The sequence below is a fragment of the Colletotrichum karsti genome (assembly GCF_011947395.1).
Source record: "Colletotrichum karsti strain CkLH20 chromosome Unknown Scaffold46, whole genome shotgun sequence".
In the NCBI taxonomy this organism is placed as follows: domain Eukaryota; kingdom Fungi; phylum Ascomycota; class Sordariomycetes; order Glomerellales; family Glomerellaceae; genus Colletotrichum; species Colletotrichum karsti.
The window spans coordinates 22,285-241,498 of NW_024065946.1; the positions used below are offsets into that span (position 1 = coordinate 22,285).

The 219,214-nt window shown below is 54.4% G+C and overlaps 69 protein-coding genes across 69 annotated transcripts; 34 read left to right on the forward strand and 35 right to left on the reverse strand.

The window, feature by feature from the left end:
- Positions 1-1,336: 1,336 nt before the first annotated feature.
- Positions 1,337-1,726, forward strand: CkaCkLH20_11158 (stress responsive A/B Barrel domain-containing protein; the record flags this gene model as incomplete). Its single annotated transcript, XM_038893872.1, has 2 exons — positions 1,337-1,402; positions 1,460-1,726. The coding sequence occupies 2 exons, from the start codon at positions 1,337-1,339 to the stop codon at positions 1,724-1,726; spliced, it is 333 nt and encodes a 110-aa protein (XP_038740698.1).
- A 1,230-nt stretch (positions 1,727-2,956) lies between these two features.
- CkaCkLH20_11159 (myb dna-binding domain containing protein) lies at positions 2,957-4,149 on the forward strand (the record flags this gene model as incomplete). Its single annotated transcript, XM_038893873.1, has 2 exons — positions 2,957-3,027; positions 3,081-4,149. The coding sequence occupies 2 exons, from the start codon at positions 2,957-2,959 to the stop codon at positions 4,147-4,149; spliced, it is 1,140 nt and encodes a 379-aa protein (XP_038740699.1).
- Positions 4,150-5,072: 923 nt separating this feature from the next.
- CkaCkLH20_11160 (carboxylesterase family protein) lies at positions 5,073-7,427 on the forward strand (the record flags this gene model as incomplete). The annotated part of the gene is made up of 7 exons (XM_038893874.1): positions 5,073-5,398; positions 5,458-5,797; positions 5,879-6,106; positions 6,175-6,371; positions 6,431-6,527; positions 6,588-6,824; positions 6,936-7,427. The coding sequence occupies 7 exons, from the start codon at positions 5,073-5,075 to the stop codon at positions 7,425-7,427; spliced, it is 1,917 nt and encodes a 638-aa protein (XP_038740700.1).
- A 200-nt stretch (positions 7,428-7,627) lies between these two features.
- Positions 7,628-9,507, reverse strand: CkaCkLH20_11161 (uncharacterized protein; the record flags this gene model as incomplete). The annotated part of the gene is made up of 5 exons (XM_038893875.1): positions 7,628-7,815; positions 7,875-8,918; positions 8,971-9,082; positions 9,135-9,365; positions 9,427-9,507. The coding sequence occupies 5 exons, from the start codon at positions 9,505-9,507 to the stop codon at positions 7,628-7,630; spliced, it is 1,656 nt and encodes a 551-aa protein (XP_038740701.1).
- Positions 9,508-10,528: 1,021 nt separating this feature from the next.
- On the reverse strand, positions 10,529-13,278 carry CkaCkLH20_11162 (uncharacterized protein; the record flags this gene model as incomplete). The annotated part of the gene is made up of 3 exons (XM_038893876.1): positions 10,529-10,779; positions 10,835-11,705; positions 13,192-13,278. 3 exons carry the CDS (start codon positions 13,276-13,278, stop codon positions 10,529-10,531), a joined length of 1,209 nt encoding a protein of 402 aa, XP_038740702.1.
- Positions 13,279-15,677: 2,399 nt separating this feature from the next.
- Positions 15,678-17,341, reverse strand: CkaCkLH20_11163 (ATP dependent rna helicase; the record flags this gene model as incomplete). The annotated part of the gene is made up of 3 exons (XM_038893877.1): positions 15,678-17,114; positions 17,170-17,242; positions 17,298-17,341. The coding sequence occupies 3 exons, from the start codon at positions 17,339-17,341 to the stop codon at positions 15,678-15,680; spliced, it is 1,554 nt and encodes a 517-aa protein (XP_038740703.1).
- Positions 17,342-18,427: 1,086 nt separating this feature from the next.
- Positions 18,428-19,336, forward strand: CkaCkLH20_11164 (hsp40 co-chaperone; the record flags this gene model as incomplete). The annotated part of the gene is made up of 1 exon (XM_038893878.1): positions 18,428-19,336. One exon carries the CDS (start codon positions 18,428-18,430, stop codon positions 19,334-19,336), a length of 909 nt encoding a protein of 302 aa, XP_038740704.1.
- Positions 19,337-19,458: 122 nt separating this feature from the next.
- CkaCkLH20_11165 (PET112 family protein) lies at positions 19,459-21,342 on the reverse strand (the record flags this gene model as incomplete). Its single annotated transcript, XM_038893879.1, has 1 exon — positions 19,459-21,342. One exon carries the CDS (start codon positions 21,340-21,342, stop codon positions 19,459-19,461), a length of 1,884 nt encoding a protein of 627 aa, XP_038740705.1.
- Positions 21,343-22,990: 1,648 nt separating this feature from the next.
- CkaCkLH20_11166 (uncharacterized protein) lies at positions 22,991-24,935 on the forward strand (the record flags this gene model as incomplete). The annotated part of the gene is made up of 2 exons (XM_038893880.1): positions 22,991-24,335; positions 24,385-24,935. 2 exons carry the CDS (start codon positions 22,991-22,993, stop codon positions 24,933-24,935), a joined length of 1,896 nt encoding a protein of 631 aa, XP_038740706.1.
- Positions 24,936-25,054: 119 nt separating this feature from the next.
- Positions 25,055-26,668, reverse strand: CkaCkLH20_11167 (d-aminopeptidase; the record flags this gene model as incomplete). Its single annotated transcript, XM_038893881.1, has 1 exon — positions 25,055-26,668. The coding sequence occupies one exon, from the start codon at positions 26,666-26,668 to the stop codon at positions 25,055-25,057; it is 1,614 nt and encodes a 537-aa protein (XP_038740707.1).
- A 335-nt stretch (positions 26,669-27,003) lies between these two features.
- Positions 27,004-28,704, reverse strand: CkaCkLH20_11168 (uncharacterized protein; the record flags this gene model as incomplete). The annotated part of the gene is made up of 1 exon (XM_038893882.1): positions 27,004-28,704. One exon carries the CDS (start codon positions 28,702-28,704, stop codon positions 27,004-27,006), a length of 1,701 nt encoding a protein of 566 aa, XP_038740708.1.
- Positions 28,705-29,955: 1,251 nt separating this feature from the next.
- Positions 29,956-30,557, forward strand: CkaCkLH20_11169 (uncharacterized protein; the record flags this gene model as incomplete). The annotated part of the gene is made up of 3 exons (XM_038893883.1): positions 29,956-30,061; positions 30,113-30,190; positions 30,241-30,557. 3 exons carry the CDS (start codon positions 29,956-29,958, stop codon positions 30,555-30,557), a joined length of 501 nt encoding a protein of 166 aa, XP_038740709.1.
- A 1,237-nt stretch (positions 30,558-31,794) lies between these two features.
- Positions 31,795-32,567, forward strand: CkaCkLH20_11170 (uncharacterized protein; the record flags this gene model as incomplete). Its single annotated transcript, XM_038893884.1, has 2 exons — positions 31,795-31,880; positions 31,943-32,567. The coding sequence occupies 2 exons, from the start codon at positions 31,795-31,797 to the stop codon at positions 32,565-32,567; spliced, it is 711 nt and encodes a 236-aa protein (XP_038740710.1).
- A 969-nt stretch (positions 32,568-33,536) lies between these two features.
- On the forward strand, positions 33,537-33,948 carry CkaCkLH20_11171 (uncharacterized protein; the record flags this gene model as incomplete). Its single annotated transcript, XM_038893885.1, has 2 exons — positions 33,537-33,653; positions 33,718-33,948. 2 exons carry the CDS (start codon positions 33,537-33,539, stop codon positions 33,946-33,948), a joined length of 348 nt encoding a protein of 115 aa, XP_038740711.1.
- A 1,316-nt stretch (positions 33,949-35,264) lies between these two features.
- On the forward strand, positions 35,265-37,457 carry CkaCkLH20_11172 (MFS sugar transporter; the record flags this gene model as incomplete). The annotated part of the gene is made up of 10 exons (XM_038893886.1): positions 35,265-35,470; positions 35,539-35,687; positions 35,737-35,922; positions 35,987-36,033; positions 36,089-36,196; positions 36,263-36,657; positions 36,712-36,874; positions 36,929-36,952; positions 37,015-37,130; positions 37,211-37,457. The coding sequence occupies 10 exons, from the start codon at positions 35,265-35,267 to the stop codon at positions 37,455-37,457; spliced, it is 1,641 nt and encodes a 546-aa protein (XP_038740712.1).
- Positions 37,458-37,558: 101 nt separating this feature from the next.
- On the reverse strand, positions 37,559-47,697 carry CkaCkLH20_11173 (uncharacterized protein; the record flags this gene model as incomplete). Its single annotated transcript, XM_038893887.1, has 11 exons — positions 37,559-37,778; positions 37,841-37,995; positions 38,417-38,623; positions 39,751-41,896; positions 41,943-44,514; positions 44,577-44,674; positions 44,735-44,829; positions 45,059-45,376; positions 45,426-45,482; positions 45,538-45,769; positions 46,874-47,697. 11 exons carry the CDS (start codon positions 47,695-47,697, stop codon positions 37,559-37,561), a joined length of 6,924 nt encoding a protein of 2,307 aa, XP_038740713.1.
- A 1,232-nt stretch (positions 47,698-48,929) lies between these two features.
- CkaCkLH20_11174 (eukaryotic translation initiation factor 3 subunit) lies at positions 48,930-50,327 on the reverse strand (the record flags this gene model as incomplete). Its single annotated transcript, XM_038893888.1, has 2 exons — positions 48,930-49,847; positions 49,929-50,327. The coding sequence occupies 2 exons, from the start codon at positions 50,325-50,327 to the stop codon at positions 48,930-48,932; spliced, it is 1,317 nt and encodes a 438-aa protein (XP_038740714.1).
- A 504-nt stretch (positions 50,328-50,831) lies between these two features.
- On the forward strand, positions 50,832-51,379 carry CkaCkLH20_11175 (uncharacterized protein; the record flags this gene model as incomplete). The annotated part of the gene is made up of 2 exons (XM_038893889.1): positions 50,832-51,194; positions 51,287-51,379. 2 exons carry the CDS (start codon positions 50,832-50,834, stop codon positions 51,377-51,379), a joined length of 456 nt encoding a protein of 151 aa, XP_038740715.1.
- Positions 51,380-51,934: 555 nt separating this feature from the next.
- Positions 51,935-55,198, reverse strand: CkaCkLH20_11176 (arid/bright DNA binding domain-containing protein; the record flags this gene model as incomplete). Its single annotated transcript, XM_038893890.1, has 1 exon — positions 51,935-55,198. The coding sequence occupies one exon, from the start codon at positions 55,196-55,198 to the stop codon at positions 51,935-51,937; it is 3,264 nt and encodes a 1,087-aa protein (XP_038740716.1).
- Positions 55,199-60,460: 5,262 nt separating this feature from the next.
- On the forward strand, positions 60,461-62,134 carry CkaCkLH20_11177 (uncharacterized protein; the record flags this gene model as incomplete). The annotated part of the gene is made up of 1 exon (XM_038893891.1): positions 60,461-62,134. One exon carries the CDS (start codon positions 60,461-60,463, stop codon positions 62,132-62,134), a length of 1,674 nt encoding a protein of 557 aa, XP_038740717.1.
- An 800-nt stretch (positions 62,135-62,934) lies between these two features.
- CkaCkLH20_11178 (cytidine deoxycytidylate deaminase) lies at positions 62,935-63,648 on the reverse strand (the record flags this gene model as incomplete). Its single annotated transcript, XM_038893892.1, has 1 exon — positions 62,935-63,648. The coding sequence occupies one exon, from the start codon at positions 63,646-63,648 to the stop codon at positions 62,935-62,937; it is 714 nt and encodes a 237-aa protein (XP_038740718.1).
- Positions 63,649-64,184: 536 nt separating this feature from the next.
- On the forward strand, positions 64,185-65,201 carry CkaCkLH20_11179 (uncharacterized protein; the record flags this gene model as incomplete). The annotated part of the gene is made up of 1 exon (XM_038893893.1): positions 64,185-65,201. The coding sequence occupies one exon, from the start codon at positions 64,185-64,187 to the stop codon at positions 65,199-65,201; it is 1,017 nt and encodes a 338-aa protein (XP_038740719.1).
- A 137-nt stretch (positions 65,202-65,338) lies between these two features.
- On the reverse strand, positions 65,339-69,581 carry CkaCkLH20_11180 (vacuolar assembly; the record flags this gene model as incomplete). Its single annotated transcript, XM_038893894.1, has 5 exons — positions 65,339-66,184; positions 66,231-67,974; positions 68,025-69,019; positions 69,068-69,094; positions 69,147-69,581. 5 exons carry the CDS (start codon positions 69,579-69,581, stop codon positions 65,339-65,341), a joined length of 4,047 nt encoding a protein of 1,348 aa, XP_038740720.1.
- Positions 69,582-70,617: 1,036 nt separating this feature from the next.
- CkaCkLH20_11181 (uncharacterized protein) lies at positions 70,618-72,423 on the forward strand (the record flags this gene model as incomplete). Its single annotated transcript, XM_038893895.1, has 1 exon — positions 70,618-72,423. The coding sequence occupies one exon, from the start codon at positions 70,618-70,620 to the stop codon at positions 72,421-72,423; it is 1,806 nt and encodes a 601-aa protein (XP_038740721.1).
- A 535-nt stretch (positions 72,424-72,958) lies between these two features.
- On the reverse strand, positions 72,959-73,946 carry CkaCkLH20_11182 (uncharacterized protein; the record flags this gene model as incomplete). The annotated part of the gene is made up of 6 exons (XM_038893896.1): positions 72,959-72,999; positions 73,060-73,167; positions 73,314-73,370; positions 73,426-73,562; positions 73,617-73,775; positions 73,822-73,946. The coding sequence occupies 6 exons, from the start codon at positions 73,944-73,946 to the stop codon at positions 72,959-72,961; spliced, it is 627 nt and encodes a 208-aa protein (XP_038740722.1).
- Positions 73,947-74,190: 244 nt separating this feature from the next.
- CkaCkLH20_11183 (uncharacterized protein) lies at positions 74,191-77,866 on the reverse strand (the record flags this gene model as incomplete). The annotated part of the gene is made up of 3 exons (XM_038893897.1): positions 74,191-74,457; positions 74,518-75,288; positions 75,350-77,866. The coding sequence occupies 3 exons, from the start codon at positions 77,864-77,866 to the stop codon at positions 74,191-74,193; spliced, it is 3,555 nt and encodes a 1,184-aa protein (XP_038740723.1).
- A 2,216-nt stretch (positions 77,867-80,082) lies between these two features.
- CkaCkLH20_11184 (uncharacterized protein) lies at positions 80,083-82,218 on the reverse strand (the record flags this gene model as incomplete). The annotated part of the gene is made up of 3 exons (XM_038893898.1): positions 80,083-81,502; positions 81,564-82,048; positions 82,096-82,218. The coding sequence occupies 3 exons, from the start codon at positions 82,216-82,218 to the stop codon at positions 80,083-80,085; spliced, it is 2,028 nt and encodes a 675-aa protein (XP_038740724.1).
- A 1,525-nt stretch (positions 82,219-83,743) lies between these two features.
- Positions 83,744-84,766, forward strand: CkaCkLH20_11185 (uncharacterized protein; the record flags this gene model as incomplete). The annotated part of the gene is made up of 4 exons (XM_038893899.1): positions 83,744-84,195; positions 84,252-84,496; positions 84,574-84,642; positions 84,693-84,766. The coding sequence occupies 4 exons, from the start codon at positions 83,744-83,746 to the stop codon at positions 84,764-84,766; spliced, it is 840 nt and encodes a 279-aa protein (XP_038740725.1).
- A 1,507-nt stretch (positions 84,767-86,273) lies between these two features.
- On the reverse strand, positions 86,274-86,733 carry CkaCkLH20_11186 (uncharacterized protein; the record flags this gene model as incomplete). Its single annotated transcript, XM_038893900.1, has 2 exons — positions 86,274-86,336; positions 86,482-86,733. The coding sequence occupies 2 exons, from the start codon at positions 86,731-86,733 to the stop codon at positions 86,274-86,276; spliced, it is 315 nt and encodes a 104-aa protein (XP_038740726.1).
- Positions 86,734-87,144: 411 nt separating this feature from the next.
- On the reverse strand, positions 87,145-88,020 carry CkaCkLH20_11187 (uncharacterized protein; the record flags this gene model as incomplete). The annotated part of the gene is made up of 1 exon (XM_038893901.1): positions 87,145-88,020. One exon carries the CDS (start codon positions 88,018-88,020, stop codon positions 87,145-87,147), a length of 876 nt encoding a protein of 291 aa, XP_038740727.1.
- A 1,770-nt stretch (positions 88,021-89,790) lies between these two features.
- CkaCkLH20_11188 (20s cyclosome subunit (apc1)) lies at positions 89,791-95,753 on the reverse strand (the record flags this gene model as incomplete). Its single annotated transcript, XM_038893902.1, has 3 exons — positions 89,791-92,316; positions 92,364-92,827; positions 92,879-95,753. The coding sequence occupies 3 exons, from the start codon at positions 95,751-95,753 to the stop codon at positions 89,791-89,793; spliced, it is 5,865 nt and encodes a 1,954-aa protein (XP_038740728.1).
- Positions 95,754-96,765: 1,012 nt separating this feature from the next.
- CkaCkLH20_11189 (ctp synthase) lies at positions 96,766-99,334 on the reverse strand (the record flags this gene model as incomplete). Its single annotated transcript, XM_038893903.1, has 11 exons — positions 96,766-96,873; positions 96,929-97,921; positions 97,971-98,107; positions 98,166-98,193; positions 98,259-98,283; positions 98,407-98,511; positions 98,567-98,696; positions 98,802-98,829; positions 98,968-99,015; positions 99,074-99,130; positions 99,260-99,334. 11 exons carry the CDS (start codon positions 99,332-99,334, stop codon positions 96,766-96,768), a joined length of 1,734 nt encoding a protein of 577 aa, XP_038740729.1.
- A 1,464-nt stretch (positions 99,335-100,798) lies between these two features.
- On the forward strand, positions 100,799-102,133 carry CkaCkLH20_11190 (DNA-repair protein rad2; the record flags this gene model as incomplete). The annotated part of the gene is made up of 4 exons (XM_038893904.1): positions 100,799-100,897; positions 100,947-100,951; positions 101,001-101,562; positions 101,615-102,133. The coding sequence occupies 4 exons, from the start codon at positions 100,799-100,801 to the stop codon at positions 102,131-102,133; spliced, it is 1,185 nt and encodes a 394-aa protein (XP_038740730.1).
- A 1,518-nt stretch (positions 102,134-103,651) lies between these two features.
- CkaCkLH20_11191 (uncharacterized protein) lies at positions 103,652-105,437 on the forward strand (the record flags this gene model as incomplete). Its single annotated transcript, XM_038893905.1, has 4 exons — positions 103,652-103,766; positions 103,822-104,099; positions 104,153-104,891; positions 104,944-105,437. The coding sequence occupies 4 exons, from the start codon at positions 103,652-103,654 to the stop codon at positions 105,435-105,437; spliced, it is 1,626 nt and encodes a 541-aa protein (XP_038740731.1).
- Positions 105,438-106,726: 1,289 nt separating this feature from the next.
- Positions 106,727-108,337, forward strand: CkaCkLH20_11192 (uncharacterized protein; the record flags this gene model as incomplete). The annotated part of the gene is made up of 1 exon (XM_038893906.1): positions 106,727-108,337. The coding sequence occupies one exon, from the start codon at positions 106,727-106,729 to the stop codon at positions 108,335-108,337; it is 1,611 nt and encodes a 536-aa protein (XP_038740732.1).
- Positions 108,338-108,949: 612 nt separating this feature from the next.
- Positions 108,950-109,955, forward strand: CkaCkLH20_11193 (uncharacterized protein; the record flags this gene model as incomplete). The annotated part of the gene is made up of 2 exons (XM_038893907.1): positions 108,950-109,679; positions 109,741-109,955. 2 exons carry the CDS (start codon positions 108,950-108,952, stop codon positions 109,953-109,955), a joined length of 945 nt encoding a protein of 314 aa, XP_038740733.1.
- A 176-nt stretch (positions 109,956-110,131) lies between these two features.
- CkaCkLH20_11194 (allantoate permease) lies at positions 110,132-111,787 on the reverse strand (the record flags this gene model as incomplete). The annotated part of the gene is made up of 4 exons (XM_038893908.1): positions 110,132-110,839; positions 110,890-111,111; positions 111,163-111,525; positions 111,593-111,787. The coding sequence occupies 4 exons, from the start codon at positions 111,785-111,787 to the stop codon at positions 110,132-110,134; spliced, it is 1,488 nt and encodes a 495-aa protein (XP_038740734.1).
- Positions 111,788-115,269: 3,482 nt separating this feature from the next.
- CkaCkLH20_11195 (gmp synthase) lies at positions 115,270-116,142 on the forward strand (the record flags this gene model as incomplete). Its single annotated transcript, XM_038893909.1, has 2 exons — positions 115,270-115,588; positions 115,640-116,142. The coding sequence occupies 2 exons, from the start codon at positions 115,270-115,272 to the stop codon at positions 116,140-116,142; spliced, it is 822 nt and encodes a 273-aa protein (XP_038740735.1).
- A 266-nt stretch (positions 116,143-116,408) lies between these two features.
- Positions 116,409-117,543, reverse strand: CkaCkLH20_11196 (arp2 3 complex subunit arc16; the record flags this gene model as incomplete). Its single annotated transcript, XM_038893910.1, has 5 exons — positions 116,409-116,547; positions 116,599-116,771; positions 116,821-117,008; positions 117,066-117,386; positions 117,441-117,543. 5 exons carry the CDS (start codon positions 117,541-117,543, stop codon positions 116,409-116,411), a joined length of 924 nt encoding a protein of 307 aa, XP_038740736.1.
- A 292-nt stretch (positions 117,544-117,835) lies between these two features.
- On the forward strand, positions 117,836-120,546 carry CkaCkLH20_11197 (aminotransferase; the record flags this gene model as incomplete). The annotated part of the gene is made up of 4 exons (XM_038893911.1): positions 117,836-118,031; positions 118,105-118,334; positions 119,184-120,028; positions 120,078-120,546. 4 exons carry the CDS (start codon positions 117,836-117,838, stop codon positions 120,544-120,546), a joined length of 1,740 nt encoding a protein of 579 aa, XP_038740737.1.
- A 681-nt stretch (positions 120,547-121,227) lies between these two features.
- CkaCkLH20_11198 (uncharacterized protein) lies at positions 121,228-128,412 on the forward strand (the record flags this gene model as incomplete). Its single annotated transcript, XM_038893912.1, has 3 exons — positions 121,228-122,668; positions 125,911-126,681; positions 126,734-128,412. 3 exons carry the CDS (start codon positions 121,228-121,230, stop codon positions 128,410-128,412), a joined length of 3,891 nt encoding a protein of 1,296 aa, XP_038740738.1.
- A 27-nt stretch (positions 128,413-128,439) lies between these two features.
- Positions 128,440-130,505, reverse strand: CkaCkLH20_11199 (CUE domain-containing protein; the record flags this gene model as incomplete). Its single annotated transcript, XM_038893913.1, has 2 exons — positions 128,440-129,286; positions 129,337-130,505. The coding sequence occupies 2 exons, from the start codon at positions 130,503-130,505 to the stop codon at positions 128,440-128,442; spliced, it is 2,016 nt and encodes a 671-aa protein (XP_038740739.1).
- Positions 130,506-130,983: 478 nt separating this feature from the next.
- Positions 130,984-131,395, forward strand: CkaCkLH20_11200 (putative 40S ribosomal protein S20; the record flags this gene model as incomplete). Its single annotated transcript, XM_038893914.1, has 2 exons — positions 130,984-131,246; positions 131,311-131,395. The coding sequence occupies 2 exons, from the start codon at positions 130,984-130,986 to the stop codon at positions 131,393-131,395; spliced, it is 348 nt and encodes a 115-aa protein (XP_038740740.1).
- Positions 131,396-131,859: 464 nt separating this feature from the next.
- CkaCkLH20_11201 (CCCH zinc finger domain protein) lies at positions 131,860-134,049 on the reverse strand (the record flags this gene model as incomplete). The annotated part of the gene is made up of 4 exons (XM_038893915.1): positions 131,860-133,530; positions 133,580-133,776; positions 133,830-133,931; positions 134,004-134,049. 4 exons carry the CDS (start codon positions 134,047-134,049, stop codon positions 131,860-131,862), a joined length of 2,016 nt encoding a protein of 671 aa, XP_038740741.1.
- Positions 134,050-134,879: 830 nt separating this feature from the next.
- CkaCkLH20_11202 (beta-1, 6-galactanase) lies at positions 134,880-136,241 on the reverse strand (the record flags this gene model as incomplete). Its single annotated transcript, XM_038893916.1, has 3 exons — positions 134,880-135,542; positions 135,592-135,765; positions 135,819-136,241. The coding sequence occupies 3 exons, from the start codon at positions 136,239-136,241 to the stop codon at positions 134,880-134,882; spliced, it is 1,260 nt and encodes a 419-aa protein (XP_038740742.1).
- A 1,117-nt stretch (positions 136,242-137,358) lies between these two features.
- CkaCkLH20_11203 (cytochrome p450 family protein) lies at positions 137,359-139,121 on the reverse strand (the record flags this gene model as incomplete). The annotated part of the gene is made up of 4 exons (XM_038893917.1): positions 137,359-138,037; positions 138,088-138,769; positions 138,844-138,994; positions 139,056-139,121. The coding sequence occupies 4 exons, from the start codon at positions 139,119-139,121 to the stop codon at positions 137,359-137,361; spliced, it is 1,578 nt and encodes a 525-aa protein (XP_038740743.1).
- A 1,731-nt stretch (positions 139,122-140,852) lies between these two features.
- On the reverse strand, positions 140,853-143,114 carry CkaCkLH20_11204 (uncharacterized protein; the record flags this gene model as incomplete). The annotated part of the gene is made up of 3 exons (XM_038893918.1): positions 140,853-140,952; positions 141,027-142,889; positions 143,008-143,114. The coding sequence occupies 3 exons, from the start codon at positions 143,112-143,114 to the stop codon at positions 140,853-140,855; spliced, it is 2,070 nt and encodes a 689-aa protein (XP_038740744.1).
- A 2,512-nt stretch (positions 143,115-145,626) lies between these two features.
- Positions 145,627-147,231, forward strand: CkaCkLH20_11205 (aminopeptidase y; the record flags this gene model as incomplete). Its single annotated transcript, XM_038893919.1, has 3 exons — positions 145,627-146,405; positions 146,464-146,819; positions 146,876-147,231. The coding sequence occupies 3 exons, from the start codon at positions 145,627-145,629 to the stop codon at positions 147,229-147,231; spliced, it is 1,491 nt and encodes a 496-aa protein (XP_038740745.1).
- A 424-nt stretch (positions 147,232-147,655) lies between these two features.
- CkaCkLH20_11206 (sterigmatocystin 8-o-methyltransferase) lies at positions 147,656-149,175 on the reverse strand (the record flags this gene model as incomplete). Its single annotated transcript, XM_038893920.1, has 5 exons — positions 147,656-148,278; positions 148,333-148,481; positions 148,567-148,690; positions 148,743-148,872; positions 148,936-149,175. 5 exons carry the CDS (start codon positions 149,173-149,175, stop codon positions 147,656-147,658), a joined length of 1,266 nt encoding a protein of 421 aa, XP_038740746.1.
- Positions 149,176-150,848: 1,673 nt separating this feature from the next.
- CkaCkLH20_11207 (uncharacterized protein) lies at positions 150,849-161,552 on the forward strand (the record flags this gene model as incomplete). The annotated part of the gene is made up of 11 exons (XM_038893921.1): positions 150,849-151,028; positions 151,133-151,505; positions 151,573-151,690; positions 151,766-151,830; positions 151,895-151,925; positions 152,014-152,389; positions 154,417-155,723; positions 155,776-156,927; positions 158,830-159,286; positions 160,805-160,976; positions 161,044-161,552. 11 exons carry the CDS (start codon positions 150,849-150,851, stop codon positions 161,550-161,552), a joined length of 4,740 nt encoding a protein of 1,579 aa, XP_038740747.1.
- Positions 161,553-162,188: 636 nt separating this feature from the next.
- On the reverse strand, positions 162,189-162,826 carry CkaCkLH20_11208 (uncharacterized protein; the record flags this gene model as incomplete). The annotated part of the gene is made up of 2 exons (XM_038893922.1): positions 162,189-162,611; positions 162,665-162,826. The coding sequence occupies 2 exons, from the start codon at positions 162,824-162,826 to the stop codon at positions 162,189-162,191; spliced, it is 585 nt and encodes a 194-aa protein (XP_038740748.1).
- A 506-nt stretch (positions 162,827-163,332) lies between these two features.
- Positions 163,333-166,552, reverse strand: CkaCkLH20_11209 (Frag1/DRAM/Sfk1 family protein; the record flags this gene model as incomplete). The annotated part of the gene is made up of 5 exons (XM_038893923.1): positions 163,333-165,460; positions 165,511-165,552; positions 165,654-165,780; positions 165,835-166,335; positions 166,462-166,552. 5 exons carry the CDS (start codon positions 166,550-166,552, stop codon positions 163,333-163,335), a joined length of 2,889 nt encoding a protein of 962 aa, XP_038740749.1.
- A 741-nt stretch (positions 166,553-167,293) lies between these two features.
- CkaCkLH20_11210 (uncharacterized protein) lies at positions 167,294-168,546 on the forward strand (the record flags this gene model as incomplete). The annotated part of the gene is made up of 2 exons (XM_038893924.1): positions 167,294-167,335; positions 167,443-168,546. 2 exons carry the CDS (start codon positions 167,294-167,296, stop codon positions 168,544-168,546), a joined length of 1,146 nt encoding a protein of 381 aa, XP_038740750.1.
- Positions 168,547-168,786: 240 nt separating this feature from the next.
- Positions 168,787-171,998, reverse strand: CkaCkLH20_11211 (cytochrome P450 monooxygenase; the record flags this gene model as incomplete). The annotated part of the gene is made up of 5 exons (XM_038893925.1): positions 168,787-169,100; positions 169,151-169,523; positions 169,581-169,821; positions 170,326-170,903; positions 170,955-171,998. The coding sequence occupies 5 exons, from the start codon at positions 171,996-171,998 to the stop codon at positions 168,787-168,789; spliced, it is 2,550 nt and encodes an 849-aa protein (XP_038740751.1).
- Positions 171,999-173,211: 1,213 nt separating this feature from the next.
- CkaCkLH20_11212 (aromatic prenyltransferase) lies at positions 173,212-174,600 on the reverse strand (the record flags this gene model as incomplete). Its single annotated transcript, XM_038893926.1, has 2 exons — positions 173,212-173,395; positions 173,468-174,600. 2 exons carry the CDS (start codon positions 174,598-174,600, stop codon positions 173,212-173,214), a joined length of 1,317 nt encoding a protein of 438 aa, XP_038740752.1.
- A 1,101-nt stretch (positions 174,601-175,701) lies between these two features.
- Positions 175,702-177,626, forward strand: CkaCkLH20_11213 (cytochrome P450; the record flags this gene model as incomplete). The annotated part of the gene is made up of 6 exons (XM_038893927.1): positions 175,702-176,112; positions 176,166-176,247; positions 176,342-176,386; positions 176,447-177,058; positions 177,123-177,499; positions 177,579-177,626. 6 exons carry the CDS (start codon positions 175,702-175,704, stop codon positions 177,624-177,626), a joined length of 1,575 nt encoding a protein of 524 aa, XP_038740753.1.
- Positions 177,627-178,361: 735 nt separating this feature from the next.
- On the forward strand, positions 178,362-179,182 carry CkaCkLH20_11214 (uncharacterized protein; the record flags this gene model as incomplete). The annotated part of the gene is made up of 3 exons (XM_038893928.1): positions 178,362-178,495; positions 178,553-178,695; positions 178,755-179,182. 3 exons carry the CDS (start codon positions 178,362-178,364, stop codon positions 179,180-179,182), a joined length of 705 nt encoding a protein of 234 aa, XP_038740754.1.
- Positions 179,183-180,185: 1,003 nt separating this feature from the next.
- Positions 180,186-181,238, reverse strand: CkaCkLH20_11215 (uncharacterized protein; the record flags this gene model as incomplete). The annotated part of the gene is made up of 1 exon (XM_038893929.1): positions 180,186-181,238. One exon carries the CDS (start codon positions 181,236-181,238, stop codon positions 180,186-180,188), a length of 1,053 nt encoding a protein of 350 aa, XP_038740755.1.
- Positions 181,239-182,265: 1,027 nt separating this feature from the next.
- CkaCkLH20_11216 (uncharacterized protein) lies at positions 182,266-183,097 on the forward strand (the record flags this gene model as incomplete). Its single annotated transcript, XM_038893930.1, has 2 exons — positions 182,266-182,404; positions 182,469-183,097. The coding sequence occupies 2 exons, from the start codon at positions 182,266-182,268 to the stop codon at positions 183,095-183,097; spliced, it is 768 nt and encodes a 255-aa protein (XP_038740756.1).
- Positions 183,098-183,740: 643 nt separating this feature from the next.
- CkaCkLH20_11217 (subtilase) lies at positions 183,741-191,639 on the forward strand (the record flags this gene model as incomplete). Its single annotated transcript, XM_038893931.1, has 5 exons — positions 183,741-184,619; positions 185,868-186,462; positions 186,524-186,713; positions 186,809-187,098; positions 188,068-191,639. 5 exons carry the CDS (start codon positions 183,741-183,743, stop codon positions 191,637-191,639), a joined length of 5,526 nt encoding a protein of 1,841 aa, XP_038740757.1.
- A 965-nt stretch (positions 191,640-192,604) lies between these two features.
- CkaCkLH20_11218 (uncharacterized protein) lies at positions 192,605-193,005 on the forward strand (the record flags this gene model as incomplete). The annotated part of the gene is made up of 2 exons (XM_038893932.1): positions 192,605-192,773; positions 192,836-193,005. 2 exons carry the CDS (start codon positions 192,605-192,607, stop codon positions 193,003-193,005), a joined length of 339 nt encoding a protein of 112 aa, XP_038740758.1.
- Positions 193,006-193,265: 260 nt separating this feature from the next.
- On the reverse strand, positions 193,266-194,723 carry CkaCkLH20_11219 (uncharacterized protein; the record flags this gene model as incomplete). The annotated part of the gene is made up of 1 exon (XM_038893933.1): positions 193,266-194,723. The coding sequence occupies one exon, from the start codon at positions 194,721-194,723 to the stop codon at positions 193,266-193,268; it is 1,458 nt and encodes a 485-aa protein (XP_038740759.1).
- A 1,907-nt stretch (positions 194,724-196,630) lies between these two features.
- Positions 196,631-197,771, forward strand: CkaCkLH20_11220 (uncharacterized protein; the record flags this gene model as incomplete). Its single annotated transcript, XM_038893934.1, has 2 exons — positions 196,631-197,510; positions 197,578-197,771. 2 exons carry the CDS (start codon positions 196,631-196,633, stop codon positions 197,769-197,771), a joined length of 1,074 nt encoding a protein of 357 aa, XP_038740760.1.
- A 618-nt stretch (positions 197,772-198,389) lies between these two features.
- On the reverse strand, positions 198,390-202,212 carry CkaCkLH20_11221 (uncharacterized protein; the record flags this gene model as incomplete). The annotated part of the gene is made up of 2 exons (XM_038893935.1): positions 198,390-201,733; positions 201,789-202,212. 2 exons carry the CDS (start codon positions 202,210-202,212, stop codon positions 198,390-198,392), a joined length of 3,768 nt encoding a protein of 1,255 aa, XP_038740761.1.
- Positions 202,213-204,104: 1,892 nt separating this feature from the next.
- On the forward strand, positions 204,105-205,899 carry CkaCkLH20_11222 (major facilitator superfamily transporter; the record flags this gene model as incomplete). Its single annotated transcript, XM_038893936.1, has 2 exons — positions 204,105-204,718; positions 204,771-205,899. 2 exons carry the CDS (start codon positions 204,105-204,107, stop codon positions 205,897-205,899), a joined length of 1,743 nt encoding a protein of 580 aa, XP_038740762.1.
- A 1,461-nt stretch (positions 205,900-207,360) lies between these two features.
- CkaCkLH20_11223 (cytochrome p450) lies at positions 207,361-209,419 on the forward strand (the record flags this gene model as incomplete). Its single annotated transcript, XM_038893937.1, has 6 exons — positions 207,361-207,814; positions 207,871-207,971; positions 208,036-208,628; positions 208,688-208,983; positions 209,069-209,236; positions 209,292-209,419. 6 exons carry the CDS (start codon positions 207,361-207,363, stop codon positions 209,417-209,419), a joined length of 1,740 nt encoding a protein of 579 aa, XP_038740763.1.
- Positions 209,420-209,630: 211 nt separating this feature from the next.
- Positions 209,631-210,840, reverse strand: CkaCkLH20_11224 (uncharacterized protein; the record flags this gene model as incomplete). Its single annotated transcript, XM_038893938.1, has 4 exons — positions 209,631-210,194; positions 210,250-210,427; positions 210,507-210,532; positions 210,610-210,840. 4 exons carry the CDS (start codon positions 210,838-210,840, stop codon positions 209,631-209,633), a joined length of 999 nt encoding a protein of 332 aa, XP_038740764.1.
- Positions 210,841-212,964: 2,124 nt separating this feature from the next.
- CkaCkLH20_11225 (uncharacterized protein) lies at positions 212,965-214,659 on the forward strand (the record flags this gene model as incomplete). The annotated part of the gene is made up of 1 exon (XM_038893939.1): positions 212,965-214,659. One exon carries the CDS (start codon positions 212,965-212,967, stop codon positions 214,657-214,659), a length of 1,695 nt encoding a protein of 564 aa, XP_038740765.1.
- A 1,439-nt stretch (positions 214,660-216,098) lies between these two features.
- CkaCkLH20_11226 (uncharacterized protein) lies at positions 216,099-218,197 on the reverse strand (the record flags this gene model as incomplete). Its single annotated transcript, XM_038893940.1, has 5 exons — positions 216,099-216,456; positions 216,515-216,606; positions 216,666-216,791; positions 216,851-217,733; positions 217,809-218,197. 5 exons carry the CDS (start codon positions 218,195-218,197, stop codon positions 216,099-216,101), a joined length of 1,848 nt encoding a protein of 615 aa, XP_038740766.1.
- Positions 218,198-219,214: the final 1,017 nt, after the last annotated feature.

The window sequence follows — 219,214 nt, forward strand, 5'->3', positions numbered from 1 at the left end:
AATCTAGTCCAAGATAGACCAGATAGGAATCACGCCTCCATATATAGTGTTCATTGCACCTGTTGACTTCTCTCCAGGGGATCACTCTAGTTTACCGTTTATGCAGCATTGATCAGCGCTGGAACGGTGCATGAAGGAAGGATAGAAGGAAGGTAGAAGACGGCAAAACAACGTTAGGAGCCTTCAAGAACGGGGCTGCCTTTTTGAAGTGGCCTAAATCAATTTATATCGATAAAATACGGCCAAAAGAACGAGAACGCTGGATGTTTCTCGGGAAACGGCTAATATGCTTCTACAGCTCCGCCACACGCGCAAGGCAAGGTTAGCCGCAGAGATTTCTCTTTTTAAACACAGGACGTGGTTTGGCTACTGCCAGGGGCCAAAGCCAGAAGTCCTGAAAGCCTCGCCTGTCGGACTGAAGCAGCTGATCGAGAAGAAGCTTTTGAACGCTCAGGAGGAGGGCAGGCAATCGCAACCTGGTCCAAGGACTTCGGCGGCTTGCACGTCAAGGCATGTTACCCGGAGTGGAAATGAAGGTAAAGAATCTGCCGATGCCCGACGAACAATGGACTATCTATCCCAGAATTACGCCGATGAGTATGCAGACGCTTTCGTCATGAATGAGCCTCTCAGAAACTCGCCCCAGCATGAAGAGGGTGTGAGGATCGTGGTGGAAACTAGTTCGAGGGGAATTTGGTCACGGATATTGAAAGAGACAGGAAGGATGAGTGTCATTCGGATGGTCTGGAAGAGATGAACAACTGGGAGCGTGTAGGTGCTAGAGGAAGGATGAGATGAAGGCGTGTCAACCTTTCGGAAACGGCTCACATGATGAGAACATAACCGCTGAGTGTTGATAGACGTTCCTACACTCAAATGGGCTGAATCCGAATATACTAGCCCTGAATTGAGTCGTTTCGACGATGGCTCATGCATGGACTACCTTGCCTTAGATGAGATGAACAAATGCAGCATGCTGTAGTCTGCGCAATACAATACAGCCACCCGTATGGTTTTGGCTCGCCATACGCAAGGAGTACACATTGAAGATGAGACGAACGACTTAGATTTCATCGAAAATGAATACGGTATTGAGATTTCGGCCCCGGGATATGGTCTCCGTGGTTTATTTGTAATGGGCAGGTGGGAATATGGTGGATGTGGTTGTAAATGGGGACAGCAATTGGCTGTGCTTACCCCGCACTCCCTCTGCAGTGGGAACCTGAGCAGTGGCGGGGGAAGAGACTGATAAACCTCTATTCCTCGATGACAACACGGGGTTGAACTCCAACTCAACCACAAAAACATTCAGCGTATTTGAGTAAAACTCTTCAATATGACCATCATTCACGTCGTTCAGTTCCAATTCAAGGCGCTTGTCCCAGCGGAGGAAGTCAAGACGGTGAGTCAGACATGCAGACCTGCTGAGGGGAATACATGAGAACTGAACGCTTACCAGATATGCAACGCGATGCTCGGTCTCAAGGATAACTGCATCCACCCGACATCCAACAAGACGTACATCAAGTCAATGGTCGGTGGTCTGGACAACAGCCCCGAGGGCATCCAAGACGGCATCACGCATGTCTTTGTGGCCGAGTTCGAGAACGCCGAGGACAGGGACTATTACGTGCAGAAGGACCCGGCGCACCTGGCTTTCGTCGCGGAGGCGGGGAAGGTTATCCAGAAGGCTCGGGTCGTTGACTTTACACCAGGGGTCTTTTAGATATGAGATAGCGGTGAAGATTGGGTGTTGAAATGAAATCGGCTCACTTGAAGTGAGAGGATCACTTAGCTCACTGAGTTCTCAGACAACGTTGATGACGATGAGAGGCTTTGAGTTAGTGGAACCACGATGACCGAGTCCAGGCCCGGCGACAGAGACCAACGCTATCAATAAAACACTTGGTTTCCAAGAACCCAAGGACCCAGGGACATGGGCGGTGGGATGTGATCTAGGATGAATGCAAGATGGCATCATTGTGCGGCCCGAGAATGAAGAAGGTGAAAAATGCGCGGTATGACAACGGAACCCGAATTGAAGGATCCAATGGCACAAGCAATGCAGGGACGCTGGAAGCGAAGCAATCAGGGTCCAATTGCAGCCTGGAAACCTGGGATCGCCTAGTGTCGCTGCCTGAGGGTCAAAGGCCAGAACCCAATCACGATCCTTGCGCTTGAGCCAATCACGACCCGGGAAACAGCTCTCAGATGGTCAGTGCTCGGGTGCAAGCGGGGCGGAACAGGGTACCAGGTCCTACGTCATAGGCGGCGTGATGGGAAAGTACCACAGCCCTCGAAGTATCCGGTTGCTTCTTCTCCTGCTTTTTTAGCTGTGCCCCGGCCAACTCGGTACATGGGCAGTCATCCCCGGGTCATTCCAGTGTCCGCTTCCCCCCTCCCCCGCCAACTTCCAGCTGCTCGCGTCCACTCTACCTGAGATCATCAACCGAACACTGCAAGGGAAAGGTACCGAGGCCTCGTGTTTCTAGCCCTTCCTTAATCTGTACTTTGTACGCTTCACTTTTCATGGATCAGGGGACCGTCCCTGGCTGAACTTCTCCCTAACGCCATACGCCATACGCGAACAGCCAACAACGAATACCTACCTACCTTCTCTTCCGCACCTGCTCGACGCATCCTATTTCTACTTCTTTTCTACCACAATTCGAGCATCGTGGCATACCTCTTACTGGTTAATCGCTTTTGATACCCCTTCACCGCCGCACCGGATTCCGTCCTCATCACCCCTTGCGCTGCTCGCCATACCAGGCATCTGACGACGGTACCCTTGATTACCCCGCCAAGCTGACTTGCCGTTTGCGACGGCGCCCTTGTCTGAGCCCGAAGTCGTTAACGAGAACGAATTGCGACTCCATCCTTACAGGAACATCTTCAGTCCTCTACCGCGACGACCGCTTCGCCATCACCAACAACCCAATACTCTTCAGCCACAATGGCATCGCATCCTACCCTGATCAATCTCCCTCCCCCCACCTCCAATCCAGACACCCCGTCTGAGATGCCGTGCGCAATCCCTTCCCCATCCTAGCCCACATCAGCTAACATCTCCGTCGCAGAGGCACCCCGACGAGCACCACAACGTCCCTGTCGGCCCTCTCTACCACCGCTATTAAAGATGGTCACCGAGGTCACCTTCCCCAGGGCCCCGCGGGCCGCGGCCACGCCCATCACCCCTCGACGACAAGCCTCGAGGCTGAACGCGCCGACCGTATCTCGCGCCTCGCCGGTCTAGAGCGAGTCTCGACACTACGCGCCCCGCCGCATCACCAGAACGCGGGCTCATCTTCTCTTTCTCCTCAGACGACCCCAACCTCTACGACCGGCTTTCCGCCCAACTACCCACCGAATCAACACCTGACCCCGGCCTACTTCGACGCTCATGGCCAGCCCACTGCTGCTACCAAGATGAGCACCGTCGGTACTGCCAGCGCCACTGAGAGCTACGTCGGCGACGACAACGAGACGCGCACCGCCCCCGGTGAACAGGATGAGGATATGCTTAGCATGGATACCAACTACCGCGAAGCCGACTCTGTGACCAGCATGGGCGCCGAGCCCGAGCATATGGATGAGGACATGGCGACGCGCTCGACTGGAGGCTACGACGACCGCATGAGCGATGACGGATCGGCTAGTCTTGTTGGCTTCGGCGAGGGCGCCAACAGCACGGTATCTGGCCCGATCTACCAGCGTCGGCCCATTCCCGGCGTTGCTGGCCAGGGAGGCATCTGGGGCCTTGAGAGAAGCGCTTCCGGCCTCAGCGACGGCATCCCGACGCAGCGCAATCGCGACGTGGCCATGGGCGGAGACACCCCCATCAGTGCAGCCGCCATGCAGGAGAGGAGAGACGCGCGCATGATGGACGGCATGACCAACGACGGCGCGGGTGTCCCTGACGAGGAGATGTTCGTCGACACCACGAACAAGCCTCCCATCCCCGTCTCGCAAATGGCGGGACAGACTCCGCAACCCAATCCGAGCACAACACCCACAGCACGAGATGCGGCCGAGCGCATGATCCGCGATCGTCTCGACGGAGGCGAGGGCCGCGTGGGCAATGCGGCGCTGGGAAGCCCGCAAAGCGGAGAGCGTCTGGGCAAGTTCTACTTCGAGGAGCGGAAATAGGCCCTCATCAAAGAACCCCGCTCAGCGGCAAAGCTGTCAGGATGACGCGGCCGCGATCTTTGCTTTTGTGTTTTACGAGGGAAAATATGTGGAATCGAGCGTCTGCTTACATGAAATGGTCGGTTTAGTTGCTTGGATGGGAAGAATACGGTTCGGCTGGGTTATAACATGGGCCTCTAGGTATGGCTGCTGGAATGCGAGTTATTGATCATTGCAAGCTTGATGACCTTTGTGCGTACATGTTGCGATCTCTCGGACATAAGATGCGTTGAAAGTCGCAGCAGGCATGTGACAAACATCGCGCTGCAGATAATCGTCCCGCACAGGAGCCAAGCAGCACAAGGTGAGATCTTGAATTGCTCATGTTCTTCATCGACGGACACCGTCGTATCATTCCAACCAAGCCGGAAGGCGTCGTATGTGGACCTCTTACCTCCCAAACCAGCATGATATAGCTTGCCGATTATAAGATTACTAAACTCTCATAAGCAGTACTATCCCATCCTCACTTCGCCATTCAAGAAACCAAGCACCATCCATCCCTCCGACCCGCTCCCCTCGCCGAAGACCCCGGAGCACGCCCGCGATGTAACGCTGACCTGACTCCACTGAGTCTTACCACATCTCTCCGTCCCCAAAAAGACGAGGCACCATGACTCCAAAGAACGATGGGCCTCTCCAACAGACCAGGCCCGTGCCATCCGTCCCAACTTCCGAACTGCCGGCCCCCTCATCTTAAGAAACGGATTGTCAATAGAGAGAGAGAGCTGGGATCGGGACATGGACCGGGCCTACGGAAGGATGGACACATCTACCGACAAAAACAAAAATCAAGATAGATTATCGTCTCCGCGCCCTAGCCCAGCCCGCTGTCACCATAAGGCGTCGTATTACGGCACAATGCCGTCCACCAGTCCGCCAAAATGCGGGACTCAAGAATCGCTTTTAAACTGCTCCCCCCGTTTGTGATCTTCGTCGCCGTCGTTGTGGTGTGGTACGTCGAGCCGGATACGATGAGGTCTCTTACAGTCTTTACCGCGTTGCTGCCTTTCATCCTCGGCGCGCCGCATCTCTCAGGGGGGAATGATGCCGCGGCGACGTTTCTTGAGGATCTGATCGCGAAGACGCGGGCTCTGGAGGGGTCTTCGGAGACAGGAGTGTGTCGGCAGACGTCGCTTACTGTGGACCTCGGATACGCAAAGTACGAGGGCTACACCAACGCCACGACCAATCTCAACATATGGAAAGGGTACGCGCTGTGATCTCCACGAGAAACCCAGGCCGGGTCCTAATAAACCTCTCTCACAGCATCCGCTACGCAGCTCCCCCGACGGGACCCCTCCGCTGGCAACCCCCGCAGCCCCCGTCCGCGTCTGCGTCCAACGAGACGCTCGCGGCGACGGACTTCGGCCCCATCTGCCCGCAGAACTACCCCGCCATCCCGGGCCTCCCCTTCGTCCCGGGCTCCGAGGACTGTCTGTACCTGAACGTGTACGCGCCGGCCGACGGCGGCGCCGCCGCGGGGGGCCTGCCGGTGATGGTGTGGATTCACGGCGGGGGCTACGGGTTCGGGGACGGGAGGCAGGATATGGCGGAGATCATCAACGCGAACGGGAATGGTTTCATCGTGGTTGTCATTCAATACCGAGTGCGTTTTTCCTCGTCCCTGTTTTAAAGTGTATTGTATTTAGAGATCTGCTGAGCTAACTAACACCTCCCGAAAACACAGCTCGGCGCCTTCGGCTTCCTCGCCTCCGCCGATGTCAAATCCCGCGGCGTCGTCAACGCGGGACTCCTGGACCAGGCATTCGCGCTCGGCTGGGTGCAGAGCTTCATCTGCCTCTTCGGGGGCGATCGCGACAGGGTGACGATCGCGGGGGAGTCGGCGGGCGCGAGTTCCGTCATGTACCACGCCCTCGCGGCGGGCGGCGGCCTCGGGACGCTATTCTTTTCGAACGTGAGAGAGCGGTTTCCTTCCCCCGGTGTGGTGTGGCTTGACTTGGAGTGCTGACGTGTGAGGAATAGGGCATCGCGGCCTCGCCGTATCTCCCGTTCCAGTACGGCTTTGACGCGGCGTTTCCGACGGAGCGGTATCGCGCCTTTGCGGCGAAGGCTGGGTGTGCGGAGGCGGGGGATGTGGTGGAGTGTCTTCGTGGGAAGGATAGTATGGTGCTGCAGCGAGCCAGTGCGAATGTTACCTCGGAGCAGACGTACGGGTTCTGGTACTTCTTTCTGTGCTCCGCTGAGATACGTTTTGGAAAGCTGACGAGATTCTCCCCAGGGCGTTCTACCCCGTCACCGACGGCGTCTACATCGAGAGTTTGGCTAGCGAGCAGATGGGACGGAAGAAAGTGAACGGCGAGCGATTCCTAGTCGGGGTGAGTCTTCATGCGGGACAGCTTTCCGGCGTGTCTGAAGCTGATGTGTGTGGGTGCCAGAATAACGCGAACGAGGGGCCCCTTTTCGTGCCCCCGAACATCGCGAGCGTCGATGATCTGACCTCCTGGCTCAAACTGGAGTTTTCGAATCTCTCGTCAACACAGATCGACGAGATCCTGGCTGCGAACCCGACAAGAACGGGAGCGAATGACACCCGTTTCGAGACGAACGGACTGACGGGTCTCACGGCCATGGATGTGAGCCAGGCTGGGACGGGGCAGCTGCAGCGAGCCATTGTGAGTACAGCCGAGCATCTATCGCCCGTCGTGGGCTTAAGTTGCTTTCCTCGCTCTCCTTCTCATTTGTTCACGCAAGACTCGGGACTAACACGCACCTCGCGACCCTAGAACATCTACGCCGAATCAACCTTCGTCTGCCCGAGCTACTGGCTCTCGACCGCCTTCACAAGCCCCTCGACGTCCGCGTGGCACTACCAGTACTCGGTCCCCTTCGCCTGGCACACCTCGGACATACCCGCGTACTTCGGCCCCGCGACGCCCAACCAGGGCGCGGACCTCACGCTCGCGTTCCGGCGGATCTGGGGCAACTTTGTCACTCGGAGCGATCCTTCGATCGATGATGAGGTGGTCAACGGCGCGTTGGGCGGTGGTGCGAGCGAGTGGCCGGCGTGGACGGAGACGGGGCCGAAGCAGTTGAATTTGAACCAGACGGGAGGGGTGGCGTACGAGTTCGTTACGCAGTGGGGGGTTTCCGTGACGCAGTTTGCGGAGCCTGGGCTGGTGACTGAAATTGAGGTCGTGCCGGCGGACGAGTGGGAGGGTGGACGCGGGGGGAGGTGTGAGTTTTGGAGGAGGTTGGCGCCGAGTATCCCGGCGTAGGTGGTACGCTTGGAGTGAGTTGCATTGACGTGTTGTGGTCTGTCGCAGCATGACTTACCACTCGAACACAGAATCCCGTGCCGAACTCCGCAGGCAGAATGCAAGAGACATAGATCCATTCGCAAGACGCCAAAGCACTTATGTTGTAATACACGCTTATTTCCACTATGTCAGCTAAAACATGGTGTATATCCAATGCATCAGATAACTAAAGACTTGATGACGCTGGCGATAGGGGGTATAGATGTGAACAAGACAGTAATCGTGCCAAACAAACTCATCGAAAGACTCGACAGCGCAGCCGCGCGGGGATCAGTCCGCAGGAGCAAGGCCGTCGCAATAGCCGACGAGTTAGCACCCAAAGTGACACCCCTCGTAATGTAGTCATCTGTCCAGACACATTAGCATCTTCCCATCGCCCGCCACAGACCACACTTTCTCTCTCACCTTCGGGAATCCTAAACCAAGCCAGCATCCGCTGCCCGACGAGAACGCCGACGATACCACTCATAATGGCGACGGCCGCGACGGTGTTCACGTCGCCCCCGAGATTCTCCGTCGCGGGGATCGCGAGCGCGAGCGTCAGGCTCCTCGAGGCGAAGGCGAGAGACCGCTCGGCGCTGATGCCGATGGCGAAGCAGAGCTTGGGGTACGCGAAGAGGCAGCCGATGGACATGACGATGTTGGGCAGGACGATGGCGACGAAATGCTGCTTCAGCTCGCGGCGGTACTGGTACATGGGCAGCGCGAGCGAGATGATGCTCGCGTCGAGGACGGTGCTGAAGATGTCGCCGGCACCCGGCAGCCGGCCGGAGTTGGTGTGCAGCCAGAGGTAGGTGTAGTTGGCGCCGGTGCGGAAGGAGCGGAGGGTCGTCGGGAGTGAGTCGCCGCGGATGGCGGCCAGGGCCCAGATTGCGAGGACGGAGAAGAGGGAGGAGACGAGGACGGGGTGGAGGTATTGGCGCCAGGTTGGGGGGATCGAGGAGGCGGCTGTGTAGATGAGGATGATGAGGGGGAGGTGGAGAGGCATGCCGTAGCCTGTTGCGTAGTAGATCGGGAGGCCGATGAAGACGCAGATCGCGGCGTAGACGGAGAGGTCGAGATGGGCGCAGATCCGGGCCGCCCAGAGCTGTGCGCGGGGCACGGGGAGCGGAGCTTGAGGCGGGAGGGAGGTGTTCTGGATCGTCAGGGCTTCGGTCGTGTTCTCGGGTGAGGGACTGTTTGTTGCCGGGAGGAAGTTGTGAGTTGCGTTCTGGGAGGGCGGCGGCGGTGCGATGGTGTTGAGAGACAAGGAGGATGGTGCGGCGGAAATCGTTCGCGATCCAGGGGTCGATTCGGTTCGCGGCGGGGTGTCGGCCAGGGGGATCTCGTCCGTCTCGTTGCCCATTTCTTCCGCGCGTTCTGTGAGTGCGCGTTTGGATGATCCAAGGAGGAGTTGAAGGCCTCGAGTGAGGTAGGCGGCGAGGGCCATCATCACGATGAAGCCGATGACTGCGAAGATTAGAAGACGGGACTGATGTTTCGTCGGACAGGATTCGCTCACTGAAAACGGCGATGATCTTCATGACTTCAATGATTCCAATGGACGGACTGAGAGGGAGCATCACGAAGGATGGCGTGAAGAAGACGTTGATCCAGCGGAGGGACCAACCAGCCTGGGATGGTCAGTCAACATATGAAAGGCTGCGTCGAGGTATGTGACCATACCGGCACATCAATCACGGCTACGATAGCCTTCGTCTTGTGGTTTCCGAGAACCAATTCAGAAAGCAAAAGAGCGAAGAAGAGTAAGATGAGGCAGGCGACGGATGCTGGGAATGAGACGCCGACGGTTTGGAAGATGACGCTCACCCCGAAGCACGCGGCGAGCATCACCATGATGCCGAAGGGGACGTAGAGCCATGAGACGAGGAGCTTGGGCGCGGATTGCAATGCGGCCTGCAAGTTTTGTTAGTAATGTTGAGGTGGGTGTTTTCCAAGATTGAAGAATAAGACGAACCAGTTTTATTGCTTCAATGGCATCGAGGCAATTTGTGAGCCACTGAGGCCCGGCATTAGGGCGGTTGTTCGAGGTTGTCATGATCGCGCTCCGAGGACAAATTTCATCGCAGGCCACCTTGCTCTGTGAAATTCCAGCAAAGAATGAAACGAGCAGAGTTTATATGCAACGATGGCTCAGGCGCAACTTACAAAGAAAAAGTATTCTCAGAGAATGACGTTAGAAAAGATGATTCCGTCACTTATCATGCCTGCATGAGACGATATCGCCGGCCAAATTAGTCAATTCCATTTTGGTTTTAGCGAATCAGCTCCGATGCCGCGCCGAGACTAAGACGCGGCGGGAACTCTCGGCAGCATGTGTCCACTGTAAAACGCCCTCTCAGTCAGCGTCTGAACTCCGCTAAAGAACGTTTGGGCCTGCGATTACTGGATTTCAGGGGTCTTTACTCTGTGCAGGCCCGCTGATCGGGATGGCTTCCGAGGGAGCGGGACACATCCGAGGGCGTGGTTGGTGATCCGCGCTGCGGCGTTATTTTGACGACGTGCATCTTGATGCTGATAGTCGATGAGGAGACTTGCGATCCGGCCTAGATGTATTCGTAGCCAAGTTGTTTAGTCTGAGGCCATTCGACAGACTTGTTCGGCTAATGTTTTGCAACGGCGGCAAACTGTTGTTGTGTTCATTCGTTTCGTCGCCAACCCTGCGTCACCTGGAAACTCATCAGCGTGGCATTCAGGTAGGCTTCAACAAATCCTGACTACAGCATTGTCCAAACGATGACACGTTGCAAGTCTCGGGCTGATGGAAAACACTTTTGTAAATTAATTCCTGGTAAGACTGAAAAGTATCCTTCCTCGATGTGTGTGAGCTCGCAGCCTAGATAAAAGTCTCTCAGCCAAGCTCTTCCCAAATCGCGTCTTGTGTAATTCCATTTGGCATATGGCTCCAAGACCTGAAAGTCGTCAGTGAGTATCCATGAGATCATCCAACCAGATTTGCCCTCTCTTTCTGAGAGAAAGCGCCATGTCGCAGAGTATCAAAGTCGCACCATATGAAGTAGTAAAAGCAATGTGTCGAAATCGTTGTAGATGGTCATCGTCTACTGCTTGGCGCCAGTCAATGTGATATAGGGTGCCATCAGCACCCGGAAACCGACGTTCTCGCGAGGAAACTCGGGGTATTTGATCTTGTTGTCTTGCATGATGAAGGCCTCCCTGGTCTTTTTGAGGGCGTTGAAGACATCAGTAACGGAAGAGATCAGCTCGTTGTTGAGACTGTGAGAGTTCTTCACCTCTACCCAGGTTCTCTTCTGATCGGTGAATGTCATAAGGCCTTGATGGCGAGCCTCACCTGGGAATACGATTAATATGGAATGCTGGTAGATAATGAAAGACTGAAAACTTACGCTCCTTGCGCTCCACGAAGTCCTTCACCTCAGCTTTGGTTTTTTTGATTTTGAGGTTTGTAGTCTTGAAGTGTGTAGTCTTGAGCAGAACTACCACGAAGACGTTCTCGACGTGGGAGAAGTTCTTAGCAAAGGCTGCCAGCTCGAAGGGACAGAACTTCATGTCCATGTGGCCTCTCGTCATGTCGGTAAGGGTCGGCCAACACTGCAAACGGCATTTCAGGCCATGGAGCTTTTCTTGGTCGAAGCGGATGGCGATGTTCCGAACGTTGGGTGCCACAATTCCGTGCGAACGCAGGTATCGCTTGCACTGTCTGGCATACTGGAGCCAGTTGTCAGGCATGACAGTGGAAGATTTCTCCATGGTGAAGACGAGGAGATCCTTGGCGCCACGTACGGCGAGACCGGGATTCTTGCTGATAGACTTGAAGTCGACTCCGAGGCCGAGCTTGTGTTCGATGAACCTCTTGAAATCCGGGAAAGCTTTGGCGAGCTTGAAGAGCTGCTGAAACTCCGACTTCTCCTTCTGCTTTCCCGACGAGATTTTGGCTCTTGCTTGAGGACCTTGGCCCTCGAGTCTGATTTCGGCCCAGACCATGGCCGGGTCGTAGTTGACCGCCGCCTCGAGAATCATGTTCTTGATCTCGGGTGGAAGCTGTGGGAAGCGACGGAACTGGGGCTCATCATTGGACCGGACAGGCGCAGGGCTGGTCATGGTTGCAGCATTGTTGATCGCGCCGTTCGAGTGTGTCTCGAGGCTGGTAGAAGCCATGGTGGTCGTGGGAGGCTGCAGCGAAATGTCAACGCTGCTGCTCTGAGGCAGGTTCTTGGTCGACAGCTTATTGGTAGGTAACGAAAGAGCAAGATATGGCTGCAGGGGAAGGTTAGCTTGTTGTCAAGTAAAGGAAGGAAAATGTGAACTCATACCAAGGCTATTGTGCAGTAGTAAATATCGCAGGTCGGGATAGGAAAGAACTCAAAGATTTGGGAGCAATAGCAAGAGGAAAGAGGTGAGGAAGGCGAGCGAAGGAGGTTGTTGAAAAGATGTGCTCATGAAATATTCTTGTTGGTATTTGTATTGAAAGTGAGGCGTGAGAGGTGGGTGAAGTTTCGGGAAACTGATTGAGGAAGGAGCAGCTGGGCTATCGGAGTGACGAGGGCGAGAGTTCGGAAACCTCGGGCAGTTAGGATAGAATAGGAAGTAACGGTGAAAGTAAAGGTGACATTGGCTCGGTTTGCGGCGTAAGAAGGTCGATATTTGGCCGCAATAGAGGCAGACGAAGGTGTCGAGTTGCTGGCTGTGGCAAGACTTGATTCGTGAAGAAAGGGGATTCTGAATGAAGAGTTGAAGAATTCGGGAAGAACTGAGGTTTGCGCGGTGAGGATTATGGCAAGTTGGTGGCTTCGGGAAGACTTGGCTGTGTTCAGAAATGGCAGCCGCCAGATATCTGGCCGGTTGTTCGGGCTGCAGCTGCGTCTCTGGGGTGTGGAGCGAAGATTTTCGAGAGAAGACCTAGTTTGGTGGTTTTGGGTGAAAGGATTTCGAAATCCTGCGCTGGGCAGCTTTGTCTTCTTCTGTGTTGACCTGGGTTAGTGAGCCTCAACAGCTCAAGTAATATCTCTCCATCCGGTCCCGAGCAATCAACCAATATCCATTCGTTTGAGCCGACCGAAAGGAGACGCCTTCAATTGGAACCGTCTCGGTATCTTATTGAATCGTGTTGCACTTGAGACTCGGGTCGAATGGTACGTTGATATCCGTAAAAGCTCTACAGGAGCTGTGTTGTCGATATTTCGCACTTCCCCAAGGTTTCTGGCGTTTTATTCCATCGTCATACCAGTTCTCGGGCGAAACCTTCGTTTCCTGTTGCGGTCCGAAACTGAAGGAAAAGGGCTTCTGGGAATTGGATACCTCTTGTGTGGCCTGTATCTTGACATACTATCGCTCTGGGACATTTGCGCGGTGTTTCCTCCCCTCCCCTGGTATTCTTAGTCGGGATACCAGCTCTCGAGACTGCCAGCTCGCCTCCCCGAGATTTCTTTCAGCAAGTGGGCGCTGAGCCTCCAGTCCCTGAAATTCGACTCCAGTGCTGGCTTCTTGCGATCGTTTCGAAGTGCTCATGGAGGAAGCCACATCGTACGTGGACGGGCCAAGTCGGAGGGTGTGGCGGAACTTAGTCGTTCGTAGATGAAGTCATATTCTGGGTCTCGGTTGGTGCTCGGGAGAGGTCGACGACGATGCCTGGTGGCCTTCCGGTGACTCTAATCTGATCGTTCGAGTAATAGCCGGACGAAGACCACCACACGTAGAGAGTGTTTTGGTGTAAGTTCTCGAGCCGTCGCCATCGTCCACGTACCAGTCGCATTTCAGTCGGTCCTTCGCCCTGCCCTCCGACGAGGAAGGAGCGCTCCTTGAAGCCTACTCCACGTCTCGGACTCGACATTATCAGCGATGTGGATGACGGACGTTATCTCCACGATGAAGACAAATTCCACCAGAATATCCCACTTCTATGGCAAGGAGACAAAATAGCATGTATGAAGTTCGTAGGCAAGACATCGTTAACCCAACCGAACTATCTACAAGAGTGGAGGGCTAGTGCTTCTTTCCGGTCAAAGACGGGCAGGCGCGCCCGCCTTCGTCCCTACCTTAGGTAGATACAAAGAAAGAAAGAAGGAAGCAGCGTTGAGATTGATCTTGCTTGCCTCGAAAGAGCAAACAATGAATATTGCTCCCACCAAAGTCGCACCTTTCCATCACACACGATCAACCTCGGCAAAGTCCAGAAGGAGCGACCACGCCCTAAACCGTAGCAGCCGATCCTCCGCCAGACCTCAACATGACCAATCTCAAAACCAACACCTCACCTCTCCCTCAAGCGCCTGATCCTCAGATCAAAGCTTCGAAGTTGACACAACAGCATTCTCTCGACGCCATCGAACCTATCCTACAAATGGATCATCTCACCGCGATCAGCCACGCCACCCAGCCCTCATCCCACCTCAAGAAGAACAAACACAGTCGCCACATCCTATTGTCACCTCCCGACTAAAACACCTCCCTCCCCGGAAAGCCTTCCACGCGGGACACCTCACTGACCGCGCATTCCGAGTCCTTGATAATCCCTCGTCTCCGGGAATGCTACTGGCGTATTTGGGAGGCGCGAGTCTCGGTACCGGAGGGCTGTGCCTGGGGAGGGGAGCGGGAGGACGCACTCTCTGCTTTGCCCCGCTGCCGACGATAGTCCCGTGGCAAGGCATGCCGGGTTCTCCGTCAGGGGCGGAGAGCAGCTCCCCGCGCCGACCTCGGTCCTATTATTTCAGAAGATTTGCTTCATTCTTGATCTGTTAGCAAAGTCGGGCAACAAAGGCTCTCAAGCGGAAAGGAGTAATCGCAGCCACTGCGAAAACCGAGTAGTATCTAGTTGACAGTCACGTGAAATCAAGCAACGAGAAAGATCAAGTGAGTGGGGGAGAACAATAGCATTTGCCATTCCAAACTGCTCAGACAGCTATCTAGCCCACCAATTCTGGCCCAAGACGCGCTTCGAGAGTCCGTCTCGGCCAAATCGGTCCAAAAGCCATCCAGTCCATCCAGCGATTCTCCCCCAAGTTTTTTTGTTGATTTTCTTGTCGATGTGAGTACCAAGAGCCGCTGGCCTTCCACAACACCAAACGAAACCGGGCTTCCGTCCAAGGGGCCGCTTTGTAGGCGACGAGGATGAAAACCGGCCATTGGGTGGGAAGAGCCAGACAGCAATAATGATACTCGGGTATTTCTGCGGTTGCGCGTCGAGCCTGCTCTGCCGAAGAGAAGCAGGGAGTATAGGTGTAGAGTACGTAACGGATGGCCAAACCACCGCTCACCAAAAGACATCTTGGTGTAAACCGACGACAACGCTCTTCCTCCTCCTGTCCCGGACGAGGTGCCTTCCAACCAAAGTCTCCCCATTGCCAAAGAATACGTATGGACGAGATGGGAAACCATGCCCCGAAAGACGCCGTTGGATGCCAAGTCACCCCGACCGCCGTCCGTGTCGTATCCCAACATTCAAGTCGTCTCCGCGATCGATTGATTAAAACTCAAAACACACCGCGGTGCTCAAACCGGTCGATGAGCTACCGGACCGCCCTGTCTCCGTGTTTCTTGCCGCCCTCGGGCCGCAAGGGCCAACTCCACTTTTTCCCCAGAAAAATCAAATATGGCCGTCTTCCATGCGAACGCCGCCCCGGGGCTGATGCCGCTCAGCCGCTTGTTGATCCCCCCAAAACGCCGTCGTTAAGAATTAAAGAAGCAAATGAACATGAAAAGATGGGATCGGGACGTTTCCACAAACAAGAGAAGGGCTTCGTTCAAGACCAGACGCCACGCCCTGTGGTGGTAGTTGTCGTTTTTTTCGTTCGTTCCATGAGAGCTGCCCGTCGTCTCGCTCGTTCTGTCGTCTCCAGACAGCATGCAGCTTCCAGCTCAGGTCGAAAATGCTGTCGTCAGAAAGCCGAAAGGAAAGGGAAAAAGAAGTCAAACAAAAGACCAGTAAGATCCTAGGGTATGGTACAGGCCGAAGTTTTCGAATATGTAACGAAGCTTTTTGTTGTTTGGCGACGGGTGACGGGTCTGATTGAGTGTTCGTTCGTTTGTTTCGTGATCGTGAGTGGGAGAGAATGTGGAAGCCCGTGTGTGTGTGTGTGGATGAGATGCCCGACCCTATCTGATCGTGCCCTGCCATCTTCAAAACCAGAGAAAAAGAAATATGTACAATCCAACCGCAGACGCCGTCGCGCACTCCATCGCGACGAATACTCCGCAACGCCTTTCTATAAGGAAAAGTTGAGATGGTTCAGCCTAGGACGCCTGTCCTTGGGGCTGCTGGGCATGGTGGCCTTGGCCTCCACGTCCGCGACCACCGTAGCCACCGCGGTTCTGTCCACGGTAGCCACCACGACCACGGCCACGGCCTCTGCCGCCGCCCTGGTAGCCGTTCTGTTGATGAGGGTTCTGTGTTTGCCAGTTGCCAGGAGCGGGCTGCTGGACGCCCGGCGGCACTTGCTGGCCGGATGGCGGAAGCTGGCCCTGAGGACCAGGCTGGCCGGTCTTGAAGTTGGAGATGGGTCTCGGGATCGACTCGGGGTTCTCGTAAACGTAGAGGGACTTGTCGATGCTGGCGGGAATGGGCTGGATCTCGGTGCCGAGGTCCTTTTCGATGTTGTAGAGGTTGAACCTGTCATCCCAGTTGATCAGGTTAATAGCCAGACCCAAGTGGCCATAGCGGCCGGAGCGACCGATGCGGTGGAGGTAGGTTTCGGCGTTTTTGGGGAAGTCGAAGTTGATGACGACGTTGACGGCCTGGATGTCGATACCACGGGTGAGAAGATCGGAGCAGACCAGGTTTCTGCAGACGCCGTTGCGGAAGTCGTGGAAAACGCGATTTCTCGCTTGCTGGGCCATCTTGGCGTGACTGTAGAAGCACGAGTAGCCCAGCTCGGTGATCTTCTTGGCCAGCAGCTCGACACGGTTGGTCGAGTTGCAGAAGATGATGGATTGGTTGATTTGCAGCTTGGAGAACAGGGTGTTGAGGCAGTGCACCTTCTGCTTCTCCTCGACGAAGGCGTAGTATTGGGTGATACCGCGGAGGGTGAGCTCGTCCATGAGGTTGATTTCGTAGGGGCTGACCATGTTCTTGTCGGAGAAGTCCTTGACGGACAGGGGGAAGGTGGCGGAGAAGAGCATAACCTGGCGGTCCTTGGGGTGGAACTGGAGAAGTTGTTCGATGACGGGGGTGAATTCGATGGAGAGGAGTTTGTCGGCTTCGTCCATGATGAACATGGGGCATTCGCTCAGGTCGGCAACGTTCTTGCCCGCGAGGTCGAGGATTCTGCCCGGAGTACCGACCACAATATGGACGGGATCCTGAAGACGGATAATATCGTCGCGGAGGCCTGTACCTCCGGTGGTGACCATGACGTTGATTCCGAGGTGCTTGCCGAGGGTTTTGCAGACTTGTGATGTTTGCATGGCGAGCTCACGAGTGGGGACGAGGATGAGGGCTTGGATCTTTGAGACCTTGGGGTTGATCTTCTCGAGGGCGGGGATAACGAAAGCTGCAGTCTTGCCGGTACCGTTCTTCGCACGGGCAAGGATGTCGCGGCCGGTCAGAGCGACGGGGATGGCCTCTTCTTGGATGGGGGATGGCTTCTCGAATCCAGCCTCGAAGATGCCCATCAGCAAGTCTCTCTTTAATTGGAAGTTTTCGAACTCCAGGCCCTTCGTGTTCGTGACATCCTGCGAGCGACAACGTCAGCGTGCACCTACGGCGTTCGGCGTCGGCGACTCTTACCTCGGTTTGTTGTCTGTTGTCTTTGGCGGGCAGCTTCAGGCTCTTCTTCCAGTCTTCCGATGCGGCGCCATCGCTGGGCTAGTCAGTGCTACGCTCACGGAGACTCGAGTACTGCAGATTGTACGAACCCCAAGGTCGTTGCCTTAAGCTTGTCTGCAAGTGCTTCCGCCATTTGAAGGTGTGATTGTGGGTTATGTGCCGGGTGGCAGGAGGGGGAGGAGGATCGCGATCGCGGAGGGGTGTGTGTGGTGGAGGGGCGTTGCGCGCAAAAAAGATGTCTTCGGACTCGAGGGGTTGCCGTGGCGCAAGTGGTGAAGATTGAGGGAGTTCGTGGAGCGCGATGTCGGTGATTGCTTTTGATGGTCGTAAGGTGTGTGGTTATGTGGGAGCGGAGCGGAGGAGAGAAGGAACAAGTTTGTGGTGAATGCCGTGCGGTGCGTCAGGCGGTGCGCCGCAAGTTTCCCTCCGGGGCAGGACCCCTTGCGTAGCGGGCAGGTAGGGCCACGTGACCTGCACCTGTGAGAACACTGAAGCTCCTTGGCTGGTGCTGCCCTGATGAACACAGTTATACAGCTGGCTACCTTGGAATTTATCTGCTTTTATTTACTTATCATCTAAATTAAGAGAAAAACAATAAGTATTAGTGGGAGTCATGCAGCATGAAGGAGTAGAGGAGAGACAGGGCACGGCAACTGGCCAGAATGATCGGGTATTTCCCGCCTCCAAGTCATCTATTCGAGTAACTAAACGTTTTATTCTTCCAAGAAAAAAGGCATGCATTCCATCAACTTCACGTGGTTTCCGCCAGGGTTCGCTTCGAAAAAGACTCGAAAAATGCCAACTGCGACCTTTGTACGGCAAGTCTTCCGAGGCTTCGAGGGGCTACTCTAGGTATCCCCCTCACCGGAACCTGAGTCCTCTCATTGGATCTATACCGAGGATTCCCCGCCCCAGATCCCACAGCCGATTGGCCAGAATCACCCCCGCCGGATCGCTGCTGCAGCGGAGCTATCGGATCGGGAGAAGGAGCACTGGGCGCTGAAGAGCAGGTGCACTGGCTCTGGCTCTGAGCATGAATGCGTCAGTTGAGTAAAGGTCGAACCACTCGAGTCTAACAGCCACAGCTAATTAATTCTCTCACATCCATCACCGAGCACCTCATTAAACCTCCGAGGCTCGCTCCCAAACAATGACCTCCCAACATCACTCTCCTGAACCCCCCTGAGTACCCGAGTTCGTCCCAGATCAAATCATCAGCATGGTCCTAAAGACAGCGCCGGCCTTCGCCATCTGCACCTCCAACAACGTCCTGAACCTCTTCGCGGCCCCCGCACACTCCAAGTCCATAACGTCACCACCCCGACGCCAGACCCTCGACGCCAGACGACCACAACGCAGCACAACATCACGATGCTACGCGACAGAGAGAAACACACAGTCAAATCCTTCTGACGATGGTCCCAAGGCATGCCCCGCCTGGCCGGCCTGCGCCAACCCAACACCCTACGACATCTTCGCAATAGACAAGTCCGCACCTTACACCAAAGCTCGTTTCGCCCAGCTCGTGAAGCAGTACCACCCCGACAAGCACCACTCAACCCCGCTCGACGCCCTCTCCCCCCAGGCACGCCTCGAGCGGTACCGCCTCGTCGTCCTCGCGAACGACATCCTCAGCAGCCCCGACAAGCGCAGCGCCTACGACTCCTGGGGCGCCGGCTGGCACATGCCCGGCACCGGCGTCCGCGACGACCGGGACATTAACGAGATATACCGGCAGGCCGACCGCGCATGGCGTCACAGTCCGAATAACCCGGGCATGAACGCGACGTGGGAGGATTGGGAGCGGTGGCACGGCCGCAACAATGGCAAGGAGAGGCAGCAGCCCGTCTTCATGTCCAATGCGAGCTTCGCGGCGCTAGTGTTGGCTGCGCTGGCGGTCGGGACGGTGGCGCAGACGACGCGGATGGATAATAACTCTGCCATAATTATCGAGAAGAGGCAGCTTCACGAGGCGAATATCAGTGACGCCCTCAGGAGGCAGAGTGCCGCCGTGGCCGGCAAGGGCAGGGAAGAGAGAATCGAGAGGTTCCTGAGGGAAAGGGAGAATCTGAATTATGACTTCGCGCCGGCCAAGCTTGATGCGAGGCACGGGTCGGATCCCAAGTAGACGAGCCGCCGACAGGTGCGTCTTCTACTGAGACGATGTTATGATACATTGTACACTATCACAGCGTTCTGAGACGCATTTACATGGATTTACACAGCGAATTTTAGCTCAAGATACCGAATTCAGGAGGAACTACTCCGCTGAGCGATGACGTCCCGCATCACCTTCTCGGCGTTGGCGGGGTCGATCCGCTCCGTCTGGCCGAGGCGCATCATCTTGCCGACGAGGTACATCAGCTTGCCCTGGGGGTAGACCTTCTTGGTCGCAAACTCCTTCAGCACCTTGTCCTCGCCCTCCACGGCGGACTCGGCCAGCTCGCGGTACTCAGCGGTCGATAGCTCGTGGAACCAGAGGTCATGGGCTTCGATGGCCTCCGTGACAGTTCCTACGCCTTCGAGGCTGCCCAGGTAGAGTGCGACCAAGAGTTCCTTGGCAACCTTGCCCGTGATGCGTCGGTTCTTGAGGTGGAACAAGATCTCGGAGATGGCCGTGACCGGGACGGCGTCACATTGGCCATCGGCGGTGATCTCCAAGGTTCGGTCGCCGGCCGCGGGGTCCGCTTTGTCCGCTGTCAAACGACCGAGCTCGTGAAGAACCCAGTTGCCGACAAGGGGCGCGTAGGTCTGAAGCTCCGGAGTAGATCCGTCAGTTTCGGCCAGCTGAGCTCCAAGATCATCCACGATGCGGTAGAAATATTCAAGCCGGCCGCCGTCATCAAGTGACATGAGTGAGACCGCATCCTTGGCCGTAAGCCCGTACTCGTGGATCAACTCATCCAGCTCGGCATCGGGCAGCTCCTTGACAGAATCCCGAACATGATTGACAAGATCCTCCCCAATCACCAACGGCCCGAGATCGGGGTCCGGCATGTACCGGTAATCCACCTCGCCCTCTTTCCCTCTCAAGCGGCGCGTGTGCTTCGAACCCAGCGTCCAACCGCGGGTCTCGCTCGCGATCGTCTCCCCAGCCTCGAGCGCCTCGATCTGCCTGTCCCGCTCCGCGATGATGGCGTCCTCCACGGCCTTGATGGTGCTCAAGTTCTTGATCTCAGTCCGCGTGCCCAGGGGAATCCCCGGGTCCCCGGTCCTCCGCACCGAGACGTTGACGTCCGCACGCAGACCGCCCGTCTCCATGCCCGAAACGCACGCGTCCACGGCGTTCAGCAGCACCTGGATCTTGCGCACGAAGGCGGCCGCCGTGCGCGGGTGGTGCAGCTCGGGCCTGGTGATGATCTCGATCAGGGGCACGCCGACGCGGTTGAAGTCGAGCCAGGCGACGTCGTTGGGCTGCGCCAGCGTCTTGGCGGTGTCCTGCTCCATCTGGATCTGCTGGATGCCGACGGTGACGCCCTCCCCGTCCTCCGCGGCGATGCCGTCGCGCGCCGTGAGCGCGATCCGCCCGTTCCTCGCGAACGGCTCGTAGTACTGCGTGATCTGGTACCCCGCGGGCTGGTCCCACCAGAAGTAGTGCTTCCTGTCGAAGCGGCTGACGGGCTGGACGTCGCAGCCGAGCGCGAGCGCCGCGCGCAGGGCGGGGATCAGGGTCTCCTTCTGGAACGCGGGCTGGCTGCCGGGCGCGGCGACGTCGAAGAGGGCGACGTGGGAGTTGGGGTCGTCGTTGAAGGAGGTGGCGGCGGGGGAGAAGAGCTTGCGCGCCGTGTTGAGCTGCGCGTGGATCTCGATGCCGACGGTGAGCTCCCAGCCCTCGACCGTCTGGTTGCTCCCTTTTGGTCTTTGGCCCTTGGACTCTTTCTTCTGCTGCTTCTTCTCCTCCTTGAGTTTCTTGCGCAGCGGGACGACGGGCGGTGTCTGGGAAGGCGCGGCTGTTGTCGCGGCGGTGGTATATGTTGCCTTCGACGCCGCTGAGCGTGGCGCGGATGGCCATGCTTGTGCGGAACGGGCCGGTAGGCGGGTGTACGGTCTTCGGGTCGGGGCCAGGCATCCTTGGCGGGAGAGCTGGCCGTTGAAGAGGTAACGCGCCAAATCACGAGTCGGTATGCGCGTCATTTTGATGATCGGGGGTGTATGTGTCTATCGTTTCTGGAACGGCGGTTGAAATTTCGCCGGAGATCAGTCCACCACAACAGGTTCTCGTGGGATGACAGTCGCCTCGTGAATCTTCGTGGCTCGCACGCGATTGGTCGTAGACAAGCCTCTTTGAGAACCCGGCGTGTATGCTGTACACCCTCTTTTGATATCCGAAGAAATGTGTTCGACGACGAGTGGCTGCGGGGTCTCGGGGGCGCCTGATTGGACTGGTTTGCTGGTCGATGTGGGAGTTGTCGAGGCGTTCGAGGTCGTGTTTAAGCAGCCATTGCAGACAATCGAATTGTTGGTCGTGACCCAGGCACACTTCCGTCAGTGTTTGGTCGCAATGGGATCGAGGAGCTTGCGGCTTGAGCTGGGGATAGCTTCAAGAGCTCAAAACTAGCTAGGTTCGGGTGAGCTCTTCGGGCCGCTCAAGGTTCCGGGTGGGATGTCGGCAGAAAGCTTATGTAATGTTCATGCCATGCGCTTGGGATCTTCAGCGCCTCCATGCCAGTCATTCAGTGGAGTCTCGCGTGGTATGTCGCTAACAATTGCCGGGAGAGAGAATAGAATTCCGTCATTTTTCATTGTCTTCATGAACATCTTTCAAATTCCATTTTAGGCGCAATAGAAGTCATCTTCAACTTACTAAGAACATCCTGCTCACCCGTCGACGTTTTAGTGTTGTTAACTTTGTTATCGTTGTTGTCGTTATTGTTACTGTCATCGTTGCTGTCGCTGTCGTCACTGTCGCTGTCGTCGCTGTTGCTGTCGACGTCGTCGCTGATGTATTCAATATGATACCTAGGTATGTCCAGCATCATGTTCTTCTGCCGCGAGGGTGTCGACTTTCCTGCCGTACACCCATTTCCTTCCGCACCACCAACAAAAGCAAGGCCAAGGAAGCACCGCCCTCCCTGCCTACAACTCAGCTCAGCTCGTTCGTTGTTGCGTTGCTCGCCAGTCACACCCCACCACTGTGCTGATCCAGTCTTCCTGGTCATCTGAAACAAATCCGTCTACGGCTGACACACTCACATCCCGATCATATGGCGCCCTCCTTTCCATGCCGTGGGCTTCTTTTTGCCAGTCGGTTGCGACTGAGCTGTTCCTCAAGCCCCAAATAGAAACCCCCAATCCTCCCTCTGCTCCCTACCTCGGGAAGTGATGATCAGATGCCACCCTCACCTTCGCCACACACACACACACACACATATACTGGATGCCAATCACCATGATGGCCCCCGTCTGAGAGCAGCAGTTCATCAGAATCCTGATCTCACCTGTAGTCACCCAGCCCGATCCCGTCCCTCCCGGCCGTTGGGCTCCCTACTCATCCATTAGGAGCTTTCAAGTCCCTTACCCTCACGAAGCTTTCTTCTTTCTCTACCCCGACTCTTCTGTAATGTGTACAACTATTGATTGATCAGCAATCCTCGTGTGTGCGATCGCGATAACCCTACCAGCTAATCTGAGACATCCTCGTTGTCCACCAGCCACGTTCTTCTGAACCACGAGCTTCACTCGACCTCAAACGGCGCAATCCGCCCCTTGAGCTTGATCCCGCTGTCAGTCTACAGGACAAGTTAATCAATCCGACTCATCACACCACGAATTCTTAATCGCCATGTCATCCGACTACCGTCCTCCAACGGTAGCCGATAACGCCCCCGATTCCATAGCCGACAGCCAAGGTTGGCTGGCCGCGGACCCGGGCGACGGACTCTCGCGTAGCTTGGACGCCGCTCATGCGCCGGCTCCGTTTCCCCATGGCGCCAGCGATAACGCTGGCTACGCCAGACATCACATGCCACCCGAAGACGACAACTCATCCTCGCCCGCGCGATCGCGCCCGAGGAGCGCAACCGTCCGGCGCACTTCATCCCTGCCCGTCTCGCCAGCGCACCAACCCGAACCACACATCGCGATGAGCGCAGGCGACGGTCAAGCTGAAGCCGCCGCGGACCCGGAGTCTTCCTCAGATGAGACCGTCGTCCAGGAAGCGACATACGAGGACGAGGAGCTGGAGCAACCGACGTCGCCATCCACATCGACTTTGACCAACTTCACAGCCATCACCGGCAAGACTCACAAATCGGGCAGCTCGAGCGGCAGCGGCTCGACAATCACCCAAGCATCCTGGCCTCGGCGCAGAGGCAGTGAGAGGTCACGACAGCACAACAAGTCTCAACTCAAACCCCGTCGCCGGAGCCGCTCTCCACGGTTCCAGCCTCAGCCCACGGCGCTCAGCTACCTCGAACCAGATTCCCCAGTCGTCACCCCAGAAGCAATCCAGCGCTCCGTCGAGCAGTCGTACTGGAGAATGCCGGACGGGAGTTACCAGTCCCCCTCCACGCGGAGCACCGCCTCGACGGCCTCGAGCAGCTTCCAGAGTGACGTCTTCTCGGAGCTCGACCATGAGACGGACCGGAGTAGTTCTCCGGACCACAGCGCCTATGGAGACTCGCCCAACTCGATACCGGGCAAGTTCGATGCGCAGGTAGCGGCGGCGCAGCAGAGGCAGAGGGGTTATCGCAACTACGGCACGCCCGAGATGCCCAGAGGGAACGCGAACCTTCCTCATCTTCCGCCGAATGCGCTCCAGCCACGGTTGCCGGGCATGCACCAGGGTCACCCAAAGCATCTTCCGAGGGCGGAGAAGCTACCTTTGACGGGCTACGAGCTCATCGCCTCTAAGCTTTGCGGCGGGGACTCGGATAGATCGAGTATCAAGCCCATCTACCGCCGTTTCGAAGCCCTCAACCACCGCCTGCTGCTCCATCTTCAAGACGAGCTCTGCGAGCTCGAGGAACAGCTCCATCGCCTTGACACGGCAGACACCCAGACACGGCGCATGCAGCAAAACTGCATACTCCCGGCCTCACGTCGCCAAGAGGCCCTCACTGCCGGCGAACTACAATGGCACAAGACTGACGTGCTCGGCAAGATTGGGTATAAGCTCGGGCAATACAGTGCGCACTCTACCCTACCGCTCCCCGCTCCGTGACTGACCTCTTTCAGACCACGTCTTGTCGTCTTTCAAAGACACCCAGCATCTTCCCGACGCGGATCCGCGGGACATCGACTACTACCGCGCCTATCTCGCAAACCACCAACCCATCGTCGAAATCGAAACGCGTTTCCTCGACCCGGCAGACGACCTTGTCTCCCTAGCGCGTCCATCCTCGTCGTCTTCCCGCGACACCGACTTCTCATCTGATGAACTCAGGACGCCGATGCCCCGGAAGCCGGTTTCCCTCTTCCACGGGACTAAGGCGGAGCGTCTTCGGAGTATTCAGACGTTCCTCGTCAACAGCTACCCGCTGGCCGTGGCCGTCGCGTTCGCGGCGGCGTTTCTGCTCCCCATCCTCACCTTTGCCGTCATCCCCGGCTTTGTCGGCCGGATGGCTGTCGTGCTTCTCGTTGCTGTTGGCGTGGCCCTCGCTGTCGTTCAGGCGGGCTTATTCGGGACGGGCAAGGATCGCAGCGGTGCCCAGGCTGCCACGGAAGGACTGCTTGTGTCGGGGTTGTACGTGGGGGTTATGGCTGTTGTCGCTGGGTTATTTGGCTGACTGTTCTTTCATCTGTGACATGGAAGTGCTTCTACTTTTTCAATGTATTTGCTGGAAGTTGGATGGTTCTTGAAGATACCCTTAGAGTGTGTATTACGATGATATAACTTATATATGGCTCACGAACTCTTGGTAAACTCAAGCTTTCTGGCAAGCCAGCACCCAACAGTAGCACCAGTTACCGAGCCGCTGCCATCTCTATGAAACACAACCGTCCAGTCGCCAGGAGCCGGCGCGTCCATCCCACGCGGACAAACGAGCGCCCAGATATCCTGTCCGATATACCGCATTATATGAGCAGGCCCTTTTCCCAAGAAACCATCAAAAGATCCGAAAAGCAGCCCTCCTTGATTATCGCAGTGAAAGACGGAGTCAATCTCAGCGCAACGATACGCGCCGTCAAACGACGCATAATCAACCGCCCCGCCCAGCGTAAGCCGGGAAGCTTCGAGGGTCCGGTTCTCCTTCAGCCGCCGGATCTTCAGCTGATCTCCTGCGATCTCCGCAATCATGCCAGGAGACTCTCCGCGTTTGGGATTCGTCAGGGTCACCGGCTCCGGCGAGCCAGAGTACGAAATGACAACCTTGCCCTTGACCCCCCGAGCCACCGTGATCGCCAACTGCGTCTCCTTGTCCAGGAACGTCCCGATCCACGCGGGGTCCGGCTCGACGGGGCTCGTCTCCGCCCTCTTCAGCCCGAGCAGGCCGCGAATGATCTCATCGGCCGGCGCGCCCGAGCTGCCCTCGTGGTTCAGCAGCACGACCACCGAAAGCCGCTCCTCCGGCGCCTGGACCCTGTACAGCCTGAACCCCCGCAGCGCGCCGCTGTGTCCGACAATCTTCACATTCTCAATCTTCCCGTGCCCGAGCCCCTGGCCGTACGTCGCCGGCGTGCCATCGCTATACGCCGGCGGCGTCAGCGCAGCCGCGTACCAGCTCCCGGGCTCCCTCGCGAGTCGGTCGAGATACTGCTCGTAGGCGACCATGTCCCCCAACGAAGCCACGATGCCCGCGTCGCCCGCCCACTCGATCCTGTTCTCCGCGGGCACGTAGCCCCGCGCCTCGTCCCCCTCGTACCCCACGCACGGCGGCGGCAGCCCCGCCGTGTCCGCGCACAGCCGCGCCGTCCTCATCCCCGCCGGCGCGAAGACGCGGTCCCGGAGCAGCGCGTCGAGCGGTTGCCCCGTGACCTGCTCCGCGACGCGGCCGAGGATGTGGAAGTTGGTGTTGGCGTAGGAGTACTCCGTCCCCGGCGGGAAGTGGAAACTCCGGAGCCGCTCACGCATCGGGCCGCCGTGCTCGGCGATCGAGAAGCGGCCCTCGGGCTGGGCTCCCCAGAGCACGCTGAGGGCCCAGTAGTCGCGGATCCCGGACTGGTTGTTGGAGAGGTGGTCGATGGTCAGGCCCGTGCCGTTGCGGGTGAGTTCCGGGGGGAGAAGCTCCGCCAGCTTTGCGGAGAGCTGGGCTCTGACGTCGGCGCTGCCGCCGGCTTTCGCGGGCGGGTTGTGTTCCAGGTCGTAGAGGAGGGCGCAGAGCATCTGTTTTGAGATGGAGCATATCGGGAGCAGCGTGTCGGCTGTCATGGGGATCCTGCGGGTTAAGTCGGCGTAGCCCCAGACGCGCTGGCCGATGAGGGCGCCGTCTTTGAGGACGGCGATTGCGCCGCCGGGACCGCGGACGCGGGCGGGGATGCCCTCTAGGATCTGGGCGGCGGTTTGTTCTGAGACTGGCATTGGGATTGAGTGATGAGATGTGTCTTGAGGTGTGTTTGACGAAGATGAATGAATGTGTAGGATGAAATTGTACGGCTGTTAGAGGTTGAGTTTGATCTTACCAAGATAATCTCGCTGTGTGGATGTATGGTCTACCCCGCTCACCCCGCCTTGACTCAAACCATGGATGACCTTGATACGCACGGCGAGAGTTGAACTACACAACAGGATGACCATTCCACGAGAGAGTAGCACAAGGTGTGTCTGACTTATTCCGAAACTTGATTGATCGTCGCACTGACTTGATATACTACAAGAAAACAAAAGCCCATCCGCCCTCATTCCCATCCTAGTCCTCAACCCCAAAGAATACCCTGAAACAGCCAGATAGGCTCGGTAGCAGCGACGGGCTCAGCAGGTCCAGTAATGAGAGACCAATCCACAGGCAGCATCTGCGAGCAGTGCAAGAAGCTCAAAGGGTGGTACTCGGCCTCCTCGATCTCGTCCTCGAAAAACTCGTCCTCGAATACCTCGGCCCCGATGGCCTTCACCATCTCGCTCTTCTCCTGCGCCAGGCGGTAGAGCTTCTTCTCCGCGGGACTCATGGAGCCATACATGCCGGAGCCGCCTCTCATGCAGTCGCATTCACTCTTTGCGGCCCATGCGAGGTCCTTGGGGAGGTTCTCCGCGTCGACGTCGCGCTCCGGGTCCCAGAACTTCAGCTTCCGAAGACGTTCCTCGTCCCAAAAGACCCAGCCGCAGCGCCGGAAGCCGTAGCGGCTCGTCTGGCTGGCGTTCTTGAGGAGCTTCCACGCGAGGTTGGCCTCGCCCTCGCGGACGCCCGGGTTGCGGCCGAGGTTGGTGGGAGGATCGTCGTTCTCGTCTCCGTCATCGCTGTTGTTGTTGATGATATCGTCGTTGTTCATGGTGTTGCTGTTGTTCTCATCACCAACGTCCCCGATCCAGAGCCAATCGGCATCGGCGCCGAAGTGCGCTGCCTCCGCGGGGTCCGCGATCTTCGCGAGGATGGCGTCGCCGTGGACGCGGATCCAGTGCTTGTAGGAGCCCTCGTCCTTCATGAGCATCGAGTGGAGGAAGTCCAGACCGAAGGTAGCGAGGTGTTTCAGGAAAGTGGACTGCGTCCAGACGTCGACGAACTCGAGCTTGCGGACGGGCTTGTTTTGGAAGCCTCTCTTCTCCATGTGGAAGAGGCTGCGGATGTGGCCGGCCGTCTGGGGATGGGCGGGATCGTACATCAGTACGAACCAAGAGTTCCTGTTGCGGGCCTTATTCCAGCCGGGAGTGTGGAAGTTCATGCAGAAGTCCTCGCTCGCGCGTGTGATGGCCACGGCCATGTAGTTAAGATGCTTCATCCAGAGGAGGGTGTGGAGATCGCCGACGTATTGCTGAACGCTGAGGACCTCCTCGACCTCCCAGGCATCGAAAAACGTCTTGAGGAGTTCCTCCTGCTGCCTCATCGACCAGAGCTGGGGACCGGGACGGGCTTGGATCACCTTGCTGAGGAGCTGGAAACGGCAGAAGGCCCTGATGAGGCGAACGCGCTCCTCGGGACGGTAGTCGAAGACATAGTCGGGGAGGATGGCGACCTCCTTGCGACGGTCCTTGTTGACCCACCAGGGGAAACACACCTGGTCATTCTTCCCGTTGAGATTCTTCGCCTTGTCCGCGAAGTCCTCGACGAACGGGATGACGGTCTTATCGATGAAGCACGCGGCGGCTCTCTTCTGGGCCTCGGTGCAGTTCTCGACGAGGTCCTTGTGGCGCCACTTCTCGAGGTGGTGCCTCATCAGCGTTCTCTGCGTCTTTTCGGGGGTCGCGCGGTCTACGCGAGGGAACGTGATGACGGCCATGGCGTCGGGGAATACGGCGGTGACGACGCCGGCGCCAAGCTCGGCCTCAAGGTACTGCTTGCGGAGAGGCTTGGCGGCCCTGAGCATCTCGGGGGACTGCGAGCAGATGCGGAAGACGTCTCTGCGGTTGTCGAGGGAGTTGAGGATCTTCTTACGGATCTCGAAGGGCAGTGCGCCGAGATCCATGATAGTGGCTTGTGAGTTGGTCGTTGGAGATAATAGGGTGACGGTTGAGATGGGTAGGAAAAGGGAGGAAGATGAATGACGAGTGTACAGAGGCGAGAGAGCAATCAATCCTCGAATCTGGGAAAGACTATATTATCTTGAGCCAGTAGTGTTGACGCTTTCCAGTCAGCTAGGACTCGGTGTCGAAGCTACGTAGGAGGGAAAAGACAGTTGGGCTTCACCATTTGTAGAAAGGTATTCAAACTGTTGAATTTCAGAGAAGAAGGAAAGGAAGGATTTGATCGTATCAAGGTGCTGTTCATCAGGGCTGGTCTTCCGATAGCCACCCACAATAACATCCACGGGAGCACTTTGCCCAGCTAAGCTTCTGAGATTGCTGCCATTCACCCACTCAACAGAGGCTCAAGATAACCCTTCGAAATTGAGGCAGCCTTTATCCTGATTCAAAGCTCTCTTTCTGTTTCTTTGATCATACTTCAAAGTGAGGCCAAGCTACTTTTGGAACTCATGAGCTGCCCTCTAAGCAACTTGCCTTGAGAGCTTCCAAGCTCTTTTAAAGTATCATTTCAGCTCTCAAATAATCATAGCAGTTATCTATGGTCATCATGAGTTTTGTGCACTGAAGCTGAGTTGTCTCCGCTGAATGTGAGTTGTCTGCGCTCTTCCAAAGAGATCTGCTGCACTCTTCCGTGGGTTTCCGTCACTGAAAGACCATCCAAGAAATCCCATCGCCAAGACAACCCACCTTGCAACCACCCCAAGCCTCAGACCTGGTCTGCTCTCGCCCTTTTGATCAAGACTCAGGAGACAGACCCGCCCTTGATGCCCTCACGACTAAGCTCAACCTAACACCCATCCTCCACCGGCCAATCATAAAATTCACAGCTGAAGGCTTTTCAAAAGCACACGATGTATTTCCCATGGCACCCGCCCTCTTTGGTCAAATACAAGAGTCTCCCACCAGCTGTTGACTCAAAGGGCTTGCTCTGCCCTCGCCTCGATCCCTCCCTCTTCCCCCTCGGCTATAAAAACCTCTCCTCCCCAAGGCCAGCCCACGAAACTTCCTCTTCTCTTCTTCTTTTTTCAGCTCTCGCAAATTCTTACACTTCACAAATCGCTACACTTTGCCAGCTCAATCGCTTATCAACATTCCTCTACTCAACCAAACACATCATTCATTCCATCAACAGTAAGTCCATCGCGTCGTTTGCCCTCCAGATTCTCATTCTCATGCTTCACCAGATCGCAAATATGCGCGTTACCATGAACTTCAAGATCGCCGCCGCCATCCTGGCTCACCAGGCCACTCAGGTGGTTGGTGCGGACTACATCCAGTTCGCCCAGTCCTCTGACCTTCGTAAGTTCTTCTTCCCAGCATGTCTTGGTGGTTCAACTGACATTTCTCCAGCGGAGCCCAAGCTGACCACCATCCTCGGTGATGGCATTCATCAGCCCATTCCCACTGGTGGCTCCCACGGTACTATGGGTAAGTCCTCATTCCATCCATTCTCTTCTGCCATTTCTGACATTTTCCAGTCTTCGAGACCGAGGTTTGCCGCCCGGTCACGACCACCTCCTGCGACATCTTTCGCGTCACCTCTGTCGTCTCTTCGACTCAGGCCGTCAATACCTCGGTTCCCGCCGTTCTGACTACTCCTGTCGAGACCTCTGAGGTTCTCACCACGGTCGCTACTGAGGTCCTCACTACCACCAGCGCCTCGACCTCGGTCAAGAGCACTGCCACCGAGTCCTCTGCCTCAGTCACTGAGACCCCCGCTCCCACCTCCGGTGCTGAGAAGCAGGTCGATGGCGCCGGCCTCGTTGCCGGCCTGGCTCTCCTCCTCTTGATTTGAGCAGTGACTTGAGCCATTCGGGCATACGCTTTGGATGGATTGACACTTGGGTTTCTGGTAGTACTGGCATTCTTGGCCTCAGGATTGGCGTCTAGGTAGATCATTTTGAGGATTGGGGTTTGGCTCTCATGGGCCGCGTGGGCAGGATTCATTCGTTGCATGCTCTAGATACCACCAATCGATCATCATCGGCACACACAATCGCTCTCTTTCCTTCCATGTGACATGCTTTGCGTAGTATATTCTCGGGGGTTGGCAGCGATTCTCAGGCTGAGTTACCAATGATGCGAGCGGACCTTACGCCAGGTTCGCCAGCCATCAGCGTCGGCCGGCAATTTACGATCACGAGTTCGTGGCGACACCGGAGTTTTATTGATTAACAGAAACTCCCTTTGTTTACAATAATAATCGCTTGAGTCAAACGACCACCATTTCATGTATTCAGAGTCTTAGAATGGCCTGGTAGGCCATGCCACAACCACGAAAAAGGGAGCGCGCGTCGCGACACGTGCCCTCAAAGGGTCTTGTTTTTTTCCTCCAAAAACGGAAACTCCCAGAAAATTCGATTTTCCTGGAGTACTGGTGAAAAACAGTGCCATTGAGGGACTACAGTCGGCCTCGGAAGCTGCTCCGGTGCGGCAGTCGTCCTTTGACTGGAGCCATTAGTGGAGCCCCGGGCCGGAAACTTCGGTGCACGCCAGCTGGGCTTCGGCCTTTGTCCGGAGTCGCGGAAAACAACGGAATATCGTGGGAAGATCTCTTGATAACTTGTATGAAGTAATTGGGCATTTTTATTTTATTTTATAGATATTTCGATAGATTGTTGGGTGTTGTGGTCATGGTATTATGGCTTCTTGGAAAATGACGGGAACAATTGTAACACGCAGCGCAACACACATGCGACAACGTCAGGAAAATAGCTGCCCCAGTAGTTTTTAAGAAGCCGGGAACGGCGCAGAGCACTCAGAAACATCGATACTGGGGTTCCAAAGTAAATAGCTGCTTTTTGGTGATTGCAAGCTAACAAAGCAGCCATTTGCTTCGGAGCCGAACCCGGGGCCGAGTGACGTGCGAGATCGCAGCGTCCAGCCACACTTGCGCCACTGACCTATCCACTACTGCCCCACGCGCGCCGTGGCGTCGCAGCGGTGACATCCATCCCGTCCCGTCCCGTCACCATCACCATCCTCGCCTCCCTCCATCGGAGGACCGGCGTCGCGGCGAACCCCTCCCTCCCATGCATAAACCCACGACATATGCAAAGGGCAAACGATATGGCATACTTGGATACCTTCCGGAGCTGGGCTCGAAGGAGGCCGTGCTGTGAGAAACCCTGTTGCCCCTATTTCTTCCCCGCGCAAGCTGACACTCGACGGGAAACGCAGATGGGATCTGAACGCGACCGTCTCCCCGCTCCTCCGCCTACCACCCGAGATCCGGAACAAGATCTACTCCCTCCTCCTCTCCTCGCGCCGGATTCACGTCATGCACGACCCGAAGACGTCGGGGTTCCACTGCGTGACGCTCCGGCCCGCCGCGAACCCGTGGACGTACGTCGAGAACTGCGACGACGAGCACGACCACGATAGCGACGGCGAGAATCAGGAGAAGAAGAAGAATAGGAGGAACGGGCACAATAAGAGGAAGAGCAAGAGGAAGGGGAAGCGCCACCTCCTCAGCAGGGGCCTCACCCTCCTCTCGCCCGTTTGCAGGCAGCTCTACCACGAGACGGACCTGATGCCGTACCGCGAGTGCGCCTGGAGCTGGGCGACGCCGGGGCTGATGGAGCGGTTCCTGCTGACGGAGCGGCGGTGGGGGGTGCTGCAGCGGCGGAGCGTGCGGGAGGTCTGCGTGAGGGGGATACCGGGGTACGGGAACCTGAGCAGGCGGCTGAGGGTGTTTCTGGGCGGTCTGGAGGTTGTTTGGTTCTGGGATGGCGGGGGTTGGATTTGCGAGGTTGTCGAGAGGTGGAAGGAAGAGGAGGCACTGAGTGTTGGGAGGCCGAATTGAGAGGTGCGAAGATGTGTGGAGTTGGTGGATGAGTGGTTGATTGCATGGCTGGAAAGGCCAATTCGGCTCCTGGATCTTAGTGACGATGGCTAATGACGACCGAATGAAAAGATGCCCAGGCGTAGAATAAGAGAGAAGGCCGAGTAGAAGTGGTAAGGGCATCAGCATCATATAAAATCACTAGAACATTCACTGACCGACATGAAATATCTTCAACAGGTTTAGAATGTCACCCTATCTTCCACAAAATGACACCAGGAAACGTCTTTGAGCTAGTATCCCTTGTAGCTTATATCCTGAGATCCTATATCTTGAATACTAAAGGCGGCTACTAAATGGTATCGCCTTTCATCCTCACTCTCGACTTCCAAGTCTCGCAGTGACCGCACATAATCTATAGGTCTTGCACCCAAGAAGGGCGGCATTTCACTGATGATAGTTGGCCTTTCTTCAGGGAACAGCATTACCAGGTCTTTGATGCCGGAGTAGGCAAATGAGACAATCAGAGACGGGCTTGGCAATGAGCAGGTCTTCGTACTTATTAACAGATTTCCATCGGCTTGAAAACATACAATTCAAGTCTTTTATGTATGCTGGCCGCGAGTTCTGTTGGTTGAGAGCTGCGTACCGTGCTATTCGCCGATGCCGTGCTTATTACATCACTTTATGTAAGTGAATCCTTCGAAACCGCGAACCAACCAGGATCTGCTTTTCAATCCACAATCGTTGATTCCTCACACTGCCGGTTCCATCTGTCCATGTGCCGCGGGCGGATATACCGAGTGAAGCGGGGTTGCGTCGTTGAGGTCAGGTGGTCGAGATGCGATATTTCTCTCCATTTTTGTAGTTCACGTTTCTTGAAATCTTACTCATACAAAGTGCGCATACTTTCTCCTTGACTCTGTGTTGCTATCATTTCTCCGGGACCGACTCACGCTAGACAATTGGTCGAAACAAGCAAGATCCACGATGTCCTCAGAACCGCCGACGATCATAACTCCAGACCAATCTGCAGACTTTGACCACCACAACTTGCTTGAGCAGCCTAAATTCCAGGAAAGTCTCAAGTTCTTGGACGACGTGAAAGTTAGTTCTTATGTTGCTAGATACTACTGGTAGACCAAGGTTCTCTCTAACACAAGAGTTACAGAGGCGATTTGAAGCAACTCAGCCGGAAGTTTACCCGGCGTTCATTCAAGCGCTCAGTAATTTCAACCAAGCATCTCCGACAACACAAGAGGAGGCCGACAGAAATCTTGTCGAGATTCACTCCAAGGCAACGGTGCTGTTTCAAGGGCATGAGGACCTGTTGGAGAGGTTCGAGAGCAGTCTCCCCGCAGATTACTTCCATCAAAGGGCGAAGTCGGAGAGTCAGGTTTAGGAGCAGTGTTTTTGGATAGATAGTTGGGTTTGTTGAATTAGCGCAGCTTCATCTATTGGTCAATAATATTCGCTTTACTTTCGAAACGTCTTGCTACTATAAGCCACGTGATTCCTCTGTTGTGCGTGTTACGTGATGCGTATGTCGAAGGTGCATTAGCACTAAACGAGTCCCGTAGCGGCTGTATGTCGACTGCTTCCCTGACGGCCGGAATATATTGTGTATATACCAGTTGCGTGAGCTCTCGATAAATCAAATCTCATGGAATGAACGCTCTAGACGTCTGCCTGTTGGGCAAGTCCTATGCTGAACAGCGTCAGCTTCCTATCACTTGAGCCACCATCGCCAACATGTCGTTCAATCATGCATAATGGTCAGTGCCAACTCCGATGCAAAGCCTTCAATACGTCTTCCTCACGAAAAGGGCTAGACGAAAGGCTCTTATATGGTATATCAAGCCCGCGTTCCGTGGATTGCGGATGTGACCGTTGAAGGGGCGTGATCTTTCCCCTCACGGTTCCCTCACGGGCTTACAAAATCCCGTCACGGATTCATCCGTAAGTGCCAACGCCAACAAACCAGCTATTGACCTTTTCCGAGGTTCTTTTCCGCAAAACAACCTATCAGCTCCCCTGCCTCATTACCCCAAGGTCTTGAAGCGACTCAATGAACTGACGAGTTCGCGTCTTCCCCATGTCCTGGCTAGCGGAGCACCTCCGCACTCTCCAACCTCCGCATTCCCTTCGACCAACCACGAATCCCCAATGCCGCTTCCCCGCAACATTCCGACCGGCGTCGTCTTGGCAGAAGAGAACCTCCCGGGCACATGCCCACGACGAAATGGTAGAAGGCCCATGGCAGCTGGCTCCTCATTGGTTTACGGCTCTTCCTGATGAGAGAATGCCACTGCCAGACCGGGAGTTGTCTTGTCGTTTGCAAATCTCAGCCAATGGCATGCAGAGCTCGGTACTCCATACCCCAGACTTGGCTCTTCTCGTTTGTGAAGTAGCAGCATGCCAGTCTCAGGCGAGAATGAGGAGTACGAAGGTTTGGATCTTCCCTGAATGTCCCTGGGGTGAGAATTAGCCAAAATGCGCTGATGGTGCTGGGTGCCGAGCCCTCCCAGTGGCATGGTTCGGACGCAATGATAGCCGGTTCGGTCGATGAGCGGGTGTAACTCGAACTTATGTATCTCCAGCTGTTATATATTCCCGACATACGACCCCTCGGTGCCACCTCTCACGGCTGCGTCTCCTATTTCCTGTCCTGCCGTCATAATTCACCCATTGGTCTATCACGCATTTCAGTAGTTTGGCATGGCATCCAAGGCCGACCATGAGGTCCAGTACCTCCGAAAAGCAGCTGAGAACGAGCTGGAGGAGAAACTGGGGCAGTCGGCCATCTTCGAAGCGAAGCAAGCTTCAGATGACGAGCACGCCCAAACTCTGATGCAAGCCCTCAGCCAGAACCGCAAGGCGGTCTTCTGGTCGGTCATGATCTCCATGTCAATCGTCATGGAAGGGTAAGGAAACATCTCTTTTCCGTCTTACATCCCCACGCGCATAGAACGCTGCTGATGTCGCGGTCAAGATACGACGTGATCCTTATCAACAATTTCTTCGCCTACCCCGAGTTCAAAAAGAAGTACGGGAGCTGGTACGGCGATGAGATCGGGTATCAAGTGTCCGGCCCTTGGCAGACCGGTCTCACCATGGCCTCCACCGTCGGCGCCATTTTCGGTATGATATCTTCAATCACGTGTGTCGAATGGAACTGATGTTTGCGCAGGCGGTCTTATGAACGGATTCTTCGCTTCCAAATACGGCTACCGATGGGTCATGATTGTCGCGATGGGATTTCTCAACTGCTTCATCTTCGTCGTCTTCTTCGCTCATTCTGCCGGCATGTTGCTTGTCGGCCAGATCCTGTGTGGTTTCTCGTGGGGTGTCTTTGCCACGCTTAGCCCTGCCTATGGTAAGTGAGCCCTTGCACGTACTCTGCGATTCATTTATGAAATACTGAGTTCATGATCAATCAGCTTCCGAGGTCTGCCCAACCAACCTTCGTGGCTACATGACGACCTATGTGAGTTGCGCTCCATTCTGCAGGATACGAATTGTCTCCTGATGCCGATGTCTAGGTAAATCTCTGCTGGGCGACTGGTCAACTCATCGCTGCAGGCGTCCTCCGAGGGTGTCTCAGCATCGAAGGGGAGATGGCATACAAGATCCCCTTTGCGATCCAATGGGTAAGCTCCATCCACAAGACAGCTTCGTCATCCTCACAGCCACCCGCCGATATCTAACCCGCACAGCTCTGGCCCGTGCCGTTAATGGTCGTCTCCTACCTCGCCCCCGAGAGCCCCTGGTACCTCGTCCGCAACGACCGCCTCGAGGAAGCGCGCCGGTCCATCGAGAGACTCAGCGGAGACAAGACCCAGGACCAGATCAACGCGCAGCTGGCGATGATGGTCCACACCACCAAGGTCGAGGCGGGCGTGACCCAGGGCGTCTCGTACAAGGACTGCTTCAAGGGCGTCGACCTGCGCCGCACGGAGATCTGCTGTGTCGCGTTCGCCGGGCAGGTCATGTCCGGTAGCAGCTTCGCGTATACACCGACCTACTTCTTCACGACCGCCGGCATGGATACTGCCAATGCTTTCGAGTTGAGTCTCGGAGCTAAGGGCATGGCTTTCATCGGGACGATGATGTAAGATTATGATGCGTTCTTGTGATATGCGTGGCCTTGCTCATTGAATTGCAGGTCTTGGTGGCTTATTTCTTATTGGGGCCGTCGTCAAATCTACGTCACCGGGATAGGGGCCTTGACCGTCATCTTGTTTATCATTGGCATCCTGGATGTATCTGCCGGTAAGAAAGGGCTGTGGCCGTCTGGGGGCCTCTGTGTCTTCTGGTTGTTCATCTACGTAAGTCCAGATCAGCCCTCCGAGATACGGTCTGAGATACTGACGGTTCTGCAGTCACTTACGATCGGACCGATTACCGTAAGTCTCTAGCAGTTACATACATACGGGCTACCTGGATGTCCAAACTAACAATTCATCAGTACAGCGTAATCAGCGAGACATCTTCGGTCCGCCTTCGTCCTCTGACGGTCGTGCTATCCCGAAACGCATATCAACTAGTCAACATTGTTTCGCAAGTATTGCAAACTTACATGATGTAAGTCAACCACCACAAGCTGGCCAATCGAACGACGATTAGCACGGTGTGTACGAGGAATGCATGCTGACTCTTCAAAGGAACCCTACCGAGTGGAATCTGAGAGGCAAAGCGGGCTTTTTCTGGGCAGCAACTGCCGGAATCATCTTCGTGTGGTCGTTTTTCCGCCTGCCCGAGGCCAAGGGCCGCACATACGAGGAGCTGGACATTCTATTCGCCCGCGGCGTGCCGGCTAGACAGTTCTCAAAGGCTCAGGTCGACGCGTATGCGTCATCGAGCCAGGCCGAGGATGTTCACGAGGCTACTCCTCCGAAGGAGGATAAGTGAGCAACGTCATGGCTACGACTCGTAGAATCGTATGCCCAAATCAGGAATATCTTTTGAGCACAGTCATCATCAATGTTCCGAGCTTTCCGCATGTATTCAGGTTATTTGGGCTTCTGGCCAGTGACAATGACGAAATCGAAGATGGGATGAGCGCCTCTCTTCCGAACTGTAGCTGACATCCCGGCGTTGAGCACGGTGACCTCGATCTTCGGCCAGCCCAGAACAACCTTGAAGAGCGCCGCTGCGAAAGCCCCCAGCCCGTCCAAGTGATTGACACCCATCAGAGACCCCATCCGCTTCAACCTCTCATCTTTGGGCCAGCTACCCATCGGCAACTTGAATCTCTGCTAATCAAACCTCGCAAATTCCGCCTTCTCGTCCACCGTTTCATGGACGACACAGGACCCATCGTAAGACCAATCTTCTCCCACGCCTCCACGAGCCTGTCTATCATCTTGATCATGGCGTTTTCGGGCTTCAGCGAGCTGCGCTTCAAGTACAGCGTATTGGACGACTCCTGGAACTCGACCAAGCCTGGCTTGGGATTCTCGTAGCTCAGTAGCACCAGCCGAGGCCAGTCTTTGATGGCCGGCCATGTACGGGCAGTGGATGTAATCGTAATGCTCAAACCCCGTCCAGTCCAGCTCACGTCGTCGACGATGGCATTTCACGTTGGGCGGGATCTAATCGGACCAGATGGTTCCGAGGTCGTTGCCGACGACTAGTTCAGCTTTGGCGGTGCTTGTCGCTGAATTGGATCGGCCATATCCCGGTGCCAGTGCACATGTCGAGGATCTTGAGGCCCTTGTTAACGAGAGCTAGGTAAAGCAGGTTGTTCAACAGCCTACAGAAGACGCAATGAATCATATCGAAGCAGTCCTGCTCCTCCTCGTCGTTGGGGAAGTTACAGGCGCCCGACCGGTAGCCATGGTACCAGCGACCGTGCTTCCCACTCTTACTTGGACGTGATGGAAGGAAGCCAGAGGAGTGCTGGTCTTGGAAGTCTCATCGCTGAACGAAGACTCGATGTCGTCGTGATTGACCTCAACCTCCACCTCCGCCGCTTCCGCCACTTCAGGGGCGGGACGCGGTGGCTGAGCGGCCGCCTCCGAGACCGGAGAGGAACCAGCGGGTGTGGGGTCGGTTCCGCCATTCCGGGCGGACAGCTGCGAGCTGGAATGTGTCAAACCTTGATTCAACGACAAGTGGGACCGCAAAAGACGTGACCCGGACAACTGGGACACTTCATGCAGAGGGAAAAGAGGAGACAGAAAAGGAGAGCCCGAGACCGGGCCGGGCTCCATCGGCTCCAGAATCCTGCAGCGGGAAGCGCGGTCTCAGGGATTCTGTCTCCACGACATGTTGCAGGCCTTTGGGTTGCAACGATCATGGAGTTCCGCTATGTGACGGGGACTGCATTGCGTGAGCATGGGTGTTTGATATTCTCCGAGACCCCGGCCTAGTTCGGCCCCGCCAGGCCCACCAGATCTCGGACGCTAAGGCAGACGCATCGGAGTGGGGGCGCAAGGGGCCCCGGAGCCTGTCCTGGCTCGATCTGACGGATCTCGGACGCACGATCAGAGATCGATGGCGCTAGGCCAGGGTCCAAATAAGAGGTGGAAGATCGGACGCGCTAGACATGGGACACATAGCGAGGTGTGGAGTGCACCGCTCGATTGCATGCGCATAACTCGGGAAACGCATGAGCATAACCCGCCCGATAACACGATTGAATTTCATATTGCATATCGACTGTTCGCATGTAGTCACCACTCACCATGACCTACATTTCAGAAAAGTGCGATCACGAATTTGGTTTTTGCGAATGATTTCGTATTACAGCTAGCCCTGGCTACACCCTTTTCGCAATCTCCCCCCAATTCCTACCATTCCTTCAATTCGTGTCATCGCACCATAGAAACTTACAAACAGACTCTGTATGTGGATGTCTTAATTCCAAGAATGTGATAATTCTATGGCTCTCATCTCAACTGATACAAGTGAGTTCGAGATTGAAACGCAAAGGCAAGCAACTCAAAGTTTTATGATAAGATGACCTTGATAGAAACTGGGCCTCTTGTAAATCCCAGGTATAAAAGGTTTTACTAATGGCCGGCTAGCAATTATCTTTTCCTCCTTGTTTTGGTTGCCCTTCACCACAAGCAACTTTCTAATCCCGAGAATCAGTCACCTCCTCATCCCCAGATGAAATAGATTCCCGCCTCGTCTCACTAGGCTTCTGAAATCTCAAACCAGTCTTCGTGGGCTGGACTTCTTGGAACAGCCGGCTCACATCCCTCAAAATCTCTTCAGCCATCGTGGTCTCGACGTCCTTGTATGCAGTTCTTCTTCCGGACTCCAGAAAATACCTCAGCTCACTCTTCAACCTCCACGGCTGCAACTCGGTCTGCCAAACCCACTCTTGGAACCCCTTTCTCTCTCTTGCCATCAAAAAATCCCATGCGTCGATTCGCTTGTAGACCCTCGGCGCTAGAGACAGGTATGGACTCCACGCTCGACGACGGAACTCAAGGTATCCCAAAGCATGCAGAAAGGCGAGCGACAGAGTCGTCTCATCCGAGTCTGCTTCCACCTCGATGACCTCGCCTAAATCTCCCTCCACCGCATCAGTCTCGTGTATGGTGAAACCTTCCTGCAGGAAACCGAGAACCTCGATGAACTCCGCGGAACGGAGGTTCAGAATTTTGCGTTCCATGACCACGGGAACCTCGATCAGTCGATGCACCCCTCTGTAGTCCTTGAAACAACACCGTCCCGTGTTCCAAACGCAGAATCGACAGAAATACAGCTTCTCGTCCTCCTCTTTGCCGCATTCGTCGCAGAAGTACTCGCAGAACACCGTTTCCTCGAATTCTCCGTCTTTCTCTCTGACCCATGCATCCACAATAAACGACTGCGTCAGTCGCACGGCCTCCTCGTCGTATCCGCCGCGGATGAGGAGCAGACGGGACAAGTCTCGGATGACGTGGAAGTGTTCGTCAAGCGTTATCTCCGAAGCCAGCAACTCCAACACGCACCGAAGAATGACTTCGTCCACCTTCGCTCGGCCCTGGGCGCTCAACTCCTTGTGAAGACCCCCCAGTGCAAGGTCCAGCGGCGTCAACTCTTTGAGGCTTTCGACCTCCATCATCGTCCTGAAGACGTCCGGTCCGTCTTTTGGTCTCAGCTTGTCGCACGCGCCAAGGATCTTTGTCGCCATCCGTGAAGCCGAGTCGGACGGAATGTTCGTATGCAAAACCGTCTCTCCGTAGAAATCAACGTGTCCGATAAAGTCAGCCAGTCTGAGATGCTCCAACAAGACGTCGAGAACCTTGACCTCCTCATGATACACGGCGACTTGCAGAGCGCTCCTCCAGCAACTCTCAAACGCGGTCTTGCCCGGCGCTTTCTGTCCTTTGACCGGATCCGCGCCCATGTCCAACAAAAGCCGCACAGTCGGCACATCCCCGATCCGGCACGCTTCCCCGAGCACGGTATATCCGACCGAGCTGACGACATCGTCCACGCCAAGACCGTGCTGAATCAGCGCCTCTATGATCTTGAACGGAGGCGCGCCGCTGTCGCGCGTGAGGGCTTTCGCGACGCAAGAGGCGCATGATGAGCACCGCGGTCTGAAGTCCGCGCCTTTTTCGAGGAGGAAGGTGACGAGTTGGAGGGATCCGGACTCGCAGGCTTTCATGAGCGGTGTTTCGCCGTCGTAGGAGGGGGTGTTAATGGTCTCGGGTGCCTTCTCGTAGAGGAGCTTCGCAATCTCGAGTTTTCCTTCCAAGCAAGCCGACCAGAGGGGAGTTTCGTTGTAGTGGAATGATCGTAGATCAGGGTCGGCACCCGCATCAAGGAGGCAGTTGACGATCTCGAGATTACCCTCTCTCGCAGCAATTACGAGCGGTGTTTCACACACCAGTCCCTTCTGGTTTTGGTAATTGACCAGCTCCGGCTCGCGTTCAATAAACAGCTTGCAAAGCGGCACGTTGTTCTCCATGACCGCTGACTGCAGGGGTGTTCTCGCATCTCCTGGAGAAAGAAACCGTTTTGTATCAGCGCCGCGGTCCAAGAGCAACGTCACAAGCTCGGGACTTTGCGCGGCTGCTTCGTTTAGAATGTGGTCGAAGCCTGTAGCGATGTAATTGATATTCGGCGGCAAACTGTTTTCGAGTAGCAGCTTGATGATACCAATGTTTCCTTTTGCCACGGCCGCTCCGAGGGGTCCGGGCAGGCCATACGCTTCTTCAAGGGTGGGATCTGCCCCATGGCTCAGCAAGAGCTCGACCATTGCGTAGTTTCCTTTGTCGACCGCCCTGGTCAGTGGTGATCTCGAGTAAAATTTCTTCTTAGGATCCAGAATATTAATGGGACTGTTGTATGAGAGCAGTAGCTTTGCTATATCCAGATTACTCGATCTATTCTCGTTATTCTCGCTAGGGTTCTGATTAGCTCGGGTCAACACTGTTTCAATAGTCATACCTTGAATCATCTCCACCCATCTTGGCAAAGTCCGCATCGATATAGAGCGGCGTTCTGTCTGTCGCATTCGGGTGGCGGTACGGTCTCGCGCCGGCGCGCAGGAGCATCTCGGCGGCTTTGAAACTGTTCCCTACAATGGCGAAAGAAAGCGCCGTCTGGCGGATGGACGCGCCGTTCTTGGACTTTGAGTCTGTGAGAAGTTCAAGGTCCAGGTCCGGCCGCTCGAGCAGATGTGGTAGCCAGTCCAAGTATTTAGGCTGTACCAATAGGTGAATGGCAGCATACCCACCGTCGTCGATCTGATTGACGTCGTCGAGGAATCGCAGGAGAAACAGAAACGTCTCGAAACGCATGCCGACGATGGCAGACGTCAGCGGGATATGTAGCTCCGGGGACGGAAACTTGATGTTGAGATCGGCGCCATGGAGAACCAGATCCTGGATGATCTTGTGCGATTTCGGAGTCCACCTGGTGAGTGCTTGGTGGATGGGAGTCGAGCCATCCACGGTCGCGATGTTCGGATTCGCTTTGACGCGCAGAAGCTCGTTGACTAGAACCAAGTTGCCGCTCTTACATGCCAACCAAAGACAGGTCTCGCCTAGGAAGGTCGACATGTCGACGTCCGCTCCAGCGTTTACGAAGCCGTCGATCATGTCCGCTATGAACTCCCCATCCGTGGATTCGGTATACCTACTGAAGAACATCATCGCCGTCGCGCCTATGGCGGGATCTCTGCGGTTGATTAGTTCTGGCCATTGGAGAAAGTGATTGACCATGTCCGGCAGCCCGCGAGGATCCTTCGCTGCATGCATCAAGGGCGTGAGGCCATGGGGATCCCAAGCCATGTGATAATGCCTCTCTCTGAAGGAATCCGCAAACTGCGCAACCTCTGGGAATCTCCGCCACGCGTTCTGTTTGAGTCGCCAGAAGAACCCCCACACGCCGGTTTGCCAGGGATACGTCTCCGGGTCGTCCATGATGATGCTCTGGTCGACGAGATGAACGATGTCGGCGGCGTTGGCCGGGATCAGGGCGATGACCAGGGAAATCACAGATTTCGGCGAGTCGAAGAAGTTCTGCATGTAACGACACCAGACCCAGTAAGACTTGGAGTTGAAAAAGCGACGCAGCTGAGGCAGCAGCTTCATCCTTTTGTCTTTCGAGAACCTCAGATGCCCCCGCCAACTGTTTGCCGCGTACTTATAGAACAGGTGTTCTCTGGCTCTCTCCACGGCTCCGAAGCCCCCTTCGAACACCGGCTGCGAGAGATACTTGATGCACAGCGACGCCATGTTGGCGTGCTGCTCCTCCTTGCTGATGTAGGAAGCGAAGTGGATCCCGAGCGATGGGTGAATCGGGGAGACCTCGTACGCGTCCGACACCTTCACGAGCCGAGCACAGCGGTGCGTCAAGATCGTCTGGATGTCGATGAACTTGAGCCGTGGGTCGTGGTGGAGGCAAGAAAGAGCGTCGCGGATCATCAGGCCGCTGACGGGGGTAAACGTGCCTAGAATGACTTGCAGCGCCGACAGAGCGTAATTCCCGTTATCGACGCTCTGGAAAAGAGGAAGAAGATCGTGGTCGTAATACTCTGCCAACTTTCGCGGGCAGGGAAAAGCTCGTCTGCTCATGGAATATCCGTACTCATGCTCCTTGGCCGTGGCTATCCCATCCTCCATTGCGCAGTGAGCGAAGAGAAAGAACGACCCCGCGTTCTCCTTGATCCACGGCCCTACTTCTTCCCGTGGGTCTTTCGTCGACTTCACCGTACACAAGTCTTCCATTGTCTTGTCGACGTATGTGCTGATGGATTTCCTGATATCCTCGTCTTTCATCTTGATTCGGGTAGCTCGGACAGACGCAAGAGACATTACTTCGTTCGGAGTGTACGTGAAGAAGAACTTGAATCTGACAGTCTCTCGCGGATACAACTGATTCGGCGGCAAAGGGGGTACCGTCGTCAGCGGAGGCACCGGCGGCGTGGCTCGAGCTCCCGGATGTTCCACCAGACTGGCCACGAGTTGAAGAAACTCCCTCACAAAGGCTGCTTCGCATTCATTGATCCCGTCTATGATTAGAAATACGTTCGTCGTCTTGGTCGACCCGAAATTCAGCTGCAGCTTCGTCATGAGCTGGCGGATAATGTCGAACAGAAATGCCAAGCTGGGCCTCCCTTCATCGTCCGGGTGTTGGGACTGAGCTCCCAGTAACTCGAACCAAACCGGTCGCAATCGAAACATCGCTTTTACGAAGTGCTCCATGATCGGGGGTCTCTTGTTTCCCGTGACGCTCACGTTGCAAAAGAACGGGAGCACGATGTTCTCGACCGGTCGAGAGCCGTCCCAGGACAGATGGTTCACGACGGACTTGGCCAGGTGCGTCTTGCCGCAGCCGGCGGGCCCGTAGACGAAGAAGTCCTCAGTAGCATTGGACTTGGACCACTGGACGAAGTAAGGATGGGTTTCTATCCATTTGCAGGTTTCGGGCATCGGGTTGATGTCATGTCCGAAATGTACGTCGCTCCAATCGCCGAGTTGGCTGACGAGGCGGTCTCGACGCTCCTTCAAGTAGTCTGAAATTGATTCAGCCAGATGCTCATTAAAAGTGGGATTTTGAAACCACGCCAGCGCATACCAGTACTCTTCTTCCTGAGCCAAATCTGATAGGAGCCGCCGCCGAGGTCACGCATTGGCGGTGCCATCATCGGCGGACGGCCAACCGGTGGACCTGGCCTATTTGGCGGATCTGTCTATCTGTCAGTAGTGCTCGATATTTCGTCCTCACTTGCTTACCTGGGTCCGGCGGTGGCGGCATGGGACCCGGGGCCCTCCTTAGTCCAGGCGGAGGCGGCGGAAGAAACAGTCTCTTTGACGTATCCACCAATGCCCTGTCCATCATGTCCGCGACTTGTTCTGCAAGCTGCAGATAGATTTTGTCCGAGGGTGAAGGGAATCGGGTTAGCTGGAAATGATTGCAGTCTATTTTGGTGGTCTTGCTTTGGGGCGAGTCCAGCTCTGCGCGCTGCTTCGGTACGACCTTTTCAACTTTGTCAGAAAACGATGGTCAAATATTCGAGTGAGATTTAATGACTGGTGAAGTCATTTGACCCTACTCACTAGTGCTTTGTGGGGTTCGGCGCCCTCGACAGGCAACTCAACACGTCTTGTCGCGACGAAGTTGAGAATCTCGAGCCCAGATGGTAGCCTGTCGATGAATGCAACGTTAACTTCTCGCACTGCGTCCGAATACTGCCTAGTATCCTCCCAGGAGGGCTTCAAGGAACCCTTTTGAAGAGCCAGGGCCGCAATCGTCTTGACTGCTGTAAGAACTCCCTCGGAATCCGATCCGTGGTGGACCGTATCCAGGAAAACGATGCCGAAAGTAGTATTACTGATGCTGAAGTATTCCGGACAGCTGAGGGCAAGGAGAATGGCCTGAATCTGATAAGCTTGTTCATCTGCACTGCGAATCCGTCGTCCGTACCTTTTTCACGATGATACCCCCAAGACCATGAGCTATGAAGATCGTGGGTCCTCCCCCCTAACACGAGCCTCGTGAGCGGGACGTCCATCGTGAGAATTCAGTCGAGACTTACGCCGTTGATGGTGTACCCCGTCACCATCATCGATAGAAGCTCATTGGCGTGGAGCGCGATGCTGGACGGGGTCATGTTCACCGCCGGCTCCGAATTGAAGCCGTACGTCCATACTCGAGCCGAGTTCGAGAAGTTCCCCAGGAACTCGGGATCTGATATCCAAGTTTTGCCCGAGTCGTCGTGGTGCCACGTCGTCTTCGGGGAACCCCCAATGTCATGGACGTAAATGAGACTGATACGCACAGTCAGCTGAAATGGAGTGGTTTGAGTTATGGGCGATTGCACACTTCACTTGAGATCGCCATCTCGGCGGCACCAGGTTGAGGTTCGGCGGATAGACGACCTCCAAGGCCGGGATAATCATCGCGAGGACCGTCCGAGGCCGTGGTATCGCGTTCGCATACGCGATCTTTGACTCGGCTTACGCTGTTGGAGACGATGATGCAGCCCCGCAATATGTTGTAGAGATGAAGATGGACCGGACAGCAAAGACTCTTGGTTCCCCTTCAAGAAAAGTACTCACACCGCCCGAATCAGGCTGCAGTCTCTCATGATGATGATGACTGCAGAGCCGCCCGCCCTGAAAGGCGGCCCTCATGTGAGGAATTCTCGCCGTCGGGGCTGGACGATTGGATCCTGCGCCACGCGAGCTGCATGTGCTAGTCTGGGGAGTGCCCGTTTGGCCCCCAAATCTCTAGAAGCGCCACGCGGAAAGGCGCCAATGAAGCTGGACTTTTAATATGCATTGCCAGCGCAGCCTGGCTTTAGCTGATGCGCAATCCTTGCTCTGTCCAACGTATATTCTCACGACCGCTGCGTGGTCTTTTTTGTTCAGTAAGCTGGGATTCACTAGTCCGGTGGTAGTCTGTTCATGACTGCCTTTTGACAACCGGGTGAAAACCGCTAAATTCAATGTAAAAGAACCATTTTCGCGATGCTGTTTATGTATTCGCTGAAACCATATCTATATTGATTCAATACTTTTCTTTCTAAAAGAAAGTCTAATGCATATCACTCCTTAAACCAATTGTTCGCCCGTTCTCCAAAAAGAGGCATCTCGTATCATGACAGGCCAGAAGGTGACGACGAGACGGACTCAATCAGCCCGCGATATCCCTCAAAACACCGCTTCCCATCATCTTTCTTCACCAGGCGCCCCGAAGACACCATTCTCAGAAACTCGATATCCTCATGCTTTTCCCACGAATAAACGGCACTGCAGGCGTCGCACTCGGTCGCCCTGGGACGCTCCACCCCGCCGCCGTCGTTGTGTTCCGAGCCAAACGCCCTTACAATATCCAGTCGGTCGACATGGGCACACAGGACCCGCCCGTACCGCCTCTCCAGCTCCTCCAGATTCCATTTCAGAAAATCCTCACTCGTGGTATTATCGGCAACATCCCGTTGAGCGCTGTTGAAGACGGGCAGGGTCCAGGAGACCTCCACCTCCGAAAAGACATCGAACCACTCCGTGTCGTGCGGGTGAACCGTCATGCTGGGCGGCCTGGCGAATCTCACAGCGGCGCCGAATTCGTCGAGGTTCAACAATCCTCTACACCTCTCGCAAGCCCTGACGAGGGGCTCTATCCGGTCCTCCTTCCCAGCTTGCCGGAGCGCGAGACCCGTGTCGAACCACTTCCAAACATCAACCATAGGCACCGATAAGTGACTACACACCCGTATGGACCCCGTGACGTCGTGACACATCCGCTCGCCGTGCGCCTTCTCGCGCTCCTCCTCGGAGAAGAGCGCCGAGGGGTGCATGACGCCGCAGAAGGAACAGAACAACAGCTCCGGCTCCGTCGGGGAGGGCGTCTCGAAGAGCGGGTGGTTGCGGTTGTACTCGTGTCGCCTGAGGTTCAGGGTCCATGACTGGAAAGGAAGGAGATGCCGGTCGCGGTCTTCGGGTCTTGAAGGTCGGCGGCATCTCTTGAAGGCTGGTATTTCGACGGGAGTTTGGTCGTTCTTCCTCGTGGGCGAGCTCGTGGTTTTCTTGGACGTTGTGTCGGCGTGCGTGCGTCTGTGTTTCTTCGTGTAGACCATGGGCTCCTCGAGGACGTAGCCGGCTTTTTTAGAGGGCACCGTCTCCTCGTCCCTCTCGGCGCACGCCTGGTTGTGTTTCTTCGTGCAGAGCATAGGTCCTTCGGATAAGTACCCCATCGTTCCGTAGTTCACTGCTCGGTCGGTTCGCTCGACGTCCAACACAGAAGCGCCATGAGTATTTGCCGAGAGTGATGGGGAATCTTCGCAATCACGGGTCACCGTGCAGTTGAGGTGAACCATTATACGACTACTGATATTTCTGGTGTCGTGATATGAGGCGTGCTGGTGATTGATATTGGGATTGGGAGGATATATGCGGGCATGGAAGGATATTCTGGGAGATGGATAGCCGCATCAAGCGCATCGCGCTCCCGAGACTGCATGTTTTAGATATTTTATACGTTTGGGTTGATTCCGCAGAGGTGTTTCTTTGACTTGGTTTGGTTTGGTCGACGTGGAAGGAAGGTTCAAGAGCTACCGGATCGAACGAACACAACATATCCAGGTAGTCTCGCAAGGTCGTCTAGGGTAGTTCCTTCCATAGACGAGTAGAGAAAAATCTCACCCATCACCGCCCGCGTTCTCCAGGCGCATTTGACCAACATGACAAGCTAACTTTCACAACTGGGAAAACGTCTTCACAAAACGGGCGATAAAGGAGAAGATGTCCGAAGACTACCGGGAACCAAGTAACTGTAACGGATCTGAACCGGGAGGTTTCTGCAAGGTAATATGTAGTAGGTTGGTTAGCTATATACGGACCGGGAGCAAACGGTTGGCCAAGGCCGTTAAACCGCACTTCATCATCATGGCAGACGGAATCATTTTCAAAACTGTTAAACATTTCAATCAAAGCGGCGACGAGGGAGAAAATGATGAATACTTCATCCTCATCTTTTTCCCCGTCCCTCCACTGGCCCTCAAGATAACCCCGTTTTGCCCTGAAACGCCGTGCCAATGCAAAAAAAAGAAGACTAAAAAGGAGGAAGCCTCGGGATGACTCTTCGCCACATCCACAACCCAACCCCGTAAAACACAAAACCGACACCTTGCAAGACTTTCGTTCGCTAAGCTCTGTTTTTTTTCCCTCGCCCGGGCCTCATCTTTCTCTCTTGGTAGATAGGTCATCTCCTGGTTGTGCGTGTGTGTGGCGTGATGGGCGGCGTGTCTATATCGTGTCATGTAAACTTCCCCGGGTTTTTGCTTTCTTCTCTTTTTTGTCTTTTTCTCTCTTCTCTTCCCTTTCCTCTTCCCCTCCAACCCACCGCCTCAAGACCTTTTTCCAGCCGAATCATATCATTATTCCACTGTGATCATCAAAAGTTTCCCCCCGATAAAACGCGCTTTTTTCAAGACTTGGAAACCGCGGCCGTGAGGACCTGGGTCCTGAAGAAGCCGCCCTTGGTCTTCTCGATGACCTGCTGGTAGACGTTGTTGGGCGGGTGGTTCATGATGACGGTGCCCTCCTGGGAGTCGATCTTGGCGTCGAGGCGGGTCTCGCGGATGAGGTTGACGATCCACTTCTCGCCGTCGTCCGGGTTGAGGCCGAGCTTGGCGGAGAGGTCGCGGATGTTCATGCGGCTGAAGATCTTGCAGTAGCTCTCGCAGATGAGGTGGCGGGCGGCGTCGACGAAGGCGTCGCTGGAGGACATGAGGAAGAAGTCGGCGCGGCAGACCTCCTCGGCCTTGCGGAGGGCCTCGCGGGCGGCGTTGAAGTCGTGGGCGACGTAGAGGGCCGAGACGAACTCGGTGATGGGGTCCGAGTACTCGTAGGCCTCCTGGCGGACGTAGCGGATGACGTCCTTCATCTGCTTCTGGTGCAGGCTCGAGTTGCGCGAGCGGGAGCGGCCGGTGATGACGGCGGCGATGACGTAGCGGAGGACCCAGGGGCACGAGGTCTGGATGGTGTTGATGTAGGCGGCGGAGAAGAAGAGGTCGAGGATGGGCTCGCGCGCGGCCTCGTGGTTGAAGAGGGGGAAGAGGGCCCAGTGGACCAGCATGGTGCGGTGGTCGAGCTGCGCGCGCGGGTTGTTGAAGAGCTTGGAGTCGATGCCCTCCTTGACCTTGAGGATCTCCTCGACCGAGGCGTCCCAGTTGGTGGTGAGGATCTCGGAGGCGAGCTTACCCCAGGTGGCGGACGAGACGCGGTCGTTGTCGGTGGAGAGGACGCGGAACTGGTAGAGGAGCTCGGCGGCGGCGCCGTAGTTGCCGCAGCGGAACTGGAACTGGCCGAACTCGTAGAGCGCGTTGACCATTTCGATGGTGACCTGTGGTTTGTCCGGTCAGATTTCAACTCGGCGAAATGTGGAGCACAGGCGCGGGGAGGAATGGGGCCAGGCCAGACTCACATCGTGGTCCTTCTTCAGGAACTCCAAGTTGGCAACCTTGTCGCTGCGCAGCGCGCCGACGACGTCCTCGCGGGTCAGCAGCTCCGAGATCTTGGCCGTGTCCTGCTCGTACTTCTCGAGCTGGGCGATGACCTCGTTGCGCTTCTTGGTGTACTCGGCGGGGGGCTCGCTGCCGCCGTTGAGGTCCTGGTACAGCTGGGCGACGTAGTCGGCCATGTTGGTGTCCTCGAGCAGCTTGATCTTGCCGGCGAGGATCTTGCGCGCCTTGTCGTCGTCGCCCTTCTCCTCGGCACGGCCGGCCTCGAACTCGATCAAGGGGAAGACGAGGTGACGGGAGAGCTGCGACGCGAGCTTGGGCAGGATGTTGTCGCCGTCGAGGGCGGCGTAGACTTCCTCCATGATGGGCGATGTGTGTATGGGGAGAGAGGGGTCGAAGTTGTAATCGTCGGCCTTCTTGGTGAAGATCGGTGAGGGATCGGAGCGGGGGGGTTTTTCGTGAGTGTCGTCGGTCGGCCGGTTCGACTTTTTTGCTCAACTTTTCGCTTCACGGACGGGCGGGCTGAGGGGCATAAAGAGTTTTGGGCATTTTTTGCCAAAGGGTAGAAAATTGGTGGGGGGTTTTCCCGCGTGCCGAGGTTTTCCCGCTCCCGCCTAATTTACGAGCCTTTTCCCCCAGCAGGACCGTGCACAAGCCGAACTCGTGATTACCTAATGGGAGAGAAAACGCACGGCTCACCTCCGGCGGGTTGTACCGAGCTTCTGCCGGCGCGAATCCCTTCACCAGAAACTTTTGGGAGCTCTGTATCGATAGACCGGCCAGCCAAGTGACCCCTCGACGCAACGACCGCACCAGTCACGACTCGCCTCCCCGGTATTCAATTGAAGTCGCCAGAAGCCGCCACAATGCGCTCCGCCATCACCAGAGCCGTCCTCGCCAGGCCAACGGCCTCCGCCATCCCCAGAACCGCCTTCCTGCTGCCCTCGCTACGATTCTCCTCCACCCAGAGCAGCACGCCTCCTCCTCCCACTCCCGCCCAGACGCAGACGCAGATGACCAAGGCGGCGAAGCCGTACATCATCGGACAGACCGCCTCGGGCTACTGGCCCGTCTACAAATCCGTCAAGTCCGCCGGCTCCAGCAAGTACACCATCATCAAGAAGATCCAGGGCGACAGGAACGCCCTCGCAGACGACATCGCCGCGCAGCTCGGCGTGCCCAGGGCGGACATCAAGATCAACCCGGTGACGGACCACATCAGGGTCAAGGTGCGTTCTCGAACCGAAATGGCTTCGTCTCGCTCCCATGGCGGGGTTTTCCTTTCCCGTTCAGCGGCTAACGAAATTCACTCCTTCCACAGGGCTCTTACAGGGTCGAAATCAGGAATTTCGTAATCAGCGTGCTGGGCGATTCCGACGCGTTCAAGAACAAGCCGGCCGATACCACGGCATGAATGAGTCGGGCGCGCTGCGGAAAACGGACAGAATTGGAAGAAATATCAGACTCTCAAAAGGCTACATGTACAACAAACCACCACTGTATCATACGGAATGGAGATGGGATTTGTTTTCTAAAATGAGGAGAGCAAAGTAGATGAAGACGTGGCTTTGCTCTGGGGGGGCATAAAAGCCCGACTGGTGAATGACACATGATCAAAGCTACTACTATCAGACTTGAAAATGTAGCATACTTCCTCGATAAGAAGGCCAGTGACGAACGATACTTGGAGGTATTCTTGCATTTCCGCGTCATATATACACCTATGAAAGATTGGCTCCTGTCAAGCAGCCGTGCTCCATGCTCCCAATAATTTCCCATCAGCGCACCCGTCTCTTTTTTTAGTTACAACACTTATACACTATCCGCGGCCCGCGCTGTACGGCGCCGCAAGTACGCAGCACTTGAATTGGCTGGCGTCATCCTCAGAGAGGCTCCCTCGATAAAAATGCAAGTCCTGGACTCCGTGTCTATGCCATGCATGGTCCCAAACATCGTAACACCAGAAGCTCTACCGATCCACTGCCGCGTAAGCCGTGAGGTTCTTGATCACACCGTCCTTGGTCCACTCGGGTGCCCGCATCAGCATCATCTTGAAGAGGCTCTCTTCGGATGGCAACGCATCGGCAGGGAGCGTCGATTTGGGATCGTTCGGATCTCGCGACTTCTCAGCCAACCGCCGCAGGGTCGAAATACCGCATGTCGCGATATATACCAGTCCTGTGTCTCGGCCGGCAGGATCGCCCTGACCGCTTCGCGTTTGCCAAGGCTGTTCGAACTGCGCCCCCAATACCTGGACGAAGTGATAGAGGCTTTGCGCAAATCCGTTGCCACTGGTGAGCCACGCCTTGGCGATGCCGGTCTCATGCCCGGGTGCCAGGGATGCTATGATATCAGTAGCGAGCAGACCCTGCATGAGCCACGGTTTACGGTCCTCGATGAGTCGGAAGAACTTTTCGGGAGTTTCCATGTGCGCCACCGCTGATTCGGGGGACTGGATCGGAATGACTGTTGTCGCAAGAGCAAAGGCCCGCGTCAACAAATCGTATTGCGGAGTGCTGTTGGCATCCATGGCGAATATTGTCTTGTAGTGGGTCCGGTTGGGCTCGTCTCTAGCGAGGAACCTGGCCAAGGCGTCAACCGCGTGGAAGGCGTAGGTGTGAACACCGGGCTGGTATGGGGGGAAATAAAGCTTGTCTTCTACCGCGACAGGACCTGGGGCCGGGGCGAATGCCAACAAGAAGTGCAGCAAGCAGAGCGCTTGCTCACGACCGGGTATCTCCACGGCACCCGCGATGTTGGACAGCAGAATGATGGCGTCTTTCATGAACTCGAGAGTGTTCGCGCTCGTCCGGAACAGCATGCTGCGTGTGCCGAGGAACCGAATGACGGCGCACAAAAACTTGATCACCAACTCGTCGCCAAGAACCATGTGGTTCTCGTTTGCCGCCTCCGGAAACGACAGGTTGCGCAGGATCGTAATGATGCACGAGAATCTGTCAACCGCCCGGTCGAGCTCGTACTCTGGCGATCCAAACTTGGGGAGTTCCTTGACGCCCATCTTCTCCGTCCAGCAAGCACGCGCCACATCCTCGTACGGTACAAGTTGAATATCTGCAGAGGACTCTTCCGTGTTCTCCACGAGGAAGTCTAGCTGCTCCTCTGCGCATTCCAGCAAGGCCTCGATTAGTTCTTCGCAGTACTTGAGATGGATGTGCAAAGCCTGATGCTGAGTTGCTGTGACGGTGGCCAAGGTATCGAGCGCCAGTCGAACTTCGCCGTGAATACCGGACTCCAAACTTCGGGTGAGCGCGTGCAAGTCCACGTAGCCCAGCTCGTACGGAGGCGGGATGTCTGGCTTCAGGCCTTGGAGCTCCAAGCCCTTCAGATCAAAAGCGCGCACGTTGATGCCGCCAAAGGCCTCAAGAGGGCGCGCGCTTGGGGTGTACTCCTCCGATTCCTGTGCAAGCCGAAGCATACGAGGCTTAATAGACGCAGCCATAGGGTTCTGATCCATGGTGGGAGGAGCAGGCATCGGCATTCCACCGGTCTTCGCAGAAGCAGGCGAAGCTGCAGGGAAATTTGGATGACCGGATGTCGGCTCTACACTTCGTGATAAACTGTTGCGGGCGTGACCCTGAGGAACATTTACTGGCGTCTGCTGTCCTGGTGGCTGAGGAGTCTGGAAACCGTTAACGGACGCCGGAGGCTGGCCGCTAAACGACCCTTGCTTAACAGGCGTTTGAACTTGAGGCGGCATCGGCGGTTGGCCTTGCGGCATCATCTGTTGCTGGGGTATTTGGCCTTGGGGAGACATCTGCTTGGTAGGAGTCCCTTGGGGCGGTTGACCAGGCATTGGTTGATTGGGCATGCCCTGCTGTTGTTGCTGCATCATGCGTTGTCGGTTCGTCTGCGCAACCCACGCCTCCTCAAACCTGAGCAGGTTTCTTTCGTATATCTCCTTCATCATCTGCGGCGCCTGGGGAATTTGTCCCGGATGAAATCCGACGCTGTTGGAAACATGCGGCCACTGGTTCCCTGCCGTGGTTGGTTTGTAACCGCCCTTGGCTTGAACGGCTTGGAACAGAGTCAACAAGTTGACAGGACGATTCCCAATAACGGGGCTAGCGTCGAGTTGGAGTCCCTTGGCTGTCATGAAGGTGCTGAGGCTCTTCATGAACTGCTCGGGATCGGTCCGGGGCATCGGGCGCTGCTGCTGCTGAGGTCGCATTGCGCCCGGGGGCATTTGACCGTTCGGCATCTGCATACCCGGGGGCTGCTTCGGCATCATGCCGCGACCTTGGGCCATGTTTTGAGCTTGCATCTGAGCCGCCATCTGCATATTTTGCATGTTCTGCATATTCTGCATGTTTTGCATGCCCTGCATGTTGCCCTGTTGTAATTGTTTCTGAAGTCGCGCCTGGTAGGCAGCCATTTGCTGCTGTTCCATCGGATTCCGGGGCTGCATGTTGGGAGGCAGCATCTGGTTCGGCATCTGGCCCATGTGTTGTGGCATCTGTCCCATCTGCTGGGGCATCATACCGCCGGCCATCGCGTTCGGGTTCGGGGAGGGTCGCGCGGGCGATTGCTGTGTCGGCGTGTAGTTGGGGTTGAAGCCCGGTGGCATATTGGGGACGTTTTGCATGTAGGGATTCGGCTGGGGCGTGCTGTGTTCGGATGGATTCGGCGATGCCTGGGGAGCGAATTGCTGGGCGCCAGGCGAGAAGGGATGCGGCGATGCGGTCGCGACTCGTTGGGGCACGCTGCCTGGGCGAAGCTGGTTCGCCATGATGGGAGATGGCGTCGCGTTCGCAGAGCCATTCTGGAGATGGGGATAGGGCGATGGCTGGCCTTGAGGTTGTTGGGGCATCGCGCCCTGATAGCCGGGGAAGGTCTGGGGCGTCTCGGAGCGCGACGTAGGCAGCATGCCGGGATTTTGTCGCGGTGAGCCGGCGAGGCTTTCTTCACGAGGACGAGGACGTTTGGAGGGGATGACGGAGTTTGTTTGATAGGCGGGGTTCTGAAAAGATGATGGCGAAGCGTTGCGCATCTGGCCATTCTGCATGGCGGCCATCTGCTGCTGCTGCTGTTGTTGCTGCTGCTGCTGTTGCTGGGCCTGCTGGGGATTGGCAAACTGGGCGGGATTGAAATGGGCAGGGCTGCCCATGAAGGCTGAAGGATCCATCATGGCTCCAGCAGCATTGGGATCGTTCATATGAGGGAAGCCGTTGCCATTGTGGTTGGGGACCGCGGCCTCGTTCATCCAGGTGCTCATGACTGTGGTCGGCTTTCGCGACCCATCGAGCGATTACTTGCAAAGTCAGCGACGGGATCTCAATAGGCGCAGGTCCATTGAGATGAAGCGACGAATGATGAGATGGGGGAGTGACACGGCAGCGGGACGTGATGGCGATGCAGACTTGTCGCGCGCGTCGCGGTTGTGTGGGCGTGGACGTGGACGTGGACGTGGTGCTGGTGCGGTGCTGGTGCTATGGTGCTGGGGGGAGCGAGCGGACGAGTAGCGGGTGTGCGTGTGGGAAATTTGGGAGTGGAGCGGCCGCTTCTGGTGCTTGCTTTGGCTTGCTTTGGCCGGGACGCTGGACACTGGACTGGCGACCGGGCTGTGGCCAAGTCTTCGGGGGTGGTTGATGGGGAAAAAGAACGAGCAAAGGAACGAAGGAGAGAGCAGGCGACCAGGGAGACGAGGCGAAAAAAAAAAAAAAATTAGCTAGGGACAGTAGGGAAGTAGCCCAGGAAACAGACAGCCTGGTTCCCCAGAGAAAAAGAAGGCGCGACGGCCATGACTTTGCAACAACGACTCGAGTCGCATTTGTCCCAAAGCCATCTCTTTTTTTTGCCTGTTGCTTCCCTTGTTTTCCTTTTCATTCTCGGCATATGCCTGTCTGCCTACTGCTATACGTAGTTTGGGAAACACCAGCATTAGGCAAGGAAAGAAATGGGAGAGACGAAGGAAGTGAAGCCTGCAATGCCGCAGTCGCGAACTGGCGCGTCCACGGCAGCATCATCAACTTCAACAGTCGTCATCCATCAAAAAACAGCACAAAAGCATCAAAAGAAAGTCACGAGACAATTAAAATAGGACCTACAACTTTATCGGCGGCCCGGGGGTGATCGGGAAGGGGGTGCGAGGATTGGAAAAAAAGGGTACGACTTTCGGGGCGGCGGCGGAGGAGGAAGACAGGAGACTGCTCGGGTCGTCGGGGGGGCCCAGAACTGAATGATCGAACAGAGAAAAAAGCAGACGGTAAGGTGCGGCGACACCACCGGACCAGCAATGAGAGGCTGGGGAAAGAGAGGGTGAGGGTGGCCTGGTCTTAGCTAAGTCTCCCGTCTGTCAAGCTGCGAGAGAAAAAGCCCCTCAGGCGGATTCAGGCTTGTCGATTGATGTGCGTGCTGCTGCAGCTGATACTGGAGTCGGAGTCGGGTTCGGGTTTTGGGTGGGAAGGGAGCGTGTTAGGTTGCGTGGATGAACTGGCGAGGCGAGGCGAGTCTGAGGTGTCTTTCTCTTTCTCCTCGCTGCTGACAGGAGGAGGCGCGAGTCGCCAAATCACCCTCAGCCATTTTCTGCCACTTGATTGGTTTCAACGCCCGGCGCATTGCAATGTTCCCAGACGCGCCGCTTGTCTGTTTGCGGTCTAGCGTGCCTTGGACTCCGTAAAGCCTCCAGCCGGGCACAGCCGAGAGCCAATCAAAGGCCAGAGTTAGTGAATAGTGGGTTCTGTTAGTGTTGCTGTGTTCTGAAGGTGACAACACTATCGCACTGTTAACACTTCTCATCGCTCATGTAGGCAGGTAGGCTTCAATCCTCTGCATCTTGTTAGCCATTGCTCGTCTCGTCACCGAGAATACCGTTCTGTGTCTTGGAGATCCCGTTTACAAGACTTGCTCTCCTCGAGTACGAATACCCTTCTGCCTTTGATCGTCGATACCCGTCCTCATTTGGATTCCGAGATAGTGTCGTCACACTTCCATTCCTCAAGCCGGGTAGCTTCGGTTGATTGCGCCTCATAGCTCTCGACGCCTCCTTCCACATGGCCTCGGTTTCTCATGTCTCAGGCTGTCTCTCGCGCCAACACAGGCCAAGATGTCGCAAGTTAGTGAACTCGAGAGGGATGTGTGATAGCAATGGTGCTGTTGAGCGGATTCGCGTCCTTCGAATGACGATGTTGCCCAGCCCGACAACTCGCTGTACTCAAGGTACTACTTCTCAGGCGCTTGCTTGGAAATAAACCCAGTTGATGGAATGTCAAGTTGACACCTCATCATGCCCTGCAATCCAGAAACGTGTCCGGTGGAACGTCCTCGCTGCTGCAGATCCTGGACACGGGGTAATGGCTGGATAATCGCGAATGGTGTATCTCAAGACCACCGCTGCCGTCCTTGTCCCTGGTTGACAGCAGAATGCTCCGCCAATGAAGCCCAAAGCAGGCCAACTTGACATCTGCAGGCGCGTCTTCCTGTAACATGGCCCTGGTTAAGGCGGCACCCACAATGCGCATCGCCAACCCTGCTCGAAACTGCCGGCCAGTTGTCATCCAAAGTGTTGACGCTTCCAGACCTCTAGGGCGGTTGTGTAGCAATTTGCGAAAAAGCAGTCGAACGCGTCGGCTTTTGATTGTCTCTGTACCGGCATCGATGCAGCGGTAAGGCAGAGGCAGAGGCGGTAGCGTCCGGGCTTTTCTGAGGATTTGCTTTGTCGTTTTTGGGGGGTGGGATCCCATGCCTGACGTGGTTGGGCCTGGCCCGGTACTGGCCCGTTAGGGTAGTGGCCGCGGTCCCATGGCTTGTCCTCTGGAGATCTCTTTTCGCATGATGAAGTGACTTTTCGGCCTGCTTGCTTGGGTTTTGGGTCGGTTGGGCTCCGGCTTGACTACCTCTTGGTCGGTTTCCTGGTGCTCTTATCCTCGAAGCCGGTGACACCGACTGTAGTGAACTGCCGGATCGTCGGGGCAGTTTTCATAACTTGGAGCGAATGATGGAGAATTGGTGGCCAGCTGGCCAGAGGTGGCACAGTACCCTTGTCGACGGCGTCCGTCAAGTGGTCCCAGCCCAGCCACTAGGTACTGACTGCGTGGACGCTTGGTGGGAGGGAAACTGCGCTCGACGGTTGTACTGGCGTGCTTCGCGAAGGCGGCGATTCTGGCGATGATTCTTGCTCTTCGTATACTTTTGTCTGTCGTCGCGTGTGGGCTGTTTTGCTGGTCGATTGAGTCGATTGCTGAGACTTATACAGCCCGATAGTGGAGGAACGATACGATCGTGAGGGCGAGTTCAAGGTACCGCTTCCAAGTCACTGCCTGTATCATGGAGGACAACAGCGGCCGCAGATGGGCAGCAACACGAATTGAAGCATAACGAAGCAGCAGACGGCAAGAAAAAGAGGCGACAGAGAGGCGGAGGAGAGATTTTAAAAAGGAAGAAATAAAGAAGAGAAAGAGGGGAGGAAGGGGGCACGTTGGGCGATTTATGTGCAGTACATGGCAAGAAGTACCTTACCGGCCGCCTCCTTCCCGCCTGCGTCCATTTTCTGTTTTCCTCCGTACGACCCCACAGTGTCTGTCCATCTTTCCTGACGGTGCCTCGATCCGCTCCTTCCTTCCAACCTGATACAGCGTTCTCCCAACCAACATACACAAGAAAGAAAGAAATATAAAATTGACGGAGATTCTGTCCTGATTTGTATCTGCCAGCAACATATCGAAAATATTCTCGGGGAGGGAAACAGCGACGGAAAGAGGCGTGGCATTGCATCGGATCACAATGGCACCAAATGCCCCTCCCTCCTTCACACCCACCTCACCCCATGTCATCCATCCATGCCGTCCCTCTCGACTACCTATCCATTTCAAAGCTTTCGAATTTGAGCTTGATCGACTTGCTCCATACTATCCAGCGTCTCTCATGGCACACCACCGCGATATCTAACCTGCTCCGCTTCGTGCTTGCCCGCCTATCATCGTATCCGTTTGCTAGACGGACTGCCCACTGAGCACGAGAGCGATTCTTCCCTCATCTCACCTCATCACTCTCTTCTTCTGCTCTTCCCATCCATCTCGCGTCACACACTTTTGCTACTGAGGAGTAAATGACCTGGCCAGCCTGTCTCGATCATGTCGCCGGGGGCTGGTGGCTTTTTACCTTGCTGTCTCGCTTCTTAGGTAAGTGGATGGAATGGATGTGCATCGCTCTATTCATTTGCCTGGATTCCCTGCTCTGTTATTTACCGAGCAGTTACTTTTCGTCTACTATTCTCATCTGTTCTCATAGTGCAGAGCATTACAGCTTTTGTTCATCATCCATCCGGGGTTGTCACCACGCCTAGCCGGAACGAGATGAGACGAAAAACGAGACTACAGCACTCTTGAGTTGCCTTCTCTCAATCACCCTCATCCCTGCGCCTGTGGCCACAAGACAAGCTCGTAAGACCCTCATCGCCAACGCTAAATCCCTACGTCCTGACGATTGAATCGATACCAAGATATTCCGCATTAGTCTCACCGCTCAGGCCGATTTCGACGATGCGTGCCTGGATGGACGTCGTTGCTCCCCACCTTTGGTGCGATGGATGGATGGCCTTAGCACCCGAGATGCCGGGTCTCTCCCCTCACAAAACTCGTGACCTTGTTCTCACCGAGCCAATCCAGGTCACGGGATCCACAGCGTCCAGTCACACACAGTCCGGAACGCAGAAATCTTTCCGCCGAACAAGAACCGGCAAGCCTCAACAATCTGTCCAGAACAATCAACACGGAAAAAAATGAATCGTCTGATGATGAACCGGAGCCGAAAAGTGAGCCTTGCATCATCGTTTTCATAGCGAAACGTGCTGGTAAAAGTAACGGTCTAGCGCAAACGTCGGCCCCGCAGAAGGGCACAGACCTTCAACGCCATCAACCTGGATGCCGCCCAATACAATGAGTGTTCATTGAGACGCTTGAAGAGGTCAACTCACCAGGCGTACCAGATCTCATTCGGCGACAACGTCATCACAGTCGCTTCACTTTAGTCTTTCAAAAATGAGTACATCTACATTGATCTTTGGGAAACCAATGAAGAAATTTGATCATGATGTGAAAACCTGAATGTAGGCTGTGTTGGTGCATAGAGGTATTTTCACTCTTTGGCTGGTTGAAGTACATGGCTTTGGTCCGCCTGTAAACTCATAACTCGGTGAGTTCGATCGAGAACACCAAGGTCGATCAGGTTCCTACATGTGTCTATCCATCCCGCCTCGATAAGATATCTCATGCGAATGGGATTCGCTGGAACGGCGCCAACCACTGCCTTCACTTCATATCGAAATGGAGACTTGATAACCTCATTTGATGCAGTCACCCAGGTTCTATTACCAAGTTCTCAATAAACTCTATTGGTGTTTTATGTCCTCGACTTCACCGAGCAAACTCTGCTTGTTGTCTCCTGCTAGTGTGATGACTTGCAACTCGTACGAATTTTACCCAGTCTTCAGGCTCTGCTTGCCCATTCAACCTACCAGTAGTCATTAGACACGGCTAAGATGGACATGCTCCTCAAAGACTTGTCCGGCTTCTTCACTTCCAACTCGGGCATCATGGCATGCATTGGAGCACTCAGCCTCATTCTGGCATGCTTGCGTATCGGAACACGCCGCAGTCTGAAGACATCTCGGAAGACATCAGAAGATCAAGTCCCAGCAACATCAGCCGACGATGATGAGGATCAAGAACCCGAGTCGTACGACCAAGTTACCCACCCGCCCTCGCAGCCCAGGATGGTTCAGGTACAGGTCAACGAGAACACTCAGCTCCATGATCTCTCCCCGTCCTTCCTGGTCCTGACCGCCGAACCTCACCAGCCATCCCTCATGACACCTCCCTCCAGACCTGCCCAAAGACAAAACTCATCCACCGAAACTGAATTCGACACCCGTACCAGCTGGGAAGTCGCGTTCGACCGGAACCTCCGCCACAGCAACATCCTCCGCCTCCCCGACGAATTACTACTCAAGATCCTGGGCGCGACAAACACCGCGGGCCTCTTCATGCTGCGCCAGACCTCGTTCACCTTCTGGCGGCTGTACCACGACAAGACCTTCAGCAGGTACCACCGCTCGACGGACTATTTCCGCCCGAAGAGGGCCGTCAAACGATTCGAGAACAGCCCCGAGACGGTCAGACAGGCCAAAAAGAGCGCCTTGTGCGGTTCCTGTCTGAGAACGAGGGACTCGGCGGACTACGACCGACGAATCATATTCATGCAACGCCAGCTGCACTGCTCCCGCTGCAAGGCAAACCACCGATACATACACTTCTCGCAAGATCAGCGAAGGGAGGTCGATAATCGGGCACGTGAATGCGTCGGCGCGCAGGGCAGGCTTAGACTGTGCGCCCACAAGACGGTTAATCCCGCGGCGCTGTTGCGCTGGGTACGGCAGAACGGCGGCACGTCGCTGAGCCCGCACGACAGATTCGTCGTAGACAAGTGCCAGCGCTGCGCGGACATCGCCTTCCACAGCGGTCTCGGGGGCCGTTCGCCGGAAGTCAGCCCGCCTGCGATATCCGTCTTGAGATCGACGTGGCCCGAATACCGCGGCAGCGCCGACGGGACTGGAATTACGTATCTCGTCGAGTGGACACTGCCGGTTCTCGAGATCCCTCGGAACGAACGCGTGTCGGACCAAGACGTGCGAAGGGCTTTGGAGGGCTTGGGGGAGATGTACGGGGACATCCTCTGTCCGCACTTCACCTTCCGGAACGGCCAGCTCCTGCGGCCCTTCGACCCGCGACACTGCGTCTGTTTCGGCCACGACACGAGAGTCGGCGGCGGCGGAACAAACTACGATTCCGATTCCGAGTCGGGTATACATGCCTTCAGCTGTCGGAAGCGAAGGTGTCAATTGCCGGGAGACCCGTCCAAGAGGACCTTCATATCTCATCCGTACGGCAGCAGCATGCGCCGCCATGACGTCGAGTGCGGCTGCTGCAAGACGACGTATTCGTGGAAGCGAAAGGGCGGACACGTCTTTCTGCAGCGGGTCTCCTACGCCGCCGTGGATAGCCCGAGGAAGAAGTCGACTGCGAGTTTTCACAAGTTTCTTGAGCCGCGATCGTACGGGGCGACGTCTGATGAAGAGACGAAACATCTCTTGTGGTGCGATGATGCTGTCTGCGAGAACGGCAGGAATTGGGAGGTGTATTCGAAACAATTCTAGTGATCAAGACATCGAACCATCAGATCGATACGTGTTAACTGAAGTTGCAAGATTGAAGTATACTCAAGTTCCGAACTTATGAATGGATAGTATCGTGACTTAGTGCTCAGCTATGTCTCTCGTCATGTCTTGCTGGTATATATTTTCCGTGTCATCGCTCTTATGGGAAGTGAGATTACATGTCACATGGGGCTGGATACGCTAGGAAGGAGGTTAATAGGACCTTAGAGACTAGCATGCGGTACGAGGTCGTTATAATTATAAAAGGAGCCTGAAGCACCAATGATTTGAGAGGGACTGATCCTTCATACTGTAGACTACTTGCAATAAAATCGCCTCAAGACCCCTCACTCTACGCCAACACCTCTGTTGCACTTGACTCAACATCACTTCTAGAATCCCACACGAAACTCTCATTTCAAATGAATTCGATTTGTTCGAGACGATTGCCAAGTCGTTGGGTGAGATTCCTTGAAGTCAAAGCAGGCTCCAGCCTCCGGCTCCGATCTAATCCGCGTCAACTGGCTCGGCCTGGATGCGGAAGGTGGTGAAAACCGAGTTGGATGGCTGCGACGGAACGTATGTTTGGGTTTTGGATCTATTTGAAATGTTATTTTCAAGGAGAGGCCGCTCTCGTACAGCAATAATCCGTCACCCTCCTCTTTTTCGCTTCGTAAATCTCTCGTCAACCCCAGCCCCTCCAAACCCGGACCCCAAACCAAGCCTTCTATTCAACGCCACGACTCTTCCCACCCACAACTCCCTCGACGCCTCCTACCCCTAGTCCCCCCTTCAAATCTTCAAACCCCAGCCGCATGCCTCTTCCGATGAAGCTCCTTCACCTCCTCCGCAAGCCCAGCAATCGGTCCCCGCACAGGAACATTCGGCGCGACCTGCCGGATAGGAAGCGGCGCCACCTTCCTCCCCGGCCGGACCCCGAACTCCTCCAACCACGACGCGTACTGCTCCGTCGAGGACACGTACACGATGGCGCCGAGCCCGACCCAGGCGTGCGCGGCCGCGCACATGGGGCAGTGCTCGCCGGACGTGTAGACCGAGGCCCCGGCCCGCTCCTCGTCCGTCAGGTTGAGCTGCGCCCAGCGCGCGAGGGTGAACTCCGGGTGCAGCGTCGCGTCGGGCCTGCCGGCGGTGCCGTCGCCCGTCTTGGTGCGGTTGCGGTCCTCGCGGATGACGGCGCCGTCCGCGCCCACGAGGACGGAGCCGAAAGGGTCGTCGCCCGCGTCGAGGGCTTCTCTGGCGAGTTCGACGCAGCGCCGGAGGATTTTGGGGTCGGGGGTTGCGGGAGTCATGGTTTGCGTTTTGGTCGGGGGAGGGTCCTTGATGAGGGTTGGTTTTTTGGGGAGACGGATGAGGTTGAGATAAGGTACGGCGTGGGGCCCGGCTTTGCGGGGCAGGGCACGCACCACCTGGGGCAGCATCTCGGGAGGTGGGTAACAACTTTCATCCGCCCCGCAAAGCCAGACCCCACCCCGAGATGCGAATCGGGCTTCCATCTTGATGATGTCTCCGATCGTGATTCACACAACGGGTTTCTTCATCGGTCAGCTATCAATTGTCGTGAGGTGCATCCCGGCTTGCGTGGCTGAGTTTCGAGACCAACCCCAGTTTCCATCCTACCGCTGAATACGACGCAGGAACCCACTTCTCTTTTCTTTTTCCTCTTTCCTCCTCTGCTTGGAGGTCCAGTTAACACCCCTGTATCCATATGCAATGTAATCGGGGGCGGGGCACCCATCACCTTCATCCATGTCGCTTTTTGATATCCACAATCATCACACCCCTGGACCGGCACGAACCCCCATGTCTTCAAACTCTCCCCTGCGCGTTTGATGACGGCTAGACTCTAACGCGGGGATGGCATGTCGACAACTTGATAAGGATGATCCCTCTGCCCTCTGGGCCCTATCCCACCTCACACATCATCCGAACCCATCATCTTATCTCTGCGGCCGAACCACCAAGGGCCAGCCAAGACAAGACATCCCCGAAGCCTGCGTCCTCACAAAACAATAAACGACGACAGCCCATCATGTCCGCCGCCGCCGCCGCCCCGATCCCGTTGCCGTTCCGCTGGGAGCGACTCCCAAACGGCCACTGGATAACCGTCTGCGCAGACCACAAACGCAACGTCTGCCGCGACTGCCGCAGGGACTGGAGCCACGACCTCGGCTTCGACGACTACCTCTCCGACGACGAGGAGGAAGAAGGAGGAGGCCTCTTCGGCCGCGACCCCGTCGACAGGAAACCCCGCAACGTCTCCTACTCCGACCTCGTCCGCAGCAAATGGGGCACCCGCAAGATCGCCGCCAGGCCGAGGCCCGTCCCCGCCGGCGGCCTCCCCGTCATCCGGGACGCCATCCGCGGGATCCCCTTCGCCCACGCCGGCGTCTACCCGTGGCGCCCGGGCAAGGCCAAGCCCCGCGAGGAGGGCCTCAGGCCGCAGGACCTCTATCCCCCGGCCCCGGCGGCGGCGGCGGCGGCGGGGGTGGAGGAAAGACGCGCCGGGTTCCGCAGCTGGCACCGGCCGCGCGAGATGCTGATCTACACGGACGGTGCGTGCTCGGACAACGGCAAGCCGCACGCCCGCGGGGGCTGCGGCTTCGTCTTCAACGGCACGGCGGACGGCCGGGTGTCCTTCAGGCTGGAGGAGGTCGGCCCGGACGGGAACAAGCGCCCGCAGACGAGCAACCGGGCGGAGCTCCGCGCGACCATCGCCGCGCTGACGTTCCGCAAGTGGTGTTTCGACGGCGTCGAGAGCATCGTCGTCGCGACGGACTCGGTCTACGTCGCCGAGGGCGCCACGGACTGGGTGGAGAAGTGGCGCTGGCGCGACTGGAGCGACCGCAAGGGCCGGCCCACCAAGAACCGCGATCTGTGGCTGCTGCTCCTGCAGGCGATGGACGACCTCCGCCGCGACCAACGGGTCATTGTCAAGTTCTGGAAGATCCCTCGCGCGTGGAACAAGGAAGCCGACAAGGCTGCCAAGGACGCGGTCGCTCTCAAGCCCGTCGCCAAGTACATGGACATCACCAGTGTCGGATCCTAGGTTTGGGATGCGCGATTTGGACAAGTGGACTTTTGTTTGTCATTTTCAAGTAGTATTATCAAGCTCGCAGAAGAGGAGAAAAAAAGACAGGCTATCCCCGTCGCATGCACTCGGCCCACCATCGTTACAGATTGATTCTACGCGGGCACATCGGCGCTTCGCTGCGTGCACACGGTACACCCCTCCCTGATGCGATCCTTGAGCAAACGCGCATGCGTGACCTTGCTACCCACTCGGTACCCGCTACGGATGGACTCCTCGCTTCCCGCGCCATACTCCGTTTCCAATTTCCTGCCCGGGTAGAGCACCTCGAGCAGATGGGAGAGGTGGAAGACGTGCCCGCATGCAAAGCCCACTAGCGTCTCCACCTCGTATTCGGAAAATGACTCATGACACTCGGCACAATGCCCCGGTTTGGGAGCCCGGTGCGTGTGCCCCGGCTGCTCCGACTTCGGCTGCAGGAAGCGGTCCTCCACCTCTTCGGCGCCGATTGGCGGATGAACGACATCCCGCACCCTGACATCGACGTGCTCGATCGATTGCAGGACCACTTCAAACTTGATACCCTTGCGCTGACCGCTGCGCAGCTCGTTCTGTGCGGCGGCGACCTCGCTTCGCAGGACCTTGGCAACACCGGAACTGATGCTGTGCTGGATCTCATGCTCCTTCATGATGTGCTTCAGGCCTTCGCGGAGACCCTCAATCTCCAGTCCCTCGGGGATGCGCCTTACGAGCTTGATGGGATTGATCGCGGTGCCTACTTCCTCGAGTAGGCCGCGGATGAAGCTCGGCTTGTCCATGCTATAGTCCAAGAGGTCTTCCCAAAGGTCCGGATCGTCTTGCTGCTTGGCAAAGTCGATGGCCTTCTTCACGTCCTTGAGTCGGTCGATGATGAGGTAGAGCGCCCGCTTCATCTGACCCGTCTTGGAGTAGAGGTAGACCAGCTCGTCATCGTATTTGTACATCTCGCACTCTTGCACCGCCTGTGGCTGTTAGCGACGTCCTAAGCCCGGGACAGGGTCGGCGTACCTTTTCAAACGTGTACGACGTCGATGATTTCAGGAAGCTCATCAGCAGGGCCTGATCGTATTTCGCAAAAAGTTGCACCGTCAAGTCGGCAAACTCGTCCACGAGTGACTGGCTTTCCATCAAAAGCCGGTCCTTGTTTTCTCCCGAGTGCTCTTCAATACCTTCGCCCTTGTAGAGGCCACGCAAGTAAAAGTACAGGTACAGTTTGAGGTTCTTCTCCTGCAGTTGCGACACGACGACCGATGGCTTCACCAGCCCATGCTGTGCCTCATCGACAAGTAGAGTTATTGCTTCCGAGGTGGCAGCCTCAAAGTCGGGTTCGCGCATGTGATCATGCTTGGAGGGCACCCGCAAGCCGATGAAGCTGGGGATGTCGTCCGCGACTGCTTCCGCGAGGTGGTTGTCGCGGATCAACCGGAACGCGGAGTCCGCGTCCTGGAGCTTGATGTAGCACTTCAACGACTCCCGATACCGCCCGTTCGCCTCGTGAAGACGTGCCAAGGATTCCATGACAATCTTCCAGTCGCGTCCCTTCTCCCCACCCTCGATGCTGTCCTCGCGAACATCGCGATACTTGAGCTGGTTCTCCAGGGCGGTGGTGACGGTCTTGATGTCGAAAAGGTCAGGCGACCAGCGGTCCAACAACTCCCGAAACCGCAGCTTGTCTGCTTGGATGTAGTGGTTGAGGACGACTTCGTAAATGGTGCCCGGGATAGGTGGGTACATGGGCTCGGACGGGATGTAATTGGTGATGTCGTCAAACTTGTCGGCGCCGGCGAACGTCCAGACCCATTTCTCCCACCGATCAGAGGATCCGAGAACTTTGCCGCAGACTCGCCCAGCCTCGGCCCAATTGCCAGCTTCAATCAGCTCTCGAACCCACAACTCGCCGATTCGCCTCTTTTCTTTCTGGGCCGAAGAGTTCGGATGCCTCGCGAGACCAACTGACCCCATCACAGATGACCCGTCGTCCAGCAGGTCGTCCTGGCTACCCTGCTTCTTGTCCGGTGTCGAGGGGACCAACTCGTGAAGGTTTTCCGGCGGCGATGCCATGATCTCGGGGTGCTCATCCAACAGCTCCCAAGCCTTTCGGTATTCTTGATGCTCCAACAGCCAACCCAAGTGGTCACCGAGATCCCGTTTCGTCGCCAGGATGAAGTCGAACGGGCTGTGAATGAAGATCTTGACACCTGGCTTGATCAGGTTGGGATGGACCGTCTGCGTTGCTTGTCGGCGGGGGCCGCCGGCCATGCTCGGGACTTGCGTGCTCGACACGTCGTCGCCACTGTTCCTGCTTCTGATACTCGCGCCGGAGCTGAATAACGCTCTCGGATTGGTGGCCGCACTCCACATGTCGGACCCGAACCCAGCAATGGTGTCGAGGGCTCCCCGGGACGCGGAGACGGCAGACGCCGCATTCTGGGCCGGCAGAACGCCAAGATGATAATCACCGGAAGTGAGCCTCTCATATCTGCTCACGCTGAGACCGTCTTTGTCGACTTCGGCCTGGGACGTGAGGTCGATGAGCCTCAGTTCCGGCGGAAGGTGGTTTTGTCGTCGCTTGATGCCCCCGGACGGCTCGCTACTAGTCGAGGTCGTCGAAGGCTTCGACTTGTGGCCCTTGCCCGCTCGTACCTCATCCTCGCCGCTTTCTTCGTCGTCGTCTGGCAGAACATATGCTAAAACAAGGAGGAGATTTTGGGTATATAACGAAATTCCAGAAATGATGCAATCCATGCGAAGGCTGTGCCCGTGTTAGCTCGTCGTCGCGCCCGATTTTGTAAGGCAACATACTGCTTCGCGATCTCGGCACGGCCGATCGTCCTTTCGCCGCCGCGTTTGCCAGTGCTGGGGGTGCCCGGGTGGACGTGGATGATCCATATGGTACCTCCCCATCCGACGACGAGTCTCTCGATGCTTTTGGAGCCGGACGAGGTCTGTTGTCTCAAGCCGTCGGCCGCAGAAGGCCCCTCGGCCTCTTGCCGAGGAGCATCGGCATCGTCCGTTTCCACCGCCTGCTCATCGATCCATTCGGCTCTGCCCTTCCAGACACTTGCCATGGTTTCCCATTCGTCGGTTTGGGGGCGATCGATGTGTCCGATGCGCTTCCAAGCGTCGTCCGAGTCGCCGCTTTCCAAGTGCAGCTTCGAACGCATGATCTTGACGCCGTGCTCGTTGAGCCAAACGACGTACTTCCCGGACAAGGACCACTTGATGGTGCTGATGGTGCCTTCTCCGGAGTGTAGAATTGTGTCCTTGCCGGCGTTGCCACCGAGTCCCATGCTACCGAGCCAGCCAGAGGCAGTTGCGGCCGCCGTTCCCACCGTCGTGGATGTGCTTCGGCCAGGCGATCCACCGACGGTCAAGATCAGTTGGCCAGCGAGGCCACCCGAAAGGTACGTCCGATCGTTCTTGTAATCGGGAGACAGTGCCACAGCCTGCACGGGGCGGGCGAAGTTGCGCAATTGAACGTCCTTCGGGTCGGTCAGGGAGAAGACGCAGACGTTGCCATCCATCGACGAGGTAGCCACGTGTATGTTATTGGAGGGCGTGTTCGGGATCGGGGTGGGTTCCTTGGGCTTTCGAGAGGCTGCCGCTGGTGATCCCGACTGCACGGACGGGGGGCGTCTTGCGACATTGTCGGCGGCTTCCTGGGCCAGTCTCTGGACGGCTTCGGCGCGTGCCGTCGGTAGTGGGGGAGGATTCGGCGAGATGGAGATGCTCGTCACGGATGCGGAGTGGGCTTTGTAGACTCGGAGCGACTGGAACATGGGCAATTGGATTACGTGCTACGCGTTTCGTCAGCAAGGGCGTTGCAGCAAGCAGTCAATACCTACAATAGTGCCATTATGCGTCCCGATGATCTAGGAGGATTGAGGTCAGCGTGCGACGAGACTTTGATGCGGCAGGCCATACCATCTTGTCGCCAGCCACAAGGAAGGCGCTGGTCGCGTCGCCATTACGGTAGATGGGGCCAAGGTGCTGTGTTAACCTGGCGTATTTGAGTCTAGGTTCCTCATCTTCATCATCATCATCGTCATCTTCTTCATCATCGTCGTCATCGTCCTCTTCCTCGTCATCATCGTCTTCGTCGTCGTCCTCCTCTTCGTGTTCCGCATGTTGGTCTTGGGGCTTCTTCTCCGCCTTTTGCCCCGCTACACTGGCGGGCGCAGGACCTCCGTCGCCATCATTGTCTGAAGACTCGGCTGCCTTGCCCTGTTGCGTAGGAGAGGCGGTTTCTCGGGACGGACTGGGAAGCTGATGATCGGAATCGGAGTCGGAGTCGGAGTCGTCGACGACGGGCTTCGTTTGGGCGTCGACCGGCGCCGGTTCTGGTGAAGCTTCCGTCATTGTGCCAGGGATGCGGTAGGCGTGAGCAGTGGCATGGCTAGCGGGCGATGCGACGGGCGAAGCTCTGGCGATGTCGATCAAGGTCCGGAGAGGGAGGTCGGGTTTCAGAGGAGGAGCGAGGTCAATGGCAGCAGCAGCAAGAGCTAAGCTTCCTTCAGTTCGGTGAGCTACGGTACCCGCTACGTCACGACCTGAACATTAGGTAAGCAGCCGAGGGGGAAGTACGTATTGACGGTCCGCTACGGTCCGGCGGTGTGCGGTGTGCGGTCCGGGCAGTGTCAGGCCCATTCCTCTGGATGCTTCCAGGTCCGTCGTAAACCTGGAAGGCCTCACTTTATTCCTCATTCTCACCGAAAAAGTTCACATTATTGATTTTACCTGCAACAGAAGAGATTTCGATCCGCGATAGGTGCCCTATAGGTCAAAATAAGCCCAATTACACATCGGCGAAATGGCTACGGACCGTCGGAGATTACGCAGCAATGCTCGAATGAACGAAGCGCCTCTTCATCATGCAACCTTCTCAAGGCGGACTCTCGATGCCGCTTATAATGTTCTGTGAGGACATTGCACCCGACTTTTATCCACGCATCCAAATAAATCAACTGAGATCTTCAGCCCGGCTACGACTCGGTTCCTACACCCGACGGGGCTGGGTGGTCTTCTAGCCAACACACCACCTCCATCCTGAGCGAGTCGGGAGCCATCAGTGCTCTCAGGACACAAGAAAAAATACCACGCAGCACGGCCATGAAGGAGAAAAGGCAAAAGACATCGCGCCCTCCACAAACACTCGAGAAGCAGAGTTTGCCGATTTGGCGGCCTGGCGCCACCGTCAGCCAAGGCAGCTGGTAGTCGCTATCTGTCGGTACCCACCAAGTCACCATTCTTCCGAGCATTTCCAAGTACTCCAGATAAGGTAGCCGTCGACATCAATCAACCTTTACGACCAGGACAAATCTCCGAAACCCAAAAGGCCTCAGTGCACGACTCTTTCTATGTATATAAGTTCCCCCCTCCCATGTCGTCCTCCGCCATGGGGAAATCGTCTCTGATCAGCCGCGCTTCTTTTCCCATAAACACCAGACATCCCACCACCATCGCGACATACTCCCCTCACAACGAGCTCGGCGCCGACATGACCCAAGACAAGTCAACCATGGCGTGCCCTTTGTTCCGCCTCCCCCGCGAGCTGCGAGACCTCGTCTACTGGCACTATCTCGTCGTCCAGGACGGGTACCTCTGCGATCAAGATACCTTCGCGACCGGCAAGCTCAAACGGGCCGACGGCCAGCCCCGATCCTCCCTCGACCTCGCCCTCGTCTACACCTGCAAGCGCATCGCCCACGAGCTCGACCGCGGCGGCCTCGCCCTCGCCCTCAACACAATCACCTTCACCACCCTCTACTCGGACCACCTCACCATCCGCGCACACGTCTTCGGAAGCCTCGTCGTCGACGGCCTCGGCTACCTCAGAACCGCCATGCTCAACTCCCTCGCCCCAAGCCTCCCCGAGCAAGCTGTCGCCCACATCCGCGCCGCCTACCCGCAGTTCGCCCCGCTCCTGCATGGCCTCCGGTCCGAACGCCCTCCCGTGCCCTCCCTCTCGCGCGTCGCCAACTGGCACCTCATGAACACCCGCCACGGCCCCTACGGCGAGACCCCCTCCGTCTACCGCGACTTTGTCAGACACGCCCTGCGCGTCGCCGTCGACAACCCCGAAGTTGTCCCCGCCATCCGCGCCTGGCTCCCTCCCTGCCCCTCGGAAGCATACACGGACGTTTTCGACCCGCGTTATTGGTATCCCCACGGAATCATCGGAAACACCACCGAGCCCTGGGACATACCGTCGCCAGCGGAGTTGGCCACCCTGGAGGCCTCGCTCTCCGCCGACCGCCATATCAAGGAGATCATCGCCCAGAACGACAGGTCCAAGTACCGCTTCTCCGCCGCCGCCGCCGCCATCCACTTCCTGCGGTCCGCCCCGCACCACACGCGCAAGCACATGCGCAAGGTCGTCCTCCGCGAAGACCACGAGGCCGTCGCCCACCCCGAGTCCCACGCTCTCGGCCTCGTCCCCTTCTGCCGGGAGTACCCCCTCCTGCGCATCGAGCGGCGGGTCAGCCTCTGGACGAACGTCTTTCTGCCGGATCTGAGGTACCCGACCCCCGCGGAACGGTGTGGCCACGTCGGTACCCGCAGCACCCCGAGCCTCCTGCACTCGGACCAGATAACTGGCAACCTGGCCCCCTGGGTCATGGAGGCCGCGGCGCTCGGCCCGGCCGGCATGCCCCCGGGTTCCTTCTCGCTCGTCCTCGCCGACGACGGCGTCCCCGAGCTGTGCACCCAGATATTCGACTGCGTCGTGCACCGGGACGTGGCCTGGCAGCAGGCCTGGGTCGCGTCGGTGGGCGACGGCCTGTCCTGGCCCGAGCGTAGAGGCCAGGACGTCTTCAGGTACGGCCGCCCGCATCCCCGGGCCATCATGTCCTACCGCGAGCCCCAAACCCACGAGGACCGACCGGGCTTCTGGGGGTACTTTTTCGAAGACTTTCCCCAGGCCGTGCGGGACATGGTTGACGGAACGTCGAACGTCCGCTGCGAATTCTTCCCGGGAACCCCGTGGGACGTCGCGGAGCTGATCGTGCAAGCGCGGACGTGGGGCCCGCGTGCCTGGGAGAAGGAATGGTTCAAGCACAGCCCGGCCCACTGGGAGACGGCGCCGCCGCTTCCCAACTGGGAGGCGATCCTCAAGGGAGAACTGAAGGAGCAGCTTACGGAGCGCGAGCTCAGGTGGAATGAGATCTTTGGGGCTCAGCCCGGTGGTCCTCGGCTTTATTAGTGTCAAAAGCCTGCACGCGGCGCCTCGCCACCCATGATCTCCGGGACATCTCAAGTTGGCAGGATGTTGGAGATGCACGACTGAGCAGTGTAGGAGTTCGAGTCTGCGGTCGTCTCGCAGGGAAGCACGGTGCATGACGGTGTGCTCGTTGGATAGTGGCGGACCTGGTTACAGCTTCGAGCCAATTGAGAACCAATCCCCCATCCCACCACGATCAACTCCCGGTATCTGACCATGTTCAACAGACATCCCACCACGATCAACTCCCGGTTTCTGACCATGTTCAACAGATAACTGAGAAAGCCTCCGCCTGAGCGACACGATTCCGACTTTCGACACGGGCAAGTCTCATCACGTTGCGTTCCGAAGGAGAATAAGACCAGAATTTCTTTTGTATAAAGGTGAAGTATAAGGTGATGGTATGCTCACCATTGTCAACAAATGCAATACGCCGCGCAATACAATGCAGCCACCCTTATAATCTGGTCATAGATATCTCGCCATACCCAACGAGTACACATTTAACATTCAATATTCAGAAAAGTTTCTTAATAAGCTTCCAGGCTGCCATGGAACCTGGGACTTGGTCAGCATGTCACATCAAGTATGCGCAGCGCAGAAGGGCAAAACACCTACTGCTGCAGAATTTGGCCCTACTCAAGGTGACGGCCGAGAACCTTGAGAAGGAGAGGACCTTGCGGAGACAGGCCAGACTGTCCCTACTTGAGGAGGCCCTTGTGCCGGCTGGACTGTAGGCGTCAGTGCTCATCCGCATGAAATGAATCCAGCCATCAACCTACCAAGGATGATCATCCCACATCTTCATCCCACATCTTCATCCCCATCATTCATCCTTGTCTCCTGAATACCCCCCCCTTGCCACTTCCTACCATGGCTATCCCTCGCTTTTCTGGCGTTGACGTGAACCTGGCCATAGGCCACAATTACTACCCAAGATGTGAGTTGAATGTTCCCATGCCTCAGCATTACGAGAGTGCCTACCTCGCAATACCACCTCCTCGATACGGCCACAAAGTACCCTCAGTTTTGCCACGACATCGTCGACTGCTTCCTCGGCGTCGAGAGGCCTCAATATCCCATGACGATTCGCGACAACCTCTCTCATCGGCAGAGAGTTCCTACATTCTCATCGTCAGTATGTTTCAAACCAAGCAAGGGCCAATTTGACTCACAGATCTTGCTCTTCGGGTACGAACTTATCACCACATCGTTCACGGGCAATGTCGGTATGCTGTGGAGGATCAAGGATACGCTTGGCGAAATTCTGACGCGTATCGACAACGGCGCCGCGTATGATATCGCAGAGGTTGCGAGACTGGAGGTGCTGGAGACTGCCGTTAGCAGTGTCGTCGAAGGATGATGGTGGTGACAACTCACAATGCCACGTTGGAGTGGAGGATGGAGTCGGTGGAGGCGATCAGGTGGTGTTGGCACTGGTCGGATACGCAGCAGTAAGTTGTCTGCTTCTTCCCCAAGTCAGTATCGTGAATCTTGAATTGCATATGAGCAGGAATGTGTAACTTACCGACATGCCAGGTATGATCTTCGACCCCTCTCGTTGAATAATAGCGCTGACATAGGAAAGGTAACACATAATAAAGATCCGAGGGGCGCAACTCCCCCGGAATGAAAAGAATCGTGATGAATTGGCCTACATACCCGAGAGTACATGGCCCACGAATCCATCCTTCAGCATCCTCCCGCAACTCCTCATCAATCCTCAACCCAATCCACCCAGGTCTCTTCTCATTCCGAACGCGCCTTCTGCTTCCTCTTCGCCTCCTCCAATTCCGCCCGGGGACGGTCAAATTGTTCGATGTCCAAGTACAGGATCGCCCACTCGGTCGCAATCGACGCATCTTCGGGTTTGGAGAGCATGCAGTAGAAGTTGTTGTGTCTCAGTTGAGACATTCGTTCGTTTCGGAGCTCCTGGAGCTTGGGGCAGTGACACAACATGTGCTCGGCCGTCTGCAGGCGCGTAGAACCGCAATCGCATCCTGCGGGAATTCGGCTCTGCAAACAAAACTGTGTCAGAAACTGATGTGTTTGAGTGTGTTTGGGGGGGGGACAAACATCGATACTCGCCTGGTAGGCCCTCAGGGAAATGCGCCCTGACCGAAGTTGGATGAGCATGGTACTCTTCGCCCGAGATACGTCCTTGATACACCTGAGGAAGGTTGACTTGTCCCAGTCTTCCACCACCGCAGGCTTGGTCCGCCGGAGAGTCGGCTCGTTCGTAAAAAGACCACGGGTCCTCTGATACTTCTGCCAAAGCTTCACAGTCTCCTGCTTGGCAAGATCGTCCACAAACTCCACGATGCGATCCCGCCGCTCTCGCAGCCAAGTGGCGTCATCCACGCCCGATCTCTTGCGCACGTCGGCGACAGTGTTCTTCGCGAAGTTGTAGGCAACTTCGAACGGATGAAGCTTCACGTTCGGAGGAACCGTCCTGCCGGGGAAGACACTGTATCGCACCGCCTCAAGAGCCTTCGCCGCCGGCGTGTCGACTTTGCGAACGCGGTGTCGCATGGCGAGCTTCTGGAGATGCACAGAAATCGGTTCGATCTGGAGTTCCTTGAGCAGAACCATAGCAGGAGTCCCGCGCATAGCGCCGGAAACCCACAACAAGCACTGGTATTCCAGCCTTTCGAGGAGCTTCATCAACGTCGCTTGAAACCTCCAGCGGCAATCCTCAGGCCGAACGTACCAGACCGGACAGGCGTACGAGATCATCGAACGAAGGCTGGTGACATAAAGTCGCTTCGTCTTGTCCACCTTCGCACCCCAAGTGGGGCCCGACAGTCGACGATATGAGTGAAGCTTCGTCATGACATTCGAGACGATCTGTCCACACGTTCCGTTAGCAAATGCGCCCCTGAAGACATCCCGAGGCGATAGTACTTACATCGACTACATGGTACTTCCAGGTGAGTTCATCGTCGACCTTGACACCCAACACGCGCATCTGGCGTTTGAGGCAATCGGCAGGCAGACCTGGGATCTGGGGGAGCAGGGTACACCGCGGGTCTTGGGAGCCGCGGATGCGGAAGTGCATGACCGCGTACTTCGAGGGGTCGAAGTGAATGCCCCTCGGCCTGGACCAGGTGTTAATGGTCTCGTGGATCCGGACCAAAACGTCGCAGTTCTTCTGCCAGCTCTTGGACTGGACCAGGATGTCGATGTCGTCCGAGTATGCGAAAGAGATGGAGGCGGCGCTGGGGTCATCGGAACGAGCGAGCTCGAGGATCTCGGCGGCCGACAGAATGAAGAGAATGGGGGAAAGCGGGCTTCCCTGGGGAACCCCCTCCTTGAGCCAGACAGTGTCAGAGGAATGGGAACCGGCCCGAAAATTGACGGAACGACGGCTGAGGAAACTCGCGATCCACTTGATCATCCACTCGGGCACGCCGATTTCGACGAGCTTGGCGAGGAGCTTCTTGCGATCCACGTGGTCGTAAGCGCCCTTGACGTCGAGACCGAGAAGAGTCGAATAAATCCGTCTCTGCTTGTCCGTGCACCACGCCTTGTAGACCGGGTCCAAGAGGTACTCGAGGGCGTCCACTGTGCTTGCGCCTTTCCGTCCGAACTGGGTTTCCGGAATGCAACCATGAGCGACGGCGAGCTGAGTGAGACGGTCGGTAATGACTCTCTCCATGATCTTGCCGATGGAAGACAAGAGTGTGATGGGGCGCCAACTACTGGGAAGCGAGTAGTCATCTCTGCGCGGCTTCGGCACAAGGACGGTGATGCCTTTGCGAAAGATGAGGGGGTAGTAGGAATGCTGAATGCTCGCTCTCATGAGGTGTTCAATGTGCGGTTGGATGATCTTCCGTCCGATTTTGAGCGCCCGGTTGTGGACGTTGTCCGGGCCCGGTGACTTTCGGCAGCCCAGAGCGTCCATGATCAGGTCGATCTCGCCTTCCAGCAAGCGTTGAGGTGACGAGCACTCCGGATTCGGCCGGTCAGGCAACGAAGAGGCGTCGAGGGGGGGCACACCATGCTCGTAGCCGTCGTCTTCCCATTCGATGTCGTCGCACATGTGGTGGGCGTAGGTCTTGAAGCTCTCCTTGACGTCTGCAGACTCCGTGCCATCCGGATTCTTCAGACGCGGGAACAAGTGAGATTGCCGGTGCTTTCCCCACGTCATTGCCCGCTTCGCGATACGAAAGATACGGCGGCCACGAGTACCACGTCCATCCAGATGCCGTCGGTAGCTCCGGCTCCCTGCTTGACGCTCGGCCTTCCTGCGTACGGACTGGGTGTCTTGGACCACGCGTGCCAACTCACGACTTTCAGGGCCGGGCGAAGCGTCCCACAGGGCACTCACTGCTCGGTCTTCCTCTTCGCAGGCTTGCTGAACCTCGATATCAGCGGCCGGGTCGCTCTTCCGGGTGCTGCTGTTTCGAGTAACAACTGGAACGTGGTCCGATATGGTCTTGACGATGACACCGACCAAGTCTTTTGCGTATTGCTCAACGCACGCCGTCGTCTCACAGGTGGGAAAGCCAAGCTTATTGAGACGTTGCCGCAAGGTTCGGTTAAAGGCCTTAACGTTCACCCTCGGCCAGTCCTGCCATTCCCCGTCATCATAGATCGGGGGAAGATGCAGGACAGTCTGGATGGGATGGTGGTCGGATACGAAGCCACGGACTTGGTCGAGAATCTTGGATTGAGAAGCCAGAGTAGCTAGTCCTTCTCCGACCCAGCACAGGTCGATGGTGAAAAAGCGGCCCAGGTCGTACATGGAGGGGTGGAAGGTCGGCAGGCCTACGGGCGTGGTGAGGCGCATGTTGTGACGCTGGGTTTCGTCGTTCAAGTAGATCGCATCCGGCTCAGGAGCCGTCACGCCTGGTCCTCCCCAGTTGGGGTGGTGAAGATTGAAGTCGCCGAGGAGGATGGAGTGGGGGTCCAAAGTCGAAGGTGATAAGAGGGTCTGGAAATTGACCGCGTTGTTACGGTTGTAGACGTTGTGAATCTCGATCCTTCTGCCAGTAGCAGTATCGAGACCTAATGTGACGACATGCTCGTGATTTTGAACATCGTCATCCCACCAAAAGCACTCGTAACTCCCCCGAAGCCGTCGATGGACATAGAATCCGACTGCGGCTGGGACAAGCATCTCGTGATTCACGTCGCACGACCGAGAGGACGCCAAAGGGTCGCCGGATTGGTCGTCGAGCACCTTGCTAGACACATGGTATACGACGTCATAGTCGCCAGACTTCCGGATCCCAAACTCGGGTGGCGGGTCCTGGATGGCGACGATGTCGATAAGCGGCTGTAAGATCTTGAGGTAGTGCAACAGGTCCTGGTGACGATTGTTTGCCCGCTTCAGGTTGACCTGGACAATGACCAAGTCGGCATCGTGGCACGCATCGGATCCGCAGATGCCGCAATCCGCGAAGCTGACGTGCCCAGTCAGGTCTCGAATACGTAGCGGACTCGCGACACTGGCTCTATCCGATATGGCTGTTGCTGAAGAAGGCCAACACCATGTTCAAGAAGAAGCCAACGACCCAAGAGGCTACCGACGTGAGGTGACGAGGGGCGGAAAGGATGCGTGAGGAGAGACGAGGGACGTGCCGCCAAGTCAACACCCCGGTCGCGGACCCAAAGCAACAGCAGAAGTTGCTCCGGGTCAGAGCCAACGAACCGACAGGGCAGTTGTCCAGCGAGGCGAGGCGGGGCGTAGCACACGGCGGGTTGACAAAGACGCAGAAAGAGCGAGGGTGGGTGAGGACGACGGATAGGCAGAAGGATGCCGGTGGCTGGCTGACAATGGAGCGCAAGAGAAAGAACGCGCGCGATGCCTGGTGATGACACTCAGAGCCCGAAGCAAGAGCCGGGCCGGCCTGAGGCCACACGAGACGCCACGGACGACGAGGAGGCCAGAAGAGTGTGGCACGTAGAGGATACGGGGTAGGGAAGAGCAGGCGATGAACGACGACAAGTGGTCGTAACTGGTGATGATGAAGAAGATGAAGACTCAAGTCGGGTATGGCGGGTGCGGCCGCTCAGCCGTTATATCGCCAGTGAAGCTTTTCCAACAGACTCCGGCGGAGCGCCAGTATCGCAGCAGCAGCATGACGAAGCAGGAGCAAATCGATACGAGGACTCACCACCACCAGGTACCTGCTGCTTGGTTTGCATCTGCCGTTGACTCCTGCCGACCGATGTCTATGGACCGATCGTCTCGCGCTCGTCGTGGTTTGGACCGTCGCTGACCTTCCCGATCGGGACTTTCTCCGGCATGTCGATACCTCTTGGATCCCGCATATCCCGCGGCAGCCGCAAGCCCTGGAACGACCGGCGTCTCCGAAGGAGGCAGGAATTGCGCCATCGCGAGGGGGACAGTAACGATGCGAATACGACGGGTCCACAGCGAAGTGGCATGGCAAAGCCGCGGTCCTTCGATGTCAGAGATCTGGCGGGGGTGGTCGGGCTGCGATCGCTCATCTGGTGATGTGTTCGAGGTGAACACCCATCAGCGGTGGGAACTCCCAAGATTCCTTTGCAAATGCGGGAGGGAGGGGGAGGGGAACGGCGCCGGGGGCGTGATGGTCGGTTAGCAAGCGAGTCTTCGACGCAGGCTGCGAGACGTCGATGTCTGAGACGAAACGTTGCCGTGGGGGATTCATCAGTCTCGCAGTCTTGGGTGATATTCGACGGGCCTGGGAGCCCTCGAGGGGATGAATCGAAAAGGGCTTACGGCGGGGACCGCGGAAGGGCCGCTCCTGTCCGACCCCGCAGGGCCATCACCATTCCCACGTCGGCGAACGTCCGGTTCTGTAGATGAGGGAAACGATCGAGTCAGTGAGTGACAGGAGCCTAGACGTGACGAGCCGAGAGAGGTGGCTTAGTCGAAGACTAGTGTATGCCACAGAAACGAAGAGATGTGAGGACAAAAGTCCGTCTCCACCCGTAACGAGGGCATAGGGAGAAAGAGAAAAAAGCAAATCTAGAGGATCTATGATGCCTATGTAGACCAAAAGAAGGTGTCGGTTGCGAGTCTGCAGTATTTATGAGCTATCACTTTTTATTTCTAGTAGCCGCTGATAAGGAACAATTTGAAGGTCAACGGGTAGTGGAGACAGTGGGGCCGGCCGGAGGATGCGGTCAAATCGGGAAACGGTGCTCCGGGTATCGCAGGGGCCACAAAAGGGGGTCACGGCACTGGACGGGACCGGGGGTACTGCCCATCGGGCCCCGCTAAACATTTAGGTTCGGCAAAAGCGGGAAACCGTGCACGATTTGCACCTATCGAGGCTCTACCCGTTATGCGCAGCTTGGGGAGCAATATGCATCTACAGGGGGACAGTCATATGCCCCTCCCCTGGGAACAGCGTGACAACACCAGAGCCGTGTAGGCGTGTGCTGAAGGCAATCTTCCTGTGAAGTCAAGAACTCTAGGGAAAAGATCCGGGGAGGGGAGGGAAATGGAGGAGGGTACCAACTGTAGACTCTGGTATGACGCGGAAGAGGGGCGCTAAGGAGAACTTGCTCTCAGAGGGTTGAAGACATCGGCACAGGAGATCAGACCAACGGTCAGTGGGCAGGATTGGTGGATAACAGAAGACAAGGCATTTTATTCGAATTCGGATCAGGAAAGGAACTAGGTACAGAACTTGGGCCAGGCTCTCAGGGTCGCGCGGTCGCTGGTTGGTCAGGTGCCGTCCTACTCGATTTCCAGGGCGTCTTCCTCTTGAACGGGTCGAACGGGTTGACCTTCTCCATCCCCTTCTCCGTCTCAATCAGCACCTTTCCACCGCCACCTTTGGGCATGTATGCGTCGGGGCTCAAGCCGTTCAAAAAGGAGTGCATAGGATCATCTCCGCGGCAGAAGTAGCGGTGGGGTTGACGGAATTGGGTGGCCTTTTCGAAATCATGGTCCTTCCCTCGTGTCAGTTCCGTAATTCTGTGTTCGATGAGATACCCTCTTGGATCATGCTCACCTATTATGAGGTGAGGGGGCTGGTCCGTGTCGCCCGTCGACTGTGGCCCCGAGCCCACGTCGAGAACTCGATGCATTCTCCCATCAGGGCCTTGTTCCTTTGTGGTGGCCACGCTGGTTCGGACTATAGATTTGTCCGTGGATCTTTCTGGGCGATCGAACCCAAGTCGTCCTCGATCCAAGAGATATCGTAAATGCTCGGCTGAGTGGCCACTGTAGCCGCCGGTCGCCACGCGTCCGCTCCTGGATGGAGCCGCTGTCGTGTCGACAGAGCCTTGATTCTGTGCAGCCTCAGTCGTGAACCCTACTATGATCGTGTTCTCGTCCAAGTCAGTCGAGGATACGACGGGTGAGGCAGGCGCAGGACTCCGTGGGTCTCCTCCCTGGATGAGATCCGCTGTGGACGGCGCAGGGCTAATGGCCATAGTGTCGGAGGGCCATCCGCGCTCTTGCGCCGATCCACGAAGTTCGGATATCGGGGAGCTTGGCGCAAGAGCCCGTGGGTCTTCTCCCTGAGCAAGGTCCGTCGCGGATAGCGCAGGGCTGGTAGACCAATTGGGCTGAGGTGTGGTTCGGCGCGGAGCGCTGGGCACGGGAGGACGACTCCGTTCGTCGTCCGGCGACAAGGACGGGGTGTTCCGGGGGCGATGGCGCCTCGAGCTGTCGTGAGCAGCGGCAGCAGCGTCCCGGTCAGATGGCGGCCCCGTCGAGGCCGGCGCATGGGGTTCATCGTCCTCAAAAAGCGGGTTGTCCGAAAAGTTGTTGTCGTAGCAACCATCGTCGTCGTAATCGTTGTACGCCGTCAAGTCGTTGGGCTTATGCGCAAAAGATTCACACAGTCGATTAATGAGCCAGCTCGGCGTCTCTTGACCCTTCTCTCGCAAGGATCGGACATATGTCTGCACGGCCTCATCCTGACATCCCGGGTCGTCCGACATGTGAGGTCCTCCGCAGTGACAGCACCGCATGACCAGGCTGACACAATGGTTGTGGTGGTGCGGTCCGCCGCATTTGCGACATCTGCGGGGCTCAAGGCAGGCCCGTTGAAAGTGGCCATGGTTCTGGCAGTTGTAGCAGATCAACGGTATGGTTCTGGCATCAACAGCGCTGGAAGTGACATTAGCGAGGAGGAACCCGAAGCCGTCGGCGTGAGTTGGTGGCCACTCACAGAGCTTGCGTACGGTGGCCATGGAGGAATACTTCTCTGTCAGCAGCCAGTTGTTGTGACCGGTCGTCGCTCGGCATGGCCCAGTACAAGACCTTTTGGACAAAGAAGACGCGGTCGATGTGGATGTTGTTCTCCTCGCTCCAGTCGTCTCTGCACTTGTTGAAGTCGGTGATCCAGTTGTCGGTGCGAGACTCGATGTAGAAATAGGCAACTTGGTTGTACTCCCGAATGATTGTCAAAGGTAGAATGTTGTTCTGGTACGCGATATTATACGTCTGGTTCACGGGGAAGCCGAATCGATCTCGCCGGGCCTCGTCGACGAAGTAGATGGAGCAGACGTTGCCGGCCCAAGCCAGTCCTTTGACACCCTTCCAGCCGTCGTGTCGTTCTCGCAGGATTGCAATCAAGTCGTTGGCATTCACCGCCGACAACGTGGAGACAGATTCCATCGGGCCGACCTCAAACCTCCTCATTGGACGTCTTGACTGCGCCGATAAACTGAGAATATGCTTGGTAGCCGCAGTCTGTTGACCTCTATCCTGAGAGCGGCGTGCGAAGCGCCCAGGACCAAGGCCTTGAAAACCGGTAGCCGGACTTCTGTGGCCTTGCCGTGGGCCTCGACGGCTGGGGGTGGATCGTCGCGACGGAAGACCAACTTGACTCATTGTGGTTGCGGAATCATGGGAAGGAGAAAAGTAAGCAGCAAAGAGCTGTGAGCTGGTGAGAGGATTCGTCGCGGGTGGTGGAAAGAGAGAAAGTGTGGCGGCGGGCAGTGGTGTGAGGCAGAGAGGGACAGAGGGAGGGTGATGTGGAGTTGGCTTGAGAGGACGTTGCTTACCGGCAATTCTCCAAAACGATATATGCAGTATGCCGGCTATGTATCATCCGATACAGGGAAGGGACAGAAGAAGGAGGGCGTCGTGTTGCGATTGATCGATCGAGGGCCGGCATCGCAATCGCATCCCATCGGGTGTTCACGTTGCCATCGAGCGATCGTCGATATCGAGATTCAGTCACTCGTATCCAAGATTCTGAATCGGTGGTCCTCGTTGGGTGGGCATTCATCTCAAGATGCCCAAGGTACGAAGTACACTGACCACCTTGGATTGGGGGGCTTTCGGACCGGGCCATGCGGGGAAGCGGAGCCTTGTCACGGTGAACCTGGAACCTTGGAACCGGGGCATGTTCGTCACATGTGGGGCACCAATGGGCTCGGACTGCGGGTTCCCCCCGGAGGGGGTGTGGGTCACCGGGTAGAGAGAGGTGGGTACGGGTGGGTGCACCACCAACCGTGACATTCAACGGCAGCTCGTCAACTCGTCTAACTCCTCAACAAGGTCACATCGCATTCCAAACGAAGTGAGTTGGTGTTTCAATCCACCATCGTCTATCGCCGTCGACCGGGGACGGCACTTCATGTTGGGAGAGGAGTGCCGAAACGGGAAGGTGGTACAAACCGGGCTCCTCTGCATGCACTAGCCGTTGCGGCCAATCCTGCACTCGACCGAGGGTGAGAAGTACACTTGGCGCCGGAGATACCGCCAGATGATGTCGCGGCACGTGCGGGTACAGAGATCCTGCAGAGTCCCTGTCGACATCGAACTGGCAGAGCAGAGAGCAGACCGGGCGGATGCCGGACGCTCCCGGAGTATCGGGCATCACTTGGACCTCAGACAAGAGCGAGGGGGTTAGGAGCATGCATCGTCAACAGGGAGAGAAAGATACGGGCGGTTAGGAATGGGCAACACAGACTGCAGTGAGAAAAGCTCCATCACACGTTATCCTGAAGCCTCGAGCATCGCATTCATCCAGGACGTCGTCACCATGGCAACGGGGTGATGGAGTCCATTCTACATGTTTGGGACTTGGGGAAGTACGCTTCGCGGCGAGGAAAGACGTGTATCTTTGTGTGTACTCGCCCCTTCTGAGAGGAGAGGGACGATGCGATGTTGTGACGAGACTCATGTTGTGATGGTCTTGGATCTCGAGATGTCTACGGGCTCATCATTCACGTCGTCAGCGGGTGTCCTAAATCCATAAAAGGCCTGCCGGCTGTCCTTTGACAACGACATATCTGATCGGAACATCAACGCCTTCACCTCTCACTCATCATTCATCTTGCCTTTTCTCTCTCACGAGCTCCCATACCTCCCCCAGCAAACACCAACGTCTTGGACATCATGACAACCAACTTGGCGGCCAACTTCAGAGTGGGCGGGCGGCCCAGAGGATTCGGCGGCGACGCAACCCTCTCGGGCATTGTCCTGACCGGCCCGCCGCAGTTCTTTCCTAGAGGACGGGGACAGTACATCAGAGGCCTGGGAGGAGAGTGTATGGCTCATATCCCAGTGCCGATCCCGGATTGGCTTTTGATGGAGCAGTACCGAAGGCTCCGCGGAGCTCACAACGGCACTCGACTTGATCTTATAACCATAAGCCTGAACTTCTCGACGTACAACGCCACTGCCGTCCCGCCGGCGAACGAAATGACCAACGGGTGGATGTCGGTCCACGGGCGTTTTCATCCGAACAACTTGACGTGGCGCGTTCCCGCTGGCGCCGGCGGCCACAATGATGTGCTCACGGATTACAGTGTTGCCCCCTTGATGGTGCGGGACCATTCTTTTAGCAGGTGAGGAGATCTATCATCTGGGTTGAATGCCGTCTCCCGATTGCTGACCATGGCAGAATTTGGCTCAGGGATGGCTACAACTTTGGGCCCAAGGACCAGCCGGACATCACGACTCTGGCGCCTGAGGGGTTCACCATGCCTCCCTACCTCACCTTCAACGGTATCATCCAGGGTTCCGGCTTGGATATGTTGCGGCCAGGTGTTCTGGACGCTCAGGCTGCGAAGCTGTGCGGCCTGGTCAATCTCTCGAGCTTCATCAACCCGGAGGGCGGCTGCACGACTGGCAGGGGATACTATGGATGTTGGGTGTTTGCAATCCTCCCTGCATTGGATGAGCATTACTCCAGTGCGAACACGTTGCTGATAGAACAGCCACAGTCCTCCTTCCAGTTCCGCGCTCCCATCCAGTGTGCGACAGCGAAAATTTGTGGGCTACTCGACAAGTCGGTTCTCAATGTGGAACTCCCAGGAAATGTGTACATTGTCGCATTGGACAGCTTCTCCTTCGAACGCGGACGACGTGGAATCCCTCCTCCTGTGGCTAAGAACCGAGTGGGGCATTTGGTCTTGAGGGTGACGATTCCCGTCGAAATAAGCTTTATTGCACTACAAGACGAGTCCACGCGCAGGGGTGCTCACCTGGGACCCTGGCTGGCGGCAGTGCAGGCGTTCGTCCGACGGATTCATGCAAGATCGCACAGGCACAGGGGCCCCGGTCAGCTGCAAGAGCATGAGGTGGACAGGGACGGCAGCAGGGGGCCCTGTCATGCAACTAACGAGGCGCGGGCTACGTTCCCAGAACCACGGCAGCGGTTCCGACAAAATGCTGCACCCCGGATCGTCGTCCCGTCCCGTCCCGCCGCATGTCCCTGATAGCGTATAGTGGATTTGGGTCTGATTTCTTAGTGGTAACTGGCAGCCGCACCGAACCAAGCCAACGGTGTGAGGCGCTCCCACGTGCGCTCCCGTCCGCTCCCGTCCCTCCCCGTCGCAGCCGTTACGCCCACGCGGTCGATTACAGAAGCCGGTGGAGGCTTTCGTTTCCCCAACACAACTTCCTGATGATTACTTTTATTGACCGATAAAGCCACGTCAAATCTAGGTACGCATCAACGCCGACCACTGTTTAAAGCGTATGCATCCTTCTCAAACGAGTCATCTCCAACGACATCTCCCCACAGGCTCACCCCCTACAAAGCCCCCAAAAGCCAAAATTCGACGCCAGGTCCAACACCCTCCGAGCGCCCCAATCGCACTATGCATCCCCGCGCACGAGTAGAAAAACCAACACTTCCCCTGCAGACGTTCTCGACGCAGCCAAACACAACCACGCGCGCGAGCCGTCACGGGAGGTCAGGCAGACTTCCAAACGCACAAATAACCACTGCCCAAATAGTCCAGCGGCATTATTGTCTTGCGATCACGGACGTAGGTGCTTGAAGCGAGGGTTACCTTGACGACGCTTCTTGGTGTTGCTTCGTCGGAGCCAATTCAATACGTTCCATCATCGCGTCAGTGGACGATACTACACCAACGTTGGGTTCATGCTGTACTCGGCCATTTCTCACAAAACCGGATCTCTCAGCATCTTTTCATTGCATCGATATCCAGGAGCCGAATTGCCCTTTTCGAATATTGAAGGACGCATCGTCGCCTTCCTCGGTTCAGCCTCCCATTACTCACTGCCTCCTCCTCCTCCTATCTCTCAACGACCTCACAAACCCAGCCCCCCCCCGAGCATCCCAGTACCACACAGCCTTCAGCCGGCAGTCATGCTTTATTTAGTACTTGGAGTCTGGGGAGACCTTAATAGGGATAGTTTAAGAGACTATTGAAGTTGATATGAGGCGCAGGGGATAAAGTGCGTAGCCCAGCTTTGCGAGGGCGCATGCAGCAGACCAAGATTGTTGCCCACTCTAAGCCGCTCCTGCGAGACACATATTAGGGTCGCTTTCTCATTGCTGTCTTGGATCGTGGACTGAACCAGTTTGTTTTCAACTCGACTACCAATCATCGCTCGATGAACACGCTACTTTCCGCTGCTTCACATTTCCAACTCACAAGCCGAAGAAAACCTCTCAAACAAGAACAAACACCTCCTCATCGCCAAACCCATCTCTAATCGTCTCGTCCGCCGACTCCTGCATCAGAGGCCCAACGAAGCTATCCCCCGGGAAAACCAATCCGTCTCCGGTCCGCCTCAAACCAAAAGGCACAGGTCCCCCATAGAGCAAACCACCACATCTCCCTCCCCACCACACGCCGGAGCCAGGCCGTAGAACCCACCCGCCGTCTCGAAAACGCGCCACTGGTCGCACGATCTCGACGTGGCGACGCGGCGACGCGGAACCGCGTAGCATCGCCGTCGCAGAGCGCAATGTCGAGAGCGTCGAACGTCTCGGGGGACGTCCCGGTCTTGTCGAACAAAAGACGGATGTAGGTGAGATAATCGGAGTAGAACTGGTTCTGGTCTTCGGACGCGAGCTCCGTCACTTGCTCGTAACTGTCGGTGAAACCGGTCGTAAGCGTCAAGGCCATCTCCAGAATGGCGGCGAATGGGTGCTCGTTGGTGTCGGATGGAAATAGTGCGTAAGACTCGTTAGAAGATGCCCGGTGCCAAATCTCGAGAAAAGAGAGGACTGGAAGCTTCGAAGAGAGAAATGTCCTCTTTGAATTGTTCGATGTCTAATGCCTCCGTCGTCCACTTGATGATATCGCATCGAACGCCGGAAAGCATGACCTCGCCGTCGACAGAAGGATGAAAGCCCGCCAAACACGGCAATCCGTGCTTGTCCCCTTCTTCCCAGGCAGCTACAGCCCAACACCCTTGGCCAGCGCGTGGTCCTCGCAAGCCCGGTCAATCGTCTCAGCCAGAGCAATGGCTCGTCCGGCCTTGTCTTGCCACATCATCCCCCCAAAGGCCCCGGAGCAACCATCCGTAGTAGCCGTCTAGTTCAAGGCCTTCTTGTCGCTTCGCTGATGCCTTCGTTCGACCGTCCTCTTCCGCTGTCCCCTCCTCTTGAACTCCTGCTTGTGGCGGAGATAATGGGGGTATTTGTTCCTGTTGACAAAGTCGTAGACGACCTGGTCCATCATCTTGTTCTCCTCGACGACCAGCGCGTCGTAGTCCGCGCGGAATCCGTCATAGCAGTACTCGTCCGCGACATCGTCGCAGGTCGCAGCCTCGGCGTCTATTCCGTCGCCGTCGTCGTCATGCTCATAAGTGACTTCGTCGCCGCTGTACTCGTCTTCTCCGTTGTACTCGAGCTCCACCACGGCTTCCGTTGGCGAGGGCGAAGGCGAAGGAGGAGGAGTTCCGCCCGGAGTGGACTGCTCGGGGGCTTCTTCGGCTTCGCTCTCGGGGTGCTCCACGACAAAAGTGGAACGGGCGACGAACTTTTTGCTGTGCTTGTTCTTGACGATGGTCCAGCCGTCGTCGTTGGTAGTGGAGCTGTTGCAGTCCATGGCCGGCGGCGCATTTTTGACTCGAGGCTTGGGGTTGCCCATGGCCTTCACGGCGGCGGCAAACTCCTCGTGGGGGATGGTCCGGAGGTCATCATTGACGAAGCCCATGGGCGGCAGTATCCCTCTGAGTTGAGGCTCGGGGCGATCCGTGACCTTCACGGCGGCGGTCCACCACTGATGGAGAGAGGCGAAGTGGTCCTGGTCGGTCTTGACGGGGTTGCAGGAGTTCAGGTTCAGCGGTCCACTTTTGCCTCGGGGCTCGAAGTCGCCCCTGGCCTTGGCCGCCCTTAGAGACTCGAGCCACGTCGTCATCGATAGAGGGTCGGCGCGGTCGTTGTTGATGGAGTTGTTGGAGGACATGATTGGCGGGCGGTGTACCGTAGTTGAGGTTGTGAGGGACGGGTCGTAAGTCTGGTGAAGGTTGTTGATGATGATGAGGTTTGTGTAAGATTGTGAAGATGATGTCAAGCAAGATGATGTTTTTCCGGTGCGCACGTCAGGATATATATGTCCCCCTTGCAAGTCGTCTACTTCATGAAAAGGGGATCTGTACTTCTGCTGGTGTAACGATTCCAGAATGTCAATGCAACCAGTAGATCAGAACCGAACAGACTATCAACATGCAGAACAAACAATCTCTCTGGAATCTACCAGACTTCCATTTGGCAAGCATCTTTTGTTTCATTATTTCAGACAATGCTTCTTGTTCTAGCTTGAACAAAAGACCAAGTCTCGCCTTCTTCTCTTTGTGTCATTTGGCAAAGCTCATGTCAGACAGAACAAGACACTGAGTGACCGGAACCCAGTTTCTGAAGCTCAGGATGCCGAGGCAACTACTTGGTTCCAGTCTCTTCCTTGAATAGATATCCCGTGCTGCGTCTCGAGCACCATTCCACGGACGACATGAAAGTGCTTGCTTCTATGGATTCTCGCTGCCTCGATATTCTAACGGAATGGGTTTTAAAGGTCGTTTTAGGCCATAATGTGCGAATTAGATATACCAGTCCTCGGTACAAGTTCCTGGTCTCTCGAGGAGCGATTACGGCAGAGCTGAGCATCATACATGACGTGTTTCGATATGTAGAAGATAACACGCTGCCAAGTTACGCACATGTCAACTGCAACAACGACATCTTGATACGCCTCGCAAAACAAAATTTACACCAAGTAACCATATACTATTTCAGTTATAAAGCAGTACCGCTCCCAAATCACCACATCTCCGCTTCCTCATCCCCCCCTCAACCAACCTCCACCCCGCCCCCCTCGCCTTCCTCTTCACTCCCATCGGCACACCACCTGTAGAGACCTCCAGGTCGCCATCGTCATCCTCATCATCAGACGTCTCCTCACTCTCACACCCATCATCATAGTCCTCATCCTGAGGGTCTTCAACCCCCTCATCATCCCCCTCACCAGAATCTCCCCGGGACCTCTCCAAATGAAGACATGTCTGACACACAAACCCCGGCTCGCGGTCCCGGAGGAAGGTCCTCGCGCAGGCTCGTCGACATCGCGCGCTGCGGTACCTGCAGACGACCAGTTGGCGGTCGAAGAGCCGGCGGCAGCTGGTGCATTCGTTGTCTTTCCACAGATAACGACACATGTTTCTTGTTTTCGTTTTGGTTTTGGGATAAGTGACTTTTGTCTTGAGCTGTGGGGGAAAGAGGAAAAGGCGGCGTTGGTGTGGAAAATATCAGTCCGAGTCAAATAGAAAGAGGGCTGTTGTGGTAAAGAAGTACTGGTCGTGATCACGAACGACGTCAGCTTCTCAATGGATGGGATTCGGGGGATTTGTGTAATCCAATCTTCGAGACCGGTTCCCAGAGTATATAATCTGATCCCTTTGTACTGCAATCCCCGGGACGTCCAGAAATGCCTTTGAATCATTATTGACACAGGCTGCAACAATGTTCATTCATCAGAGACTTTGATCTAATGTTGAATACAATTCTCGTTGTATGGTTGACAATGAGGTCTTTGTGATATTCGATGAGGTCCAGGCTCTTCGCTACTCGTGTCACCTCACACCTAACCCAAAGACCCTTTTACGCTTGTTCTCACATGTGGTTTCATTAGACATGTCTTCATAAGCCCCCCCCATCCCTTTTCTCCAATTACAAACCAGCCTCAAGCCCGTCCACCCAGGAACACACGTCCCTTCAACTCCTCCACGACGCTGTTGCGCATCCACCACTCCTCGTCCTTATCGTCCTGGGCCTTCTTCCCCTTGACCACAATCTGGTCTCGACGGTCCGCCCACTCGAACAGCATCTTGAGCCCGCACAGCCTCTCCCTGCTCGCCCCGTCCACGCTCCTCTCCAGCGCCAACCGCGCGTCAACCGACGATCCGGAGCTCTCGCCCGCGGCTCCCTCGGAGCTTGCGCTGCGGTCGAGCACCGTGGCGCGCTCCGCGTGCGTGAGGTCGCGGAGGGCGTCGAGGCCGAACAGCCACTCCAGAGGATCGTTCTGTCCGGTGTCCGTGACGTCCGCCAAGGCATCTCTGCCGAGCGCCCGCAGCGTGGACGAGAACGGCGCTTCTTGTGCCGGTCGGCGGCGGAGGTATAGCGACTGGTTTTGCATAAAGGCCTTCATGAGGGACGGGTTCTTTTCGAAGTCCATCTCGAGATCCCAGAAGGCGGGTCCCGCACTCGTCTGGATGCTCGCGATCTCGTTCAGAGGGGGTAGCAAGCACGGCGTCTGCCGTACCACAGCCTCCGTCTCCGTGTCTGCGGCCTCGCCTTTCTGCCGTCTCCGGCGTATTGATATAGGTGCCGACACGGGCTGGCCTGTTGCGACGTCCTTTGTGACCAGGCAGCGGGAGTCTGTTGCCAGGACCCAAAAGTGGCGGAAGGCCTGGAGATGGGAGCGGTTATCCATGACCGATGTCGGAAAGACTGGGTAGAACGCAATCAGGAGCGATGCGATGGCCATGTTGCTCGTGCCAAAGGTTGCCGTTCCGCAGGCGAGGAACAAGGACCCAATGGCGAGGTGAGCGGCGAGGTGGGATCCATATGGCGTTTCCGGATCGTCTCGACCGTGAAGGAGGCGAAGGCGACGCATCACGACGAGGTCGCCGGTGCCAGCCATGACGATTGCCGCGGATAGTGCCAGCACGTCCTGACACATGCGGGCGTTGGAGCGAGCGAGCTCTTCGTCATACATGGGGTGGTCGTTCGGCGGGGGTCGCTGTGTGGCCGGTATGCGAGAAATGCGGATAAAGTTGTCGAGGTAGTGTACAAGAAGATCCCGAACCTTTGTCGACGCGCTGCCCGCATAACGCAGCGCGATCGAGAAGCAGAGACCGGTAATGATGCTGAAGAAGGGGAGGTCGGTGCTCTTCAGCTTCGTCGTGTTGACGAGTTTGTGACGGATGCGGTACGCCTTTGGCAGGCTATTGAGGATCCAGTCAAAGCTGGGCTCGATTTTGCTCCACATGATCAAGTTCTTGGCGACTGTGCGCAAGAGAAGGATATCTGGGCGGATGTAGTCGAACTGTACAATGGATTCCGGCACATCAATCTTCCGGGCGACGACGTGGTCCTCCGACTTCATGAATATCAACGTGAGTGCCATCACAGCGCCGGCCGCGGCGCGGTCTAGCACATGCACCATTTCAACCTTCTTCGTTGCCGTCGCGTTATTGATGAGCTTCTCGGTGAGCTTCATATCGTGGAGACCTCTGAGGTCGTTGCCTTTACCCAGGTTAATAAGGCCCAGTGCGAAACCGGCAGACAAGCGGTAGCATTCGCTACGCAGCGGTTCGTCCTCGTCTTCCTCATCTTCGTGTTGGATCTCGGACATCATGACTTCCGTCATGCGACGGTGTTGGCTATTGCAGTAAAGGAGCCCGATGGCCATGATGCCGGTCGTCTGTGTCAGCGGCGACAGGTTGAGCTCTGCGGCCCCGCGTGGTAGCATGCGCGTAACATGCACGGATATCATGCGCGTGACGAGAGAGTCCATGGTGCCCATGTAGGATGCACCCAGGCCCAGGAGAAGGCCGACCGAGGTCATGGTGTGCTTCGGTGTGAGGTATTTGAAGGCGACCCATTTGGCCATCCCTCTAAGATGACCGTTGAGGCCAAGTGCTAGCAGGAAACCCGCGTGGCGGTTGCTCAGGTCGTGGCCCGGCTTGTTGTAGAGGATCCAAGACGAGTCGATCCCCTTGGCGTCGGGTGATATGGCGAGTCCCGCCGCCACACCCTGGTGGAAAAAGCCCCAACAGACCTTCTCTTCGGTGAACTGCGATTTGTCCACACCAACGGTCACGTTGGCAGGACGCACAATGCAGTTCAGGTTGAATCCCCCGACGTGGGTCTTCTGGGTCAGTAGAGGATAGCGGAGGCTGTAGTACAAGAGGGCACGACCGGCCGGAATGGCGAGGGTGCCAGTAGCGATCCTAGAAACCAATTCCTTTTGTCTTTCGAGATACTCGCTCTCAGTCCAGATTGTCAAAGGCTCGAGACGCACGATACGGGCTCTGTGCGTCGACAGAAGCTGTTGCGCCTCATTGAGACGGCGGTCTTCTCTGAACAAGGCTCGAATGACGGCCTGCCGTTCAGTGCCTTCTCCGTCATCAAAACCAGTATTGTTATATTCTTCAACGGTCTGGCAGATGCTCCGGTAGTCCCAGGTTGCAGCATGAGTAGGAGTCTGCGATTAGTTAGCGGAGAAACGCAGCAGGAGGACGTCCAACTCACAAGAATGTTGGCACCGCTCTTCTCGATCTTCTTGCCTGGGTCCAGTATCATGCTGACGTCCCCGCGGTTAATCAGCTCTAGCAGGTCCTTAGGCCATGACGCCGGCGGACGGGTTTGGCATCGAGTTATGCAGTCCTTCAGGGGTGTGAGCACAGCCTCAGGTAGCGTCTCGAGCACCGCTGTTGTGATGCCGGCGGAGTGCATAGCCTCGACGATGCTGGCTGGTGTGCTCTTTGGGGTGAGCTGTTCGAATAGACGCTTGAACATGACGGTCCTGGGAGTGATCGAAGCCCATCGAGAGTCCTTGGAGGAATCTTGTTCGCTCTTCGTATTCTGTGATTGATAGAGGTTTGCCAGTGTGAGGAAAGGATGATACTGGCTGCTAGAGAAGCATGCCTGGACCCAATGGAAAATATCAAAGTCGACACCAGAAGGCTGTGCCAGGGGAACCTCGAGATGAAGTTCTGCTGACACGTTAGCATCGTAACTTGTAAATCAATTAGGGGCAAACTCACCCGAGTCGTAACGCGGATCCAGCTCTTCCTGGATGCCCAACTCATACGTGGCGACGAAGTCATCCCATCGCAGCCATTTCGCAATCTGACACATGACCACCCTCAACTGTGCGGTTCCTGGAGACGAATACTCTGGTGTCATAATCTCCAGCTTTTGTTCTTCGAGCAGGAGGTGTACCGCGACAAAGATGTTCCAAGCCGCGTTGCCGCGATTCTCGGCACTCCGTTGCATGCCAGTCGGCAGATAGCCATTGGAGCCGACGGCCTTTTCTCCCAATGTGGATGACATATAAGCCCTTGCGTACTGGATATGAGTCGACATGAACTTGGACTCCTGAAGACTTGATGTGGCCGTCGCCTCAGAGTCGTCATCCATCTCCTCGTCCAAAGTCCATTCCCAGCCACGAGTTTGCTGCCAGCCTGGGCATCCCAAGCCGTTGGGTGTCTCATGAAGCTGCAGCGTATGCCAGTCCTCAAGACTCTGGATCGACCCAAAAGACCCAGAATGCTGGCGGCGCTTGCCCCTGGAGGGTTTCGATGGTGTCTTTTTGTTTTCGGACTTGCCCAGTGCTAGGTAGATGGCAAGGAGCTGGACCACAAGGGCGGACCATTCGGCATCGGCAAGTTCAAAGTCTTCGGATCTCAGCCAGATCATCACGTGCCACCAACCGGGGAACATCTTCTCAGCATGAGACGCCGGCAAAATGCTGCGACACGCATCCAACACCTTGCGCACGAGAGGGTTGTGTGGCTGGAGTTGAATTTGAATCTGATGGTGCCTGTCATCCCCATCAACTATGTCGACCACTCCTTTTGCCTTGGAGAACCGAAGCCGTCCGACGTTGCCATTAGAAACTTCGATGACCTCGGATTTGCGATGGCGAACATCCCGGTCAACGACCCGGCCACGGTAATGCAGACTTCTGACATTTTCCAAAGACATGGGCGGGAGGTTGATGGGAGTAATCTGACTCCACGGAGCTTGTATGCTCAGCTCCCGACGCCCCTCGTGGCCTTCTGACAGAATGAGAATCACGGAAATATCTCCGTCAGTTACTTTGCAAGAGTCTATAACGTGATGTGCTCGTCGAATTGCACCACAAGTCAGCCGAACGGGGTCCTCCGCAGAGGTCGCGGTTTTGCCGGGTTTCGGAGGCACAAGGAAACGTGGCCCTCTCTGCAGGTCGATTGTCAAGAGCTGAAGCCTCTTATCCAAGCAGTCCTGAATTCCGATGAGGAGTTCGCCGCGAAGAGGGTCGTCAACGGCAAATTGGGGAGCAGTCAAGATGAAAACCTTGCAGTGGTCGCGAGCGGGCTGTTTCGAGAGCGAATAGCGCACATTGGAGTTGTCGAGGGAAATGGTCTGAATCTTGGTGAACATCACCTCCTGAGCGAGTCCATCAACGACATGATCATCCAATCCCATGTTGTGGAAGCCCTCAAAGTCGCCGCCGGCTCGAAGCTCTTCCAACACGCCGTCGATGGGCGCCTCGAGCAAGCTCCCCAAACTTGGATGGATGGTCTGGTTGTAGTTGAAGGAACCGTATCCACCACTATGTCTAGGTCCTTGACTACCCTTCGACCCCCCAAGAGCCGGATTGTGAGGCTGGTCTGTGAATATGGATCTTTCCTGGGAGGCAGACAGATCGGCACGGGCCAGCATGGAGCTCACACGGCGGGATTGTCTCCTGTTCGCACCAGACTCCTTCTCCAGGTCGAGGGAGGAGACCAAATCCAACGGCTTCTCCAGCTTTTCGACTTTCTCGCTCTTCCTTGATCGTTTTCCGGGGAGGGGAGCACCGAAGCTCTCGCGGAAGTTTGGTTGGATCGGGGTCGAGGCGCCGCTCGCAAAGTTGGGCTGCATGGAGCTTCGGCGGCGTTCAGCTCGGCTCTTGTCCTTCTTAAGGCGGCCGACGAACGGGTCTCCGTTCTTGACATAAGTGACTCTCCACACAGCGTATGTGCTGGCTTCCCGGTTGATCGTGACAGCGAGTGTAAGCGGCTCGGTCGCGTTCGTCTTGGGTGCTCCCATATGTCTGATCTCCTCGATGTGCAGGATTTCTTCAGCAGGATCGAGAAAGCATGGGGAACTCGACGCGCCCTTCTTGCCTACCTCTCGAGCCCCAGCTTCTGGTCGCGTGACGACAAGGCCGAGTTCCTGTAGGGGGTCCATCAGGGACACCAGTCGGGGCCATTTCGAGCCTGGCCTGTCTGTCGGCGCTTCCCACATGTTTTCCAAAGTCGAGCCCAGCCTAAGGGGCAGCGACTTGGGCTTATTGAGTCCTTCAACGGAGAAGACGGTGTGTTGGGAGCTTCGCGGAGAGGTGAGGATCTGAGAGGAGACGAAAGAGTTGGGCGGGACCTTTGGAAACTTCAGAGAGACCGGGGCTTTGCTTTCGCTTCGTTGCTTTCGCTGTATGATGACGCCTCGGGGCGCGGCGCAGGCGGTCTCGACCTCGAATGGCATGTGGACGACATGGCTTGTACCGTCGAGGAAGTATACGTGGGCTTGGTTGGGCAGGAAGACGACCAGAGCTCGGCGGTAGGGCCCGTCCTTGTCGCCATCCTTCTTCTTGTCGTCGCCAGCATTCTTTTCCTTCCTTGTAGAGTTCGGCCCATCATTCGCGGCGGGAAAAGAGGCCAACAGGGCCTGGATGACGGGACCTTCGTGCTTGAAGTTGAACGATTTCTGGAATATTCCGCCGCGGCTCCAGACGACGCGGTGCTTCGTGACTTGGACTTCGTCCTCGATGTCGATGGCGTCGTCGTGCTCGTGCCCGTGCTCGTGATCGGGGTCGGTCGTGATGTCCCATGCCAATGGCGGAATCTCTTGGTGCGATGGCTGATGCAGCCCCAGCGACTTGACGGAAGCCATTGCGCTCCCCCATGCGCAATTGCTCTGTCGAAGTAACGCGAGGTGTCGCGATGTGAAGTGTGTGGAGTTGGTAAGTTAGCTGAGGTATCCGTTGGTGAGGTCCAGTAGGTAGCTGCAGTCTGGCGACGGGTGCTAAGGTACCGTAATGATTTTTGGGGGTGCGTGGGGGAGGGGCACCTAAATCCGTGGCTTTGATTGGAGGGAACTCGCGCCCAAGTAAACAACCCAAGATTTAGGATGTTTCTTGGTATGCAACCCGGTTGTTTCTCTATGCATCTCAGAGTCCTTCACAGAGTATTTTCTTTATGACAGGCGGAGTATTATTGTGAAGTCTGGGAAATGGATTAAGAAAATTGTTTCGTTACATTTGGAGGCAGGAGGCGTGCTCAGTGGCCCACTTGTGCACTGAGACACTACAATTCCTCGCAGCCACAATCAAGAGCATGCGCCGTGGCAAAAAATGAGCTTCATATCCAAAGAAAATCAGGGATGCATCTGATATTAATGAGAATTAATTTTCGGAAGAAAGGCGGCAGCATGGCCATGACTTAGATCCGGTCTGCTTCAGGCTGCGGAGCCGTACATCCAAGCCCTTTATGACATTCCCACCCACTTATGGATGTCGAATCCACGCACCAAGAGACACCGCAAGCGAGCGAGCGAGATTGAGTTGCTTTTCTATTTCGAAAATTGGTATGTTATATATACCCCGCGATAAAAACAGTGAGATTCGAGAACGCCCGCGCCGCATGATGATGCCCCTTAACCTGTCTATCTCCCAAAAACCTTCTTTATCGATGACCGCTTCAAGTGAGTTGTTCATGTGTTTTGGGTGCTCATTCTAGATAATCCCGACGTTCTTCTAAAAAGGGAGAAAACCCGGACTTCGCACCTTGCCCCAAACAAGTCACAGCATTCCGAGTCTCTCCCGGACCCAAATGCCGTGTTCTACTTTATACCCTTTCTACCCATCTCTCATAAAGTACCGCAAGAAAACGTTTCGTTTTGTCCTTTACACGACGTGCTTGACGCCGTTGGTGAGCTTGGAGGCAGCGAGCTGCTCCTGGATAACCTGGTCGAGGCATCCGGCGGCGGCGGCAATGAAGCCGAGGTAAGGTCTCTGCTCAGGATGTCAGCTTCAACAAGAGATTGTACTACGGAGGTGGGAATCTTACGCTAGGGTTGAGGACCTTGGACTGGTACTCGGCGTGGAACTGAGTTCCGACAAAGTACGGGTGGTTCTTGAGCTCGAAAATCTCCATGCGCTCGCCCGTCTCGTCCTTGCCGACAAAGTTGAGGCCAGCCTCAGAGAGCTTCTCGACGTAGGCCGGGTTGGCCTCGTAGCGGTGACGGTGTCTCTCCTCGATGGAGTCGACCTCGCCGTACAGCTTGCGCAGCTTGGACCACTCGCTGCCGGGCTGGAACTCGGTCGGGCGAAGGCCGAGACGCATGGTGCCGCCCAGGTTGTTGCGGTTGAGCTCGGGCATGTAGATGACGACCTTTTCTGACGCCTCGGCGTTGAACTCCTCCGACGTGGCGTTGGGAACGTCGAGGAAATCGCGGGCGTACTGGATGATGGCGGTCTGGAAACCCAGGCAGACGCCGAGGAAGGGGGTGCCGTTCTCACGGGCCCACTTGGACACCATCATCATTCCCTCGGTACCTCTCGTGCCGAAACCGCCAGGGACGATGATGCCGGAGGCGGTGCAGACCGAGTGCCAAGCCTTGTGGTACGTGGCCTGGTCCTCGGACTTGGCCTTGGGCTCGAGGTGCTCGGCGTCGACCCAGATGATGTTGAGCTTCTTGCGCAGGTGCATCGACGAGTGCTCCAGGGACTTGACGACGGAGAGGTAGGCGTCCTGCGACTGGACGTACTTGCCGACGAGGGCGATGTTGAGCTCGCCCTCGTACGGGCGGCTGACGACGGCGGCCCAGGTCTTCCACAGGGCCTCGCCTTCAGCGATGCGGGCGGGGGAGATGGAGAGGGCGTCCAGGTTGACGGCCTTGCGAAGCCAGGGGATGAGGTTCTGCTCACTGAGAAGGAGAGGGACTTGGTAAATGGTGGGCATGTCACGGACCACCAGAACCTGCGGGACGTCGACTTGGCAGAGCAGGGCGATCTTGCGGATCGTGGGCTCCATGAGGGGTTGCTCACAACGGCAGGCGATCTGAGGAAAGGTCAGCGAGGTAGCGATATGAGACAGGAGATGACCTTACCATGTCAGGAACGAGGCCGTAACTGCGAACCGTCTTCACGGCATGCTGTGTTGGCTTCGTCTTCTGCTCGCCGTGGATGGTGGGAACGTAGGAGACGTGGATTTGGATGAAGTTGCCGCTTCCTGCTCTGTGGCGCACTGGACAGGAGTTAGAGACGGATTCATCAAAAGGGAAACGGTGGCAGGGAGAACGAACATTGAGTCAATGCCTCAACGTAGGGCATCTGGTCGGTTATCAGCGAGCGTTAATGGATGGCAACATGCCGCAATTTGCTCCGGATTGACATACGCTCTCAATATCACCAACAGTTCCTCTGTGGAGTTGTCATTAGCTATGGCCTGACAAGGGGCGAGTACCAGTTTTCCAATATGACGCCAAAGTTCATATCATGAGGCTCAAGCCGTCCGGAAACGTTGGGGGATCGGAAGACACTTACCCAAGCTCGATAATGCAGACATCGGGCTCCTCACCCGAGTCATCGGTGGGGATCTTGGCCACACGTTCGATCCAGTCTTGGATTGCGTCGGTAACGTGGGGGACACTGTCCAGATGTCAGAAGACATGATCATGATATCGATTGAGGATTAAGATCGTACACCTGGACCGTCTTGCCGAGGTAGTCGCCGCGACGCTCCTTGTCGATGACGTGGCGGTACACCTTGCCGGTGGTGATGTTGTGCTCGCCCGTCAAGCGGATGGCCAGGTACCGCTCGTAGTTGCCCAGGTCTATCGAGTCTCGGAGTCAGAGACTTGCAATTTGATTGAATGGCGGCCGTAGTCCCCCGGCGTGAAGGGGAAAGAAGTGTCGCTTCTCATAGGAAGTTTACCTACCAAGATCTACCTCCATGCCGTCTTGCAGCTGCTTATGGTCAGCCCTTATCTTCAACAGCTTCTGGAAAATGTGTCCTCCTTTCCAGTTCCCGTGATTTACGGGCCGGTTGAGAGACACTTGTCCACCAAATTAAAATCATGTTGCCAAGGTAGGGTCAATACGAACCACGAAGCATTCGCCGTGCTCGGCCGGGGCCATGAGACCGGCATCGACCTACGTCTCACAATTAGTGATTGAACTTTATACAAGTACTACGGACAATTTAACTCACCGACAGGTAAGGGTCGATCTTGATGCTAGTCACCCTAAGTCCCAGGGTCTTCAGAAGCTGTTATCACTAGTCAGTGATGCTGCCTCATCTACGATTCCCCGCCGCTGCTCGTTGATTCTCATGACCATAACGGTAATATAGAAACCATAAACAAGGGGGCTTCAGGAAGTTCGTCAGAGAACTCACAAGACCCGTGGACGAGGCGATAATGCCCTTGCCCACTCCGGAGATGACACCACCTGAGACGAGAACGTAACGCATGATGGGCAGCTTCAACAAAATCAACAAAGATGTCTCGGTTCTCGATGCGTTTCGTGGGATGGAAATTCGTCGTCGTCGGTGCTTCTCTCTGTCTCACTCTCTGGTTGCTTGGCTATAGGAGAGGGGAGGGGAGGGAAGGAAGAGAGTCAAGACAAAGGCGGGACGCGAACGCGGTCGGAGGTAAAGAAATTTTTGGTTATCGATAACGCATAACAGGAGGGGCGCCGCCCGGTGCCTGCCCGCCCCGGTTGGGACCCCGCGGTTTGGCAGGCGGCACCACCGGTGCACCTGAAAACGGCGTGGACCGTGCGTTCGCGTAAAGTGGCTCTGTCACGTGGTCCTCTCACCGAATTCTGCGTTGGCCTCACCTTGAGAGACGAGCAGTGAAAGCGTACTGGAATTTAGTTGTCCAAAGTTTTCAAGCTCGGGTTTTTGTTTCTAATACTCATTTTCTTTCTCGAACTGCCAGAATATGTTGCATCGTTTAGGATCTAACTTAACAGAGTCGCTTGAGAGGTTGCCGACGAAAAACTTTAGCTCTCACCGAACTCTCACCTGGCTCACCGAAACTCAGCTTTGGACTGTGAGAGGGACAATGAAATAGGATCTTTAAGAGTTTGTAAACATGGACATGATACTTTCAAATTCTAATAAGTCCATTAGAACGGCAGCTTGAAGGAAAAGAACTGTACCTAAGTCGTGCAGCCGCGCCTTCAAGGTGCAAGGTGGATTTTTCGTAATGCGGAATTCGAGCCTAGGATCATCAAACTCAACTTTCAGAATTATATGTTCATCAGGTCTTTTTGGGGTAGGATTCCAGCGAGCCGCCATTTTGACCACCAGTACTGCCCGCATTTAAAATTCGGTTGAGATGAAATGCCAACTCAAGTGATGAAGCGAGTGACTCCAACCGAACCTCTCTGAGGTAAAGAAGATAGGGGAAGGTTAGTACGGAGAGATCATCGACAGGTGCTGAGATTTAGTGTTGAAGCTGTATGGTTGATATGCAACCTTAAAAACTCAATGTCACTTGATGTTTTGATAACTGATAAGAAAAGCCGTCACTCAGAATATCCCTTTTTCTCTCTTTTTGTTTTCTCCTCAATCTGTCTTCTCTGTAGCTTGCAATTCGCCAGAATTTGGCATTTGGCCCTGATCTCCTCTGGAAATGTGCTGAAGCGTGACAGGCGGGCGCAGCTGGGGCCATCTGCAGCTCATTAAACGCGTTGTGGGGCTTTCTAGGCGGGAAGTCGCGTCATGACCTCACGCAGAAAGTCCGGCGCGCGTGAAGCTCGTGCTCGACTTTCCTCGTCGACCACATCTTTCGAACTGCTGCCTATTGACTCTTCGCAACTCCTCCCTTTGCACAGTCCTCCGAAGACTTTCTCACATTCGCACGAAGATCTCTGTCTTCAATCTCAAGAGTGCCGAATTGACTTTGAAGCCCCGCAACAGCGACGCAAGATGGGTATCAAACAGCTCTACCAGATCATCAAGGAGGAGGCGCCCAATGCCATCAAGGAGGGCGATATCAAGGCGCACTTTGGCCGCAAGGTCGCCATTGTAAGTAGCACCGGTGTCTACCTCCGTCATCAGCGCTGACATGCCACAGGATGCGTACGTTTCTCAGTGACGAACCACGTCGCATCTGCTAACCCTTCTCCAGGTCCATGAGCATCTACTCCTTCCTCATCGCCGTGCGATCCGATGGCCAGCAACTGATGAACGAGAGCGGCGAGACGACATCACACCTCATGGGTCTCTTCTACCGCACCCTGCGCATGGTCGACAACGGAATCAAGCCCCTCTATGTCTTCGACGGTGCCCCACCTAAGCTCAAGTCGGGCGAGCTGGCGAAGCGATTCCAGAGAAAGCAGGAGGCCAATGAGAATCTGGAGGAGGCCAAGGAGACGGGTACTGCTGAGGACATTGAGAAGTTCTCCCGACGTACGGTTCGCGTCACCCGCGAGCACAACGCCGAGTGCCAGAGGCTGCTGAAGCTCATGGGCATTCCCTTCATCGTCGCCCCAACGGAAGCCGAGGCCCAGTGCGCTGTTCTTGCACGCGCGGGCAAGGTCTACGCCGCTGCCAGTGAGGACATGGACACCCTCACGTTCGATACTCCCATCCTCCTCCGCCACTTGACGTTCAGTGAGCAGCGCAAGGAACCTATCCAGGAGGTTCACGTTGAAAAGGTCTTGGAGGGTCTCGGTATGGACCGCAAGCAGGTGCGTATCCCTTGGCTCGTCTAGCTTTCGTCTACTGACCTGTCGTTTACAGTTTGTCGATCTCTGCATTCTCCTCGGTTGCGATTACCTCGACCCCATCCCCAAGATCGGCCCTACGACGGCGCTCAAGCTCATCCGCGAACACGGCACACTGGAAAAGTTGGTCGAGGCCATCAACGAGGACCCTAAGCACAAGTACACGATCCCCGATGACTGGCCGTACCAGGACGCCCGTGAACTCTTCTTCAACCCCGACGTGAAGCCGGCCGACGACCCGCTCTGCGACTTCAAGTGGGAAAAGCCCGATATGGAGGGCCTCGTGCAGTTCCTCGTCACAGAGAAGGGCTTTTCCGAGGACCGCGTCCGTTCGGCCGGTGCTAGATTGGAGAAGAACCTCAAGAGCAGTCAGCAGGTTCGGCTCGATGGCTTCTTCAAGGTGATCCCCAAGACGGAGGAGGAGAAGGCGACGGCGAAGCGCAAGCTCGACGCCAAGAACGAGGAGAAGAAGAAGAAACAGAAGCTTGAGAAGAAGGAGAAGGCTGCTGCCAAGGCGAAGCCTCGTGGAGCTTAGATGGGTATCGGCTGGTGCTTCTGGGGGAGTGTCATATTTCTTGGTGCGGGTGGCTTTCATACAGACCGTCTGTTAAAGACGGCACGACAAAAGTGAGGGCGGGACGGACGATACCTGAAATGGATTGAGCAGATCACGGCGTTAGGGGGTCGACGGGCGACCATTTGCTATTTCGATGGGAGGGAATTTGTACCAGCCACATGGTGTACTTGCTGTTTAGTGAGGAGAAATCACGAAATGGAGACATTAAAATATGCCGCCTCAAGACCGACTATAGCGTCGTTGACCGGCTCACCGCGACACGGCCGGCGTTGGGTCAAAGAACGGTCAGTGACAGCCAACCTCCCCGGCCTCCCAAGATCACCCACTCCAGCCCAACTCACGTGCTTCATACGGGGTAATCTTTCGGCATGCGACGCTGATTTCTCGCCAATCCATTGTTGTCCTCCACCTTGTTGACGGGACAGATACTGCGGTATGGCTGCATGAAGGCCGTGGAGGCGTTACCTTTCCGGGAGAGTGTCGCCGTGCCACGGGCAGCAAAACACGGGGTCGGCAAAGAGTGGGTCCGCATGACCATCTGCCTGCTTTCGATTGGACCAGAGAGACGAATAAATAAAAAAGATGCCGAGGTACGGCTCCACCTTGGAGGAAGCGCAGGAAGGTCAGTGGCCAACCAGCGGTCAGCAGAAACCTCAAGGGAAAAAGGAGCTTCGATGACATCAGCAAAAACAAGCCCGAAACAGAGAATTGAATCACATGCGTCGCCCGGTCGCACAGCAAAAACACCACAGAGTACGAATACCACCTAACGTAAAGGAAATTTCAATGGCACTGACTGGTCAGAATGGAACAGATGCAGGAGGAGGTGCACATGATGCGAGTTAGCGCGGAATCCAATCGTCAACCACGGGGATAGCGAAAGGCTACTGACTGTCCATCCCCCCAGCCTCCGGATGTCAATGTCAGTGTCTGCCACTGAGAAGCCACTGATTAGCGACTGACCGAGGGATCGTTCAGCACGTTTCCCCACACAACTGGCCCCCCGAGATGCCGCTTGCTGCATGCTGGAGGTGGTAAAGATTGTGGGGGCCACGGGGTAAACCAGCCTGGGAGCGCCATGTCTTTGACGATGACCTGATGTACCTCCCCCGCTCCGAAAGGGTGGGAAGATACTTTTCCTTCAAACAACATGCATCTGGGTGCGGCTGTGTCCGCCTTGCTGGACTGGACTCGCACCTTGGAAGCTTGACCGCAAGCATGTGATCGTCTGGATCAGCCCAAGGCCCAAATCCCATTGCCGACCTTGGCCGTCGCGACTCGTTCTTTAAACACTTTGTCCCCTGCCAACGCACACACGACTCGGCGCCGTTGTCCTTAAACATCATTACTCCCCCCTCGCCATCTTTCTTCCCTTGTCTTTGAAAGGAACCTTGTCTTCTTCTCCTTACCTGTTCAGATACCCCATCATCGTTGTCATCAATCCCATCATCCGAGACGACATCTTCCACAGCCATCATGTCCAAGACCTTCTCGACCAGCGACGTCGCGTCGCACAACAAGCCCGAGGACTTGTACATCATCGTCGACGGCGACGTCTACGACCTCACCAAGTTCCAGGACGACCACCCTGGTGCGTTGTGCTTCTGGATTTCTCTCCCGGTGACATTGACTAATCGTACCTCCAGGTGGCAAGAAGATTCTCCAGCGCGTTGCCGGCAAGGACGCTTCCAAGCAGTTCTGGAAGTACCACAATGAGGGTATCCTGAAGAAGTACCAGGCCAAGCTGCAGGTCGGCTCGCTCGACTCCAAGCCCAAGGTCGCCGAGCCTTCCGCCGCCGTCGCCGCCCCCCAGCCCGCAAAGGCTGCCGAGAAGAAGGACATCGCCAAGAGCACCGAGGAGTCCGAGCCCCTGGACCCCTTTGGCGACATGATCCCCTACGCCGACCCCAGTTGGTACCACGCAGTAAGTGCAGCTCAGCATATGTTTGTTTGTTGGCGACGTCTGACACCGTGAAGCACCACTCCCCCTACTACAACGAGACGCACGCCGCTCTCCGCGCCGAGGTCCGCGAGTGGATGACCAACAACATCGACCCCTACGTGACCGAGTGGGACGAGAAGAAGGAGGTCGACCCCGCGATCTACAAGCAGATGGGCGAGCGCGGCTACCTGGCCGGTCTGCTGGGTGTCCACTACCCCACGCAGTACACCAAGAACACCGTCGCCTCGGTACATCCCGAGAACTGGGACCTCTTCCACGAGATGCTCCTGACCGACGAGCTGTCGCGTTCCGCCTCTGGCGGTTTCGTCTGGAACGTTATCGGCGGCTTCGGTATCGGATGCCCGCCTCTGGTCAAATTCGGCCAGAAGAGCCTCGTCGACCGTATCCTGCCTGGCATCCTCAACGGCGACAAGCGCATCTGCTTGGCCATCACCGAGCCCGATGCCGGTTCCGATGTCGCCAACCTGACTTGCGAGGCTAAGCTGAGCGAGGATGGCAAGCACTTCATCGTCAACGGTGAGAAGAAGTGGATTACCAACGGTATCTGGTGTGACTACTTCACAACCGCCGTCCGCACTGGCGGCCCTGGCATGAACGGTGTCAGCTTGCTGCTCATCGAGAGAGGCCCCGGTGTCACGACAAGACGTATGGATTGCCAGGGTGTCTGGTCTTCCGGTACCACCTACATCACCTTTGAGGATGTAAAGGTGCCCGTCGAGAACGTCCTCGGCAAGAAGAACCAGGGTTTCAGAGGTATGTGTGCCCCATTTGCTTGTTACCGAGAGACCGTACTAACGCACCCTAGTCATCATGACCAACTTCAACCACGAGCGTATCGGCATCATCATCCAGTGCCTCCGCTTCTCCCGTGTGTGCTACGAGGAGTCCGTCAAGTACGCCAACAAGCGCCGCACTTTCGGCAAGAAGCTCATCGAGCACCCCGTCATCCGTCTCAAGCTCGCCCATATGGCGCGCCAGATCGAGGCGTCGTACAACTGGCTGGAGAACGTCGTCTACCAGTGCGAGAAGATGGGCGAGACCGAGGCCATGCTCAAGCTCGGTGGCGCCATCGCCTCCCTCAAGGCCCAGAGCACAGTCACCTTTGAGTTCTGCGCCCGCGAGGCGTCCCAGATCTTTGGCGGTCTGTCGTACTCCCGCGGTGGCCAGGGCGGCAAGGTCGAGAGGCTGTATCGTGACGTGCGTGCCTACGCGATCCCCGGTGGTTCCGAGGAGATCATGCTCGACCTCAGCATCAGGCAGAGCATGCGCGTGCACAAGGCGTTGGGTATGAAGCTGTAATGTGAGCTGTTGAAATGTAGGGGAGGGTCGAGACTATCATGTCATGTATCAATAGACACCTTGGATATTTTCTTTGTAGGGCGTTTTGCACGGAGGCAAAACTGGGTTCTGAGTCTAGATGAATACACGGCTCGCTGATTTGACATTTCATCTATCTGACTGCCTTCTGAAGACGAATAGTATGATATGATGAGACTGGAGCTAATTTCATTGAACCCAACCTGGAATAACACCAGCGCTCAGGGGAGGCTCGAGTGGTCGGGTGGCCATGTCAATCAGCCACAGTCGGACCTGTGGCTGGAATACAGGTGTCGGGTTGGCGGGGTCATCGTTTGCAGCCAATGTCAACAAAGTCACCACGCATTTTCACGAAACTGCATGCTACTGCAATCACTTCCGACTTTCATTTCCGAATTGTCCGATGAGGAAGGATGTACTGCAGTTGCGATTGATCACGCGCCCTGAATCTGCCAAGTCCCGTCTCTTCATCGGCGACATGGAAGGATTCCCTGAGCCCGTCTCCAGAACTACCTGCAATCAGACCGGAATGCTAACATATTCCAAAGGGGATGAGATTTTCGAGATAAGGAATCTGCCGGCAACGGCTGGGCTCCAACCACCTTACTCGACTGCTGTCCGGCCAGCCGTATTTTTGCAGTGCACCGCAATCACACTCACCTCGAATGTCTCATTCTAAATCCAACGCGAATGCCGATCGATACGACATTCCTTCGCAAGCCCCATCTGTTATCGCGCGATGTCTTCAAAAAGCCGGTTTTCGCGTCCGGATCCGACGACTTGCTTGCCAAGAACGAGCGTTCTCTTACGGATTCTTTTCCCACGCGATCCCAACCGGACGTACCTGTAGAGTTTCCGTTCCCCTCGTGTGCTTCTCGTGGTTTCCTGCCAAAAATACACCTTGCTATCCCAATCCAGGAAAATCATCGTTCGCCGCATCCACCGTGGCGCCCGCCAAAACGGTCCGAAGTGGCAGAGCGCACGCGGAGATCACGACATGTCGTATCCGTTTTCATTTTGTTCTCGCAATTTCGTGCATCGCGATGCCTTTCCCTCCATCCCCATGCTACCGTTCCCGGACTGACTCCCCAAAAGATGAAGAATCGCTGCGATGACCAACGGCTATATCAGACTCCTTCGGGCCTGCCCTTCAATCCCGTTTTCTCATCATCACCACACTCACAACTTCAAAGCAACTACAACAAAGATAACTCTCACTTGACCAGTCTCTCGTTCCAGGAACACACCAAGTCCCCCCCACCTTCGCTGCAATGGCCCCCCGCCTCCTCCTCGCCGCTGGCGCCGCCGCTCTCATAGCCGGTGCGAACGCCCAGTCCAACACCACCACCACGACCCTGACCCAGGCCAGCGTCTCCACCGCAACGCTGCCCGGCACGGACACCACCGTGACCATCGGCAGCACCTCCACTCTGAGCTCCACTATTAGCCCCACTTCGGCCGTCGACCCCGGCGTCTCGTCGTCTTCGGCGGTCTCCGTCCCCGGAACCGACACCGTCACCGTCTCGGCTCCCACGAGCACGAGCACAACGCTTCTCACCGGCACCGACGTCTCCAGCGCGACCTCCGTCTCCGTCTCCGTCGACACCTCCATCCCCTCCCTGACGCTTCCCCCGGCCCAAAACACAACCCTCCCCGTGCCGCCCGTGGACCCCAACCAGTCCTTCATCAGCACGACCGTCGTCTTCGGCAACCTCACCACCGTGATCCCCTTCGTCCCCATCCCGCCGACCCCGCCCCCAATCTCTCCCCCCTTCAACAACGGCACCGGAAACCCGACAATCACCCTCCCCCCGCCCCCCGTCGTCACGGTCCCGCCCCCGACCACGACCACAACCTGCAACTACAACGGCACCTGCACGACAATCACCCTCCCGCCCTGCGTCACCGTCACGACCTGCCTCGCCAACGGCGCCTGCGTGCCCCTCACCACGATAACCTACCCTCTCACCCCGGTCCCGCCCGTCGTCACCAGCCCGGTCCCGATCCCGGCCCCGCCCCCCTTCGTGACGACGTACACCCGCTGCAGGGGCAACGGCACCGCCACCGCCTGCTCGACCCTGACGCGCGTCTATCCCTCTCCCCCGACCGTGACCACCGGCCAGACGACCCGCACGCGCACCTTCCGCACCTGCGACCCCAGCTGCCGCATCGCGACCACCACGCAGACGGCGAGTTTCTCGCGCGTCGTGCTCCCGCCTCCGATCTGGACTACCAGGGGCGTCTCCGGGGTTCCCTCCGGCCGACCTTCTTCTGTCCCTGGTGTCCCCCAGCAGCCGAGCGTTCCCGGCGTGTCGAGGCCTCCTACGCAGCCTACTCAGCCCAGTCAGCCTTCTCAACCTGGTCAACCCCCCGTCCAGCCCAGTGTTCCCGGTGTCTCGAGACCGGTTGGTCAGCCGAGTCAGCCGGGCCAGCCTCCCGCTCAGCCTACTCAGCCCGGCCAGCCTCCCGTCCAGCCGTCTCAACCTGGTCAACCTCCCGTCCAGCCCAGTGTCCCTGGTGTCTCGAGACCTACTACCCAGCCCAGCCAGCCCGGCCAGCCTCCTGCGCAGCCGAGTGTTCCGGGAACTCCTCCTTCTAACCCGCCGTCTAACCCTCCTTCCAACCCTCCTTCGAATCCTCCTTCGAACCCCCCTTCCAACCCTCCTTCCAACCCACCCGCCAATCCTCCCCAGAATCCTCCCCAGAATCCTCCTCAACAACCGGCAACGACCTCAACCCGCCCGGTCACTCCCGGCACCACACCGACCCAGCCGACAACTCCCCCGCCCATCGTCACCGCCGGCGCGGAGACCCTGCGCGCCGACGTGCGCTCGCTGCTCGGTCTCGTCGGTGCCGTCGCCGTCGGCATGGTCATCTACTAAGACACAGCGGCCAGTACCTCAAACATTAAGAGGAAGAACTGCAAAGAAAACAAAAATAAAAAATGAAATAAAAGAAGAGAAACGTTTCCATTGTCGGCCTCCTAGATCACGGCCATAAAAAAGAAGAAGATAGACTGGGTGTTTGGACTAGAGTCGGAATGTAGCATGTAATGAATAATATTAATGATAATATCCATCTTACTTTGACTTGGAAAACAAGCAGAGTGTGATTTCCAAATCCCACCTGGTGACATTGTCAAGCTCCTTACCCGTCTGAAAAGAGTCTGGTCACAGAGCTTGACCTGATCTGGTAGAATTACTTTTTCAAGAAAACACCGACGGGGACGGCGGGATGAACCCCTCTTGATGATGTAGTGCGGACGTTTTTCTCATTCGTCAATGCTGACTGCTCCTACGAGATCAACAAAACTCTCGCTCCCGGATCGGCAGAATGGAAATCCTGCGGCACTCTCTTCCGACAGCAGAAAACACTTGATAAACGACACGAATGCCCGATCAAAATCAACCCAAACCCCGTCTCATATCGAACCACGCCGTTCCCATTGATTCATATCACCACACCCAGCATCATCACAAGCACTCCCCAAAAACATGGTCACCCTCAAAGTAACCAAAGGCAAAGTCCCCTTCCCCCACCCCTCCCTCCCCGCGAACTCAAACCCGCAAACATCCTACCTCATCCTCGGCGACCTCTCCGCCGGCGGCACGCCCCTCGTCGCACTCCACGGCGGGCCCGGCATCCCGCACGTCTACCTCCTCCCGCTCCTCAAACACTACCACAGACGCACCAAGACGCCCGTCCTGCTCTACGACCAGATCGGCTGCGGCGCCTCCACGCGCTACCCGGCCACCCGCGGCGACGAGTCCCTCTGGACCGTCGCGCTCTTCGTCGCCGAGCTCGAGAACCTGCTCGCGCGCCTCGGCGTCGGGCGGTTCGACCTCTACGGGCACTCGTGGGGCGGCATGCTCGCGGCGGTCGTCGCGACGGCGTCCGCCTCGCCCGCGCTGGCGCCGCGGGTCCGGAGGCTGGTGTTGGGCAGCGCGCCGGCGAGTCTGCGGCTCTGGGAGGCGGCGCAGCGGGAGTGGTTGCGGGAGATGCCGGGGGCGGTGAGGGAGGCGATTGAGAGGGCGGAGGAGAGCGGGGAGTACGAGTCGGAGGAGTATCAGAATGCGGTGATGGAGTATTACAAGGTGCACATGTGTAACATCTGGCCTTTTCCCGCGGTGGTGGCGGAGGCCTTTGAGGAGCTGGAGAAGGATTCGACGGTGTACGAGACCATGAACGGGCCGAGCGAGATTACGATTATTGGGAACTTGAAAAGTGAGTTGGTGCTCTGCTTGATTGATGGTGCGAAATACGGCTTGCTGACTCGCTGGTGAAGCGTATGATTGGGTTGAGAGGTGCCGGGAGATCGAGGCCCCGACTTTGATAGTCCACGGAGAGGTTGACGAGGCGTCGGAGTTGGTGGTCCAACCTTGGGCGCGGAACATAGCGGACTCGCAGCTGAAGATGATTGAGAAGGGGACTCATATGGTTCACTTGGAGCAGCTTGAGAAGTATTCCTCGATCTTGGAGAGCTTTCTTCAGGGTGAGTGATCAACTGCGGTGGTGGTCTTGACGTTCCTCCTGGACCCGATCATCTTCAACATGCCGTCCTAGGCTCAAGATATAAGGATCAAGTTTCTAATGAATTCGATTATACATGAAAAGACTGGGAACTTCTCATACCCTCTAACGATAAGTTCGCTCATATTCAGCACCGCGATCAAACCTTAACACACGTATCTAAAACTCTTCTTCTCCCAATCCGTGAGATCTTCCATGCTTTCTTCGACAGACAAGCTTCCCGGGATGACCTCGCCATACGCCTTGTCTCTTCTCCGGTTCTCATATTTAACTCCGATATAATACACACCCATTAGCACCACCGCACTGCTCTCGAATCCCAGAATGCTATTGTATCCAGTCGCATAGTGAGGTGCCTCGCTGGCACGAAACGTCTGCGGCGCAATGATGTTCGCCACGCAATAGGCCAAAAACACCATCGCATTAACCGTCACCTTCTTCGTGTGCCCACTCGTATTCGCCATTGGCAAACTCAGCGCGACAGCGTAGGGGCCCCAAAAGAAGTAGAAGAAGTAGTACGCTGTTAGAAGACCGGCCTTGTTGGAGGACGGGAGTTCGCGTATGACGATGCTGCATACGAGAGGCACGATGCAGCAGACCGCGGCCGAGATGCACCGGGTGTCTTTGATGTATCGGGGAGGTACCGTGGCGAGGATGGAAGAGAGGGCTTGGATGACGCCAGTGGGCATGCCGAGAAGGACGGTCTGGAGCGGGCCGAAGCCGAAGCTGGATACGATTTGGGCGGAGAAGGTGTTGAGGCCGCCGTTGGATACGTTCATGCAGAGGAAGAATAGGCACACGACCCAGGATTTCCAGTCGATGAGGGCCTCGCGGACTTGATACCACTTGAACTCCTGTAGAAGGGTTAGTACGTTGTATAGTGTTGGCTGATATTCACACCGACCTTATTCTCAATGCCAGTGTTGTCGTCCAGCTTCCGGCGTACCGCGATGTATGCCTCCTTTCCTGACAAGAACCCGCCTTCCTCGGGTCTATCCGGGAAGAACAGGAACATGAGCACAGCAAAGATGAAACTGATGCCACCGAGGACAATGAAGAGCAAACGCCATGAAGCTATGGCCAGAGTACTATTCCCAATTCCGTACGAGATGAGCCCCACGTACACCTGGCAGTGGTTAGCCCTATCCTCACGGACAAGTCAACAGCTTCGACATACCGACGCGACAGTCGAACTCCATATAGCCACACGGAGTGGCTGCTCGTTCTTCCGCCACCACATCACGGTGATCAGCGTCAGTCCAGGTAGCGCCGGCGCCTCGCACATGCCCATGAAGAACCGCAGCGCCATCAGACCGGCGGCGTTGTGAGTGACTGCCATGAGCAGCGTCGTAACGGACCAGCCGATGGCCGTAATTGCGAGAAACTTGCCGACTGGAAACCGTGCCATCAGATGTACAGCTGGGAACTCGGCTACGAGGTAGCCGAAGTAGAAGATGGAGCCGACCCAGCTGTACTGCTGGCCGACCAGATTATTGTCTTTCAACATGCCGTAGAGAGCTGCGTTTGAGATGATGACTTTCTAACGTTCCATTAATTAGCATATTTCAACGTATTCTTTGATTATGGTGTTATGAGAGATGTCTTACATCAACCGCAGATAGAACGGCGTAGCCCCAGAGAAACGGCATGATGCGCCAGTCTATCTTGCGGACTAGCCTCTTGACATCGTCGGTATCGTAATCGAAATGCTCCTCTACCGTACCCGTGATTTGCGACTTGGAATCTTCCTTGACGTCGTCGTGGCCCTCATGGAAGGACCCTGAAGCAGGGCGGTTGGTCATGTTCGCTACCGTTGGAATCCCAAGTTACGACTTTGGCAAGAGAATCGGCTGATGAGGTGGTTTGGCTGGACGTTTCTGGTCCCGGAAGCGGGTGGGCTTTTGGTAGATATCAGATCCACTGTATTGCTGCAAGTGCAGAGAAGCGGACTCTGGGACTCTGGGGTTTATTCCCGGCGAAAACTGAATTATCGATGCTTATCTGGGCCGTGATGCAGGCCGTAGTGAGAGTCGGACACTAGTCAATAAAGTCCGCTTCTCTGCAGGGATATGCCCACAAGGATACTATGGGCAAGCTTGCCCCATCAGTCGGACAAGAAGTCGTAGAGACGATGATGAGTCGAGATCGAGAGTCGGACTTCAAGTTTTGCTTTTAGATTGAAGAGTTGTCGAGGTCCGGAACTTCGATCCCTATCAAATTATTTTTATTTGTGGCCTATCAATGCAGACGGACAGCTGGATAAATGTTCATACACAATCTTGGTCCAGGAGGCCTTTTTCACCCAAGAATTTGCATCGTATGATTCTAGTACTCATGAAACAATCAGAGCATATCTGGCGCTAAATGTAGACCTAATGATAAAATGACGCTGGCAGTAAGGATGAAATCAAGGTTGACGATAGTACTACTGATGATGACGATAGAGGCGACAGAGACAACGACACCAACAACGCTGAAAATTATATCGATAATAGTGTATTAACTTCATTTTTCCCGATGGATGCCTGTGTTCAGCCTGGAAAATATTGATAGATTAAGATACATGTTCATGCTCATTGTGCTCATACTGAATCCACTGTGTCTCCTCTACCGATGGAGATGTAAACGGGACCCGGCCCTTCCGCATGGTTTTAAGCATGTTTAGTACTTTTTGTTGCACCTTCAAGTCCTCCAAATCAGTAATCAGCAGTTGCAAGGTCGCCGATTGAGGGGGCGAGATTGACCAACACTGAGAAGGGTCGCCGAACTCGACAACAGGCACGGCCTCCATCAGCAACTCGAAAACGTCACGGAAGACTTGTGCAGAGCTCCACTTGCTTGCGAAGTCGACGAGAGTCGCAAGACAGGCAAACAAGCCTTGGCAAACTGGGCGGCGGTCGTAAAGTGTCATTTGCTGGTGAGTGGGCGTTGCCCATAGACAGTAGACTACGCAGACGCCGGCTTGGAATTGGTGAAGAAGCTAGATGGTGTTAGCGAATGATGTGTGTGGCCTCGAGATCAACATACCGCAGTCCAAGTGTAACATGTTGTGTGATCTCTGACACGGAATCTTCGGAACGAAACAAGAACAGAGCAAGCTGCAGTCACGAGGTGCCTCGAGTCGCCTCCTCTTATTGCCAAATATGGGTTCGGGAATAACGAAATGGCCGTGTAGTTCGCCAACTTTTGTAACCAACCACTAGATTTGAACTTTCTTCGATGCTCTGCAGAGTCGGAAAGTGAGTCAATATCGTGGATCCAGCGATCCAAGTCGTGCCGCGGCCACGAGCGCCACAGGTTAGGAACAGGATGACCTTGTTTTTGCGCATCATGCTCCAGCTTCCTTGTAATCTTCAGAATACGATACTGAATACGGCGAAGTTGGAACACATGTTCTTCCAGGGCGACGTCAGCAGGCGAGGGCGTGGCTGAGTTGAACTCGAAAGGATCGTAGAGTTGCAAGTCCCCGGAACACACGGAACCGTCTGGCTCTGATATACCATCTTCATCCACTGATGAGTTCTCAAGGCAAAGACTATGTTCCATCGTGTTGGAAATCAGGATGTCTATCACGAGACACGTCCTTGTGACCATTTTCCGAACGACATCGTCAATGCCATGCTGCTGGGCTAGAGGAGATTTCCTCCGTGATCTTTGGTATGCGAGGTCGGAGAGTGCGCAATTCTTGACCGATTCCGAGGCGCAATCGAAAAGATCGCGAACGGAATCGAGATGCATTGCATGTACCGTCAGCAGTAGAGAAGACTGTGTCCGCAGAACAGGGGATGAGTCCTGTATCTCATACGACCTGTATTTTGCCATTGCGCGTTGATATGATGCCCTAGACAGGTCCAGGTGTTCGGATGAGGGAGTTGACCCATGAACTAGCAGAGCACCAATAGAAAGCACCATGTCCACGAAGAAGGTCTGCGAGTCTGGCGAGTCCACTTGTCTCGCAGGGCCAGACCAATACTTCCACCAGCCTTCCCACTGCTGGCTGTGTAGAAATGGCCACATGGGATGAGCACTTGTGAAATATTCTTTTGCATAGCGACCAGCCACTGACAGAGATAAGTAAGACTCGGTCAACCGTTCTGTTTGGATGGCAAGTTGAAGAGAAGGTGTCCTCGGTTCTGGATCCTGAACGTCGTTGGCCTCCAACGCCGGTTGCTCCACGTGAGACTGATTCGAGTGACGGTGTCGAGTAGGGCTTTCGAAAGGTGAGAGAGCTCTGCAGTCCAACGCATCAAGATCAAAGTTGACGCCGGCTTCATCAACCGCCCCGATCATCCAGTCCGTGGTAGCTACTGGGTCTGCATCAGGCAGCCTGGAAGGAGAATCAGGCCCGACGGCATCAATTGGTACATCGGAAAGCCTGCCCAAGAGATTCAATGGATGTACGGTCTCATGTGTCGTCATTTCTATCGAGGTTGGGGTATCGATAGGTCTCGTTCTTGCATGTGGGCCACTTAGAAAATGGTCACCGGCAATCGATGGGTTTGACTGTCGGAGGCGTGTTTCGAGCGTTGCGATGTGTTCTTCCAGGAGATGAACGTAGCTAACGACCGGTTGTGATGAGAATCCATTGCCCTACAGGTCAAATGGGAGATTGCTTACCCTGCTGGGAGTGTGGTCATGGCAGACTTCTTAGGTGCAAGTGGCACACATTCTAGATTCGAAACCAAGTCAATTTCTACCCTTCTTCTTGATAGGACTGGCTCAGAATCTCACCTGCACCGGATCTGGCGCATTCACCGCATAGAGGGCGGCGTTTGTCGCACTGGTACTTGGTCAACTCGAGAGCCAAAATTGCTTATCGACGTGGTCTTCTGACCTTCTTCTTACGCCGACGACATCGACAACAAGCGATCTCACGCTGAGCGCGTAGCCATGGGATACTATACAATGGTTGGCTCATTTCAACTGCATAGTTCTGCGATGCAGCGCAGTTCAAGAGGATGAAAGAACATAGCTCTCGTGCGAATGTCTCTCGTTGGCGCCGGCCGACCTCCGCTCCCGATATCCCGATTGGGATACGCATCCGCTCCGGATGGATCCCTTGTCTTGTCTTATCTCGGCATTGTCCCGCTGTTATCAACGTCGGCCCCATAGCGGACTTTATGCGCCATGTCCGCTGGGCCGATTTGAGGCCGATTCTTGAAGTATCCCCTCACATTATTAATGTCTGTTGGGTACAATTCTGTTACTTCGCAGTCATCCTGGCCGTCGTCATTCCCGCTCAGCTAGACCTTAACGGAACAGAGACAACACCCCGAAACGCACCATGACGGTCGTCACCCCACGCCGCAGATTGCGGATTGCGGTTCTTTGCTGCTTCCCTATTCCCGAAAACATTGCGAAAGAGAGGGGTCAATTCGACGACATCTTCGCCAGCTGGATTCTTGCTTCTGTCAACGCACACAACGCCAAGAAGCCGAACCGGAACGACCAAGTTGTTGCCGAGGTTACGGGCTTCGACGTTATTCACAAGGACCAGTATCCAACCCAAGTGAACGATTTTGATGCCCTCATCGTCACGGGGTCCGTTGCTTCGGCATATGATGATGAGCCGTGGATTCATAAACTAGCCGCTTTTCTCCGAGGTACGTTTCCACTTTGCCGAACCCCGGTTCGATAAAACTAACTAGCCATAGACGTTTATGAGAACTCCCCGACTGTGAAGATCTTTGGAGGCTGTTTCGGTCACCAACTTATCGGGCAAGCCTTCTTGGCTGGTCATGGTGCTCGCGTGGTGAAGAACCCCAAGGGTTGGGAAATTGGTGTGCATCAGGTGTCCCTGACGGAGAACTTTGCATCCCATTTCCCTTGTCTCAAAGGCCGCAGAGATATCTCATATCAATTTCTTCACCAAGATGTAGTGCAACTGGATGGGCCACTACCTCAAGATTGGGTGCAGATGGGCACATCACCCTTATGCGATGTTCATGGATTCTTGGTTCCTGGCCGGCTGTTAACCTATCAAGGACACCCGGAATTTGACTCGTTCATTAACGAATTGAGTACTTTGGCGGTGCAAAAAGCTGGCACGGGGCTTGTATCCGATGAGAAGAAGACGGAAGAGTATCTTAGCCTTGTCCGCCAAGATGATACGAGGTTATTAGCTGGAGAAATGGCGATCCAATTTTTCCTGTCCTAGCGGCGATAGAATAGAGAATAGAATGGTGCCAAGAAGAGAGTTATCTTTTGAGGTATTCAATTGACAAATATACTACGTTGAAGGCAAGGCTAATCTTGTGCACCCGAGACTGATTCAGACTCAAGGAGAGAGAACAGTTTACCCTATTCGTTGCTCTCACACTTACACCTACAACAGCACCTCACCGCATGCCAGCTTTCAATGCGAGAGAGAATTTGATACAATATGGAGATCACAGTATGTATACACCTCGCTAGTCATGCTATTCAACTTTTGAAAATCGCGCCTGCTTCAGCTGGCATTCTGGCTCCAGCAGGAGGAGAGCTGCGCGACTTGAACTCGTCGCAAATGTCTTCCATCTTCACAAACTCCACCCCGGGCTTCGTCATCAAATACTGAATCACTCTACCCAGCCCATTAGTACATGCGCCAAACGGAATTTCTCATATAGCTTACCTCTCCAGCATCTTCAGTGCATGAGGATGCCCGGAAACGTCGGGGTGGATTGTGACCGGGAAGCAGAAGTTGTCGTAGTTCTCGTAGAAAAAGTCAAAGTGATCCTTCCATAGATCCTCAACAACAGATGGATGCACCCAGCCGTGGCTGTTCTGCATGTTTTTGATGAACATCTGCACAGCTTAGCATTTCAACACATACGATACTCTCTGTTTCGCTTACCATGGGTGGGAGATCGTCCAGATACCAGCTCGCAGGGATTTCAACCAAGCCGGTCTCCTCACCTCTCACTAGCGGCTTCATCCACGTATCCGGGTGCTTTGAGTAGTCAATCTTGGTCCACTCGTCACCAACGCGAAGCCAATAGGGTATGGCATCGTGATGAGAAAATGAGTGGTCGTATTCAAGGCCTTTCTGGAAAGTAAGCCATATTGAAGCTTCAGAGGACACAATCATATTCGTCTTACCATATTCCAGCATAAGCTCAGCACCTTCCTTCGGAGTTTCCCACCACGGGACTACCGAGCCTCGTGGAGGCTTGCCACAGAAATCGGTGACCAGTCGGTATGTTTTGTCAAGGACAACCCGTTGTTGTTCGACGGTCATCTCCTTTGGGTTCTCGTGCGAGTAGCCGTGTAGACCGATTTCATGGCCCGCATCTCTGATAAGGGCGCACTCCTCGGGGAAGGTCTCCAACGTGTGACCGGGGATGAACCACGTGGTTTTGATATTGTACTTTTTGAAGAGATCCAGAAGACGCCGGACCCCAACAGTGCCAGCAAAATATCCTTTAGTTCATCGTAAGTGTTAAGAGACTCTGGTAGTAGGGAAGAAGAAATCACCTCTTGAGATGTCAGAAACGGATTCCTCACCCCCGTAGGATCCGATCCAACCGCAGACGGCGTCAATATCAACAGAAAAACAGCAAAGAGCTTTGGGTGCCATATTGGTTTGAGCTGTGACAGAAAAACAACTTTTTGGCAGGCTAAATTGCCATATACGAGTAAAATCAAGCATAACTTATGTATGCGTGGTGTTAGCACTTTCATCTGCGCCATTGAGGGTGGACTGTCGGACTTTTGTGCTGGTGTCCGAATGGTGCGGGGCGTCTGGGAGCGCTGCCAGTGACTCCAATCCTACAACAGAGAGATAAAGAAGCCTGGGATTACTTGTTGGACATGGAGCGAAAGCCAAAACGTTGACAGTTCACTTTTTCTCGCACACAGATATCTTCGCAATGGACCCTACACCCGAAGCACTCGCAGCACACTCCTTCGAGTATGATGCCTCGGCTCTGGACAAGCCTCTAGCCGGGTTTCTTCAACGTTTCTACACCTTCTCCGATGACAGAGAGAACGCGGATGCTTGGGCCGCATGCTTTTCTGAAGATGGCATCATGAAAAAGGCCGCAACCAATGTTCAAGGTCGCATCAGTAAGCTCAATCATCAATGTTGCCTCAGTCTCTTGACCGAGAGAACTCACGCTGATTCTTGCTATCTTGGCAGAGATATCCGAGGTGAATCAAAACTCTTGGAAGGGCCAATCATCAAGAAAGCACACAGTGTTCAAGGTCTTCCCTTTCAGTCCTGGTAATGCCGACGAGGTGATGCTGTACGGGCAAAGCAACTACGTATACGACGACGGGACGACAGGCGAGATGGGATGGGCGGCAAGACTGCATTTTCAACGATTTGACGACGGAAAGATACTCATTGACATGTATCACATCTTCCCGGTAAGTAGTATGAACTGTTGATGGAATTGCAGCTTACAAGACCTCAGAGCGCTCCGCCTCGTGCATCATGCAGTTGATGGGGAGACTAGGCCCGCGTTCCTATGCAATATGGCTGAAACAAGATAGATTAAATGTTCACTAAATCTCCAACAAAAGATGAAGCTTCTTCGACATTATTCACATTTATTCACGTGCTCTATGGCCTCGATTGTGCTTTCAAGTGCGATGCTGGCAGTGACTTCCCGATCTCAGTGCTGGTGATGCTGTCTCGCGGTTTTTTTTTTTTTTTACAGAAAAGACAATCCCCATCAGCAGGAAGTCTTTTTTCGATGATGCCAACTCGGCTGCAAATATCTTACCGTAGTCAGCAAAGTCAATAAAGAAATTAGCCGGAATGTGTTAAGATAGAGCGGCACGAAATCGTGACAATGATCGCAGGCGGGCCCTACCGTAGGCCACACACAAGCCCATGAAATTGAGACCATGTCTCCCGATTCTTATCGGTCCTGTAACATCGGGGTTACATAGTATGATAATGCAGGTACTATCACGAGCGGACATATGTGAGCGGACATTCAGGACCGCTGTCCGACAATTGCGGGTCGTGGGGTGGTATCGATATCAGCTCCGATCCATGCGTAATATGGAATTGTCCACGGGAGATATACCGAAATCCAAGGTATCCTGTCTCATGCCGTCTTGATTTTGCGGACAAAACGATTGGGGACAACCTTATTCTTCTTCTTATCTCCTGAAAAGGCCAGTCTACTATTTTGACCTTACGTCGTTTTGATCACACTTTTTTCTCTATCAGCAGACATCATGATCGCCAAGTGCTTCGCTTCTCAGCCGCATATCAATCTCCAGGGTGGGTGGCCAACGCCTCGCCTGCATCCAGTTGAAGCACTGGAGTCTGCATCTGCGTCGCTATTCCGCCAGAAAGACATCAACAAGCAGCTCCTTTACGGCCCTGAGTTGGGGAGTGGCAGCCTACGGGAGTCAATTGGAAGATGGCTCAACGACTTTTACGCGCCATCCGCAGGTTCCATACCCAGCGAACGCATTCTCATCACGAATGGCGCCTCCAACGGACTGGCGACCATCCTCCAGAAGTTCACAGACCCCACTACGCGGGCCGTCTGGATGGTTGAGCCGACTTATTTTCTCGCTTGCCCCATCTTCAGAGATGCTGGTCTGATGGGACGTATCCGTGGCGCACCTGAGGGTGAAGACGGCGTGGACTTGAAATTTTTGACCAAGGCACTCCAGGAAATCGACGACTCTTGGCCATCAGACGCTCCCTTGCCGCCAAGGAAGCTTACGAAAGCTGGCTACCCAAAGATCTACAAACACATCATTTACCTTATTCCGACCTTCTCAAACCCCAGTGGCAAGACTATGAGCACGGAGAACCGGAAGAAACTTGTGCAGTTGGCACGCAAGCACGATGCACTAATTGTCACCGACGACGTGTATGACATGCTTAGTTGGAGCGCAGACGATGAAGGCAGAATGACGTCTGGGGGTGTATCGCAATGCCCCCCTCGAATTGTTGACATTGACAGAGATATGGAAGGTGTGACGGCGTTTGGAAACTCTATGAGCAACGGATCGTTTTCTAAGATTGTGGCTCCGGGTATGAGAGTGGGCTGGCTGGAGGGCACCCCAGACTTTATTGCCGCCATGGGAACTGTGTAAGTTTCTTTTCCTCTTCATCAGTGTCTAATACTAACTCGGTGATAGCGGGGCGAGCGTCTCAGGGGGCTGCCAGGGTCACTTCGCGTCTCTTGTGATAGACCAGATGTTGCAGAGCGGGGTCATGGTGAAGCACATCAATGAGACTCTCATTCCTGTGTATCGCGAGCGTTACTTTGCCTTGACCAGTGCCATCAAGAATTTCCTTTATCCCCTTGGCGTCAAGCTGGTTGGAGAGAAGAGCAGTGTCACAGTGGCCGGAGGCTTCTTCCTGTACGTCTCCTTTGGAGAGTACTCAGGAGAAGAGATAGCACGGGTTGCGCTGGAGGAGTTCAACTTGAAGATAGCTCCTGGGTCAATATTCGCTGTGCCTGATGACCCACTGAGCGCGAACCGTGGCAAGTCGTCATACTTCAATGGTGCAAGGCTTTGCTGGGCTTGGCACGAGAAGGAAGAGATTGTGGAGGGTATTGAAAGACTGGCAGCTGCGATCAGGAGAATCAAGGAGACTGTATAATGAAAATATTCGTCTTTTTCTCACACTTCTCGTTATGATTTGTACACATCACAACCAAAACTATACTTCTAGAGTCTCATATAATCATTCTCATGAGTCATCTCACGAAAAGCTGCAACGTTCATTGTGATATTTACTGCGCTTGTCTTATTTTCATATTCGTACTCTTACCATTGAAAGAGCTCGGCCTAAGTTGTTTGTCGACAAGCCACTGAATCTTACTTAAATGGAAATACCCTTGACATTAAAATGTCAGCGTGCGACTTTGATTTACCCTTTTGGTTCTTCATCAGAGACATGATGTCAAGTGACTGCCACCGGCTGATCGATACATAGTCTTCACCCAGCGGACATTCTGTCTTGGTGTCCGACAACGCAGGGATCTCCATCCCTTATCTGCTATCATCGTGTTGTTGCCACGCGTGTGCAGAAACCTTCGGCCTGGTAGCCGTTTCGTGCTTGATTGGCCATGAGTTTGCTATCGCCGGATGATGGCACACAGCATTAGCGGATATCAACGAGGGATATAGAACCCCTACCGGTCTATCTTGGTGAGATGAATTCTAGCCATATTATTTAGCATCATGAACAGTCTCTCCGATAGGGAAGAAATTGGAACCATCCTCCACGCGTTTCTCTATCCTCGTTCATGCCGCTATGAATCCGAAATTATCTATCTTCATGCGAAGGTTCTCATGGGAGGATGTTGTTCACGCACTTGAGGCCCCTCAAAATCCGTACAGCTTCACTTCAGAGACAGCACCTGAGCACAACACCAAACAACATGTCTGGTCAAACCACGACCTCGACCCAACCGAGCCTGCCCACCGCACCTGGACATGGGTACACTACACATCCTTCTGGCTGGCCTCTTCATTTGCCACTGGCACTTGGACCACCGGAAGCGCGATGATTGCTCTGGGTATGCCGTGGTACGCCGCGTGGCTCGCCGTGGTTGTCTCACATATCATCGGCGCTGTGCTCCTCGTCGCGAACGGTCGCGGTCCGGCGGCGTACCACATCGGCTTTCCTGTCTACGCCCGCGCCAGCTTTGGTATGTGGGGAAGCTACTTTGCGATCTTGTCACGCTGCATCGTTGCTGCTATCTGGTTTTCCGTCAACTCGTTCTACGGCGCCAACTTCGTCTCCATCTGCCTGCGCTGTATTTGGCCATCATGGCACAACATCCCTAACGACATACCGGCCACCGAGGGCATCACTACCCAGACTATGATCGCGCTGTTCATTTTCTGGGTCCTCTCCATGCCTTTCATCTTCATCCACCCACGCAACCTCAACTGGTACTTCGTTGCCAAGTCCTGCATGGTTGCCCCCGCTTGCTTTGCGGTACTGATCTGGGCCATCGTGTTGAACGGGGGCTCCATCGGCCCCAGCTTTCAAGTGTCCCCCGAGATCAAGAACCCAGACTATTACGGCTGGCTGTGGATGAGTGCTCTGAACTCAGGGTTCGGTGGCTGCTCGGCACTCATCGTGGCTCAGGCAGATATTGCTCGCTGGGCTCGCAAACCCAGCGATCAGTCATGGTCGCAGCTTCTCACATATCCGATCTTCAGTGCTCTTCCTGCGCTGTTTGGTATTCTCGTGGCTAGCGCGACTTCCAACGTCTGGGGGAAAGCTTACTGGAACTTGTGGGATGTTCTGAGTGAGGCTCTGGACTACTACGAGATGAGCGCCGCGTCGCGGGGGCTGGTGTTTCTGGCCTCTTTTGCTTTTGCTATTGCAATCCTGGGCACGAACGTAGCCGCAAACTCTCTGCCCTTCGGCTCTGATATTGCAGGTCTTTTCCCACGTTGGATCAATATCCGGCGGGGACAGGTTTTCTGCGCAGTGCTGACATTTCCGATCGTTCCTTGGCGCATCATCAAGAGCGCGAAGAGCTTGCTGACGTTCCTGTCCGGCTATTCAATCTTGATGGGGCCGTTTGCCGCCATCTGCATCGTCGATTACTTCTTCGTCGCCAATGGGAACTTCTGCATCAGAGAGCTATACGTCGGAAACGAGAGTTCCCGGTATTGGTATTCTAAAGGCTGGAATGCACGCGCGGTTGCTGCGTGGGTCGTCGGGGTTGCATTGTCTTTCCCGGGTTTCGTCGGGACTTTTGGTACGGTAAAAATCACCTCTGGAGGAACGCACTTATGGGAGATGGGTTACCTTCTCAGTATCGTTATGAGTGGATTGGTGTATTATGGGCTTAGCTGTATGTTTCCTCCGGATACCAGGGATGTTGGGTCTCGATTCGAAACGATGGCTCAAGAGATGGACTTAGTTTTGGACGCCCATGAAGTTTTGGACCATGAATTGGGGAAGTCGATCGGAGAGGATGAGAAAAGAACACGAATTGTTGCTTAGCTTTGTGTTTTATACTGTTTCGTGCAGTTCAGAGATAGAGCTTACTAATATCACCAAAAAGACATTTACTTCTGCAACTTAAACACAGGTTTAGACTGATATCATCGGCATATTTCACCGCTCGTGCTGGGCCTTTGTTAAAATTGGAAAGTTACCTGCGACCTGAATAAGTAAAACGATATATACTTTAGCAACATGTCAAAGTCCGATCATCATTCGTGATCTTTTTCCTCAATCTGAAAATCAATGAGGATTCAAGTAATATCTATGAGAAGCTGGATGTGTCCAAAGCAGGATACCAATAACATTGAGCGGCAATATTCTAGGCTTGGTGATACATGTGGTTAAAAGTGTACAAGAGAGAAACCCAAGTGTTTTCCCCACTCCCTCAAAACCGATATCTAGTTAGGGCAAGTGACAGTGTTTCCGCTGATCGAGCACGTCTGGCCCAGCTTCTGGCGACAGTTGCCAGAGGTACAGGCTTGAATGTTGTTTCCATCTTGGCAAGCACCAAGCTGAATGCACTGGCCGGCCTTCGGAAAGTATTAGCTTAACGAGAACTCATTTAGAGAGTTGAAACTCACCAAGGCAGGTACTGCGAGGGCAGCGGCCACAGTGAAGATGATCTTTGAGAGTTGCATTTTGGCTGATGTTGATTGGTGACTGAAGTCGTGGAGCTGAGAAAGATGTGAAGTCGTTGAATTGATGCTGGTGTTTGAGAGATTTGTTGCCGAGGAAGACAAAGGACGCCTTCTTATACTTGAATGATGAGCAATATAGCAACTTCGGAATGGCAACGCCTATGCTTCTCAACCTCTACAAACACGAGTCATCGTCTAACTGTCTCATTCTGTGCTAGCACATGCTTGCCCGTTTGCGCAGTCATCTTTCCACAATGTCAGAGTGTCTAAGGCTCTTGCCAGCTTGCGCACCTCTGAAGAAACTCTAAACGGCTGTTCCTGAGTTGGTTTTCCGGAGTAACCGAAATCGGACTGCAAACTTGACCCGAGATCCGAAACTACAGCCCTTGGGCCGGATTCTGCATTGAAGGACTAATAATTCTCTATGAATATAGGAATCAAGCGAGGCTGTTTTCACAACTCTGGGCAAGACGAACCGGCTTTTTCTTTTGCTTTTTTATAACATGAACTACCTCTCTGGCCTTTTCGTTATCCGGATGCCTATGGAAGTGATGATCGTCAATCACAAATAGAAATTTTCTCTCTCATACTTCTCCATCTCGCTCTCGCTCTCGTCTTGACTCAGTTCATCCGTTGAGATTCTACAACTTCCATTCCCGGCAATGTGGAACCAGTATGATTCGCTGGTCTCAGCTTAGACCTGATAGGGGACCAGGAAGTTCGTCTGATGGACTAGACATCGGATCTTTTTGACTTTGTGTCAGTAGGCGACACTTTCCCGATGACATCTCAACCGGCGAAGTCGAATTAAGACGCCGGCGGAGGTCTCCGAGACTCCCCACCGACTCCCTTACGCGTGCGGAAAACGGGTGTTTTTCGCCGCCGTAAATCCCCGTGGAAACCGTGGAAGGCCTGGAACCCACGGACTAGATATCTGTGAGTTCAGATGCGCATAATTCACTTCTTAGCGCGCGCTTTTGAGATTGAATTGTCAGACAGGGCAGTGTATCAGTTCTTCTCAACCGAAAGAGACTGAGGCGTCTCAAACGCCTGGATGCTAGTTCAATCAAAGAAAATAGAACTTTCAGTTCCCGTTAGACGTTTGATTGAAATTGGCTGAGTGCATGCTTTCAATAGTTGTTCATCTCGTCTGATCTGCTCTTCCGATCTGAGGTGCTTGGTCCGCACATATGGCCATTCAACGTGAATGAGCGCTGTAGTCAACGCAGATTCTGTTCTAGTTGTCCAAAGGGTGGATGAGATTTGAATGACTATTAATCGCAAAGCTTCACTTTGCAGTCTTTAGTTTCAATATGTGCCTAGTCACTGCAACCCGTGGAACAGTATTCACGAACTTAACGTTCACACTGCTTAGCTTTACGTTACCCAGCTTCAACTCTCAAGTTGGACAAATAACAATTTCCCGTGAGAAACCCACCGATCCCACCATTTCGCAAGATTTGCAAAGACTTATTCCAAACTCAGTAGGTATTGAACCAGCCTGTCGCCACCGTTGAAAGCGTGATGGCTGCCAATTCTGGAATAACTGGTAAGGTTGTTTCCCGTAAACTAGAGTGGAATTTATATCCAGTCCTGGAGGCTTATTGAAATCAAGTGTAGATAACACAACACTCAACGTCAACGATTATTTCAGGTACAACATTATGTTAATCATTCGCTTACATACTAAAGTCTGGGTTCTCCTCTACGTCGAAGCGACCCAAGTTCTTGTTGGTTCGCAGTCAGCCTAGAGGGATTCTATGAAGTATACAAGGGTGTGGACTACGTCAACGCACTGTATGCAGCACGCTAAAACATGCGGACTACTATGTGCAGATTGCTTTCCCAACGCACAGTGTACATCATCAGGCAACCAAACTGGAAGCTGTGCCGCAATGCCTCACGCCGCCAGTCAGCTCCTCCCGTCATCATCCCCCTCCACCCTCGACATCCCCTCCTCTCTTGCAGTCTGAATATCCCATTGCTCCCGTTCTCATACTCCGGCAGACCATTTGCCATCTGTGTGACAACGCACTGATAATAACACAAGACCGTGATTACTATCTCTTCTACGCGAAGCGGCCAGAATCCCGGCTTACACCCAAGCTAGATAGGCAGGCTCCAGCTCAATTGTCCAGCACACGCATCGACATGTCCACATCTAGACGCCGGAGAACTTCGAACGAGGCGAACGGAAGGCAGTCCAAGGTCCCAAAGCGCAGTCATGTAGGACCCCTCTTTCCTGCAATTCCCGCCCAGCCAGTACCCGACCCTTTTGCCTCGTTGTTGCCTCATTGGCAGCCTACTTGTACAGACGACCTGGTGCTTGACACGCAGCTTCATCATGGTCCAGAAATCTATGGAGACGGCCCCTGGCCCCAAAGCCAGTACTTTGGTCAGATAGATCAGAACTTGGGAAAAGGCTTCCCTGTACACAGCCAATCAGTTGCACCTCCGCCGGCTCCGAGCATCGTCAGTAGCATCACATACTCGTCGTCTTCCATCACCTCGCAACCATCCTCGGCAGGCTCTGGTGTCTCTCCCTCGCAGACGGACTTTCCGTACCAGTGGCCAGCTCCGAGGTCAGCAACCATTTCTCGCGGTTCATCTCCTACCCAACGGACGGTGGAACGCGCTCAGAGCCGGTTTGTCTGTCTTGGCCCGCACTGCGATGAGGCTTTTGATCAGGAAAAGGACCTCAAAACCCACTTCAAGACAATCCACACCCACACCTGCAACTGGGCTGGGTGCAAGCAACCAAGCTTTTCTTCCAAAGACGGGTTGACTTGGCATGTCAAGCTCGAGCATCTCCTCATCTGCCCAGCGCCAGGGTGTACGGAAAGCTCGTTCCAGAGCCAGAGGATACTCGAGTGCCATCTCAGGTGTGCCCATCCTGGCTCGGACAAGGTCAGTACAAAGGCATTGGAGCCTGCTCTGGCGCCCATGGTTCAAACAACCAACGCCGCCGGCAACTCTGACGAAACTGCCCTTTCGTCCACATCTCTACAGAGAGACACGATGGAAGAGAAGGCTATCAAGCAGATACTCTCGGTTGCAGTATCGAAAAAGAAGTGCCGAGAACAATTGCGAGCGGTCGTCGAGAAGAAGTTCAGGAGACAGAATGGTAGGTCCCCTGCAGTCTGCGTCGACTCCTTGTATTTGCCTAACGCACTCAGGCTCAAATCCCCGCACGGCAGATAGTCCCGGTGACTTCTCGAGAGCAAAGTACTCTCGTCTCATCGAAACCGCAAGCTTCCCAGTCATATGGGAGCACGGTGTCCTCCCTTTCCTCGTCGAGTTCATCCCGAAATGGTGCGGACCGAATCATGTCATCACCATCACACGCGGCAAAACTGCAGGTTCCCGCCGGGTCTGCATAATGACCAATAAGATGCCATCACGAGCCCGGCGTCTTGTCATCGCAGAACACGTGCGGGACCTCTTACCAGAAAGTCATCGTTCGACTATATCCTTCTCCTTCTCCACCGGCTCCGTGGACCGTCTGGTTTGGGCTCGTGGCCTTGGCAAAGACATGCCAGACGACATCTGTATGGCCAGGAACCCCTACTACTTCAAAGACCCGTGTATGGGAGACAGTATTGGTCTTGCGGGGACAGATGATTTCAGCGAGACGACATCGACCCTCGGACCGTGCTTGATCGTAGGTGGTACGAGCTGCTGGCTCGCGAACTTCCACCCTTTCGTTGATGCGTACCCGCATCTCGATGTGGTCACAGTACAACATCCCTCGCCGAGTGACCGATCGAGATGCATCGAAGAACGGCACGACGCTATGGATGAATCGGCAGACTTTACGCTCGGAAACCTCACGGGTATGTCGGGCATCAACCTGAAGACGACTAGAATCTCCCATGATCCCTACTGGGAAGACTGCGACAAGGAACCTCCTCTGGTCGTGACAGATTGGATCCTCATAGCAGCTCAAACCCGTCAAGCAAACATACTCCGTCGCTTCCCATCCGAAACCATGCCTCTGCTCAAAGAGATCCCTATCAAAACAACGTCTCCCGTGGTTCCTGGCGCGCCAGTTGTCTCTACAGGTCGTACGTCAGGCCAACAACGCGGACAGGTCTGCGAGATCCCAGCCTATGTCAGCGCCGAGGATAACGGCACCGGCAAAGCAACTCGGGAATGGTTCATCGAGGAGCCTTTTCCGTTCGAAGACGAAGACGCCTGGATCCGTGGTGGAATAGGCGTGGAGGGAGACAGCGGCGCCGCTGTCGTCGACGCAGAGACGAACTCCCTTGTCGGTCAACTCTGGGGGCGAAACAAGTATTTCGGATCCGGTCCACGTCTGACATACTTCACTCCTATCAGTGATCTATTCGACGACATACAAGAGAAGTGCGGTGAACAGGGACGACCTCAGCTACCTCAATACCGCGACGAGTCGGATTGCTACCCGGTCTACCCCAGCTGCCGCCAGTGCTACGACTTACGAACCTACCTGGACAGCAGGCGCAGCTCGCGCGAGTCTCTCCGATCCATGATCGGGCGCAACGAAAGCAATCACGGGGACTTGACCTCCCTTGGAGGAACGTCTGAGCTGGCGACACCAAAGGACCACCCATGCTGGCATCGGCAAAGCGGTATCGAGGAAGTCGGTTCGTCGTTTAACAGCATGCTGTCCCCAACGGCAGTACACAACTTCGGCTTCGCCACTCAGCCGGGCACACCCGGTATCGTAGACGTCAAAAGTCCATATGCGCTGACCCTGAGTGCGGAGGATCTGTGCGACGACGAGGGCTTTACATCAACAGCTAGTGGGAAGCGGGCGGCGGCGCCGATGATGCGGAGTTCAAGCCAGGGTGTGAAGAGGCAAAGATTACATTAGCTGTAGTTTCAATGCAACTTGAATGCCTCAACCAGGCAGCCCCCCTCTCGCCATCTTTCTCGCCCTCTGGTCTCGGCGATTGTGGTTTGCCCTGGAGCCCTTGTTGGCTTCTTTCCTCCTCCGCGCCGCTTCAGTCTCCTTCTCCCCTGTCGGCCCCGCCACATTGCCGCCGCGTCCGCCTCTACCACGACCGCCACGACCACCGCGGCCACGCCCACCCCCTCTGCCACCTCTCGAGGAAGAACTACCGCCATCCGGCTCCGACTCTTCAGCGCCAGAACCACCAGGACTGGCCCTCCACGCCGTTGAAAGAAGTTCGTTTTGCGCGCCGGTGAATGCGGCAGCACCACTGTACTTGGCCTCAAGCCTCCTCTTCTGCGCCGGGTTCCTACCAAGCATGACGGCCCACCCCTCGATCGCCTCATCCGTCATGCCAGTTTCCTCCCTCAACTTGCCTCTCGCTTGGCCCCTTCTCGTCGTGGCCTGTCGGTCAAACAAGCTCGGGTCGGACTGGAACGCCTTGAACAACGTCTCCTCACTGGCATCCTGGTGTCCGTCTGCCTCCTCGTTGGCCGCGTTGTCGACTGTTCCACCCACATCGTCTGCGTCGTACGTGTCATCGCGCTCGTCGTCATCCGAATCAAAGGCCGCAAGCGCCGACAAGATGGCCGCTTTGTTGGGCGCGGTGGATCTGTCTTTCAGAATGTCGTCGGCCGTCTTCTCTGGCGACTTCTTTCCGAAGTGCAATTTCGAAACATCTAGTTCTAGTCTGTCTAGTTCATCATCATCAAAAACATTATGGCGTTCTGGGAGTTGTGGTGGCGTGGGTCTGGGTGCGATGTCGTGGCTGAATCTTCTCTCGATCTTTGGTGATCTACTTCATTGTTAGCAACAAATACGGCGAAGCGTCGAGTATGAACATACAGCTGCTCGCTGCGGTTAAGCCCCGAGAGATGTGGCGGCAGCGAATCCTCGAGTAGATGTGACGTGACGACCTCCGTGTTATCACCGTACTCATCAAACAGCTTGGAGATGAACCCGGAACCCAAATCAGGGAACAGATCTTGGATGAGCGCGATCTGACTCTGTCGGTGGATGTGGAGCTCAGCCTGCACGTCCCCGGCATCCGCGACACCCTTGCCCTTGTCGACCTTCCTCTTGACAAGCCTCTTCGGTCTCATGAAGCCGCCTCCGGGCTTCTTGAACCCCTCCAGGGCGGATATCCTGGTCTTCAGCGCCGTCGACGCCGCGCCCTTCTCCTCTGCCCGCTTGAGCAGCTGCTTCAGCACGGGTGTGACGGTGACCAACTCCGCGACGAGGGAGTCGTTGACGTTCAACGGTCCGGCCTTGTGCGTTTCCGCGGCGGACTTTAGGGAGAATAGCACGTCGGCGAGCATCCCGAACCGAGGCGACTCCCCATCCGTCAAGCCGATAAGACACACGTACGTCGTCGCGACGAGGACCTTGCGCAACGGCGGGTTGGTGATCTTGAATCCCGACACGAGACCATCGAGGAAGTCGGACCCCGCGATAAAGAATGCTGATGCGTCGGGGGATGCGTGCAGCAAATGGTTCAGTTTTGACAGCCTGCTTTCGAGAGATTTGAGGTCTGCTTTCAACCCTGCCTCCAGAGACTGCGTGAGAGACTTCTTCAGGCCCGCGAGGGATGTCTCGAGTGACGTCGGGTGTTCCTTCCATGCCTTGGACAACGTTGCCAGGGCGTTCTTGCGGAAGAGTTTGCTGAAGCCGCTGAGAAACGGTGGTGTTGTGAGCGGAATCGGTGGTGGCGCTGACGGCGTGGTGAGGAGGCGAGATGTCAGGGTGAAAGTTGTCCTTAGGAGCGTCTTTGCTTGGTGAGATGAGCCTATCGTTTCCGAGGGCCCCGTTTCCGCGACTTCGATGACGAAGGTTGAGAGGAAGTTCGGTAATGATTCGTCTTTAGTCACTGCTTTTGCGAGTTGGGAATCGGAGAGAGCGAGGTAGGCTTGGGAGAGCGTCGTCCAGGCTTCGATGAGAGTGTTCCAATCTTGCGGGGTGAGATGTGCCCGCCATGCCGCTGACGGGAACGGGGCAACGGGAGGGATTGTGGCCATTGTCGTCGCTTCAAACCGGGGGTGAAGAGTGAGGTGTTCCTATGGAGTTGCGGGGAGGAAGAAGCTCTACGCAAGAGCTGCCAGGAGTGGTTTTATTGCGCATGCGTCTTTGATGTTGAGATGTCGTTCGCCGGATGATTCATTGTCGCCGCAAGCTCCATGCCCGCTTCCAATTCGGCGAAGCTTGATGCGGAAGTGGGGTCCACGAAATCCACAGAACAGTACGTACCGACTTCCCGCACTAAGCCACGACAGGACTAGCGCGCCTCTCGGTAAAGCCCTACCTTCCAAACCCCACGAAAAAGTTCGCGATCGCGGAAATCCAGTCTTGCGAAAACCTTCAAGCTTTCCGACAGCCCAAGCCTTCATCACTTTGCCGCAACCCAGCCGTTCGAGTCGTGAAGGACATCAATCTCTCCCTCTTCAATCCCACTCAAATCCCCATCCGGACTTAACCTCCATCACAACAACCGTCAAGATGTCGTACAACAAGGACAAGGACTTCGGCGAGGCGCCCAAGACTCACAAGATCCGCATCACCCTCTCCTCCCGCAAGGTCCAGTCCCTCGAGAAGGTCTCCGCCGAGCTCATCGAGCGCGCCAAGTCCAAGGACCTCCGCGTCTCCGGCCCCGTCCGCCTGCCCACCAAGACCCTCAAGATCACCACCCGCAAGACCCCCTGCGGTGAGGGTTCCAAGACCTGGGACTGCTACGAGATGCGCATCCACAAGCGCCTCATCGAGTACGTGATTTCTCTGTTGCGCCCCAGGCGCTATGAAGAAAAATTGCTAACATAGTCTTCCTAGCCTCAACGCCCCCACCGAGATCGTCAAGCAGATCATCATCAACATCGAGGCCGGTGTCGAGGTCGAGGTCACCATCGCCGCTTAAGCGAGTGCGATTGGATCACGACGGAATGTTGTTGTTGTAGGAGGGACGACGGTATGGGCTTTGGCTTGGGAATGCTGCGTCGCGGGCGGGAACGAGGCCGAAAGGTTTCTGGGCCCGGCGACTGCGGCGGGACGAGTTAGGAGGTCTAGATACCACCCAAATCAACTAATGACCCCCATCTAAACATGTTGTGCAGATGCCGTGATGTTCCGCGGTTGGTGAATGTCTGGCTGAAGCACACGGGAAGCGTACTTACGACGCGATGATTTTGCTGTCAAGGTGCTTCGCATCGTAATGGCTTTTCGCTATTGATCGCTTTGCACCATTATAGCAGATACCCAACGACTTGTCCCCAATCCGACCCCATTTTCAGATCTATCCTATTGATATAACGCCATGCAATGCCGGTTCCTTTACACAGACTGCACAAGACCGAATTTTGTCTCTCCTCTCCCCTCCATTAATCATAGGTCCCAAAGGCAGAATTCTCTCTTGGGAGGCAACTCGGGCATCACGCTGCCCTCAAACTTCCCCGTCTGAGCAAATGCTTGCCACTGCAGCTTCGACTTATCATCATATGAATCGTCCGGAAGCTCAGTGTCCTTGTAGTAGTTCGGAGGCCCGTCGGGGAACCAGATTCTTGTCCACGATCCGTCGAAGGTACGAATGCCCGGCATGTTGTTCTGGTATGTGACCGGCTTGCCCTTCCAGTTCGACAGTCGTCCGTCCATGCCCTTGGAGCTGTAGCTGGACACGGGAGGATGTTGCCTCGAGCTGCCTGGGGGATATGGCCCGCTTCCGGCAGCGCCCGCTGGTTGGGCTGCTTGAGCTGCTTGAGGGGCTGGCGCAGCGGGTTGGCTGCCAAAGGGATTTGCTGCTGCTGTTCCCGCGCCCAGGCCGGTAGCTTGGCCAAAGGCTGGCTTGTTCTGTTGGAAAGGATTCGCGGCGGTCTGAGGCTGTGCCGGTTGGCCAAAGGCACTCGTGGGCTGGGTGGTCATCGAACCAGCACTGGGTTGGGCATCTTGCTTCGCGCCGAAGGGATTGCTCGCCGCCTGGGCCTGGGCAGGTTGTCCGAAGGGGCTGGAGGCAGCGGGCTTCGGTTGCCCGAACGGACTGGCCGCTGCGCCGGGTTGTGATGGTTGCCCAAACGCGCTCTGCGCAGGCTGCGCAGGCTGCGATGGCGCACCGAATGGGCTCGCACTCTGTGTCGGGTTTTGAGCTGGCTGCCCGAATGCGCTGGTGGTGCTGGTTTGTGCCTGTCCAAATGGACTCGCAGTGTTGCCTCCGCCAGCACTGCCAAAAGGACTTGATGTTGCCGCAGTGCCGCCTCCACCGAAAGGATTGGGCTTCTGACCCAAGGTGCTCGCCTGACCAAATGCGCTCCCCGTTGCACCAGGTTGTGACGGCTGGCCAAAAGCACTCCCTGTTGCCCCAGGCTGTGACGGTTGTCCAAACGCACTGCCCGTACTAGGTTGCGCTGGCTGCCCAAAAGCAGGCGTGCCAAAGGGATTCGGTTTCTGGCCCAACGCACTCGCCTGACCGAACGCGCTTCCCGTCGCAGCCGGTTGTGATGGCTGGCCAAAGGCTGATGTTCCCCCGCCCAAGGCACTGGGTTGCCCGAAAGCAGACGTCGGTTGAGATGGCTGGCCAAACGCCGGAGTCTGACTTTGAGCCCCGCTTCCGAATGCTGATGTCGGTTGTGAGGGCTGGCCAAACGCCGGTGTTGATGATGCCTGGCCGAACGCCGAGCTGGGCTGGGACGGCTGCCCGAACGCGGGTGTACCGAAGGGATTTGGCTTTTGACCCAGGGAGGAAGCCTGACCGAAGGCACTACCGGTCGATGATGGCCCGCTCCCGAATGCTGATGACTGTTGGTTACCAGCAGAAAAGGGGTTCGCCGTTGCCCCAGACGAGCCGGACGAGAAGGGGTTCTGTTGGCCGAGGGATGATGTAGCTCCATTTCCAACCGCAAACTTCCCCGTGGTACCACCCGTGTTTCCTTGTTTGCAAATGTCGTTTCGATTCGGGTGCTTCTGCTCTGCCGAGATGATGAATTGAATGGCGCCATCCAAGTCCGCGACCGCTGTCTTCATCTGCTGTTGGGCGTTCTGGTAGAGCTCTTGAGCTTGGTTGAGCTGGAAATAGTCAGTCGACCGCCCTCGAGCATCGCCCTAGAGTTCCTACCGCTTGCTGAGGATTTCCCGACGCTGTTGCCATGACATGGTGAAGCCGCATCTCCTCAAAGCTTTGTTCGCGCATCGATCCGCCGAACAGCTGTTCCGGTGCGTCCCTTCCCGGACCGTACGCTGACAGAATCCATTGTGGTGCCTCGGAGGTCAAATCCTTCTCGATCGCTTCCTTAGACAGCGAGTATGGTAGCGCTACGTGCATGTAAGTACGCAAGGTCGGGATCGGGTCTTCGAGGTGTACGAACAGTCGTTTCCGCCGCGGTTGAAGCCCCCTCCGGAGTTGGAGCCGAAAGCTGCAAATCGGTTGCTTGATTGGCCACCTCGTGGGTGCTCAAACCTACAGCTGTCTGTTTTGTCAAGAGTTAGCCTTCCGTCTTCAAGAAGCTTGCGATTGATGGAAAGGTGATGGCGCGACGTACTTCCATACCTGCAGGTCCCCTGCTCGTAGAACTTGCAGACCACCATGTTCGGTGTCGGTGTTGATTTTCGGCGCTACTTTTCGCACGGATCAAGCAACTATGGCATTGCGCGGGGCTCGGAGTTTGGCGGTTCGAGAATTGAGGGGAGGCAGCAACAAGCTTGTTGAATGTCACGAGAGCGCGCAGATTGGGCGTCGAAAGAATTATCTACAGCCTTTCGCAGCCTTGCTTTTGCTAGGTTTAGCGTGTCATTTGAACCAATCAGATAACGACAACAGACGCGACACTATGCATGCATAAATAAATACCTTATGCACGGATGCGCACAACTATTATGCACAACCCCGGTACTTAATTTCATGATGCCAGAAATCCCAATGTTCTCACTATCCACAAGCCGTACCAGTCGACTTCCTTTATGCTCTCCGAGAATCACCAAAGCACCGCCGAAGTCTTGATAGGGTTTGAACAGCGATTGTAAACAAGCGAGTCGTACCGTTTTCACGATGTCTGGACTTGGGACTTCGATGACGAACTGAAGCCTCCTCTTCACTCTGATGGACTATCGCTGAACGCACACTCAAATCGGCTTTCGGCGAAGCTTGAATCAATCGGCGATGTCGAGTTTCTCATTCAATCAGGTTGGATGGACAAATGGGAACACTTTGAGTTATGTGTTGACATTATTCTGACACTGACTGAGAACGATGTGGATTCCTCGTGGCGACTTTGGGCCCGAGGCTATTCAGCGCTGACATGGACGCAACGCTCAAGCATCTCCGGGATAATGAGCTACTAGACGATACATAGCAGTGACAACTGATGTGATGTAATATCTGCAAATATGATTAAAAGACTATCTCAGACCACCAGCTTCTAAGCCAATGTTGCAGCAATCATAGGCTTCAGCTGCTGCTCAACATAATCATTGTTTCTCCAGTCCGACCAGTCAACATTCAACAGGCCCCAAGACTCGTCAAAGTTCTGAGTGCCCTGGCGGATGTAGTAGCTTCCAACCAAAACCCAGATAAACCAACTGGCCTTGAACTCAGGAAGGGCCTCGGCCAAGCACGTGGCATAAACGTTTTGCCAGGTCGCGTCGTTCATGTTGAAACCGTACTCGGTCAACGCCACAGGGAAGACATTAATAGTCGCGGGATCGCTCTCGTTCATGGCCTGGAAGCCGCGGTTGTACAAGTTGTACTTCAGCGAGTCGCAGCTTCCGATCGTACCCTCGTAGTTGTGAATCTCGAGCACGAGCTTGTCGGCGTAGCCCTCGAAGTCGGCCAGGTCGAAGGTCTCGGTACCGGGCTCCAAAGCGGTGCCGCGGAAGACGGGAACGACGGTGGTATCGTAGTTCAGACCCGAGAGGTAGATGAGAACGTCGGGGTTCGCGCCGTTGATGGCGTCGGTGCCCTGCTGGATGTACTTGTACCAGTCTTGCCAGTGGTAGGAGGCGGCGACGAGATCCGGGTTGTCGGTGGCTTCGCGGAGTTCGTTACGGAGGGACATGGCGACGAAGGCGGTCCATGATTTTCCCTGCTCAAGTCAGCAACACGAATAGCAAAGCAGAGCCAGGTTGATTTACGTGGTTGGCCATGTAGGTCAGTCCACGGACCCAGTTCGCAGCATCGAACTCGCGGTCTCCCCACCAAGTGTTACCGTCGTCGCCGGAGCAGCACCACTTGCCCTTCGACATGTGGTTGTCCAGGAGGATGTAGATCTGCTGTTTGGCGCACTCCTCGGCGATGGCATCGTAGACCTATGATCTGTCAGTCCGAGACTTTATCAACCTCTACAGCCGTATGCTCTTACCTGGAGACGGGTGGTCTCCTCTGTGAAGGACGGGTTGTTGGCCAACACCTGGGCCAGAACAGCAGTGCCATTGGTCTCTCCAAGGCCATTGACAAAGGCCGTCTTCAAGTCGATGTCTTGACCATCGTTGTCGTAGATCTGGTCAACCAGCTCAATGGCGTACGTAAGGCGAATGGCGTTCATGCCCAAGCTCTTGATCTTGGAGACAACACCCTCGATGGAAAGGTACTGCAGACCTTCGGGAACCATGACCTCGCCATGGCCAGGCCAATTGGTGCCGGCGAAGGTGACCTGGTTGCCAGAGGCATCCACCGCCCAGCGGCCGCTAGTCTTGAAAGGACCATTGGGCCAGCTTTGCCTGGAGGTGTGAGGGAGAGCGGCACACAGGCCGGCGAGGCCAACGAGGGAGCTGAAGAACTTCATTGCGTCTGCCTTGGACCAAAGTGAAGCGTCCGGGAGGTTGTCGCGACACAGAGGGGGTATGGTATCATTCGACCATTCCCTCGAGTTCTTATATGAGTTCGCATTCGACCACACCGCGTACCATCGAGCTCCCCCTCACGGACCGAGAGCGGGACCTCCAGCTCTCCAAGGAACAACACTGACATCACGAGCATTGGCATAGCTTCCCCTCTCCGGACGATGTTCCCTGAATCGATGGTTGCCAATGTTCATGACTAGCACCCGACCATCGTTCGTAACCCGCAGCGGGGCATCTGTCGGGCGTCCCTCAGGCCATTGACTAACAACCTGAAGGACTCGGGGTCAGCTTTCTCCCGAGAAGACGAGCAGTGCCGAGGATCAAGAGTCGTACCAAGCCCGGGAAGCATCCGAATCAGACGACCAATGTTCAGCAAGAACAAGGTTACGCCAACTTCTTGGATCGACCACGTTCGTCCCGCCCCCGCATTGCTTGTCGAATGTGCCGAACGAGAACCCAGCTTTCCCCCACAATCGACTCGTTTCTTCCCCGCAGCGGCCAAAGCTCCCCAAATCGGCTCCGTTGCGCAGTCACAAGATGGCGGTGGTGAGGTTGCAGTTGGGGTGGAGAGGGCGGCAATGGCCGGCTCCGTGATCCCCGTGATAGTGACGCACAAATCAGAGAAGAAGCTAATCTCGTAAAGAAACAAAAAAGAAGCTCGCTCGGACAACAACGGGGCTGTACCTGGCAGGGACATGCCTTCTGCCGATCATGAGCTCAATGTGGCAGTTGGAGAAGTTTTGACAGAAGCTTCTGAGTGGTGCGCAAGTTCGGACGGATATCTGCTCGCGAGACCATCTCCACAGGCGTCTCGGGATTGGAATCTGGTTGTCTCATTTGTTTGGTACAGTTTGGTGTTGACATGTGTAAAAAACGTGACAGCAGTCGGGTCATGACGAAATGCTGCATACACATGGAAGAAGCGACCCCGGCCTTCGAACCGCATCCACGCATTAAACCTTTCTGTCCCGCGCATCCCGAGGCCGTGATCGAAAACGTCCAGAATTCCAAGACATCAACCAAAACGCTCAATTCTTGGCATCATAATCGCTTCTCAAGCTAAGCCTTCTCCCGGAATTCCACCAACGGGCCATCCTTCATACTCGTAAAAGTGTCATACAGCTGGAACTCCGAAACCCTCCTCCGTCCCTCTTCCAAATCAGCCCGCCCCTCGGCCGGGTCAACGACGCCGACCGCCTTGCGCATGTCATACAAGAACAATGTGCGCGCGATCGCGGTAGACATCTCAGCGTACGCGAGTCCCTTGCCGATGCACCCTCTCGCACCGATCGAAAACGGACAGAACGCGCTCTGCGCCCTCGCCGTGTCCGCCTCCGTCGTCTGCTGGCCCGAGACCGGGTTTGTCGCGCCGACTAGCCAGCGCTCGGGAATGTATGAATACGCCGAGGGATAGTATTCCTCGTTGTGGTGAATGGTGTAGTGCGGTGTTCCGACGACGGTGCCGGCAGGGATGTGATCTCCGTCGATGGTCATGCCGCCGGCCTGGACCTCGCGCGGGAGAAGGCCGCCCACTGAGGGAGAGAGTCTCATTGCCTCGTCGATGCAGGCACGCAGGTAGTGACATGAGTTGAGAGTCGCGCCTTGGCAGATCTCTTCAACGTTGGAGAACTTGCTGCGGACTTCCTCAGTCACCTTAGCGAGGGCAACCGGGTTGCGCACGAGGTAGAAGATGGTGGCAGCCATGGCAGTCGATGTCGTGTCAGAGCCGGCGATGATACTTCTCAAGTTAGTCGATGGCTTCGCTTCAATCATCACGAGGCAACTTACAGTAGGTTGGATTCTCCCCAGAGCTCAGGCGTCGAGAAACCTTGTCCGGTCTCCGGGTCGCGCGCCTTGAGGAGGTAGTAGAAGAAGTCTCTACGGTCGGTGTCCTCTCCCATTTTCGTTCTCTCGGTCAATTGGCCCTTGCTGTACGCCATGTACCTGGCGCGACCGGCCGCGATGGTCGGGAACAGGAGCTTATCGAGCTTGAGCTTGTCGACGATCGGCATCGTGCCGCAGATCAGATGTCTCTTGGTTGCAGCCGCGACCAAATCCAGTGCGAAGCGATTATCCGGGGCCTCGAGCATGTGGAATGCCTTGCCGAACGACAGGTCTCCGAGGATATCCATGGCGAGGTAATTACACCAGTCGGTCATGTTCTTGGGTTCCGACCATCCCTTGGTATCGGGCGAGCCACCACGGCCGATTTCCGTCGTGAATGATCGCACGTTGCCGAGAATGTACCGCTCCATCTCCTTCATCGCGCTGTCCGAGAAGGCGTGGGCGAGGACGCGACGCTTGCGGGCGTGGAGCTCCCTGTCGCGCGCGTTGTGGGTGTTCGGGGCGGGGTGGACGAAGGCATTGTAGAATTCGGCCTTGCGGACGTTGGATCGAAATCCGTAGATTTCTTTCAGAGATGTGGCGGAGTTGAATGAGACGGAGTTGGGACCGAAGCGGACAATTTTACCTGGAATGGTCGGTTAACCTCTCTGGCCTCGGCTTTCTTGCTCTGGGTAGAGCAGTCGCGAAGGAAAATCATACCATATTGGCTGTGAAGCTTATGAAAGTCAAGATGACGGTCACCCTTCCATGCGTGGTAGAGCTGGTAGCAATCCGTCACTTTCGCAAGCAAGGGGCCTGGGTATTTAGCCAGAGGGTGGAAGAATATCCGGTAGACAACAACTCCAGCGACCTTGTCCTCCTGTTAGTCTCACGTGCTCGCCCTTTTTCATTGAACGCGTAGTAACACTCACGTAAAGCACGCTTCCGAAGGCGGCGATTCCAAGCCAGAGCCATACATGATTCGTTCCTGGCGCCATGATGAGTATGACGGGCGATACTATGCGATAACAAGCTTCACCTCTCTCCGCAAGCTCGACGAGATTGGAAGAATAAGGTCACGAGGGAAATCAGAGACTCTTAAGAACTGGACCAGACGAGCTCAGTCCCATCAGTCCCGCCCGTCCCGACTGTCTTACATCGTCCCTACGGGTTCGAAATGGCTGTAACTCTTACGCAACCAGCGCCAAAGCCCCCTTCGGCTTTCACCGGTTTTTGAAAGCCGACGGCTTGCAAGGAGACAGCCAGCGCTTCCTTCGTCTCATCACAGCGCCCGCCAACCTTCCTGTTTCGGGACATTCGGGGCACGTAAGCGGTTAATCGCGGAGGAAAGAGACGTCAAAGACCGCGGGGGACCGCAGGTAGCCCGGCTTACCCCAAGATCTGTCCAAGATGCGGTGGCTTATCCCAGCATTTCTCCCCGCATTAGTTTCGCATTGGGGCATGTGAGCCAACGAGAGACGGTTTGATTACACACTCCCCGCACGTCAACGGGGGATTTTAGTAAGGGCGATCTGGGGTTGGGGCTGTGATCTACCGAATTGTTGGAGAATTATTCAAAGCCGTAAGTCGGCTTTCGGGTTTGACGTGTTATTGTGGGGAGATGGTTGGAATTCCGCCATGGGGCCGCGCTTTGTGCTCGTTTGGCAACGGCCCGAGCTTGAGAGGATTCATCTGAAAGTAAGCTGTCAAACTTGCCAATGACGCAATTGAGAAGTTTAGCAGCTTTTATTTGTAGGGTTGGAAATTTTGCAAACTTAAAGTGCTGTCTTCTTCAGCCGACGGTTGAGTCGACCATTGAATGCCACCACTTCAGGCTGGAGACGGGCTCTTAGACCGAATGCTCCAACAACGACGATGAGAATAGTGAGGATTGGCAATATAGACAGTGACAACGACGCCGACGACGACAAATCATAAAGACAACAACAACAACAACTGGGTTGGTCTTGAAGATGAGCTATTGAGTTTGGACTCGGCCACATGAAGGGCTTCTCGTAGTTGATCAACTCAGTAAGCAGCCTCGGATTTCCCAGTACAGCCGCACGGCTTGTCAAGTTGACATTCTCGATAACTTGTCACGGGCTTGAACGTGGAGCTGCATACGCCTCAAATCTATACACGACTTCTGACGACTATTCCAAACTGGTCTCGACACTACTAGACAGCTTGGACTGATGCCATTCGAATGTAACAGCAGGAACTGTTTATAATCTCTTCTTGAAATTCATGGCTTGAGGCCATGTCTACTACCAAAATGGGGTTGCGAAATGGGAAAGCTCTCAAGAGTCCACTATCATTAGCTGGGAGGGCTTGCATATCTATGGGCTAATAAACTCCCATTGTGTTGAGTGCTAGGTATTGCGCTTATATCGTGTTATTTGAAAAGTTGTTCCAAAAATTGTTGCATAATACGAGCTTTGTTTCCTTTTTTTGCAACACGAGATGATGTGACCACACGTTTTCAACTTCTTCATGTGAAACCATCACTGCCATGGCGGTTTTCTCACCGTTACATCAGTCCAGCGGAATAGAAAAAGAAAAAGACCTTCAGTCAACGATATTTCCTGTTCGGCTTAACGACGCGTTCACCCTCACCGATGTCAGACCTGGGCACCAACCGAACATTTCCTTCTTTATCCGCAACAATGCGATAAGTCTGCTTCAGGGCACTAATGTCATCAAAAACGCTTGTTTCCATCTTCTCGTCCTCAGGGGGATAGCTTCGCATTGCCAAAGCTACTAGCTCGGGCGTTGAATCCCAGCTTGAGCTCGTGATGCCACTTATCAAGCTCCATAGGATAAACAACACTGCCACGACACAGTATCCAAAAAGCCCAACCATCAGGTTCCTGACAGTCGTATTCTTATAGGTGTAGAAATACCCGAACGATTCGCCCATGAAATTCAACTTGGCTAGTCTGGCCTGATCCTCCCTGGGCACGTCAAAAGCCGTGTTGTTGAAGTTTTCATGAGTATCGATGGTGCCTCTATGAGAGAAGAAGTGACGCCACCAAGTGTCGTTGGCATCTTTGAGGCTCCAGATGGGACCTGCGTATGGTGCTGTGCGCGCCATGCCATTTCCAAGCATCCCGTTGATGATAGTCTCTACGGGGCCGAAAGTCCAGTTAAGACGTGTTTCCGCATTCTCACTGAGCCTAGCAGCCTCAGCTAGGTGCTGAAATACCCTGGCATCTGTGTCGCCAACCCGAGGATTCGTAAGATTTGCGTATGAGGAGTGAATGACGGTGATGTCTCCTTTCCATTGGGGATTGTAGGGCCAGAGATTGCCTTGAATTGGTTGATCCAATCTCGTTTCAAGAGTCTGATTGCGCCAGCGAGCATTCGTAAAACATCCGTACATAGCTAAAGAGCCATTCTGCAAGGGGATTGAAACGACGGAGCCGATGGAAACCCTACTTGCGAATGGGTCCGTTGGTTCGAGGTCGAAGAACAAGATCTGCGGGGCCGTTCTGTTTAGGCTCCCTATGAATGTTTCAATGCTCCGATATCTCATGGAAGTATCCAGGTACGGAGCCCCTCCCCACATGATGTTGGGGAAAAGAAGGGGCTGCTCTCCAATGAACAAGTCGGTCGGTCCAGATATTGTCGCTTGGCATCGCGTTTGAAGTGCGGCCACCTGGTGCCAAGAAGTAAACCTGTGGCCCGTCCCGTGCAAGTTGCTGTCAGTTTCCAATGACCTCATTCTCATGGCTGGGCTCCAAAATGCCTGCGCCCCCACCAACGCCGCAGCGGACGTGTGATGAGGCAGGTTCACCAACGACTCGATCCAGTTCAAATCCCCTAGGTTGAACTGTGGCCCTTCATTCGCGTAGGGATGGCGTGTGCGAATACTCATCAGGATGCGAGCTTGCAGCGTGGGTAAAACGAAGCTGTCCATAGGTTGCCACAACACTCCTTCGCGATAGCTGATCAGCTTTTGAGACGGAAAGTAGGCAGCCAGATGTTTGAGAGAGTCCCAGCCAGATGATGGACAGTGTGATACGCCCGCGGTTTCACAAACACCGCCACCCAGAGTATGGTTTGCATTTATGATTGTCGGGAATATGTCTTCGTTCGTTGCGTTAATGAAGATTGTTGTACCACCCATAGTATACCAGTCTTCTCTCGGCAAGAGGATCGTGGCAGTAGCCGGCGCAACAACCATGGCCAGTAATGCACAGACAAGCGTTAAGCATAACAAGAATGCCTTCTTCCAAATGCATGAGAAGGGGGCCAGGATCATGGCGAAAAACTCGTCAGACCAGACAAAACTTGGGGACTTGAAGTCGGTAGCGGCCAGGATTGCAGCCAGCGGCAGGCCCTTCCTGATGGTAATCTCTCTGAGAATAAAAGTGAACATCATGGTTGTAAGAGATGCAACCATGAAGAGTTCGAGGAATTTAGCCGTGAATTGGATGGCGAGATCGGCCTCTGTATCCCATTTGCCATTGGGAGTTAGGGTTCCGCCAACCCAGTGCTCTTTGTAAAGAAACCTGCTCATTACTGCAGTCGCGACGATCGGGGGAAGGTGTACGGCTGATGCCAAAAGTGCCATGGGCCGACTTTTGAAGATGACAACTTTCTTGTGGGTCTTAATGGAAGCTTTGGCTTTCTTTGTTGCTGCATCAAGGACGGTTTGGAATAGCCGGTACAGAGAATGGAGACCCCATGACTTGAGAGTATTCTGGGCAAAGGACTTCGGCCCGAGCTTGGGGTTTTCTGTCGGTTCTTCCACTTGAACGACGCTGCAGATAGGGTACTTAGCTACTGATACCAGCCCATGTTGTGCCTGCATACTTGGGCCTCGACATTATAAAATCCAATGGGGAAAAAGATGGAAGGAGTTGCAAGAAATCTGCTTACCCGATTTCCTGGGCATCTTTAACCCCTTGGAACAAGCTGCTGCGCCTCTTCAAAGTCGTTCTTGGGGCATTCTGGGGATCCTTCTTCGACTGGCTGAGAAGCTCCATTGTCTCCTGTGGATGATTGGGTTCTCTCATGACGGATTTGAAGGCATGGGAAGAGTTTTGCAAGTCTGGAGACGAAGTCGACTCTCAAATCTGAGTGTAGTATTAGAGATGAAGAGCTTGGTGGTTTTGATTGATAACATATAGCCCGCAGACATGAGCCTTCGGGTTCGGTATAAGTAATTGCTTCTACAAACACTCGGCCTTCGACGATAGGGGAACTTTCATCTAGACAACGAATTATACACCAATGGCGTGCTTACAAAGTATTGGACTCGAGGTATGTCAATTGCCACTCCGAGAAGAGAAATGTGACTAATTGAGAAGGCTGCAGCTGAATATGAGCTGGGCGCAGAATCTCACCTCACTTGGCGAGCTCTCCGATTTGTTCCAGGCATTAAATTGCGCGCGCTGGTGGACTATTCGGATATAGTGGGTGGCACAGCATCTGAAGGCTTTGCCAGCGTGGCACATCTGCAATGCCTCTTCTAGGCCTCAGTATCTTTTTTCGTGGGCAAGAAAGAGAGATAAAACCCCAATGATGAGTGTCAGGGCCGTATATTGTAGCTTGAGACACGTAAGCTTAAATTATCGCAAATAACCTCAAACGAGTTGAAAGACGATGAAGAAAGCCCAAAGAGTTTCATACATATCCCCTGAATAGATGATTCGGTAACCCTCGACATCAACACCTGCCCACCAGAGAACAATGTGCACAAGGCTACGCATACGCAGAGCCTGCGAGTTGATGTTGCTTCCAAATACAGACGACCAACAGAGATCGACAACCACACAAGGCACCGTAAACCCGTCTCGGCGCTTACCTGAAGTCCTGTCGTATTCTAGCGGCTCTCGGCACATCTTTCGACTCTATGCTATTGGCTAGAGTAGTCCAGACACGATTGAATTACCAATTTGAGCCTTCCTTAAGGGTGTTCGACGGGTTTGTTGATCTCGTACGTAGTTCGCTTAATCCTGCCGCTTATCCCAAGAGGCTCTCGAACGTTGACTGTCCATTCATGTGCCTACGGTCTCCTACATAGCTTACATTCGCAGAGGTGAGTCTCGACCTGATGTGACGAATGAAACAATCCCCCTAACTCTCAAGTCAACTTTTGGCCGTCTTACTCACGGAACCTGTGTCACACTTCTCATTAGCACCAATGTGTCGCTAGGCACCAAGACAGATGGGGATCACGTATATCTCTGAAATCCATTAGGGATCCATGTTTGATCAATTTGTTAACATTTATCAGTCCCTTATGTTACTTACACGGGGGGTTACAAATCGCGTCCTTAGCCCTGTATAGGTTGGAGGCATCTCAACGTTGACCTTCATCGTTGTCATCATCGCCATCATCGGGTACAATAGTGGCAACTCGCCGTTACTGCTCCTGCAAGCATTTGTCCAGGTTGCACACAATTCAAGTTCAAGATCTTCATCCATTCTGCTACAGTAGATAGTAGCTACTGTTGAGGTTTTACTACTTTTTTTTCTTCTTTTTTTTTTTGAGTGGAAATTCTCGCTCCTTGGGCTCAAAAGGTTGCCAGAATACCATTGAGGTTGTATTAAAGCAATCAGAAGCACGACAATTTGCGACCCATGATGGCTAAATGAAGGGTAAAACGAAAAGAGAAACGGGTCGCCCATGTGGTGATAATCTTCACAGCCCTCCATTCCTAAATTTGAAGTCACGACATATGCCGTGCCGGTCAGTGTGACCACAGTCTTCAATGTTGTATCAATCCAGCACGTAAGACGGCTTGGGTGGCTTAGGTTGAATGGTCTGTTGATCAGCCGCAAGTTTCGGTCACAAAAGCTTATTCTCAACTAATCTCTGTCGCTCAAGGTTACATGCGTCTTGCAGCAGAAGCATCTCAAAACTTCAATGGGTACAGTACCAGAATTTTGTTTGTTCACCATGATTCTGCGCAATCCATCTGATGGAAGTAAAACAATTGACCTATCAGTGACTTGCCCACCGCTGCGTAGTATTGCCAAGAAACCAAGATCTTGGCGCGTGAAGACGTTCCTAGATCGGGCAGGTCGATGCAACGGTGATGGAGCCAACCTCTCAATTGCTTTTCAAGCTTCCTTTTTGAGTTTCTCGTCCCGACAATGTGGCGCCGCTGATAATCTTCTCGAGTCAATCGATCCTGTCAATAGACGCTCTAGGAGGCTGGCCTTCCGGGGAAATTCATGTTGAATTTGCGATCTATTGGGTAATTCGCCACATCACCGGACCAAGTCGCAAAAAAGTGCCATCATCGATTCATCCCCAGCTTCCTTATCTATCGCCTTGGCACAATCACGCGAGATACTGCATGCATGTGCGACCCGGTTGGGGGGGTCAGGTACGGATACCTACGCACGCAATGCGAAAAGAAAGGACACAAAACCAGTCCGCTTCGCACTCTCTCGTCTCCTGTTATGATTTCCTCACCGACTCTCGCCTTCATCAACTTGGCATCCTTCTCAACCCAATTGCCCGAAGTCGGATTCCAGTAGCCCAAGATGAGAACGGCCGCTCTCGCTCTGGCCCTGCCAACCCTGGCCAGCGCCGTGAAGTGCAAGCCCTACGTCGACTCTGAGTCGCTCCAAGAGCTGATTGCGATCGATGACCTCCTTGCCGGTTCCCAGAAGCTCCAGGACATCGCCGACGCGCACGAGGGCAACCGTGCCTTCGGTGGTGGTGGCCACAACGCCACAGTCGACTGGCTTGTTGAGGAGCTCGAGAAGCTTGACTACTTCGACGTCTACAAGCAGCCCTTCACCGAGGCCTTCGCCGGCTCCAAGGCGACCCTGACCGTGGGCGGCGCCGCTGTCGATGCCCGGCCCATGACCTTCACCCCTGCTGGCGATGTCAGCGGTGCCCCCTTGGTCAGCGTCGCGAACCTTGGTTGCGATGCCGCCGACTACCCTGCCGAGGTCTCCGGTGCTGTGGCTCTGGTGTCAAGAGGAACCTGCAACTTTGCTGTCAAGGCGGGCTTGGCCAAGTCCGCGGGCGCTGTTGCGGCCATTATCTACAACAACGAAGTTGGCGCGCTTTCCGGAACGCTGGGTGAGCAGTCGGACGCATATGCGCCGGTTGTGGGAATCACTCAAGCGGAGGGTGCGAAGTTCGTGGAAGCTATCGCGGCAAGCGAAGATGTCACCGTTGTGCTGAACGTCATCTCCATCATCGAAGATCGCGTCAACTACAACGTCATCGCCGAGACTCGTGGCGGAGATCCCGACAACGTGCTGATGATCGGAGGCCACTCCGACTCCGTCTTTGCCGGTCCCGGTATCAAGTGAGTTGAACTCCTGAATCTCTCATCGTAACCACCACTAATCACTTTGCTTTTCCAGCGACGATGGCTCCGGCACTGTGGGCGTTTTGACCGTTGCCAAGGCCCTCACCAACTTCCAGACCAAGAACGCCGTCCGTCTTGGCTTCTGGGGCGCCGAGGAGTACGGAAAGCTTGGCTCCTACTACTACGTCAAGCAGCTCAACAGCTCCGAGGAGGAAATCTCCAAGATTCGTGCATACCTCAACTTCGACATGATTGCTAGCCCGAACCCGAAGCTTGCCATCTACGACGGAGACGGAAGCGCCTTCAACTTTTCCGGCCCTGCTGGTTCTGATGTAATTGAGAAGGATTTCGAGGAGTTCTTCGAGAACAATGGCCGGGGACACGTCCCGACCGAGTTCAACGGCCGTTCTGGTAAGCCCAACTCTCATTCAGACGCCTCATTGCCGTGACTGACAGATACGCTGCAGACTACGCCGGTTTCATCGAGAACGGAATCCCCTCTGGAGGACTCTTCACCGGAGCCGAGGGATTGAAGACCGAGGCTGAGGCTGCGCTGTTCGGTGGCGAGGTCGGCGTCGCATACGACGTCAACTACCACTTAATCGGCGATGACATCACGAACCTGGACAACGACGCATACCTTATCAACACAAAGGCCATTGCGCACACTGTTGCCAAGTACTCCATGAGCTGGGAGGACTTCCCCGCTGTCAACCTGGCCAAGCGTCGGTATGCTGCGGACACCGCTCAGCACCTCAAGAGGGCTGCCGAGCTCACGGGTCACTCTCACGACGGACCCTGTGGCGGTGGTTCTCACGCCTAATCGATGGGAGTAAGCTGGTTCATGGTCTACCATAAGTGAGTATCAGTCCTTTGGGACTCAGCTATGTTAACACAACTAAAATACGTAATGATAAATGAGAAAGTTGATGACCAAACGTTTTTCCGTGTCGTCTCTCTTTATGCCAATTCAGTTCGAAGCTGTGTGATATCCTCTCCTTGCTTCAAGCGACCAGTGCCTTGGGACACGTGGGCCTACTCACTGTTGCTATTTACACCTTGTGATCGACGTAGACTGGTGTGGGATTCATCGAGAAAGAAAGCCTTCAAACTTGTTGTAAGGGTAGAAAGAAACGTTGCAACGAGGTGTTCAAAGTGATTCAGTATTTATTTGTTGTTGCTATTTGTGATACAGAACGCAAGTGGCAACACTCTAATACCGTGATGGGACGGTTCCTCTACCTAATCTAAGGAAGCTCAACCTCAATCAAGCTCTCCACACCCTTGCCGCCGCCCCAGATCTTGACAATCTTCAGACCGGCAAGCTTTTCCAGCAAGTTGTACCAGTCGCCCTCAGTACGCTCCTTGGAGCAGAAGAGCGTGAGCATGACCATGTCAAGAGCCGATGTCTCCCACCAAGCCCCCGTAGACGGAATGACGTTCTCATTGATGAGCAACTTGCTGTAACCAGGCTTCATAGCGGCCTTGATCTGAGCGAGGATCTTCTCGCAGACATCATCAGGCCAGTCATGCAAGCATGAGTGCATGTAGTATGCGCGCGCTCCCTTAACAGGCTGCTCCGTCAGGAAGTCGTGACCCATGGGCGTGATAGCCGGGGTCAGCTCCTGGATCTGGCCGATGACTACTGGCAGGTCCTGCAGGATGAGCTTGCCCGGCGCGTCGGGGTGGTAGCGGTGGAACTCGGCCAGATCGTGGCCGATACTGCCGCCGATATCCACCAAAAAGGGGGCATCGGGGCTCGTGTCGGCGCCGGCGATGAGCCTCTCCTTGACGGGGAAGAAGCTGGGGGCCATCCAAGGCGTACGACCCTGTCGGTAGCCGGACATGTGGTGGTTGAAGTGGGTGCCATCTGCGTTGATTTTGGTCAGTACCCACCAGTCATTTTGTATTACAAGTAACATACAGCCCAGTGATTGTTGCCATGCGAACATGTCCTTGTCGGTGTTGTATGCGTACATCATGGATGTATCCTTCGCGTCGGTGGGGTTCTTGTAACCTCTCTTACGAGAGTACTCGTGGAATCGAAGGGGACCGGCGCCAGTGCATGATGTCCTGGAAGGTATCGTGTTAGCTAGTGAACAACAAATGAATGTACAACATGATTAAGTGAGCTGAGAGCGACAATGGAAAGACTCACATAGCAATGTACCCATCTCCGATCATAGGAATGCTCAACGACTTGGAGAAGTTGGTGGGCTGGTATTCATCAAGGCCAGTTTCCTTGATGTAACCCATGGCACCAAGATGGCGCATGAGACGGCCTAAACATTCACGGTAAGTTGTCTGATCTAGCGAAAAAGATGGCAGTCCTACTCAACAGGGCCGGGTCAACACCAAGGGCTTCGGCCAACTCGGCCACCTTCTGGGGCCTGTCGCCATTCTTCGCCATGAGCTTCCACAGGCCCGAGTCAACACCAAGGTTGATACCAGCCAGGGCACCGGTCTTTGAAGTGATTAGTCATTGGTAGTCGGCAAGATAAGGGACAACTGCGGTGTAAAAGCCTACCTGTGCCCAGCAATGCTTGATCATGGTCTCTCTCGGGGCTTCGAGAGCCTGGACGATCGAGCGAGCCTTAAGCAGGAGCTCATGACGGGCCTCATCGCCGCCGGTTGCCAAGGAGTCAACGCCTGCATTGAGTTCCTTGAGCAGGCCGGGAACCGCCTCGAGGTCGTTCGGTCTAGTGGCGATCGCCACATCGACAACGGGGCCGGTCTTGGTGCCGTTGGTGCCGTTCGTGGTAGACATTATGATAACGAACAATAAAAGGGATAAAGTAAAGAGCAGAGAAACCGAGACTTTGGGCCTATGCGGATGGTACCCCGAGGGCGACTAATTATACCTTGCTGTCAAGTCTAGCTAGCGAAACTTCATCGGAAATCGGGAGAGACCAATGGTATTCAGCTGCAGATACCCCCCACGTTCCGCGAATATGTCCCTCAAACCCCATAATTGCCGTGGGGAGGAAGGAGAAGCAACGAGTTGCGGAAGTGTGTCCGCCAGCCACTCGCTTCGAAGACCAACTACCCGCCATCGTCCCACTCACCGGGCCGGTGATCCTGCTTGATGCAGACATGCAGGTTGTATGTGTTTGCTGCGGGTACGGAGTCGATTCTTGCATGAAGAATTGATACGTCGCTTTTATTTGCACCAACTGCATGTATTCCCGAGAGCCGAGACACCTAATACACCCACTCACACCCAGGAGACCATGGAGAGAAACATTGGGCTGCTCAGATCCGCGTGCCTGTATGATTACAGCCCTCCAGATGCCAGTCTTGCATAACACCTGCCATTCAACTTTGGTCGGGTAGAAGGAGTAGCCCGAAAATCCGCTCATTAATCGGCCTGGTGCTGGAACTACCCGTTGGCATCGACAACCCACAGGATGCTCCGAATCCTAACTGCCGGGGGCCCCGGACTCCGGCCCCACTAGGATGAGAGTTCCGGATTAGGCCCCGTTAGGGGTTGTGAATGTTGTTGGTTGGTAACAACAGAACCAACTGTCGTGTTGGTAACCAACACGACGGCAGCGTTCCCATCAGGGAAATGATCGCGCCTTATCCTCACTGATTGACCCGCGTCCAACACAAGGTCGCAATCTGCCCAGTGCCCCTGACCCACGTGCGAACGTAGGAAGGAATGAAGCCAACAACTTATCACATCTCATCTGCAAAGGTGGCGTGCGCCAAGCGTTGGTGGCCGTTTCTTCAGTCAACACGGGCACCAGATTGGGAAAGCGATTTACGTACGAATTGCCGTGGGTCCCATGTGTGCAGATTTAATTTCTGGAATTGACCAATGCTGTCACCGGCCACAATATGTGCTCCCAATGGGGACTGCTTCCAACAGCTGAGACGAGTTCGCATCTCAACAGCATAGCATGTCCTTGTGCCCACCGGCAATGCCGGGACCCCCTGCCTGCTGCCTGAGGTGGTGTAATTTGCACCGCGTCTCCAGTCCACAACCGGTACGCACACGTACTTGGGATATCCACCGCCTCGAGAACTTCCGTCTTTCGCCTGTTCGTGAGCTGATCCCCATGGCAAAGGATCCTCAGGGGTGAGGCTAGGGATTAATGCGTTTGAACACAGCAATGCTACCAACAAGATCGAGTAGCCCCCTTGTTTTACACTTTTACGTCTACACTGGAAGAGATTTCTTGATGGGCTGGATTTGAATCGGGTAACGTTCCTACTTTCTAGGGCACCAACATGTCTTCAACTGGACTGGGAGAGTGCGTTTGATCGGCAACTTTCGAATTGCCCAGTTCACAAGCATTGGGAAGTGTGCTACGAGGAGCTGCTACTGTTTCCATATATCCTTCGGCAGCTTTTCTATGCTTGGACTCATTTTCTACTCTAGAGAATTATCTGACATTTTACCACCCCCACCCGAGAAGATTTCTCTACATCTCCAAAATGTCGAGTCCAGCAGTGGGATCGGATGCGTGGAAGGCCCAAGACAAAGGGCCAACAATCGTCGTTGTCTGCTGGATAGTGACCGCCGTCAGCACCTTATTCGTTCTCGGCCGAGTCTATGTCAGGGGAAGAATCATGAGAAAGTTCCACAGCGATGACTGGTTCATTATTCTAGGGCAGGTACGTGACCAAAGCTACAACAATCATTCTATTGCCAAGGATAACCAAGATCATTTTGATCCGTTTCGCTTTGAAGGCCAAATCTGACCCATCTTGCGCTTCAGATTTGCGGTTACATCTCAACGGCTCTCTCGACGGTCGCAGTATCCTACGGAAACGGGAGGCACATGACACTGCTATCGACCGAACAGCAGCAAGGCGCCATACTCTGGACCACGGCCGCCTTCTGTCCTGGAATCATGTCTTTCGGTCTTCCCAAGATGGCCGTCGTCTCTCTGCTGACGCGCCTGATGAATCCCGGCAAGTATCACAAGTGGTTCCTGTGGTGGATGGCGATCTGGTGTCAGTTGACGTTATTCGTCACGGCTGGGCTGCTACTTGGCCGCTGCATGCCAGCCAGGTCGCTGTGGGACTTCTCTGTTCCGGGAACGTGCTTCGACGTGAGCATTTTGGTGAACTTTTGCATTTACGCTGGAGGTAAGAAACAATAGTACTGGACGTCACAATGCCTTCGACATTTTGCTGACTTTGGTGTGCGCTGTAGCATTCTCTGCCTTCGTCGACGTCTACCTCGCTGTATACCCGGCCATCGTGCTTTTCAGCCTCCAGATGTCTACCAAGAAGAAGATTGCCCTGTCTTGTGCCCTTGGCATTGGTTCAGTGTAAGTAGGAGCGATTTTCGCGCCGTTCATAGCCAGCTTTGTCGTTCCGTGATGTTGACTTTTGTCCTTTTCTAGTTCTGGTGTTGTGGCCATCTACAAGACGACCCGTATCCCCTCTCTCGGAAGCAAGGACTTTTCCTGTGAGGCCATCTCCGCATCTTTACTATCCAAAGGCCTTCAATCTGACTCCTTTCTTTCTCGTAGACGATACTTCTGATCTAGTGGTTTGGACAGTGTAAGTTCTATAGCCTGCTTTGCGAACTGACTAGGCTGCCCGGCTTCACACAATTCACAATATTGATGCTAACGAAACATCCTGATAGTATCGAGGGAAGCACCATCATCATCGCAAGCTCGATCCCCGTCATGCAGCCACTCCTTGAGCTCATCTTACGACGCAACCCCTTCAGCTCCGGCAAGGGAACCAAGCCCACGCCACAATACTACGAGAACTACGGCTCGCAGAGCAAGTCCAAGTCGCGCGGAGGGACGATCGAACTCGGCCAACGCAAACCCAAATCCAAGCCTAAAGACGACCTTGGCTTTACCATCATCGACGACGGTGACAGCCAGGAGAACATTTTCAAGCCAGCGGCAGACCACCAAACGTCTGCGGCGTCGGGATCCCCAACACCCACGTCGAACCACAGCGACTCGAGTCACCGCGCCCCCGATGGGAAGATTGTCCGAACCGATTTCGTGAGTATATCGTACGAGGAAAAAGGGCAGGACCGTGGAACATCAGCATCAGACAGTTGGAGGCCCATTTGAAGGGATGACAGATTTACACGGAGGCAGTTGAGGGATAGTACGCAGTACAAGTTAACGCTTTCGCACTCACATTGTGTATCTACGCTCTTTCCCCATTTGATGACAGAGCAATTGAAGACATCAGAGACATCGGAAAGGAATTAAGTTTTATCGTGTCCGAAGAAGATCGATTGGAGCAGTGAATAATGCCAGCTACCTATATCTTCGGATTGAGATGATCGAAAAAGTCTTGGGTGTGGGGTGAGAATGGATTCAAGTAGTTGCATGAAATCAAGAAGTCTGCTGCTGAAATAAAGCCAGGCCTCTGACGTGGACATTATCCCTGCCTAAGCTTCCTGGCATATCAATACGCTCACATTTATCGAGATATGCCCAATATGTCGATCAAACTCTGCCTCGTGATGTCTTTGTCGTTCCCGAAACTCTTCTCCCTTTTCGTTCAAAGCATGTATAAAGCCCCAGATATCCATGCGACCGCGTTCGCGTTCCATCTCGGTATCGCTCCAATGAGCGTGCATAAGATTAAGCCCATTTCCGTAAAAGGTCTCATACGGCTCGGCACCAGGTACTAGCGTCGCGCCGTATCGAATCAGGTAAAGACTGACATGTACTTCGCCTTTGATAACCTGTTCGAGGAGTGTAAGAAAAGCCCCCCGTGGACTCGGTTCGTCTATCATCATAGAAAGGCACTCGTCCGAGTCGAATGCCCAGGATTCATCATATTCGAACGCGATCGACGGATAAATATAAGGTTGTGCTGAGAGAAACTGAATGTTGAGATCCCTAAGGGGATCAAAAAGTTCAGGAACGAGGGCCGGTGTATCTGGAAGCTGGATACAAATGAGATCATGGAAAGGAAGTAGACCGAACGTTATATCTTCCGAATGATGCCGAATCCGGACAGTACCACAACTTATAGGAATGCTGGTATTGTCTTCGTGCTGTCTTCTGATTTGCCGGATGACGACATTTCTCGACTCTTTGCAAGCTGTCCACATACCAAAGTCGAAGAAGTATGCTGAAGGATTTTCTTTCTGCCATGGAAACTTGAGCGGCTGGGGGAAAAGGGGAAGTGTTATGGATTTGTTGCTTCTGTTTTCGTCCTCTACCTCGCGCTGTACTGCAAAAAAGTGAACCCCTGGCTTATAGCAAGTCGTGGGTCGGACTGCCATTTGCCAAATGCATAGTCTGAGCTCAGGTGGTAGCTTCGAGAAAGATTGAAAGGTTTCAACCATGGGGTGTGAGATTTCCATCTTCAATGGTGGTGGATGGTTGGTGCTAGAGCAAAAGTGCAAATCTTCGGGGGCTGGCTCAGAGTGAAGGGTTGAGGTAGGCAAAAAGTAATTACCAGCATCCGTGTTGCAACGTACGAACTTAGGGTCAGCTTTATATGCGGAAGACTTTCAAGCTCAAGCCTTAAGTAGACCTCAAGGTGGCTCATGAGAGGTGGATTACACGTACAGGTATGGATGGCGTGGGCTGAGGTGTACATAAAGTCTTGCGAAACCATAGATTATCATTTTTCGAATCTGAGCTGGAAATGTGGAGTGTTCTTGATTCTCAGCCGGCGGAAAGTCTTAAGATGCAAGTAGATATCGACTGAATGATTGACTATGAATCGGTATCAACACGGTACATACGCTCCTACACTATATCCGAACAGTAGTTTTTGAGAGCAACCATTTATTTCGTCGGTCTGCCTGCAGGATCGCCTACTGGTTGCACCGCCACGATGAAGTCACGAATCAATTGCTGGTGTCAGGCCGAGTTCAACTTGCTTGACCACTCACATCATTTTCAACCCTGGTTCGGTATCATGCAGGCTGCAGCTTGCGACGGAAAGGCGGCCATAAGGCGAACCACCGGCGTATTCCGCTGAGAGGAAACAAAATCACGCAGCAACCCCGCATCTTGAGTGAGAGAAGGCAGTGTCCTCACCTTTTCCGACAACAAAGCCCAGGCCGTACGTCGCGACGATGTCGGACCCGTTATCTACCGCCGGGAGCGTGGTAGGCATTATTTCGCTGGGCATTCAAGTCACGCAGTCATTGTATGACTACTACAGTGCATTCAAATCGCAGCCTTCTGACGTGAGCCACACGTTGCAGAAGCTTCAAAGCCTGCAGACCGCGCTTCAGCAACTCTCATCTCAACTTACCGACCGAAGTCCTCCACCTGGGGACTCGGAGTTGGCACAAAACATCGAGACTACTGTCAGACAGTGTGAAGAATGCATCGAAGAATTGGAAGAAGAGGTGAAGAAATTCCAAAAGACCAAGACCGACAGCATCACGTCGAACCTCAAAGCCACAGGCCGACGCTTAGCGTATCCCTTCCGGCAGAGTACGCTGCATAAGCTGGACGAAGACATCGATGACCTCGTCAGTCGCTTGTCCTTTGCTCTGTCGTTACTCCAGCAGAAGACCGTCGATCACATACAGGATGATGTTCAAGATATGAGAGCAATCCTCGACCTCATTCGGGCACAACAAGTGTCCGACGAAATTCAAGACTGGTTGAACGCGCCGGACGCCTCCGTCAACTTCAACGAAAATCACAAGAAGAAGCATCCAGGAACCGGGCTGTGGTTGGTCAAGGGGCCTAATTTTGCCACATGGCTAGACAAGCAGAACTCGTTCCTGTGGCTCAAAGGGTTCGCTGGGTGCGGCAAGTCGGTTCTGTGCTCAACTGCAATTCAACACACCATGCGCCGGCGTGGGTTTGACTCTTCATCTCGGGTTGGTGTCGCCTTCTTCTTCTTCACTTTCAACGACAACACCAAGCAGAGCACATCAGCTATGCTACGTGCTCTCATACTGCAGCTATCTGGCCAAGTCAAGGATTCGCCCATCGCTCTAACTCAATTGCACAAGCAAAACAAGCGCACTGCCCCTACAGACTCGAGTCTTCTTGACTGTCTTCGTCAAATCTTGTCGACATTCCAAGATGTCTACATACTACTCGATGCTCTAGATGAGAGTCCTCGAGGGACCCATCGAGAAGCCGTGCTTGATGCACTGGCGGGAATGAGAGGTTGGACAGGTACTCATTTGCACCTGCTCGTAACAAGTCGGGACGAAGTCGACATAAGGGATGCACTTCAAGCAACCGATGAAGAGTCCGTTTCGTTACAAAGCGAGGGAATAGACCGAGACATTGCCGACTTCGTCTCGCAGCACCTGCGAGATAATCGTCGTCTTCACAAGTGGAGAGACTCATACGATGAAATCGAAGATGTCTTAACTCAAAAAGCCAAGGGAGTGTGAGTACTCACACCCAATGGGATTTTATTCGTCATCGCTGACTTTGGATAGATTTCGATGGGTGGAATGCCAGTTCAGAGATCTTGCCTCTTGCCCAAAGAGTCCGAGTCTCCTCACCAAGCTGCTTCACTCACTACCCCAGACGCTGGACGGGACATACGAACGCATGATTCAAAATATCCCGCCCATCTCGAGAGACTATGCCCGCCAGATGTTGACGGTTCTCTGTTGCGCTACAAGGCCTCTGACAGTTCCGGAACTCATCGATGCGCTTGCAGTCGACTTGAGTGGTACGCCCAAGTTTGACGCTAGGCGTAAACTCACAGACCTTGACGGCCTCCAGGAGGTTTGTCCAGGCTTCATTGAGATTGATCTCAATAAGGTCACAGGATCGATCACAGTGCGCCTCGCTCACTTCTCTGTTCAAGAATATCTCGAATCTGGTAGAATCCTCGAAGATGGTCTTGCAGCACCGTTCATTATACGGAGAAACCACGGGCATGGAACCATAGCATCTATTTGTTTGACGCTTCTTGTACACCCTCAACTGTGGTGTTTAAGTCCGGACGACGCCCGAACCGAGTTTCCACTTGCTCAGTACGCAGCAAAGGAGTGGCTGTATCACTACACCAAAAGCACCAAGACGGAGCGTCTTGATGCTCAAACTGTTCAGCTGATGGCCGGTGGGGATGAGCCATTCAATAGCTGGGTTCACATATGGAATGTGCTTGATACTGAGGGAAAAGTTCGCCGGGCCAACATTCCTACCGCATTATACTATGCCTCTCGGTATGGCATCCAACCCGTAGTGGAGTATCTTTGCAGACCCCAAAATCTGGGCCTCAACGACATGCTGAACGCCCAATACGGGGAGTATGAGACGCCACTACAAGCAGCAGCCGCGTATGGCCACACAGAGGCGGTCCAACTACTGCTGCAGAACGGCGCCAATGCGAGAGCAACACATTGCTATGATGACCTATTGAGCAGTCCACTTTATGCAGCCGCAAGATTTGGGTCTTGCGAGATTGTGGAAATGCTGGTCAATGGAGGCGCCAACATTGATGCTATGATCGATACAGGATATTCGTTCACTACAGCCCTCTACGAAGCTGCGAAATTTGGCCACTCCGTCCTCGTGCGATGGTTGCTAGACAAGGGTGCCAAGACAGACGACATTGCAAGCGACTCTGCTGCTCTATTGTATGCTTCGCGAAGGGGAAATCTAGAAGTTGCTGAGCTACTTCTTGCTGCAGGTGCTCGGATAAACTTAATTTCTGGCGGGACCACACCTTTGATCGAAGCATCGGAACAAGGTCATGTGAAGGTAGTGGAGCTACTTCTGGCAAATGGCGCCGATCCGCGACTCAAAGAGGGGACGGCATATATTGAAGCAAAGCGTAGGGGGCACGGCAGAGTAAAAGAAGTGCTCATCGAGTGGCTCCTCAACGCTGCCATCGATACCCCAAATGTGGATGATGTTGACTATGCCGCGTACTTGGAAGAAGCTACGTTGATGAATGACGTTAGGTTGGTAGACCTTCTACTTACCCAAAAGCATCATCTTGCCCATGGAGAGGTTGAAAACGACGCATTAAAGCACGCTTGTGGGCGAGGTTATGAGGAAATAATCGCATTGCTCCTCGAAAAAGGAGCAGACATGAACATGCATGCGGATCCTGATTCGCTCAGTTTGGCTGAACAGAGGCGTTTGGGAATAGCACTTCGAGAAGCTGCGGCAAACGGACACACACGTATTGTGCGACGACTTCTTTCGAAGCTCTTCCAGCAATCATCGTCAAGTTTGGGGTTCTCTTATATCCCTCAAGCACTGCTAAAGGCATCAGCCGGTGGTCATCTGGAGACGTTGGTATTGCTTCTCAAAAACACGGCAGGCTTTGGCGATGAACACAGCTTTCTCCAGTCCGCCATAGTGAAGGCTTCAGAACGCGGGGAGATCGATATATTTGATCTACTTATGACACTGAAAGCCGATCCATCCGAAAGAACCGAAACATACTATGAAGCTCTATTAGGAGCGTCACGGAACGGCCACACGGCGTTAGTCGAGAGATTACTGAATGAAGATGATCGCTCCAATGCAGAAGTTGGCAAGTACGGACCAGCATTGTCAGCAGCCTCGCGCATTGGTAACCTAGACATCGTCGAGAAACTCCTGAGGAAAGGGGCAGACCCCAAAGGTACTATCGCGCTTCAAAGAGCAGCTTTCGGCGGCTTTACAGAAATAGTCAGACTTCTGCTCGAGCACGGTGCAGACCCAAACGGGCTCTCACCAGACTCTGATGACGGTTTTACTTATGGGACGGCATTACATGTGGCTTCCCGTCTTGGTTTCGAGGAGATCGTTCGATCGCTACTCCAGAATGGTGCTCTTTCGAGCGTTCACATTCCGGGAAAGCCTTTCCTAACACCACTAGTAGCTGCATCATGCAATGGGCACACGCATATTGTCCAGCAGCTGCTATTCTACATCGCCGATGCTGAGTCTATCACCGACATTCAGGCAACAGAGTTGTCGGAAGCTCTTTTTTGTGCGTGTGAAGGAGGCTATGAAGAGATCGCACGTCTTCTCGTGAACAGCGGCGCCGATTTCGACGTTGAGCATCCGGAATCGAGATTCAACACTCCACTATCGGTATCATCAGCAAATGGTCACGTACATATCGTGAGACTTCTTCTTTCAAAAGGCGCTCGCGTCAATAACCGAAGCAAGAAACATACATCAGCAATCTATCAAGCGTCGATGGACGGCCACACAAGCATTGTACAGCTTCTTCTTGCAAATGGCGCCGAGGTCAATGCCTATGACGCAGGCACCGAATACGAGACGGCAGTATCCGCAGCATGCTACGGCTCGTCCAACTCTTTGAAGTTGCTCCTTGATTACGGCGGATTTGTGAGTTCACAAGCCGGCGATTGGGGATCGGCGCTCCAAGTCGCAGCTTATTACGAGGAGAAAGGTTCGATGGCACTGCTTCTTGAAAGGGGTGCGGATGTAAACTCTCACCAAGGAAGATACGGGACAGCCTTGCAAATAGCCTCACGGTGTGGTCGCAGAGACATGGTAACGATGCTACTCGAAAGGGGAGCCGACGTCAACATGACATGCGGTGGAGTAGGGTCTGCCCTTCAAGTAGTCTGCGGCGACGGAGGACACGGCGATCTCGCAGAGTTGCTCTTGAAACACAACGCCGACGTTAACCTCCAGAGTGGCTATTACGAGACAGCGCTCATCGCAGCGTCTGCTAAGGGCCATGGGGAAATGGTGGCATTGTTGCTCAAGCATGAAGCAGATGTGGATATCTGCAGCGACGTCCACGGAACAGCCCTCACCGCAGCAATCACAGGATGCCACCTCGATATTGCGAAGACGCTACTCGAAAACAACGCTGATGCGGACATTCAAGGTAACATGGCGGGTACTGCTTTACACGCAGCGGTTTCCGAGAATTTCGTTGCTACCGCCAAATTACTGATTGATCACGGCGCCGACGTCACCATACAGAGAGGATATGATGATGCTACGGCACTCAGCTTGGCGGTTTCCTTGGGCCACCTCGATATGGCCAAATTGCTACTTTGTCATGGTGCGGACCCAAACATTGACTTGCCATTGTTTGAAGCGATCAAATATGAGTATCATGACATTGTAGAGGTACTACTTGAACATGGTGCCAGAACAGACCTCCCATCACGGGATCATCAGAATGCGTTTGAAGCAGCGTTGAAGGTTGGAAATGACCGAAGTATTAGACTGCTGGAAGAGAAAGACTCCGAGATGCCTCACAGGTGAAAACGATTGGAATGGGAGTTTCATTGTGTTCCAGACTGTTTAGTTCTTCACTACATACTATTAACAATGATTCGGCCTCCGGCAATTCACCCTCTGTCATCAATGCTTTGAATACGCTCCCTTCGGCTATGCTTGTCGTAGTTGTTGTCCCCGTTATCTTCCTCAGTGCTCAAGATCCTTCTTGTCGTTCTCGTCATCCTGAGCTTCGTCCCAGTTGTCATGTTTACATAAACCATGCTCATTCAATGATGCAGTTGACATTCCGAGACGAGTACGCATTTTCTGAGGTATAAGGGCCTCCCTAAGTAGGGATAGCCTAGCCTATCTATAAGGTCCCATCCTTCTTAAGGTTCTTAGCTACTACCTTAAGTAGGGCTAAATTCTACAGTAGCTCTATAGTAGCCTAAACGCTTACTAAGAAACTTTATAAATACTAAGTATTAAATATATACTTATAAGGTATAGTGAGATATTGATAATTAGATTATAAGGGTAGCTATACTATATTGCGCAGTATCTTGCAATTGTACGCATTTTCTGCCGCATGGAGGAATTCCCGAGTTTAGCACATGACAATCTAGCATCATATGGAGAAATGCTTTGTACTGGCTCTCGCCAACACGAAATTGGGAAGGGTTTTGTTTGAACTGCGCTTCATTCTCTGAAGAATTGGGCAACGAACAACGCTGGCTGCGAATGGCGTCAGGCTCTGCCAGAATCAAATCCTTGTGTGCGATGACGACAGACCCCCTGCAACTCCCACGATCCTGAACCAACAATCATCGACTACAAAAGTACCATCTTCAGCAGTATCAAGGTCAGAACGGAGTTCTACCCACCTGATATCCCGTAGACCCGAATATCTATGCCTGAAATGGCGGCCCACGCAGGATCAGAGGCGAAGCGACTGCACGGGTTCATCCCCGCGTATCAATGGCTTCGCTAGTATCTGCGGCTGATAATCCAGGCCTCTTACTGGTTCCTGTTGCCGTGGAAGATGGTGTGCTGGCGTTGATTCTGTTTGGAGGTCCATTTGGTAGCATACGATACCTGCTCAGCCTGATCTTGGAGTGTGAGGCGTTGCACTACCACTTAGCCGCCGTCTTAAACACGTTTCTACGGTTGTCCGCACAAGTGAAACCTTCTCTTCTCCCCTTTTCTTTTGTGTCTGTCATCATACCTTTCCACACCGCTGCGGCTGACGGCAGCATCTCTGGCATGATGCCCTTTCCACGCATCATCCTGTTATGCATACTTTTGACAAAGAGCCACGCTCTGATCCAATGGGAGAACCCGCCGCCGGCAAACTACCCCGAGCCGAATCAAGTCTACACCGAGGGACAGGACATAGAACTACGATGGAGCACGAGCTTCGCGACAGTGGATATCTCTGTCACCCAAGGAACGAGCGCGAACGATCCGGCTGGGTACATCTTCAGTAAGAGCAACCTACCATACCGAAGACAGCCTGGTCTTTGCTCACAAGCATGCTACGCGACCCGCAGAAGGCGTGACCTCGCCCAAAACGTGGAAAGTCAACTTCGCCCAGATGGCATCGTTTCTCGATAGGAGCCTGACGGAAGTGTACTACTTCCGGATGTACGAAGCCGGCGCGGGCGGCCTGGATTTCGAGACGTCTCACTACTTCAACCTTACCGCGGCCGCGACTTCCGCGACGTCGACGCCCGCCTCTTCGCCGACGAGTTCACCTTCGTCCACCCCGACACCTTCGCCCGATCCAAATACGTTTAGCGGGGGTGCCGTTGCGGGAGTTGCGGTGGGGGCGGTGGCGGGGACCTTAATCATCGGTGGCATCGTCGGTTGGGTGATCTGGAGGCGTAGGCGAAAGGCGAGGTTGACGGCCGAGGTTCCGGTTCAAGGTCAGGATAAGACTCCTCTGGCGGCATCGCATGAGCTGCTTGATCAGAGCAGCCAACGCTTCGAGTTGAGCCATGAACAGCGCTTTGAGTTGAACGACGATGGATCGAGAGGAGCAAGACACGAGATGCCTTAGTTGGATCATGGTCATGAGAGCTAGAATAGTGATACCCTAATGCATAGTCAGAGTGAACATGATGATATCTGAAGCTCAGATGGACTTTGCGAAGGCCAGGCAACTCAGGCCGTCGTGTCCCTTCAGCTCTTTTCTTGCATGACGAACATCAAGATGAACACACGCAGGAATATTAATTGTCGCCCTGTAGAGTCCCTGTTGATATATAATCAAAATCACCCAACACCTGTCCGAACACGTCCCGAAACGCCTTCGTCAAAGAAACTAGACAACACTACGCATCAAGCCTAATCCCTCCTCCATCCAAGTCCTGAATGCAAGTCCAACACCTCTTCTTCTCAAATCAAATCGCCATAGTCATCCTCAAACTCCGAATCATCCATCCCAAGATCAATCCCCCACCGCTTCTGATCCTCCCTCATCTCATGATACATATCCCCGACCCCACCACACTCACACGCACGACTAACCCCATACGTGCACCGATTACACTTCTTACAATGCCACTCCCTCCAGTCCTGACACTCCTTGCAAACCTCGCAATGCCAAGTACACGTCTCCTGCACCCACCTCCCCTCAATCCCCCCCGGCGCCACCCTCCCATAACTGCCCCGGCAGAACGAGAAGTAATACTGCTTACAGCTCCGATCCCTCACCAGCGCGTACCGGAGCAACTTCTCCACGTGCCTCTTCTTCTCCTCCCCCCCCCTCGCGCAGCCCGTGTTTCGTCTCGAGCCACGCCTCCAGCCAGGGGTCGAACTCGAACGCGTCGTCGCGGCGCTGGAGGGCCTCGGCGAGCTTCGGCACGCTGATGGGCTGCTTAGACGTGGATGCGAAGGAGAGGAAGCACGGCTCGGCCTGCATCTGCTCCTTCCCGTCCCACCCGAGGGCCCCGAAGACCTCGTTGAGCTTGTTGGTGCATTTCCCCTTGGCGTCGGCGCAGGTGGCGCACTTGCACGAGGGCCCGCAGCCGAGGCCGTTCTTGACGCAGGCGCAGGAGCCCTTGCAGCCTGTTTTGCAGCCGCATTTCGTGGGGAGCTTTTTGCCGTAGTTTTGGGCCTGGTGGGATGTTAGTCGGTGAACGCGGTAGGTCGTGGAGCTGAGGGGCTTACCTCGGTCACTGGTCTTTCCGAGTTCTTCATCTTCTTTGCTTTCTTCGCGGGGCGGGCGGCGGGGATGTCGAAGGAGTCTGCGTCGGAGCTGGATCCGATCTCGACCGGCGACGACTTGCGTTTTCCGGTTGCTATCGCGGGGATCTGTGGGAGAGAAGTCATTTTGAAAAGCGGTACTTGGTGATCTGTGGTGAATGGCGGTAAAGTTTGATAATCGAAGGTAACTCGACTTGTTTCTTGCGACGTTTTGGATCAGTGAATGGTAAAAGGAGACGTGATTGTCTGCTTCGTCCCCGGATATCAATTGACTTTAATTGACTTTAATTGATCTCCAGACGCGCATCCGCGTCGTGGACGTGTCGACCGAGGCACGGACTTGATTGGAATGCCACAGGGTGCTCCTTGCTTTTTCATGACAGGCATGTCGTATCCGCGGTCTCCGGTGGTCGGGTTGCTTGGAGTAATTGCTTCTTCATCAAGCAAGACACTTAGATGACAGAGAATGGCCGGTATCTCGTACCCATCACAGATGCAAAGCTCCTCGATGCGTGACATGACTCAATTAGAAACATAAACTCATGGTATTAATATGTACATCTCTGAACAAATGAAAGCCGAACCGGATATTACCACCGCATCACCACGTTTTCGTAAATTCAATAACTCAATCAGTAGTCATAGTACCTCGGCTCGTTGAAGACGTGGTACCTATGATCGCGCACGCCCTGGCCCTTGAACATGTCGGGGAACTTCCATCCCTGGGGCACGCTGTGCTCGCTCACGCGCTTGTTCCGCGTCTGGTCGTCCAGGGCCTCGATCTGCAGCAGCTCGTCCTTGGACTTGGGGATGACGAACTTGGCGACCTGCAACTCCGTGTCGGTGATCGTGCTGCGGCTGACGCGGGCGTAGCCGGTGCGCTTGAGGCCCTTGTAGAGGATGTACTCGCACCATCTGTCCCAATCGGTCGGGTCGACGTCGTGCATGCCTGACAATGGGCTGACGTAGGTGTTGTAGTTGCCCTGGAGTGGCTTGGTGACGAGGTAGGAGAGCAGAATCGACGGGTTTTTCGACTCGCCCATGAGTTTGGAGAGGTATTCGGTCTGGAGACGACGATCCTCGGGGTCCTCTTCCTGTCCGGAGTGGAAGACAAAAACGTCGACTTCTTGGCCGTAGACGTCAAGAGTGGCGGAGATGGCTGGGGCAAGCTCGCCGACAGGGCTGGGAAGGAGATGGTGAGTGGACTTGAGAATGGGGAACTTGGAGAGAAGAGCGGATCCCCAGGTGTGCTTGTTCGGGCCCGGGCCGTAATCGACGTACATGCCGAGGTCTTCGGCGAGGAATTGGGTCGTGTCGCGGTTGCCCATGATAATGCGCTGGAGATCAGACTCAAGAAGACCAATGACATCAATCTCGAGCTCCTTGATGAGGTCGCGCATGCGATACTCGGAGGACCACATGTCGTTGTCGAGAGAGAAGTGGATTGTCCAGATACCGGCGGTGAGAATGCGGTCTTCGGGGTGGTAGGGCTTGTAGTCGTTGGTAGGGAAGCGCATGAAAGCCGCAGCGAGGAAGATGATGTTGACGACAAAAGCGGCGATGGTGTTGTACTTCTTATGTTGAGAGGCAGACGCGCGGCGAGCAGGCGGGCGACGGGCCCGCGAAGAGGTGAGGTCGAAGACGCCGGCGCCAATGAGGAGGAAGGTGGTGATCATGACCCAGTCAGTGTGCTCGCGGACGAGAGGGCCGCCGGGAACAAAAGCGTAGGCGACGACCCAGACGTGGAACAGGACCATGATGTTGTAGATGAAGAAGCCTAGACCAAAAGTAGTTCCGGGGCTTCTCCTGGCCGCGTTGGAAAGGAAGGGTACGGAGAGACCCATGAGGTAGAAAGCAGTCGTGAGAGCGCCGTAGTAACCGAACCAGTGGTGGTATGAGGTGAGGATCGAGGCACCAATGCAACCAACGCCATACGCAGACCATGAGCTCATCATACCAGGGCGGTAAAGACCAACCAGCAAACCGGCAGTCATCGCAATGATGGTCATCCATCCGTAAGTGTTGGATGTAGGTCCACGAATCGGGTATCCATCCCAGACCCAGAGAATCATGGTGCTCGTATCAGAGAGTAGAGAGTGGATGCCGAAGAACAGACCACCGACACCGAACGCAGCCAGAAGCGAAGAACCGCCCTTCTTGGAATCCTCTGGGTAGTCACCAGAAGTCAAAGGTGCCTTTCGAGTAAACCTCAAGCAAGCAATAACGGCGATGGCGAAGCCGGTGAAGTTCCAACCTCCATTGGCGGCGTGCATGACGGGCCAAAGAGGATTGTTGGTCCACCAAATGAACTTGGCTGTAGAAGAGAGAATCAAGCCAATGGTCCATGCCATGATCTTAGACTCAAGACGGGCCTGGTGAGCTCTCTCAGAGTGCCATGTGGCTGTCCAGCCAAGGCAAGAGGTAGCGACTGCGAATCCAACTGTAAACAACCGGCGCGCAGGGTCGAGAACCAGGTACGCCAAAAGTCCAACCAGGGAAATCAGGTGAACGATGCGCTGGTTGTTGACAACGAAAGACCGCACGGCGCGGATTCCCAGAATGACGGGCAGCATGGTAGACATGACGAAGGCCTCATAGCCAGAGATGCCCATGTGCCACAAGGGAAAGTACCACACCAAAACTCCCAGACTAGTCAGCATGGACCAGAAGATGAAGCCGTGGTAAACATCGGCGGCGGTGTCGAGGGCCTCGGTCCAGGTGAAGCGGGCGCTGAGAACGCCGGCGGATGCCTTTTCCTTCCTGGGGGCAGGTTAGTTTTGGCCGCGCAACGCAGGGATGGGGGAACCTACTCCTTCTCAAGGACGGCAGAAGGTACAGACGAGCGGTTTTCACTGCGACGAGCCTTAGAACGATTCCTTGAACTGGATTTATTTCTCTGGTCTGCTGTACTGGTATGTACAAGAAAGACTATTTCGGGAGCCATTGGACGTACCCCTTGCTGGCACCCTTGACATCCCTGATCACGACCTCGAAGGTGTTGAAGTCGAGAGCCGTCACGGCGTCAAAGGCAACGTCGAAGAGGATGAGGGCCCATTCGAAGAAGGCGTAGATCGTGTAAGCTGTCTGCGGTTAGCCATGGGGCGTTTGCGACTGGGGTTTACAGGGAAGCCCACCTCCGGCGACACGGTGCACCTTGTGCTGGATGAAGAAGTAGATCAGAGGCACGAGGGTACCGAAGAAGGAGCTGGCAATCCACTTGCGATACTTGATGGCCTGGGGGTTCGGCGGACTCAGCGTGACGCAGCCAATAGTCCAAGGGAGAGAGGCGACGATGTACGAGATCATGAAGATGTCGTGCCAGTCGTGGTCGTCGGTCGAGGTAACATAGGTGAAGCCGCCGCACATCAAGGTGCGCAGGATGCCCATCGCGAAGGTGAACTTGGGAAGCGCTTGGCCAGGTCGTCTCGTCAAGAGATACCACAGACCAACGAGGGCGAAGCGCGGGCCGGAGGTGATTGCGATGAAGAGCATGAAGAACGATCGTTCGGGGTACCGGTCGCCAATCGTCGCGGAGACGGAGGGGAACCACTCGTCCGGGTATCCGTACCACTCATTCTGAACGATCTTGTGGTAGTGAAGGGAGACGCCGACGATGAATGCGCTAATGAAGGCAGCTGTTCGCGGTGTCTCGTCAGCTTTCCGAGGTTCTCGTGGTGGCGCGATCGAGGGAGGCAGCAGAAAGGCCACCCCGCAAAACCCATGACGATGACCTCAATCGCAGGCGCAATGGTCCGACTTACTGTATGCGATGGCAGTATGCGACCAGCTAACCCACTGGCCATTGAAGGTCAGCACGACGCCGCCGTCCTTGTCCTTGTATCTCGACGACATCCTCAGAGACTGCTCAAGCAAAACAAAGGGAAGAGAAGCTCATCCGGGAGGTCCGGAACAGGTTGACGAGCGAGAGAGATGGAGGGGAAGAAGGGAAAGAAGGAATCAGAGCGGGCGGGAATAAGTGGGAGGGCAGGGAGGACTTGGACAATGTGAACTGTGTATCCGTAAGCAGCGCAAACGCCAATACCCCAGCCAGGTTGCAGTTTGCAGGTTGCAGCAGCGTGTGCCTCGGCGGCCCGGATCGCGTGTTTAGGTTCGTTTGTGTTGATTTCGGCATGCAAAGAGCAGTGAGTGCGACATTGCGGGCAAACCACCACCACCAACAGCTCTCACAGCAGAGGGGAGACCAGCGGCCCCCCGGGGCATTCGGGCGTCACAGTGGAGCTTGGAGCTGGGCTGCAGGGAAGATGATGACAGAAACGAGCGAGGGAACCCACTGAAGCTTCCGTTCAGTGTTGATTTTGGTTGACAGGGGATGCTTGATTTGAGCCAATGAGACGAGGTTTTGGGGCTTAGCGCCGTGCGGGAGCTTGGCGCAAGGCTGAAGGATCCCAGCAGCGAATCACGCCACATCTTGAAGCTCTTGGGGATCCATAATTTAAATTTGCCCCACTCGTTTGATGGATCCGTGCTCAGCCTCGCAACTTTTTTTTTTCTTCGCAAGCATTGCAGATCTCGATCTCGCGATCTTCTCACAAAGAGGCCGTCCGTCCGCACCACACCAACACAACCGCGAAAATGGCCGTCGCAGAAAAGGCTCGCTTCTACTTGGAGCGCTCCGTCCCCCAATTGCGCGAATGGGAGGAAAAGGAAATCTTCACCAAGGCAAGTCTCCTACTTTTCTCTCACATGCGATCAAGAACTATGGTCTAACATTTTTCTCCCAGGACGAAATCCGCACCATCGTCCAGAAGCGCAGCGACTTTGAACACCGCATCCTCGCCCCCCGTTCCAATCCCGATGACTTCTCTTCCTACGCGAAATGGGAAAAGTCCCTCGATGCCCTGCGCCAAAAGCGCTGCAAGCGCATGAAGATCGGCCACGTGACGTCCCAGCACGCCTCGCAAGGCCGCGTCCTCGCCATCTACGAACGCGCCATTAGCAGACACCCCGGCCGGAAAGACCTGTGGCTCGAGTACCTCGGATACACGGAGGAGGTCAAGGCCTCGAAGCGCTGGAGGAGAGTCATGGCCGCCGCTCTGAGAATGATGCCCACCGATGCCGAGATGTGGATCCACGCCGGCCGACGCTCGGCGAAGAATGGCGATATGGGCGGTGCGAGAGGCTACTTCATGCGCGGATGCCGGTTCTGCACGACCGAGGGAACGCTGTGGATCGAGTATGCGAGGTGCGAGATGGACTGGTTGGCCAGGATGGAGGCGAAGAAGGGTAGCGGGAAGAAGAAGGACGCCAACCCCCTGGCTGGCGAAAAGATGGAAGACGACGATGAGATCCGCTTCGATGATGACGAGGATGAGGATGGCGAAGAGGGCTTCAAGCTGCCGACGCCGGGCGCCGAGAAGAAGAAGGCACTCGACGACAAGGATGCGACGGCCCTGAAGAACAACCCCGCCATGGACGGTGCCATACCCATGGCTATCTTCGACATCTCGCGGAAACAACCGTTCTTCAACCCCGAAGTCGCAGAGAGGTTTTTCGACATGTTCGCCACCTTCACCAAGGTCTCCTCCCACGGAAAGATCATCCAGCACGTCGTCGATGTCATGCAAGAGATGGACGCCGCGCACCCGGCGACATGGAACTGCTATGTCCGCCTGCCGTTGGTGGGTGTCAGCTCCGATACGGCCGCGTTTGCCCTTGGACTCAGAGAGGTTCTGTCGAGGTTGGGCAAGGGTTTGGATGAGACTTCGGACAAGGAGACGCTGCAGAAGAAGAGTCTGGTATGGATCGAGCTGGTCCTCCTGTTCAAGAATCTGGACGAGGGCATCAAGGCTGTGTTGGAGCATACCAAGGGCAAACTGCAGTCATAGCTGCTGGCGGAACGTGGGTAATAATATACAAAAAGTGGAATGGGAAAAGCGGCGCTCGAATTGCGCATTTGACAGGAATAGAAATGACTTCGGATGGGACTTCGACCGGTGCCCAAGCCTTTGATACCACTTGAAGAGCCAGTCCATCGATCCGAATAGCATACTTCGTGGGTCTGAAAAGTCTTGCCGCAGCATTTCACTGACGCGTCTTTGTCTACGGCCTCTCGCTTCAGGCGAACTTCATGCCGCCGAGTAATTTGGGAACTTCTTCCCCTCCTCGACCGCCTTGTCCCACTCGTTATCCTCGTCAAGCTCTTTCGCCATGCGAATGACCTCTTCCCACTCCTGTTTCGTAACTTTGTTAACGCTGAGACGACCCAACTTGAGGAGCTGCATGTTTTGCAGAGGACCCTTGGGTCCGACTTCCTTCAAAAGGCTCAGCGGCACAATACGAGGGAACTTGTGCTCAATCTTGACATGGACGAGACTCCATTTGCTTCCGTCGTGAGGAGCGCTGTCGTCATAGTACGGGTTATCGTTGATGCAAGCGTTCCCTAGTAAAGTCAGCTCGAGATTCGTCGAAGAGTGGATACGGGTCTCTCACAGTCCGGCGAATGTTCCTTGACGATGCTCATGATACCAACGATCCCGGGTTCTTTGCAGTTGGAATGGTAGAAGAAAGCTTTGTCGCCTTTACGCATATCACGCATGTTGTTACGTGCAGCGTAATTCCGAATGCCCTCCCAGCCCTCCGGCTTCTTCTTGGCGGCCAAGTCATCGATAGAGAACTTGATCTCGTACCCGTCCTCGATGCGCACGTCTGGCTCGGACTTCATGAGCCAGTATCGTGTCTCTGGCGGATCCCGGCGCTCAGCATCGGGATTGATGTCCGGGACGGAAGCGGAAGCGTCGCGGAGGGCCTTCAGCTCATCCTTGGACTTTCTCGCCGGCGCCTCCTTCTTTCCGGCCGCAGGTTTCTGTAGATGAGGTCAGCTAGCCAGGTCTTTGACTGATCTAGTTCATATTCCTCTCACTTTAGCCTTCTTTGCCGCAGGCTTCTCCGGCTTCTCCTCGACCTTGGGCTCTGGCTCAGGTTCGGTCTGGGCGTCGACTGCTTTTCTCTTACGGCTCGCAGCAGTGGACTTCTCTGGTTTTTCTACCGGGGTTTTCTTATCGGCGGCCTTCTTAGACTGCGACTTGGGGGTGGCCTTCGGCTTCTCGGAGACCGCCGTCTTCTTCTCATCCGACGTCGCGGCGCTCAGTCGCGTAGACGACCTGCGGGTAGCAACCATTGTGATACTTTCCCGGAACAAATGGGTACGGAAGTTGGCCAACTTGATTTCTGCGCGTTCAATGCTAAAATGAATAGAAAGAGAATGAGTCCGTAAGAACACGAGGAAAACTGGGCGCGATGCCGGGATCAACCACATGAAGCTCGTGGTGACGCGAAGTTGCACTGAGCGCACAGTGTCGGCGGACCTGAGCTTCCCCGGACGCACGGCCCCGGTGTTCTCGGATGGATGACATAATCAGACCTGTTCTCACAGGGGACTCCCTTCAAGTTTCACCTCTCGTCAACTTCTCATATTCAATTCATCTCGATATCTTTTCAATTCTCACCAGAACGTCTACAATGGCAATGCCGTCAACCTCACATAACAATCATGCGGCTCCCTCGTCAGTTTATCATACGCCCCCGCGGTGTTGAGGTGAGCCGGGAGCTCCTCAAGTCGGAAACTCCACAACACCAACACAACCATCATCCGGAACTGCACATACGCCAGCTTTCTCCCGTAACAACTTCTAGGACCCATACTGAAGATCATATTCCGTCCGCGACTCGCATCAAAGACATCTCTCGTCCCGTCCTCAGACTTGACCAGCCATCTCTCCGGCACGTACGCCGCCGTATCGAACTCCGACTCGTCACCCATGGTCTTGCCTGCCGGTCCCTTGGCCGTTGCAACCGCCGCCCGCGCGGCCGGCGTCCGCAGCTTCTCGTCGACGTGGAACCCGGACTGGGTGTAACTCGCCTGGTTCCACACCTGGAAGACGACGGTCCCCTTTGGGATGCGGTATCCCAGGATCTGCGTGTCCTGCGTCGCGCTGCGCACGCACATCGGCGCCGTGAGCGATACGCGTAACAGCTCCTCGATGCTGGCTTCCAAGTACGGACACCGCATCTGCATGATCTCCTGCGGCGTCGGCACGCGCTTTTCAGCGACAGCTGCGGGGAGGGCTTCTCGCAAGCTGTCGCGCAGTTTGGTCTGCTGGTCCTGGTGGCGCGCCAGAGTTTTGATGGCCCATTGGTTGGAGTTGGAGGTCGACTCGTGGCCACCGAGAGTGAAGCCGTAAAGCTACGTTCCGGCGTCAGCGCTGGTGGGTTCTTGAGATTATCTTGGACTTACCTCGTCGTAGAACATTCGCGAATGGAAGGCCGCCGGTCGATGCTCTTTCGCTGCCTGGGTGCTCTCTCTGCGTACCATCTCATCCACGGCGCACCGGATGGCGTGTTCCCCTGACGCCGACTGCACCCTGGCCGTGGATAAGTCCACCTGTCGCCGGAGCAAGTCCTCCTTGAGCCAGATCGCTCTCCTCATTGCCTTCTTCTGGCGCACGACCCAATGCGCGGCCACCGGGAACAACGACTTCATCGCCGTCTCCAGACTATCTGACAACTTCAGCAAAGCCTCGATGACGGGGTTAGGCGGCGCATGCGGGAACACCACAGGCTTGTCGCTCCCATCTTTGCCGGTCTCCTCAGATGGCAAGGACGGCACTGATGAGAGGAAGTCCACGTCAGGTTGAGTCGCACTCGTGCCTTCCATGCCAGGACCAAACGTGAAGCCCAGAACAGCATCCAGCGCGCAGTGACTGATGTCCTTCAGCGCCCAGAACGGACGGCCTCTCGCAAGCCGAGCCTTCTCCTTCCACAGAGCCGTCATCCGCATCGTGCTCTCATGAAGAAGGGGCGCGGCGACCTTGTTGAGGAAGCTGGGTGTGAGGATATCCCCAATAAGCCGCTTCCGACTCTTGTACTCATCGTTCGTCCTCCACCTGCTGTGGTGCTCCGGAATAACCCCGGCCAGCACGTCCGCGGTGAACTCGGAACGGTCAAACTCCTTCCCCCTCCTCATCAATATGTCCTGCGTCTCGTAGAAGTCCGTGATGATGACCCACGGCTTGCTGAACGGCCGCCCAAAGACCTGGACGATCGGAGACCGGTGCTTGATGTTCTGCGCCCCGAGCCAGTCGTACATCTCCCCCGTCTTCTGCGCGTGGCCGACCATCTCCGGCATGTCGCCCAGGAGCGACTCCGCCGCGGCCTTGTTGTATGGGATGCCGGGGATGGGTCGCGGGAGGAGGGCGCGGTAGAGCAGCCACAGCGCGAGGGCGCCGACCACCGCCGTTACGGGCAGGGTAGTCGTTCTGGTGAGCGCGAATTCGGACATAGCTGCAACTCTGTTTATGACGTTTTGTGCACTTCTTTTTCTCGATCCAAGTGGTGTGAAAGGGGTTGGAAACAGCGCCGAGTCTAGAACATATAGTTTGAGCGCAGAAAACGCCAACATCGGGCATGTGAAGACGGGAGAATGGCTGACCAAGATGCACGCGAAGACACCATTTCATCTCACAACGCTCTGGATGAGGATATGTTGCCGCCGTAGGGCTGCATTAACTCCACGCTCATCCCATTTCCGGCACTCGCTTGCCTTCCCAAGAGAAGCCAACGTCCGCGGGAGCTCGAGATGTTGCGGCTCTTCCACGCAGTCCGAACGGAGCCCTCGTCGGCACCGGCCTCCCACGCCGCCTCGGGTTCACACTCGGCTCCAAGCTCCCTTCGCTCTCAACGCTGGCCGAATCGAGCTACGCGGGTTTCGCGTTCTTCATCCGGCCTCGTCCGGACAACATCTCATGTCAGACGTGGAGGGTTGGGGCACCAGAGTCGTCCATATTCTCGGAGGAGCCAGCCGGCCGGAGTCCCCTCAATCGTCCGGACGGCCCCGGAGACAGACTTGGAAATCTCGCGTGTGACTTTGGGACTGAACGAAACAAACGTTCAAACGAAACAAGCACCGAGTTGACGACCCTTTGTGAAACTGACACTGATCGCTTTGACCTCTCATCTCAGTTGAGCCAAAAGGAGAAACAGCCAGTTAACGCTGATAGGATTCGAACCCATCTCTGCCCATAAGGGACCGCCAGCAATCTCAACGTGTTAGAGCCAAATGACTTAGGCGAGGTGTTTAGTTTCAGCCTGATCTTCCCACGTCGTGTCAGATCTGTCACTTGTTTGTCACTCCTTACGCCGTATTCACCAACTGGTTCGAGCTTTCTCTTTCGCACAGACTCGGCGGCCCTTCCACCTTCTGCGAAGGGAAGGCACGAACGAATCTTGAAGAAAGTGATGGTTTGGTTCAGTCTATTGTTGATGTGGTTGTCTGTCAATGGTGGTGTGAAGACTTGCAACGGGTCATTGGTTCGGTAGCTTTGGCCTTTTCTTACTCAAGTCAACAAGATTTCCCGGAAACAAAGTTTGGACTCTTTTGTATCAATAATTATTGTTCTCTACCATTTTGGAGGGTTTGACGATACCAGGGGTCAACAATTCGGAAAAGGTTAAGAACTTCTTGGCTTTTTAAGCTTAACTAACCAAAGATGCAATTAATCTAGCAAATGACGCTGTTGCCACGCCGCAGGCCCAACAAGCTTGCCATCGGGATTCCGCTCATTACCCGCCGAAAAAGTCATGGTGTTATAGTACATTGTGACGTAAGGTCCCTCCTTGTTGAACGACAAGCCGACGTACGAGTGTCTCCCAATAGTGTTGGAGAAGTCCTGAGTTGGGCTGTCAACGAGGAAGATGTTTTGTTAGCTTTTGATATCAAGCAATGAGATGTTAACATGAGGGAATACTCACAATGCCTTTTGCACCGCCTCGACGTATGTGTCCGCGAGATGCGTAAACCCGCAAGCTCTGAAGAAGTTGCTGAGCGACTGCGCAATGCGCAAATCCGTTCCGCCGTAGTGTCGCACCGGGATGTACACCTTCGGCAGCGGCTCACGTCGATCGTGCATGATCTCCATGTTGAAGATGATACCCGCCGTTCTGTGCGTGCTCCTCGGGAGATCCTCCTCGGGAGCCGTGAGTCCCAAGACGTGCATGTAAAACGAGCGGATGAGCTCCAGGCCGCCTTCGATCTCGGGGCCCTTGAGGGAGCCCCCGAGAGAGTAGACCTCTTCTACACGCGCGAGACACGTCTCCTTCATGCGCAAGTAGAGCTTGAAGCGCGCGTCTGTGGGTTTGATTGCGTCGAAGGCAATGAGCTCCAGGCGGAGGATGTTGATGTTGTCACGTTCGTGCTTGTACTTGTAGACGAAGTCACGGACGTAGTCGAATGATGGCATCAGGTTCAGAGGCAGCTGAGAGATGACGTCTGTGATGAGCTCGCCGGCGTAGTTGTTTGTGAGCAGGGTGATGGGGATAGGGTAGAAGTAGACCTTCGGTGCTGGGTGATCACCTTCGAGATCAAAAGAAATGGTGTTCGTTGTCATATGTTCATTGGGTGCCATCTTCGACACGATGGTGTTGGCGTGTTTTGCTTCGACGTGAAGGTGCTTCTTGAAGAACTCCCACAACTCAGCATCGACGTCGCCCTTGCCATAGCGCAGCAGGCGCGACATGACGACCTCGGGCTCATCCTGATTAAAGGGATCTTTCGAGGTTCCAGCAAAAGGTCCGATGGGCTCGGAGCCGACGCGGATCTTGGACCTTGTCAGCCCTACGTTCCAGCTGAGCTCCGCGGGCGAGAAGTCGTCGGAGCAGAAGCTGTCAAAGTGAGGCAGGCGAGCGCCGGCCTTGTTGGTGTTTGGACGAGGGCCCAGCGACGAGACGACGAACCGGTTCACGAAGTCGGCGTACTGTTCTTGGTCCTCGACAGAATAGCCAGCACTCTGCATGAGGGAGTAGAGGGGATGAGAGATCTCGTCCCACCAGAACTGGGAGTTCTCCTCGCTCTGGGCTGAGCCGGGGCTGAGGGTTGCGCTGACCATGATGCCTGGCTGGGGTTCGGGTCGGGTTCTTTTTGCCAAAAGCGTAGGCTGTCGGGTTTTGAATCAACGAAAAGGGGAGAGAAAACAGCGATGAACTCGGGATGAAATAATTAAGATGCACAACGAACCAAGATGACGGTGATGAGTCGGGCTTATATATCAAAGGGACTTCGAACGAGGACTTCAAACAAGACTCGAGTCACTCAATCATCTCTATTTCGCGGATCACTCAATAAGGCTGAAGCGGACGATGTTTAACGAGATGTTACGGACTCCCGTTCGACACAGACAATTTTTGCATCTCTTCAACAACAATCCTCGACGACTTTTACGCAACGTTTAGCTTTCAGTCCGGGACCTCGCCGACTCGGCCGTGGCAACTGAATCCTTCCCAGCTCACAAATTCTGCCCAGCTTTCTCAAGTTCTGCCCAAATTGGCTTTGTTTTGCAAAAATACGTAACTGCATGACACTTGACAGAGGCCTTGTCAAACGAAGCAGATGCTAAGCGACTCGAACCGTCGGACAACACCGCGTTTAGCAATTCGAATCCGAGGTTCACGCGTTGATAGGAGCCTCAGCCCTTCAGGGCCCGGCGCAACGGAGCTCGGGCCTCGAGAATGTCGGTCCCATCCATCATCCGGTCTGAATCCGGGTGTCGGATCAACCGGATACGATCACGAAGGTTTTTGCTAGGAGGCCGACGACCAGCCTTCGGACCTCGGGGAAGGACCCGAGGTCGTCCGTCTTGTCCTTTTTTACCCCTTCAATGTCCGTCAACCGCCATCTGAAGAGTTGAAGGCTGCCTCAGACCTGGCACTGAGAACTCGCTATCCGTCACTTATTGAAGAAGGCGTGACCGAAACGCCGGTAAAGTCTGTGGACAGACGTCTTGCTGGACAGTGCTGGCTGACGGACACTTGCCAGGCGCGATCGCTTTCGCTTTCTTATTATAGGGTGTGCCACATGTGAAAGAGCTAAGAAGATCATAGCTCCTTGAAAGTAAACAACATCTTGTTATTGTGCCTCCTTCTTCTTCTAGTTCACTCCATACCGCTTTCGCAACTTCAATCTGGATATTGTAGCACAAGTCGTTTTGAACATGGATTCTACAGTTGTACCTTTACACTTGCCACCTCAATTGGCTGGTCTACTGAGCAACCCGCAGGCTCTCGCCATAGTGATAGCTCTGGCTGTGGTGGTTCCGGTTATCATCAACCGTATCACGTCGGACCGGTCCATACCAAAGATTACCAGCTCGAAGACATGGTTCGCGAGCAGGGACGACTTTGCAGCCCATGGCGTTGAGATTATCGAGAAGGGATACAATCAGGTGAAAAGTGGTGTTTTCAAGGTCACAGCCTTGGATGGTGAGGATACCCGTATTGGTCCTTCATCGGGCGGATGGGCTGATGCGATATATGAAGGCTCCGATTTAGTTCTGCTGGCGCCCGAACACTGGCTGGCGATTTGCAAGAAGAAGGATGAGGAGGTCGCTCCAGCGCGCAAGGAAGTTCGTTATCTTCCTTTTCGTACGTGGAAACACGCATGGCTAACAGGTTCAAGTTCTTCCTATGCGACTTGCATGGTGCCCCTTTTGAGGAGCCTTACCTCTACAAGTATCTTGCTGCTCGTATGCCGGGTTTTGGTATGGACTCTCGGTGCTCCAAGATACGTCATTTTGCTGACAGTCTGTCTTTGCGCTGAAGACAAACACCTGGATGTAATTTCACAGGCATTAGACGAAGGCATTGCTCAGGTCATGGACTTCGATTATTCGAAGGGAGGTGAGCTTCAAAGTCGCCATACACCCATTTTCTTAAGGTTGACTGACATTGTTTGTACAGCATCCAAGCCTGTCATTATGCAGCCGCAGATCTTACACGTGTACTCACACGTTATTTGGAGAGTCATCCTTGGCGACAGCTTCAGCCCTGAGGTGGTCGACATCTTTGAGAAGTATTCAGCGACACTGATACCCGTAATGAAGGCTCTCAAGGCGCAGAGACCCATAATGGCACGCATCACGGCCGCCTTCTCGAAAGACGTGCGCAAAGTCAACGATCAGCTAGAGCGGGCAACCGCATTCTTCACACCCCTCATGAAGGCATGTGCCGACGCCTTTGACCAGGGGCTGGAGACTAGTTCGATCAACAACGACTGGTTCGAGGAGCTCATCCGAATGGCACCGGATGATAAGCGTCGGGACTACAAGTACCTCACCAATGTCTTGATTGGTTTTGCCTTCACGTTTGTGTTCTCACCGGGGCCCTCGACGACTCAAGTTGTGTATGAGTTTGCGTTCCGCCCCGACTACGTCGACCTCGTTCTCAAGGAGGCAAATGATGAACTCGGGCAGCGCGTGGATGACTGGGTCTTCACGAAGGATAGTCTGCGCAGGCTGTCGCTTCTGGACAGCTTTTGCAAGGAGACTCATAAACACCACCCTACTGCAGCATGTAAGTCACATTTCCTCGGCCGATTGAAAGTCAAGTTCGGTTTGCTGACTGTAGAGGGTCGCAGCAAACCTCATGAAAAAGATCCACAAGACCCAGACTCTACCCAACGGAGTTGTCCTTCCCGCGGGCACCGTGTTCGAGGTGGTCATGACAGCGGCCCATCTATCAAATCCGAGCCTCGAGAACGCGGCTGAGTGGAACGGGCATCGCTATCATGAGCTCCGACAGAAGATGTCGACCCCCATCGGCGGTAACAAGTATGACTGGGGCGCTGCGACAAGAGACGATGTCAACTTTGGCTACGCCTCACACATGTGCCCAGGCCGCTGGGCTGGGTGCTCTATTGCCAAGATGTTCCTCATCAAGCTTCTCGCCCGCTATCAGATCAGCCCGGAGGAGGGTGTGAGTGAGCGATACCAAGACTTTCATTCGGGTCAATATGTGAGTAACCCAGCGATACGTCTGTTTGGTTGATGCACTTCCCGTGCTCGAAGCTGCGTTTCTGACGCGATCTCACCAGATTCTTCCGAACCCCACGAAGCATATTCTTATTCGGCCGAGGAAATGATGATAAGATGGAATCAAAATGTTTTTCATGATCCAATGACATGTGAGCTTGAGGTTTGGAAGGCATGCATGGTCCGGAACATTTGAATGATGTAGCTGAGAGGTCGGGAAAACAACGGTGATAGTAGATGTGCGAGGTCCGACCGGTATGCTGACGTTCAATTTAACGCCTTTTTAAGCTTACCGAACCACTCAAATCATTTCGTGATATGCTATTGGTTTGATTCGGCCTCGTTGGTAATTCTACGTCAGCACGTCAGACTCAGCCCCAATCTCTGGCACCAGAAGCCAAATGCTCCAGGCTGCGCCTAATACTGCGGAATTGACGCGGAAATGGACCAATCCCGTTGACACTTTTCTCATGAGGTATTTGTCAATACTCAAGTTCCGGGCAAACCTCGAAGCAGTGAGCCTGGCGGTGTAACCGTGTTCAGCTGGTGAAGGTCCATTGAAGCTCCAGAGAGTCTGCGAGGTCCTTTCGTCGACAGGGCTTGGGCGCAATAATGTCAGACATCTACAGTGATTAAGAGATTTGGAATGAATCTCACGACTGCTTTCAGATGCTTCATCGAAATTTTGAAGTAGAAATGGAGGACGCGATTTCGTATAAAAGCCATGTCAAGGCCAAGTGAATAATTGACTTGGATCAACAGCTTCATCTCAAGACAGACAGACAGTATCAACAACACCCTTTTAACTCAGTTCTCTCACATCATCAATATATCCAACACTCAAAATGTTTATCAACACTATCTCCATTGCCGCCATGGCCCTCTCCTCTCTTGCCATGGCTGCTCCTCACCACCGCAGAGGCGACAACGACTCTGCCACGGGTCTGAGTTTGACTGCCCAGCTTCAACTTGCGGACACGTAAGTCATGATCCAATAATAATACTCAACTCATCCACTAACACCATTACTTGTTAGTGGTGCTGCTCGGTACAAGCTTCTCCCGAACGACGAGGACTTCGTCTATGACTTCAACACGAGCCAGGTCGCCCTCGCCAACCGCGTGACCTTCCCCGCCGTGACCGGCCTTGGCGGAAGCATGGCAGTTGCCTCGTTGCCTGGTAAGTCACAGGATCGTGCAGTCTTCGGTGTAAGTTTACTAACAATAAGTCTCGAATAGCCTGCGCCATGAGCTTCCTCCACCTTCACCCCCGCGCCTCGGAGTTCCTCGTCGTCACTTCAGGCCGCATCTTGACCGAGATGGTGCCCGAAGCCGGCGTCGTCGGTGCTGACGGCAAACAGCGAGTGATTCGCGCTGATCTGGGCCCCAACCAGATGACCGTCTTCCCTCAAGGATCCTTCCACACCCAGGTCAACCCTGAGTGCGCTCCTGCCTCGGCTGTCGTGTCCTTCTCTTCCGACGAGGGCGGTACCGCCATGGTTGCAGCTCAGACCTTTGCTCTGAGCGACGACGTCATCACGACTTCCTTTGGCGGAAGCATTGCTGGCGAGGACATTGACAAGGTGCGCCAGGCTATTCCCAAGAACCTTGTTCTTAAGGTCGAGTCGTGCTTGAAGAAGTGCGGCCTTGAGAAGCGGGCTGCTTAAGCTGGAGCTCGAAACTATAACTTTGTCTCCAAATATTCGTCACAATCCCCACGCCCCGGAGAGTCAGCTTCAGCAGCCAAGGATGCCGATGATGCTCTCTTCTGTTTTCCTATTCTGTCTCATTTGATTTTGAAATTGAAGCTCAGAACACTCGTTAGAACTTGAAACTCTTCTTCTCCCACTCTTTTGACATAGATTTATGGTTAGATAGCTATCATATAACCCGCATGCCACCAACTCTGAGGATAGCCTCCAGTTGCAATGTGATGTTCTTCCCGAGCCTGCATACATTCAACAGTCTGGTAACCGATCCACCTTTAGGCTGAACCGTTCTGTCAGTAGTAAAGTTGTTTGCGCGATAACAGAGAAGCTCGGCATCTCCAATTCAAATAAGCAGGAGGTTTAAGATTCCAAAATTGAAGAAAACATAGGGTGCCAGGGTGGTCTAACAAAAGGCCTGCGCATACTTGGCAGTTTGTGCAACGGCGACTATGCATGCATATGCATTGGAACCTGAAACAAAAGCCAATGGCAGTCGGCCATGTTGAAAAGCATTACCTTAGCCAATTGCCATTGCGAGTTAGGACGCTAACGCCGTATGATGCTGTCAGCCCACGTTGATATGCATGCTACGGTAAGCATAACATAACTTACACGCAGCCATGTCGCCTCAATTTCCGAACTACACAGACGCCGCCGTTTGACTTGTAGATGCATGTTCGGTTTGCTAAAGTATTGATTGAATTGAATTTACTCGAGGCCTGAAGCTTCTGTTGAATACATTCAATTGCATGTCGTCGTTGTTGATTCCGAGTTCTTGAAGTCAATTCTGCTAACTTACATGTAACTTCGTGGGGGTACCATAGCCGGACACGATGACGTCTAAAGCCGGTAATGTTGCATGCTGTCTCAGCTTGCGGATTGATGAGGGTAAGATACCATAAGAATCGTTGGAAAGTACCACAAGACTGTTGAATTGAGATTTTCAGGACGTAATTGACATCTACAAGGTGTACACCAACTTCGCCCCGCTAACCTTACCCTCTCTAACAAGAGTAAGGCCATGGAGCACACCGGCGAGCCCGTTTCCTCCTTCATTGACAGTCGCCTTGTGCGCTTTGATCTTCCCATCCTCCAGCAGTCTCTCGGTATCCGCCCAGAGCTTCTTGGCAAACTCGAAATCGTCCGGGTTGGCTGGGATCGGCTGAGGACCAAACTGAAAAGCTTCACCAATGGCGGTGTACGCCAGGGTCATCTTCGGCGTAACATTGCTGTTGATTGATGTCACGACCTCAGCCGGCACAAGGCGCAAAGCAGAGTAGATACCTCCTGCCTCTCTGATTGCTTTGACGCTGATTGACGCGGATGGCTCCGTCGAAATACAGTCCAGGACGTGCTGCAAGTTACCGTCGGCGAGCTTTTTGATATCCTCGACGACTGTCTCGGAATGATAATCCAGGAAAACATCTGCACCCAGCTCCTTGAGATAGTCGAAGTTGTGCGGGGAAGCAGTCGTGATCACGTATAGTCCCGATAGCTTTGCGAACTGGATAGCTAAGGCTCCGGTCGCCGTACTTCCCCCGTAAATAAGAATAGGTAGCTTCTCCGACGCTGGCTTGTCAAAGTAAGGCAATCCGAGGCTCTGGTACAAGGCTTGTCCGGCCGTGATAATGCCAACGCCGAGAGTGGCGGCTTGTTCAAAACTGACGTTGTCCGGGATGTGGATTTGGATGTCGCCCTTCACGGTGATGTACTCCGCAAAGGTGCCATCCTCGTGATACACTGCGTTGGAGCCATGGGCGGCGCCGGCCACGCGGTCTCCTTTCTTGAAGGATTTGGTCACTTCGGAACCGACCTCTTCCACAATGCCGGCGTAGTCGCAGCCGACTCGAGCTCCGGGGGAGGCAAGCAGGTCGATATGAAGAACGTCGGTTGGGCTCAATGCGACGGCCACGACCTTGACGATGAGGTAGTCGTCTCGGAGCTTGGGGACTGAAGTTGTGACAATATCGGCTTTGCCGGCGGCCTGAATTACGATGGCGTGGTTGGAAGACATTTTTGATTTCTTGATTACGAAGTTGTTTGGGGGATGATATGCGTTTCAGTAGCTTGAAAGTCTTAGATACTGTAAGTGAAAGCACCATGAGTCTGGTTGAACGTACTTTATATTTGTGTCTTGGCTATGGATATTCTTGACCATCGTGGCCAAAGACATTACAAATGAGTTAACGGCGACATGACCTCCATCCACATCTTAGCACTGAGTTTGTCATGTGGTGAAGATGATGTTGCAAACGGCCTCCCACCGGCATGACCTTCATCCGCCTCTAAACACCAGGGCTTCTGTAGTTGTGATAAGCATGCACGAAGCGGACGGCATTATGTCAAGCGGCCCGTGCGGAGCACCCAGTCCGGGTATGGGCCGAACCTAAGTGACCCACTCCGTTGGGCGCCGGAGCATCTTCAAGCACGGCCCCACTTCCTCATCCTCGGGACGATTATTAAACATGTCCGAGAGTGGGTGCAACAGCCAGGGATTTAGAAACTGTAAATATGAGCTATGCATATCTCTTCATTTCCTGTTCCTTGCAAATCAATGTAAAACCTATACGCGGAAAGGCCAGCGAGCCGAGAGGATCAGTAACCACTGAGATGAGCATCCGCTCGGCGAGATACGACGTTGAAGTGAGCGTGAAATCAGATGTTATGAATTGATAAGCTTCAGTTCGAATATCATAGAATTGCAAGTCATTGAGATACGGTGATAATTCCAAATAAAGCTATGTGAATAACTACTTAAGTAAATATTGGAGTCGATGTTGTTATTCTGGCTGTTGATCTCACTAACATCAGAATCACACGTCCAGAGTCAACAAGTTGCACCAGTACGCCATGGCTCCACCAAACAAGAGAACCATTCTCATCACGGGGTAGGTTGAGAGATACTTCAATCCACGATCCCAAGCCACGTTGTTGACAGTAACTGGGGCAGATGCACTGAAGGAGGCGCCGGAAATGCCCTCGCCCTCGCCTTTTCTGCCGCAGGCTTACGAGTCTTCGCAACTGCTCGTTCACTCAAATCAATGAAAAATCTGCAGAGCAAAGGCATTGAAACTTTCGTTCTCGATGTAACAGATCACAATAGCATCGAGGCGGTGAAGGCAGATATTACCAAGCTGACGGGCGGAACTCTGGACATTCTTTACAACAACGCCGGCGCCTGTAAGTTTCTTCCTAGACCAGAAGGCAATTCCATGTTTTTTGATGCTGAAGTATATTATCTCAGTGTATGAGTCTCCCGCAGTAGAGGCAGACTCTTATCGCGTCCGGAAAATGTTCGATGCCAACGTCTTTGGTCTCTTCGACATGGTGTCAGCTTTCACCCCCCTGCTCCTGGCTTCCGTACCAGGGTCTAGCACCCCGCCTCTTATCGTCAACGTTGCTTCCGTTCTTGCCCGCCTTCCGGGCCCCTTCACGTCCGCGTATAACGCAAGCAAAGCAGCCGTTGCATCATATTCGGACACTCTCCGCCTTGAAGTTGCCCCACTCGGCATCAAAGTCATGACTGTTTACATGGGCGAGGTCTCGACTGCCATCATCCAGGCTAATAACGTCAAGTTTGATCCCGATAGCTTGTATGCCGACTTGGAGTCCAAGGTGCGGGAAAGAAGCAGCAAGCACGAAAAGACCACCATGAAGCCTGAGGAGTTTGCTCGGCAGATCGTGCCTGTGGTTCTCAAGGGCAAGAGTCCTTATGTCTGGAAGGGGACTAATGCCTTCATCGTTTGGCTGCTGAATGCGATTGGGCCAAGGACGGTCTTCGATGGTACTATGAATGGGGAAGCTGGGCTGAACGACCCATCTTTGATTAAAAAGATCTACCACAGGGGCCAGGAGAAAGTCAAGACCGCTTAGGAAGGATGCGTTTTGCAGTGCTTCCAATTCTTTTCAGGAGACAAGACGTATGTTAGTTGAGGCTTAAAGCGATCTTTTAGTATTTCAAAGTGTCTGTAGATCAATTTTCTTTCTAAATTTCTGTAAATATTCATGCCATGTGTATTGGGCCGCGAATGCCATGATGGTCACTCCCGTGGCCCTTTGGACGGTACTAACAGATCTTTAGCCGATAATGTTTCGCTCAAGGAACGCAGCTGTTCATGATACCTTTCACCATCTCCTTGCGTGGATATCCAGATCAACTTTCCACAGCCTGCGGCTTTTGCAACAGATCATACGTCCATTCGGCATAATAGTCCACCCTTGGGAGGGTAGGGGATGAATCCCAATCCCCTATCTCGGCCGTCGTCGGCGGACGTGTGGCACACAAGATGGGAGACCGTTGGACAATGTACATCGCCAGTGCAAGCGGTGTCTAACCTCCTAGAACCTTCATCGGACGACCGAAAGCCAAAAGCTTCCATGATGAACTTTCGGATGCTGCCGAATGTACATATAGATGTATGGCTTCCGCTCATATTGGAAGACAATCTTATGTCAATCTCACGCAACAGACTTCACTGCATCACATTTCCATTCAAGAACACATCTATCCGCCTTAATGATGTCATTGAATATTCCCGTCATAGTCGCTCTAGCAGCTATTGTATATGGTCCGACGCAGTATACCGATGTCTTTTTCGAAAGCCAACTCAGCCAACGTTTCGTTGGGCGCAGCGGCGTCAAGGTGCTTCTCAGCCTCAGTCTTATTCTGGGTGTTGGAAAGTGGCTCAACAACTTCTTCAACAAACTGGCCTTGAATCACTGGCGCCTAAAGGCACATAAAGGCTGGGCCTGGGACAGAGAAATAGCTGTCATTACCGGTGGTTGTGGTGGCATCGGTAGGGAGCTGGTGCTGGGTCTCGTGAAGAAAGGGGTCAAGGTCGCGGTCCTGGACGTTATCCCCCTTCCAGCAGACATGGCGACTGAACGACTGATATTATACGTCGAAACCGACATCACTTCAGCCAAAGCCGTCGCCAATGCAGCTCAGACCATTCGAGATTCCTTCGGAAACCCCACCATCCTCATCAACAACGCCGGCATTGCATCACCGCACACCATCCTTGAGACCCCAGCCGAGTTCCTGCCCAAAATATTCGGCGTCAATACTGTAGCTCTTTGGATCATGACGAAGGAGTTCTTGCCCAGCATGATTGAGCAGAACAAGGGCCAAATCGTTAATATCTCGAGCCTTACGGCGTACATGGCACTCCCGTCGATGGTCGACTACTGCGCGTCAAAAGCTGCATCCTTGACTTTCCACGAAGGCCTCAACTGCGAGCTCAAGACCAAATACAAGGCCGACGGCATTATTACGACGATTGTCCAGCCCAGCTGGGTGAGGACACCAATGTCTCCCCAGAACGCTGATGAGATTGAAAGAAAGCAGGTCAAGATGCTGTCACCCAAGGAGGTTGCCGACCGTACTCTGCAGCAAGTCTTTGCCTGCCGTGGAGGGCAGGTTGTGATGCCGGAAAGTTTGTGGGTTTTTCGTACGTTACAAGGTTGGCCTAATTGGGTACAGGAGTTGGTGAGAGATGCTATGGGTAGGTCGAGTCTGCTGTGAGCATGGCTACGAGGGCGGAATGGTGCTATGCGATCTGGGCAAAGGTATGACAGGCTCTGAAGTTGAAAGTGCGCAGCGGATTCTTGTTTGAGGCACTTGGGGTAATTCATATCAAAATCATTAGCGAAGACAGTTCACAACAAATAGTGAGATCAAGCCAGGAACTAAACTGAGATGAACGCCTGTTTTGCCAGGTTGATGCCGTAGCAAAGTCTTTTTGCATGTTTGTGAACTCTCCTGCGTCATAGATAAGTTCGGGTGGAAGAGCTCAAGAACACAAATGATAAGTACGTAAGGGCATGGCCTTGAAGCCATATGCATGCTCAAGAAGACATGAGTGAATGAGGTCTTGTGAAACTAAGGAGGGTTACGACATGACACCTACAGGTTGAATTTACTTGGATGGTAAGCCCGGTGACACATCACGCCCTCAACCAGGGCTCTACTAATGAAATTTGGAAGGATACAGAACAACATCGGTGGTCTGTGACCTAAGTCGGGTCAAATTCAGCCCGTAGACGGGACAACACCTCACCCGCTTCAGATTAGTGATCTCATCGCAATGATTGCATCATGATGAGATATCAACAGCAATCAGCCGTCGTCTATAAGCCATTGAAATGAATCATTCGGAACTCTAAGAATATCGCGATGACTCAGCTTTGTCCGGCTCGGGGGCCACTTCTAGGGAGAAGCTCTTGTAGCCCTTATCGTCAAGTTGCGGCCAACACTATAAACGTTGCTCCGGGCGGTGGAGAACCAGATTGGACCGGCCTGGACATTAGACCGATTACAGGCACGTTGACCGTGGCATGAGATCCTGGGACGAGGGTGAGATAGTAGATTGACAAGTTCTGCCATCTTTGATTTCCAATCTGGAATTTACTGCGGGACCTTTCGCAGAAAGCTTAGGAAAATAACACATCGATCAAATAAACTGTGATAGGACTTGATAAATGGCTGAAGATGCTCCACGAAAGCCAAGAAATGTTTGAAACCCAATAGCATTTCATCGACAATATGCGGTTTCCGTTCCTCTTTCCCGTTGCGATACTCGTTTCAGCCTGTCGTTCAGTCGCATTCAGTACCTTACCTCACAACATCTCAAGTTCTCTTCAGAAGTTCGATTTCCACGTTTCCGACTACCAGATAGAGGAGTTTCAGAACTTGCTGAAAGCCTCTAAAATTGGTTCCGAGACCTGGTATAACCAGCAGAATGACACCCAGTTCGGCACCACCAGACAGTGGCTTGCGGAAGCAAAGGAAGCGTGGCACAAGCTGGACTGGCGAGAAACAGAGCAACGCTTGAAAAGCTTCCCCAACTTCAACATCTCAATCGAAGATGGTCATGTTGGAAAAACGAACATCCATTTCATCGCCCTTTTTTCAGCGAATCCTGATGCTCTTCCACTGCTCTTTCTGCACGGGTGGCCAGGCTCAGTCTTGGAGTTTCTTCCATTACTGGACCTTCTCATGTCGAGGTATACTCCAGAGACTCTACCTTATCATGTGGTGGTACCTTCTCTGCCGCACTATGGCCTCTCTGGAGGGCCTTTGGATGTAGAGCTTACGCTAGATGCAGCAGCAAGGCTCATGAATAAGCTCATGCTTGGTCTTGGATTTGGCTCGGGCTACGTTGTACAAGGCGGCGATATTGGCAGCTTCATTGCCAGGATACTCTCGGCTACGTATGAGGAGTGCAAAGCATTTCACAGTAAGTGGTTGTCCGAGTGGTGAATCCACGGTGCCGTTGTATGTACTGAACGTCTCCTTAGTCAACATGCTCGCGCCAGGATCTCAGGATGAGATTCTACCCAACGCGAACATCACAACAGCAGAAGCTGAGCATGTGCAACGCATGTTTGACTTTAGTTCTAATGGATCATCCTACATTCTGGAGCACGGTCTGAGACCTTCTACAACCGGCCTTGTTCTCGCATCGAACCCTCTAGCAATGCTAGCATGGTAGGACTTCCTGATCCCACAAATCTGTATCATTAATGCGTGTCATCGAAGGTCCGAGCGGCACATTTACATATGGCTAACGGAATATTTGACAGGATTGGTGAAAAGCTTATTGAATGGCCCGATTCTAGATACCCTCTCCCTCTCGACACTATCCTCACCTTGGTCAGCTTCTATTGGTACACCGATACACTCCCTCGAAGTCTGTACCCATATCGAGCCCTTGCGGCAGCCGCAGCTGCAGATGTGCTTTTCACAGTTCCGACATCTCGAGAAAAGCCCTTTGGATACTCTGTTTTCCCGGCCGAGAACATTTTGATGCCTCAAGCCTGGGCCCAAAAGGCTTACTCCAATCTGGCATACTACAAACGGAATGACAAGGCATGTCGCTCGATGAATCTATGGGAAGAGTTCAACGTCTCTGTACTAACTTGTTGTGGGTTGAACAGGGCGGTCACTTTGCTGCGTTGGAGCAACCTGAGGTTTTCTTACAAAATGTAGAAGAGTTTCTGGGAATAGTGAGGCCTCTCATTGGGCTATGATGGACCAAGATTCTGTTAAATATCAATCTTCGGGGACTTCACGGTTGATTTCAATTTTCAGTGTCTCGGTCTTTACCCTGAAGAACCCGAGCTTGACTCCCCGAACATCTCGGAGGTCGGCCGGCTTCGTCGATATCCACCAAGCGGACACTCGAATGCACCCCCGTCCATGTCCGATTTTAGCTTATTTAGTGGACAGCCAGACAAGGCAATTTCTCCTGGGCCGCATCGCGCGGAACACGAAGTTCTTGCTGCCACAAGAAATGATCAAATGTCTAAATTTCCTGCCCCACAAAGATTGATTAGATGATCTGATAAACTTCGCATTTTGGCTCCTCTCATGACTCTCTGCAAGCGACCTGCCCCTTTGAGCAAAGGTTCGCAGGACTCCGGCCATTGCCAAGACCCGGGAGTTGCATCCAGAACCCCTCTCCCTGCAGGAACACCGATGCAACATTCCGGTTATCGGCGCCGTGACCCATAGCGTAACTGACGAAGCCTGGACTAAGCATCGTGACCTCGTCAGAGTGGATGTGCCGTTGGCGGCACTGAGGCATTACAGTAGGAGACTCGGACGTGCAATAAATAGCAACTCGAAACCTCGTAGGCATTGCCTTGGCTGCCATCCACGCTTGTCCCAAGGCTTTGGATTCCCGCTTCGCGTGTCGATCCATCGATCTCCATCGGAATCGCCATGGCCTCTTGGCGTGATATTTCGCAGTGGCTGTTGCTCGCTGCTGTTATTCATCCGGCGACAGCGGTAGCGGCGGAGGGCGGTTTTGCAAGCAGCCGTACCCGTCTGACATCCCCAGCCTCCGACAACGCGACGGGTCGATACATTGTCGAGATTCAGCCCTCGACTATTCTTGCCCGACAAGACTCTACCGTAGTCGACTCGGTTGTCGATAAAATCTCCTCCCTTGGTTACGACGCCAAAGTCAAGCAAGACTTTACTTCCATTTCTGGTCGCTTCCAGGGTGTGTCGGTGGAGATCACCAACAAGAACTCGACGGGTGCCCTCGACGATATCAAAAGCGTTCCTGGTGTCGTTGGCGCCTGGCCTGTTTACCCCATCGCCTTGGACGTCTCATTCGAGGTTACCAGTGGTTCGCAGAAATGGAACCCCCATATTGCTACTCGGGTCAATGAGCTTCATGAGCGTAACTTCACCGGCAGCGGGCAACGCGTTTGCGTCGTTGACAGCGGTGTCGATGTTGCGCATCCAGCTCTTGCTGGCAAGGTTGCCGGTGGAAAGAACCTCTTCGATACCAGCTCAACCGCACTCACGGACTGCGCGGGCCATGGAACGTTCGTCTCTTCGGTCATTGCTGCATCACACAAGGACTTTTCCGGCGTCGCCCCTGACTCCGAGATCTACATGTACAAGGTCTTCGGTTGCGACGATACGACATCCAACGACATGGTTCTGAAGGGCATGCTTGCTGCTGACTCGGATGGTTGCGACATCATTTCTGTCTCCATCGGTAGCAACACTGGCTATGCCAACTCCGTGTTATCACGGGTTGCCAGTGAGATCGCTCAAGACAGACTCATCATTATCGCCGCCGGTAACTCAGGCGAGATGGGTCCCTATTTTGCCAGCTCGCCGGCTGCTGGTCGTGGGGTCATCTCAGTTGGATCTGTCGAGGCTTCTCAGACGATGGGCTGGCCGGCAACTCTTGTCTCGTCCAGTGGAAAGTCTCTCGATATTTCCTACGTCACTTCTGACGGCACCAAGTTCAACGAGACTATTGATGTCCCAATTTCTCTCGACTCCGGCGATTCCTGTAATATCGCGGGATCTGGATCAGAGAACACGGCTGTTCTGGCCAAGCGTGGTGTATGTCCACCTGCTGGGTCCTACGCATCAATCGCCAGCGTTGGCTTCAGTTACGGTATCCTGTTCGACTCATACAAGCAAGGCGCGTACTACATGTCCGATGTGACACCTTGGTCCGACACGCTTCGACTCATGGCCGTGACAACGGCATCTGTTGGCGACTGGGCTGCATCCCAAGCCGGCAGAAACCACACCCTGCACCTTCGTATCCAAGGTGATGCCCAGCCCGCCGCATTCAGTGCCGAGGTTCCTAGCTCCGGTCAGATCTCGAGTTACACTTCTTGGGGCCCAACATACGAGAACGGCTTTTCTCCCATCATCTCTGCGCCCGGTGGCGTTGTGTATGGAGCTTTCCCTGACAACAAATTTGCTATCTCGTCCGGCACTTCTTTTGCCACGCCGTACATCTCTGGAGTTGCTGCGCTGTGGTACGCACACGCAAAGAAGGATCGCGCAGAGTTCGTTCGTCGATTGACGTCGACTGCTGTTGCTCTTCCCGGATTCAACAACAACGACGGCCGAGTCGTGTCAGAGGTTGCGTCTCTGGCGCAACAAGGTGCAGGACTTGTTGATGCGGCGAAACTTTTTGACTCTACGACTGTCTTGCTTTCGGAACCGACTTTGTCTTTGAACGACACAGACAACCGTGTGAACACGCACACAATCCGCATTCAGAACACTGGAACAGAGGAGGTAACATACAACATCTCCCACATTGGAGCCTCGACAGTTTCATCCAGGAATGTCTTGTTGTATCCCAACGTCTACTACCCTCCCACTGTTTCCGTTACCGGATCACTCGCGGAAGCAAAGACCGTCGTCGTAGCCCCTGGAGCAACCGAAGATATTGTGGTCACCATATTGGCCCCCGAAGTTACTGCTGACAGCGGCGCTCTATGGAGCGGCAAGATTCTTCTGGCGGGATCTAATGACGATCTAGTCACGGTTCCTTACATCGGTATCGAGGCTTCAACGTACAACTGGACCCCGTTGCACCATGGACCAGAGTCCTATCGCTATGACGATTCGAATGGCGACTTGCTCCCAGTTGATTACCAAGGCAAAGCATACCGTCCTGCCGAAGGCGATTCACCAGAGACTTACTTCGCTTTCCGATACGGAACGTACGAGTTCTCGCTCGACCTCGTTGGAGTTGACTGGACTACCGACCAGTTCTCGTATCCCCCTCAGCATGGTTCAGGATCCAAAGCCTGGCTCGGATCAGTCAGATCCCAGCCCATTGTCCCGGGCAACTACATGGACTTCCCTATGCGTGAGATCGTTCGCTTCAGCCAGGGTAGTTTCGTCACCTTCCGGTCGTTTGCCAACGGCACTGATATCCCCTCGGGACGATACCGCATTTTCACTCGTGCATTGCGTATCTTTGGCGAGGCATCCAACCCGAAGGACTGGCAACTCTTCCTCTCGGACCCATTCTCAATCCAACTTGGCAATGATCCTGTTCCCGGTCAAAATGCGACATTCACGACAAGGCTTCCGTCATCAACTGTCGCTGCCACACCAACGTCCGCAGTATCTGCTGCCACGACATCTGCGGTCACAACGACGGCTCCAGTCTCTGTGCCCGGCACTACAAGCACGCTGACTGCAACTGCCACGCCAACAGGTCTATCTGGAGCCTTTACATCTCTTCAATTGCAGCGCCTGCGCGAGTCCACCCCTTTCATCAATGACCCAGAGGCTTGGATGGAGTTGCATGTGCAAATTTCGCTCCCAACCCCGGTCGCGGCCGACTCCATTTTGACCTTCGCCGTTCCCTCCGAGATCACTGACATCGCTGAGGGTGATCAACTTTCCGCCGCTGGCGCCCTTGCGGGCTCGACATCTTTCAATTCCGAGACTCGTCTGTACACCATCACCCTTGGGGACTGGACGACTTGGAACAAGAACATGATCGGCGACTTCTTCCTGATGTGTCGCTTCACGCCAGAATTCGCGGCTTCCATGAAGCAGGGCACCTACGTTGTGCAGTTCCCCACCGTCGGAAGAGTCCATGAAGCCACTGTCTACTACACAGCCGTAGACAGATCCGTCGTCTACGATCGCATTTCTACCACACCATATGACGGCACTTCCCTCTTCACTGTCGAGGCCGAGATCCCGGCATCATTAGGCCCGTGGGACTATGTTCGTCTTGAGACATCCCACGCGACCGACAACGACGGTTTCGTTTGCGACAATTCCAGCGTCATAGTCGGCCACGAGTTTGACACCGAGAACCGCATCACGAGCTTCACAGACGTCACTGACGAAGCTGTCGAGATCTGCAACGTGAAGAACTTTCGCGCCGTGTACAACCACACCTTGACTGGCGATGATGTTTTGCGTTTCACGATGGGTAGTATTCAGGGAGATCGGCAAGCCTGGACTCTTAATGTTGTTTACTTGCTTGATGTTCAACTGTCAAATGGCACGCTCGTCCTGTACGATGCCAGAAGTTTGGCCTTTGAGAGGAATCCGCGGTTGAGGAACAAGGGGTTCGATGCATTCAGCGGCGAACGTGCCACTGAAATCAACTTGTAGAACGTTTCGGTTGATCTTTTCGTGTAAATATTTACTACACCGAAGCAATTACAGCCTGTGTGTACATACTTAAAACGGTGCCTGGGCAATAGACGTACAAATATCAAATACTGTGAACTACATAGATATAGAACTTGCCCCTAGACTTGACTCCGACTTGTCCCAAAGATTTAAGCTCGGATGAAGGAACAAACATAATATCCTTAAATGCATCGGCGCGCGTTGCAATTGAAAAATGCATCACATTTTCAGATGTCTTCTCCATGTCGGCTAAGGACCCGGCGCCTTCCGGGGACCGGCTGCCCGGGGTGGATCCCGGGGAAAAGCCAGCTCGGACCCGAAGCTCGGGCATATATCCGAGCTCGTAACAGTAAACCGGAGACCAACTCACGAACACCCGACGCTGAAAGAGCCTTTTTCACATGTGCTCTGGGGCTCTCCCGACTCAGCCATCTTAGCTTATTCTTTACATAAAAACTTCGTATATCAAAGTTCTTGGGTCGCATGGCGTGGGGGCCCGCTCGGATATGAAGATCACTTTGAGAAATCTGGTCCCGGGCCCAACAGGGATGTTGATTATCGGATGATCTGATAAGATTAGATGGCATGAGCAGGATGCAGGGGCTGTTTAGGCTCTCGGTCGAATCGGCCCCGCTGAATACACTCAAGAGCCCGCTTCTGTCCGGGATTGACCGGGCCCATTGGCACCTCACAGTCCTTTCGCCAAGATTCCTTTCAGTAGCGTGGGCGATATCGGTCGCCGCTGAAGAAGGGACGAACTGCCTCTTCTGGACTAAGGTCCCTGGGCGTGCCGGAGGGAGGAGTCAGCGTATGATTGATTATGGTCGAACATAAAAGGGGTTCTAGGGAACTCAATCCATTGTGACAAGAAGTCGATCTTCAGACTGCTCTCGAATCTTCTCCTTCAACTCTTGATCTCACAAAAGCTCCTCACAAACCTCAAGATGCGTTTCTCCATCACCTGCGCCGTGGCCTTAGCCGCCTCTCTCGCCACTGCTACTCCCCTCGTCAACCGCGACCAGGTTTCCTGGGAGTTCCCTGAGGCAATGCTCGCCAAACGCCAGGATGTTCCCGCACCCGGCACTCCCGCTTATCTCTGCCACGAGAACTGCGGTAAGTCATCTGCCTTCTTGTCATCACATGAGTTACACGCACTAACGTGTTGGTGGCTTCAGGCACCTCCATTACTCTCTCCCGCGAGGCTGGCTATTGCCAGAACTACCAGTGGATCGCCAGATACGATGCCTGCCTCCAGTGCGCCAACAGCTTCAACATCTGGCAGTACTACGGAAACTCCATCACTGCGTCTGCCGCTGCCTGCGGTCTGACTGCTACCCCTGTCTAAATGATTGGGTGGTCCAACGATCATAAGGCCTGATCCGAACGTGTTGGAAACGGCCGATTTAAGGGTATACGAGATGATGGGATGAGACTGTACATATTTGTAACCTTCTACGTAAATATTACGAATAACGCCATGTAACCAAAAGTTGAGAAACTGACAACGTCCACCCGAAGCCCTGCAATCCTGTGAAAAGTTGGCTCCTTCCCTGTTCACCTCATTACTCCGCAGCAAGTCCCGGCTGAAATTCTCTCATTCTAGATTCATGTCACAGTCGATGGCGCCGAAGTCTGCATGATTCCCATCTCCTTATCCATCGCTCTAAACTCTACACTTGTGCACGGCGGATCAATGCAGGTAGCACTAGAACCAGTACTCGAAGTGAAGCTGCTCTTCGATGTGGCTGGGTGAAGAAAGTGTTCGATCGGTTCCGAGGCCTGAAGATGACTTCTCTGAACTCCATCCTGACTGATTTTGAACGTGACCTTTGGTTTGTTGTGAGCCGTTTTACCGTTGGTACGAAGGTTGGAAGTCGGGATACTCGGTGCGCCGGCCAGCTTCACTTCATCTATTTCAGGGTACCTCTCCCTGATGTCGTCGAAGATGTCTGCAATGTGAGTGAAGTAGGTGATTCTCTGAATGTTGGTGTCACCTTCGTAGACATTGCGACCCCACAATTGTCCTACAAGTTCTCTTGTTTTGTCGTCAACGATAGCAGCGCCAGAGTCTCCAGGTATACCAACACCTCCGGTGATCCATTGGTCAGTAGACAACAACTTGGGGATGTTCTCTAGGCACCATTCTCGAGTTTCTATTCCACCCTGGCGCACCGCGACTGGTGTTTCACAGACAACGGCATACCTAATCCCACTAGTACGACCGGAGGAACGAATGATGCGTAGTCTTGGGTTCCCCTGGTATACACGATGGATCAGACCAGAGTGCTCTTGAAACTCTCTTTCACTTGGCGAGTAACGCATGCGATTCTCAAGAGGTGTTTGAAGATCACAAAATGCCCAGTCAGTCTGAATCTTGGCCTGGTCGCGGGGGAGCTGGAAGTGTTTCTCCAATGACCCCGAGTGTCGTTGCGTCTTGTATATCGGAAACCCGGAATGGGCGCGGAGCTTTCCGATGATTCTTGGACGCTCCCCTTCGGCACAATCGATGCTTGCCGGGTGAACCAGATGACAATCTGGAACTTCGTTGTCATGTTGAACTTCATTCAATTGTGGTGCTCCTTCAAACAGATGATAGTTCACAAGGCAACCCGTCTTGCCTCCGCAATCGAGAGCAGGCCCGATGGTTCCCGCGCTTGTTCCGCCCTGGTAGTCGACGGAGTCGCCTATCATCAGCGGGAAGTGATGACCCGGATTTCCTGGGGGAACGCACTCATCCTCGGTGCAGGTACTGCGCTTGATGTTGCCAACGGTGAAGGAGATCTCGACTTTAAGAGATGGATTCTCTCCGAAGACTTTTGAGACCGTTTCCGTCAACTTGCGGTTCCCTTCTTGCGGAATTTCTGTCTCCGTCATTACTTCCACGACCCTTCGAATGCGGGAACCACCGTACTCGGCCTGGATGGAGATGCTGTAGTCCGTGTGGATAATCTCTCTCAGATGTGGAAGTGCCTCATTTTCCCATATATGGTTGAAGTCTTCTGATGTTTCTCGTCGTTTCTCAAGTTCGGCCCGGAGCTCGATCAGCGCTTGGGATTTTGACATTTTGGACTTGTCAAAGGGAAATGTATGATGGCGGGGAGCCCTTGAGAACGATTCTTCAGAGCCGATGGATTGTGGTCCATCAATATCTTCCTCGGGGATTTGTAATTCCCGGGATCGCAATGCCAAGTCCGTGTAAGCTCTGACAGGAGGATCTTGAGAATGATGCGGAAGTTGTGGCTCAGATCGTGTCAGCCGCGGCATGCACACGAGCTTCCTGAATCCAGACGCCGCAGAGCGTAGCGAGCTTGCGCAGCTGCGTATGCTATTGAAGGTCTTCGCTCGTGATAGTTTCCGAATGAGTGGAGGTTGAGGCTGCGCCTCACTTTTCAGCTCGTCTTGTTCGGGCGAGCTGTCAGAGACCTCGCATTCGGGCGAATGCCGGATTTCCCCGGGTTCCGAGGGGCCAACGCTCTGGTGTAAAAGACTGTCCTGTCCCTCCTCTTCTGGCCTTTCTTGAAATTTCTCATTGCTACTTATATCAGATTCTTTGGCCCTCTTTGGCTTCTTATTTTGAAGCTTGGGGCGTGATCTGCAGGAAATGTCTAGGTTAGCAATGATTCCCCTGTGAGTTGGGTTGGAAATTAGGTTGGAAATACCTGCCCGACGTCTGCGGGTCACATCGTTGGGACCTATGCTCGCCCGTGGAGAAGAATTGCCTGACGTTCCTGGTAAACTTTCTGCATTCTTTTGGAATGTGCAAGCCCATTATAGGTCTTCGTAGTTTCCGTCAGACGACGTGCTGTTGTAGTTGGGAGTCAAGGCCGCAATGGGAGACGTCCACTCCTATGATGTCAGGCTCGTGGTAGAATCCCAAGGAAAGGACCTCTGATTTGGTTGCAGAAGACAAAGATCCCATAGGGAACGTTTTGCCTTAAATGAATCATGCTCTCAGAGCCTGATGGTTCTGCTTTCCTCAGAGATTGTGTTGTATGATCGATCGTGGAGCCTAACAACCTCGTGGCTTAGGGCTGGTTCGGTGTGCAACAGCAATCTGGAGAAGTAGAAAAAGTCGATTAAGCCTCCCAGGCTAGCTAGGGACAAACGGTCCAATTGGAAACGTCTTTCGGTGAAGCGGTTCGCTTATTGTGGTTAGTGTGGTGTCACCAGGAGGAATCCTGCAGGCTGAGCAGTCTTACTTGTGTCCCAGATGACATCCTTGCATATTTATATTTTCAGCTTTAGGCCTCTACTCATTATGGATGAACGCCAATATTCCGGATTCGGTGTAGGCCGCTGTGAGAATTGCACTTCATTTTACATCTAGAAATACCGGCGAGGCTCATGTCTGTCGATATGGACCAGTCTCGACTCTCAATTAGGCGCTTATGTCAGGAAGCATTATCAGTCAGCTTTGGAGGAGAGATCAAACTTGAAAATGCATGCGTCGTTATGCTATTGAATTCTTATCTTCTCTAGACATATTTGAAGGCCAGAAAGTTTTCCATCAATCTCGGCAACCTGGACACAACCAAGATTTACGAAGTTCAGTTTCCGCCATGGATGGAGAAAATGTATGACTACCTAGATGAAGCCTGTTTCTATGCAAGCAGGCGTTTTCCTCAAATACCTTATGCACTTAAATTCTGATCTTTGCTGTTTCTAGGTCCTGTTTGAACTGGTGCCTTTCCTTGGGCGTGTGTTGGTGAGCGGAGTTGAAAGGGCTTGATGCGTAAAATGCACAACCGCGCATGAATGGCCTCTTATGCGGTCAAAGCAACCCCTCAACAGCGTCAAGTCACTAGAGATTAATTAACTGGCTTAATAAATAAGACCTGGTCACATGACCTGGCAAACATCACCTCGATTTTATTTCGTTTCCTGGTGTCTGTGGTCAACCTCGCGACACAACAAATATCATCACCGTTTTTTGACACCCAAACATCACAGGAATCAACCAAAAGCCCATCATGAACCTCATCATCATTCTACTTCTTCTCGCCAGTGTCTTCGGATACCTCTACGACGAGCGGGAGGGCGAGCGTCGCGACAACCTCCCCTCCCCCTTCGGAGGCTGGCTCCGTGTCGCCGCCGCCCAGAGCGTCGGAAATTCTATCAACAGCATCTTCATCCCCATCGAGAGCGTCGTTCATGGTGCTGGAAACGAGGAGAACATTGACCAAATCGAGAACACCATGGCTGCCATCGACATCGACCTCCATCCGACTGAAGGTGCCCCTAAGGATCTCTTCGACCTCGGACAGCAGACCTTTGACGGTTCCGACATTTATCGCGCCATGAACTCCTACAAGAATCTCGTCAATTCCAGAAAGCAGACTCTGAACGACCTTGACCTCTCACCCGTTCAGAACGCCTTCAACAGTCTTCTGGACCTCGGACACGACACCATGGACAACGTCGACTTCTCAGCTGCCACGGATGCCTTTGAGAATGTCGTGAAGCGTGGAAAACAGATTATGGCCGACATGATTCCTCAAACCAAGATCGCTATCATCCCCGTCGAAGACCTCGGCGAGCTCGAGCTTCTTACCCCCTTAGCTGGCATTGAGAACGGATCGTGCCCTCCTCGCGTGGACCTCGACATCCTGCTCAACAAGGCGAAGGACCTGCTGGCCGTCGCGTTCGGCATCGTTCTCGATTTCATGAAGGACCTGTCGCTGTGGATTGAGATGGAGTACGAGCGCATCTACGACTGGACTAGGGAGAACCCGAAGAAGGCTATCGCTATCGGAGTCGTGGGCGTGGGAATCACCATCATGGCAGCTCCAGGAGTCGTCAGCGGCCCAGCCCTCAACATCGTGGGTTTTGGTCCCAACGGAGTCATAGCCGGTGAGTCACGAGGCATCGTCCAGACCCTATACCCCGAAGAGCTTTTGCTAACTATAGAGTTCAACAGAATCCCTGGCCGCTGCGGTCCACGGCATGATCGGCAATGTTGCGGCTGGTTCGTCCTTTGCCATGCTCCAGAGCGCTGGGGCTGGAGGATCCGGCCTGGCCGTCGTCAATGGTGTCGTTCAAGGCGCCGGCTTGGTGATCACAGGCTACAACGTCTGGGACCTGGTCGATGAGCTGGTTAAGGAGCAGATGTAAAGGGGGGGAATCCGGTGGGAGGCCTATGTGGTGTCCATCATCGGTATTGGCTTTGGTTGGCGTCCGGCGGGTATTATGGCCCCTGGCACCGTATACTACGTTAGCATAAGATGAGCTAATGTGGGCGTTACGTTCTCTTCAGTATTCGCAAGCTGTGTGACATGACCCAAAGAACCGTTAAGTGAGTAATTGTCTCTCCACATTAGCTAAAAAGACAAGGCCGCAGACTTGAGTGACTTGTACGATCACGGCGCAAAATTAAGGTCCATCCAGGATTCGAACCTGGGCTTACGGAAGTACTGAGTGTGAATCAGAATCCGACGTCCTAACCAACTAGACTAATAGACCGATGATCAGAAATTGCTTGATGACGACGCAATCTCGGAATGGGGCTCTTGTGGGACCTATTCCGGAGGGGCGGGTTGAGCCCTTGGTGGGGATATCCTCATCGAGCCGGACTCGATGCTTGGATGTCGTGTAGCTCTCAGAGGGAAGTTATGTGTTCGTGTTCTCACTCCAAAATAATACTAGGACATTGAATTTATAAAAGGATGAACGTAAGATTCATTATATATACTGTAGGCCTAAACTGGTTGCTGCTTGACTGGTCTTCGTGCCTCATTGTTCTCCGACTTTACGTGCCTTGGCCCCCAAAAACTGGAACTCCGAGTCCCCTCTAACACCAACTGTGAAGACTTTTGTTTGACTCATCGCCCTCTGGAACCACCCCAAGCTGAAGTTGAGGTCAGCAAGTCGACCGTGCAACTCGTCGGATGACAGCAGTTCCGTGTTCTCAGGCAGGTGATCAGGTGCGTTAGAGCCTCTCAGCAAAGCCGACATCGCCGCCATGCTATGGAAACCGTCAGGTGCCAAGCCCCTCACATGCATATCAAACGGCCAAGTCCTGCCCACGTAGCGTCGAGACAGTGCTGAACACAACGCCCAGATGTTCGCTGCGGCTACGATGCTGAGTATGGCGACCAGGACGTACGTGACCACGGCATTTTGTACAAGACGGCGCCGGCTGCTGTCGATGACTGTTGTACCCAAAGCAGGTAGCCCGCCAGCAGGAGGAGGACTGGTCTGTGAGCTGGCTGTCATGTTGTAGCGGTTTTCGATGTTGACGAGTTGAGCCGAGACCAATCCGTAGTTGTGGTGAAGATCCTGCAGGATCCCTTCGTCTTGGTTTGAGTTGCCCAGGTCTACCAAAGGAAACCTTCCGTAGGGCTTGATCAGAACTTTGAACTGCGAAGCGATCGTGCCTGCAAGGACATCAATAATTGTGAGCGAGGGATACGAGTCTCCGACATCCCGGGAGAGGAATTGTCCGTCGACATGGGGTAAATCCAGAGAAGGGCTCCACGGCTTGATGGTCGACAGATCGGGTTTCGGTGCAATCTCCGGATCCAAGACGTATGCACCATTCTCAGCAGCCAAAGTGACCTCGGTGGCTACTTCAACGAAGGTGTAGTTGCACTTCCACACCGACAAGGACTCGAAGCCTTTCTTCTCTTTGGAGAACTCGCCCCAGGCATAGGTCTGAACCCGCCAGGGTGCGTACTCGTAATCGCTTGCGTTGAGACCCATACCGCAAGGCATGTTGATGTCATTGACGTTCTCTGGCGATTTAAAGATATCGGCAACGAACGAGGTGCCCAGTAAGAATGTGCCCGCGCTCGGATATAGCATGTCCAGAAGTTCGGCCTGGGTACCGTTCGGGCATGTGAACGGCTGGGTGACGGCAGCCTGGAAGTAGGTGGTTTCCTCCGTCCAGCTGGTGACGTTGACTTTGTAGTTGCTTGGGGGCACTTTCGAGCAGGTGACTGGGTGAAGCTTGGCGGCTGGTATGGTGGCTCTGATGGTCGTGTTTGGCGACAGAGGTATGTCCTCGAGGCCTCCCAAAACCGGGAACACGAGGTCGTCGTATGTGTTCTTTGGGTAGGTCAGCGCGGCTTCGCCTTGGCGAGAAACAAGACTGCTGATCATCTGGCGGTTGCTTCGAGCGACATTCAGTCCGTCCAACCCTCTCCCGATCTCGGTAGCGCCAAACCAGGTTGTTTGCTGCAACTGGATATCTGATGTTTGAGGGATAGACTGAACCGTGAAGACGACGGATACAAGGGTTGTGAGGAAGGCACAGATGATGGCGAGAATCTGCGAGAGTGTGACGGCCCAGACTCGCTGCTTCAGAGAGTAGAAAAGGGCGCGAAGACCAAGCATATCCAACAGCGAGACATCAACCTCCTTCGCGCTGCATGATCGGGTTGAGAGATTTGAGAAGGTTGCAAGCGCCCTGTACGAGGAGTCGCAACAGCCAGCATACATAGCGATGCTAAGCATAACTAAAGCCGGAAGTGATGTCCACACGAAATGAAGGTACCCATCGTCAGGCACTGTCGCGAGCCCATCTTGAGTTTCCGAGACCCTCAGGGCGAACACGAGTCCAAAGATGACCCCGAGCGTAAAAACTGTCGAAATGGCCCGCGCCGAAGTCTTCAGTACCATAGGCGTAGAGCTACAATCACTCCAATCCGTTGTGGTGGTTGCGAGTCCGGACGTGTCATGGGCGATGCGGTCCGAGATGTCCGGATGGTCTCGGAAGAACATCATGTTGCCAAGGACAGTCGCAGGGTCTCGGTACCACACTGCAGTCCGACTGGTGTGTCGTACAAGAACTGCAGCAATGATGATGCTCTGGACTGCGAACAAGGCTGCCATGGCGATGCAGACCCATTGAATCACAATAAGCCTGTCGGTACTGGAGATTGTGAAGCCCGAAGAAGATGGCGATGATTCGTCCTCTTGTCGGAGTCGATAGTGACCAAGTAACGGGGCAAAGTTATGCGCCATGGTCATTACCGCGGTGTACAGGATGTCGTTTGTGTATAATGCCGGGTTCGTAACATCCACTGCCGTCCCCAAAGCTTCGCCCTTGATCTGGGTCAACGATGAGACGGGCCCGTAGACTCTGCCAGTTCCGGATGTAGTCCACCTCCCACCGCTCTCAGGCATAGACAACGAGAGCATATTCCAAAGGTCGGCGACCACGGGTATCTTGGCCTCGTCCGACAACGCTGTGACTTTCGGAGAAACGCCGTCATCGATGACTTGTACTTTCGAGACCCAGGAAGTCGAAGTACAGAGGACGCCCGCGAAGTCGATGAAAGCAGGCTGAGAGGAGTTGCTCGCCGATGGTCCCAGCCTGGTTGCGAAGTAGAGGGATTGGTTGTTCTGCTGCGGCAGGTTCGAGCACGGTTTGCCGACTGTCATCTTCATAACCCAGTTGCCGACCGATCCTGCGTTCTTGTTCAAGCGGTCGGTCCACATGATGCGGTCGGTTTCGGACGTGATTCTCTGGTCACAACCAGGAAACTTGAGGCTGACGTTGTAGGCGTAGTAGTCCCGGCTGGACACGACCGGGTCGGAGGCCTCATAGTCTTCCAGCTTCAGGCACTGCATCTCGGAGAAGTAGCCGTCGACAACGACACTCAAAGGGGCATCGGTGCTTCCTCTGGCTGTGCCGTTGGCGAACTTGAACGTCTGATACGCCAAGTCTTCTGTGACGCCGAAGGGGTATCGCATGTTGAAGCTGTCGAGGGCTTTGAACATGTAGAACGCGCTGCCATCCGTAACCTGCGTCGTTCGGGTCGTTGTGTTGAACGAATCGAGAAGTTGTACACCGGTCGGCTCTGCGACCCTGACATTCGCAAGACTGTAAAGACCTGGGGCCAGAACGATCTGGAGCTTGAGGATGAGGGAAACTATAGCGATACAAGAGACGAGGTAGTGTTTGTTACGAAATGACTGAAAGAGAATCATTGGCGACAGCATGGCGGTGTAGTCGAGGTTGTAGACATCCGTTTGCGTGCCCAGCAATTGCGAGCGGCGGTGCGCGATCCAAGGCATATATCTCAATGTTTGCAGCTCGACTCTACCCCAGAAAATAGACACCATTGTGAGAACTAGAAGTTTCGATTATCAGTGAATGACCTATCGTCCTCGTGTAGTTGAACTGACGCGCTGTAGGACCGAAACGCCACAGGTAAACATAGCTTTGCCGCGTTTGGACGAGACCGCTGTTGTTCTGAGAGTACCACAGCATCACTGGAAGTGCAACTGTGAACACAACGAAGATGGCGAGAAAGATCGAGAGAACGATGGGCCGAAGCCATTTCGGACGCCATCTCGCATCTGCAACTTGATGAACTGGGCTCTTCTCCTCCGGCCGGCTGCTGCCTTTATCGGAAATCAAAACTGACTCGCTCAGTAAGCCCCGATGGCTATCGAGGGTTGGACCAACATCCAAGGGGGTTTCGGTGTAGTCCAAGTAGCGTTCATTGCTCGATACTTGATGTTTCTTCGATTCCTGACCACGGCCTCCGGCGAAGTAGTCATCCCCTCCATACGCCACAATTCCGGGATCGACGTTGTTCGGTGCCATCTCGCTGTGCGTTGTGTCGTTCGAGGTCTAGAGACCCTTACTCGTGATATTCCAAAATCGTCATGCGTGCCGGCTAGCTCCGGGTTTCACTCGTAACTTCGTGATATCAAGTCGCTCAGTGGTGGCGATGTTCCATTATCATCAGTCGTCGGCCGTCATGAACATAGTAGCGTTTGCATAGCAAATAGCCAGCCGCAACTCGCAACGGGCACTAGAGAGTTAAGTAGAAATGAATCCCATCAGAATCCGAGTCTGCGGGGCCAAGTCTACGGCCAGGGTTCGGGCATGTCTCCATGTTCGCCAAACGTAGGCATAAAATTCGCGATCACGGCTTCACTGACCAATAAATGTGGCTGTGGGAGTGTTAGGCGAGCTTCAATACCCCTGAACTGGTGCACATAAGGTCCCGGATTGCCGCCTCAGCTGCTACTTGGCCATGCATGTCAGATTTAAACGCTGACGGATTGCCGGGGGTTAGCATCGACAGATGGCTCGATTAGACGCCGTGGGTGTCGTAATTAAACGTCTAAGTACCATCGAGGTGCGAAAAAGGAAGGGCGTATCCGATTGACTAAATGTAACCTACGACGGCTCATAACCGAACCGATAGAATAACATTTTTGACGGTTGCCTGATATTGAATGCAGCTTTCTTTACAAGTCGTCAATTTGCGACTCTAGGCAGCATCGTAGCATCAAAAACTTGAAACCCCGCTTTGCGATGGCTGGGTCTCTGGGTGGTGACATGAGCAAGGGTTGGTCTGCGGCCTGGGCAACCAAAGTTCCTTTCGCCCCCAAACATGAACCTGCGTGGCTGTGAGGCACGCGACAACATAGGTGCGGGCTGTTAATGACGGCTGCTCAAGGGATTTTATTTGTTATATGTCTTGCCCGTTGAGATCAAATACTGACAGCAGCGCTCTGAGATGGCTCTCGCAAGTGTGACCGGATGAGAGGCATTCAGTAATTAGCTTCAGAATAAGGTCATTCGACCATGACTCAAGGGCCTGGTTTTACTGGTTGGGTCGCAAGGGACACATGGCTCGCAGTGCCATGAGGAGACAAATCTCGCAAGTCATCAGAAAACGACCTGCTATCGCAATCATATGAAAAGAACTTCATCATGCAGGTTTCATTGAAAAGCCAGCTCCACGTGGTGAAGTGAAAGGTTTGAGTGAACATGACGAACAACATGAAATGCGGTCCGTACCGCGCAATGGCGTCCGGTTCATGCATCCTAGCCGGGGCCGGGCTGTGTTGGCTAGGTTCTCCCAACCAGCCTCTGTAAGGCGGAACTCATTCAAAACTTTCTCACACCGTAGATTGAGCAGCGGCTTCATGTCACCGGTCAGCTATGTACTGTTCTCTCTAAAGCTGAGGCTCAACAATAAGCTTCTCTCGTCATAATCCTAAGAACACCACACCGACCATCTCATCTGACAAGCCACAAACTCATGGAATTAAGTGTATTATGTCATCCTCGCGGTCTTTGGGCCGCAAAATCTTCAGGCCTTACGGCAATAAGCGCGGAAATCCACCCGTCAAGTTGCACTAAGCAGTTCTGAGGCCCCCGATGCAACTCCAAAGTGAGATGACGTCCTGCCCCGAGACGGCCATGCCGCCCGTAAAAACTTGCGATTAATTGGGTCCAGTTCGTTGAGATAAGGAAAAAAAAACAGTCCCTTGGTGATTCGCCTCTCCTTTCCTCCCTTTGATCACCATAGGCACGGCATGCTTCCCAGTTGACGTTAACGACGCTGGAGGCGTCGGCTTCATAGTAGAAGTTATCATTTCACGTTATCGATCCCCAATCCGCCGCGGCGTGAAAAAAGTCCTGATCTTCTTATCTTGGCTGCTCGCGTGCGCACGCGACAAGCGAGAATCTCCGCCCTCATGGCCGCTCCACACCACACCGACGACTTTGAAGAACATGAAGTCATTCCAGGCACGCGACGCCTCTACGATGAGAATGGAAGCACGCTCTCGAGCGATGCCTCACTGCTGAAGCATGGCGACATTGTTCTCGTCCCGCAGCCGACGGAATCGCCCAACGACCCCCTGAGATGGTCTCTTCCGCGCAAGATCTGGCACTCGTGTTTGGTGTTGTACATTGTGGGGCTGACGGCCGCGACTTCGAACAACGCGGGCTCCGGCGCGGACGGCGTCAACGAGGAGTACGGCATCAGCTACGATGTCTTTAACACCGGGGCAGGTGTCTTATTCGTTTCCATCGGTTATTGGACTCTGCTCAGTTCACCGCTCGTTCATCTGTACGGCCGACGTCTGGGTTATCTCATCTCCATGTTGGTAAACATCGGCGGTCTCATCTGGTATGCGCGCATCACCGACGTGAACGGCGTCGTTTGGTCGCAGCTTTTTGTCGGCGCTGCTGAATCGGTTGGTGAGGCCACCGTTCAACTGTCGCTTCTGGATATCTGGTTCGAGCACCAGACGGGTAGTGTGCTTGGTATTTATACCTTCGCAACTGCCATTGGAACATATCTCGGGTGAGTTGCTTTATCTTCACAATCTCATATGAGTCTTTGCTGATTGTAATAGCCCTCTGATTGGCGCGAACGTATCGAGCCACCTGGGCTGGCGATGGATCGGCTGGCTGGGTACCATCATCTGCGGTGTCAGTCTCATCGTCATCTTCTTCGGCCTTGAGGAGACCGAGTTCAATCGCGATAGCTACCTGACCAGTGGTAATGACCACTTCCCTGGCAGTAGAGGGGCTCATCCGGTCACGGAGAAACGTGCCGAGGACGCTCCACAAGGTGATGATGCTGCTGCTTCGAAGGAGACATCCCAGAAGCGTAGTCAGCTTGTGGAAGAGCACACCAGTCACGATGTCGATCTTGGACGGACGGAAACAGCTCGAACCCGTGCCTCCGTCTCGTATGCCCGACCAAAGACCTACTGGGACCGAATCCGCATCATCACTCCTGCCCCCAACCTGCAGGGAACGGGAGCAAAGCAGTACTTCCACCGTCTCTGGCATACTCTGCGTGTCTTCACATTTCCCGCCGTCTGGTACGCCGGTTGGCAGTGGGGCCTGCAGAACATCTGCCTGACATTCTACCTCACGGTGCAGGAAGATTGGTGGTACGGCGAGCCGTGGAACTACACTCCGGCCCAAGTCGGAAACATGAACCTGCCAACTCTGATTGGCAGTTTGATCGGCTGTGCGTATGGCGGTTACGGCAGTGACAAGTTCATGCAGTGGATGATCAAGCGCAACAAGGGCGTCATGGAGGCCGAGTTCCGGCTCTACCTCATGGCTCTGTGTGCCGTGGTTTTCCCTACGGGCATGTGGCTTTTCGGCATCGGGTCTGCGCGAGGATGGGATTGGCCTGTGCCGTATGTTGGACTGGGCTTCATCGGCTTTGGCTACGGTTGTGCCGGAGACTTGTCGTTGGCGTATCTCGCGGACAGCTTCCCGCAGATGGTGTTGGAGGGAATGGTCGGTGTTGCCGTCATCAACAACACGATCGCCATGGTCTTCACCTTTGTCGCCAGCTACTGGATTGACACTGGAATGGAGAACTGCTTCATTGTCCTTGGCGTTCTGAGTTTTGTTATCATGGGCACCAGCTTGCCCATGATCATCTATGGGAAAAGGACGAGGCGTTGGGCAAAGGACAGATACCTGAGATTCGTTGAGATCCGTGACGGATTCTCCAAGTAGATGGAAGACTCGCATGGGACCATTCATTCTTTGCCTTCAAATTGATTGCTTCCTGACGAGAGAACATGTGGACGTCATAGGACACAAATTATCATCCAACTGAGTTTTATGTCTTCTAAGTTAGTCACACTCTTCTGGGTGCTTTAGACACATATTTCAAAATAATCTCAAGTCACCTCCGTGCTTTCGGAGTAACCGCTCGAAAAGACTGTACCTGCCATCCTCAGCAAAATCAGCACATGCTGACGCGAGGAGCAAAAGATTATGATCAGTGAGAGGCTTGAACTCTCGGCCTTGGCATTACTCAACACATGAGATCACGTATTAGTACCACGCTCTAACCAACTGAGCTAACCGACCCGCTTGACGTCAACGACAACACCCTGTAGTCTTCTTCAACGGCGGCTCCACGGCACCCACGGAAGTGGGCCTAGCCATGAGAAAACCACAAAGGTATGAGAAAACCTGGATCGGAAAAGACTCATTGACTATAACGTGGACTTAGTTTAAAAAGAAGCGTTAGTAGAATGAGTGGTTACGGCTTTCTATTCTGTCTTTGACTATGTGACATAATCTCACGATATCTATGTGCGGTGGATGGCTAAGACGTAAGTTAATGAATGGGACTTCTCTAGTAATTTTCGTAGCTACTTATGTTTTAGAGAAAAGAAAAGGCCACTGAAAAATAGGCTCAGTAATGTAAGGTATACAGCCTGTCTTACGCCTTGCATGCCGAGAGATCCAATCACCACTGCGCGCGAGTTGGCTGAGATGTCTTCACTATCAATAGGCTGAAATCCCCAAACGCATGTTGAAAGCTCAGCCTTCTGCCACACGTGGACGGTTCCGAATGAAGTGAGTCGAAAGCACGCTCCCGATCCCGATCTTGATTCCATTTCTATTCACTGCAATTACTATCCTGAAACAAGAATAATCCCGATGTCCAACCCGGCGATGTGTCCCATGCTGGGCTGGTTATCATAGTCGCAACTCATCCGAGGTCCGTAACTCCGATCCATAAGATCTTACGGACATCCGACCGTGTAACGTCTATGTTTTAGTCAGGTCCTGCGCCGGGTTAAAGACCGAGAGCTCGGAATGAGTCTATCTCATGATTCCTGTTGTAAGACGGTCCACGGGCTTCAAGAAAAAATTTAAGAGCTCACAAAATCTCGTTTTCATTTTTTCACCCAGCAGCTGAATTATTGAGGTCAATCAGTACTGGGCCCCGGAAGAGTAACCGAGTAAAAGTTCGGGTTTCATGTGAGATGGGGGAGTACGACGGAGTTCACGGGGTAAAGCTGGGATTTGCCAGATCAAGTCAAACTTATGCAAACTTCGGATGACTTCCGTGGAGATATATCAAATCAACATGTCATGTCACCACAACTTCAATCCTTCAGGTGGATGAAATTGAAGCCTGTTAAGTCTATTCTAAGAATTCCAATTGGTCTCATCAAAATGTTGGCGAGCGACATACATGTACTCCGCGCGTCTGAGGCCTTCGGGCTGTCCTTCACGATCGGTGTTCTACTACATATTTTCGTCTTTCGACACGGAGAATGGGACCTATCGGCTCAACGGTTGATTACTTCATTCTCCCTGACATTTGTTGCGGCCGTGGGAGTAGTCATGGCTGCACCGATGCTGAAGCCCTTAGTGGGTCGACAAATCCATTCGCCGCCTCTCCTCGACGCCTTCAAGGCAGTCGGTATGCAGTTCGCGACCTTGGTGGGCGGTATTTGCACGAGCATGATGATTTACCGCGGCTTTTTCCATCGACTGAATCGTTTTCCGGGCCCATTTCTCGCCAAATTCTCCAACTTATATGTCACGTTCAAGATATGGAACAGGATGCATTTGCATGAAGACGTCAGGAAACTTCATGAGAAGTACGGTGGCATAGTCCGAGTTGGTAAGAGAGCAAAAGTTCTGGCTTTGATGTGAGAGAAAATAGTCTGACTTCCATAGGTCCGACTGAGCTTTCTATCAATAAGCCCGGTGCGATCAATGCCGTGTTCCTCGAGACAGATTGCTACAAGGGCCCTTGGTATAATCTACTTCATCCAATGGTATGGCCATTCACATACGAGCATCAACACAGCCTTCTAATTTGCACTCATTTTTAACTAACAGGTATCGATGCAAATGGTACGAGATAAAGAGGCCCATTCGCGACGTCGTAAGGCGTGGGAATATGGCTTCACCTCTAAGGGTAGCTCCTCTGCACTTCTCACTCACACCGAACATGAGCTAACCTGGATCAAAGCTCTTCGCGACTATGAGCCTAAGGTGCTGAAGTACACCAACCAGCTCATGGCGGGCATTGAAGCCAGTGCCGGCACAAAATTCAACGCGTCACTCTGGTTTAACTTTTACAGCTTCGACGTCATGGGTGAGTTCTCGCTCGGCCACGGCTTCCGCATGCTCGAGGACGGCGTCTCGCACTTCTACATGGACGGTTTGCATAATGAGACGCTTGCTGTGGGTCGTTTTACTCACGCCATGTGGGCGCTCCCGCTCTATCGCAAGATGTCGTTGTGGAATGCCGAGCTCCGACGGTTCAAGGGCTGGATCTCACAGCAGGTTCAGCAGCGGATCCAGAACAAGCCTGAAAGTCCTGATATTTTCACTTGGGTACTTGAGGATTATGAGTCCAAGAAGGAGAACAGTTTCCAGGATATGCTCAACTTGTATGGGGATTGTATCCTGATTACCGTTGCTGGAAGGTGAGTTGTGCCCCCTGATGTCATAATATGTAACGAATAAGAGCTGAGTAAAGGTACAGTGATACGGTCGCCGCTGTGTTGTCTTGCCTGTTCATGGAGATGGCTCGTCACCCGAAGGAGTACCACAAACTCCAGCAAGAGATCGATGAATACTTCCGCGAACACGATAACCCAGAGCACGCGCCGCTTGCAAAGTTACGATATCTCCAGGCTTGCATTGATGAGTCTCTTCGTCTGCACCCTCCAGTTCCCTCTGGGGTCCAAAGAATGACTCCGCCAGAGGGCCTTCAGGTCGACGATGTCTGGTTGCCTGGTGATACCATCGTCTTTGTGCCTTCATATACTCAGTATCGCGGTAAGTATGTGTGGGGCTGGGAAGTCATCGCGGCTGTGGTCTGCTTGAAGGAAGCCGAGTTAGTAGCTAATAACCTGACGCTTAGATCCACGGTTCTTCGATCGACCTGACGAATTCATCCCAGAGAGGTGGATTGATCGTCCCGATCTCGTCAAGAACGCGGCCGTATACGTGCCGTTCTCCACGGGCAAGTCTCAAGTGGACACCAGCAAAGACTGGATGAATCAATTGCTAATGAATCAAAGGGCACGATGTATGTATCGGTAAGCAACTGGGCTTACTCGAAACTCGTTTCGTTGTCAGCGCAGTTGTGCACAAGTATAATGTCAGGTATGCCGACGGCCAGACCGGAGAGAAGTTCCTGGAAGACAACAAGGACACAGGAACACTAACGGTTGGTTCTCTGAACTTGGTATTTGATCCAAGGAAAGCTTGAATTCAATCAAATATTGGCGCTGTCCGATTCTGGCTGCGATGCAATTTCCTGGTAAAACTTTTGCTTTGCATGTATGATACGGACTAGAAATAGGCTTCTGCATATGAGAAATATTACTGTAAATATTAACACCAACGCTGGGTATCCTTATACTCAAACAATGGGCTCGACAGAAAGCGACGTCTCCAGCAGGCTCATCAAAATCCTCTGCTCACGTCTTGCCATAGGTGGCCTTTATCCTCCTCTCAAGATGCTGCCAGCTCGTAACGGGCTTGGCACTCCCATATCCTTTCCTCTTGAGCACATCCAAGAATTCAGGGTCAACAACGCCCTCTTCGCTGACCGGTTTGCCTCGGTCTTTGAAAGGCTCCAGCAAAACATGGCGATCAGGTTGTATGAAGACCGGAATGCTCAACCTCCCCACGTTCTCGCTCGCAGACCTCGAAAAAGCCACTCGATGCACCGTCGACCTCAGCCTGCCCGCGGTCCAGAATTCCAGCGCATCCCCGATATTGACCACGATGGCGTCCTGTATGCATGGGACATCGACCCAAGCACCATGCCGCTGAACCTGCAATCCTCCCTGATCGGAGGGCTGTCGGAAGAGGAGCGTAAGCGAGCCGTAGTCCGAGTGAGCGCCCGCGCGGATGTCTTCGGGCTCCGGCGCTGCCGACGTGGGATCGGGAAATGAGAGTTGAGAGACAGAGGGGTAGTTGATCAGCCGCAATCGATGGCTCTCACCGGTGTGGGCCTTGGACAGGAAGTCTCTTGGCATCTTAGAAGCAGATTAGTCTCGGCGTCTACACAGCCTGTTGGTATGATGCACTCACGCCCAAGCCAACGGCTATTGCTTCCAACAAAGTCTTTGCCAAATTGTCACAGCCAGAGAAGAAGGTAGTCAAAGTCTGGCGTCCGCGCTCTAGCTGGGCGGGTAGCATCTGGGACGCCTTCCCGGGATCTGCGAGGTAGAACGATTCCTTGACATCGCCTGGTCCAGCTCCGGACAGTCTGGTTCCACGTAACGTCTCAGTACATGAAGACACGAGTTTGCAGGTACGATTGTCGAAGCCTGATAGGGTCAACCTACGTCTCTTCTCTCATTCCGGTATAGCCCTAACGGCGGTCAGCATACCGATTCCCATCGCCGATCAGGTGCAGAAATTCCCCAGAGACAACAAGTAAAAGCTCACCAAGTCGCCGCTGCCATTGGCGTAAACCAACTTGTCTTTCAGGGGTGAGCTGAAAAACGACTCGGCGAGAGAGAACAGCCCGGCTGCTACGTCGTCGCCGAGTTCGTGACCAACGACATAAAAAAAGCCAGGGTCCTTGCCGACGCGCATCAACTCCACCGCAAGGCTCTCAACCGAGTCGAAGGACCGCAGATCGACGACGGGCAATGCGGCTTCAGCGGCCGCAGCCATGGCTCGGAACCGGGTTACTGATTACACCGAGTGACTGAAAATGGCGATTTGCAGGCGTCTGAGATAATTAAAGAAGTCGATATCGACAGGCAAGAAGCAAACAAACCGGACGCTAACGGAACCAACAGGAGGTGAGCGAATCGGGAAGACTTCGTCCGATGCAGATTGACGCCACGGGGATGGGCAACAGGAAGCGAGATGGCGGGAAAAAGGGGGCGAATGCAGTCGAGCAAACAACATCAATAACAAGAACAAAAATGTCCAAGCTCCCCATGTTTAAGTATCCAAGACCAACGGCTGGAATGAACTGGACTGGAACCAACGACTGGTCGTCCGTCGCGATAGTGTCGCGGGGTTACGGATCTCAGCTGTTAAGCTGCTCAATAGGCAGTATGCACTCGGGATGGAACTCGCGGTTGGTCGTCATTCTGCAGCCGAGAAGACGTGGTCGGGGAACCAGCCTGCGGCAGAAGAAGACGGACACGGAGGCGGCCGGATGGCTGGAAACATCAGAGCCACAGGGTCCAAGGTATGACAACATGAGAACTCCTCAGACCGAGGAAGCATCCAACGTGGCGTCCCCTCAATTCGTACGACGCGGAGATAAAGAAAACCCATCGAACAAAGGTTATGCTGATGGACGGTGACATCCGCGATGAAACCAATCGGAACCCTTCATCGATGGCAGTCTGAACCCCAAGACCAACTCGACAGCGGGTAAGCTGCTGAATGAAAGAGCAAACATTGAGAAGAGCAAACAAGCAAACAACAGGGGTCCGCGTCAATGTTTGCTCCCTCCTTGCCTCCCTGCAGAAGCGGGGGTGAACGAAATCGCAAGACGGATCAAGTGAAAACGCGGATGGAATTTGGAGAGAAACAGGGAAATAAAGGAGAAATCTTAATTCCCAGAACCCCATAATCAGGGCCAATTCCAAAGTGCCCCCCTGTCTCTTCCCTCGTCAGATTTCCCCTCACCTCCCGTGTTGCCCTCGTCCAGCCCAGCCTCCAGGTGCTTGGGAGCGGATTAATTACTGTCACCTTTATTCCCCTGGAGATCCGGGATCTTCACCGACATTTGGAAGTTTGCCGCGAAAACCCCACGAACGAACACATGGGTTTCACGTTGGATGGATCTACAAGGCGTGATTCTCGACTCGAGCATGGCAATCAACAGCGCCGATACACTGGGTGTTCTGCCCATCTTTTCGCTTACTTTGCGATAGGCTTGTTTCAATGAGTGCCACTATTCCGCGCTGATCTCATCTCCTCGAAGACCATGGCAGCGTGAGCTGACCTGCATATTGCCCTTCGCGGCCTTCCCGGGACACCCCTTCATGGACTGAACCCTGTTTACGGCCATGCTATTCATCAATCTCGGCCGTTGGCTTCACTATCTGCGGTTGGTGCCATGGAATTTCGTACGGAAATCGGTAACACAAACTGCATGCTGCCACCCGGGTCTCTCCACCAGCCGTAACGTACGCATTTCTCGAAGCCATCGCCAGTCGCTGCCAACTCTCTGGTATTATATCATAAAAGATGCCACCACGAACGTCCGAAGTGAGCATGACACACACTGTGACTAGACCAGAAGTTGTTTCCCAAGTCTCTTGACTCATTCTACCAACCCTCAGCCCTCCAGAACGGGTGGTGAAACCTTAAGACAAACGCTGATGTGCGACCAGCTAAGCTTTCGAGCTAGGTCTGACAAGTGAGAAAGCCACCTCAGATTCGTCTGGTCGCTTACGGCCCAAGCCTCTTCCTTTGTTCTTGGGCGTTTGCGATACACCCCGAATCCCCGCAAAAAGGACGTCTAGTCCTCTCATCCCAGCCCTTCCCACCGTCGTAGTGTTCACCGCTTGCCCACCACCGCCCCGAGCCGAGCCAGTTTGGTGTCAGCGTGCGCCTATTCGCGATTCCGCGCCGGCGGCGCACACGGGTCAGCAGTGAGCAAGAAACCACACCACCACGCAACGCTTTGGAGTTACGATATGGTCTCATCAACCGCTCAACCGCGGACACACAATCCGTGGCACCAGAGCAAGTCAGAGGGTTATCACAACCCCGGAAATCAAATCGTGACATCACGAGACCACGACTTCGCCGGAAAGAGAGAGAGACAACATGACGCTGGCGGGCCTCATCCGCCGGATCGAAGTCTCCCGCGAGACCGATGTCGTCACCACGGCCTACATGAACCGCGACACCAGACCTCTTCCACCAGAGAGACGAACATACGGACCATGGCAGTTTGTCGGCCTCTGGGTCGTCACGGGCTCTTTCAATATTGGCGGCTGGACGACCGGCTCGTCTCTTATCGCCCTCGGCCTCAATGTCTGGCAGGCCATGCTGACTGTCATCATCGGCCACATCCTCGTGGGCTTCATCTGCGTACTGGCCGGCGGACCGGGAGCGAAATGGCACATTGGCTTCTCGATCTTGCAAAAGGCTTCCTGGGGCATGTATGGCGCCATGTTCCCGCTTATACAGCGCATCATGCTCTCCTTCATCTGGTACTCGACGCAGGTTTACTGGGGCGGGCAATGCGTTCGCACCTTCATCTCGTCCATGGCTCCGTCCTTCAACAACCTCGATAGACCCCTTGCCAACGGAACAATGACGGTGGCGGACTTTGTGGGATTCATCATTTTCTCCCTCCTCTGTCTGCCGCTGATCTACATCCGGCCCGAGAAATACCACGTCCCGTTCGCCGTGGCCGCCTGCACCGTCATCCCGACCGTCTTCGCCCTGCTGATATGGTGCGTATCAACGGCCGGGGGTGCGGGGCCGATGCTGAGGGACATCACGGCGACGGCCGGCGTCCAGCAAGCTACCGGGTCTCATCTGGGGTGGATGCTGGCGTTGGGGGTGTGCACCAACATTGGCGGCATCAGCACGCATATCTTCAGCCAGTCGGACTTCACCCGCTTCGCGCGCCGGCCACGCGACCAGCTCATGTCCCAGCTCATTTTCGTCCCGCTGAACACCATCTTGGTTGCGTTCATCGGCATCGTCTGCACTTCCTGCGCGGCTCAGCTATTCCCAAAGACCCAGGGCACGTTGGTCTGGGAGCCGTACCGCTTCTTGGACGCCCTGCAGGCGCATTACGATAACTCGGCCGGTGTGCGGGCGGCTGTCTTCTTCGCCAGTCTGGCATTCATCTTCGCCCAATTCGGAATCGCAGTTGCCGAGAATGCGTTGTCAAACGGGATCGATCTCTCGGCGCTGCTGCCGAGGTTCTTCAACCTGCGCAGGGGCGGCTATCTCACCGCGGCCTTCGCCTTCGTCATGCAACCCTGGCAGCTGATGAACGGAGCGAGCAAGTTCCTCACCGTCATGGGCGGATATGGCGTGTTCTTGGGATCGATGACTGGGGTCATGTTTGCAGACTACTACCTCGTCCGCGGCCGGATGCTTAAGTTGACGCACCTCTACGAGGCGACCAGCAAGAGCATATACTGGTACTGGGAAGGAGTCAATTGGCGGGCGGCGGCGGCATGGACTATGGGGACGTGGGCTCTCCTACCAGGCTTCATACAAAGAGTTCATGATCCCAAGGTTGAGAGCGAGGGATGGTCGCACCTGTATTATCTTGCGTGGCCTGCGGGTTGTTCGATCGCCGTTGTGACGTATTGTCTTCTTCACTATGCGGTTCCCATCGAGAATCCGCGGTTGATAGATGATGCGGATTACTTTGGGACGTTTGGCCCGAGAGAGGAGACGGTGCTCGATGGAGAGAAGCAGTCTCCTTCGGAGGTGTCCGCAGAGGCCGACGTTAGCTCCAAGGCGCAAGTCACTTCCGAGGAGAAAATAGCCTGAGGGATTAGATGGGAGTTGGGATTGGCTTCTTGTTGGCGTACAAGCGAGCATCATGTTTTCTGTTTTCTCCGGCGGCAGAACGGAATTATGTAGACAGATTGTCTTAACCTTAGTGGGAGGGCCTCACTTCCACGTACAAATCAAAGATACCCGGACATCGTACGATTCTTTTACGCTTTATGTGTGTCTCCTACCATGATGGACGCCTTGTTAGCGCTAAGCAAGAGGACCCAAGCTGCCGGGGCGATTAAGCTGATCAATTACGTCTCGGTTGCCAAATGCCGTGCGCGAGTTGGTATTTTCGCGCATATTTTGGCGCCGCCATGAGATCCCAAGACCGGTCTCGACACGCGGCAGGCGGCTAAGCTGCTGAATTCCACGACGGCCGACAGGAACAATTCCAGAACATGCCCGCTGAAAACGGGGTAGAGGGTAGGAGTGATGTCGTTTTCTGTACTTCTTCATCTTTGAATCGTCTCTGAGGACCTTAGATCGCGGTGTTTGTTTGTTTGTTAAAGGCGGCTGAATTCCCTCGGCGTTCCGAGTGAACAAGTTCGCGACCGACTACTACCCGACACGATGGCTGGCCCTCGCCCAACTACAAAACTCCTCTGCATCACCCCAATTTCGACCACTGGCATGACTGAGGATCTCTGTCGTTTATATCCATCAACCAGCGAACTTGATATTGTATTCATCGATGGACGAAATCTTAATGATTGTCCTCCTTGCATCGAAAATCACGAGCAAGCCGTGGCGTCAACAACTGCTGTCTTGCCTCGAGCAATAGAATACATCAACTCCAACAAAATCGACGGCGTTCTAGTCTGCTGTTTCTCGGACCACCCACTTGTTTATGCTCTCCAAGAATTACTCGACGTGCCCGTCACAGGAATATTCCAGGCCGCACTTCAAGAAGCGACAAAGGACGGAGAAAAGTTTGGAATCGTCACAACAGCAGAAGCTTGGGAAGAGATATTGAAGAAGTCGGTGATTGATCTCGGATACGCGAAGCAATCAGCAGGCGTGCTATCCACCGGCCTCGGAGTTTTGGAGTTGGAAAGCTTGGAACGAAGCATTGTTGTCGACCGCATAGCGACTTTCTCAAAAACACTAATCGAAAACGGTGCGACAAACATAATTCTCGGCTGCGCCGGCATGGCCGATCTCGAAGAAGATATTCGATCAGCACTTCCACAGACGGTCACGACGATTGATGGTGTACGAGCTGGGATAGAGATGCTGTCCGATCTCGCACGAAGAACATCCGATTTTGGCGACTCAAAACGGGCAAAAGACACAAAGCGCAATTGCGCAGTACAAAGCGAGGAGTTGGCCAGCCCACTGAGAACGATATTTTGAGAAGATTTGTCTCCGTCAAAGGATAGAGAGCGTGTATAATTATGCAGCATGAATGCGCCAGCCCTAACTCCTGGGACCTATCCTGTTGTCCACTGGTTGTTGATAGAATATTGCCAATCAATCTCTGGTGCATCATTAAATGCTGTTGTGAAGACGTTGCTCATGAAGTCCATCGGCGCAGTGAAGTTCATGAGCGGCATGCTTTGCAATTGGTACTGCTCCATAGCAGTCGTGGGCAACACCTGCATGATCTGCTGCCCACTGGATATTGCCGGTATTGGTATTTCCACCGCGGTTGACACATGTAGTTGCTGTTGGTTTTGTCGATTGATTTCATCATCGATTTTGGTGATGTACGTGAATAATTTGCCCGATATTTGTGGCGCGTTGGGCAGACAAGACCCCAGATTTTGTAGGAATATTGCCATGGCCCTCCTGCATTGGGTCAGTACGCGCCCCGCAATGATGAATGGAATTGATAGACTCAACTTACATGACATCTCTTAGTTTGAAGTATTGATGGGTGTGGAGGTGGCGGCCGATGAAACTGCTGAGAATGTGGCCGACACCGACAAGTTCTTGGAGCTGCGGAATGGTCAACATGACGGCCCTACTACTTCGGACGCATCTGAATATCAACGTACCATCGGATGTCCAATTGCACGCAGATACTCTGGCGGGACCTTGGTGATTTCGTCGATCAATTCAATCGCGGCACCACAAGCTTCTTCAAATTGATTCTCGCATGCAAATGCAGCCATTCGAGTGAGCTATCAATGTCAGAAATCGCTCCCCTTCACACTCTCTTCCGATGGGGGGTCAATCTTACCTGATACGTACACGCAATGTTGGCGACTTGAAAGCCGCATAGGTTCTCTTCGCGATTTGTCGATGACGGGAAAGCCTGAGAAGCATACAGCGGTAGCTTCATCTTCCGGCCCAACACCTCACGTAGCATCTCGTCAATCGACGGTAAGAGTCTATCGATGTTATTGCGATCCGTGTGTGCTGCCTGAACGCGCGCCTTGCGCATGCGGACGATGACGTGTTCCAGAATGCGATATAAATCGGTGATATAATTCCAGCCGACGAGCCAGCTGCCCGGGAAAAAGATCTCGGTTTTGGAATTTGCTGAGTTGCCAGAGACGGGCATCTCAGTGGGATCGAGGACACCAGAGAGACCAACGTGGACCGGATAGCCCACCCCGCATTGCAGCTCCGGGCAGCGGATGACATGGCCCTGAATGAGCGCTGAATGAACCTCGAGGCGGTACATGGACCAAAAGAACTGACGCCGGACATAAACCTCTGTTGAGGTCAAGTTGTCTCCCCAGTGCTTCTCAAATTGAAACTGGGATTGCGCCACGATGTTGTGGTAGCGCCCGAGATACTGCTCGAAGAGAGTGTCGTCCTTGATCTGGATGGCTGCCAAGGACATGGTACCGAGGACCTGGAGATACTGGAAAACCTCATTCTTCGGAATGTCGCGATTGTCTTCTGGAATGGCCTTGCGTCCATCGTCGAGATAGGCCTGTTGGAGCTCGTCGCGAACCATGTCTGGGACGACATCTGGATCGAACATGGCGCCGTCCCTGACATGGGATGCGCTGAGCGCGCAAATCGCCATCAGACGGGCGAATGCAGCGCGGTCGGACGACATCTTGGACTCATCCCATTCTCTCATGACGGACTTTTCATCATAGAAAGGGAAACTTTTGGAACCTATCGTCAGCTACTCTGCTATAAACGTACGTGATAATCGAGAGCAATTGAAATGGGAGACAAACACTGGGTACACCGTGTCGAAGAAAATGCAGATGAGACGGTGAACAAGGTCCCTACTGCCATGGCGGCTCTCATCGTAGAACCAACGGTCCGAAGCATCCCTGGATTGAGATTGCCTCGCAGAAGCCGGCGACGTCTTCGACTTGACACCTCTCTTGGCGGCTTTTCGATCCCAGGTGCATTCCGCTCCGTGTTCGATGCAGGTCAGACAGCTATGGTGACCATCGGGGCCAATGACGGGTGTAACCCCGCTCTCCACGGTAGCAGGTTTGCATTTCCGGCCTCGCCGATGACAAAAGTCGCAGGCCTTGGTAACGCGACGACGCTTGAGATTGGGTTCGCTGTGCCTTCTGCTGTCGCCGTTGGGATGAGGCTTCTCGTCGTCTCCCATGGTCCTCTCCTCTCCTCCTCCCGGCGTCGATATGCGAGCGAGCGTCCGGGGCGCGTTCGACGCGGGTCACGGGACTCTCATCCGGCCACCAAAGCGGAGGGATGGTGGAGCTAAACCGTCTGGGCCTGGGCCTTGAGTGTGTGTGTGTCGCGTCTCGGTGAGGGGCCGAATCCTCCCTCCAGTCCAGTCTTCACGGGTGCTGTGCCAACTGCTCACTCTCTCCCTTGTCGATGATGTGCAGATCCACAGGCGATGGACGGGTACGGACCGGAGATACTGGGGACGCTATGTACTGTGTGTTTGCGTGCTCCCGGATGTCTCTGAAGAACGGGGAATTCAAGGCCGTGTGGTCTTCTCCGTGTGGACGATCGGGGTGAGACGGTATTTGTGCAACGCTGGAGCAGAGTTACGGTTTCGACGTGTCTCTTATTTTTCTCCAAGAATAAACGGGGAGGGGGGTGAGGAGACGGGCTCTGCAGAGGTATGTTTGTTGAAATCGAGACGGCCCCCAAGTGGGGAATTCAAGCAAACATTGTTGTTCCCTGATTCCCTGACTAAGCCCTCCTTCATCATCCCTCCTTCTGATGGTCTTGAGTTGAACCAGGGGAATTAACTCACAGACACCGTCGCATCGTTGGTAAGTCCGGCTTGCGGTGAGCCGCCGCGGTACGTATTCCCATCGCACTCTGCCTTACTCGAAGAGTCCAAAGTCTCGAAGGGCCGTTCGGGGATTCAGGGGTGGCTGTGCCGCAGCCGCTGACCGAATCTTGGACGCCGGTTTCTTTGTTTTGACCCCGGTCTTTCAATTTCTGCGTCTATTCTTTCCCCGAGAGTCCCCGTCTCGCCGCGTCACAGCGTCTCCGGAAAAGGCATTGGCGACACAGAGGATTCTTCTGGAAGGCCCCAAAACATGATGATATACCGGTATTCTGAGAAACAAGAACGGAAGCTTCCCTAGTGAAGAAAGCTAAACCATGCCGTCGGTGTCGTGTTCCAGAGGACCAGCTTGCGATGGAG